At 51.2% G+C, this 265,104-nt stretch overlaps 3 protein-coding genes across 3 annotated transcripts in view; 1 reads left to right on the top strand and 2 right to left on the bottom strand.

Moving 5' to 3' along the window:
* The window catches only part of FBLN2 (fibulin 2), an 85,522-nt gene extending 60,293 nt beyond the window's left edge, over positions 1 to 25,229 (bottom strand). Inside the window, exon 1 of the mRNA XM_032412009.1 lies at positions 25,142 to 25,229. The gene's annotated coding sequence lies outside the window, so the exon portion shown is untranslated. The remainder of the gene's footprint in view (positions 1 to 25,141) is intronic.
* A 34,552-nt stretch (positions 25,230 to 59,781) lies between these two features.
* Positions 59,782 to 83,486, bottom strand: HDAC11 (histone deacetylase 11). Its single transcript, XM_032412012.1, has 10 exons — positions 83,383 to 83,486; positions 82,268 to 82,416; positions 79,854 to 79,954; positions 68,020 to 68,136; positions 66,966 to 67,008; positions 65,155 to 65,231; positions 64,043 to 64,105; positions 62,902 to 62,998; positions 61,811 to 61,989; positions 59,782 to 61,675 (listed from the first exon to the last, which is right to left on the bottom strand). Coding segments are annotated over exons 1-10 (1,044 nt in total). The 5' UTR covers positions 83,385 to 83,486; the 3' UTR covers positions 59,782 to 61,459.
* Positions 83,487 to 129,925: 46,439 nt separating this feature from the next.
* Positions 129,926 to 239,489, top strand: NUP210 (nucleoporin 210). Its single transcript, XM_032412013.1, has 40 exons — positions 129,926 to 132,950; positions 151,257 to 151,393; positions 152,681 to 152,812; positions 156,679 to 156,775; positions 160,248 to 160,398; positions 162,339 to 162,471; positions 167,377 to 167,535; positions 168,081 to 168,149; positions 169,761 to 169,867; positions 170,903 to 171,043; positions 171,928 to 172,065; positions 173,013 to 173,168; positions 174,832 to 175,030; positions 179,994 to 180,139; positions 187,978 to 188,199; positions 190,017 to 190,190; positions 196,051 to 196,243; positions 196,701 to 196,807; positions 198,642 to 198,746; positions 198,838 to 198,939; positions 208,870 to 208,998; positions 210,071 to 210,198; positions 210,289 to 210,424; positions 212,180 to 212,242; positions 212,428 to 212,607; positions 215,748 to 215,828; positions 216,853 to 216,984; positions 218,083 to 218,241; positions 221,049 to 221,140; positions 222,978 to 223,152; positions 224,546 to 224,721; positions 226,636 to 226,856; positions 227,917 to 228,053; positions 230,668 to 230,785; positions 231,788 to 231,934; positions 233,458 to 233,708; positions 234,689 to 234,905; positions 236,662 to 236,757; positions 236,829 to 236,912; positions 238,126 to 239,489. Exons 1-40 carry the CDS (start codon positions 132,778 to 132,780, stop codon positions 238,224 to 238,226), a joined length of 5,664 nt encoding a protein of 1,887 aa, XP_032267904.1. The 5' UTR covers positions 129,926 to 132,777; the 3' UTR covers positions 238,227 to 239,489.
* Positions 239,490 to 265,104: the final 25,615 nt, after the last annotated feature.

The following is a 265,104-nucleotide window of genomic DNA, read 5'->3' on the forward strand; positions in this document are numbered from 1 at the left end:
GGTCCCCCCTGACCAGGTCAATGACCCTCTACCTGAAGATTGTGGGGCACGAAAGCCTGAAAGTGGCCCCTGAGTCCACTCTCAATAGCGTCATTTAAGAAAGGAAACCTTTGCAAACCAAGACCCAAACCCTCCTCCCACCTCCATCTTGCTCACATGAACAATGCATCCCCAAGAGGCAAATATTCCCGCCACAGGCTGGCAGGCTTCTTCCAGAGCTTCTCCCAGAGGAAGTTTGTTCCCAGCCAGCCCTGCCACACTCCACCCCATCTCACATTCTCCCACAAGTTGGTCCCCTAGTTCCTCTCGGCCCCTGGGTGCCCTGGCCCCCCCAAGTGTCACATTCTACCCACACCTAGGTGATTCTAGGTCTTGGGTTCGCCCATCATCCCCACCCCAGGCCCAGGGGAAGCATAAAGAACATCAGGCCTTGGCTTTGTGTACTCCTCATTTGCTGTGCAACCCTGAGCCAGGCCCTTGCCCTCTCTGAGCCTGCATTTGTATACAGTGAAGAGGCTCCACCACACCTCAGGTCACAACAGAGGGCCCACGGGTTCTGGGGTTCTAGTCAGCCAACTCGTGTGTTTTGTTTATCCCACACAGTGGGTTTTAGCTTTAAGTTAGTTAATCAGCATTTACAAATTGGAAATGTTCACATGAAAATTCAGGTTTCTAAAAAAGAAAAAAAAAAGAGAAAGAAAATTTCTGACTCCTCTTGAAAACCACCGAGCCCTAGCCACCCTGAGATGTCACATGGGGTATGGGCTCCTGCTCCCCACAAAGCCTATGTGACTTACATGTGGTTGGCTGTGCTTGAATTCAGGGTCCCCCCCAGGCTCACTCCTAAACTGGGAACCTCATGCTCATTCCCACTATGGTCTCCAGCTGGAAGAATGGAAGTCTGGGGCTCATGACATGCTGCTCAGAGCCTCCTGGTGCTGTTTGATGGTTGTGTGCCCACCTGTGAGAGGGGTGGGACCAACGGAAATGTGTTCAGAGGAGGTAGCCCAATGGGGAGGGTCCCGAGCCCCTTAGGGTGGCTCACCTGGAGAAGAGCAGCCTCAGAAAGCCCCGATATATCTCCACAGCTGTTCTGGGTAGGTCAGGACCCACAGGTGTGTATGAAGGGTGGAGGGGGTAGATCTCAGCTCCACAGGGCAATAGTTTTCTCCAGGTCAAGCATTAGACCAGGCTGCTAGGGGAAAGGGGTAAGCTCCCTGTCCGTGGAGATAAGCAAGCGGGGCTGGAAACACACAGGTGAGGAGTAGGAGAGCACAATCTCTACACTGCTGTTCTCAGATTGAAACGTGTCCCTCCTGGAGACTCCAGCTGCTGTTTTCCCACGGCCCCCACAGCAAGTGGCCCCCTTCATGTCTGGCTTCTGCAGACATGCCCCCCCTTCCAATCTAAAAAGAGGAGCCACAAGGGGAGGGGCTAAGAAAAGGAGGCTGACCTCCCTGCAGGGGGGAGCCCCAGCAGCCAGACTGTGGTCACAAACAAAGAGCCTCCAGCCAGGCTGCCCAGTGCCAGCAGGCTGGGTCACACACTCCCAAGGTGGGAACTTATCAGGGACCAGGGAAAGGCAGAGTCAAACCCACACAGCTTCTTCTCTGTACCCATCCCACTGGCAAAGCTGCCTAACGGATGCACATTCATAATAACAAAACTGTGATTATGACAAGGCCAGCTGGCCCAAGTGACCACAGGAGCAGACACCCCTGGAGAGGGGCGTCTATGCAGTTAGGTCCGCAAGCATGTGCAGTGCACACAGGCCGCGTCCTCCTGTCCAGTGAGCTATCCAGAGAAATCTGCAGAGGTCCACATGCCCACAGTGGTCACCAGGTATTCATCTGGTGGTAGGTGGGGACCCAGCAGACGCAGGCCACAATGCTGTTCCTTGTCCCTAGATCCACTCCCTGCCCTCCTCCACCCTGCTCTGCACCTGGGAGGCTGACCTCTCCTGCAGCCCTCAATGGCAGCCACTGACAAGAGATCAGAGAATAGAGTATCTATTCCCCATCTCCCACGCCCCTTCCCTCCAGGGCAGGGGTTGGTGGTGGCTGACCCCTCCACCAAAGGCCACAACTCCAGTTGGGTGACCCTGCTGGGTTCGGAGAGCTGCCTCTCCCCAGCCCCTGCAGGCCCAGGGTGCTAAGGACTCCCCACCCACCACCACGACTCCAAGCACAGCCCAAACCCCTAGAGTTCCCCCGACCCTGCCTACACCTAGGTTCTATGACTCTTCATTAACCACTCCTCTGGTAAACCCTGGGAGCCCCCCATCCCGTTCCCTGCTGGGACCCTGCCAGACACATCCTTGTGAGGACCCCACAGAATGCTAGGTCAATGATTTGGTGTGCACAGAGCAACAAGGATGGACCTTAAAAATAGAACACGAAGGGGCGCCTGGGTGGCTCAGTTGTTAAGTGTCTGCCTTCGGCTCAGGTCATGATCCTAGAGTCCTGGGATCGAGCCCCGCATCGGGATCCCTGCTCGGCGGGAAGCCTGCTTCTCCCTCTCCCACTCCCCCTGCTTGTGTTCCCTCTCCCACTGTGTCTCTGTCAAATAAATAAAATCTTAAAAAAAAAAAAAAATAGAACACGAAGTGGAACAAGTTAAGAAACAGAACAAGCTAGCCCAACACTGTTCATGGGGAGTAAAAATACACATGCCCAAAGTAAAATATACCATTTGCAAAACACAGGCAAACAGATATGCACTGAGCAGAGCTGGAAATCTGCCATAGTGGGAAAACGGAATGGCATGGGGAGCAAAGATAATGGGAATAAACCGACCAATAAAATAAAAGCAGGACCCTGCAGAGACCAAGATAATAGTGTGTTATTAGTTGAGGAATATAATTAACTCGACTCTTAGTGCCTGAGGTTTAGCTGAAAAAACAAAAAGAATCCCACGTCCTAACTGGGCCCCTCTATAAGCAGGAACCCCACCAGCCTGAGGGAGGGTTCAGGTCGGGGGTCCTTCCTGCACCCCGCTCCACAGTGGCATGGCCACATGACCACACCCAGCCAATCCACAAAGTTCATCCCCCCTTCGCTGGGATTGGCTGAGGGATGGGCCTGGGGACCCATGTAACCTGTGAGACTCAGAACTCCAACTGCTCCCATAGGGGAGTGGCAGTCGGGATGCTGAGCTGCCTGTATGAGGCCTGGTGGCTTCCACCTGGTTCTCTGAGGCCACCGAGGCACCAGGGAAGATGTGTGACCACCCTACCGATGAGACCGCATAAGCCATGGCCCTGGGCATGTGAGTCCATTCTGGAGGCCCCCACCCGCTCGGAGGCCAGGTGAACACCACTGATGTCCCCAACTGATGCTGAAAGGAGCCAAGGCCTGCCTAAATTCTTGAGCAAATTACATGAGTGTTGTTGATCTCAGCTGCCAGGGTCGGGGTAGTTGGTCATGCAGCAATAGATAACCAGAACCACTGGGATCTAAGCAGTGAAACACAGATGGTCGGGAGGTGAGACGTTCCACAGGACAAATGTTCCCCACCGCTTTGGCACATAGGAAAAGCAGGCAGAGGGGAGGCTGCTCCAGATCCACAGAGGCCTGAGATAGAACATCCCTATTCATGCGGGGTTCCTGATCGGCCCTGGGTGTGAATAAACCCAATGAGAAAGTCATCTCAGCTCACTGAGGGGTTCCAAGGAGGGACTGAGGACCAGCCGATCATTTTGTGAGGTGTGACGGCTGGCAAATACCAGCATGTTTTAAAGATTAATGCTTTCTCATTTTTTAATTAATCCTTTATCTACGTATCACGCCTGTAAGATACCCTAACATATTTCAGCATGGATAGCAGTCAAAAGCAAAATGTCCAAATGTTCACAACTGTGAAATCTAGGTGATGGGTGTCTGGTGTCCCTTCTGGTCTTCTGGGTTTCAGTCTGCCACTCCCTACAATGAACAGCCACCATCGGTGTGGAGGTGGGACCGAAGGTCAGGGAGCCACTGACACTCACAGCTGGGAGAGCGTCCAGCTCAGTGGGGTGAGTCTTTGACTCCCAGAACTAGAGATCCTGGAGGCGGCTCCAGGCAGGACCAGCGGGCCGGCTGAGGTCACGGTCCAGGCTGCTAATAGCTTTGGTCTTTGTTGATGGGACACCTGCTGTGGGTGGGGGCAGCGGGGATTCTGTGGTAGCCCAGGGTCAGGTTCTCATGGGTGGGGTGGGTGTGCACTCAGGAAGGGTCTCTTCCCAGGGAGCATCCCCTGAGACAGGTGGCTGAGCGCACTGTGTGGAGACATGTCTACTCTCCTCCTCGCCCCCCACCCCAGGGTGTGGGGGGTGGGCAGAGTCAGGGAGGGAGATCTCTGAGCAGAGTCAGAGGTGCCTTGGGGTGCTGCTCGAACCTCAATGACCCTCCCTCACTCTGGCTGCAAGCTCCTCTCTCTGCTGCCCTCAGGACTGCCGCCCCAAAACCGAAACATGTATCTCTGCAGCAAGTTGGCACCGTTTCCCACAGCTCCCATCCATAGCAGGGCCAGATGAGCACTCTCTGGGCTGGCAAAGCCATGCCGTACCCCCCACATGGCCCTGGGAGACACTGATTCATCGCCGGTGCTGTTATCAAAAGTGGGGGCTGGCTTCATGTAGCATCAAATCACAAGATAAGGAAATGCTTCCCTTCCCCGGTCTTCTGATCTTTCTGATCCTGACAAGAACAGGCTTGCCAAAGCTAGCAAATAAAAATACAAGACAAGCAGTTGTGGGGGAACTTCAGATAAGCAATGTGCAAATGTTTAGCATAAGTATGTCCTGCACAATACTGGAGACATACTTATTCATAGTGTATCCGGAATTCCAATTTAACTGGGCATCCCACATTTTTACCGGCAACCCCAGACAAGAAAAAAAGCTCAGGTTGGTGCTGGTATGGCTCCAACACCTTCTAAATATTTGCAGGGGATCTCTCTTTTAAACAAGAGACAGCTATATCAAAACACTGGGACTTTCAAGCAGTGGGGGATGACAGAAGAGAAATAAACATACAAGGCCCTTGTAGACACACCAGTTACAAACAAGTGAGTCATCAGGCCACCTGGTCCTGCTCCTCCCAGAAGCCCGCCCCAAACAGCTGCCCTCTGCCCCCAAGTCCAACCAGAGGGTGGTCACAAACCAGCCAACTGCTCACAGGACACATCTGGGGGCCCACGTGTGCTCTTGAAATTAGTTGCTGATGTTCTAACATTTCAATGCCATTAATTTATCATTAATTTAGTGGTATAACATTTAAAATCTGAACACTTTGCACTGAAGCTAGACCCCCCAACTTCTCCAGGAAAACCAGAGGGTAGGGCCTGAGAACAGGGCTCTTCTGGTCCACGGCAAGTCCATACTCACTCCCCATTTGCATCAGTGGGTTCCCTGGGTCACTGTCCCCTTGGACCCCCTTAGGCCTTGGGCTTCTTATCCATGCCCAAAGTTGGGAGGCCCAGAGGAGGTGGGAGTTCCTGCCCCCTCCTGCCCAGGGTCTCCTCCTGAATGTCCTGGTCTCCTGGGTTAGGACCCATCTCTTCTCTAAGTGGCAGACCGTGGGAATTTTGCCCCCTTGCAAGGTGCCTGCTGCCACCCAGGTGGCCTAGCAGGTCACAGTGTATCACTCCTATCAGATTCCAACCACATCCCACAGTCATACAAGATACACAACGCGGAGGGAATACAGGGATTACACACTGTCTTAGATGGTGACCCCCAGAGGCAGAGCCTGACATGGGTTCTCGTACATATGACTTACTGGGGGACAAAACTGGGCAAAGATGGGGCATTGGCTAGAGTCTAGCACTAGCTGAGGAGTGTGACTGGCACCCCGGGACTTGTCCCACTCAGGGACCTCAGTCAGTCACTGGCCAAGGGCCACAGTGGGGTGAAGAGGGAAGGATTACCTCCCAGGCATGTAGTGGGAGGCAATGGCTATTGGCCAAGGGTAAGCCTCTGCAGAAGGACGCAGGTGGGAGCCATTAGCAGGAACACCTGGAGCATCTGGGGGATGAGGGGGACCAGATGGGGCACCAGCAGTGACCACAGTATCTCTCACCCACATGCACACACACACCCCCACACACACAGGGCAGAAGCAGATAAAACAGTATAGTCCTAGGGAGTGTCCCCAAACCTACCCTTAATTTATAATTTAGTCTGAGATCACCCCAGGCACAGAAAGGTAAGAAAGTATTTACTAAAAATAGTGTTTGCACACCCATGCTCATTGCAGCATTATTCAGAATAGCCAAAAGGCAGAAGCAACCCAGGTGTCCATCAACAGGTGAGTAGATAAACAAAATATGGTCTATACCTACACTGGAATATTATTCAGCCTTAAAAAGGAAGGAAGTTCTGACACAGACTACAGCATGGGCGACCACTGCAGACAATGTGAAATGAAGCAGGTGCCACAGGACAAATCCTATAGATCCCACTTATCTGGGTCCCTACAGTCATCAAGTCGATAGAGACAGAAAGTAGGATGGTGGGTGCTAGGGGCTGGAGTTAGGGGAGGTGGGCAGCTGTTTCATGGGGACAGAGTGTCAGTCTGGGAAGATGAAAAAATCATGGAGATGGATGGTAGGGATGGTTGCACCACAGTATGAATGTGCTTAATGCCACCAAACTGCACACTTAAAAGTGGCCAAGATGGTCAATTTTCTATTATGTGTATTTTACTACAATAAAAAGTAAAAACACATGCACTGTGGAGCCAGAAGTGAATAATGGAAGAGCACAGAGAGGAGAGGAAAGAAGGAACCGCACTGCAGGCCCCACAGGAAACAAGGGCTGCCCCCGACACCTCCCCTTGATAGTAAGCTTCCTGGCAGCCAAAGCCAGAGGGAAATTAGAGGATGACCTAGTGCTCCTTGTCTGATCAGAGGAAGTCATCTAGTTCATTGGGAAAAATAAACTTGTTCTTGGCACAAAATGTTAGCAGGGATTTTAGCTGTTGGTTAGGTTCATACTCAACTATCACTTCCTCAGTGCCAACACAATGACAAACACTGGACCCAGGCTTTCCAAGAAGGTTTATTTTTTTTTAAAGATTTTATTTATTTATTTGAGAGAGAGAGAGAGGACAAAAGCACGGGTGAGCAGCAGAGGGAGATGGGGGAAGCAGACTCCCCACCGAGCAGGGAGCCTAATGTGGGGCTCGATCCCAGGACCCTGAGATCATGACCTGAGCTGAAGGCAGACACTTAACCAACTGAGCCACCCAGACACCCCAAGGTTTATTTTATTAACCATGCTCTGCAGATAGGGAAACTCAGGCCCAGACAGAGTCAATGATCTGCCCAAGGTCATATCACCAGTAAAAGGTGGCATGGGGATTTGAACCCAGGTCTGTCTAGCTAAGGGAATACAGCCAGAGTCCTTTAGCTTGTAGATATTCATCACACACCTGCTACCTGTCACCCTCTATTATAGGTACTGGGATGAGGCAGTGAACCAAACCAACAAAGGGGCAATGGGACCAATATTGGCGGAGGGAAGAAACAGGGAACAAATGAATAAGAAGATAATACGGGCATTGTGAAGAATGGGGACTGGTGTACTTCTCCGGCAAGAGTGGTCAGAGCAGGGGCACCTTGGTGGTGCTGTCGCTTAAGCATCTGACTCTTGGTTTCAGCTCAGGACATAATCTCAGGGTCCTGGGATCAAGCCCCCATCGGGCTCCGTGCTCAGTACAAGTCTGTTTGAGATTCTCTCTCCCTCTCCCTCTGCCCCCTACCCGCTCATGCTCATTCTCTCTCTCTAAAATAAATCAATAAATCTTAAAAAAAAAAAAGGTGAATGGTCAGAGCAACCATATGTAAGAGGTGACATTCCAGCTGAGACTTGCCTGGCAAAAATGTGGTGGCCATGCAAAGATCTGGGGAGTGGCATCCGGGCAGTGATAAGAGCACGTGCAAGGCCCTGAGGCAGGAACCAGCTAGACACATTGTGGCTGGTATGCAGGAAACAGAGAAGAGAGCAGGATATGATGAGGTGAGCAGCAAGAGGAGAAAAGATAGAAGTAGAGATGTGAAAATCAAGGAAAGAAAGAAGCTCCAAAGAGGAGGTCCATCACTCCCCCATGTGCAGTGCCCCAGAGAACTCGGCAAAGCATCCAGTACGTTTAACAGACACTGTTTCAACAGGGTGATGGGGGCCACCACTAGGTCCAGCACACTGGGAATTCAAGAAGGAACTACAGGGGGCCCTGGGTGGCTCAGTTGGTTGAGCATCCGATTCTTGATTTCGGCTCAGGTCACAATCTCAGGGTCATGGGATCGGGCCCCAGGTCACCTGTTTGAGATTCTCTCTCTTCCTCTCCCTCTGCCCCCCCATTCACGCTCTCTCCCCCACCCCCTCTCCAAAAAGAAGAAGAAAAGAAAAAAGAAGGAACTACAGACATCCTTTTCAAGGAGTCCAAGGAAGATTCCAGTCTATAAAGTCTGAAACCAGGTAAAACCTAAACAACATCATATAGGGAACACAAAAATGGGAGACAGAACTAAAAAGCCAAACTAGAATGGCCACCATAGAAGTCTGGTGATGGGTACGTGGTGGGGGGAGGGGCACAGGGAAGGACCACAGGAGCTCCTGGGTATGGGCACTGTCCTCCTGAATCCCCCAGGTAGTGGTCACTCGAGGGTATGCTTTTATGTACTTTCTTTTATGTGTGCTTTTTCACAATAAAAGAGATTTTTTAAAAGAAAAGAAAAAAAGAGCCACTTATAGCAGTCCAGGAAAAGAAAACAAGAGCAAGAAAGGGTGTTGGCAGAAGAAATGGGAAGGAGGGGAGGGATGTGAAAAATAGTCACAAATTACCGAAAGAAAGTGATCACATTTGGCTTCCGTCTTTAAAGTCTTATTTCCCTTCATTTCCTTGTAGGCAAAAGTCTTTATAATCGCTGATATGGTTGGCAAGAAGACAAGGCTGGCCATGAGGAGAACGGTAAAGGGTAAATGAATAAAAAGGGCCAGGGGCGTGTTGGGGAGGTGGGGTCTTTGTCCCTGCACTGGGAAAACCGGGCAGTGCTGAAGGCACAGGTGGGTGGCCTGAGACCCCCGAGGAGAGGGGAGGGGCTGGGTCCAGAGTGCTGGGGGACACCGGGTCTCTGAGCCAACTCTGGGTACAAAGTGCTGACAAGCATCGGGGGCCCCAGGTGGGACACAGAGAGGGGCTGGGAGACTCACAGGCTCACTGGCCCCTGGGGACCGCCAAAGGGGTGAGCTCATGAAAACACTGTGAAAAATCATCCTTCAAGTAGAACAGCCAGGGTATTTTCCCCTCCCTGCCCTCTCCTCCCTAAAAAGAAAAAAATAAAAAATGAAATGAATAAAAAGCTCCTTAAAGCCTGGGTGAGAGCTGACCCTGTGTATATAATCACTAATCTCATTACCAGCATAAGCAGGTGAAAAATTACAAAGATGAATGTGCATGACTTATAATCAACCTTTGAGAAAAAGAAAATGTTGCTTTTGGCACCAGGAGGGAGCTGCTCTTTTCCTTCCCTACAAGTCACAACTCTGGAAAGAGGAAATGCTCCCAGGGAGGAGCAATGAGAAATGGGCCTGCCCACAGCCATGCTGAGCTCACTGCTCTCCCCACCTGGCGTCCAGCGCCCTCCACCCGGCCCCAGACAGATGGGCGGATGGGCGGATGGGGGGCGTCACACCCTTGACCTCTCCCTCTTTCTGTGAGAAAGCCAGGCATCTTCCATCCAGCCTGCCCTGGTCCCACCCGCAGGAGGGTTTTCGGCTGATCTCCTCTCACCCCTGCTCAAAATCCTGAATGGTTCCCTATCATTGAGAATCCAGAAAAAGTTATGGGTACTACACCCCCCTCTACCAGAAAAGTGAAAATTCGAACAAAGCCTGGTAGTGGACATGGGGTGGTTTCTGACCATCCCATTACATATTTACTCGCCTTCCAAGAGCAGCCTGGGGGCTTCATTCTGGGGTCCACACCACCCCACCATTCCCCCACCATCAGTGTTTCCTATTCCTGTCACAACAATGCCAAATTCAGACTTGGACACCAGGCTAACGTGAGCTCAAGAAACCCAATTCAGGTGAGATTTGGGGCAAATGGCCTCTCTCTTTCCCACTGTATTAGACATGAAGTGATTTCATGTCAAGAATCCCTGAAGCCATCTTGTTCTCAGGTGGAGACCGTCTGAGGCTGGAGCCAACTCAAAAACAAGAAAAGCCCACGAGGTGGAAAAAACAGAAACACAGCGATAGCTGCTGAGCCCTTGGATCCAGCCACGCCGAATTGAAAAACTGAATTTTGCAATGACATGAACCCACAGTGTGTTAAGCTAACCTGGACCAGGTTTTCTATCACTTGCAATTGAGAGTCTTAACAGAGATATGGGCATACACCAAAAACTGTTGTGTATCATTTTAGGGGTCTCACAGACTCGCTGGAGCTCACTCACCTACCCTGATTGAAGACCCCTAGCTCAGGTACATAGTGAAAACTCCTAAGAGTGACATTCAAAGTCCATCACCACCTAGCCCCCACCTATCTTCCAGTTCCCTCTGCTGCCTTCCATTCACCCAATTCCTGATAAACTGGAAGACTCCCAACCCCTCATCTTTGCTCATATCGCTCTCCCAAACCAGAGTGTCCTCCCTTCTGAATCTCTGAAGACCCAAATCCCAGCTCCTACTTTAAGGCTAAGCTCCAAGGGTAGGTGGATGGACAAGTGGATGGATGGATGAATAGATGGATGGATGGATGGATGGATGGATGGATGGATGGATTCGGTGGTTGATGAGCAGGTAGCAGGTGGAAGATGGATGGATGAGAAGGTGGATTAGTGAATGAGTAAGTGAACTTGTATATAGATGGATAATTGATGAAGATATGGATGGGGTAATAGACAGATGGTGAACAAATCATAGATAAATGGGTGGGTGAATAGATGGCAGAGAGAGGATAGATGGATGGCAAAGTGGGTCCGTGGATAAATGAGTAACCAGCATGTGGATAAATGTCTGATGGATGCGCAGACCAGTGAACAGATGGGTGAAGAGGTAGAGGATGGATGAATGGGAAGGTGGGTTAATGGGTGGGTATATCAGTATAGGAATGAATGGCTGACGGACAGCTCAATGACTAGGCAGGCAATGGATCAATGGACAAATGGATGCATGCATGGCAGGTGGGTACACAGGTAGGTGGGTAGCAGATGGGCAGGTAGAGCTAGGAAAGTTCTCTTGATGCTCAATCAGGGCTCTTCCTAGACCCCCTGGAAAACCCTAGAATAAGGTTGAAGGCTCTCCTATAGGCCAGCATCTCAGATAATTCTTGGCCATGTTGAATAGCTTGGAAGCATGGCCCTAGAGTCACACTGGCCTACATTCAAAGCCCAGCTAAGCTGACACCCACTATTTGACCACAGACCAGAGACTGGCTCTCTGAGCCTCATTTTCCCCATCTGTTAAATGAGAAGCATCATGTTCTCCTCACAAGGTGCTGTGGGATGAGATAAAGAATTATCTGCAGAGGCTAGCCCAAGACATGGTACAGTCAGAGCTGACAATGATTTCCATCCTATTAAAAAAAAAAAAAATTGTTCCAGGGCCTAGAAAAAGAAAAGGGGCAGCCTCCTCTCATTTTGTAAGGTGAGGAAAATCCTGATACCAAAAGCAGACAGGGATACTATAAGCAGAGAGAAGGATAGGCCAGTTTCACTTATGAATCTAGCTGCCAAGTCCTAAATAAAATACCAGAAAATTGAATCCCGCCACCTATTATGGGGATAATAATATATTGTGCCCAAACAGCATTACCTCAGGAATGCAAGGGTAGTTCAATACTAAAAAAATCAATGCAATTCACCAAAAGAAAAATTTGCCAGGGTCATCTTACTAGATGTTGGAAAAAAGCATTCAATAAAATTTGATGTTCTGTGATTAAAAGCTCGGAGAAAATTCAGCTCCTCCAGGTAAAGAGGACTCCCTGCCAGGTTCCTATGGAAATGGATTCGCCCATCTCCCCTCCCAGAAAATAAACTAGCCTTGGGGGAATGTAATGCCTGGGAGGTAGGATTTTCGGCTTCACGGCAGGCCAGTGGAAGATAAACTCTGGGGTCCACCCCTCCTCCAGAGCCTCCCAAACCTTGGTGAGGCCCTAATCACACCTTCTCCAGCCCTGGAGTTGAGTCCGGGGTTCCATCTGTGCTGAGAAACCCAGCAGAGACTGAGCTGCTCCAGGGAGGTGCCAGGAGTTCCCTGAGAGGGTTCTGGACCCGGCTCTCACCCAATCTCCGGGCTCAAGCAGGCATTCTCTTGCTTTTTTCCTTCTTTTGATAGAAAAGGTGCTTTCAAGCGAAGCCTAAAGACCAAGAGCCCCTTCCATGAGAGATGCATAGACATGAGGGTGAGAAAGGGTTCATGGGAACGGGAGTTGGGGTGTATGTGTGCGACTGTGTGCACACTCACTTGAGGGAGAGTGAACACATCCATGTATATGTGAGTGGTTGTGGAGTGGGTGGGTGTGCAAATTTAAGTGTGTACGATTATGTGTGAGAAAGTGTGAACATGCGTGCATGCACACACACACATGCTGGGCCATCCTCCCCTGGTGGATCCCACCCCTCCTCCAGGCCCAGCCAGTGGGTCACTGCTCTCCAAGCCTCCTGACCATTCCCCTCTCTCTACCTGCATTCCTTCCCCTCTGCCCTGAACACGCTTTCTCCCCAATGCCCCCATGACTGGCCCCCTGCTTCCTGCCATGTCCCTGGCCCCACCTTGCTCAGAGCTCCAACAGAGCCCATCCAGTCCTGCACCACTTCCCCAGCCTGCGTAGACAGCCCTGGGACATCACCACACTCGGGGCACAGTCAGTGCCCTGGCTCATTCTGCCATCACCCACATTTCCAAGATCCCATCCCCTGCCTAGTCAGATAGGATGCTCATCAGGGGCCGGGACTGGCACGGTCCTTCCCCACACTTAAGAGCTGACATCTTATGCTGACGTGTCCGCCTGCTTGTCTCCCCAGCTGCACTGTGGTTCTGAGGCAGAGACCCTGCCCTCCTGCTCGGCCTTCACCTGGGGTCTGGGCCGCAGCAGGCATTCAAAATGCTTTGGGTGGGTGGTGGATGAATTAATTAGTGTGCATGGCCCCAGCAAGGCCTGACACAGGACATCAGATGAATATAAATGTAAGTGTCACCAACACTCATCCCAGAAGGGCTTTCGAGATTGGCAAAAGCTTGCCCGAGGTCACCTGGCAGGTCACCACCTAAGCTGGGGGCCCCATGCCCACAGGTGCACAGGAGCATTTTCTCACGTGTCACCTTTTAGCCTCACGGCTCCACAAGGGCCAAAGGTGGAGTGGAAAGGGACAGGCAGAAAGAGATGAGACAGAAAAGCCGACAGAGAGAATCAGAGACCAAAAGCCAAGCAGACAAACAGACAAGACAGGGACAGACAGGAGGTGGAGGTGAGGAAGACGAGCAGGCAGGGCTGGCCCGCAGCAGGCCCGGGCTCCCTTAGCCACAGCAGCATCCGGAAGGAGGCGCCAGCCAGCGAAACGCTGCCACTCCCTCGGGCCTTTGCCGTGCCAGTGCCCCTATTCATTTGTAAGGCCCTGAAATTTAGGAATCTCTTGGGGGCTGCCAGGTGGGCGGCCAGTGTGCAGCAAGCAGCGGGGTCTGGCCTAGGCTGAGGTATCACCGTCGGGGGCCCTCCCAGGCCATGAGCCGCCCCTGCCGGAGCAGAGACAAACAGCAAGCAGGACCAAGCTCTGGACTCCCCGGGCTGCTGGGCCACTCCAGCATGAGACAGTCTGAGAAGGCATGTTCCATTTGCACAGGGGCCCAGTCAAAGCAGCCTCCCTGCAATACCCAGGGGGGACTCAAGGAGATGATGTAGAGACCCTAGCATTGTGTCTGGCAAACAATGAGCACTCAATACATGTTCAACATTTTAAAAAATTACTGTCCCCAGCTACTCTAACTCTTTCACAACTCCTCAACTCCGCCCATTCCTTGATTCCTTCTGCCAGGCCCATCCCTCTTCCCCTTAGCAAACTCCTATTCATCCCTAAAGGCCCAGCTCAATATCCCCTCCTCTGAGAAACTTTCCTCAGAGTTCACAGCTGCCTCTCTTGACCTCCCTGCACTCTGTACACGGAGTCCCTGAATCTGCACAGGGTTCGCAGGCAAGAAGGATGTAAAAACAAGAGGGTTAGACCAAACCCTCAGAGAGTAACAGACTCTGCCCACATCCTCGCCACTTGGGGTAAGTGTGGTTGGGTTGGAGGTCAAGACCCCACAGCCCCCACCCCTTCTCTCAACTCCCTAACTCTGGACTACCCCAGATCGTGAAAAGCCGCTGTTACTCAACCTGGAACATCCTCACATTCCTTTTGGGATGGGTCCACCATGTGACGCAGGAACAGGGAAGAAACTGCAGGCCGGTGATGTAGAGCAACCCAGTGATGCTGTGGGGATCTCCACCTCCTTCTCCTGGCAAGAGAACCCAATCTTCCTCTGGGGAGCCACCCTCTCTCAGGCTACATGGACCGCAGGATGGCTATCCCCCATCCACAGTGACTGCCACACGGGCCCACGCTGAAGCTTCTGAGCTCAAGGAGTGCGCCAGAGCTGCCGGGCCACCTGAACACCGCCTGAGAATAACACGACACGGAAAATGAAGACACAGTCCCAAGGGCATCTCTAGAGCCCCTGGATACAGCCAAGCCTGAAATTTCACCCTGTACTTTTTTGTTCCGTGACTTTTTTGCTGAAGTTACACCTTCTTTCACCTATGATCAAAATAATCCTGACACTTGTGATGAAAGTAAGAGCAGCAACCGTGTTGTGTCGGTTGCTGACTCAACTCCAAGAATGTTGGTCTCTGGAGTCTGTAAATTCAGTCCCGGCAGCGTCACCTCCTGCAGCACTAGCCTGCTTCACGCAGGGCCCATTTTCAGGGACCAGCTGGAGACAGCCCACAGAGCCCTGTCACTATCACAACCCCGCCCCCGGCCACAGCCCATTGGCCCACGCTGGGCCAATCAGAGCTCTTCCCCAGGATCCTGACCTGGACCTAAAAGAACATACAGAGCATCTCTGGGGGAAGAGACTGCGAGCCAGGAGGCCTCCAAGCTGAGGGCAGGCACATTTAAGTCATTTTGAGAAAATTGCAGCGCTCACAGAGAAAAGCAGAGACAAAATAAAGATGAGGTGTGAGGCAGCCTTGGCGGCATCAGAGACCCTCGCTGTAGCTTTCTCTGGAACCAGCGGGGCCTAGTCTCCCCTGACGATGCAGTGGAGCCCCCTGCTTCTCCTGAGTGGCCTCAAGCGAAGCCCACATGAAGGAGAAACCACCCACCCCTCGGACAGGCCCCATCTGAAGCCCAGAGCAGGGGAAATCATCATGGGTGGGCTACCATGCCCTATGCTGAGGCCCTACTATCCCCGTGAGACCCCTGAGGTCTGGAGCCAAGGGGGGGGGGGTCACTGCTCCGACCCCACACACAGGAAACCACAGCCATTCCAAGGGGCGTACCTGGCCCAGGCATGTCCTGCCTTGGGGTCAGCGGGGCATTTCAGGCTCAGGCAACTGACATCACCATACCCTTTCTGTGGCCAGCGCTCCATTACATGAGTCTCTCTCACTCATCAGGGTGTAAGGTCAGCCATTCAGTTCAAGAAAACAAGTTACGAGGGGTGACGGAAGTAGGAGCACTAGGGCAAACTTTTCCTCATGCTGGGGCACGTGGCTAATTAAGGGCCCGACCGGCCATTATCATGACTGTGATTGGTATTACCCATGAGACGAATCATTAGTGATCTCGGCTCATCATACTTCATAGCTTAAAAGGCACTTTCCCATCTAGACAGGCCTAGATTCCCCATGTCATCTGGTGACTGGGCCCAGCCTCACCTCGCCAGGTACCATCAACTTCTTTCCTCAGCGCTGGAGCCCTGGTCCTAAGCCCCCAGCCCACGACCCCCTGGCATGGACCCCAGGCCACTGGACGCCTCAGAGAATGCCCCAAACCCCCGGCCTGAGAACCAGGGACTTGGCTTCAGAGCAGACATCCCTGCTGGAGGGGCTACAGCCTCCTGTTATAGCCCTGGCCAACAGGAAACATGCCAGTGAGGGCCCAAAAATGTGGAAAGGGGGTTCCCAAGAAGATGGAAAGTGTGGGATGACCAGCCAGAAGGGTCTACCCACGTGGAGTTAGAGAGGACCATGCAGGGTGAGCTCAGATCTCAGGAACAAGGCAAAAGCAACAGAGGCCCGTGGGGAGTAATTATCCCCCTCCTAGTCTCCTTCCACCACTCAGGATCACAGAGAACTCTCTGTGGAACACTGATGTGCCTTGCACATCTCTCTGCCACTTGCCAACCTTTGTAGCAAAGAGAGGGCAAGTCGCATTGCTCAAGGCTGAGCCAGGTAACAGAAGTCACAAGGGTTCAAAGCCCCACTTGGCCGTTGTTAATCTTTATTTTCATGGGTATTGCTGATTTAGAGCAAGTCTGATTTTTGTCTACAGCTGTGACAGAAGGTCTCCTTTTAAATAAGTACAAGTAAAACAGAGAAGGGTTTTTTTTTTAAATATACTATGTATAACGTAAAGGCACGGGAGGTCGGGAGGTCTGGCGGAAAATGTGATGGTGTTACGCTAATCATTACTTTATCAGAAGAGGAAGCTGATACCCACTGGCTTTTTCCCCAAGAAAGGAGACAAGGCCCCCTATGGGGCCTGCCTTCATCAGCCCCATAATCAGGGACCAGCAGCCAGAGACCCTGAGGTGCCTATGGTCAGACAACATTTGAATTATTCTGCTCTGAGGACATGCCAGGGGACCAGATAAAGAACACTGAGATGCTCAACCAGCACCAAACCACCATGATGACGGCTAATCTCTCAGCTCCCGAGGACCAGGGGGCTGACATGGAAACCAAAGGGAAGAGCTGTGGCCTTGAGTCTGTGTGTGTGTGTGTACTTGTGTGTGCACGCACATGCCTGTGAGTGCTGGGTGTCAAGGAGGGCACAGTGCGGTCGCCTTTGAGGGGCTGGTATGTGTCAAGACCACCTGAGCTGGCCCTGATCCACAGAGGTCCTGCCCACTCTGCCTGTCCCACTCATTCCCCAGCAGGCTGCACTCTCCTGCTCATAACTCTTCCCTGGCTCCCTCTGGCTCAGACAACAGGCCGCAGACTCACTGGGGGCTGGGGTGGTGTTCTCTGGGATCCTGAGAGTTCTCTACCAGAATGTTTTTAATGTTGTGCTCCTGTTGTGAGGACTCATGGAGAAGAACCGAATTTTCTGGATCACTTAATGCTCACTTAGTGACCAAAGACACAGCTGGGAATTCAGGGCTAGGATGGGAGACCCAGGCTGAGGAAAGAAGAACTCTGGGAGACTTATCAAGAACTGGTGTGTCCTGGGGCACCTGGGTGACTCAGTCAGTTGGGCGTCTGCCTTCAGCTCGGGTCATGTTCCTGGGGTCCTGGGATCAGGTCCTGCATCAGGCTCCCTGCTCAGTGGGGAGCCTGCTTCTCCCTCTGCCTGCCACTCCCCCTGCTTGTGCGCTCTCTCTCTCTCTCTCTGCTCTCTCTCTCAAGTAAATAAATAAATAATCTAAAAAAAAAAAGAACTGGTGTGTCCTGACCACAAGGCCAAGATCTGGCCCCTACACAGACGATGGCATCTCAATGATGAGAGAGAGAACAGAGAAGGAGGACAGGAGAGCAGGGTCATGACGCTCAAAGAACCTAGCTAGCATGTGTTCGCAAAGCACTGTGTAGCTGCCAAAAGCTGCGCTTGGGGCTCCCCGGCAGTCTGCACACCAACCCTACCGGGCAGGCCACTACCACCAGGCCCACTTTACAAATGGAGAAGCTGAGGCTGGGACACAAAGCCCTCATCATCCAGGCTCACAGGACTCAGGCCAGGCAGGCGTGCCAGCGCCCTCCAGGCTTCCCTGGCCTGGCTGGGTCCTCACCCTACTGGCACTCCGCAGGCCAGGCCCTCTTCCCACATTTCCGGCCATTCCTGGCCATCAAACAGTAGCAGAGCCAGGAGGGCTGTCCCCAGGTTGCAATGAGGAAATTGAAAGATTGAAGCCCTAGCAGCTCAAGGCCTGCCTGCAGCCAAAAAGGCCTCCAGTGGCCAGAGGTGGCCACCCCACTCCCCTGGAACATGATGCTCGCTGCCCCCCACGCTCTTGGCCAGGCCAAGTCTCCCAGCCCGGGGCAAGCAGGCGGCACCACTTCCTCACCAACACTGTGACCCGGGCGGGGTCACTCTGGCCTACAATGCAGCATCCCCCCCACCAGAAAAGCTAGCTTCCCCACCCTCGAGGAAGGAAATAACCTTTCCCCAAACCAGCACTTTCTTTGTAACAATCTCCATATATGAGAAGACAGAGGCATTTTTGCAATGCTTCCAAGTTCCAATAAACGTGAGGACAATGGTGCAAAATGACGCAGGGCTTGACCTGAGAGGGGCCCTGGGAAGGGACCAGAGCAGCGGAGGGGAATTAGTGTGTGCGTGCGTGCCAGTGGGGCCCGTAATCAAGGGGCAGCCCATCCGGAGCAGGACCTGGGAGTGGACAGACCTGGCTACCGCTCCGGTTCTTCCTTCGAGCTTGTCGTGTGACCCCAGGCAGGCAAGCCCCTCTCGGAGCCTCAGTGTCCCTGCCCTGTCACTCTCACCAGCCTCCCACCTATCATCTCGCCCCTCCAGCCCCACCCTCATGCCGGGACTCCCAGAGGGACCCTCTAACCCTCTGGCCATGTTCATCCTCTTCTAAGAAATGCCCCATGATGGCCCATCTCCGGTTCACGGACCAGGATTTGAGGTGCTCCATTGTCAGGTTTCAGTCCACCAGCATACGCTTACTTCCCACCTCTCCTCCAAACCACCTCTCCAAGAGAAACTGGGTTTTCTCCTGTTCTTGTGTCTCCCTCACCTTTTTACCTTCATATCACAGTGCCTGTATCACCTCCTCCAGGAAGCCCTCCTTGACCACCTCCAGACTCGGCTAGATTCTTCCCTGGCTATCATGACCTCTGCTCTCCTTCAGGACAGCCCTGACCGAAGCAGGTCAGAACTGCCTATGTGCATCCCTGGGGCCCTCAAGTTGGCATGGGAGAGACAACAGGCCATCCCACACCAGAGGCTACTGTGAGCACCCAAATCCTTGGGTACACATCCCCGGCATGGACGTCCAGGGAGCCACTGTCCGGGAACCCTGACTCCACAAGCCTCTCCCTGGCTGTTCCCAGCAATGCTCAGCCATGGTTCCTAACCCTCCCAGAGGAAGTTCACAACTCCACTACTCCCCTCTGCCTCATAATGCCCAGTTCCAGGCCCCAGCGGCTCTCTCCCAGCAGCTCAGGTGTGGGGGGACTTGAAAATCTCAATCAGAGCTGGCCCCTCCCTGAACTGAATCTGTATAGCACCCAGAATAAAAATGAAAGCCCTCCTGTGGCCCCCAGATGTGGCCCACCCTCCAATGGCCCTCCTTGCTCATGGGGGTCCTGATTTCTAGCTGCTCCAGGTCGTTTGCACCTGCCGTGACCCCTGCCTGAACAGCCCTACTCCACCCAGGTGTCTGTTCCACTGACACCTCCACTTAGGTGCTCAACCTAAAACATCCCCACCCAACTCCCAGTCGCGGACCAGCTTCGCCATCTCTTCATTGCACCCACAGCCAGCATAGCACATCACAGTGAGCACCCACAGGTCTCCTGTCTGTGTCTCCCGCCAGAAAGCGGGCTCTGTGGGGGCAGAGGATGTTGTCTTGGTCACTGTCTTATGCCCAGCACTCAGAACAGTGTCCAGGACCCAGCAGATGCTCAATAAATAGCTGCTGAATGAAGGAACGAGTGATCTCATTTCCTCCTTCCGTTAACCCTAACAGAGATAGAACACCCATTTTACAGATAAAGAAACTGAGGCTCAGAGGGGTAAGTCACTGGCCTGATGGGAGCACAGCCTGCGAGTGGCAGAGCTGGGAATCAGAACCTTATCAGATGCCAAAGCAGGGATTTCCTGCTCCCGACTGGCCCCGGCTCCGGGCCTGCAGCTAGTCTCCCAACCAGCTGGGAGGGCTGACTGGGGAAACAGCCTCAGGACAGAATTGTAAGTGCTGTGGTGCCCACGCCAGAAAGAGCCGGCAGTCAAATCACCAGAAGGAAATACACCCACAGGAAAAGGGGGAGAGAAATGGGGAGAGAGAGAAAGGGTGGGTTTTTTCTTTTGTCCATTTGCCAAACTTTGCAAAAAGTGACTTTGTTACCATCTAATTTAATCACAGTGGAAACTTTAGTGTACCATGCCAGGAAGAAGTCAGTCTGTTCAACAACAAGGTCAGTGAAGCAGGGAATTTAAAAACCATCCTTAAACACTTCCACTTAAAACTCACAAACGAACAGTCACCCACCAACTGCCCAACTGCTTTTTAATTTAATGTTTTGAACAGGCAATGCAGTCACATGGTTCAAAAAGCTGCAAATATGAAAAAGGCACAGAGTGGGACATGTCACCTCACCCTTGCACCCTTGGCCCCCACCTGCCCACCCCAGCCCACCCCCAGGTGACCACAGGTAAGCACTGAAACTTGTTCCTCCTGTTTCCTCCCAGGCCTTGTTTATGCTCACACAAGCCAACGGGAAGTTGGATTTCTTATTGGACACAAAAGGTGGCATGGTTTACAAGCCATTCGGCACCTTGTTTTCTTCTCTTCATAGAGCTTGAAAGACCCTTCCACAGAGAACGTCCTCTTTTTACAGCTACATAATATTCCACGATGAGGCCATGCCAACATCTGTCACCCTGGGTCTCAAACGTCTGCCCACAGTCCTGTCTCCGCCCTCTGCCTGTAGCTTCTCAAGGGTGAGAACAGCACCCCAGCATGGGGCCTGGCACAAGCCTCCTGATCTTACTCGAGAGGGTGTCTTAAAACAGAAATCTGATCTCCTTGCTCCTTCCATCAAAACTTTTCAGTAGCTTTCAAACTCTCTGCGCTGCCCCTCCACTTCCTCGGGACCCTCTCTCCCCTCCCTGACTCACTCCAGCTTCCTCCTTTTCCATTCCTCACACACACCAAGCAGGGTCCCACCTCAGGCCCTTTGCACTAGCTGTGCCCCCTGCTTGGCATTCTCCCTCACCACTCTGGTCTCAGCTCAGAAATCCCCTCCTCAAAGGACCCTCTCTGCCACCCTGGATTTGGTTGTCTTGCTGACTTAAACTCCTTTACAGCATCTGAAATAAACGCAATTCATTTCTTTGTCACCTGAATCACCCCACCTCACCCCTCTAACCAGAATATAGACTGCATGGGAGCAAAGACAGTGTCTGCGTTGCCCACCCTGAGTCCTTTCCTGGACGGTGCCTCACCTAGGATGTGATTCCCACACTCAGCCCAGGAGAGCCAAGCTCCTGCAGCAGCTCCCGCCTGATAGAATTATTCCTGCCAGCCCTCACAGAGCTCATGGGACTGTGGGAACACAGCACTCAGAATCCTGTCGCGAGCTGGAACTGCACCCCAGGCCAAGGCCTTCAGCTGGGGGAGGCCCCTCAGAGCTCAGGAAGCGGGGGAATGGGGCTATACCCACTGCCTCCGGACAGCAGCCCCCAGGATTCCATCCTCCCCTCCTCACTTCAGGACCATGAGCCCTGGAAAGCTCAAGAACACAGTATCCACTTTACAGAAGGGAAGACTAAGGCCCAGAGAAGGGATGGACAGGCCCTCTGCACCACCTTGCACAGCCCAGCACCTTCCTCCCCAGCAGGAAAGAAAAACCCCAGGAAGCACGAGGAAGAGGTCAGGGCTGCCCACCATCCCCCATCACTCTGGAAGGGCTGGGCCCTCATTCAGTCAGTCAACAAACTTCCAGGAGGCTGCACATCCCGGGGGGTACTTCACTTACATTAGCTACATAAGTGTGCTCACGAGAGAGAGCAGAGTCACAGAAGCTGGGACTTAAAATAATGCAGCAACTGCCCCACCCCGTGCCACCCATGGAGAGGCCACCCAAAGGGAATGGGAGCTGGGAGACTGTTCTCCACTTGAGTCCCTCCTTGTAAGGCATCTTCGCCACCAAGGCTGACCAGGGGCTTATGGGGAAAATCCTCACACCCAGAGCCCCCAAATTCAAGGCCAACATGAAGCCTGATATCCAACAAGGCACACTGTGATGCTCCTGAGGCCAGATAGACTCGAGACTCAGCAGTCTTTACCCTGGTGGTCACGGGGTCACAGTGAATATGACTGTCAAGACTAGAGGAGGAAACTGTGCTGAGCTTTCAGGTTGATGAAAAGGAACCTAGGGGTACCTTTTAATGGCTGGCTCAGCTGGTGGAGCGTGCAACTCCTGATCTCAGGGTTGTGAGTTCGAGCCCCCATGTTGAGTGTAGAGATTACTTAAAAATAAATAAAATCCTAGGGGCACCTGGGTGGCTCAGTCGTTAAGCATCTCCCTTCGGCTCACATCATGATCCCAGGGTCCTGGGATCGAGCCCCGCATCGGGCTCCCTGCTCAGCGGGAAGCCTGCTTCTCCCTCTCCCACTCCCCCTGCTTGTGTTCCCTCTCTCGCTGTGTCTCTCTCTGTCAAATAAATAAATAAAATCTTTTAAAAATAAATAAAAATAAATAAATTAAATTAAATTAAAAAAAGGAACCTGGGTGGTCATTTAGGCTGCACAAAATCTTCTTCACTTTAGGTCCTGAATTTAGCTCTACCCTGACCCCTGCAGAGAATGCAGCTTCACTTCCCTGGTCATTCCACAAGCATTTATTAAGTACCCACTGTATGTCAGGCGTGGACCTGGCTCAGGGAATTTGCCCAGGGCTGATGAGACCAAGTCCCTTCTCTCGTGGATTCATTGGGCGGGGGGGCAAGGAGCTTGGCTTTAGAGTCAGAAAAATCTGGGTTGAAATTTCAGCTCTACCATTTGCTTGCTAGAAAACTCTTTCTGAGCCTCAGTCTCCCCATCTGTCAAATAAGGTAAGAATGTGATCTTGCAGAATCATTGACGGGATCTGGGAAGAAATGTGATGGTCAAGGCCTAGCTCTGAGATCACTGCCTTCCTCCCATGGGGCTCCCAGGCCACTGTCCCCCACAGCCCAGCAGAAAGCACCTTCCATCATCACAGAGATGCCTTGTGGTCCAGGCCCCTGGCATGCCCCTCAAGTGCTCCGAAGAGGTACGAGGCTCACTCAAGTCTTTCCCAGTCATGGGTGAGGGGACTAGCCCAGGCCCCTTCGGGGTGGGCAATGCAGCAAAAACAGCAGGCACAGCGAACACAGAGGCTTATGCAGGCCAGGTAGGAGCTGAGTCCCTGGTGGGGACTATGGCCAAATGGTGCTCCTGTCCCATCCCCCAGGGGCAGCAGGCAGGCAGCACTAGCCAGTGGGCACCACAGGGGGAATGTGGACCCTGAGCTGCCAGACTTTGTGATTTTGCAGGTAAAAGATGGAAATCTGGACTTTTATGTGAAACCTGCCGATTTGCAAATGCCAGCAGCTAATTAAATATTTAAAAATAACAACAACATGGTAAGAGCCAAGCAAAACACACAGAGCCAGTCAAAGCCGGGGCTGGTAGGTTTGCACAGCCAGAGTCAGATTCTTTGATTTCACCCATCCCCTGCCCACTTCCCCCACCTCACAGCTCTGGATACAGGCAGGGAGGGCGGAAGTTGAGGGAGCAACTGTTACAGGTCCCTCCCTCCTCCTGGTGGGGATTTTCACCCTCATTTGCATGTGAGGAAGGTGATGCTCAGAGCCCCAGCCATTCAGCTACAAACACTAGCCAGGCGAGCTCTTAGGGGCTTGCTCTGGGAGGGGCCTAAACCAGTCCCCTTATTCAAGGGGCTCTACGGGATGACCAGTACCCAAATCTTTTTTTTTTTTTTTCTTTTTCTGGCCTGTCATAGTGACACCTGCTGGCTCACACCAGCTTTGGACCAGTCCAAGTGCACTCACCTTGTAACAGTGCTGGTCATCTGGCAAAGAAAGGACACCGCTGCTTGGGACATAGAGTGGGGGAAGGGGAGGGGATGCAGGAGTGAGGAGTGGGGATGTTGGCGGAGTCAGGCCCGGCCCTGAAGGCCCCTCCCTGTGCTCCCAGAGCCTCCCAGTCCTAAGGGTAAGAGAGCCTCGGCCCAGAGCCTTCCCCCCAGCCCTCCTCTGGCTCCCAGCAAGCTCAGGATAGCAGGGAGGGCTATGCCCATGGAGGTGGAGTGTCAGGGGTGCACGGGACTGAGGTTGGTGTATGTGACTCTGTGTGCAAGACTCAGTGTGTGGGGCACTGTTACTCCAGCTATGCGAGAGACACGTGTGTGACACATGTGAGACAGAGATGCATGTGTGATAGACACACGTGTGGCAGACATGCATGCGTGTCAGAGAGGCACACGCGTGCAACACAGACACAAGTGTTTGAGAGAGGCGTGCCTGTCTGGGACACGCCTGTAGGTGAGGCACGTGTGTGCAAAAGGGACGTGTGTGGGAGACGAGTGTGGGAAGCCCAAGCATGTGTGTGAGAGATGGGGGGGTGCCCTGAGCATGGGACTTTGCAACTGGGGGGATGGGGGAATGGGGGGACGGGATGGCGGGTGCGCCCCGGCAGACGGTGCAGGAACTTCTTTCGGCTACTGGTGTGAGTGTGTGTGTGGCAGTGTGACGGGAGGGGGGAACTGAGGATGTGAGCTTGACGGTGGGGGTGGTGCCCGACGGAGGGAGCTGAGGGGCAGCGCGAGAGGGGGAGGGGGGCGTAGAGAAGGAGTGGAGCAAGGCTGGGGGGGGGGCGGGGACCGGCTGGATGCAGCGGAGGGAAGGGGCGGCAGCACTGGGGGTGGGGGGCGCTCGACCTGGCGGGTTGGGGGAACCTGTCTGCGGACCCCGAGGGCCCCCGCTCCCCGTCGCCGGCCTCAGTGCCCGCATCCGTCCAATGGGACCTGGGCCGGGGGGGCGAGCCCGCGGCGGGGCGGGGGTGTGGGCACCCCGCGGCTCGGGGCGCGCATCCGCGGGGCCGCCGAACCGTCGGGGCGTCCGAGGGCCCCCAAGCCGAGCTCGGCGACGGCGGCCCGGGAGGGGCGCGGCGCGGGAGGGGAGATGGGGACCCCGCGCGGGAAGGGAGTCGGCGCGCACTCACCGCGGGGCGCTCCGCACGTCCGGCCGCCTGTCCGTCAGTCCGCCGGGCCGTCGCGCGTCGAGAGCCGCGAGCCCCGAGCCCCGGCTGTGCGCGGCGCGGGGCGGGGCGGAGGCGCGGAGGGGCGGCCCCAGCCCACCCCGGGCCCCCTCCCCTGCCTCCGCCTCCGGGGCGGGGTCTCGCCGCGGGCCGGGGACGGCTCTCGCTGCAAGCCGAGCTGTGCGAACCGACGCCCAGCGCGTCCGCTGCGGAGCCCCGAGCACCCCACCCGTCCAGCGCCCCTCGTGCCCCGCCCAGTCTAAACTCAGTTCCAGGTCCCGCGCGGCTGCCTTCAGCCTCAGGGCCTGTGAGCCCGCCACCTCGGCCAGCCTGGGCCTCAGTGCCCCACCTGGAAAATGGGCTCAACAACCCTGGGCACGTTGGGAGGGCCTGAGGGGTCTGCGTACCACACTGCCAAGGGACAGGCGGTGTGACAGGATCAGAGGGCAGGCCTCTCCATCCCCCTTGCTTCTTGCCTGGGGGGCTCCCCCATCCCACCTGACCTGCTGGCGCCCCACAGGGCTACTACAGGTCCCTGGGCAGATGGTTCCTAGCCCCCGGCTTTGGGGCAATCTAAGTTTGTCCTTTTCCTCAGCTCATACAGCTAGCTGCCTGTGACCCCTATATGACCTCAGCCAAAACCCTTGAACTCTGTGAGTCCAGCTTCCTCATTTTTGAATGGGTTAACCCCAACCGGTGATGGGGAGCCAAGGAGAACCCGGTGTCATACCCACCGCACAGGCGCCAACAGGTGGTGAACACTCTGCCAAATGTAAACTGAACCATTAATTACTGCGACTGTCATCCCCACAGTTGAGGCAGAATGGGGTATCCCATGGTCTGACTAGGAGCCTATGACTAGTAAGAGGCCCTTCTCGGAGCAGGCAGTTGGCAAGGGGCTACCTCCCAGGTCCTGGCCCAGGGCTCAAAAGCCCATCCCTGAAACACACAAGCACACTCCGGCATTGCCAGCCCAGGGCAAACCTTTAGCCCCGGGGCAGCCCAGGGAAAGGGGGACTGGCCCTCAATCCAGGGGCCCTGCAGGCCTGGACCCTAGTACAGGGACCCCAAGCCCCCAGTCACCTCCCCACCACTATCTTAGCATCCCAAAGGCCAGTCAGCCCCTGAGAAAGTCACAGTCCGGGAATTCTGTCCTTCCCTCTCTGTCTGTCTCTTTGCCATCTTCTGTCTCTCTGTTTCTCTTTTTATTGTGGTAAAAGTCACAATAGCATAAAGTTCACCATTTTAACCATTTTAAAGTGTCCACTTCAGTGGCATTTAGACCATTCACAACTTTCTCTCTTGTCCTCTCTTGGCCATGCCATCTTTGTCTGTATCTGTCTGTCTCTCTCTGTCTCTCTCTCAGTCTCTCTTAGTTGGAATCCGCCTCTATCTGTATCTCTTGGTGTCTCATTCAGATGATCTGGTCTCTCTTTCTCAGGGTATCTCTCACTCTTCCCCCACTTTGTCTCTCCCTTTCTGTGTCTCTCTCTGTATCTCTAGCTCTGTTTTGTGGCCCATCTGTCTCTCTGTCTTATTCTGTCTTCCTCGGTCTCTGCATTTCCCTGTGACTCTATCCCTTGGGCTCTGTGTGTTTCTCAGTACCGGGGCCGCATCTCTAGGACCCGAAGCCTAGACCAGGACCTCCAGGACCATCTTCCACCCCTGCCCAGAGACATGGAGCTTAACACTTGCCACCTCACATCTGGGCAGCAGCCGTGGGCCCAGGCCATCCCCCACCCCCACCCAGAGGCCTCGCCATAGCCTAGGACAAGGATAAGGCAGCCAAGAGCAAAGGCAGAGAGAAGGGAAGCCACTTGCTCAAGGTCACACAGCTGGGAGGAGGTAAAGCCAGGAAGTGCCCAGGAGCTAAGATAGGACTGACCACAGAAGAGCCAGGAGGGGATGGAGGGCCAAAGCCTAGACTGAGAACCTAGGTCCAGGCTACCCCAGCTTTCTGTCTAACCCTGGGCTCCCTGGGCCCTATTCCCCACTGGAGCTTGTTTTTCTTCTTGCACACCCCCCAATCTTCATGACTGGCTCATCCTTGCATTGAGATATAGCTGAAATGTGACCCCCCCAGAGAAGCCCTCCCTAAGACCCCAGCGCAGGTAGCAACTTTCCCTCTCTTACTGTCTACCCTCTCTATTCTCCAGAGTCCTTGTCACCAGCTGACCTTTTTTCTTCATTTATAAATGACTGTAGGTAGTAGAGCCTGTGGTTAAGAACTCCCACCACTCACCAGCTGTGTGACTTTGGGCAAGTTACTTCACCTCTCTGGGCTTTGAATTCCTCAACTGTAAAATGAGCATAATGACATCAGGGCCTATCTCATGGGGTTGTTGGGAAGATTAAGTGAATCAAAATATAAAAGTACTTTGAACAGGGCTTAGTGGGAGGGGAGTACTCGGTAAATGTCTGATGAGTGAGTGACAGATTGAATCCTTCCTTCTGTCAGCAATGGAGAAGCCCTGGGGTGTCGTAGGCACTGGGCCTTGCCTCCCTTGTGCCTAGGTAACCCACTGCCCCCGATGAGGCTCTTGCCCCCCACCCCCCACAAGCCCCAAGCCAGGAGGAGAGATAGTGAGCCAAGATTCGGCCTCACCTTGAAGCCTGGGGGACCCCAAGGTCTGGCCAGTTTTCACAAAATTAAGTGGAGACACTTCGCCCGTCCCCTGTTATCTGAGCTGCAGATGTGGCCAAGGCGGCTGACTCCTCGGAGTCCTGCCAGGGCTGTTATCACAGACAGAGCGCACATCACCCACCAGGAATTTGGGGCCCGGGGCCTGGCCGAGACACGGTTGGAGGAAGTTCCAGGCCGATAAGGCACAGACAGTGCTCAGAGTGGGCAGCGGAGTTATTCCCATCAGTGACAATCTCACCAACCCCCGGGCACCAAGGCGCCAGGGCTGGTGAGCACGAAACACACCTGAACCGCCTGGCCAGCCGGGCTGGGGAGGAGGAGGCTCGCCGGGTTTCCCGAGTCTGTGTCCTCCCTCGGGGGCCTCCGGAAGGTCACCGCACCTCTCCCGGCATCTGAGAAGTGGGAATAACAATAATAATAACACTCCCATATAACAATAGCGTAGGGTCTAGGAGCAGTGGCTCTGGAGCCAAATGGCCTTGATTTATTTATTTTTTTAAAAGATTTTATTTATTTATTTGAGAGAGAGAGAGCAAGAGCAGTGGGAGGGAGAAACAGACTCCCTGTTGAGCAGAGAGCCCGACACGGGGCTCCATCCCAGGACCCCGAGATCATGACCTGAGCCAAAGGCAGACACTTAACCAACTGAGCCGCCCAGGTGCCCCCAAATGGACTTGATTTAAAGCCACATTCTCCTGGGTGACATTCGGCAAGTGGCTTCAGCCCCCTGGCCTCAGTGGCCTCATCTGTAAAACAATTCCTGCCTCACAGGATTGTTTTGAAGTTAAGATGCTTCGAGCAGAGTTCGGCATGAGATGAGCCCTCAATTAAATGTTTGTTGTTGTTGATTGCACACAGTCTAAACTAAAGTGAGCCCGCAGCAGTGCCCCAAATCTTCCCGCCCTCCTGGGTGCAAACAGCATGGGGCTGCCCTCTCCGTGAATGATGGGCCCGGGACTCCCCACCAGGACTTCTCCTGCTGCTGCTTCTGAGGGCTGAGGTGACACGCCTTCCTCTGCACTGGGCCCACTTACTCATTGCACCTGCCTCCCTTTCAGCATCCTCTGCAGCCACCGTGACTGGCCACAAAGACAGCTAGGAAAGTGGGCGTCTGGGTCCAGCCAGACTGCCAAAAGGGAGAATTCCACAAATACAGAAAAGAGATTCGAAGATGATGGGTAGTGATTTTCAGACAGAGGCTCTCCTCACCCGGGGGAGGCTCCAGCTGCCATCCTGCTGTCCAATGAAGATCCAGGGCAGCAGCGCCCAGACTCGACCTTTAGAACATAACAGTCCTCGGGGCGCCTGGCTGGCTCAGTCGGAGGAACGGGCGACTCTTGATCGTGGGGTCATTAGTTCGAGCCCCACGTTGGGTGTAGAGATTACTTAAGTTAAACACACAAAAATAAAAAAACAAGGTAGTCCTTTAGAATCACCTAGGGACTTTTTTTGAAATACTGATGTCTACATTCTACTCCGGAATGATTAAATCTGAGTCTCCAGAGGATGCAGGGGGGACATCAGTATATTTTTCATCCCCAGTCGACTGGAAGGTGCCGCCAAGGACTTCCCTCTGTCTTTCTCCTTCCAGCTGTGCCCTGCTGAAGAAGACCAAGAAGAGACCAAGGAGATGTGCCCACCTGGAGCCCATCATGCTTCACACCAGTCCTTGGAATTCCCCACTCGAGTGGCCCGGAGCCCCAGTGTTTGTGCTGGCTCCTTCCACTCATCCCTTCCCCCAGGAGTGGGCCACATCACCAGCAGACACACTCCAGGCCCAAGGGGTGGCCTAAAGCTGCTAGCAGGTGATGTGAATGGAGTGTGCAATCAGTGGGCACGCGATCAGTCCTTGGAACCCAGGTCAGGCCCTGTCTGGTCTGCACCCCACCTGGTTCTCCATCCCTGTCTTTATTCTTCAACCAGCAAAAAGCTGATTATACACCAGGAATTTCCCCACCTCCTTGCCTTTCCATCCACCATGAAAACTGCTCCATGTGGAGCACAAACTACTAGTCATGCCCCACTCTTCACGTAAGAAACATAACCATAGACTTTTTCTTTTTTTAAGATTTTTTATTTTTATTTATTTAACAGAGAGAGACAGAGAGAGAGGGAACACAAGCACGGGGAGTGGGAGAGGGAGAAGCAGGCTTCCTGCCGAGCAGAAAGCCCGATGTGGGGCTCGATCCCAGGACCTTGAGATCATGACCTGAGCCGAAGGCAGACGCTTAACGACTGAGCCACCCAGGTGCCCCAACCATAGACGTTTTACACAGACCCAGCCTCGTTGGCAGCCAGGTAGGAAGTGTGAGCCCATTGAATGGGAGCAGAAGTGGCGTGGCCTTCCCCCTTCCCTTTCCCCTTCCTGCTGGCTGAATGAGGACCGGGTGGTGGACACCGAGCTCGAGCAGCCCCCTTGCACTCCAGGAAGGAGCCCCTGAGCAGCACGGAGGCGGCACCATACCTGGCCTGGATCATCCCATGAAAGAGAAATACACTCTCAAATGCCTAAGCCATAGTCTTTTAGGATCTCTCGTTTACAGCAGCCTAACCTACACCTAACTAATAACTAGCATCCCACTTCAATAGCTGGTTCGAATGCTCTGTAAGCAAGTCGTAGACACGTTGTGTGCACCAGTCTTCCACAGGAGCTCATGGTCCGGAGCCCTCCGTGAACACCTGTGCCATCTGCATCCGTATCTGCAATTTGTACCAGCTACCAGCTACCAGCCTCCTGAGCCTCCTGAGCACAAGCCTCTTCTCTCCATTCTGAGTCCATGTGTTTTGTTCTGATGGAGCTGATCCTCCCTTCCTGGGGGGGGTGGGCCAGGGGCGGTCACCTGGCCCAGGTGTGCCCCACTAAAGTAATCCATCCAGGGAAGGAACGGAAGGGAGGAACATCTTTCTTTAAGGCAGGCTGTCTGTATTGGAGTCTGGGGCAGAGGCCCTCTTCTGCTGCGTGCCTCAGCTGTGGGTCTGAGCCTGTGGCATGGAAGCCCCTCTTAGGAAAAACCCACTGAGAAGGAAACCAGCTCAGAGGAAAGCGGGCAGAGAGGAGAGAGAGACACACAGCCTTCTGATGACAACATTTAAGCACCTGATTATAGCTTGGCCTGGCAACCCACCTCTGGAGTTGTCAGTTACAAAGACCAATACATTCCCTTTGGGGCTTCAGCCAATTTAAGTTGGGGTTCTATTACTTACACCCAAGACTCTTGGCCAGTGGAATTTGTCTCATCGAGGCCATGTTACCTACCTAGTCTGGCGCCTGCACTTCCGAGGCTTGCTTCAGATACTGGGAGTCAGTTAGCCGTTGGGGATCAGATTTTATGATGTCCAGACTTTCTCCAAGGGCGCTTTGTCTTAAATAAAGGGGACAATGATTGGAATAAAAAATAAAGTCATATCTGTTAACCATCCACCTTGCGCCAAGCGTTTGAATAGGCACCTTATATCGATTCATTCATTCATTTAATACTTGAAACAATCCTAGAGATGCTGGATATTATTATCCCCATTTTACAAAGAAACAGGCTCAGCGGCATAGCCAGGGCTCCTGCCCAGAGCAGTCTGGCTCCAGAGGCTGCCTGCTTCTCCCTGCTCCTTGCAGAGGAAGGAGTGGGGCACGTTGCAGTGAGGCCACTGTTCCCCTTCCTCAGGTATGTGAGCCGGGACTAGGTGACCCCTTGGCAGAGCGTTTGGAGGGGCTGAATGAAGCACATGGAACGGGGTGTGTGGAGAGAAGAGGTGGGAAAACCATTACAAGTTTTCTTCCATTCTGGGGCTTCTCCACACTTTCCCAAGCTGTCTGCTGATTGCAGGAAAGCTGCCCAGCCTGACGCTTCCCATCTGGGAATGGTCAGCCCCTACCTCCTGAGGCCCAGCTCACTCTGCTCATTTGTGACTCACCCCCGCCCATTTCTCTGTCTGGTGTGATGAAATTTCTGGCACTTCTGAAAAGTTCTGGTCACCCTAGACAAGACTTGGCTCAGCCTTGCCGTTCAAGCCAGCTCTCCTGGCAAGGGGCAAGGGCAAGGGGGCCAGGGGCGCTGAGCTCAGAGGCTGGGATCTCCCCAGTGGGCTAGAAAGCTAGGCTGAGGGGTCTCAGAGCCCCTTCCCTACTGGAGCAGCCTAGAGAGGGAAGGGATTTGCCTGAGGCCACATAATGAAGCCCTAAGGGGTTGAAAGGGGCCCCTAGGACAGCAAAAGCAGCCCAGGGACAAGAGGCCTGGTCCCAGCACGGCTCCCGCCCACTCTGAGCCTCAGTTTTCCCATTTGTGAAATGGGAGAGGCTGACTCTGATCTTAATACATAAGTTGGGGAAAATAGACATAGAACATTGAACACTAGCAAATCTACCTTCACAAGAGAACCTCTTCCAACCACTTTCATTCTAGACATATGTATGTATATGTGTGTGAATGGATGTATGCATGGATGTATGTCTGTGCAAATGCACACAGTCAAATTCTAATGAACACTTTTTCTGCTCCATTTTAATGTGATATATTGTAGCCATTTTTCTACATCAATAACGGACCCACACAATCACTGTCAACAGAGTATTCCACTGTCTACCATCACCATGATTTACCTCATCCCCCACTGATCATTCCTAGTTTCCTTTATTATAAAAACTGATTTGAAGGAATCTATATATTCAGATGCTCGTCCACCTCCAAGAAGTTGCAAGGGCAAAGGGCATGTACGTTTTTAAGTGCTTTTGATATATAACTGCCCAACGACAGCCAGAGACGTGTTCAAGTTTCCTCGCACCGGTCATGTGTCAGAGGGCTTGTTCTTCACGTGCTCACCACCCCCAGGTGGCCTCAGTCTCAGGGATGTTTAGCTAGTGTGTTAGGTGAAGATGGTATTCTGTTATTTGAAGTTGACCGTCTTTTTAAATGGTTACTAGCCGCTTGGGTTTCTTCTGAGAACTCCTGTACATACTCTTCATTCATTTTCACTCGTGAAATGTTCGTCTTAAGCTCAACAACTTTTTTAAAGATTTTATTTATTTATTTATTTGGGAATCGGGGGAGAGGGAGGAGGGGAAAGAATCTCAAGCAGACTCGCACTGAGCGCCAGCCAACACGGGGCTCAATCTCACAACCTGGAGACCATGACCTGAACTGAAACCAAGAGTCAGACGCTCAACGGACTGAGCCACCCAGGCGCCCCTTTAGCTCAACAATTTTTAACAATTCTTCATCAGTAGGAGTGTTGGCCCTTTGTCTTCCAAGTACGTGCAGCAGACACTTATGTTTTAACTTTAGTGATGTATTTTCTTACATATGGAACTTGCGAGATGTGATGTAGAAAAACCTACCAGCATTTCTTTGTGCTTAGAAAGGCTTTCCCCCATTCTAGGGTGGACCCTTACAGCTCCTTTTTCATTCACTCATCCATCCGTGTTCATCATCGCCCCCACATCTAACCCCAAGGCCCCTGGCCACCCCATCCCACCACACAGCTGGGGGCTGGCTCCTCCAGCACACGGCCTTGCCGTGGGGCAGAAATCTCCAGTAATTCCTAGAAGCCTCCCCTTCTAGGAATGTGTGGAGGGAAAACACCTCTGCTTCAATAACAAATCTTGGCCTCTGAGGCTCCAAATAATCTCTGGTTACCTGACAGGGCTTGCCCAACCAGTCCTCGGGTATCAAAAAGTTTAGAATAACGATGATTATGGCTGCCATGAAGATGCACCACTCAGATCTCCCGCTTCAGGCAGCACAAGTGGCTGCCGGTCCCTCTAGATCTACCATTGCATTTCTGCTGAGGCCGCAGTGAGCTGCTCCCCACAGTGGCTACCAAAGCAGGATCATTCCAGCAAGACCTGCCCAGGCTTCCGCCAGCAGGAGGCTGGCTGAGGGCTCCCCCTCGTCCTGCCTGATGCTCTCAGGAGTTGTTCCCATTCTGAGATTCTTCGTCCCCACCCTCCTGACTTCCCCATCTCTGGTAGCAAGTGCTTGAGCTGCACTGGCCTGAGTTTCTCCTGCCTTCTCCTGCTCCCTCCCCCAGAAATGTCCTTGCACATCTATCCTGTCTTGGCAAAATTAGTTTGGACCCCTTGACAGGCCTAAACTCATGCAATGATAAAGATAGTAACTGAAGTCGCCACTGTGTTACATGTTTACGAAGCCCGGCTACATCCATCTCTCTTGCATCCCTCTCTATCATGCTGGAGGTTAAACTCTGTGCCCACTTTACAGATGAGAAGACTGAGGCTCAGAGACAGCTGAGCTTCGACCCAAATCCAGGCTCTCTCCTTCCCACCAGGAAGCTGGGGAGAGCCCCATGGCCCCCAGGAGTACCAAGCTTTTCAGTCTGGGCATCCCAGTCCATAGCTTTTCCCCTGGAGCCCCAGCCCCACGGGCTCTGTGTTTCCTCCTCCAACTCTGAAACCCATGGGCCCCTCTAGGCCATAGGAATGTTAGAGGGACAGGGCCCAGAACCCCCTTCCCTGGGTGGAAGGAGCCCAGGCTCCCCCGCCCCGGCTGAACCCAGACAAAGGAGCCAGGAACTCAGCTATGGGATGGCAGGGCAGTGCATCTATCCTCAGGCAAATTTAGGTGTTGACAGCAAAGTCTTCCGCACACTGAGAGGTGACTCCGTTCTTCCGTTCCAGTCGTGCTCCCTGGCGCTCCAGACTTGCCTGATCCTCCTCAATCAGGGCTTCCCCACCCCCTCCCCCTGAAGCTACTGTTCTCCACATAGAGCCACCCCAGCTCCTCTGCTACGCTGTGGCCAACGCAGCATGTCCCTCTCCCAGGGCTGGGCCCGGGGCTGAGCACCGGACTCGGGGGCGGTCTGCACAGCCCAGAGAGACGGTTCACCTTCCACATTCCAACCTTTAGACTTCAGGTAATGTGACCCGAAGTAGAGATATTTATTTGGAGTGACTTATTAAAGTGCCAACACATACAGACCCCCAAGTCTCTCCACTTCCCACTCCTTGACTTTGTGCTAACCCAACAGGGCTCGGGAAACTGTGAGCAGGCCAGCCCATCTGTCCTGGGCATCTACACTGAGCTGCCCTCTGGTCTCTTTCCAGCCCATGCAGTTCTCCCTGGAACCTGCCAGGCCTCTTCTTCCCTCCATCCGCCTCACTGAGGCCCAGATAAGGCAGCGGGCGGAGGGCCCACACTCTCTGCAGCACACCAGCCAGCTGGCTCTGACCCTAGGAAGCAGAGAAAGTCCCCAGTGAGGTGTGTCTTAATCCTGCATCTCCATCTGTCCAGCCCTGGCCTCCTGACATGCTCGGGATAAGGGCCCAGTCTTGGCTCCACACCCCTGATCTCTGTTCATCCAGCTCCCTCCACCCATCAGAATCTCTTCTCAGTGTCTGTCCATCCATCTATCCCCCAGTCAGGGATACAAACACAGATTCTGGAGCCACGCTGCCTGGGTTCGAATCCCAACTCTGTCACTTACTAGCTGTGTGACCTGGGGATGTTCCCTCTCTATGTCTAGGTGTTCCTAGCTATAAAATAACCTCCAACTGCCACATGCTATCGCGAGGACTAAATGAGCTAATGCATGGCAAGTGCCTAGGAAGTGGCTTACACATGGCAAGTGCTCAGGGAGCATTGGCTAATATTACTCACTCAACAGATCTTCCCTGAGCACCCACTCTGTGCCAGGCACCGGGGTCCAGCAGGAAGGCAGACTCCCCCTTGCCCTCAGGGAGCCCACACTCTTGTAGGAGACAGATATAAATTCAGCAGCCTCACCAACACACAGCAAGAAGCACCCTGAGGAGGCAGTGCTGGGGAGGCAGTGTTGGGGTGGTGGTTAGCCCACAGAGGCTGGGGGTCCTAGGGGGTCCTAGCTGCATGATGACTGGGGGAGGCTCGAACCTCTCTGGGCCTCATTTCTTTCTCCATAAATGGGGACAATGGTGCCATCAATTTTCATGAGGGTTACATGAGTTCGTAGGCTGGCAGGACTTTGGCAGGGCCAGGCACATAGTAAGTGCTCAAGGAACGTGCTCCTGGCGGGGGGGGGTGATGTGGAAGCTGAGGGGCCTTTTGAAGGAAGGGCTGTGGGGGAGGATGCGGCAGGTCATGGGCTACTAGAAGAGTTTGGTGTGTATTCTGAGAGCAAGCGGAGCCACTGGAGGATTTTAAAGGGAGCCCCCGAGGAGGCAGGTGGTAGAGTCCAGGTGGGAGATGATGGGGTTCAGATGGGCGTGGAGGCACGGGGAAGTGGTAGGATGGGGGAGATACCGAGAGGAGAGACTATGCGCTCATGTGGGTATCTCACCAATGCAAATAGGAACTTTCACAGTATGTCTGTTTACATCAGGTTCAAAAACAGCCCGGACTCAATAACAATTTGAGGATGTATAAACTTGGTGAGGCCTTGCAACTGGGGAGGGGCCTGGGAGAGTATGTGATGTTGGGAGCCAGGAAAGGGAGGGGCAGGGATGACTCCCCAGCTTCTGGCTCAGGAGGTGCCACGGATTAGCTGGAGAGGGGTGCTGGTCTGGACTTTCTGCTGCAAATCACAGTACATTGACTCAAACAGGCTTACACCAGAAAAGGGAGATAGCAAATTCTGTAAAAGAGTAGAGGTATGGACTTCAAGCATAGCTGGATCCAGGTGCTCAAATGTCTCCAGGAACAAGTTTCTCTCGCCTTGTCCCTCAACTCTCCTCCCCTCTCCTCCATTTTCCACCAAAAGCACTCTTCTGGTGACCAAACATCCCAGGAGCTCCAGCCTACAACCCTTAAAATCCTTTCATCTTAAAGTTCTCTCAGATTGGAGGGGCTTAAGTCGGGTGCCCAGGCCTGCACCAATCACTGCAGCCAGAGGAATGGGCTATGCTGATTGGCTCAGCCCAGGCCCTATGCTCTCCCCTAAAAGCCTGAGGGGGTAGGATGAACTTCTAAATGGAAACGGAGGGCTGTTGCCAGATGCTGCAGAGGAATCCATGAATGGCCCCGACAGGGTGGGTGAATTTGCAGCCTTGGACTTAACGTTGATTTGTCTACATTCGATTCAGACGCTGTCAGATAATAGCACATATTTTTAAAACATGTTCTCTGTGAAAGCCCCAACAGTCACAAGGGGACTTCATCAAGCTTGTCAGGGGTTGGCTCTCGGCCAAGGGAGCCCCCGGGCAGTCCAACCAATGAGAGCCCAGGGAGGCCTGGATCTCACACATCATCGACTCACACTAGGCTGGGTACCAGAGGCCAGGCGCAGCGCCACCGTGGAAGCAACGTGGGTCTGATAGGAAAGTCGTCGCCTGCGGTTGGTGACTAATAATAAAACAAGCAGGGTACACCCATTGCAAAAATGCAAAGCCAGCAGGAGAGAATGCGATAAGAGCCCAGAGTCTGATTCGGGTTATGTCAAAATACCAGAAACTGGGGACTCTGAAAGACAGAGACCACCAGACCTAGAAATCCTCTCCCGCGCCCCTCCCCAGCTGCAAGGTCTCCCCAGTTTATGCATCCCCAAATCGTTACTGAGTTTGGGCTGTTTTTGAGCTGGATGTCAGCGGACCAACTGTAAATGTCCCTAGTCGGGCGGATGAGAGCGCCCTGACAGTGCTGCAGCTGGCCTTCATTTCTCTTGAGCGCTGTGTAGTACCCCACGGCTGACTCGCACCGGGGACCGTCTTGTCTACGGCCATTCAGGTTGTTTTTCTGGGTTTTCTTTCCTATGGCAAAGAGTACTGCTCTAACTCTCCTTGCACCAGTCTTCCTGTGGCATCTGTTTTAGTCCTCCAGGCCCAGCGGCCGGGAGAGGGAGTGCTGAGTCATAGGGTGTGCACATGTTCAAGTCCCCCGGCTCGTGCCAAACCCTTGTTTCGGTGTTTGTAGCCATCCTACCGGCTGCAGCTGACTCTGCACCTCCCCGAAAACGTTTGTTGACGTTTGCCCCACAGTAGGTGTGAAATGGTATCTCCGGGCGGTTTGAATTTCCGTGCCCCTTGTCACTAACCGGGATGGGCATCTTGACCTACGCTTGTCGGCCGTCTGCCTCTCCTCTTTTATGAAATTTCTGCTTATGGCTTTTGCCCCTGAAAACATTGCTTTCTTCTTGGAAATCACTGATTTCTAAAGCACAGTCTGGCCATGTGACTCCCCGCCTTTAAGCCCTTCTGTGACTCCCGGCGGGCCTCAGAGTAAAGCTCACGCCCAGCAGCCTGGCCAGCGAGGCCCTACAGTGGTTTGGCTCCCATCTGCGTCTCCATTCTTGATAGGAGCTGTTTCCTGACACTCTCTTCTCACATTCTCCTCTCCCCTCTTCCACTTGCTTGCCTGAACTCTGCCTCTGCAACCTTGCAGCTTCTGCTCCTGCTCCTGCTGGGGCCCTGCCAGAAAGCCCCTCCCTCTCCCCACTGACCCCACATCCTTGCCCAGCTGCTTCTTTCTCAGCCTTCAAGTCTCAGCGAAAACATCACCTCCTCCTGGGAGCCCTCCTGGTTTCTCCCCACCCCCACCCAGACTGTAGGGCCACAGTGCCTGCTCACTCTGTCTCAGGGTCAGCACTCCTGTGCTGTAAACTGGACAACAAACTCCCTGAGGGCCAAGACAGTGACTTTTGCAGGCTCACATTCCTGGTAACTGGGAATGTGGCAGCTGTCAGCCAGCTCTCTAAAACTCTAGAAGAGGGAGAAGGAGGGAGGGATGTCAGGGGCAGCATGGGACTTAAAGAGAAGTGGCTGCACCAACACAGACCCTGGAAGGGACCCAGGGACCACTAGGATCCAAGGTTAGGGTGGAGGAGGGGAGCTGGCTTCTAGCTGACAGACTGAGCTTCCTAGACAAGTCTCTTATCTTCTCTGTCTCAGTTTTCCCATCTAAAAGAGGGGAGCCCCGGCCTTCTTCCCATCACAGATAGTGCCCCTGGATGGCCAGCCTGAGGTCTGACCTACAATTTCAGGCCCAGGGAGCTGGCAGACCCCAGGCCAGACAAAGGGGCCTTGTTCCCAGGCTCTTTCACGGAAACTCCCCCCCAACAGCTTGGCTCCAGCTGAACAAAACCACATGCCAACAAGTGGGAGGAGGGGGTGGGCGTGCCGGCAGCATCCCAGCGCCCTTCTCAACTTCAGGCCCTGCCCAGAGTGCCGGATGCCACAGGCTCTGAGGAGAGCTCCCCTCCCACCGCCCCCCTCCCTGCTCGCTGCACTCCTCGGAGTCTCCCGTGGGGGCCGAGGGAGCCATGGAAGTGTGCCCCTTTCTCATCTCATGCAAGGCTCACGGCAACCCTCCAGGCAGGCATCGCCACCAGGCCCTTTGAACACATGAGGAACTCGGGAGGCTTGGAGGTCACGGTCACGAGCCCTGGGCTGCGCCAGGACAGGCAGAGACTGGAGCACACGTGGGCAGCCTGACTGCACCGCTCACTGCCCTGAGGGACACCACAGCGCACTCTCCACACGCTTGTCAGCCCTCTGCCTCTCCTGGTGGGCAGTCAAGGTGGGCCGGCGGGGCGTCTTCCTGCAAGAACACACAGCGCAGTACGGCTTCCCCTCAACAAGTCAGAGAACGGACAGGGGCAGGATGTCATCCCCGGCCTGTGGGACAGCTTCAGGGGAGGAGGAGGCCCCAGCCCACTCACACTTCACATCTGGAAATCTGCTGAGTCTCCACCCCCGGCTCCCTCCACCCAGCCTGCGTGCCAGCCAGCAGAAGGCCTCCTGCAGAGAACTCTGACTCAAGTTCCCAGCCTGCCACCCGCAAGCTGTGTGATGTGGGGCGAGGGACGCCCCTCTCTGAGCCTCTAGTTTTCTCATCTTTGAAATGTGGGTGAGGGCTGGAGGGGGGATGGCCCCCCACAGAGAGTGTGAAAAAGCCGTGGCCACTCACCCACTGGAGTCTAGAAGGAAAACAATAGAAAGATCAAGTGTGGGCAAGGAAGTGAAGCAACTGGAATTCTTGTCCGCTGCTGGTGGGAGTTTCACATGGTCCCATCATTTTAGGAAACTATTTGGTGGGATTGACGAAAGCAGAGCACATGCATGTACCATGACCCAGAAATTCCACTCTTGAGTTTTGCCTCAAGAGGAGAAGAGCATGTGTCCTCCAGACGTCCGGACAGGACGGCTCCTAGCAGCACCGTTCGTAATTCCCACTGGAAACCACTGGGGTGTCCGGCAGCAGAGGGATGGGTACACTCGCCAAGGTGCGTTCACACAGCTGAGTCCCGCACAGCAGTGCAAACAAACCATCTCTGGCCACACACAACAACGTGGATGGAGCTCACCAACACAGCTCTGAACGCAAGTCGGGCACAAAAGATTACACACGTAGGAGTCCATTTTTTAGGAAGTTCTAAAACAGGCAAAACTAGGGCGGCTGGGTGGCTCAGTCGGTTAAGCATCTGCCTTCGGCTCAGGTCTTGATCCCGGGGTCCTGGGATCGATCCCCGCATTGGGCTCCCTGCTCAGCAGGGAGCCTGCTTCTCCCTCTGCCTCTCTCTCTCTCTCTCTCTCTCTCTGTCTCTCATGAATAAATAAATAAAATCTTTTTAAAAAACAAAAAAAATTAAACAGGCAAAACCAATCCCTTGCTGTTAGAAGTTAGGAGCAGGTCGCCTCAGGGAGGTTGTGACCAGAAGCGGGGCACCGAGGCGATTTTCAGGGGGCCGGCTGGGTTCTGCTTCTTGATCTGAGCGCCAGCTTCATGACTATGTTTGATTTGTGAAAATCCAGCATGCACACACTTAGGATCGAGGCATAAGGAGTTAATAAAAGACAGAGCTCTGTGGTAAAAGCTATGATGTCCCCACCCCCGGTCTGGTTTTGTTTTTATTAAGACTCTAAAAGGATGGCTAGAGAGCGGTCCCGTGGCAGGCATAGCCATGCCCTGCCTGTCACCTGTCAGCCCCTGCAGGAGGTCACTGAAGCCCCCGCGGTCACGCTGCACACGTGGGTGGCTTCTGTTGGCAGGAGGGCACCTGGCCTTCGGGACAGCCCCGAGTCACCATGCTGTGAATGCCTCCAGCAGCAGCCTCAACCAATAAGGGGCAGGACAGCCCAGCTTCCTCGGCCCGTGCCGGGCAATTCTGAGGTGTGCCCTGCACAGTCCCGACAGAGTCCCCTGTTGGCTTGAGCCCCAATTGCCACCAACGGTGACTCTTTCATGAACATACCCTTTGTGGGCTTTCTTCCTTTTCCTTCCCCTGCCTCACATGGTCACTCTGTTTCCTGGAAGCATCTCGCCAATAAACCACTTGTACTCAAATCCTTGCCCCGGGTCATCTTTTGTATCCCTAAATGTCAGGACGAGAGGGAATGATGGAGACATTGTCCCTGTCTGGGAACCCAGAGGAGGGAAGCCAGTCCCAGATCTGATGAGAACACCCCATGTGACCGTGGGCAAGTCACCCGCTTATCTGAGCCTGTCAGTAGCCCTGGGTGCTGAGACTTTTGCTTTAGCAGGAACTAGTGACCAGGACCCAGAGCTGAAAACAAAGAAGACCCCAAAGCCCACCTTTTAAAGAAAGCCAGAAGCCCGTGGGGGACAGACTCAGCCTGCGGCTCCAGCCATCACCCCAGCAACCCTTGGGCCCCACTCCATCAATCTGCATATATGGACCACCAGGAGGAGGGGGGAGAACTCTTGCTCATGGGGCAAGAGCCAAGCTTCACTTCTCCCCAAAAAACAAAGTAAAGCCCCTTCAAAAGCCAAATCGCTAAGGGATTGAATAGATCTGCAAGGAGGGGAGATGGGCACCTCACTCTCAGTTTGGATGTCATGTCTTACAGTGGACCAGGAGCCCTGAGGCCTGGGCTGTGTGTGCAGGGGAGAAGAGAATGGGTGAGATGGGGCAGGGCAGGGGGCAGCCATGGGGACTGCGTGCCAGGGCCCACTGATGGTCACCACGATAGGGGGCCAGGTGTGGACGGCCTTGCCAGTTCCTTGCCCTAAGGGGATGCCTGGCTATGGGGGGAGCACAGCAGCAGGGCACCCTGCTGGGGGCAGGAAATGAGCAGGTGGGAAGGAATCCAACTGGGGCCAGGGGCTCTTTGCGGATGGGGCTCCCCCTGAGAAGGCTCCCCTTGTGCTTCAGGAGGGATCACATATGCCCAGGAACGTGCTAGTGGGGAAGGAAGCCACAGGAAGGATGCTGCTGGCATTGAGGGCCCGCCAATGCAGCCCAAGAGGCAACAGGGATGGACTCAGAGAGGCTGGCCGTCCTCCCTGCAACCTCCTGCCTCCCCCGGCTGGATTGCAAAAGAGGGCGGGGAGAGCAGGGAAGACAGACCACACCCTCCCCACCCTGTCCAGGGCCACAGGCCTCATCCAGATCTGGAGGGAAGAGATGGGGAGGGGAGGAGATTTTAAGTCCACAGTGGCCTGAACTTGACTCTTCCTGTCTGAGCACTCTAGGTTCTGCCCCTAAACCCTGTCCCCATCCACCACCCCAGACCCCGGCCCACTGTGCAGACTAGGAGGGGTGGGTGTGTGTCTCTCTACCCCCTCAGTGACTTTGCCGGTGGCCACCAACCTCACACATCACAAAAGTCCCACCTCCAGAGCCCTCCAGGCTGCACAGATGGGCTCATGCCCTCCCTGGGCCCCACCCAGGGCACTCAGTCTCGGGGTCCTGTCCAACTTCAAGGCCTGAGCTGGTGAGCACGGCCCGGGGCAGGGGTGTGCTGCGAAATAGATTTCCCCCAAGGATGAGAAAGGTAAAGCACAGGCCAGTCTCATCCAGAGACACAGAGGCAAAAACCCTAAACAAACCTAAATAAACCAAATCTAGCCATCTCTAGAAAGATAACGCATTGCATGCAAGTATGATTTATCCCGCACCACGAGTTTGGCTTAACTCTGAAAGAGCAAGTCATTTCGTTCATCACGTAAGTAAGTGAAAGGAGAAAAATCATATGATCGTCTCAATAGGTACAGGAAAAAACACTATTTCATAAAATCGACATCTCAAAAACTAGGAGTGGAAAGGAGCTTCCTTAATCTGATAGCGCATACATATACACATCAATTTCGATATATGATACAGAAATTCAATTTCTGCAGAAAATTGAAGGTGGAACCAGATGAGCCTGAGCTGAACGTGCCTGCCTCATTTTGATACCAATTCACTCCTCCAGGCAACAAGCATCCCTCAGCACCTCCCATGCCAGGCCCAGGACCGTGTGCGGCAGTCGCAGGATGGCACCGGGTCCCTGTCCCAGTGGGACTAAATGTGCTCGTTGGCTGTGCAGAGCCCTCATCTTGCTGCAGAGAGAGATGCCCCAGAGGTTTGGGAACTGGCAGGAAGGGCCCCAGCAACACCACGCCAGCCTACCCGGCCTGCCTTGCCCTCCCCCACATGAATATCACTGCCACTTCTTTAAAATAATTGCAGTAAAATACCCATAACACAGAATTGACCATATTACCCACGTTTGAGCATGCAGTTGAGTGCCAAGTACGTTCACACTGTTGTACGACCGTCCCCACCATCCGTCTCCAGACTTTTTCATCTTCCTAAACTGAAACTCTGTCCCCATGAAACACTAACACCCCGTTCCCTCCTCCCCCCAGCCCCTGGCAGCTACCGGCTTGCTTTCTGTCTCTACACATTTGACAACTCTAGGGAACCTCATATAAATGGAATCACTCAGGATTTGTCCTTTTGCGATTGATTACTTGTACTGAGCATGATGTCCCCAAGGTCCATGTTGTAGCATGGTTCACAATTTCCTTCTTTTTAAAGGCAGAAGAACATTCTATTGTATGTCTGTTTTGTTGATTCGCTCATCTGTCGATGGACACTCGAGTCGCTTCCACTGTTTAGCTGTTGTGAATAATGGCGCCGTGAAAATGAGTGTATGAAGATCCATTTGAGACCCTGCTTTCGATTGTTTGGTGTCTATACATTTTTGCTCCTTTCTGCACAAAGACACACTGCCTCCACCCCTAGTATTCTGGGCCCCCCAGCACCCAGCTCAGATGCTGGGACGGGGGGAGGAGACGTAGCACAGAAGAGCTGAGGCTTGTGTTCGAGAAGAAGGACGGAGGGAGGGCAGAAGAGGGAGAGAGGAGGCACTCGTCGGCATGACCCAGCTAATCTTCACAACAACCCAGATTTGGGCCACAGATACATTTTTTGCTGTCTGAGAGGATATTTTGAAAAGCAGGACATTGCAAGATCTGTATTTCTGGCTTCTCTTGGAAAGTCAGAGGGTCTGCTCTGGTCTGGTCTGGGCTCCCATAGCTGGAGCTGAGCAGCTGCCCCCTTAGCCGGGGCCTGTGCCCTCAGGATCTGCATGGTTCTCCAAAGCCCCTCCCTCCCTCCCTGGCGCCCCTAAACACCTGGTGAGCTGGTGAGCCCTTGGCTGGGGAGCTGTCTTCCCACTTTACAGCTGAGGAAAGTAAGGCAGATGTTAAGTGGCTGAGCCAGGACTTGAACCCGGGCTGCATCACAGACACTGAATGAAAACTTAACTGTGTACGTGGTGACTGGATGCTCGGAGAGAGACATGGTGACTAACCTGCGCACCCCACCCCCATCCCCCTTCGCTCCTGGGTCCCCACTACCATCTGCCCAGCCCTACAACTGGTCCTTCGCAGACAGGATGAGTGTGGCCCTTTTGCTTGTGTCCCCATTCTCCTGCTCTACCGTCTCTCCCCAGTTTACCTGGAACCTGTGCCCACCCTCACTTTGTCTTGCCCCTGCCTGGCACCCCTCTGATCTGCCCAGACACTGACCATAAGAAGGCTCTTCTGGAAACATGCACCTGCCCGCAGAATTTCCCTGCCTAGAAATCTGCCTCAGCCGCAGTGCCTTGAGGGTGGAGTCTGACTGCATCAGGTTGGCCTTCAAGGCCCCCGTGAGCTGGCTCAACAGCCCCCCTTACCCCTCTGCCTCATCCCCCACACATCTGTCCCTTTGGCTAAACTGTGCAGATGGGGCACACCACACCATCCATACCTTTTGCCTTTGCAAATACTGTTTCCTCTGCTTTGATGCCATTCCCTCACCTTTTTCCCTGGGAAACTCCTACTCAGCCTCCAGAACCCAGCTCAGACATCGGTCCCCTGGCCCCGTGTGTCCTTTCTCACAGCTCTGACCACCATGTTTTCTTACTGTCCCTTCTCCCTGAGACCACACCTGAGTCATGTGTGAGCCCCCATGACCAGCTTTGGGCCTGGCACAAAATGGGGCAAAATGAATAAAAAAGTGACTTGAGGGATAGATGGAAGGAGAGATGGAAGGATGGAAGGGAGGATGGAGAGCGGAATAGGTAGAAAGATGGAGGGAGGTGGATGGAGGGAGGTAAAGGCATGGGAAGGGGGATGGAGCAAGGGAGAGGTGGCTGGAGGGACAGAAGGAGGGAAGGAAGGAGGAGGGATGGGTGGAGAGAGGGTGGGCTGGGCTGGCTCTCCTTACTCAACTGTTGGTGAGACCCTCAGGGAGGGGATGGGGTTTTTATTTGCCCTGTGGATTCTTCATGGAGTCCAGCCCAGAGATGAGTATGCAACAAGAACTCAGTAAATTGCCAGTGAGCCCAATAGGATTGTGTTGGAAGTGGTGCTTAGGGTGAGGAATGGGGGCCAGTGGGTAGAGTGCATGGAGCAGGCAGGAATGATAATAGTGACCAGGCCCAGGGCAGGGGCGGGGGCTGGAGGCTGGAGAGGTGAGACACTGGACAGCCATGACAGAGGCAGAACTGGCTGAGCATGGTGACTGGGGACATCCAGGAGGAGAAGAGAGGGGAGCAACGGTGAGCCTAGGATGGATGTACTGAGTATAACTGTCCATCAGGGCTCTGTCCAGGAGCAGGGTTGGAGGTCCGGGGAGTGCTCCGGACCAGAATCAGGTTTGGGGTTTCTAAGAGAGAGAGGGTAAAGGAACATGTAGGATTGAGAGAAATTTCCAGATCTTGGTGGGAAAATGGAGAGGATGGAGACAGAGCCTTGGGGACAGGACGGTGAAGCCATCCAAGAAGAAACTAGAGGGAAAGGGTTGGAGAAGAGCAGGGTAGGAAGCCCCAGAGGAGTCCTGTCCGCAGAGGGTAGCAGAGAGGGTGCCGGGGGGGGGGGTGGCATTCAGTCGGGGCTTGCTCACTGCCCTTAGGCCCCCTCTTCCATCCTGTTCTGCCCTTAGCAGAATTTAGTGCAGAGAAAGAATGAAGGAGTTAGGGCTTGGCAGAACAGTCGTCATTTGCTAGCCCCAGAGTGGTAGGGCTGTCCACCAAGCAGAAGCACCCAAGGGTCATATTAATGGAGATATGATGTGTAGAAAGTGGGAGCATAGTAGTTTCTGGTAAACTCGTCCCAGTCACACCTGCCCCAGCTCTATCTGGGCACCATCTGGAACCTGGCCATCCACAGCCTCAGCTTGGGACCTCTTACCTACTCCTACTTCAGCTGTGCCTTCAGGACACCCCTCCCCAGCCCAGCCTCGCCTCCTCCTTTGACCTGGGGTTTAAAGTCACCTTCTGCAGGACTTCGTTTCTCAGACCCAATTCAGCTCTTTCTGTGGTTGCTTTGACCCAGTGGCTGACCTAGCATGTCGGACACTCAGACAGGATCAGTGCTCAAGAGCCCTGTCTCTCCATGACAAACTTATTTCCAGTAGTAATCACAAAATGGAATATTTTATGAATGAACAAAAATATGCACTTTCCAAGCAAAAAGCATTTCACTCAGAGTTTGCATATTTCTTTTTACTGGATTAAATTTTAAGCCTACATAAAAACTCCACGTGGTCCCGCAGAAAGAACCGAAGTAGGTCAAGTTCTACTCCTTCCATCTTTATAATCACTGTGCAATTATTGGTTATTTCAAATCCACTTCCCAACACGAGAGTCGGTGGTTCTACAGGTGGTCAGAGATGCTAACTGCACTTTAAATTGCCCAAAGGCTTCCAAACCATCACAAACTCACCCTCCAAACATGCTTATCGTTGAGCCCCCCGTGTCTGGGTGACCACGTAGTGGGCGTTTGTACATCAGCAAAACGTGCTAATTGGAAGCACGCATCTGTATTATTAAAACAGTATCTACAGCAATTGTTCACAACAGGGAGGAGTATTTTTATCATTGATCCTTTTTTAGAATTTCCAGAGCCTGGTGCTAATAAAAAGCAGACCGCCTTTTGGTGGGGTTTATGACGGATTTAAATCATGCACAGCCAATACACCCCCTGTGGGCTATCCCCAGGAGAACCTGGTCCCATCTCCTGCCCTTGGTCCATCATGGCCCTGGCATGTCATCAGCTGCGAGGGAGGGTTTCCCCTGCGGCCCCACCTAGCGCTCTGACCACCGAGGCAGGTCTGTGGCTGGAGCCTTGGTCCTTTCTCTCGGCCCACCTGGTAGGCATCGTATCAGCTGGGTCCTCCCCCTGACTCTGTCCCGGGCAACCACCGGCCCCCTGATCTGAGTGGCAGGGCTGGCCCCAGGGGGAAGTAAGTGTCTGAGGATGAGAACGTTTCCAGCTCTGCCCCCCGTGGTCCCAGAAAGATACTCCTCAGAGTCCCTCTCTCACTCCCCCAGGGCCTGCTGGCCATGAACACACCACCACGGAGATGCGGAGATGCGATCCAGAGCCAAGCCCCCACTCCAGCAGGATACGGAGATGGAGATGCGATCTGGAGCCAAGCCCCCACTCCAGCAGGAATTCCACGCTCGGCATGCAGCCTGGATTAACCCCTGCCTGCGCTGCCAGACTGATGACCGTCCTCCCACTTGCAGACAGGGCCAGCCTGAGATCCCCCCCCGCTCACAAATGGCCTTTGTTCCAAGGCCCCGCAACCCTGGCCCCAATCACAGCCTCCCCAAAGCCCGGGAGGAGGGAGGTTTCCTGCCCTGCCTCTACCACCAAGCAGGCCCTGTGCTGGCCTGCCCTTGTCCTGCAGCTGGGGAAGATGCTAGAAAGGCCAAGCGTGGGCTTTGGTGTCACGCCCGAGGGGGTTTGCTCCTGATGGCCACACACAAACTGCACCAATCTGGGCTAGTTCCTGCGCTGCCCTGAGCCCCACTTCTTGGATCTAGAAACGTTCTACCTTCCAGAACACATCTGAAGGCGACAGGAGACCACGTCCCCCTCCCTCCTTTGCTGTGACTCCAGCACCCCAACCCTGGTCCAGGCCCCAGGCCCTGGTACTCACAGAGCCTCTCCCCTCCACGGCTCACCCAATGTCACTGTGTCCCCAGGCACACCGAACTGGTGCTCTCCCTCAATCTCGGAATTATGACCTGGTATAACACTTAGTGGTATATTATACCAGGGGTCCTCAAATATTTCATTCTCAGGATCTTTTAATAGAGTTGCCAGGTTTGGTACAGAGATAAAAATACAGAATGCCCAGTTCAGTTTGGATTTCAGATAAATAACAAATAATCTTTTTAGTATAAGTATGTCCCAAATATCAGATAGGACGTACTTCACATTTTATCTGGCAACCCTATCCTTTACACTCTTAAATATCATTGAGAAATTCAAAGAATTTTAGTTTATGTGAGTTATAAATATCAATCTTTACTGTATTAGAAACTAAAATGGAAAAATTGTTAAGATATTTATTCTTTAAAATAAGAAACAACACATTTTCGTGAAAAACAGCTACTCTTTTGAAACGAAAAAGCAAATGAGAAGAGAAGCACTATTTTGCATTCTTGCAAAGCTCTTTAATGGGCGGGAAGGAATGCTTGGAAGGCAGGGGCCTCCCAGAGGAGGGACACAGCTCTGTCCCCACCTGGCCAGTGGGCCACTCAGCTGTTCCTGCCGCCCGCCTCACAATCTAATAAGAAGTCCCAGGAACAGCCTGGAAAGAGCCAGAGTTGAGAAAACAGAGGCCCAGAAGAGCAGGGGACTCTCCACATCTCTGCAAAGCTCAAGCTACAAAGATGGGGGGTGCCCCTCAGAGACCTCCCCAGCCTGAGGTGGGGGGGAAGAAAAGAGGGGAGGGGGGGTCTCTGCAGTGCTCAGGGAAATCTACGAGGAGGGAGGGAGGCTGGGGAGCATGGGGTGAAGATGCTTGCAAGAGGGGTGCAGCCTCAGCCTGAGCCCGCAGATATCTGGGACAGCGGGGTCGCTACAGGTCATTGCACAGTGAACTCCATGGTCTCCCGCTGGTGACGCTCCACGCACGCTTCCCTCTTGTCCTAAGTCACCACAAGCTTCTGTAAACAGTCTAACCCTGCTGCTACGGGACCCCAGGGCAGGACCTCCAGCAGGCTGGGGCCAGGGTGTTTAAGAGAGAAAGGTCACCTGACCCCAACCACCAGGCCTAAAGTTACTGGTGAGGGAGGAAGGGACTTGGGGCACAAATCCTCAGGGGCACTGTGATCCAGCCTCCCCCACCCCCCACTGAGGAGGCTGCCCCTCCAGGGCCAGCCTCAGGAAGGGTCGCACCTGCCCTGAGGACGGCCCAGGGCTGCTGTGTGTAGTGATACCGGGATCCCCAAGCCGGAGCATGCCGGCGGTGTCTGCCGAGGGAACACTTTCTTCTAGTGTGCGCAGAGGCATGCTGAGATGTAGCACTGGGGCCTGCTGAGTTTTTCCAGCCCTCCCAGAGAGGGAGCTCGGGCCCCTGGAGCCTTGGCCCTAGGCCCGGATGCCCCGTCCCAGCCCCCTGGCTCTGCGGTCTGACTGCCAACCCCTGCTGGACACCCTCTCTTCACTGTCAGCAGGTGCCGCCTCCCTCCTCCCACCCAGCATTCCACAGGCCCAGCCACCATAGGGAGCTCCCCGAATGAGCTTTGTTCCAAGCATCCTTTGGGAAAATATTTGTTCACCGCCTGCAGGCTTCCCCAGGCTCCCATTTCCAGCTCTCGGTGGGGAGCACCACTGTTTGCGCTGGACCCTGGCTGCCAGCCCCTGGCGCTGGACTCTGCAGGCAGGGTCTGTTCTCCAACCTGTGACCAGGAGACCTTGGCAGAGCCCTGGCCAAGCCTCCACCCTGCCCTCTCTCCTTCCCACCATCTGGCCCATGCTCCTGGGATGGACCCAAGTTCCCATGGGCAGAGAATCTGTCCCTGGGCTGGCATCGTCTGGGAAAGGCAGCTGAGGCCTGGCCTAGAGGTTGCCAGGGCCTTGGGAAGCCGTGCCAGAGCAAATATCACCCACGCCTGCTTCCTCAGACCCCCTAGATTGAGAAGGGAAGGTGGAGGAGGACAGAGGCACGGAGCCCCAACTGCATACTGGATCTTTGGTATACACGGTGGCCAATTTTCATATCTTGGGGGCATTACTGTCTTATCTGCAGAAGAGGAAATGGGAACTCAGAGAGGAAAAGGGCCTTGCCCAAGGTCACAAAGCCAAGAAGTGGGATAGGTAGGATTCGAATCCAGGACCCAATCTCAAATGCCCCTCAAGGCAGCTTTTCCCTGTTTGGGGTCTGGGCCTGACCTGACCAGGGATGGAGAGGGCAGAAGTCTCCTTTCCATCAGCAGGTAGGGTTGGAAGTCAATGGCCTTGAGCCCTGCATTCACAAGGACCGTGGGGCCTGAGTGTCCACACAGTAGCCACCTCCTGGGTGGGTCATGTTCATCAGGCCCTATAACTGGGCTGCTGTCTCAATTTCCCTTGCTGCCTAGAAGGCTGGGCCCTGTTGCTCCTCCTGGTTCCAGCAGACCGTGATGGGGCCCCACGTGGACTAGGGTCTGCCTCCCCAGGATCTGCCCAGCCAGGACCGGCATCCCGAGCCAATGTTATAAATCTCCCTCCCTTTCCCAGGGGCCCCTGTGGCTTGCTCTGCAATCCTGCCCCGTTCTGGGGAATGTGGTCCATCGACACAGCCCAGGAACTGCTCTCCTCAGCCCAGACCCACTCTGAGTCAGGGCAGGGGGGCGGTGGAGGAGGTGGGAAGGCTGGGGCTATGGTAGGGGAGACGCCCCCGCTGCTGGATATGTACATTCCGTTTCTGCCTCCCACATGCCATCAGGGGTGTGAAGTCCTGAGTGACTCCTGGTGCCCAGTGTTGGCCCCTTGTGATGCCATGCCTCCTGTCCTCTGTCTCCAAGGTCTTGCGTAGGAAGGGCACTCAGAGAACAAGAGCTCTGGCCCCTGGTTTTCAGGTGGAGGTGAGGGATGGAGGGCCTCGGAGCAGCAGGGCCTACCCTGCTCACCTAGCACGACCTCCATCAGCAGGGACTGCGCAGGCCGAGGAGCCAGGGGAGCCAAGGGGCGGGTGAGGCTGGGGCTGATGACTGCTGTCTGCAAGGGACGACAGCCAGACGAGTCAGGACAGTTTGTTCCCGTAGCTGGGCCCAAGGGAACCTGCCTGACCACACCTCAGCTACACTGGACCTGACATCTGCTCAGCAGCTAGCCCTGTCCCTCTCAGGCCTCCATATTCATTCCTATGCAAAGGGGGATGGACATGGCAATAGCCCGGGGCCCAAGGTCTACTGTTTCTGGGGCTGATGGGGTTGGCAGGTCCTCCCAGAGGTCAGGTGACCCATGCCCTGCAGGGCGGGGGGAGGAGGGGGTTGGTGCAGTTTCCAGACAGGGGACCTCACACAGGCTCATAGCCTCCAGCACACACGGGCACTGAGGCTCGGAGATGGGAAATGACAGACAGACCCTTGTCATTGCAGCTGAGGGCCAGAGTTCAGACTAGAAGTCTGGCAGGAATGACTTACAATCATAATAATCATGGCAACTCATTTCTGCAGCGTTTGCTACATGCCAGGCTTTGTTCTGAGTGCTTTGCATGAGCCCACTTATTCATTCCTCACTGCTCGGCTGAGAAAGAGGTGCTGATACGATCTCCATTTTACAGATGAAGAAACTGAGACCAGGGAGGCTAAGTCATTCACCCAAGGTCAAAGGGAAGTGCCGTCCAGTTTACCCCAGTGCTACTCTGTGGGTGGAGAGAGTGAATTTGGCTCCTCCTACACTCACTGGCACCTCACCCTGAGCCCCCCAGCCTGGCTGTCAGCAGCTCCCTGGAGCTCCGGATGGAAAAACAATTGTGTTGGCCCAGGGCTGCTGGCGAGGCCTGGGGGCTCCCTTCTCTAGGTCCTGCCGATGCCAAGCAACGCTCACTGGGAGACCTGAGACGGGCCTGGAGGGGAGTAGGGAAGGGGGGCACTCGCGCAGGAGTGGGATGGGGCCCCCACGGAGTCAGAGGGGACACTGGAGCCCCACCGCTCCCAGAAGTGGGATGAGGAAGCGGGTCTCTAGCCTGGCCTGTCGAAAACAGTTCCTGGCCTATTTCCCCCACAGCCCCAAAAGGCACCGGCCAATTTCCCTCACAACTGGAACAATTACAGAGTGTTTATGGAGCACCTACTGGGTGCCCACAGGCCCTGGGAGAGCAGACCTGATCCCTGCCCCCTGCACCGTCTGGCAGGAGCCGCAGACAACGGGGTGAGCCGTGACAAGAAAGCCACCCGGTGCGACGCTGTGCACTGAGCACCCACTACACGCTGGTGGTTTCCATGCCACCTGACCCTCCCAGCAGCCCCTCGGGTGGGTGTCAGCATTCCCATTTTCGAGAAGTGGCAACTGAGGCTCCACAGGGAAGAGCACTTATCTAGCGTCATCCAGCTAGAAAAGGCAGCGAGCGCCAGGACCCCATCCCAGATCATCTGACGCCAGAGCCCACCGCCTCCCCTAAACCTGTCCTGGAAACTCCCGACATTAGGGTCGTGGGAGTGAGCTATCGTGCGCAGGGCAGCGTGGGATCAGGGCGCCGGCTGGAGGGGCAGCCTCCCCCTGCGCTGGGAATAGCAGGGGGCCTGGACCTCACTGGACACCATCCTTTCTTTTACAATGATGCATTATTTATCTAGCTTAAGCCACACATATGTGAACTCTCTGGATAATTTTGGTCTGTCCTTTTAAACAACAACACAGTTATAATTTAACTATTTAAGAGGAGATGAAGTCTACACAATGTCTTCTCTGTGTCTCTGAAAAAAAATGTATCACTACAAAGCATTTTCAGGCCGCAGCATGGTAGAGTAAGAATCCGGGTGCTTATTGAGAGGGGAAGGGTTACCTGCACCTACACGAACGGCCTCCACCTGCTGCGTTGCTGGTGCCGGTGAGCCTGCTTTTAAGGGTTGCTCTGTGTCCTCTCGTTGTTGGACTCTTATTGCTAAGAGCACTTAAGGTCTGCTCTGAAAAGTGGAAAATGAGCTTGATGCCTCTTGTTGGTGCCTAGAGTGTCAATGATTCTGTTGTGAGCACAGCTTAACAGCAAAGGGAATTTATCAAGAGAGTCAACTCTACCAAGTACTCAAGTTCAGGAAGCTCTGGGGACTCAAGGACTGAGATTGGGGTCTCGGCACAGCATGGCTTTTAGCCTGCATAGTACGTTTGTGCCAAGTAGAGAAAGGTTCCATTTCCTCAAGACACTTGACTGCCATCTGCTGGGAAATTGTCCTGGTGAATAAACAAATATATCATGACAACTGTATAAATAGCACTCTGTAGAATTGTGTAGTGCACAACTCGTACAGCTCTTCGTGGCAGAATTCTCTTTCTCCATCGCATTTTACCTTTTTCTGCCTCCGTTTTGCACTTTCATACCTTAGATAGGCTCTATCTTTGTGGTCAAAATATGACCGCTCTATAACTCAAGAAACAAGGTCCCTTCCCCACTCATCCCCAAAAATAAAAAAGTCTAGGTAAGGATTCTGGTCCAGTTTGAGTAACATTGCATCACTAAACCACCTCTGTGACCATGGAAAGGGGATATGTGTCGGTCAGAGTGGGCAAGGTTAATGCTCCTAACAAGCCACCCAAAACCTTAAAGAACAAAGGTTTATTTCTCACTCGCACTGAACGTCCACCCCCTGTTTGAGTGGAGGCTCTACTTACCTTGGGCTTTCAGGGACCCAGACTAAGAGATGCTATGGCTCAAAACATGCTCCCACCATCACCATGACAAAGGGTCATGAAACTCACCCACTGGCTCAGAAAGCTTCCACCCAGGAGATACACGAGCCCCTGAGCTCACAGTTCATAAAGCAAGTTCAGGGCTACATCCAACTTCAGAGGGCGGGGAAATACAGCCCTGCCCTGGCCTGGAAGGAGGGGGCTGGATGAGGAGGATCTGAATTTTCATCACATTCTACCTTTGGGGCAGGGGACTGTGACTGTTACCGCCTGGGATGGAGGAGTGGGAGCTCCCCAAAGAAGGGAGGAGGATGCCGGCTGCCCCAAACCAGAGTAGCAGCCGGTGGTCAGCCAGCCCAGGATGGGAGGGCCATGTGTCAGCAAGAGTGCACAGAGCAGCCGCACCCAGCCTCGGGACACTGCAGCCCGCAGGAGCCCCAAGGGACCCACGGGGACCAGAAGTCCGGGGAAGAAACACACACATAGTCCAGCTCAGGGAGACGCGCCTGGGCAGCCCTGCCTGGACTCCTCAAAGCTGCTGTAGATGCAGAGTCTCTCTTTGTTTTGCCTTCTGGTTCTTGGGGCAGCCTCAATGGGTGGAGAGGTGCCAGGCAGAAAAGGAAAGCTTATCGACATCCCTTAGAGTTACAGACCCCATTTTACAGAGGCTAGCGGCACCTGTATTCAGTCAAGGAACTTTCTCCAATTCATGGAGCTAATTGGAAAACCTGCATTTACCAAGTGCCTTGCACAAGCCAGGCCCGTGTTCACGTCTCCGGAGTTCCTGTCTCTGGTTCCACGGACAAGAAGGCACAGACGTCAGGGCACGTCGCAAAGCCAGGCAGGCCCACCTCTGAGGCCTCAGCCCTCCCCATGGTACCCTCAGGATTCGGAGGGGTTGTCTGGGGTGGGGGGAGCCGAGGGGAAGGAGCGGTGGGCATTTAAAGGGATGATGGGTCTGACACACGATCAAGGAACTCTGGGAACCAAACAGGCGGCTGCAGGCTGCATTTAAGGCACATTCCTGAGCTCCGAAAGGAGAAATAAAAGTGTTCCCTTGTCTGTGAGTTGAAGAGACAGCAATATTGTGGTGTAACTAGGACCAGATGGGCTCCAGGAATTTCCAAAGGCCTTTTTGCATATTAGACAAAATAGCCTCCCAGCCACACACCATAACTTTGTCTGGCCGCCTGGGTATCGGTTACCGAGACGACCAGCAGGCTGCGCGCACTGGCTCCCGGGTCCCAGAAGGGAGTGGGCCTCTGGCCCAGCAGGAACCCCTCCCTCCTTGTGTGTGACACCTTCCCCAGAGCTCCAAGGCCACGGCACACTCAGAGTCGGAAAAGGGGTGTGAAGTCCCAGAAACAGCCTAGCCAGAAGGCCCCTGTTGTGCAAACCCTCCACTCCCCCACCTTCCAGAAGGGGGAGGTCACGCCCCACGGGGCACCCAAAGGTGGAGCACATGAAGTGGCTCAGCGCCAGGCTCTGGGGTGAGCCGGGGAGCACACCCCAGCTGGGAGACAGACCCTCCCTGCGCCCCCTTTCCTCATCTGCAAACACAGTTGTGCAAGGATGGAGCGGTGTAGTACATGCCGGCCGGCCGGGTGCTAGAGCTAAGCCGTGAACCCGGAAGAACTGGGCTGTGTTGGCCGCCATTATCATGGCCTTTGGAAAGGTCTGGCTGTGAGACCATCCTGCCTCATTCCCACCGGAATAGTATTATTAGCTAATATTAATTGAGCACTTGCCTATGCCAACACAGCTTATGAGGGAAAAGACTCAGGCTCGGGGCAGTGATTTGTCTAAGGAAAGCCCGCACAGCCAGGCCAGGGAGTGGCCCAGCTGGGAAGCTAATCCCAGCTCTAGCCACCGTGTTACACTGCCTCCCAGGGGCCCAGCTCCGGCATGGAGCAAGGCCCCCGCGTCCCCAGGTCTCCAGTTTCCTGTCCGTGCAACAAGGGGTTGGAAGGTGACTCAGGAGGGTCCCTCCCACACTCACTCTCTGGATCCTAATTCTGTCCTCGAATGCCCCAGAGACTCTATGCCAGCCCCACTTCCATAATGTCACACAGTCCTTGGAGAGGGAGAAGTGAGCCTCAAAGAAGGGATGCCACCGGCCCTGGGTCACTCTGCAGGCCAGTAGCAGAGGAAGGTTCGAACCCAAGGCTACCAATTCCACAGCCTGCGTCCTTTCCCTAGAGAACCCCTCGGCAGAGCTCATGGCTCCTACTTGTCCTGTCAACAGTGTCTTAACCCTAACAGTGACAAGGGAATGCAGAGAAAAACGCCCGGGAAGTGGCAGAGCCCATCCTCTGCCACTTGGCCAGGTGTGGCCTTGGACAAAGTGCTCTGTACCTCTCTGAGCTTTGGTGTCCTAGACCTTAAATGAGGTTCAAGGTCCCTGCCCAGGGAGGCCACTGTGAGGATGAACAGGGAGAGGAAAGAGAGGGGCATGGAGGCTGTTTGGCTTGTCGTGGGAGGGCGTCCCCACGTCCTCTTCCTGAAAGCACTTTCTATCGGCGCTCAACATGGCCCCTCTGTCCCTCCCTCCTGCCACCCCCTATAAGAAGACTGACAGGAGGAATCCAGGAGGCTAGGTTCTGGTTCATTTGCTCACCGGGGATGTTAGGCTCCTTTACAGCCCTCCGTGGGCCTCATGTTTCCTACAGACAAAGCAATGGTGGTGACTGCCCGCACTGAGCCAGGATCTGAGCAGGCCCTCGGCGAAGGACAGCCTTCCCTTTCCTCCACCCCAGCGCGCCCCATCCAGCTGCAGTGTCACGAGGCTGGGCCTCCGTGTGCTATCTGCGCAACGAGCAGGTGGGACAGCTCGTCCCAGGGACCCTCAGCTCTGACTACACACATGCCAATTCATAAAGCACTTCTCAGCTGCCTGCTTGGTTTTATTTTTAAAAATTCACTTTGTGCTTGCACAATTCAAGCTGCAGAAAGCCCAATGTGCGTCCTACAGCTGAAGAGCATCTCAAGGGCAGGGTGTGGACGCTGTTCATCTTTCCAGGCCCCAGCTCGAGCAGATGGCCACTTACCCACTTACTGCCACTCTGCCCGCTCCCTGGCCCTGCCACCACTCTCCACGGACCAAGGAGGCTGCTTTCCCCTCCAGGTTCCCGGTCTCATCTGGACACTGGGGTGCTGACATCTGCCTCTCCCAGGATTGCTGGCCAGGGTGTGAGCCAGGGAGGGGCTGAGAGGTCCGGGTGGCCTGCAGGACACAATGCTCCCCAAGATCGTCTCATTCCAACCCTTTGCCCACAGGTCTGGTTATGGGGAAAGGGCACTGGCTTTGCAGTTAGATGGACTTGGGTCCATTCCCTGGCTTTTCCGTTGCCTGACTGTGTGATCTTCACTTCTCTGAGTCTCTGTCTCCTCATTTTTAAAAGTGATCATGATGATGGGTAACGTGTACTGAGTGCTTACTCTGAAAATTAATAAAGGAAAACCTCACTAGCATGGCACCAGGAGGCCAGCAGGGGGAACCCTCACATCACACCACTGGACGTCAATTATAGGAAGCCGTCATTCAGACTCCAACAGAAGAACCCTCCACAGGAAAGAATCGTCATTTATAGCTCCCAATAAGAAAAGATGCACACTGCATCTCCTACAAGAGACTGACTACCCCAGCAACTCAGTCTGTGGGAAACCGTCAGCGCCCTCAACTCTTGCTTTTCTCCAACTGGGCTTTCCTTCAGAACAACCCCTCCCGATTTCCTCCCCTTCTCCATAAAATAATGTTCTTCTCCTTTATTAAGGACCAGCTTATGGTTTTTGCCATAGCTTGTTTGTCCCACGTTGCAATTGTCTGCCATTCCCAAATAAACCCATTTTTTTTGGCTGGTAAAATAACGGATTTCTTTTTAAGATCAACAACTCCATGCTGGACCCTGCTTTAAGCAACTTACAAACTTGTTCAATCCTCGTGACAACCGAGAGGTAGGTACTATGGCCCCCATTTTGCAGATACATGAGCTGAGGCATAGAAAGGACAAGTCACCGGGCTAGCAAGGGGAGGAGGTGAGACTCAGGCAGGCTGGTGAGGGATGGGAGCCCAAGCATTAATCGCTGTACCCTGCAGCCTCAGAAAAAGTCCCGGGACAGTATCACTCCCAGGGTAGGGCACTGAGCCTCCCCATGTTGGCCCTGAGCCCAGATCAGGGTGTCCCCTGCCAGTGTTGGCTGAGCAAAATAAAACCAACTCAAGAGTGGGCCTCCCTGGAGGAGGTCCTGGCCTTAAACCCCAAGCATTTGGCTGAGGAGCCAGGAAGGGTCCTAAAAGTCTCCTTCCAATCTGCTGGGGAGTCCTGCTAGGGTGGAAGGGCCCTGTGCCAGCACCCACCTCTGTTTACACCCAAGGCAGCAGGCTGATACGTTCATTTCTGCCTCTGCCCCCCCCCCCCCCCACCGGCTCTGTTAGCCTAGCTTCGGGCATCCCCATGGGTGGTTAGCTGCAGCTGGGCACTGCTGTTTCCGATGCCTGAGTTCCCCCCAGCTAGCCCCAGTGGAGAACAGAGCTGTAACTCAGGCAGATGAAACCTCCTCTCCCCAGGCCTCAGCTGGCCCACCAGCCAGGCATGGCACCGGGGTCTCCGGGGAGGAGCGGGGAGGGTGGCTCTGAGGCTCTGAGCCGCCGCCGGTGTCACCCCCACACACATCTGCTCCAGCCCTGTGGGCTCAGGACTGTGACTCACCAGGACGGCTGAGGAAGGAGGCTCAGAGAGGCTAAGTCACTGGCCCAAGGCCCCACATTGAGGCCCAGGTAGAGCAGAGCTCCCATGCAGCGGGCTCAGGCTCCAAGGTCTGCCCACACCCCTGTGCACCGGGGCGGGAAGGGCTGCTCTGCCCGCCGTCAGATGTTCGTGCTCCAGATCTCCAGGAGGCTCTGCATGGAGTCTTCTGCAGAAATCTCACACCTGCCAGGCATCAGGGCTGCTCACGGTGGGCTCCCACTGGACAGTGTGTTCCCAAGCTTGCCTGCTCCCCAAGTTCTCCCCGTAGCATGTGTCTGTCCCCAGCCTGTCCCCACTCTCACCCTGGGCTGCAGAACCCTCCCCCCATCAGCAGGGCTGCTGTGCCAGACCCTCAGCACCTCACAGAGCCGGCATGTTCCTTGGGTTTTTCTAACTTAGGTGCAAACAGCAAACCACACAGATCTTAAGAACAGATCCTGAACGCTTCACCTCAACTGTCCTTGATTCTTAAGCTGACCTATAGGAGAATGGTCATCATCATGACTGACATTTACTGGGGGCTAAGAAAATGCCGCATGGCACCCTAAATGCGTTCCATGTATTACGGCATTTATTCCTGGAACCGCCTTTAGGTAAGGACCCTCAAAGGCCCCATCCTACAGATGAGGAAACAGCTTATAATTCTGGAGCCTTGGTTCAAATCCTGTTCCTCTGCTCACCAGCTGTGGGCCTCAAGCAACTAACCAACCCTCTGTATGCCTTGTGTCTACGTCTATAGAACGGAGATGAAAATAGTTCTTACCTCAGACTGCTGTGACGTTCATCCCTGCCTGCCGAGAGCCTGGAACAGGGCCTGGCCCTTGTCGGCCTTCATCACCCTCCTTACGCCCAGTACAGGGCTGAACTGGACCCCTGCCCACCACTGCCCAATATCTTCACCTGCCGTCCTTGTCCCTGGCACGAACACTTGGGGGCCACCCTGCTTCCCACCCAGGCTGTGCCACTAACACTGGGGATGCCCTGGTCACTCTACCAGGCTGAGGACAGGCTCTGCTCTCCACCGGCCTGGACCCCCCTGCCCCAGCCCAGCCCATCCCCGTGCTCCATCCACATGCTCCAACCACAGCCCAGGGCTGGAAGACCCCCCCACCCCCACCCCACCTGCTGCCCTGTCGGGGCCCGCCAGCTGCCTCCCACCCTGGGCAGAGCCGCCATCACAGCCCAGCCTCGCCTGCATCCCCTCCCCACACATTCCCAGACCCTGGACCCCCCTATGTCTGGAGAGCAACAACCCCCACCTCATTCCTTCACTCCTGCCAAATCTGAGGCATCTGAGAACATACACTTAGGTATCTGGCAGAGCTAGGTTCAAACCTGGCTCTACCACATGCGTGGCCTGGGGCAAATGCCTTGTTGAGTCTCAGTCGTCTCATCTGTAAAATGGGAACAATGACCTACTCCATTGGACTCTGAGAACAAAATGAAATACTAGCATTTATTGGGCAGCTCTTGAGGTCAGGCCTCATGCTATGTGAATTTTAAATCTTTACTTCCTTCAATCCTTAGGAGGTAAGGATGCTTCATCTCAAGAATACACAGCAGCCGGTCCAATCAAGAAGAGCCTTTATGGTTCTCAACAAACAGAAGCTCAACAGTGATGAAGCAAGCCCACTGCCTGCCCCCAGAGGTCACAGGCCCCAGGTGGAAATGAGGGGATGTTAGGTACCTTCAGTCGGGTGCAGAGAAACCAACGGCAAGGGCGGGGGGGCAGGTGAGGGAGTCCAAGGGTGTGGTTAGTGCCTCGAGGTCTAGTCCAGGAGGTCAGTCTTTTTGATAGTTCATGATTCTGAAACGCTTCCTCCCGCCCCCCAGCAGAGGGAGCACCAAGGGAGAATGTGGGAGAATGTGAGAGTACCCCCATATGGTAATGAACATGAGTCCTCCAGGTGGGGTTGATTGGGGACGGGGATGCCTCAGCTGGCCCACTTTCCCTCCCCACCCCCCCCCACCTGTGATCCCTGTTTAAGACACACCCAGGGAATGAGGGGTGGATGCTCCCCCCCCACCCAGCCTCCTAGGGGGCCCCAGAAGTCCCCTTCAGATTAGAGCTGAGGACAAGGTCAGGGTCTGGGGCATTTCAAAGACCAGAGGTCAGGGCCCACTTGGGACCTTGGACTCCAAGCACAATCAGGGCCTGGGCACTTTGGGTGAGGCCAGTAGAGGCTACAGTCCCCCTAACTCAAGGCCCTGCCCTAGATCCTACCCATACAACCTACCTCTGCCCTCCCTCCAGGAACTCCAGCCTGGCCACCAGCACCTCGGTCCTTACTTGGGGCCTCAGGTCCCAGCTTGGCCACCTGCCCCCATCCCCAAGGTCCCCTTCTGGGCCTCACCTTCCTCTGTCCCCTCCCCACTGGGGTTGGCGGCCCCCTCAAGCCTCCAGTGCTGAGGCCCATCACTGAGCCAAGCGTTCTTCCCCCAAAACCTACTACTCTCCATAACAGGCAAGACCATGGCTGAAGCATGGACTGGGGGCTCCTCAGGCCTTCCCCTCCCCTTATCGCCACCGAGGAGCCTCGGGAAAGCAGGTCCAGACCTTGCTTTATTGAAGGGGAATACCAGATGGGAAAACCCACTCGCACCCCTTCCCTGCCACCCCTCACATCCAGGACCAGGGCTCCTGCCTGCTGGCTGGGAATCCAGAGCCCACCCCCGCAGAGGCTTACCTGCAGCACCCAGCTCTCAGCCCCACCCACACGGGCACCCATGGCCCCTCGGGCCCTCCCTGATGTCAGGAGGAGAGGGTGGAACAAATCCCATGACTTGCGCCCCCAAAGCCTCACCTGCCATCCTTCCTCCTTGCGAAACTGCCTGCCTCTGCAGGGCCTGGTCAGACGGTGACCCCACATGAGGTCTTCTGGGACTCAGGCCCTGCCTTCCGCCCCCACCCACAGAGGGGCCTGGAGACCCCCTGACACCCAATGGGGAGAGCGGAGGGGCTGCCCCCAAGGCCGGCCCAGTCAGGGACAGGCCCCTGCCCCTCAGTGCCTCCTGGCAGCTGCGCCCCCCGCCGCCCCCGTGGTTAGAAAAGGAGAAGCAGTGAGGGGCGGGCGGGGCCGAGGCAGGCGGGGGGGCCGCGCAGAAGCGCAGAAGGGCAGTGGCGTGGTCAGGACACCTCAGGCGGCAGCAGAGGTGTGTCCGAGTTCTGTGCCGAGACGCTGGGGCACTCGGACCCGATGAGCCCGAGGCTGTACAAATTAAGGATGGAGTCGGCAATGATGCGGGCCGTGCGCTTCTGGTATCCGCCCGAGGTCACCATGAGGATGGGCACCTGGCGGCCACGGACCACCCGAAACACCAGTTCGTCCCGCTTCACGATGCCCTGTAGAGGGATGGGGGAGGGCCGGGGTCCTTGTGGCTTCGGAAGTCTGGGCCGGCCCCTCCCCCACACCAGGAGAAGCACCTGTGCCGCCTGCCTTGCCCGCGGACCCCACACCCCCCCAGGGGCCGGACGCACCTGTGGGCTGATGGACAGCCCCCCAAGGCGGTCCCCTTCCAGGATGTCGGTCCCTGCGTTGTACACCACCACGTCGGGTGGGTGCTCCTGGAGGGCCTTCTGGAGGTTCCGCCCCACTTTATCCAGGTACTCATCGTCCTCCGTGCCCCACTCCAGCTCCACCTTCCGCCTGATGGCCTCTGAGGGGGAGACAGGAAGAGTCCCGACGTGCAAAGAAGGGAAATAGGCTCAGGAAGGTCAAGGTTGCCTGGGTCCCTGTCAGTGCCCCAGGCAGGACTGGAAACAGTCTGATGCCAGCACCAGTCTGCCTCATTCCACCCAAAATGAAGCTAAAGAGCACCAAGAACTGCAAGGGGGACCAAGGGAGAGGAAGGACTGCAACTAAAACACTCTGCCCTAGGGATTTAGAGACCCATGTGGGTGACATCTGATCTCACTGCCTCCTTTAGCCTCCACCTGGAAATGTGGACACCCTGCTGTGCCCTCAGGCCCAAATCCAGCACCTTCTAGTCTCCATTCAGAAACCGGGCCCCTGGGCCACACCTGGGGCTGAATTACCCTCAGTAGATCCATTGGCATAAATGTCCCCTTACTGCATAAATGTCCCCTATTTGCAAAGTGGCCAGGGTGCTGTGTTTTCAAAATTCATCTGGGAGTCTCTGCCTTTTGATTGGTAAGTTTAAGCCACTTGCATTTATTTTAACAACCATTATATTTGGCTTGGTTTCTGCCATCTTATTTTGAATTTTCTCTTTATCCTATTTTTCCTCTCATTTCTTTTTTGTCATTCCCTGTTTTCTACCAGACAAATGCATACGCAGGAGGGGTTCTATTTTTCTTCTTCTGGTGATTTCCCTAATGTAAGGACCCACACGTGTTGTTTATTGGACAGGTTTATGTGATCTTGGATGGGTCAAGTGAGTTAATTCTCAGTTTGCATGTCTATAAAATGGGAGCAATCCCCACCTCCCAGGGATGCTGAGGATAACTGAAGTGACTTCTGCAGAACCCAGCATGTAGGGAACACTCAGGAGAGAGAGCTCCATCCAAGTATGAGTGCACTTAAGGCTGAGGAAGAGGGGGCAGCTTACGCTTGGCAAAGCGGTCGCCGGGGTAGATGTGGCGGTTGTAGACGTCCATGATGTACACGCGCTTGTCACCCATGAAGTCCCGTTCGTGCCCATTGCCCTGTGGGGAGGACATGAAAGCTGCTTGCACACAGGCACCCTCAGCAAGGACAGGACCCCCGCACACACCCCAGGAAATGGCCCACGTGCCTGGGCAGCTCAGTTGGCCCTTGGAGGCAGAGGGTCTCTTGGCTGTTAAGTGGCAGAGCTGGAATTCAACCTCAAATCCCAGCCCCATGGTCTTCTGGTGTGACCTTGAGTGAGCCCCAGCCCTCTGAGTGTCTTCTCCACGGACTGAAAAAGGAATTCTAGCCCTGCCACCCTCTCTGGTCTGTGGCAGGATCCGCGGGGGTCAGGAATGGGAAAGGTAAACTGGAAAGGGCTGTGCAGGTGTGACTTGGTACCAGAGTTCAGTGTCACAGGAACCCCCCCCCAAGCAAGGCACCCACTAGCACAAAGGCACAACAGCAGGGGTGTGGGAGGGGTCCTCGGGAGCCCACTTCATGTCCTGCCCTGTCTGACCAGAGGAGCCAGCCCTATATTTGGAGTCCTGAGGAGGAAGCCCTGCATTCTGCTGCTTCACCCCCAGGCAGTGAGTTCTTAAGTAGTGGCCTCGGGCCCCAGCAACCCTGAAATCATGCGTGCGAGCATTTGTCTGAGGGGCAGGTCCACAATAGTTCTCAGCTATCTGCAGGGGCTGGCACCCCAACCTGACTAGGAAGCACTGGGGAGCCACAGCAGGCTTTAGAACATGAGAGTGGCATGGCCAGACTGGGCTTTAGGAAGAGTCTTCAGCCTGGTGTGTTGGGCAGTCAGAAGGGAGGAAGCACCCTTGGGTTTGACAGAAGCAATGAGGAGGACTCAGTGCCCAGGATGGGCTGAGCGGGGCAGAGGGACAAAGACAGACCCTCCACTTCCAGCCCGAGGTGCAGAAGATGGGCAGCAAGGAGAGAAGCAGATCAGGGTGGGGGTGGCAGAGGCCCAGCCTGGCGCTTGGCAATGTTCCCAGGGGGAAGGGAGCTCCCCAGTGGGGGGCCGTGTGACAGAGCTGATGGGGGCCTGGGGAGGCAGGGCCATGAGACCACAGCCCCCACAGGGTACTCACCTGATGGGCATCAAGATCAACGATGGTGGCTCTGGAGATGCCTTCCACTCGCTCAAACAGAAACTGCCAGGGGAGGGAGGGGGCAGTGAGGATCCACACAGGCCAGGGGACATAGCCCCTGGGGGATTCCTAGTTGGTGAGGGGTCAGGTGGGAGGCTGGACACACTTGTGGGCAATCAGGCCACCGGGCAAAGAATTCCCACACCCAGGAGAAGCCCGTGCAGCTCGAGAGAAGCATGTGTGCACGGTCAGGGAAGGCTCCCTGGAGGAGGCAGCATGTGCTGTACCCTGGCAGGCTGGAGGTCAGGAGCAGGGTAGTAGGGCTAGCCCTCAGAGACAGCCCAGGATTCCTAGGGGAATATATAGGGGTTGAAAGAGGGAACCTCCCCTCAAGGCTGTGCCTGGAACTTCATCCTGCATTCTCTGCCTTATCCTACAAGGCCAAGTTCTCAAGTCTCCTCTGGGAAGCCTTCCTTCCCCTCCCCCACCCTCTCGGAAGGTCTCCCATGTGTCCCCCTCTCTGAATGGCCAGGGTCTGCTGCCCTGCTTGCCCTGCTCCCCCCATTTAGTCTGTGTGCTCTGTGAGAACAGGGACCATGCCAGCCCATCCCTGATGCCCAGAACCAGGCCAGGCACAGGGTGCTTAAAGGGAACTCTGCAACCCAGCAGAGGTGTAGGCCAGTGCCCGCCCTGCCCCTCGCCTCTCTGGGCCGGGGTCTCCTCCTCTGTACAGGGGAGGAGTAAATGAGGTGAGGAGGGCAAATGGAGGCTGGCGCAGGGCTGGACCTGCCGGAACCAGCCATCCCCATCATTATGCCTATCTCCTCCTCACTCCGGTAGAGCGATGCACTCCCTATATTGTGGACAAATGGGCTGCCCCTCTCCAGTCCCCACCATTGTTGAGGCCACACTGTCTCCCTGCAGCACAGACAATGCAGAAGAGGAAGTGTCAGGTCTGGGTTGGAGTCCCAGCCTGGCTGGGCGACCTGCCAGCTTCCTCCCCTCCTGGGATCCAGTTCCCTTTTCTGTAATGTGGAGAACACCCAATTGGGGGTGGCGGGGGTGTTCCAGGGAGGGCTCCCGGAGTGAGGACCCACGTGCTCGCGGCGCACCTTGATGGCCAGTGTGATGTCCGCATAGGCGCAGAAGCCGCCGCCCCGGTCACTGGAGCAGTGGTGGAAGCCACCCCCTGTGGAAGGGCAGACGCGGTGTGGTCACCCCCCCCTCCTGCCCACACCCTGCGCCTGCTCAGCTCCCAAGGACAGGCTCCTGGAACTCCAGGTTGGCAAAGTGAACCGAGCACCTGAGCACGTCGCCATCCCCGAGTCAGGAGACAGCTTTGCCATCACCGCCATTCCTGTCCGGAGCAAGAAACCTCTCGGGCTGTCCTGACGAGTCAGCCCCCAGTGCCCATCACAACCCCCAGGGGCCAGGAGCTCATCTTTCCCAAGGCAAAAAGTTGTTCCTTGCCTCTATAGGGCCCAGGCCTGCCTCCATGTGACTTCCCATGCCAGGAAGGGGTGGTGGGGCTGTGGGGGACCCGTTTATGCTAGGACCACCCACATTCTGCAGGTGGTAGAAAGGAATGGTCAGGAAGGGCACCTTCTGCTGGTCATGGCCACCCGTGGCAATGGGAGGCCCTGGACACCAGGGTCTGGCTCCCACCTCTCCCCCACTCTGAGAGCCGACTGCCCTGCAACCCCTACAAGGACCTGAGTTTCAGGGCCTCACCCAGCAGGTCGAATCCAGGGCCCACGGCTACAAAGGACTTGCCTCTTTTCATGCCAACAGGCTGTCAATGGATCTTAACAATGAGATAATAGCCAATCATGAACTCCTAACTGGGCACAGAGCTCACTGAAACCTCCCTACAGCCCCAAATGGGGACACTGTTATCATCACCTCCATTTTACAAATGAAGAAACTGAGGCACACAGAAAACCAGCACCTTGCCTGGGATCACACAGCTGACTGCCATGCAGAACCAAGATTCAAACCCAGGCTGGATCAGGACCTGGGCTCTTAACCTCTACCAGGTCATAACATCTTCCATGTGGGAAGGGCCTCCCTGGGTCTTTGTGAGGACCCTGCTGTAGACACACAGGGCATGTCTCCTTCAATCATCCATTTAGCAGTATAGCATAACATCACGGTTATGCCAGACCTAATGCTGGCTACCTGGCGATACCAAGATGGAAGAGCCCCAGCCCCTAGCCTTGCAGAGCTCACAGCCAAAGGTAGGGGTTCTCTGCTCTGGGACTCTGAGCAAGCCACCAGGCCTCTCCCCACACTTATTTCTTCATCGATACAATGGGACCGACAACAACAATGCCCAGCTCAAATGAGAGGCCAGACCGTAAAGAGCTTTGCTAACTGTGAAGTGCTGCACCTCAAAGAGGGACAGATGAGGGCGAGACAAGGAAGATGTGTGCAGCCCTCCCATGAGCCAGTCTTGCAGGAGAGTCCAGGGGACTGCAGAGTGCTGGCCCTCAGGCCCCTGAGAAGGCCGTGGTATTGACCCTGGGCCTGTCTATCCATCACGTGACCAAGGCCCTGTAGACTGTCCTGGGCCCCAGGAGGCTGATGGAGTTTTTCAGGAAAGACTCTGAAATGCTGCAGGTTTTAGCCCCACCCAGGGCTGCCCAGGGGATGGTGAAGGCTTTTGCAGAGGGAGTGAGCTCCTTGTCACTGGAAGTATGCAAAGGCAGAGCTGGAGAGCCAACTGGGGAACTCCTTTAGATAAGGATCCCACCCCAGATGGAGGCACGGGTTGGTCCCTCCCAGACACCAGATGGCTGCATACCCTCGCCCATCCCACTTAATAAGGCACCAAGAGCCTCTCAACTCTTCAGGTTGCCCTCAGGTTCCTCCTGGCCCTCCCAGCCCCCAGGACCCAGCAGGCCAGGCTGGCCAGGGCACTCACCCACATTGATGGCCCAGCCTCGCTCCATGGCCAGCTTCCCTGCCTTTGGAGACAAGCACAGGGTGAGAGGCACAGGCAACCGATTCCCTCACTCACTCATTCACAGCTTCACTCATTCATTCCATAAACACTATGTCCAGCCAGCTCTGAGGTAGGGCTGACCTATGAGGTAGGGTTCAGGAGGCACCCATCCTCCAGCAAACTCAGACTCAGTCTTGGAAGCAAGTACCAGATTGGCTGGCATATGAGATGTGCGGTGCATAAGCCCCTTTGCAATTTTGCCAAGAAACTGGAAGAAATCAGAGTTAAGTAGTTATGATCACAGGTGAGCTGACAATGATCTTAATGGGGCTTTCAAAGGGAAAATAGACAGTTTTTTGCCCATGGAAGTATGGCAGACTGAATACCAAAATCCTGTAGGAAATCATTGTTTGGGGGTGGGCAGTCATATTCCAATAAACAAACAAACAAAACAAGGTACAAATTTGCAGAGCTAAAAAGAAAACTATCGGGATCATCAGGTCTTGATCCAGCTCTGGATTAAATCATCCTACATTTAAAACTGCAATGTTCCTCTACCTCCAATTAACTCGGCAGCCTGTGGCTAATTTTAAAGACAACTACATATGGGATATGAAACCTAATTTTGCTGCAAGTGTTCTTTACTGCCCCACCCATGATGCAGGGTGAGGGGAGCATCGCCCATCACTGAAGTCATGGTGGTTTAGTTTTCCATTTTGAATTGAGTACACTGAAGCCATAGTTTGAGGATATACTCTCTGGGGAATGGGGATATATCTTATATACCAGCAAATACGGTAACTCTAATAGGAGGTCAATGGCGGGGAGGAACAAGGAATTCAATGTCCTGGAGCACGTGGGAAAGCCTTCGGGAGAAAGAGTCTTTGTTGCTGTGCCTTGAGGAATATTCAGGATTTTGTTCAACTACAAAGTGGGCGGAGTGTATTCCAGATGGAGAGCCCAGGGTGAGCAAAAGCCCAGAGGCGCGGGGGTACGGAGCCCAGCAGTTGCTTCCGCCTGCCTCCCCACCTACCATGATGGTTCCTCCCGTCTGGGTCCGGAGGGGCTTCAGCACCTTCCTCTGCACAAGGAAGTTGGGGAGGAAGATGACAGGGGGGATCTCTGTGATAGTCGCAACAGCAAAGGACCACTGTGGAAAGAGACGCAGGCCATTGGCCTCCCACTGCCGTGCCCAGAGCTCGGAGGCGGCAGTTGGGAAATCAGATTCCTTGTAATGCCAGTTTCAAGGTGCCCTGGGTGAGCTTCCAGCCTAGCGCAGTTCCTTTGGTTAGAAATGAGAGCCCCCCTCCCCCGCCCCCCCAGCGTTGGGCTCAGTAAAGAGCAGTTTCCTTAAAGCGGTTGGCCCACATTCCTCAGTGCTCCAAAGCCCTTGGCTGCCCTCTTGTGCCCAGAACAAGAGCTGCAGAGGATTACCAGTGACCGGCTGCAGACCCAGCACAGGCCCAGCCCAACCACTGCACTAAAGGGGGGACACTGAGGCCCTGACCTGGGAAGATCTTTCTTTCCAAGGTCACACAGTGAGTCACTGGCAGAGCCAGGACAGGAAGCCCAGGTCTCCTGCTCCCCTGGCCCAGCATGACCTCTTCCTGCACTGGGAATCAGACCTACCTTCAAAAGGGGTATCAGGCCCTCAGCTCAGCTACTGAGGCAGGAGGGTCTAAGGGTACCCAAAAGGCATTTGCACCAAGATCAGGACACAGCCTTCCCTATGACCCTCCCCTGGCCCCTGGGCAAACGTCCATGCACCCAGATCCTGAACCATCTCCTGCCTGGCTGAGAATATACCTGGATCCATACTCCCTGCCCTCCACTGACCCCAGGCAGAGCCTCAGAGGGGCCCAGGGCACTCTGTAAAGATTTACTAAGTGCCTGCTGGGCAGCAGGCTCCAAGCTGGGGGCTAGTCCTGTTCTCCTGACGGGATGCACAGCCTAGGGGGGAGGCGCTTATATGTGACAAAGCCTTCAAAGGAGAACATGGTCTGTGCCTAGGTGGGAACAGAGAGGCTTTCTGGAAGCAGTGACCTTGAAGCTGAGACTGCAGATGAACAGGAGTTGCCCAGATGTCAGGGTAAAGGTGAAAAGACAACTGCTTGGCAGACGGAAAGTGAGTCCAGGCTCCTGAGAGGTTGGGTGCGGCTGTGACAGAGCTGTGCCTGTCGAGTAGGGCCTGGGCTGCCAGAGAATGTTCTCAGACAGCCTCGTCAGAGCAGCGGGGAGTCATCAGATGATGCTTTCTCAAGCCGTTCTGGCTGCAGCAGGAGGACCAATTAGGGGAACTTGAATAGAAGCAGCAGCTGCCCCAGGGAGGAAGCGAGAAACAATGAGGTCCGGGAGAGGGGAACAGTTAGCAGATAGCACAAGGGGGATGGGCAGACGGGGGGGGGGTCAAGGATGCAAGGTTGGAACCCCAAGACTCCAACCCTGAAGGGCCAGGCCCAGAAGTATAGTCCACTCGGTCAATCGAGGGCTGTCCTGGGACAGGTTGGGGGGTGGGCAGAGGTATGGCGCTCAGGAAGCCAGGCAGAGAAGTTTCAGGAAAGAATAAGCAAAGAGAGGTGTTGAGAACAGGGAGCATGGCCACTGGGTTCTCCCACCAGGAGAGGAGATTTAGGGCAGGAGATGCCTGAGCATGTTCAGTGATGGGGAGGAGTCAGCAAAGAGGGAAAAGGAGAGGCCAAGGATGGGGTGAGACAGAAAGGGCACATGCCTGGGAAGGTCCTGGCAGGCCCCTTAGCCAGAGGGTGCCCCTCGAGGTCAGGGCAGGAAAGGACACATGTCAACCACCATAGGGGCCACTGCAGCCACCCCGGCCAACAGGGAAGACGTTTTGTCAGAGTCCAGGTGTGCTGGGCACCCAGGCTGCCTTGAACTGCACTGACCAGCTGTGTGGGCACCCCTCCCAGGCCACCAAGGCTGAGGACAGTTGAAGGCCGGGGAAGCTCGCTCTGCTGCCTCGCTCAAGTGAAGGAGCTGGTGAGCATGGCCCATGGAACCCAGACCACTTGCGGTCTGAAAGGAGAGCTGCCCGGCCAGCCTTCCTGAAGCCCCAAGCCTCTGGCTGCAACATGGAGGCACCTCAGGGCCTGGGAGAGGGGGGGGTGCTAGAGCTGAGAGCAGGAAGGTTGGAAAGCTCCAAGACCCCTCCATGTACGTGTGTATGTGCGTGTGCTTGTGCGTGTGTGTGTATGTGTGTGTGTGTGTGTGGTGGGGGGCAGACCCAGAGAGCAGAGGGTGGCCGGCTCTGCCTGCTGAGCGTGCCAATCCCACTGGCCGGCACAGGCCTGATGCACGGGAGGCACGGGGCCACTGTTTTCTATGAATAAACATTATAAAAACAAATGAGCCACTGAGGGGACACGTTAAATCCCTGCCTCCCTCTCTCGCCCTCAGCAAGCTAGCGGGGAATAAGGATGGAAAGAAAACGAAACCTTATCCTGGCCTCCTGAGGGGTCCCCTAGAGACACTAAACCATAAGAAGGGCATTTTTTAAACTACGTTCCACAGCACCTGTCCAGCTCAGCACTCCCATCAGGAAAGGGTTCCACGTCGAGTAAGTTTGGGAAACATTGCTTCTATTGTCCACCCCTTGGAAATTCACAACACACTCTGGCATGTTAAAAGCTCTAAATTGTGCAGTGAAGAATCCTGTTTAACTTTGCTTCACCCCGTTTCCCAAACTTTCTGGCCACAAACCTCCGTCGGCTGGCTTGACTTTTTATAGAACCCGTACGGACCTTCAAAGAGCAGCAGTTATCCGGGACACACCGGGAACCTCGTAGGCCAGAGGGTAAATTTTACATGGGCCAGGCATAAAGTCACCAGAAGCACGTCTGGGATTTGGCCAAGGGGATCAGTTCCCCTGGGAGAAGGTGCAATGTCCGCCAATGTGTCTCCACTTCCGGCCTAGAGAGATGGTACTAGACTTCTCCTGGCCCAGCAGTGATTTCTGTGCAGGGCAGCAGGGCCGCCTCCTGAGGATCTAGGCTCATGCCATTCAGTCCAATGGCCACCAGCCACATGTGGCTACTTGGGCATACCTTTAAATTGATTTTAAAAATGTTTAATGAGAATTTTGTTAATTCGATTAAAAAAAATCAACCATACTTCAATAAAAAATTAGAATTTTGTTTCTCAGTCTCGCCAGCCAGAGTTCAAGTGCTTAATAGCCACATGTAGCTAGTGGCTACTGGACAGAGCCCTTCTAGAACATTTCTGGCATGTCAGAAAGTTCTACTAGACAGTGCTGCTCTAGAAAAACCACCAGCGACCAGGGTGAAAAACAAACGAGGGGGCGGGGCAGGCTGGTGGCTGGGCCCTGGAGGATGGGGTGGGTGGGGAAGGGCTACAGAGGGAGGGCAGATACTTTATCTGGGACATGCGGCCCAGCAGGCTGAGATGAGAGCGCCCAGATCTGCCGGCAGCTCAGGCCCTCAGAGAGTCTGGTCCCAGGCAAGGGCGTTGAGGGATGGGCTAGATGCCAGTAGGGTGGGGACAGGGCTCAGCAATCCTCCTCAGAGTCAAACTGGTCCAACTCGGGGTTCTGCCACTGCTGGGTGAATTTGGGCAGGGCCCTTTACTTCCCTCCTGTCTCCTCATCCACGAAACGGGAGGTCTTCCCCACCAGACCTAAAATGAGGACTTAGACCCATCCACCAGGCCTGTCCTCGCCTTCCCATCTGAAGTACCCCCACCTGGGTCCCCCCTCTGACCCCCACCCTTGCCTCATCTTTCTGCACAGCACCCGTCTCTACCTGACATTACAGTATGTCTCTGTTGTTATCAGTCTCTTCCAGAAGGATGCCAGAGCTAGGAGGGTAGGCCCACGCTCATCCCTGCCATACAGACAATGCTGAGAGCGACGCCTGGCACATGGTAGGTGCTCACAGCACATGCTGTCCATCCTCTCCCAGATCCCTACCTGCACAGTCCCCGGAGGAGGCCACCTCACCTGTGCCACCCAACAGAGCCCCAAACAGTGACTGGCCCATAAGGGGCTAGAACAGCCCAGCCCTCTGTTCCTGAGACAGCACAAGTGTAGGGCCCCTCCTGGGGTCAGGCGAGGCCAAGCTCCTGCTGAACCCTCATGAGTGCCCAGCTTTTTCCCCCGTCCTCTCTTCATCCCACCCTCTCTTACAGGTTTCACCCCAAAGCTTGCCCTCCGGGAATCCCTTGCATCCCCATCCCCAGCGGGCTCAGCTTCTAGGGGGTGTGTCTCCCAGTGTAGTTCCTAAACCAGCAGCACCAGCACTTAAGAACTTGTCAGGAATGTAGATTCTCAGGGCGCCTGGGTGGCTCAGTCGGTTAAGTGTTTGACTCCAGATTTCAGCTCGGGTCATGATCTCAGGGTCATGAGATCGAGCCCCATGTCAGACTCCATGCTTAGCGGGGAGTCTGCTTGAGATTCTCTCTCTCCCTCTGCCACTCCCCCCCGCTTGCGCACACTTTCTCTCTCTAAAATAAATAATAAATAAAATCTTAAAAAAAAATGTAGATTCTCAGGCTCCTCCCCAGACCTGAATCAGAAACTCTGGGAGCGGGCCCAGTGATCCATGTTATGACAAGCCCTCCAGTGGATTCCAATGCTTAAGCAAGTTTCAGAACCACTGCTCTAGAGAACTTGACCCCTGAAGTGATGAACGAATGAATGAATGAATGAATGACATGAACAAGGGAGGTTTGTCCCAGCCTAATGCCCATTTCCCACCAAAAGGCATGGCCTGCAAGCTTCCCCATCTCAGAGCCTGGCCCGGTATCAGGGCCTCCATGCCCAGCCAGCCTTTTGGGGACCCCACAGATAGCAGGACATACCTGAGGTTGGCAACACCTCTGGGACCCACTCCCGCCCCATACTCTCAGCTCTGCAAGACTCTATTCTCTAGCTGCCTGATTTTCTCAGGTGGACCCTCTACCCTCAGAAATCCAAACCAAGAATTGCTCTCAGGGGAAGAGATGGTTGCTACCCCATTTGGAGCCCCAACTGCTTGGTTTGGGTCAGAACTTTCCATCAGTGAAAGTGGGAGCAAAAGGAGAAGAGGGAAAAAATCCACATGATCATTTCAGTTGTTGAAGAAGAAGCCTTTGCCAAAATCCAACACCCTTTCATGAAAAGTCAATCAACAAACTAGGAATAGAAAAGGACTCCCTCAACCTGGTAGAGGGCATTTATCATACACACATGCACACACACACACACACACAATCTCAAAGCTAACAAGATACACAGTACTAAAAAATGGAAAACCTTCCACCTACGATCAGGAACAAGACAGGGATGCCTGTTTTTGCCACTTCTATTCAATCTCACACTAGAAGTTCCAGCCAGAGCAATTAGGAAAGAAAAATTGGAAAGCAAGAAGTAAAACTATCTCTATTCACAGATGACATGATGTTAGCTACAGAAGATCCTAAAGACGACACACACACACCTACTAAACTGAAGAAGTGAATTCAGCCAAGTGGCAGGATACAAGATCAACACACAAAAATCAGTTGTATTTCAATACCTTAGCAATAAATAATCCAAAAATGAAATTTAAAAAGTAATTCCATTTAGGGGTACCTGGATGGGTCAGTTGGTTAAGGATCTGACTTCAGCTCAGGTCATGATCTGTGGTCCTGGGATCAAGCCCCACTTCATGTTCCCCACTCAGCAGGGAGTCTGCTTGTCCCTCTGCCCTTCCCCCTGCTCGTGCTCAATCTCCCTCTCAAATAAATAAATAAAATATTTTTTAAAAAGTAATTCCATTTACAATAACATCGAAAATAACAAAATACTTGGGAATAAATTTAACTTTAAATTTAAGGAGGTGCAGTTACCCTAAAACTACAAAACACTGCTAAAAGAACTTAAAGATCTAAATAAATGAAAAAATATCCATGTTCATGAGTTGCAAGACCTAATATTATAAAGATGGCAATACTCTCTAAACTCATCTACAGATCCAACACAATCCCTATCAAAATCCCAATGGCCTTTTTTGCAGAAATAGAGAAGCTGATCCTATAATTCATAGGGAATCTCAAGGGACCTAAAAAAAAAAAACTTGAAGAAGAACAAAGTTGGAGGACTTGCAATTCCCAATTCAAAAGTTACTACAAATCTTTGGTCATCAAAACAATGTGGCAATGGCATAGGACAGACATATGCATCAACTGAATAGGATAGAGAGTCCAGAAATAAACCCATACATCTATGGTCAGTTGATTTTCTACAAGGTTACAAAGACGAGTCAGTGGGGAAAGTACAGTATCTTTAACAAATGGTGCTAGGAAAACTGGAGAGCCACATGCAAAAGACTGAAGTTGAGCCCTTACCTCACACCATATACAAGAATTAACTCCAAATGGACAGAAGACCTAAACACAAACTGAAACTCTTAGAAGAAAACATATGGGTCAATCTTCATGACCTTGGATTTGGCAATTGAGTCTTACATGTGACACCAAAAGCACAAGCAACAAAAGATGAAATAGATAAACTGAAGTCTAGCAAAATTTAAAAATTTTGTGCATCCAAGGACAGTATCAAGAGAAAGAAAACACAATCTACAGAATGGGAAAAGATATTATTTGCAAATCATATAATACTGAGAACATACGAAGAACTCTTAAAACTCCACAACAAAAAGATAAACAACCCAAATTTTTAACAAGGGCCAGTGACTTGAGCAGATACCTTGTCAAAGAGGATATAAAGATGGCCAATAAGCAGATGGAAAGATGCTCAGTGTTATTAACCATTAGGGAAAATGCAAGTTACAACCACAGTGAGATACCATTTCACACCCACTAAGTTAGCCATGATCAAAAACAAAAACAAACCAGAAAACAACAAGTGTAGGAGAGAATGTAGAGAAATTGGAACTTTCGCACAGTTGTTAGGGATATATAATGTGCAGTTGCTATGGGAATCATTTTAGTGTTTCCTCAAAAAGTTAACCGGAATTACCCTATGACCAGCCATTCCAGGCCTAGATATATAAGCAAAATAACTGAAAACAGGTACTCAGACAAATATTCATATATGCACATTCATAGCAACACTACACACAAAAGCTAAAAGCCAGAAGCAACTTAAATGCCCATTAACTGATGAATGAATAAATAAAATGTTGTCTATCCACACCCTGGAATATTATTCAGCCATAATAAGGAATAAAGTGCAGATACATGCCACAGGATGGATGATTCTTGAAAACTCCACGCTTGGGCTTGGTGAAAGAAGCCACAAGCCAAAGGTCACATACTGTATGTTTCCATGCATAGGAGACACACAGAAAAGGCAAGTCCATAGAGTTAGAACACAGGCGGGTGGTTGGTCACCGGGGCAGAGGAGAGGGCGGAATGGAGAGCAACTGTTTCGTGGGTTCAGGGTTTCCTTTTGGAGTGAGGAAAATGTTTTGGAACTAAATAGAGGTGATGTTTGCGCCACATTGTAAATGTACTAAATGCCACTGAATTTTACACTTTAAAATGGTTACTGGTTATGCTATCTGAATTTTACCATAAACAAGAAAAAAAGGAGACAAGAGTCCCCTCAGGGAAGAAGAGAAAAATGAGAGGCAGCAGGGGGTGGGTGTGGGGGCCTTTTCCTCAGAAACTCTCTGAGACTCCACCCCCAGCCCAAAGGTCTGTCTCCCTCCCCAGTGTAACTCTGAGTGCTGTGAGGTCAGTGACTAGGCCCAAGAGGTGCTCAGACTTTCTGAGGCTCAGGCGTCCTTGGCTTTGCTTTCTCTTGCATGCCTCATACCCAATGTGAACAACAGAAAATTCTATTGTTTCAACTTCATAACAAACTGCAAATCCTACCAAAATCCATAGCCGCTGCTTCTAGCCTAGTCTGAGAGCCCAGGGCCTCTCACCAGATTACTGTAGCAACCTCCTTCCTCACTGATCTCCCTGCTTTTGTCTTGACAGCCTCATCTCATTACAGCTGCCAAGCAACCCTGCTAAAACCTAGATCAGATCATCTCCCTCTGCCTAAAACATTCCTTGGCTCCCACCTCCCTCAGAGCAAGGCCACAGCGGTACAAAGGGCCTTGTGTGGTCTGGCCCCTGATCGTCTTCTGACCCCATCTCTTGCCAGTCTCCTCCCCACCCCCATTTCCTCCGATCCAGTGGCAAATACTGTTTCAGAATACACTGGAGATACTCCTGCCCCAGGGCCTTTGCACTTGCTGATCCTTCTACTTGGAATGCCCTCCCTCCACATGCCCACATAGCTCACTCCCTCACTACCCTCAGTCCATGATCACATGTCAGTAAGCCCCTCCTTAACCTCCCTATTTCAAACCGCAGTCCCCACCACCCCCTTTCCTCCTGTACTTTTGCCCACAGCACTGAGTGCCTCGTAACACAGCATATCATTGACTGGATTATCATGTCTATTGGCTGACTCCCCCGACCTAAATACCAGCTCCCTAAGGAGAGGGACTCCATCTCTTTTGTTCTAGCCTGTCTTCCCTGGAACACAGCACAGTGTTCATTAAATACTTACTGGATTAAAAAAAAATGCCTGCTGGATAAACGTATCCCAGGCACTGCACAAGGTCAAGATGTCAGATCGGCATCACGCTACCCCACACCCCAGGCAAACTATCACTGGGATTAGCAGAAGGCACAAACCTGGGCGCCTGGGTGGCTCAGTTGGTTAAGCGACTGCCTTCGGCTCAGGTCATGATCCTGGAGTCCCTGGATCGAGTCCCACATCGGGCTCCCTGCTCGGCAGGGAGTCTGCTTCTCCCTCTGACCCTCCCCCCTCTCATGTGCTTTCTCTCTCATTCTCTCTCTGTCAAATAAATAAATAAAATCTTAAAAAAAAAAAAAGAAGGCACAAACCTGGCACTGGCCCAATCCAACCACCACCCTCAATGGGGCCAACTCTGGGCCTTGCACACAGTAGGTGCTCAATAAAAATTTCTTTCCCTGAACAGACATCACCTGGCAAACATCAGGCTACTGCATCTCGGTCAATGCTTGAATGATTAAGCATCAAAGGCCGCCCCAGGACAGGGCCACGCATGAGCCCTGGAACATGGGTGGGGGACAGAGTGAGGCGGGGCAGGGGAGAGGGTGACATCTCACAGCACACACAGAACAGCCAAGGAAACCTGCAGGGACTCTCCAGGGCACTGTTCCAGGTGCCCGCAACAGAGAGAGAAAAGAAAAGGAACATTGCAGATGCGGGGGGGAGGCGAGAGAGCAGGGGATGAGTGCGGGCAAGGGGGATGTTCCTGAGCCACAGCCCCTAAATGTCAAAATGCCTGAAATGGGCATGGGTCCCACGTGATCATCAAGGGCACCTCACACCATGACACTCTCCCATGGTACCTGGTACAAAATCCAAACTCCTCCCACAGCTTGCAAGACCCAGTGTGGCCAGTGCTGCTAGCCTCCCTGACCACATCATGCCACCTCAAGCACCCTTCTCCCCTTTAGGAGGCTAAGTCCCCAACCCCTCCTGGCATGTGGTTCTGGAACATTCTTCCTTCAAAGCTCCACAAGAGTGTCACCTACTCCTCATTCTTTTGTCTCAGCTCAAACCTCACCTCTCTGAGGCCCTCCCAGACCCCCCAGCCACCCTCCACCCTTCACTCAGCTACCCTCTGTTTTCTTTCCTTCACAGCCCTTTGTGCTCTGTGAAATGCTCTTGTGTGGTTACTTCTTTATTGTCAGTCTTCCACAACAAAATGCAAATCCATGCGAGCAGGGAAACTTGCTTATTTTTCATTTTGTACCCAGTACACAGTCAGTATTTGATATAGATGTATTGAATGACTGAGTACTTCACCTTAGTAGGTGCTATGGAAATCATCATGTTTCTCCTTTTGCTCTTGCTGCCAGGGAGCTCCAAGCCAAATACATGAGCTCAATCATAGCATCTTGGTTAATCCTCTCAGTTGGCATATCTGAATTCTCCTCCTGCCCTTGACCTCAATTTTCTACTTGGGTCTCTACCTGTTAACACTTTTTATTATTATTATTTATCACACAGTAAGCTGCCTTTAGGCTTTTGGGGGCCCAAGGCCAAGCACAGAGTGAGCCCTGCATGGTTCTCCTGAAGGCTCCTCAAATAGGTGGGGTCCTGGAGCCTATTCCACCCTACCCCCAGCCTTATCCTGGCACATTCACATGCAATCCACCCTGGCCTCCCTCTGTTCTGGTCTCTCCCTGCCCTGCCCCACTGCCATCTGTCCCTGCTCCCCACCCTCACCCTCTGGACTCTGGCAGGCATGTCTTCCTGGCCCAGCTCCTGGGCTGTGGACTGTGACCACGCATGTCTGCCCCAGGAAACCAGGGCAGCCAAGGACTGGGCTTCCTGCCAAGGCCTCGCACACCTCTCTCTCCCAGGAACCAGGTTTCAACCTCTTCCTGGTAATCTTTCATGAGCTGACAACGCCACAACTCCATCTAGAATTCTCACAGCTCGGGCCAGAGTCGGGGAGGAGGGCGGGTAGCAGCTGTGACCAGGAACCGGGAAGACTGACTGGATGCCCAGCCTGGGGTCTCCCTGAGGGCTGTTGGATTTCCTGGGTGACCTTGAGCAGGTGCAGCCTCTTTCTGGGCCTAGGCTTTTCCACCTATACAGGTGAGTGGGTGGGGGAGGGTTTGGTGACCTCTGGCATCTGCCATGGCACTGAGTCTAAGATGAGCTGGGGGTCAGCAGTCTGGGCTCCCACACTGTTGGCAGAGAACCTATGGCATCCATGACCGTGCCCCCACCAGGGTGGGCTGGCAGCACCAGGTTCTGATGCAACCCCCCCAGCCTAGCTTCCCCTCTAGGGGAGCAACCCACAGAGGGGCCTCGGACCCTCAAGCACAGATGAGAGTTTGTGAGCTCTTCCAGAAAGAAGTCACAAGCAGGCGGCCTATAGGCCTGCTTTGGTCTGCAGGTGGGATTGAAAATCTTGAAATGAGTTGCCACTTTAAGAAACCAGGGACTGCCACTTACTAATCTGAATTTCAGACTGCTCTTTGAAAGCCAGGCCCCTGGCCACACTGGGCCCACGGTGGAGCTGAGTAGCAAGCCACCCACTTGGGAAGGGGCAGAAGCTCCCCAGTTGGCCCCCATACATCACCACCACCTGTCTGACAACTTGTTTATGTTCTTTGCTTGGCCCTGGGGAGTTTCAAAGTAGTTTTGGCCCAACAGTTTTCAAAACGTCTTTAGCAGCAGAAGTTCTTAATACAGAATCTTAAACTTCAGCCAAATATAAAAATAGACCTAAATGGGATAGCTTTGGTTGGATAGGACAAGGGGCTGGGGGGCCGTCACCCAGCATGTCAGCAAGGGTCTCTGAGGCTTGTTCATAGAACACATATTGAGGGGCACTTGGGTGGCTTAGTCGGTTAAGTGTCTGCCTTTGGCTCGGGTCATGATCCCGGGGTCCTGGGATCGAGTCCTGCATCGGGCTCCCTGCTCAGTGGGGAGTCTTCTTCTCCCTCTCCCTCTGCCTGCCTCTCTCTCTCTCTCTTCCTCTCTGTCAAATAAATAAATAAAATCTTTTAAAAAAAAATAAAAATAAAGAACACAGATTGAAAGGCACTAAGGTAGAGGCCCAAAACACCTAGAAAGGTTCAAACCCCACCAAATGGACATCCCTGCTTCCATACACCCAGGGACAGGGAGCTCACTAGCCCCTGGAGCAGCCTAGCCCATCCCTGGTATCTGCCTTTTTATGACACCTGTCTCCTTCTGTTGGGGACCACAGACTCTCATGCCCCCCCCCCCCCCCGCCGCACGAGGGGCAGGAATGGAGCCCCTTGAGGCTGTGTTTCCTCAGGCGGAGCTGCCCCTGCTCTGGCCACCCCTCCTGGCAGCAGCCCCCCAGGCCCCAGGCCCTGTACCTTCAGCTCGTTGAGATAGCGTCTTGTGTGCACCACCAGCAGGTCCTCATCCGAAGCCTCCCGCGCCTCCACCAGCATGCCATCTGATAGCAGCTTCTCTTCTGAAACCACAAAGTGGGCACCCTGCTTCCCTGATGACCCAAAGGCAGACCCAGCTCCAGACCCCTCCTCCAGTAGGCTGCAGACTTAGCCTCTGCTAGCCCTGCCCCAGGAGGAGACCGGCAACCGCTGGCTTCTGAGAACAGGTCGCCTCCTGGGCCAGGGTGGACAATGCCAGGCCCCAGGGCCCGAGGGCGTCAGACATTGGGCACGCAGTGATCCTTGTGTTTCCCAAACCACTGACAGCCGAGAGGTGAGCTCAGGTGTGACGGGACGGCTTTCAGAGGCAGGTGGCACACGGATCAATAATGTTGACTCAAGTGAGAAAAGCTCTTCTGGGTTCTCCCTGCACCTTCTGGTGACATCATGGGAGGCTCAGTGTGGTGTGGCCTCTCTTTAAGGCCTGCCTAAACCCTTGCTCATCTCCCTTTTTTAACCCAAAAAGCAGCAGTCTCGCAGACTTCCAGGCAACAGTAAGCAGCCTGAAGTGAATTAAGTTTTCCTGCATTTATTTTTTTAACCATGACCTTCTATTTGTGGCAAGTGAAACTGGCTTTTCCCATTTAGATGATATAATGTTTCCTTTTAAAACAAGTTTATTTAAGTTTTTTTTTTTAAAGCAGAGGCTAAGTCAATTTAAAAAATATATATGAAGTAAATAACGGAGCAGGTGGTATGGCAAGGTCCCAAGAGCAGTTTGCAAATAATTGATGTTTGGGAAACACTGCAGTATTTTATCAGCCCTCACATCCACCAGACAAGATTTGCTCTGTTTTGCAAAAAAAGACACTGAAGCCAAGAGCAGGAAGTGCTCTAGGGCACAGTGAGAACAGGACCATCATGCTCTGGGCTCTAGGGAAATCAAAGCGACAAGGTCAGAATCTAAGGAAAACTGTTAATGTGTAACCCATAGAAGCCAATAAGTCCCATACATTTCCCACATACAGCTCCACATACAGAAGGCACTCTCTACTCTCCCCTTTCCCCCTAATAACATTCCATGGCTCCCCACTGCCTTCGGGCAAAGGGCCAGCTCTTTTCTTGGCAGCACCCAAGGCCCTTCACCAAGTGGCCCCTGCCTCCTTTCCACCCACATCCTCAGAGGAGAAAGGAGAGAACTCAGGAAGACTGTCAGCTCAGAGATGAGGGAGACAAGGAACCCTATGTTGAGCTGCTGGGTAACACAGGATCCCAAGAAAGGGCAACGGGGGGAGTGACTCAGGCCAGGTCTGCTGGAAACAGAGCATGAAGGACCATAGTCAAGAAGGCAAGAGACCTGCAAGGTGAGCAGCAGGCTGGCCCCACCCACCTCGCTGGGTTTCTCACCGTCCTGGCACCCCGCTTGGACTCCTTTCTACTTAATAGTTTTCAATACTCACTCTGGTCACAATTGTAAATGGAAAATCAGTATTGGTTGCCACAAATAGAAGTTAACCAAAAATAGAAAACATATATGATAGAAACAAACTGTTATTAATCTGTAATTTGATTCTATTTTCTGCAACATGCAGAGCCTGCAGCTTGCTCTAGATTTGTGAAAAGGGGAGATGGGCTTCGGTATTAAAGACAGGCTAGCCCCATAGTGAAACTTTCTCCATGGCGTGATCAGGATTGTGTGATTTAAAGATACACCATGCTTCATCCTATGCCAGGTAACATTCCCTACTTCTGTCAATTAAAGAACCCCTAATGCAGGGGAAAGGGAGAATATTCTCCCACTAGCCTACTGTGATGCCTGAATTTCCCACCTAAACCAGACCCCTGGATCACAAGCCAAAGTTGAAACCACACTCCAGAGCACCACTGTTCTCAGCGGAACAGCTGTGAAAGGTGGGAGCCTAGAGCTCTGAGTTCCAGACCCCACTCTGCCCCTTAGTAGCTGTGTGACTTTGAGCATATTCCCTAACCTTTCTGGGCTCCAATTTCCTCCATCTGTAATCAGTAGGGTTGGAGCAAAGGCTCTCTACCTCTTGGACTCTCTGAGTTTATGGGGGACGGACACTGGATTCCTCTAAACTTCAGCTTCCCTGTCTCCATCCTTAATGAGCTCCCCTTCTACTGGCCTCCACGGACAGAGACAGGACTTAAGCCCACAGCGAAGGGGAGCACTGAAGGTTTGAGACAGGGACATAGCATGCTCAGAAATCTGTGTTGCAAAGCCCCTTTGCCAGCATGGTGGAAGGCAGTCTGAGGGCTGAGCCTGGAGGTAGGAGACTGTGGCTTGTGTCAGGGAAGACACGGGCAGGGGCTGGGGGCTGGGGTCGGGGAGGTGGGTTGGAAGAAACAGATGTAGGGTCTCATAGGGCCTTCCATACCTTTTAGGAAGCTGATCACTTTGCCCCATTTTCCCGCGTCAAAGGGGTGCAGTTTCTCCAGGCCCATGAAGGTTATGTTGTAGCGTGGTGAATACACGATGGGCCAGCGTGTCTCCGGCACATGCTGGTACAGTTGAGTTGCGTGTGGCCTTCCGTGTGCCCAGGGACAGACACACAGGGAGGGGCAGTCTCAGTGTGGAAAGCAGCCTCCTCCTCCCTACCACCCCGCTGGGACCGACCACACAACCCCGACCCAGTACCACTAGCTCCCTCAGCCGCAGGAAAAGGGCCACTTAATATCAGTAACAACAGTCGTGAAAGCAGCTCCTTACTAGCATTGGCTCTTTCCCTGCACTATCCAACCCAAACCTCACCGGAGCCCTGGAAGTAGGCACCACCATCCCAACAGAGGCTTGGAGAGGGAACCAGGCCTGCCCAAGGTCACACTGCAGATCTGTGCAGCACCCGATGTTCACCAAGGTGCATCTGGCTGCAAGGCCTCAGCATCTCACTTCCACATTATAACAATCACGCTAAACAGCTGTATGTTTCCTTAACTGTAAAATATGTGGCTATCTTGAGATAATGCGTCCAAACAGCTGAGCACAGAAAGCTCCCTATCCCTGAGAGCTGGGGGTGGGGGTGACGGTTCCCAGAAACAGCAGGTCGGGGTTCAGGCAGGCTGTGGCCCAACCCTCAGCCAGGGATGGAGATCACCTCAGCCTTGCCGCGCAGCTGAGCCCCCTCCCCACCCCATTACACCTCTGCAGCCGCCGCCGCATCGGGACCAGAAACCTGGCTCCAGCGGCTGCCACTGTGAGGGGCCTCCGCACAGCTGGTGGAGCCCGGGATAAGACAGACGTCAGACCCGCGCACGTCGCCGGCCCTCGCCCAGGTCGGAGCCCCGTGGACCGCACCTCGGACCGCAGAGAAGTGGCGCGGGGCCGGCCTGGGCTCACTCGGCCTGAGCGGCCCCTGCCCGCGGTACCTGGGCACGCACCTGACGAGCCCGCCGGGTAGCCCGCGCACTAGTGCTCCCGCCCACGGGGACCCCTGGGAACCCCGGGGGCTTGAATTGGCGCCCCACCCCGCGCCCCCACCCCTGCCTCACTCACATCCCGGGGCCGGGCCCTCCCTGCGCTGGCCACTGCTCCGCGACCGGGCGGGGCGGGGCACGGCCCCGCCCAGGACACGCCCCCGGCCTAGGCCGCCTCCGCTGGGGGCGGAGCTCCGGCAGTCTCGACTCCGCCCCGCCCGCGCCCGCGCCTGCGTCACAGAGGGATGAAGTCCCGCAGTGAGCGCGCCCGCGGTTAGGAGGCCACGCCTCCAACGGCCATCAAGCACGAAGTCCCGCCTTCCGCAGACAAATGCCCAGTGGAATCCCCTGGCTCGGAAAGCCACGCCCCCTAAGGGGAGGGCCGCGCGAGTTTTTATCAAGGCGCGCCACAGAGGTTTGGAACGTGCGGAATCGCCCCGCCCCCAGTCGACCTGCGCTCCTGCTCTCTCCCAAGGCTGGGACTTAGGGATGCCTGGGTTCCCGGCGGACTCTGCGGCAGACGCGCTGTGTGACTTTGGGCAAGCGTCCCCGCTCTGGGTCCTCCGTTTCCACGAGTAAAATGGGATGGGGGTGCTCTGGCCCTGCAATCTGTGACCTCTCCGACTTGAGGCCACACGCGTGCCCTCCCCGCCCCATCTTTGGCGACCCCAAGGTGAGACAAACTCCCCACACGTCATTTGGGCTCTCTGAGCCTCAGTTTCCTCGTCAGTAGAGCGGGGCTGGAGATCCAATCTTAGGGGTACAGCCGGGTATCCGTGCTCGCTCCCTGTCCCTCCCACCCCGATCAAGACACGCCCTAGCGACAGCTGGGAGTGCCTTGGGGCTGGACCCTGGGACTAAGCTCCAACAATAGAGCCCCAGAATACAGAGACAATGGGCCCCTCTGTTGGCCCAGCTGTCCCCTGCAGCCAAACAAGCAGCTGACCCCGAGGGCTGCCAGGAGCAGGGTAGCTGGGATCCCTGGTGGCTCCGTGAGAGCGCCCGTGCGCGTGACAGAGTGGGCCACCGTGAAGGGGAAGGGCACAGACGTTTGAACAGTGCCCTCCAAGTGCCTGTCACTTGATTGCATGATGGCATTGGATTCTCGCAACCAAATCCTAGGAGGAGTTGCTGTCATCACCCCAGTTTTTTCATGAGGTGAGCTGAGGTGCAGGTCTGGATTAAACCTAGACTAGGCCACCTGTCAGCACCATGGCCTTGGGCAAGTTGCTTTAGCTCTTTAGTCCTTCATTTATGCATCTGAAAATGAGGTGATGCCTTCTCACCTACTTCATGGGGAAGTTAAGATCTTCAAAAGAGTTAGTAATGTTGATTATTATTTAAAGAGCACCTCCTGTCTGTTGGGTTCAATTCTAAGAGCTTTATGATCATTTAATCCTTGTAACAACCCTAGGAGGTGAACAATGGTTATCCCCATTTTACAGATGAAGAAACTGAGGCACAGAATGGTGAAATAACTCGCCCAAAGGTCAAGGATGTGGACAGCCACAGAAGAAAAAAGTAATATTTAATAAAACAGGCAAGAACGTGTGTGCAGTAACCCTGTTTCATTGTGAGAAGTTCATGTCAGGGAACTTGCTCTGTGGTTTGGAAAGCCACGAAGATAAGCCTGTTGTTGGGAGAACAAGGTTCTTGGGCAGGCTGGACTAGGGAAGCCACAACCAAAGACAGTAGGATTGCTCTGGGTAAGAGGGTTTTTTAAGTTATCCCCTGTGTGACTGAGGAGCGAGGTGGTCTGAGGAGCCCCGGGGCTTGGGAACACCTTCAAACCACCGTGCCAGCCTGGGCCGCTGACCCCCACCATCACCTGTGGGAGAAATAAACTAGGTTATTCATACTGTTTGGAGGCCTCTGTTAAAGCATCCTAGCATGTCCGCTCACCAAGACACTGCACTGGGACACAGGAGTGAACCCAGCAGGCAAGATCTGAGAGCCTTGGTAAAGCTCACAGTGAAGTGAGAGAGACAAATCTCAAAGTAGGAAGCAATCATAAATTGCAAAATATAAGTGTTGTGAAAGGCACAGGCTGAGAGGTGGGAGAGAGTGATGGTGCCCCCCTGATTTAGACAGTGGTCATGAAGGCACCTTGGAAGAGATTGTTGTTTTCCACTTTTCAATCCTATAAATCTTTTTTTTTTTTTTTTAAAGATTTTATTTATTGACAGAGAGAGACACAGCGAGAGAGGGAACACAAGCAGGGGAAATGGGAGAGGGAGAAGCAGGCTTCCCGCAGAGCAGGGAGCCCGATGCGGGGCTCGATCCCAGGACCCTGGGATCATGACCTGAGCCGAAGGCAGACGCTTAACGACTGAGCCACCCAGGTGCCCCCTGTAAATCTTATTTTAAAATGTCATTGTGATATAACAAGACACTGATTTATTGAACATTATATACTTATGATTTCCCCCCTTTTGTGCAATCTTAGAATATGTTTCATCTTCAAATGAATGAGAAACACTCAAAACATTAACACTCCTTTTTAAAAATACAGGCATACAATGACTACATTAACTGTAGAAATGCACCAAAGATGAATAATAAATGGCACAGATCCAATATTTCAATATTAGTTCATATTAAATTGACAACAGTATTAAAACCAGGCCCTTTAACAAGTAAGCACCTCTATTTGCATTCCAGTACCTGGCAACAATAAAAATGATACTGGTTAGTGTTTTTTTTAAACCCTTAAGAGTGCCAAGCGTGCTAAACATATGCAATGTGTTTTGTTATTTTTTTGTTTTATTGATGAAGAGGTGATTCTTAAATGAGCAGAGGAAACAGCAAGTGCAAAGACTGGAGGCCAGATGGAGCAGGAGAAGGTAGTATATGTTTTATTCCTACCACAATGGGAAACTGTGTACCAGTCAGGGTCCCAACGGGAAAGAGAGGACCCATTCAATAGGGTTTAATGAAAAGAGTTTAGCAAAGGGGTAATTTACCCCAGGTGTGTGGTGGGGGCCAGGGCGGTATTGTAAGGACATCAGTGGGATGGTGCAGTACCTGGGCTGGTTACCCCCTACATGAAGTGACTGGAGAGGAGAGGTTTCCTGGAAGCAGCAAGAGCCTCAGTGATGGGTGAGGGGGTCCCCTGAGAAAAGCTGTGGCTAGAGAGACACAGTCACTGCCAAAACTGGGAGTAGGTTGGGGAAATACCCCAACTTTTCTCTCCTCCCACCCTCTGATGCCCATCAGTGCCTCCCATTGGCCGAACCCAACTGGGAGCCAAAGACCAAGGAAGCTCACGTGATGGCATCCACGGGGATCAGCATTGTTGGGGGGACACAGAGCAGGTGAAAACCGCAGCTAACAGATCTGGGAGGTGGAGGCTAGGCAGAGAATAACCACAGGTGTTCTAGGTGACCTTAAAGATTTCTCCAGCCCTCTCTGAGCCAACTCTGAAACAGAAATGGGCTGGACTTAAAAAGTGCCCTTCTTGCCAGTACTGCCCCCAAGCATCTTGTTGATCTTGAGCACTTTATAGGGACTGTCACCATGGAAACCTGATACTCAGGCTTGGCCACCTGTGCCTACCATTCAAACCACAAGTCAAGGAGCTGGTCCAACCAGGTGACCAGGTGATGCCCAAAGGTTGAAAAATCATTGCATCTGTTAGAGCCCCTGGCCTCGGGCTCAGCCAGGTCAGGTTGGCGGGGCCACTCGAGACCGGCAGGGATGTTTGGACACCCCGGGGAAGGATAAAGTCATTACTCCCATCTCTGGGCTTCTAAGAGTGGTTTGCTCTGCCAGGGAGGACTGGCCCTGAGGGAGTTCCATAGCCGTGAAAACTCATTAGCCCATAGTGCCGCCTGGATTCTGTCCCTCGAAGGCACGTGAGGCCAACAACAAACAGCACGCAAGCACCCAGGTTCTCCCTCAGCTGCACACATGGAGGGACACACCGCCCACAGCCACAGGCACACACCCATGGCATCACACACAAATGCACACGCAGGTCAAGACACAGTTGATCACAGAAAGACATGGACTCACAGTGCCTTCCACCACGCCCCAGCCCGTGTCTGGCCACCCTGCTATTTCTTCCATTCTTCCACTCTCCATTTTCCTGATGGTCCCAGGAGGAAGATGGCCCACAATATGCTCCCACGGACCCCTGAACCTCTCTGGAATGGATTGTCTCCTTCATCGCTGTCCCTCTGTCCCAAAAGGGCAAGTTCCTAGAACACAAATATTGAAGGAAGAAAGGAGAGAGGGAAAGCAGGAAGGAGGGGGGACAAAGGAAGGGAGACAGAGACATAGTCATGATAAACATGGGACAGTACGATATAAATATGCCAGGGCAGATCCATGTTTTGTTGGGCCCGATGTTTATACAGTGTGGGAGGGGAACTGGTTTTCAAAAAAGGAAGACCAAAACTCTAAATACAAATTAGAGACAGAGCCTTGGAGGGGGCCTGTGTAAGGAGGGCCCCGGAGCTGCACAGTAAGGCTGCTTCTGCCACATGCATGAAACGCAGATGGGTAAGCCCACTAACGCATGTAGGAGCACAGACCCCAGAACCCGTCCCTCCCAGACACGTAGGCACATGCCTACACACGCAAGTGCGGCTCTAGGCCTCGGTGGCTCTCAGGGGCTGGGCCCTCTGGACACCAGCCTTCAGAGGCCCCTGCTGCCCTCATTTAGAATTTAGGCTCTGGCCCGGCTCCTTCCACATCAACTGAGCATCCTGTTGGACCCATTCCCCTGCGTGCACTTTGCTGTTTCAGAGGAGTGGACTCTATTCTCTGTCCCTGCCTCCTCACCTGAGCCTCCCCACCCACTGTGAGCTGGCTTCATACCACAGGGGCAGGATGAAGAGGAGGTGGGAGCTGTCTGTGGAGAGAGGCTTGGCCAATGCTCAGTGAAGTGCCCCCTCCCCGCCATGCCTCCCCAGCCTGTCCTACTGCCTTTCCCTGAGGATGGGAACCCAAGGCCTGGAGAGGGAGGTCGTGAGCTCTGTGCGGGTCCTCTTGGGGGAACAGCAGTGTGTCACACACACACACACACGCACACACCCATCACACACATTTCTGGAATGCCGAAGATTATAAAAGATTTTCAACACAGTAAAGCATAAAGAAAATGAAAATGACTCAAAATACGGCCACACAGATAATCCCGGTGGCGTTTCAAAAATAAAGTTAATGCAGGCCCACATTTAGAAAATTCAAACAGTCCCAAAAGATTACAAAATGAAAACTAAAACCTCCTTTTCTATCTCAGTCCCTCTCCCTGGACATGATCATGCTTTGCATTTCTTTCCTGAATACTTTGGTAGACTGGCTTTGACTGATAAAAAGAGAATCACTCTGCCCACTGTTTTCATGCCTTGCCAGTTTCCCACCTAAAACACATCTCTGCAGATCTTTCCACATCAACAGGGCCTAAGCTACTGCCTTCTTTTTAATGGCCGTGCTTCTTTGCATTGTCTGAGTGTGTTCTCTGTTGATGTATATCAATTTCTAGTTTCTTTGTTCCTACCGTGCCCCAGCAGCTCCTTGGTGTACCTGGATGCACTATAAATATCTCCGTAGGGCCACTTAACATGGAAGCATGTGGTCAAAGGATATATGCGTTTTTAATTCTGGTAGAAATTGCCAAAATGCTCTTCAAAAGGATGGCATTAATTTACACGTGTATCAACAATATATGAAAGTTCTGTCCACCTACACTGTTACTAATTTTGTCAAACGGAGGAGTGAAAAGTCCTATCTCAGTGTTTTTCAACAGCTTTATTGAAATATAATTCCCATGCTCTACAATTCACCCACTTAAAGTGTACACTTGAATAGTTTTTAGTGTATTTAGGGTTAAGCAACCATCAGCATAATCAATTTGAGAGCATTTTCATCATTCCAGAAAGAAACCCCATGAATAGTCACTGTCCCATTTCCTCCCTCCCCCAGCCCCTAGCAACCACCAATCCACTCTCTGCGTCAATAGATTTACCTATTGGGGACATTTCATAAAAATGAAATCATATCCTATATGGTCTTCTGTGTCTGACTGACTTCACTTAGCATAATGTTTGCAAGGGTTTTCCATGTTGTAGCCTCTGTGAGCACTTCATTCCTTTTTATGGCAGAATATTCTACCATTGGGATAGACCCCATTTTGTTTATCCATTCGTCATCAGAGGATGGACACTGGGGTCATTTCCACTTTTTAGCTCTTGGGAATAATGCTGCTGTGAACATGAGTGTACACGTTTCTGTGAGCATGTACGATTTCACTTCTCTTGGACACATACCTAGGACTCTGTTGTTTTAACAGGAGTTTCTTTTCATTTCAAGTGAGGTTGAACATCTTCCAAGAGTTGCCTGTTCAAATCCATCGCCTATTTTACTGTTAGGTTGTTTGAACGTTTTCTATTTGTGATGTTGTGATTTATAATACAAAATATATATTTGGTCTTCATCCCTTTCCTGGCACCAAGCTCCTGAAACCCTTGGAATTTCTAAGCAATGAGAACCATAAAAGATGTCTTTTGTTATGTTAATGAGGGTACTTTTGGAAAGCACCTATGAGTGGGAGCTGGTTGCCAAGGGATCTAGGTGATTAGAGGGTTGGAACTTTTAGGCCCACCCCTGACCTCTAAGGAGGAAAAAGGGGCCAGAGATTGTGTTCAGTCACCGATGGACAGATTTAATCAGTCATGCCTAGGTAATGAAGCCTCCATAAAAGCCCAAAAGGATGAGGTTTGTAGGGTTTCTGGGCACGTGAACACATGGAAATTTGGGGAGAGTGGCACCTGGGGAGGAGGATATGGAAGCTCCTCACCCCTTCCCCATCCCTTGCCCTGTGCATCTCTTCCATCTGGTTGTTCCTGAGTTATGTCCTCTTAGAATAACCAAGTAACCTCGTAAGGAAACTTTTCCTGAGTTCTGTGAGCTGCTCTAGCAAATCAATCAAACACAAGGAGGGGTCATGGGAACCTCTGATTTCTAGCCGGTCTATCAGAAGACAGGTGACAGCCTCAACTTGGAATTGGCATCTGAAGAGGGGGCAGTCTTGTGGGACTGAGCCTTTCATCTGTGGGATCTGAGGCTCTCTCTGGGTAAAGGGTGTCAGAATTGAGTTGAATTGTAGGACCCGCAGCTGGTGTCTCAGAATTGCTTAGTGGTGTGGGGAAAACACCCACATTTTGTAACTGATGAACAGAATTAGAACTGGTGTCAGAATCATACTATTGATTTGTTAGGAAAATGTAGTCCGTTGTCTGGCACGCGTGTTGTAAACATTTTTTCCAGTTTGTCACTTGTCTTTTGACTTCATTTATGGTATTTTATGACATTCAGACATCAAATTTTTTTGTTTTCAAAGTTACTAACCTTTTCTTTTTAAGCTTATAACCAGCTTTCCCACCACAATTATAAAGTTATCCATAACTTCATGGTTTTCGCTCTTCCTCCCTCTTGTTTTGTAACGTTTGAAACTTGGATCCTTGTGGGGCTTATTCTGGTGCCAGGAATAAAGATCCAGTGTTCTTTCTAGATGGTCAAGTAATCATCTCAACATCTTTAATTGAAGAACCTGTCTTGACACCACCCATTTGAAATTTCTTTACCATAAATTCACCTCTTACCACTTTACCATAACTTTCATGTTCTAATGTCTTCGAACCTGCTTCGGGACCCTCCAGCACTGTGGTTCTCAATCCTCTTTGCACACTGGAATCATCAGGAGGCATTTAAGAAAACACCAATATCCAGATCCCAACCATTGGATCAGAATCTCTAGGGAAGTAGGGCCCAAGTATCGCTTTGTTTTATTCATCTGCTTTTTTTTAGAAGCACTTTAGGGGGTCCTAATGTGGAGCCAGGCCCAGGAACTACCACTCTACAGCACTCCACTGACTTCTCCAGCTATTTCTTATTTTCTCCCAAACCCTGGTTTAACATAGTTCACCCCATCATTACTCTTCTTTTTCAGAATGATCTTGGCTATTTTTCACATACATATTTTTCCAGATGAACTTTATTATCATTTTGTCATTTCCAAAAAAAAAGAGAGAGAGAGAAAGCCTGTTATTCAAATTTAGGCCACACTGATCTTATTTTCAGCCAACAAATATTTATTGAGCATCTACTACATGCCAGGCACTGGGGGATACAGGAGTGAACAAGACAGATAAGAATCTGCCTTCCAAGACCTAACCCACTATTGGGAGGGACTGACAATAAATATGTGAGTGGGGTCAAATGTCATCTCTAGCCTATATGATATCTCTGGTCCTATGAGGCAGACCTCACAGTGGTCTACTCAACATTCCCTTCTCTTGCCCCTTGCTGACAACACCCCGGGGAGCTTTGTTCAGGGCAGCAATGAGCCTTGCCTAGGTGACCCCTTCCTTTCCCCAGGCTCTACTGCACACAGTTCTGGCCAAGGAGGTCTACGCTGAAGTCTGCAGGATTACTGAGGATTAAGTGGCTTTCAAAGATAAGAAGAGCTGACTCATTGCCAGCAACTGCTTATCTCTAGTAGCAGGAAGAAAATAAACCCTTGTCTTTAAGCCGTCAAGAAGTGGACTTTTTGTTATTTCTGCCTGAAAAGCATTCTTAACTGATACAACCTACACCAGAGACTTGGTGAAATAACCCATCCATGTCCATGCCTTGACATGGCAAATTCAATAAAAACGTAGGAATGACATGGCAACAGAGGAGGGGAGGGGAAGCATTCTAAAATTTAACAAGGTTTGGCCACCAGCAGCTCAGTTTTTCTTTTAATTGTGGTTAAAAAAATAACAAAATTAATCATAACTATTTTGAAGTTTACAGTTCAGTAGTGTTAAATATATTCACATTGTCATACAACAGAACTCCAGAACTTTTTATCTTACAAATCCAAAACTCTCTACCCATCAAAAAACAACTTCCCGTCCCCCCTCTCCCCATATCCCTGATAAACCACCATTCTACTTTCTGTGTGTATGAATTTGATCACTCACGGAAATGGAATAATATGGTATTTGTCCTTTTGTGACTGGCTTATTTCACTGAGCATAATGTCTTCAAGGCTCATCCATGTTGTAACATGTGATAGGATTTCCTTTTTTTTTTTAAGATTTTATTTATTTATTTGAGAGAGTGCGAGAGAGCGAGCGAGAGAGAGTGAGCAAGGTGAGGAGCAGAGGGAGAAGCCGGCTCCCCGCCGAGCAGGGAGCCTGATGGGGGGCTCAATCCTGGGACTCCAGGATCATGACCCGAGCCGAAGGCAGCCGCCCAACTGACTGAGCCACCCAGGCGCCCCAGGATTTCCTTCTTTTTAAAAGTCCAATAATATTCCATTCTATGTATATGCCCTATTTTCTTTATTCATTCTTCCACTGATGGACATTTGGGTCGTGCTCACCTCTTGGGTATTGCAAATAATGCTGTTATGAAAATACTTCTTTTACATCCTGCTTTCAGTTCTTTTGGATATATACCCAGAAGTGAAATTTGCTGGGTCATATGGTAATTCTATGCTTAATATTTTGAGGAAGTTCCATAAGGGCTGCAGCATTTTACATTCCCCAAAAGAGTGCACAATTGTTCTAATTTCTCTACATCCTCGCTAACACTTGTTATTTGCCAGTTTGTGTGTTTTTGATAGTGGCCATCCTAATGGACACAAAGTGGTATCTCATTGTGGTTTCGATTTACATTTCTCTAATGATGAGTGATGTTAAGCATCTTGTCATGTGCTTGTTGGCCATCTGTATATGTCTTTGGAGAAATGTCAATCATGTCCTTTGCCCATTTTTTTAACTGGTTGTTGTTGAGTTGTAGGAGTTCTTTATATATTCTGGATATTAGCCCCTTATCGGCTATACAATTTGAAAATATTTTTTCCCATTCTGTAGGCTGCCTTTTTACTCTGTTGATTGTGTCCTTTGATGTGCAGAAGTTTTTAAGTTTGCTGTGGTCCTGTTTATCTATTTTTGCTTATGCTGCTGGTGCTTTTGGGTCATATCCAAAAAATCATTGCCAAATCCAGTGTCATGAAGAATTCCTCCTATCTTTTATTCTAGGACTTTTATGGTTTTAGGTCTTACGCCTAGGTCTTTCATCCATTTTAGTGTCTGAGTTTTTGTCATTAAAACATGCTCTGCATGGCCATGAAGTATGTGGGCTTCAGGAAAATTGAGGTTCGCACATTGGGTCACAGGGCTGGGAAATCTTTGGTGGGAAATGGCCCTTCCCCAGTACCAGTGATGATGCCCATTGGTCCTCATCTTAGGAACGTTCATTCAACAACTGCCAAATCTTTTTTTTTTTTTTTTTTTTGGTAAAGATTTTATTTATTTATTTGACAGAGAGAGAGACAGCGAGAGAGGGAACACAGGCAGGGGGAGTGGGAGAGGGAGAAGCAGGCTTCCCGTGGATCAGGGAGCCCGATGCAGGGCTCAATCCCAGGACCCTGGGACCATGAGGCAGATGCTTAACGACTGAGCCACCCAGGCGCCCCAACAACTGCCAAATCTTCATCATCCCCATCATCATCAACAATGTCACCAGCAGCTCACACACACAGGTGTGCATCACTCAGGCAGCACACGTTACCTCGATCTTCCCAAAGGCTACTGGGCAGGCAGAACAGGAGGGATGCTCTTTTTGCAGATGAGAAGAGTGAAGCTTAGTGGTATCTTCACATCACGAGTATGATTCTAATTGTAGAACTCGTGCCACTACACTGAAGTTTTCCTCTATGATTATTTTTTAAATTGCTGATATGATCATGTGACACATACAATGATCCATCTTGGAAGAACTGAACTGAAAGAAAGAATATAAATGAAATTTTAAATCATTATATATAAAGGTGCTGCTTTCTGTAGAAGCCACAAAACTGGAACATGCCCAAATACCAAACAATAGGGAAACAGTTAAGCCAATGAGTGAGATCCTTTGCAGTTAAGGGAAATACGTTCCCTGATGCCCCTGGGGAGATATAGAAATGTGTATCTTAACCAAAACTATGTGGAACCCATTTATAAATAAACACTGACATCATATAAGCCATTTATACCGTGTTGGTCAGCTTGCCATGTGTGCTCACATCCATTTTTACCCTTCTCTTGCCCTCTGGGGTCCCATGTGGCCAATGGTCAGCCGTGGAAGAACACTGAAGGTAGGAAGAAAAAAGAAGCCAAAGTATTTCTCCTTTTCTCCACGCCCTGGGACATCTCGGGCAATGTGGGAGATGGTTCTCCTCTGTGGCTTCTCCCTTTTCATCCCTCCCCCCCCGACATTCCCTGGACTTTTTGTGGCCCTAGCTCCTATCAGGAAGGCTCCTCCCATGATTCTAGCTCCTGCCAGACAATCCCAGCTCCTGGGTAACCCAGAACACTGATGCCTCTCATTATCCAGAGGAATGATACTGGCTTCCTTCTGGGCTAACCAATGGGATACCTCACTGTCATCTATTTCGCTTCCAACTCCTCCATCACCTGAGGAACCAATTCCCTCTGGGTGGTTTGTATTTTCCTGGCTATACCTAGGCTGATACCTACACTGATGGAGAAAAATAATTTTTTTTTCAGATCATAAAAATGGTCTGTGTTCATTGTTCAAAATATGGAAAATCCAGAACCCTATAGAAATAAAATAAAAATCATCCATAATCCTTCTCCTTAAATTTTAACACTATTACCATTCCCCATGTTTCTTGAATATGTGATACTGTATCCTATATAATTTTATAATCTGCTTTTTTAGCTAACAACATAGCACACAATTTCTCCATGTTGTTATGAATTCCTTGTAAACATGGTTTTGAATGGCTATCCATAATATATCATCACCTGAATGTAATATATTGTTGGACATTTAGATGGGGTTTTTTTGCTAGTATAACACTATAATTAAAATATGTTTGTATATAGGGTTCCCCCCCTAAATTTCAGATTACTTCTTTAGCTAAATTGAACCAAAGGTGTGGACAATTTAAAGGTTCTTGGTATACTTGATAAAATTACATTCTATAAATACTGAACCTATTTAAACTCCCCAGAACCTCACAAGAGGACCTTGCCTACCACTACAGGATGGGACCACCTGTGCTTTGGATTATAAGGTCCTTAACTGATGAGAGAACTGCTCCTATACATGACATAAAATGCCAACAATCCCAGTGGGTCTGGGGAAAAAGGGCTCATTTCCTGGGTGCAGGCATAGAAGTATAGGGGAAAGCCATGCATCCAATAGCTATTGTTGCATTACAATCACCCCAAAACTTAAAAGCTTAAAACAACAAATATTCATTATCTCTTGTGAGCCTATGGATCACTTTGGTGGTTCTGCTAATTTGGTTTGAGCTTTGCTGATCTTGGCTGAGTTCAGCTAGGATGCCTTGGCTGGGATGACTCAACCTTCTGAGTTAGTCTGCTATGAACTCATGAAGTGTATCTCTTACATCCTTCCAACCAGCTAGCCCGGGTATGTCCTCATGGCAGTGGCAGGATTCCAAGAGACAAAGCCACGGTGATCAAGGGCTTTGTCAAGCTTCTGCTTGTACTAAGTCTCCCTCTATTCCATTTGCCAAAGCAAGACATGTGGTGAAGCCTATGGCCAGCGTGGGATGGCTCTACCAAAGGATGCGAATATCAGGAAGCAAGAAAAATTGGGGCCCTTATTACAATCGATCTACCACAAGCTGCATCCTTGGCAGATGGGAATGTGATCTCCATAGCAGCCAGCAAGGACCACTCCTGAGGCCCAGAAGGTACCAAGACAGTATCTCAGTGGAGGCTGCTGACCTGCCCCCAACACATACTCAACATCGCATTTAATCCTCCTGGAATGTAGGTACATCATGGGAATAGGAAGAGGGGAATGCTTGAATACCACCCTAGAGGAATGAGATCTGGAAAGAAAAATTAAGTTTGGATACGAAAAATAAAGAAAAGTACAATTCTCACCCACCTGAGTTTAGAGACTAGCATTCAAATCCACAAGAGATGAGAAAAGAATTGGCCTTGGGTGGAATGGAGAGAGGGCAGTAAAAGACTAGAGTGCTAGTGTGCAGTGTTGGAAGGACAGAAGCCGCCTACTCCCTTGGAATTGCCAGTTTGGGGGCCAGCAGGATCCTTACATTATCAACCAGCATCATCCCCTCATTTCATAGCCCAGGAAACAGAAGCCCAGAGAGGTTAAATAACTCGTCCGAGATTTCACAGTGAGCTAATCACGCAGGAGGTGAGAAGCCGTGCCTGGGCTTCTCTCTGCTACGCTGGGCTGCTGCTGGGGTTTGCCGCAAACACTCAAATTGCTTCTTAATTGGAGTCTCCTGCTTAATTAGCTGCTTCCTGAGCAGGCTGTGCTCCCTGTTTGGAAATCTCAGTCAACATCATCATCTCTAAATTGGTGTGACCTCGCTCTTCTCATGTCCTCCACACAGGGATTTGCTTCATGGTTTTGCCCAGCAGAACGCCTGGGGAGGGGACGGGGCTTGCAAGCTGCCTCTGCCTTCAGAGAGAGCACAGCTGTTCTCACCAGCACCCCCTGCTCCAGGGACTTCCCAACACTTCCGAACCTCCCCGCGAGGCTCAAGACTGGGGAACAGGCAGATTGGACTCAATGCAAGGTTTACCACTAGCTTCCTGTGTGATCTTGGGTAAATCTCAGTCCCTCTCTGAGCCTCAGTGACCACTAAAAGTCTCCTCCACATTAAGGTTACCAGGTGTAGCAAATAAAAACAAAATGCTCACTTACATTTGAATTTCAGTAAACAAATAATTTTTTAGTATAAGTATATTCGTGTGATATGGGACATACTTATCCTAAAGTCTTTTGTTGTTGTTTTACTGAAATTCAAATTTAACCGGGCATCTTATATTTTGTCTGACAACTCTACCCCAAATGGACAGTTCTATTCCATTCTGCTTTATCTACAGAAGCAGCCAGAGGCAGCACTCAGAGCAGAGGTTGAGGGTAAGGCAGACCCGGGTGTGAATCCCTGATCTGCCTTTGTGATCCTGGATAAGTCACTTCCCCTCTCTGAGCCTCAGTTTCCTAAATGATAAAATGGATGCGTTAATCCCTGATTGGTTTCCTCTCAAGACTAGGTGAGCACAAATGAAGACATCATTAGAATCCCCTTATAGGCTGCAAAATGTGCTACAAAGTCGAACATTTATTAAGAACCTACTGGATGTGACACATGCCACCAAATACGAGAAATAGTGATGGCAGTGCAATTGGGAAGACATTTGTGTAAGAAACAACATGCCCAAGACTGCCTCTTTTTCAGAATTCTTCCATAAAGTGAAATTTCATGTGGAATCTCAATTCAGCCTGCCAAGAACTGATAAGGAATTAGATGCTTTAGGGAAAAAAATCTGTGAAGTGCTGGGAAAGAGTCATCATGTCTGGGCTTGATTCCAGAAAGAGCTGGAGTGCTGCTTTGGACAAGCTGGGCTTTCAGATTCCCACTTGGGAGGGGACCTGACTAATCCAGGGTGATCGCATGTATCAGTTTGGATGGAATCTTTCCCATCTTGCCTTTGGGCTTTGGATATGCCTCTGCTAGCTGCATTTGACTCCCACCTTCTAGAAGCCTCGACTGGTGGGGTGGATGTCCGTGGAATTGCCTGCCCAGCAAAGCCTCTTATTAAAAGAACCTATCCCAGCCACCCAGAGTATGGGAGAAAATATTTGCAAATCATATATTGATAACGGATTTGTTTCCAGAATATATAAGGAACTCCTACAACTCAAAAAACAAATTCAAAATGGGGAAAGGATTTGAATAGCTATTTCTCCATGGAAGATATACAGATGGTCACTAAACACATGAGAAGATGGTCCACACCACTACTCATTTGGGAAATACAAATCAAACTACAGTGAAATACCACCTCACACCCATTAGGAGGGCTATAACTAAAACAACAGCAAGCCAGAAAATGACAGATGTTGGTGAGAATGTGGTGATCTTGGAACCTCATGCACTGCTGGTGGGAATGTAAAAGGGTGCAGCCTCTATGGAAAACAGTAGGGCCGTTCCTCAAAAAATTAAATACAAGACTACTATATGATCCAGCAATTCCACCCGTGGCTATGTACCCAAAACAGTTGAAAGCAAGGTCTTGAAGAGATGACTGTACACTCATGTTCATACCGTTATGCACAATGGCCAAAAGGTAGAAACAACCCAAATGTCCATTGACAGATGAACTGATAAACAAAATGTGATATATCCATACAATGAAGTATTATTCAGTCTTTCTTTTTTTAAGGATTTTATTTATTTTAGAGAGAGAGCACTCGAGCAGGAGGAGGGACAGAGAGACAGGGAGAGAGAATCTCAAGCAGACTCCTTGCTGAGCGGAGAGCCAGATCCCGGGACCCTGAGATCATGACCCAAGCCAAAATCGAGTCGGCTGTTTAACCAACTGAGCCACCCAGGTGCCCTGTATCCGTCGGTATTAACAGGGAAGGAAATTCTGACACCTGTTACAACAATGATGAAACTTGCAGACTTTGTACGAAGTGAAATAAGCCAGATACAAAGGACAAATATTGTACAATTGCACTTATATGATGTCCCTAGAGGAGTCAAATGTACAGAGACAGAAAGTAGGATGGTGGCTACCAGGGGCTTGGAAAGGGGGAATGGGGAGTCAGTGTTTAATGGGGACAGAGTTTCAGAATGGGAAGGTGAAAAGTTCTGGAGGTGGATGGTGGGGATGGCTGCACAATAACGTGAAGGTAAGGAATGCCACTGAAGTGTATACCTAAAAATGGTTAAATGGCAACTTTTATGATATGTGTATTTTACCACAATACAATAAAATGAGGGGTAAGGAAGCAGCCCAAATAGGTTAAAAAGACCCCATCTCTTCTCTTTGGGGAACAACCCCCCCCCTCCAATCTCTCCCTCAGTCCAGGAGGTTCTCCAGGGGTGGGCATTTAATTCCCACACAGCCCATGATTGGGCAGGCACAGGTGTGTGACTTGAGCTGGACCAATGAGAACCCTTCCTGGGACCGTTGCTGGAGCTCTTGGAAAAGGCAGCTTCTTCATGGAGGCTGCTAAGTCAATGGATAAGGAATGTACATCGGGAGCTGCTGGTGATCGCTTTGCTGCCTTGTGAAGAGTCTAGCCGAGAGTGAGACCAACTCATCAGGAAGCCAAGTGCAGAGACAGGGAGACAAGACCCCGGATTGTTCGAGCCATGCCTGAAGCCGGTTCAATGCCTGCAGTCAGTTCTCCCAGTCTGTAAACTCCCTTTGTGCTGGTCTGAGCTAGATTTTCTGTCACCTGCCACTGATGGATGCGTTGCTCCAGTCTGCTAAGACATGCAGAGACAGGCTTCAAATGAAGACAAAAGCCTCCAGTGCCTCAGCCCGCCGTTTCTGACGGATTCACACACAATTCCTACACATTGAGTGCCTGCTCCCCCTGATGCCTTAAACAGGCAAACCTCAAGACAGACAATTCTCGTCAGTGTTTGGAGTCCAACAGCCACACTCTGGGCAACCTGAGCAGGACTTCAGGAATGTGAGCTGTATCCCATGCCCTCTCCCCCAAGCTCACCCCTCATGGTGGCACCCAAGGCGAACCCTCATTTGGCCCCCTCCTAGCTCTCTAGCCCGGAACATTTCCCCGCCCATTTGACTTCAGCCACACTCTAACGCCCAGGAAACAGGCTCTGCTTCCCAGCCTCTACGCTTTTCCTCTTCCTAGTCCTTCTGCCTGGTGTGCCTTTCTGCCCTGTTCATCCCCATCTTTCACTTGTTGAGTATCTGCAGAAACACAGCACATTGCCACCCCCTCAGAGATATGTCCCTGATTTCTGTCCCCCTAACTGGCACTTATCCCAGCTTGAGAGCCTCCAAGAGCCCCTGCTCTGAACCTGGAGCAAAGAGCATTCTGTGATATCTCGAGTATCAGAGCCCCAGTCTGAGCCTATGCTGAGCTTGCCCTGGGTTCAGAGGGGTCCAGGCACAACTGATAAGCCAAAAGGGCTAAGGAAGAGACACCAAGTGGCCATTTTCGAGACTGGAGGCTACATATGGGCGCTCTCTGAGCTTTAGTTCCCACATCTATGAAGGGTGCATGGGAAATAATACTATGTACCTCATCTAGTTATTGTGAAATTAACACAAGCCCTCCATGACTACTATAGCCCACCATACATTACCATTTACATGCTTGAGTTACACCATGTGCACTTTTACTTGCAATAAATCAAACATGAGAGAAAGAGAGAGCTCTTATTAACTCCTTACCACTTCCCTAGTCCCCACCCATTCAAATTAGGCCTCGGTCTTCACTGTCCCAAGGAAAATAAGGCCATGGCCACAATGAAAAGAAAAAAAATGTAAGGATTAGATTGGAACTTCTGAGGGCCCCAAATTCTGTTAATTTCAAGAATTTTCAAGGGTAAATTGACTACGATGCATTTTGAGTCTTACGTGCGGGCTTTAGAACCTAACCGTCACTTAAAGCAAAGTTCCTTTATGTCCTCCAGCCGCCGCCTCCACCTCACCATTGGATCTAGGGCACTGGGGGCTAGTCCAAAGTCCTCAGTCGTGGCGGTGAACACCAGGCAAAGGGAGGACCCACTGGCAAGTCCCATCTATAGCTTCATTGCCTGAGTTGCTGGTTTAGGTGTTATGGCAGAACACCAGCCCGCCCTGCAAAGTCTGGGGAAAGCTCGTTTTCTGCCTTGGTGAGTCTCTCTCTCCTGGCCCAGATGCCTGAATGGCTCTGTAAAGATAAGGCTGCACATGGTGGTCAGGGACAAGGAGGGAACACACAGACATCATTTATAAGTTGTGATGGGCTGCCGTGATAATAGCTGGTCATTAACTTTGTGTTGCTGATGATCTTAGAGTTTTGGTTTTGTTTTGAAGTAAGACAAATTGCTTTTTAGAAGTTGTACTTCACTTCCTAGTCCAACTTATTTTCAGAAGAATGAAGTGACTCCTCTTAGTTAACCTAACTCCCTAAGTTAGCTTACCTAAAAAGCAAGTGTGGAGGGTACCAATTGCCTTGGGAGGAGATTACAATGGGACCCACTAGCTCATCAAAGCTCATGGCTGGGGAAAAGTTGGGAAATTTTGCACTAGAGCCAAATTACCTCTTGGGCACATAGTAGTCAAGATCCTAGCCCATTCTCTTTAGAGAGTCCACTATAGTAAACCTGTCTGGCAGAGTGGGGTGTTCTGACTAAAGACCCCTTGCAAGAATGAACAGGAAGAAATCACCATGGGGAATAGTGACTCATGCTCAATGCCAGGTCTGTTTTGTGTGGGTGGAGGGAAGCCCTGTATTGTACCAAAACTAGAAACCCTGGCATGGTGAGCATGATTTGAGGATAATGGCTGACCATGGGAGTATACGCCACAGCCTTGAACAGTGTGGGACAGTGCTGTGGCCAGTTCAAGGATCCTGACCAGTGAGAACATCAGCACGGCATCAGGCTGCACCGAACCAATGTTCCACAGAAACACCCTGTGGCAGGGGCAGAAATCATCCCAGCTAAAAACGGCCCTGCTACAGGCTTGGTCCAGCTCTCTTCTCAAGAGTTCCTTTGAGGGGGGTCTAGAGGGGGAAGTTCCTTTGAATTGCTAGACTGAGTAATTCCTCAAAGTTTTCCAACAATTCAGGAAGAGAAACAACTTACCTAGTGTATGCAGACTCAAGTCTGTTTTAATGTGAAAAATTAGAGGTGAACCTCATTTGTACTCCCAAACTGCTGTATTAAGCACAAATTACCCTTAATTTTGTTGTTAAATTGTCTTTGCAATGATATCCCCCCCTCTTAGTCATAGTCCCTACATGAGGTTTCTCTTTTCCTTTTCTTGTTTGCTCCTAGGTCTACAGCTGTGACTGCAAAATCATGTGTTTGATTGTTGGGATATGGCTTAATTACCTCCCACATGAAATGGAAACAGTAAACTAGGCCAGGCACGCATCTAAGGTAATTAATTCCAATTCCCCCCACCCCCAGCCTCAGCATCCATCCAGGACTGTCAAGTTGATCACTTTGTCAGTACATCTGAATTCCCTTTAATCACGGTTCAGTTTCCCAGGAAGACTTGGTTGTGTTGGAACTTCATGCAGGATGAGGGAGACTCGAGATTGGGGGCTGGCAGAGAGGTGACTTCCTCAAAAGGCTGTGTCCGTGTTGTTTCGGGTATCAGAACACTCCCTTTTATTTACTGACCCTTCAATACCCAATCTTCCTTTTGCTGAATCCTCTGAATTGATTAGTATTAAAAAATTGGCCTCTATAACAGAGACACCAGAAGTAGCAGTAAGCTTAAACTAGCTAGAATTTTATTTCCCTCTCTCATAAAAATCTCTATGGGGGTGGGGGTGGGGGTCCAGAAGAGGTAACCCAGCTCAGGGATAATCCAGGCTCTAATTGTTGCTCCACCATCCTCTATGCATGGCTCTTTGGGTCTAAAATAGGTGCTCCCGCTTCCCTCAGCGTGCCTTCCCTCCCCACTGTGGAAACAGAAAAACGCACAGCCCAGAAGTGGCTCACAGACTACTGGTATACTATTGGCCAGGAGTGGCTCACATGACTCTGCTTACACATTATTGCCCAGAACTTAATCACATGGCCACAGCTGCAAGCGATTCTGTGAAATGTGTTTAGCTGGGTACCAGCCAGCGGGGCTGAAATACCTGGATGCTGCAACCAAGGCAGGAAGAGTAGAAGGATCTTGGGGAATGAAGGGCCCTCCCCACCACCCCTGGGGAGTGGATTTTTGATGAGAGTACATGGAGCCACCCCCTGATGAAGATGAAGAGCCACATTCTCTGTTGCAGGTTGGATTTCCAGGGAAATAATCTCTATTTGTGTGCAGGTTTATTCGGGAGTGCCTTGGGGAGCAACGCCCGGGAGGGCATCAGGGATTGAAGGAAGCAGCATTGGGTGTTGTGAGAAATGGCTGCCATACAGTTGCCAAAAAAAACCCAAAAAACCCTCAAGGGATGCCAGGATTGGGGAGCAGGTGGTGGAGGAAGCTCTGGAGCTACAGCATCCATTACATGCCCCTCCGTTTCCCACCAGCCCAGCCAGGGGAGCATAGAAGGGCATGGAATTAGGTTTGGCTAACCCAGTGCTGTCACCCAGGACTGGATCCTTCAGCAGGAAGCGGCGATTACGGACAGCTGGAGGCTATACTGACTGTCCCAGCATGGGGACAGGCAGGGTGGCCCACTCCTGCAGCAGGACCTCTGCTAAAGATCCCACTGCCCCATCCCCTACCACGTGTACCCTGGGTTCTGGTCCATTTTGCAAGCCTGTTCCTCCAGGCTCCCAGACCTCGGGGAGCTCCTTTGGGATTAAGTCAGCCAGAGTCGGTATTTGGTCTTTGCAACCCAAAAGCCTCTAATCCAGTGCACCTCTAAGGTGGGTTGGCAGAAGAATGTCAGGGTGTGACTGACACACATTGGGAACACATTGTGGGGCCCAGTAGGTGGGATATAAGCAGGAATCAGCTTTATTCTTTCTCACAAATGCCCTTTTCCAACCAGCTCTGGGGACTTGTGTCTCCCCATCCTTCAGACAGATCTTTTTTAATAGTTTTTGGTCACTTTCTGGATTTAAAAATTCCAGACTATGCCCTATCTGATAATCACATGCCCCTCCAGGCCTTCCTACTGAGGTTGCCCTCCCTCAGAAGGAAACTCTTGGGTGGGGGCTTTCTAACAACAGCTTATGGTCTCACCTCTTCCCGGGGATCTGCGTCTGGTCCGTGGGGAGCACACTTTGCCTTACTAGTCCCAGCAAGGGCAGACCTCGCCCCCACACACCCCACAAGACCAGTTTCTTGTGCTGCCCCTAGTCAGGGTAATCAAACCGCTAACTCTCTCCTTTAGACTTTACAAAAGTGAGTAGTGAGGCACCAGTCCCCTTTAGGGTAGAGTTTGTCCAAGATCATCAGGGCACATCTTGCTCCTACTTTGTGAGGCCCAGGGAGCCATGGAATGCAGCCTTGCCCTGGAGTCAGGGAGATGAGCTTCCAGACAGGAAGTGGTTTGCCCCTCAGGTATTGCTCACTCACAGATAAGGAGGAAGCAGGTAACTGGTTAAAGCAAAGGAAAATGGGGCTTCCAAAACAGACCAGACACTGTCCCCTCCTTCTCTTGGCTCCTCATTGTACAGGTAGAGGAACTGAGGCCCAGAGAGGGAAAGTGACTTACTGGGTGTAACACAGCGCAGGAGGGGGAAACAAGAAGGAGCCACACAGGTCTCTCAGAGTCAGGGCATGTTACTACGCAATGCTCACCCTGCTCTTGCTCCAAGTGAATCACACACTTCATGCTCATCTGAATTTGTGAGACTGGTTCATTGGTAATGTATCTCCTCGCCACAAAAAATCAAGTTGAGATTTCTCCACCACACTAGCTGTGACATACTGTAGCACATGTTCTGCCTTTCAGCCCCAGAGTCTTCATTTACCTGCTATGTGATTCCAGTAAGTTACTTGACGTCTTTGAGCCTCAATTTTCTCATCTCTTAAATGAAGCTGATGATCCCTATCTCGCAGGGCTTTGAGGGTCAAATTCCTTCATTCCACAAATACTTTGTGAGCATCTTGTAGCTACTGCAGTTACAGAAATGGGCAGCAACACAAAACCCAGACTGCTTCCTGCCCCCCAGGAGTATCTGTTCTATATATAGAACTCTCCATATGAGAGAAACACACAAAAGACACTAAGCAAGTAAGTAACTAAACCATTACTGCCCTGGAAAAGATGAAATAGGATAATGTGAAAACTGAGTGAAGCGGGGGCACTTTATCCAGAGGGATCAGGGACAGGGTGAAAACAGGAGCAAAGAACCTGAACAGACATTTTTCCAAAGAAGATATACAAATGGCCAACAGGTGCTCAACACTGTTAGCTGTCAGGGAAATACAAATCAAAACCAGGAAGGATAGGGGTGCTTGGTGGCTCTTTGCCTTTTGCAGTGTGATGGGGCACACCCTCCCATCAAGAGGTGGCGTCTGTGCTGGTTTATGCCTGCCTTTGGTGGTTAGGATGCCGCTGCCGTTGCCAGCCTAGGCCAAAAGAGGCCCGACGCGCATCTCCGCTCATTGAAACCCAACTACTATGTGAACAAGCCCAGGCTAGCCCGCTGGAGGATGAGAGACCCATGGCCCAGTTAGTCCCGTCGCCCAAGCCAATAGCTGGTCAGCTGTCAGGCATGGACACGTGGCCATGCTAGACCCGCCAGCCCAGCCGAGCTGCCGTGTGACTGCAGCTAGGATCAGCCAAGCCTGGCTCAGCTCAGAACCACCCAGCTGACCCATAGCGTCATGGGTGAGTCTTCAGTAAGTGATTTTTTTTTTTAAATCTTTTTTTATTGTTATGTTAATCACCATACATTACATCATTAGTTTTAGATGTAGTGTTCCATGATTCATTGTTTGTGCATAACACCCAGTGCTCCATGCAGAACGTGCCCCCTTTAATACCCATCACCAGGCTAACCCATCCTCCCACCCACCTCCCCTCTAGAACCCTCAGTTTGTTTTTCAGAGTCCATCGTCTCTCATGGTTCGTCTCCCCCTCCGATGTTCCCCCCTTCATTCTTCCCCTCCTGCTATCTTCTTTTTTTTTTTCTTAACATATATTGCATTATTTGTTTCAGAGGTACAGATCTGAGATTCAAAAGTCTTGCACAATTCAGTGATTTTTTTTTTTTAAGTGACTATTTTTTTAAGTGACTGTATTTTTTTAAGACTGTATTTTTTTAAGTTTGGGAATGGCTTGTTATGTAACAATTGCTTACTGATACATCAGTGTCCCAGCTCACGCCCCAGGGTTTTATTCTCCGCATTCCATGGACGCTCCTGATTTAGGACAGGTGAAACTTTCACCTAATTCCTGGAAGAAAGCAGACCAACTCTTTCTCTGGCATCTAGGACACAGAGGTGGAAGGACTCTTTTGGAACCCCAATCTTCCCCCCACCCCCAGGTTTATTGAGACGCAATTGACACACATCACCATATCAGTTTCAGGGGTGCAGTATAAAGGTTTGACTTACATATATTTTGAAATGATCACTGCAATAAGTGTAGTTAACATCCATCACCTCATATAGATACAATACAAAGAAATGGGGAAAAAAAAAGAATTTCGCCTTGTGATGAGAATTAGTTCATACCAACTTTCATAGATGTCAAACAATGGTGGTAACTATAGTCACCACGTTGTACATCACATCCCTCAGATTTATTTATCTTCCACCTGGAAGTTTGTACTTTTTGATCACCTTCCTCCAATCCCCCCTCCCTACCCTCTGCCTCTGGTAACCATGCATCTTTTTCTATAAGATTTTTTGTTGTTGTTTTAGGATTCCACATATCACAGACATCATGTAGTATTTGTCATTCTCTGACTCATTTCACAGAGCATAATGCCCTCGAGGTCCAGCCACATTGTCACAATTAGCAGGTTTTCCTTGCATTTTTGTGGCTGAGCAATATTCCACTGTGTGTGTGTGTGTGTGTGTGTGTGTGCGCGCGCGCGCGCACACACACGCACGCGCCACAACTCCTTTACCCAGTCATCCACTGATGGACACTTAAGTTGTTTCCATGTCTTGGCTATTGTGAATAATGCGGCAGTGAATGTGCAGATATCTTTTTAAGTTAGTGATTTCATTTCCTTTGGATATATTCCCAGAAGTACAATTGCTGGATCATATGGTGGTTCTATTTTTAATTTTTTGAGGAACTTTCCCTGTTTTCCATAGTGGCTGCATTAATTTACATCTCTTACCAAGAGTACACAAGAGTCCCTTTTTTTCACATCTTTGCCAGTATTTGTTATCTCTTGTCTTTTTGGTGATGGCTATTCTAACAGGCATGAAGTGATATCCCTCCTGGTTTTGATTCGCATTTCCCTGATAGCTAACAGTGCTGAGCCTCTTTTCATGTGTCTGTTGGCCGTTCATGTATCTTCTTTGGAAAAATGTCTATTTAGGTTCTTTGCTCCTTTTTTTTTTAAAGTAAGCTCTATGCCCAGCGTGGGGCTTGAACTCATGACCCCAACATCAAGAGTCCTATGCTTCACTGACTGAGCCAGCCAAGCACCCCATTTTCTCCTTTTTTAATTGGATTTTTTTTTTTTTTTTTTTTTTTTGCTATCAAGTTGTATGAGTTCTTTATAGTCTTTGGATATTAACCCCTTATCCAATATATGGTTTGCAGATATTTTTTTCCCCAGTCTGTAGTTTGTCTTTTCACTTTGTTGATGGTTTCTTTTGTTGTGCAGAAACTTTTTAGTTTGATGTAGGCCCTCCTGTTTGTTTTTAATAATGTTGCTTGCACTTTAGGTGTCATATCCAAAAAGTCATTGCCAAGACCCATGTCAAGGAGCTTTTTTCCTATATTTTCTTCTAGTAGCTACATGATTTCAGGTCTCGTATTTAAGTCTTTAATCCATTTTGAGTTAATTTTTGTGAGTGGTATAAGCTAAGGGTTTAGTTTCATGCTTTTACATGTGAATATCCAATTTTTCTAGCACCATTTATTGAAGAGATTATCTTTTCTCCATTGAATATTCTTGGCTCCCTTGTCCCTTCAAATATTAGTTGACTGAATATTCTTGGGTTTATTTCTGGGCTCTCTGAAATCCCAGTCTTAATTACGGCTCTTAATGGGATGCCGTTGGTCCAATCCTCATGTGGGCCTGGGGACCCTCTGACACCCATCACGTGCTTACCTTCCTGTCTTCCCAAAAGGCAGGCAGTCATTAACCAAGCGTGACTGACGTCCATGCCGACTTCTGTGCGCCCCTTGCCCAAATGATGAATGAAAGTTAGGGAAGAGAACAACTAAGTCTGGTGCACTCCTCTGTCTCATCCACTAGCCCCGAGGCTCACCAAGGGCTCCCAGCAGCTAGCACAGGACCTAGAACAGCTAGTGTGGTGACAAAGAGCACAGCCCACGCCCATCAGACTCCCAGGGTTCAACGCCCTTACCTGCATCCCCACCTTGCAAACCTTGGGCAGGTGGCCCAGCTGTTCTGCAGTTGTGTTTTCTCATCTATAAAGTGGGAATGACAATAGCACCTGCTTCACCAGGTGTTGTGAGGTTTCAATGATGGCAGCATACCAGAGACAATACATGGACGGGCCCTGGGTGTCCACGTGTGTTTTCTTGATTAGTTATTAAAATAAAATTGAAATTTTTAATTCAGGTACAATGCACAGATCTTAAATATATACGCACGTACTAATTCGCCAAATCAAGGCAGGGAACCTGTCCATGCCTTCAGAAATGAGTTGTCCTTTCCCAATTAATTTCCCTCCCCACTAGAGGCCACCACTGCTCCGATTTCTAAAAGGACAGATTGCTTTTTGTCTGTTCTTGGACTTCAAGGGAATGGAATCACACAGTTTGCACTGTTTTTGTGTCCGGCTACTTTCATTCAACATTATGCCTTTGGGATTTGTGTCTTCACATTTATTACTGACTGCTACTCCATTTTTTGCATACACCACTATTTATGCATCCTCCTGTTGATGGACAGGTGGGCCCAGCCTGGAGCTATTATGAGTAAGGCTCCTGTGAACAATTGTGTACCCGGTGGGTTTTGCGGACATATCATTTTACTTGGGTAAACCCTAGCGGTGGAATTGTTGGGTCATAGAGCGGGTCTGATTGTATAAATAACTGCCAAACAGTCCTCCAGAGCAGTTGTCCCATTCCATACTCCCACTGGCAAGGAAGGAGTGTTCCAGTTGTTCCTCGGCCTCGGGAACACTTGGGGTTGTCGCTCTTATTTGTTTCAGCTGGTCTGGCAGGTGGGATAAACTGCACGTATTTAAAGTGTATAGACTGATGGGGCGCCTGGGTGGCTCAGTCGTTAAGCGTCTGCCTTCAGCTCAGGTCATGATCTCAGGGTCCTGGGATCGAGCCCCGCATCGGGCTCCCTGCTCCGCAGGAGGCCTGCTTCTCCCTCTCCCACTCCCCCTGCTTGTGTTCCCTCTCTCGCTGTGTCTCTCTCTGTCAAATAAATAAATAAAATCTTTAAAAAAATAAAAAAAAAATAAAGTGTATAGACTGATACATTTTGACATATATATGTCAAATATATATATAGGAACACTGTGAAACCATATATAAATAAATAAACTATATATAAATATATAAACACTGTGAAAACCATCATCATAATCAGGACACCACCCATATCTATCACCCCCCAAAGTTTCCTGGTGCCCCTCTGTGATTCTCCCCTCCTGTACCCGCCCCCCCACCGCCTGTCACCCATCCCCAGACACCCATTTATCTACTTTCTGTTACTATAAATGAGTTTGCATTGTCTAGATTTGTATAAATGGAATCGTACAGTATTACTCTTTTTTATCTGGCTTCTTTCACTCAGCAAAATTATTCTAAAATTCATCCACGTTGTGTCAATACCTCATTCATTTTTATTGCTGAGATGTGTTCCGTTGTATGGATATACTGCACTTTGTTTATCCACTCATCTGGTGATGGACCTTTGGACTGTTTTTAGTTTCGGGCTGTATCAACCAAAGCCACTGTGAACATTTGCATACAAGTCTTTGTGAAAAATACTTCCATTTTTCTGGGTAAATATCTAGCAATGAGAATGCCCGACCATGTAGTAGGAATATGTTTGACTTTTTAGAAACTGCCAAACTGATTTCCAAATTTACATTCCCACCAGCATAGGATTCCAAATCCACTGCAGCCTCATCATCCTAGCCATTGCAGTCCGTATGTACTGGTAGCTCATTGTGGTTTTGATGTGCATTTCTTTAATGACTAATAAGGTTGAGTGTCTTTCCATGTACTTATGTGCCACCCGTTTATCTTTGGTGAAGTGTCTGTTCTAATCTTTTGTGTATTTTCTTATCCGATTGCTTATTTTCTTATTAAGTGTGGAGGGTTCTTTATGTATTCTGAATACATAGTCCTTTATCAGATGTATGATTTGCAAATATCTTCTCCTGGTCTGTGGATTGTCTTTTCATTCTCCTACCAGAGTCTTCAAAGAGCAGAGATTTTATATTCTGATTCCATTTTTTTCTTGTTTGGTTTTGTTATTTAGGAATCTCTGCCTGCCCCCAGGTCACAAAGGTATTCTCCTGTATTTTCCTCTAGAAGGTTTATGGTTCCAACTACGATAGATCTCACATTATATTTTATGTATGGATTTGATTACCCAGTTGTTACAGTATCAATCATTAAAAAGTTGTCATTTCTTACTTGAATTACCTTATCATCTTTGTAAGTCAATTGGTTATATATGGCAGGGTCTATTTCTGGACTGTCCTGGTTCTATAGATCTATTGTCTATTCTTATGTCAATATCATAAATGCTTGATTACTAGCTTTATAGTGAATCTTTCAAAAGTTTAAGTCCTCTGAATCTGTTCTTCAGAATTGTTTTGGCTAGTCTAGACCCCTTTTCATATACATTTTAGGATCAGCTTGTCTATATCTACTAAACAGCTTTGCTGGTTTTGTTTGTTTCTTGGATTTGCATTGAAATTTTAGGTGAATTTGGAAAAAATGGACATCTTTAAATTTTCCAGTCCTCTAATGCATGAACATACTGTATCTGCCCATTAATTTAAATCTTTAATTTCTCTCACTGTTGTTCTTAGATTCCAGTGTAGAGATCGTGTACTTCTTTCATTAAATTCATTTCTAAATATTTCGTTTTTCTTGCTATTACAAATGGTGTCCTTTTACATCCTTTTCTACTTGCTTGTTGCTAATACATATAAACACAAGTTTTGTAGATAGAGCTTGTATTCTGCGGCCTTGCTAAATTCACTTAATTTTTCTAAGGCTTTTTTTGTTTTTGTTTTTGTTTTTGTTTTTTTAAGATTCTTTAGGTTTTCTGTATACAAGATCATGTTGCCTGTGAGTAGAAACAGTTTTATTTCTTCCTTCCAATATGTGTTTTGTTGTTACCTTGCTGCACTGGCTAGAATTTCTGGATCGATGTTGAGTAGAAGTGATGAGATTAAACATCCTTGCCTTGTTGCTGATGTGGAGGAAAGCCTTCATGTTTCACTATTTTACTAACACTAAGCATGTTGTTAACTACATGTATTTCATACATGCACCTTATTAACCTCAAGATGTTCCCTTCTCTTCCTACTTTGCTGAAAGTTATCACAAATCGGTATTGAGGGAGCCTGGGTGGCTCAGTCATGTGGTGTCTGCCTTTGGCTCAGGTCATAATCCCAGGGTCCTGGGATCGAGTCCCGCATCGGCTCTCGGCTCAGCAGGGAGACTGCTTCTCCCTCTGCCTCTGCCTGCCACTCCCCCTGCTTGCGCTCTCTCTCTCTCTCTCTCTGTCAAATAGATAAAATCCTTTAAAAAAACCACACAAATGGGTATTGAATGTTCTCAAATGCTTTTTTCTGCCTTGAGGAGATGGTCCTGTTATCTTCCCCTTTTATCTTGCTAATAGGATGATGTATATTGTTTGAGTTTTGAATGTTAAACCAAACTTGCATTCCTGGGATAAGCCGCTGGATTCTATTTCCTAATATTTTGTTAAGGATTTTTGTGTTTCTAGTTATGAGAGATATTGAACTGTAATTTTCGTTTCTTATACTGTTTGGTATCAGGATTATGTTAGCCCACTAAAAAGAGTAGGGAAGCATTCCCACCTCTTCTGTTCTGGGAGAGATTGTGTAAGTTAGAATTACTTCTTCCATAAACCATCTTATCTTGGAATGTTCTTTGTGGGAAAGTTTTTTATTGCAAATTTAATTTTTTTTTAGCAGTCAAGGGTCATTCAGATTTTTAATTTCTTTTTGTTTTGGTAAGTTGTGTTTTTCAAGGAATTTATTAATTTCATCGAGGTTGCCAAATTTATCAGCATAAGCTGTTCATGATATTGAAGACTTTGACGCCTCCTTTCAGTGGACAAGAAAGTTTAATGAGACATCAGTGAAGATATGGAATATTTAAATAACACTATCAACAAACTTGTCTGAATTGGTAGGTATAGAATATTTTGCTGAACACTTACAGGATACACATTTTTTTTCAAGTGGTCATGGAATATTCACTGCATATGTACCACATGCTGGTCCATAAAATACATCTCAAAAATTGTATTAAATTAGATATTAATGAAAATAAGCTGTTCTTCATACGTGTTAGGATGGATACTATAAAGAGAAAAACAGAAGCTAACAACTGTTGGGGAGGATGTAGAGAAATTGGAACCCTTATGCACTAATGTAACATGGTGCACGCACCATGTTACATTAGTGCATAAGGGTTCCAATTTCAAAACACTACAGCAGTTAGTGCATTAGGGTTCCAATTTCAAAACACTACAGCAGTTCGTCAAAAAAGTAAAAATAGAATCATATGATCCGGCAATTCCACTTTTGGGTAGATACCCAAAACAATTGAAAGCAGGGTCTCAAAGAGCTATTTGCACACCCCCATTTCTAATAGTGGTGCTATTCACAGTAGCCAAGAGCCAAGAGGTGGAAGCAAGCCAAGAGTCCATCCGCCGATGAATGGCTAAACAAACAGGATCTATACATATGATGGAATGTCTTCAGCTTTAAAAAAGAAGGGAATCCTAACACATGCTACAACATGGACGAACCTTGAGGACATTGCACTACCTGAAATAGCCAGTCACAAAAAAGACAAATCCTGTATGATTCCTTTCATATAAAGTTCCTAGAGATGGGGCGCCTGGGTGGCTCCGTCGGTTGAGCGCCCGACTCTTGGTTTTGGCTCAGGTCATGATCCCAGGGTTATGAGATTGAGCCCCTTGTCGGGCTCCATGCTCAGTGGGGAGTCTGCTTGAGATTCTCGCTCCCTCTCCCTCTGCCTCTCCCCCTGCTTGCTTGCTCTCTCTCTCTCCCTCTCTCTAAATAAATCAATAAATAAAATCTTAAAAAAAAAAAAAGTCCCTAGAGTCAAATTCATGGAGACACAAAGTAGAATGGTATTTGTCAAGGGCTCAGGGGAGAGGACAGTGGGAGGTGTTGTTTAATGGGGACAAAGTTTCAATTATGCAAGATGAAAGAGTTCTGGAGACAGATGGTGGGGATGGTTGCACACAACTGTGAATGTACGTAGTGCCACTGAACTGGGCACTTAAAAATGGTGAAGAAGGTGGTTTTTCTGTTATGTTTACTGCAATTACAAATAAAATTAAAAAGCAATCTGCAAAATCTCAAAAATACTTGACTATTAAACAATCCACTTTTAGATAGTGATGAATGAAAAAGTCACAAGGGAATTTGGAAATATTTTGAACTGAAAGCAAAAACAGAGCATCTTGAATTTGTGAGAAGCCAGGAAAGCAGTGATTAGAGGAAATTGGCAGCTCTTAGGATGGTTCATTTTTGTGTCTCGGCTGAATTGGGGCCACGGGGGGTACACAGACATTGGGTTGAACAGCATTCTAGGTGTGTCTGTGAGCGTGTTTGTGGGTGAAAGGAACATCTGAATCAGTACCTGAGTAAAGGGGATTGCCCTCTCCAGAGTGGGTCCGATCAGTTGAATACCTGAAGAAAACAAAAAGCTGAGTAAGAGGGAATTTCCGTTGCCTGGCTATTTGAGCTGAGACATCGGCCCCCTGTCCTCAGACTAGAACTTACACCCATGGGCTCTTCTGGTCTCAGACCTTCAGACTTGGACTGCACCTACACCAATGTCTCTCTTGGGTATCTAGCTTGCTGACCACAGATCTTAGGATTTACAAGCCTCCATAATCATGTGAGTCATTCCTTATAATGAATCTCTTCACACTTGCATACACATGCATACATACACGCATATCCTATTGGTTCTGTTTGTCTGGAGAGCCCTGCTAATACAGCTCTAAACAGTTATATCAGAGAAGAATAAACTTTTAATAAACTACAGAATCAACTCTCTAAGGACAGGCAGGTCTGCAGTCAGTATGTGGAAGAGCCAGGTGAATGCAGACAGCCAGGCTCCAGAGTCCAGGGCTTAACCCCCAGGCTGCATCTTGGCTTACGTACCTCCCATTGGCTTGTGTCAAGCTTGCAGAGGACAGCAGTCAGGGAGAAGATGGTGGTCAGGCTAATGTGGTGCTCCCGAGGCAGAATTTGGACCAGTGGATGGAGAGCAGTTCTAGCTAGCAAGGCAGACTTGGGATTGACATAGAATGCATGACAGGCTGGGTGAAATGGCAGTGAATTCTTTGTCCCTGGAGGTATTCAAGAGCAAAGTCAGACAGTAACTTGTCTCTACTCAGTCAAACAATAATTGATGTTCAAACCAGGATTTAATGGACACTCTTCAAAAAGCTATCATGTTCTGCCTAATTTATCCTGGTTTTTTTTTTAGGATTATTTTTTACAAGCCATAATTTTCTGGTTCTTGGTCTAAAGACCATGAAGATATTTTAAATAGGAACATGGTCCATTTCCCTTGTCTGAACAGAAATGCTTAAACAAATAAAATTGTCTTGTCCTCAGGAGTATGGAGAGGGCATTCTGACTTCACCCCAATCTAAGCCCTCAAATACATTGGGCCCAAGTTCTGGGTCAGGCTCTGTGGGATCACAGGCATGGTACTCCACCACTCTTGGTCTCAATGTGCTCATCTGTAAGATGGGTATAATAACAGAAGTGTGCGTTTGCTGGGTCTCTTAAACTACTTTCCCAATTGCTGTGTCCTGTGCTTTGATTTTCAGTGAGGATAAAAAGATCACATATGAAAACAGCACCTGAAAATTTAAAAGCTGAGTGCACACAGAGGTGTAATTTTCTCCTGCCTGGGAAGGAAAGAAACCCAGGACATCATCTCTTTAGCATCCAAATGCAGCCCATTTTTGCCTAAAGACACATTTAGTTCTGTGACAGGCAAACATTGTCCCACCTCAGGGATCAGAGATTGGCATTTGAGAACAACAAAATGTTTCATGGCAGCTCCTGGACAAGCTTTTTACTTTTCTTTCTTTCTTTCTCTCTCTCTCTCTTTTTTTTTTTTAATGACTAATATCGTTGGGTCGGTTTGTCCCTGAGCTGACCCTAGCAACATAAAACTGAGACTAATTAGTGTGGAGATAATACAGATGGGTCCAGTTCCTGTTTTCATGGACATCTTAAACTCAGAGAATAAAAACCAGAAAAGAATTCTAATTTTTAAAAAATATGCCATTGGGAATATCCTTGGCAGTGTCCTGGATGTCAGGAGAACTGGGTTTTAATTCTTAGCCTACCGAAATCATAAGAGACTCTTAACTATAGGAAACAAACTGAGGGTTCCTGGAGGGGAGGGGGGTTGGGGAATGGGGTAACTGGGTGATGGACATTAAGGAGGGCATGTGATGTAATGAGCACCGGGTGTTATATAAGACCGATGAATCACTGACCTCTACCTCTGAAACTAATAATACACTATATGTTAATTAATTGAATTTAAATACAATTTTAATTAATTAATTAATTAATTCTTTGTCTTCCAACCGAGTGGTCCTGCAACCCTTCAGAAGCCACTTATCCTGCTCAGTTCCAAACCTGTAAAGGGGGTTGGTCTTACTTACCTACTGTGACATAACAGAAAAAATATATGTATTGAACTCTGGCACAGAGTTCCTAAAACCTTCGTAATTTCCTATGTCATAAGAGCACTAGGAACATCTTTTGTTCTAATATTTAGTCTTTGACTCTGATTCCTGAAACAGACCTCCTAAGTCTCTTGGCATTGCCTGAATGATGGAGGAGTGTGTTCTAGTGAGGTGACTCTTGGTGGGCTCCTGGATAGCTTCAGGCTGGAGGCTGGTCCCCAGAAAGACCAAGCCATGGTCAGAAGCTTGGAACTTTCAGCTCCCCCCAACTCCCAATCCTCCAGGGAGGGGAGAGGAGCTGGAGATCGAATTAATGCTCTCTCACGCCTGCATGATGAAGCCTGCATAAAAACCCCAAACTGGGGTGTTCAGAGAGCTTCCAGGCTGCTGAACACACCCACGTGCCAGGAGAATAACACACTGCAATTTCACAGAGATAGAAGCTCCTGTGCTTGGGACTCTTCCTGACTTTGCCCCACGTACCTCTTCATCTGACCGTTCATCCATATCCTTTATACTAAACCAGTAAGTGTAAGTAATTGTTTCCCTGAGTTCTATGAGCCCTTCTAACAGATTTATCAAACCCGAGGAGGGGATCATGGGACCCTCAGGTTAGACCTGGTCAGTCCGATGTTTAGGTAACAAGCTGAACTCGTGACTGGGGTCTGAAGTGGGGACAGCCTCATGGGACTGAGCCCTAACCTATGTCCAGGTCAATGGTGTCAGGAGTGAACTGGATGGTAGGACACCCGGATGGTGTAGAATTACTTGATGTGTGGAAAATTCACACATCTGGCATCAGAAGGGAAGTGTGGTAGCTGTGTGAGAGTGAAGTGGAAACATGGGAGTGCTCTGTCTACACACCTGCTAAGCCGTGAGGAGGAAATTACATTAGGAAAACAGCTCTAACCCTGTAAAGAGTTCAGCACCCAGCAGAAAAGGTCCACGCTTCTTGCTTCAGAAGGATCCATTGGGACACCTTCCCCACCCCCACCCCTACTCGACACTGGGTTGGGGGGTGTCTAATGGGTTCCCAGAACGTCCTCTTTTTTCCAGTGTTCTAGGGTAGCTTGCATTCTATTACTTTAAACCTTAATTTATTTTTGTTTACAGCCATTAGACATGTTCTTGCAAAAATCCAAACTCTAGGAAAATACATAGGCAGAAACAAAAGCTGTTTTGTGTCCCAAATGAAAACCTTGGTTGTCAGCCTTCCCCACTAGACTGTTAAAAGTTCTGGTTACCAGTTCAGATATGGGGCAGGAAGTCCCCCTATGCCACCCAGCAATGCTCCAATGCCCACTCAGTGTCCTACAATTCAACTCAATTCTGACACTCCCTACCCAGGGATAGCACCAGATCAAGGGCTCAGTCCCACAAGACTGCCCTCCATTTCAGATGCCAATCGAAAGTCCAGGTTGTTACCTGTGCTTCTGATCAATGGGCTATATATTAGAGATTCCCACAACCCACTCCCTGAGTTTCCATTAATTTGCTAGATCCGCTCACAGATTTCAGGAAACCTGCTTACTCACTAGATTGTGGATTTATTACAAAGGATATTAAAAGAAACAAATTAACAGTCAAATGAAGACAAAGAAACTTCTGTCCTCACAGAGTTTGGGCCACAGTGGTATATGGAAGTGTTCTGGTCCCCAGCCTAGATGCTCTGAACCCCTTCCCTTTTTTTTTTTTTAATGGAGGCTTCATTACGTAGACCTGATTGATTAAATCATTGACCGGTGGTGACTGATTCAACCTCCAGCCCTTCTTCCCTCCCTGGAGGTCAGGAGGTGGGATTCAAAGTTCCAACCCTCAATTCCTGGTTGGTTCCCCTGGCAACCAGTCCCCATCCTTAGGTGCTTTCCAAAAGTTACTTCATTAACACAAACCCAGTTCTGGTGGAAAGGGGCTTGTTATGAATAACAAGACACTCATTTCACCATAAGGGCTCTGAAGCAATTTTGGGAACTGAGGACGAGAGACCAAATATTATAACAAAAGTTGCTTATTGCTCAGGAGATTTCAAGGGTTTGAGGAGCTGTGAGCCAGGAAACATGGATGTAGACCAAATACATATGAGAAAAATATATTGATCGTCTGAAAGATAAAATATGTATTTCCTGTAAATTATAATATCTCACACTCTGAACAACCTGAGACACCATTTTATCCTTCTTTGTATTTCCCAATTCATCCGTTGGTGGAGTAGGTACCAGGGCACTCAACAAATATCTACTAGATGAATAAGTGCTCCATCGACGTCATTCTTTTCTTTTTTTTTTTTTTTTAAGATTTTATTTATTTATTTGAGACAGAGAGAATGAGAGAGAGAGAGCACATGAGAGGGGGGAGGGTCAGAGGGAGAAGCAGGCTCCCTGCTGAGCAGGGAGCCCGATGCGGGACTCAATCCAGGGACTCCAGGATCATGACCTGAGCCGAAGGCAGTCGCTTAACCAACTGAGCCACCCAGGCGCCCCTTTTCTTTTTTTTTTTTAAGCATGCTTTAAGGAGATGTCTAAAGCTAATCTTTCATATAGTTACAAGAGCTTAAAATCATTTTCTTGACATTGTTTAAAAAATTCGACTAAGGAAATGTTAAAGATCTTACTGGCTTCATTTGATGATTCAGGAATCAGGCAACATCCCACCTAGCAGATAGAAAGGAGCTGTACAAAATGAAAGATTTTTATAGGTGGAGGGAATAAGGAAGTTACACTATGCAAAAAATTAGGTTGGTTATTGCAAGGTTACTTTCCTGTAGGAGACGCAGGTTCTATCAGGCAGATGACCTCAGTAGTGCCAATCAGGTGACAAGGTTTAAGATTCCATTTCTCGGAGACCCAACACTGTAATTAAGTCTCAGTTTGGTGACGTGGGGCTTAGCATAAGTGACTCTACTTTGCGCCTGTTGTCTTGTGTTCAATAACGTGGTATTTCTTCCAAATTATAGCATTCATGTAAAATTAGGCAAAAAAATAAAAATAAATAAAAAACCCAAAGAGCACCCCTATTATGAAATTTTACTGTAAATTTAATACAAGTGTCAATGAATATTCAGAAAATTTAAAACAAAAGAAGTGTCCTAGCTTTGCCACCCTAACACCAAAAATATTTGTATTTTGTTATATTTTCTTTTCGGTAAGTTCTTTTTTGATTGAATTTTAGAATCTATTTTTAGATTTTTAGAATTTATTAGATTTTTAGAATTGAAGAAGATAATAGAAACTATACATAAGAATAATACACCTATAGTCCCCAAACTTAGAATTAACAACCATTAATATTATATTCACTTTGACTTTCTAAATTAAAGACATAGACTATTATAAAGTTGACTAATCACTATCATGACTTGGGTGGGACTCCTTCCTATATAAACAACAGATAGATTCTGTCTATCAGCTCTATTTCTGCCTTTCCCTGCTCTCTGCTTTATCATATGGGGCGAGAAGCTTCCAAACCACCCACCCCTCTCCCTTCAGCACTGGTTTTGGGGCATCACTGGTGGGAGGTGTAAAGCCAGAGGAAGAAATGAACTACTCTTATTTGTGGCACCATCTCTGGTAGGGTGGTGGTTCTTTCAGCAGCAGCAGCTGTAGCCACAGCAAGAGTGTAGGCTTCTGCAGTCAAGGTCAAGGGCAGGACCTCTGGCAGATCAGCACAAAGTGTGGACTCTGAGCTTCAGTCCACGGATAGGGGCAGCCTCCTGACGCCTGAGTACTGTAGCCTTTTTCCTGTTATTCTCCATCCTTTTCAACATATTTGAAATCAGTTATTTGCATTAAATATCTTTCTGCTTGAAATCAGTAAAATGACTTCTGTTTTCCTGACCAGGCATGAATGGACACAGTGCTATTGATTGGCATGTTCCTAAAATTTACATAAACAGCATCATGCTGCATATAATATTCTGCATTTCCTTTTAAAAAAATTAAGTTAGCTATAAATTATAAAGATACAGAAAAGTGTTCAATTTAACAAAAGTTTGCAAAGCAAACACTCAAAACCACCACTCAGGCTAAGAAACGGAACACTAATGGCATCAGAAATACACAATCCTTAAAACTTGCTGTTTCCGTTTAACACAGTGAATTTGTGACCTAACCCCATGTCAATCTGTAGCTTTAGTTCATCTTTTTTATTTCATGAATATGGTTTACTTATCCATTCTTGGACTTAGTGAAATTAGAGATGCTTCCAGTTGGTTCACATTCACAAAAAAATCTTGCAGTAGATATCCTTCCTTACATCTCCTTGTAGTCATTTTGTCAAACTGGGGTTGTAACCTATTAGTGGGTTGACAAATCAATGTAAAGGTTTTAATCAATTTTTTTTACAGTTTTAGTAAGATACATTTCACATATCATAAAACCCACTGATTTTTAGTATTTCAGAGTTATAAAATCATCACCATAATCTAATTTTAGAATATTCTCAAAGCCCCCAAAACAAACCTCATGACCGTTAACAGTCACTTCTCATTTCTGCTCCCCAGCACACAGCCCTCCCCAGCCCCAGGCACGCACCAGTTTATTTTCTGCTCCTACGGATTTGCCTATTCTGGACATTTCACATAAATGGAATCAGACAATATGTGGTCTTATGTGTCTGGCTTCTTTCACTTAGCATAATGTTTTCAAGTTTCTTCCATGTTGTAGAATGTATTGGTACTTCCTTCCTTTTTATTGTCAAATAATATTCCATTGTGTGGATGTACCACATTTGTTTATCCATTCATTGGTTGATGGATAAGCTGTTTCCACTGGCTATGATGAATGTGCGCAGGTCTGTTTTCATTTCTCCTGGGAGTGGAATTACTGGATCATATGAGAATTCTAGATGTTTAACTTTTTTTTTTTAAAGAGTTTATTTATTTATTTGGCAGAGAGAGAGACAGCGAGAGAGGGAACACAAGAAGGGGGAGTGGGAGAGGGAGAAGCAGGCTTCCCGTGGAGCAGGGAGCCCGATGCGGGGCTCGATCCCAGGACCCTGGGATCATGACCTGAGCCGAAGGCAGACGCTTAACGACTGAGCCACCCAGGTGCCCCTAGATGTTTAACTTTTGAGGAGCTGCATCATTCTACATTCCCATCAATGCTATGTGGAGGGTTCTGTGATGACCCACCTGAACCCCCTACCCTTGTTTTATTTTTCATAAAATAATCTGAAGATTATTTTAAACTAAACAGATTTGAAATTCAACAAATGCAGAAAGAGCCTTTTTGGAGCTTCCCTTATCTGATTAAAAGCAGAAACTTCTGGAAGTGAGGTTGCCATAAATCTCCTCTCCACAGGAATTTTACTGGCCAGAAAGAAGGCAAAGAAGATCACTCGTATCTACATAAACAAATATTGTCACAAACTTTATGTCCTGTTTGTTCCCCTAGAACCTCATTTACTCTTCTCATAGGAGCCTTTTCTTCCCAGTCCCTCTCCCCTATTAAGTTAGGTATATAAACTCTCATCCTACACTGTTTAGAGAGTCATGATTTTCTGTGAACTCCACATAATATGTCAATAAAAGTTCTTTTCTCTTGCTAATCTGCATCTTGTTAGCTAATTTACAGGGCTCCAAGAACTGAAGCTAAGAGAGTAGAGAAAAGGTTTTCCTCCCCAACAGTTCCAATTTCCCCATATCCTCACCGACACTCGTTATTGTCTAATTTTTTTATTATAGCCATCCTACTAGGTGTGAAGTGGTATCTTATTGTGATTTCAAGTCACATTTCCCTGATGGGTAATGATATAGGACATCTTTCCATGTGCTTATTGGCTATTTGTATGTCTCCTTCAGAAAAATGACTATTCAGGCACTTTGTCCATTTTTTAATTGACTTATTTATCTTTTTATCATTGAGTTGTAATCCAACAATTTTTTAAAAATTGAGATGTAGAAAAATGCTTAGAGCTGGGCAGGCATGTTTTAAACTGTGCACTGAAAACACAAAATCTAGAATACATAACATCAGGGCGATCACCTGTAGGAAAGGTGGATATGTTTCATGAAACTTTGGTTTTAGTCATACAAATGTATATGTGAATTGTATTTCTTATTGTGGATTGCATTCAAAAAAGTTCAAATCCCGTTATTTTAAGGTGTCTCCTTAGGCAATGACTTGCTAGGTCATAGAGTATACCCATGTTCAAGTTTACTAAGTATGGATCCCAGTTCCCCTTCTCCAATTCTGAAGGCCAAAAAATTCTAGAAACCCCTTTTCCTATAACTTTGCAACAAAGTCCTGTGGCAGTGAAAAGTGACCTCAAATGAGCTAAGGCTATTTAAAGTTTATACTTATCCCATTTAATCTGAATATTCATGTTTCACTGCAGACAAATCAATGTGTTGACATTGGATGCTGCTCCTGAACTCATTAGGAATGGTAATGTAAAAATGGTATCTGTACCTTTTACTTTCAAAGTAAAAAAAAAAAAAAAAAAATTCCAAAACACATCTGATTGCAAAGATTTCCAATAAGAGCTTGCAGACATATGTACCAAAAAGCTCTCCAAATTGGCTGAACCAATTTACACTTCTTCCAGCAGCATGTTCCCCCATCTCTGTCCAGACTTGATAGAGTCAGACCTTAAAAGTTTTGCCTATCTGATAGTGAGAAAAGACAGCTCGGGCTGTTTTAATTTGCATTTCCCTGGTTATTGAAAAGGATGAACAGATTTTCTTACGTCTACTGGCCATTTGGGTTTCCTCTACTGCGAATTGTCCGCTCACATGTCTATCTGTCTTTTCAGTTATGATTTCTTTGGCTCTCCACAAATGGACTCCAACACCATATTCAAATAATTGTGATTTTCAGCTGTTGGAGAAGTTGGATTTATTCTGACAAACTTATGTTTTTTTTTTCCCCCTGAGATAATAAATGTATACGAGAAACTAAGAAATTGCGAATAAGGATGATTTCTGCCTTTCTCAATACAAGAAGTGTTCAGGGCCCATAGTGTAAAAATGGCAGCAAAAGATTTTTCTGCCCCTCCCCCCAACTAATTAAATTTTGAACTCGTTCAAATTTCTAGTGGATGCAAAACCTAAATTATTCAGGCAAGCCAGGTTATGACTTAAGGACCCTCCAGTTTGCAACAGTCTGATGTGTACCTTTGCGATGTCAATGTTGAGATAATGTCAACAGTTGAGCTAAATATACCTGGCTGGTCACTTAAATGATTAACTTAAGCAACTTCCTCCATGGGCAGGGAGGGAGACTGGAGCTTCTCACCGGAAGTTGCCCTCCCACTGACGGGAAATCGCCTGCCCACTGACAGGAAGTCTCAGGTGGAGGGCGAATGACCAGTCCAAATGCTGCGAGGTTGACAGAGCTAAACCTGTGGCTGCCTCCTTCAGTGAACACGATGGAAAATTATGGAAAACCTGAAGTTCCTCTTGATCATTGTGTTGGTGAGGCTGGGGGTGAAATGAGTTTCCTAACATATTTTGTTGCCTGGGTGTGAATTTTTATTTATGATTTACATGCAGTCACTCATTGTGGATGAAAGGACTACACTCAGAAGAACATAATGAGTACAATATTCTGGATGCATCTTAATCAGAATAAAAAATTATTTACACTTAAAGCGTCCTTTGCTGTTACCAAATGCTTTTTTAAAAAATTTATTTGAGGAGGGGAGGGGCAGAGGGAGAGGGAGAGAAAGAGAATCCCAAGCAGACTCCATGCTGAGCCAGGAGCCCCACTCGGGGCTCTATCTCATGACCCTGAGATCATGACCTGAGCTGAAATCAAGAGTCTGATGCTTAACCAACTGAGCCACTCAGGCATCCCTACCAAATGCTTTTATATTAAATATATTCTTTGATATATTTTTTTAACATTTTATTTTTAAGCAATCTCTACACCCAACGTGGGGCTCAAGCACAACCCCGAGATCAAGAATCGCATGCTCTACCGACTGAGCCAGCCAGGCAGGCACCCCTGATATTTTTAATACTCCCTTGAGGTGGACATTTTTGGTCCCATTTGTCATTCCAGAAAACTCAGGCTCCAGGAGAGGAAGTGGTTTCTATTTAATTCACCTAAGGGGCAGGTTTGGGGACTAGGGCAAGGGGATAAGTAATAGATGGGTCTTGAACAAGGGCCACATACTCAAAGGTCTACAGGATTGGTAGGTAATGGAAACAATTAAAGCTGACATGGATGTAGTAGGGAGTGGTGGGGAGTGTGGCAAACCAGAGAGGTCACAAATCCTTCTTTTAGAAGGTGGCTGCCACTGATTTCCAGCATACCATTGCCATGTGGGAATATAGGTAGGCCCAAGGTTGCCAGAGCTTCTGATTTTTCTTTTCTTTTCTTTTCTTTTTTAAGATTTTATTTATTTATTTGACAGAGAGAGACACAGCAAGAGAGGGAACATAAGCAGGGGGAGTGGGAGAGGGAGAAGCCGGCTCCCCACCGAGCAGGGAGCCTGATGCGGGGCTCGATCCCAGGACCCTGAGATCATGACCTGAGCCAAAGGCAGATGCTTAACAACTGAGCCACCCAGGCACCCCGAGCTTCTGATTTTTCAACAGAGATTATAAATCCAGACTTTATATCAGATACTCTGATTTTTAAATGTTGGCAAACAATTCAAATTAAAGAAATCTGGATAGGTGTTTTTGTCAGTTGTTGAAAGGGAGTAGAGGACTCCTAGCAGAGTAAACATTTGAATACTGTTCTACGCACTGTCCTGAGCACTCTACATGTATTATTAATCGAATGCTTGTCCTAACTCTGTGAGGGAGATACTGTGAAGATCTCCATGTTATAGATAGCTGAAAATATAACTAAGTAGCTTTCTCAGGGCCACACAGTGATAGGTAGCAGAGCCAGGATCTGGCCAGCAAGTGCAAGGGCATCAAAGTAAGCATTATCCAAAGGTGGACAGTGGGAGTGGGCTGTTGTTGCAGGTAGTAAGAGGATGCATCATCTACAGGGAATTTAAAAACAGTAATAAAAATGGACTGAAGGTCCTCTGCTTTTTAATATCACCATGCACAGGCACTATTATACAATGCCAGTGTGTATTTATTATTTATCACACTGATAAAACACACAAATCCCTGAAAAAACTCCAGCAGGTCTGAGTTCTAAGGAATTATTGTGGCTACTGTTGAGGGGTTTAAAAAAATCTCTTCTTGTGTGTGTGGTAAATACACATAACATAAAATTTGTCATCTTAACCATGGTTAAGTGCACAGTTTAAGCATATTCACATTGTTTTGTAACCAATCTCTGGACTTTTTCTTCTTGTAAAACTGAAACTCTGTCTCCATTAAACAACTCTCCATTCTCCTCCCCCAGCCCCTGGCAGCCACTGTCCTACTTCTGTCTCTATGAACTTGACTAATCTAGGGACCTCATGTAAGCAAGACCACACAGTATTTGTTTTTTTGTGACTGGTTTATGTCCCTTACAGTGTTCATCCATGGTATAGCATGTGTTAGACTTTCCTTCCTTTTTTAAAGCTGAGTAATATTCCACTGTATGCTTCTGCTATATTTTACTTATCTGTTCATCTGTTGATGAACATTTAGGGTGCTTCCACCTTCTGGTTACTGTGAATAGTGCTGCTATGAACGTGAGAGTACAAATATCTATTTGAGTCCCTGCTTTCAGGTGTTTGGGTAAATACCCAAAAGGGGAATTGCTGGATCATATAGTAGATCTATTTTTAACTTTTTGAGGAAACACCAGACTGTTTCCTTATTGGCTGCACCATTTTACATTCCCACCAGCAGTGCACGAGTGTTCCAATTTCCCCACATCTTCATCAACACTTGTTTTGTGTGTGCATGTTATTTTTATAGTAGCTGATGGGTATGAAGTAATATCTCCTTGTAGTTTTTCATTTGCATTTCCCTAATGAATAATGATGTTGAAAATCTTTTCATATGAGTATTGGCCATTTATAGATCTTCTTTGGAGAAGTGTCAACTTAAGTCTTTTGACCCTCTTTTTTTTTTTAAGCAGGCTCCATGCCCAGCATGGAGCCCAACATGGGGCTTGAACTCACCACCTTGAGATCAAGACCTGAGCTTAGGTCAAGAGTCAGATGCTTAACTGACTAAACCACCCAGGCTCCCCATTTGCCCATTTTTAAGTTGGGTTATTTGTTTTGTTTTTGTTGTTGAGTTATAGGAATTCTTTATGTATTTTGGATGTTAACCCCTTATCAGTATATGCTTTGTAAATATTTCCTCCCATTCTGTAGGTCACCTTTTCACTCTGTTGATCACATCCTTTGACATGTAGAAGTTTTGAAGTTTGATGTCGTCCAATTTATCTATTTTTACTCTTGGTGCCTGTGCACTGTCAAATTTTAATAATATATAAGCTCTAAAATAATACACTTACAAAACCTACGCTTTAACAAACAGTGTATTATACATGGATATTAATTCAGAAAACTCCTAGTTACACAGTTGGCTCCCCAGACACATGGATTTAGCTATGTGTTTGTTTCCAGAGTAAGTTTGTAATGTTTTTGGCTTCATTTGAATTTGCTTTGGGGATAGTTCTTGTCTCCAGTTCCTAAGGCAATACACATTCCTATGTTTACACAGTGATTTCAAAATAAACAAGGATAGTATAGTGATTGTGAAGACAAAGAAAAAAACCCTTTGTGATTCAGCCATTCTGTGCAACTACTTATAATTCTTATTTGGTTTAAATTTTATTTTAAATTTTTTATCTTTTTAAAGATTTATCCATTTATTTACTTTGGCGAGAGAGAGAGGCAGAGGGATAGCGAGAGAGAGTCTCAAGCAGATTGTGCACTGAGCACAGAGCCTGACTTGGGGCTCGATCCCAGGACCCCAAGATCATGACCTGAGCCAAAACCGAGTCAGACACTCAACCGACTGAGCCACCCAGGCACCTTATTTGGTTTAAATTTTAAAATGTGAAACAGAGTGCCAACTGCAAGGGATAATATTTTTGATAAGTGCAAGTCTTACCTTATACTTGAACTATTTTACTGAATCTGCATATTAGCCTAAAATGGAAATGTATTTTTTCATTTTTTTATTTAATGGTCAGTACACTCTAATGTTATTCATTATTTCAACAGGCAACTATGTAAATGTAAGTTAAAAAATACATTAATGTAATTATCAATCCACTGTCTTTCCCTTTTTTGAGGGTAATATTTATTTTATTTTTTATTAAAAATTTTTTTTGCTGGCTCGCTTAAAGTTCAATAAAACAGCAAAAAATAGTTTTCCCAGCCATTATTATGTTGCATTTAATGTTCATTACTGAAAATAAATTTAAAAAATGATCCTTCCTAGAGTGTCAGATACTGGAGATATGAGATATCTAGATGTGTCCAGGCTGGGAGAGCAGTGTGGGAGGTAGAACTAAGAGGTGACACTGTGTGCTGAGAAGGAACATCTTTTAGGGCCTGAGGACCATGGGAAGGAGTTTGGATTCTTTTCCAAAGGCATCTGGGAGGCTCTGGGGGGCCAGCTGGGTGAGGAGTGCCCTGTGATCTGTGTTGACTGTTCTGGCCTCCGTGTGGAGCTGGGTGGCTGGCTGGGGCAGTTTGGGGAAGCCAGGGGTAGAATCTGCCCTCCTCCAGTTTGGGTGCCCTGGAGATGTCTGAGGACTCCCTTGTGTATCCAGCCAGGGTTGCCAGTGTCAGGCTTCACGGACTGGGATGACACACATGTGCCTGAGCTTCCGAGGGGGTCTGACAGTGTGGAGCTGCAATCAGCTTACTCAGCGGTCCAGTGCTTGGGGATGAAGGCAACGAGGGGGTTAGGATGAAGGGCTCCAGCAGCCCGTGAGAAGCTAATTGGCTGAAGTAAATGCCCACGGATTCTGACGGAGGATGAATGTGGCAAGTGTGAGAAGACCTTCCCGAGTGAGAGTAAATGCACGAACAGAAATTGGATCCACGAGCAGGCAGCTTGTCTGCACACTGATAAAGAACAGCAATTTCTATAATTAAATAGCGCCATTATCTTACACATGATGATGTTTTGGAAATCATTTTTGCAAAGGCAGGAGCCATTCCAATGCTCCCAGCCTCTTCCTAATTTTTTTTTATTTTTCCGAAATGCTGGGTTGTCCAGCTCAGAGACCCCCGAAGGTTCGTGTTGGGTCCCCCATTCCTAAATTTCCATGACCAAAGCCTAGCTGCAGACTCGTGCAGTAGGGTGCCACTGCTGATGTGGCAGGTGCCCACACGTGTGTCACGGGGCAGGCAGACTCAGCAGGAGGGTGCTCTGAAATACATACCTCTACTCCAATGATAAACGGGAAAGACAGAAATCGCCGGGGGAGAAACTGAGATAAAGGGGGAACCTATAGATTAAAGGCTTATTTCAACCAATTGCAATATATGAATCTTACTTGGATCCTGATTCTTAGAACACAAACTATGACAAAAAATATGACATTTATGAGATAGTTAGAAATTTGAACCGACTGGATATAACTGAGGAATTATTAATTTTTTAGATGTGATAATAGTATTGTGGTTATAGTGTATATACAAAAGACCCCTTATCTTTTAGAGATACACACACTGAGATACAGATGAAATGATAAGATCCCTTGGATTTGTTTCAAAACGACATGGGGCAGAGCTTCGAGTTATCTGCAGAAGGCACAGGATTGGCCAATGGATTGTGGTCATGGGACTGAAGGGTCATGGGCTTCATTATACTACCCTATCTACTACTGTAAATGTTTGAGATTCTCCATTGCAAAACTGAAAAAAGGTATTTTTGTGAAAAGATGGTGGATAGGCTCTAATATGACAACATCCCACTAGGAAAAAAGTTACCTGCCTTTTATTTTATTATTTTTATTATTTATTTATTTAGGGGCGCCTGGGTGGCTCAGTCGGTAAGCATCTGCCTTCGGCTCAGGTCATGATCCCAGCGTCCTGGGATCGAGCCCAGCATCGGGCTCCCTGCTCCGTGGGAAGCCTGCTTCTCCCTCTCCCACTCCCCCTGCTTGTGTTCCCTCTCTCGCTGTGTCTCTCTCTGTCAAATAAATGAATAAAATCTTTAAAAAAAAGAGAGATTTATTTTAGAGAGAGAGAAGGGGCAGAGGGAGAGAGAGCTTCTCAAGCAGACTCCCTGCTGAGTGTAGAGCCAAAGTGGGGCTGGATCCCACAACCTATGAGATCATGACCTGAGCCGAAATCACGAGTTGGATGCTTAATCGACTGAGCCACCCCGGTGCCCCCTTACCTGCCTTTTAAATTATCTCTCCACCCTTCTCCACTCAAGGAGCAAGGCCCTTTGATTGGGCCAGTCTGTCTTCGATATTGTCTAGTGCTTGATCATATTCCGGTTGAACGGGGAGAGCAGGCCTTTGGCAGGACACAGTGTCTATTTGTAACTTGATGGCATCCCTTTGTTTCATTGTATTTATTTTTTGGCTACTTCTATTTTGCAACTGATACTGATTTTCTCTTTACAGAAGTGACAAAGTTTTATTCTTAAATACATGTATGTAAACAATCTGATTTAAAGGCAAATAGTACAGGGGTGCCTAGGTGGCTCATTGGGCTGTGTCCCACTCTTGATCCCAGCTCAAGTCTTGATCTCAGGAGCATAAATTCGGGCGCTACATTGGGCTCCGTGCTGGGTGTGGAGCCTACTTAAAAAAAAAAGAAGAAGACAAATAGTACAGGTGGTACTCAGATATCATAGGATTTTTTTCAGGGTGGGGGGAAATGACAGAAGTGTGGGAGGCACTGATACCAGTTACAGGAAACATTTCTTTATTTACCACATCTAACACAAATCTGAGGTCCCTTCCATCCCGGAGAGTCTCTGTGCCTGGAGGAAGATGGTCTGCTCAGGCCCACTGTCTCCTTGAATTTCAGATAAAGCACTTGACACAGAGAAGGGGGCCAATGGCAGGAGTGGAATCAGATCACACAGAGAAGGCTGGCTGCCAGAATGGGCCCAGACACCAACCATTACTAGGTTCAGAATCAACTAAAACAAAGGAGGAGGGACGAAGGGGAAAATGTTTTATCCATCATTTTGTTGTTTCCCATTGGTTGTTTTCTGCTGGGGGAAATTTCCTGACTGTCTTGAGTGAAGCATACAAGGGGGTCAGCAAGCTATGTCTACCCAGAGTCTTTTTTTTTTTTTAAAGATTTTATTTATTTGAAAGAGAGAGAGAGGGCTCACAAGAGGGGGGCAGGGTGAGAGGGAGAAGGAGACGCCCACCAATGGTAATGTGTTGCAAAACCGGAGGATAATATTGCAACCAGAAAACTGACATGGATACAGTCAAGATATAGAACATTTCCATCACCACAAGGGTTTCCCCCGTTGACCGTCTATAGTCACATCACACGCAGGCCCACTTGGCCAGACCCTCACCCTTGGCAATCACCCAGCAGCTCTCCATTTCCAGAATTTTGCCACTTCAAGGATGTTGTATGAATGCAATCATACAGTATGTAACCTCTGGGGATTGGCTGTTTTTCCACTTGTAATTCCCCGGAGATTCATCTGAGGTGTCCATGAATCAATTGCTCATTCCTTTACTGCTGAGTAGGACTGCATGGTATGGGTGGACCACAGTCTGTTTAACCGTCATCCACGGAAGGACCTCTGTGCTGTTTCCACTTTGGGGTTACTCTGAATAAGGCTTCTTTGAACATTTTATGTACAGGTTTTTGTGTGAACATAAACTTTCATTTTTCTAGGATAAATGGCCAAGAGTGTGCATGTTTGTTTTTAATGAATTGCCATATTTTATAATCAGGATATTTCACCTGAAGAAAAAAAAATCCATGTTCCTGATTTCTCTTCAATAATCACAATATCTGGAAAGATGGGGCACAGCAACTCATGATCCTAATGGGCCAGAGCACTCCAGTCCCCTAATGCCCTGCCTAGTCCCTTTTATTTATTTACCTGCCTGGCGAGGCTCCTGGTTTACAAATTTAAGCGGGCAGAATTGGAACACAATGAGTTTTATATATATACATGTCTACAATTTCTCTGCTCAAGCAGAAAACACTGGTTGCCTATGGGGAAGGGTATCCGGTTATGGGACAGTGAGAGCAGTCACTGTTAGTATGAGCCCTTTGGGGCCTTTTTAGTTTAAACCATTTGACTCTTTTAGTTTGAACCATCTGACTGTATTACCTACTCAAAAATGAATAAAATGTGAAAACAAGAACACTAAAATTTCCTCACAGATACCCGCTCTGGTGCTGCTTTTCCCATACCAACTTTTCTGTTTATTCAGAGAAGAGAACCTATTGGAATTTCCCCTCCCAGAGTACCTGGTTCTACACAGGGAAAACTCTCTAGCTCTGGTATCTAATTTCCCCTAATGCACACATTCCCTGGTCTGGGATCTTAAGGGTTTGACCCCAAAACACACCTCATCACCATCCAAAAGCCCGATGACCCCTGGGGGGCAAACACAGACACATGTGTGCCTCTGAATCCCAGTAAGGTATCTATGCCCAGCCCAGGGGCCACCTCCTCCAAGAAGCCTTCCCAGCCTGACTGAAATTCAGGGTCTCCTTCCTTGTCCTGCAGTGGCATTAATGTGTGCCTTTCTGGTTACAATTCAGTGCACACTTCCTGAACCTTTTACAAGAGCTGGGCTGGTGCACCCTCGCCCCACCCCTTTCCTGACCTCCCACTAGACTGTCCCCCCCCCCCCCCCCGCCCCGCAACAGATGAACATTTTAGAGGCACTGGTGCACTTTGTGTCCTCTGAACTCACCGCTCATGTAGCTCGTGCAAGTCATGACAAAGACATCTACAAACCACAGAGCACAGAATGTAGGCTGAGTTTAAGAGCTAAGATTTCTGCATGCGGACGAATTCAGTGATGCTGAACAGAGGCGAGAGGGGATAGCGTGTGCCCCGGCAGTGTTGGTGCTCTAAATCCACCCCTTGGGTAACCTCCCTAGGACTTAAAGAAGACAGGAGGTGTAGCGCAGAAAATAGGGCTCTGGGATCTGAGAGCCCTAGCGCTGCCCTTCTTGTTGGGTGACCTTTGGGCCACTATATCTGCTTCCTCCTGGAGAAATGGGGATCATAACTTCTCTCTGGCAAGGCTGTATGGAGGTTAAAGTGGGAGGAAGCACCCAGCCGGCCTTCAGTGCTTCAGCAGGTCGCTGCTGATTACGGAACCCGGGTCCCTCTTCTGGAAAGTACGACCCGGACGAAGTGCACCTCGGCACTCCGCATCGCAGATTTCCGGGGTGCCTGTCCCTTTGCGTGTTGACGGTCAGTCTCTCCGACCGAGCTCACGGTCACGGTCACAGTCGCTCAGCGGCCTCGTTTGCGCGGCGCCCAGGCCCGGCTCAGTCGCCAGAGGCGCTGAACAGAGCCGAATGAATGACTGCACGAACGGCTGGAAGGCTCCGCACTGGCGCCCAGTAACAGCCAGAGTTTGAAACCACCGGGTATGAGCGTGTAGACCAGAAAACTGCGCAGTGATTCCCGCGAGGTCGAGGGGTGGCTGGTAGGCGCGCGAGTTCAGGCTGACCCCACGTGGGCGCGCGCCCTAGCCCTTCATTCCCCGCCTGACTGTGGCTCGTGCTCGTGCTCGGGCCCGGGCCCCATCCCCCACGTGGCCCGGGTCGCGTGCCCCACCTCATTACCCACCCCCTCCCCCGCTCGCACTGCGTGGCCGAGGGCGCGCGCGCTCCAGACCCTCCCTCCGCCCGGCGTGGTCGAGGGCGCGCGGGCCCGGGCCGGGGGTGGGGTCGCCGCGGGCTCGGCCCCCTCAGTTCCCGCGCTCGGGCCCTGCCGGGGCCCAGGAAGTGGCCCTAGGCCGCGGCCCTCGCTCCGCCTCCTCCCTCCCGCGTTTATCACCTGCTGGCCCGGCGCGCGCGGGCGGGGGAGGAGGGCGCGAGGGGGAGCGCGCGGGCGGCCAGGCGCCGGGTCGCCGGAGGTGAAGCGCGGCGAGGATGGCGGCGCGGGCCCGGGGACTGCCGCTGCTGCTGCACGCGCTCTCGGTGCTGTTGGCGCTGGGCCCCATCGCCGCGGCGGCCAAGCTCAACATCCCCAAAGTGCTGCTGCCCTTCACGCGGGCCACGCGCGTGAACTTCACGCTGGAGGCCTCGGAGGGCTGCTACCGCTGGTGAGGCGCGCGGCCCACGGCCGGGGGAGGTAGGGCCCTGGGGCCCAGGAGGCAGGCCGGCGGGAGCGCGCTGCAGGTGCGCCGGCGCGGGGAGAGCGCGACCGCGGCTCGCGGGGCTGGTCCGGCGGGGCCTGCGGGCACGCGCGGCTTCCGGGCCGGGGCGGGCGCCGGGGAGAGGGGGGTGCCGGCGGGGTGGCCGGGCGCGCCCCCAGCAGGCCCGCGCGCAGCAGGTGCGCCGGCGCGCGCTCTCCGGGCACCCGGGCGGCGGCTAGGCGGTCACGGCCGGCCCGAGCTACTGGCCGCGCCGGACGCGGTGGCGTGCGCGCGGGTTGCCGCCACTGCGCATGGCGCCGCCTGGGCCTCCGCGCCGCTCGGGCTGGAAGGGAGCGGGGCCTGGCCGGCAGCTAACTGTCTGTTCGTGGTTTGTGCGCCAGGAGGGGCCCAAGAGTCGGCCTGACTTGAGGAAGGGCGTCCGAAGCTGTGGAGGGCCCCGGGAAGGCCCTTCCAGGGAAGGGGGTCTTCAGGACTTCCCCTGTGGGGAGAGGAATGCACTGGAGTGCCTGGGCCAGGGATGGGGGTCCACGTGGTCTTACTTCCCCTTCTTGTCCAGGGCTCCGGGGAGCGGGTGGTCAAGGCCCTGCAAAGCCCTAGTCTGGAGACGCAGGTTTCTTGATTTTGTCTAGTGATTGGAGACTCATCCCCGGCGCCGGACTGGTATGGGAATTGGGTTTGTGGAGAAGCCTGAAAGGCGTGTGTGGGAGGAATCATATCCGTTCAGCCGCTTTGGGAGGAACATAAACCTTTGATGAAAGGTCTTGCGGGGGGAAACCCTAGGGACCCATTTTACAGATGAAAAATGAAACGCAAGGAATGGTTGGTGATTCACCCCAGGTTGTCCAGGGTGGGGTCAGGCTTTGTGCTCAAACCTCAGGCTTTTTTTCGACAACTCCCCTCCTGGCTTCCTGGGGAACTCCAGAATTCTACATTCATTGTGGGGGGTGGGATCTTGGAAACCCCAGAAACTAATGAAACTAGAGGCCTCTGCTCCCCCTCTTTCCCCCTAGACAGAGAGACCTGGCTAGGCCCGTGGCTGGGCAGGGTGATGTGGTCCAGACCTTCTGTCCAGCAGACCGAGAAGGACCGAGAAGAATGCAGCTTCTACTCTTGTCGGGTGGAGACAGCCCCGGGTGTGACTGAGGCCCCACCCACACCTCACAGCCCCACCTTGCTAGAGATGAAAGGAGGCTCTCTGGGCCCTGGGCATCCAGGAGGCACTTCTGCCTCTCCCTTTCTTTACCTGTTTGATGCCTGGGTCAGTGTTGAAGCTTACCAAGGTGTGATCGCTGTTACAGAGAACCAAATGTGTGTGTGTATGTTTTAAGTCTGTTTGCGTATCAGTGTGCGCATATATGCAAAGATGGTCCCCAGAGCTCAGAGGCACATTCTTCCTCAATAGTACTACCTGTAGCTATTTATTTTCGGAAAGTCAGCCTCCTGAAATAAGGTCATGCTATGTCAGCCAATTGTATTTTGGGTTTAGTGCATTATGCCCCTGGAGGGTCTTGTTCCTGGCTTGGTATCTGAGGCTGAGCTTCGGGCTTAAGGTTTTCTGTATCCTTGACTAGGGCCTTGTCTTGTGTGGGAAGATGAGCTTTTAGTCCGTGCTTTCAGGAGATACGTGCTTGTTCTCTGGTTGAAGTTGTCTGTTCTTGCTATATGGGCAAGAAAGAGGTTATTAAAAACAGCTGGCTTCAAATGAATCCCTTTGGGTGTATTTGGATGCTACTTCCTTTGAGATTCTATAGCTGTACTTTTTTTTTTTCCTAAGTACATTTTCTTTTCTGAGAGACTCTGGTGGTTTTTAATTTACTTGTATAGCTTCTTAGGAAGGGAAAAAAAAAAAACATTCCTAATCTCTTATGTATCAGAGAAGTACTAAGTACCTTATAACTTGTTTTGTATCTGATCCATAATTTTTATTGCAAATGTGTGACTGCTTAGCTTAAGTGTCTCCTCAGAGGTGTTTTGTGGTTGTGATTTTCCCCTTAACTTCACAGGAAAATCTTCCATCAATCAAGCATTGAAAATACTTATTTTTAGTAGAGCTGTTCCTACTTGAGTCCTCTGTTGCTTTAGTTTTTGAAGAATCTCCTCTGGAGATTTTAAGAGTTGGCATGCAGACAAGCTGTATATCCGTAATTACCTAAACCTGGGAGGAAAATATCCTCTTCATCCAAGGAGTTCATTGTTAAGTCTGAGATGAAGAAAAAAAAAATAATAAAACTCTCCTGGACCTTGGGGGAATTTTTGCTCAATCCTTTGAATTTGGGGCCAGGCTCCAAGTTGACTGAAATCACTGCATGCCTCAGCCAGTGGCTCTAAGTTAACTTTTCCTGTTTCTTGATTCTATGGCATCAAATAATGGGACAGTTTTCGGGCCCTAGGAGCCCTAGAGATCATGTAGTGTAAACTGCCCACATTGTCCTCTGAGCCTCAGGGAAGGAAGGGCTCTGTGTGATGTCGCATAAATACAGGTGGCCCCCGACTAGCGATGGCTCCACTTAAGTTTTTCAACTTTACAATGGTGCGAAAGTGATAGTCATTCAGTGGAACGGAACTTGGAGCTTTGAGTGTGGATCTTTGCCCAGACTGGCGACATGCAGTAGGACACCTTCCCGTGACGCCGGGCGGTGGCAGCCGCCGCAACTCCAGGCCAGCCGCGTGATCACAGGGTCAGCCGCCGATACCCTTACGACCACCGTGTACTCACTCAGCCTTCTGCTTTTCACTTTCAGCACGGTATCCAGTAAGTTACACGATCCACTCAGCACTTTGTTGTCAAACAGATTTGTGTTAGAGGCTTCTGCCCAACTGCACGCTAACGTCACTGTTCCCAGCACGGTTAGTGTAGGCCAGGCTGCCACACTATGATGTTTGGTATGTTTGGTGTATTAAAGGCAATTTCGACTTGCGATATTTTCAACTTCAGATGGGTTTATCGGGGCCTAGCCCCGTCATAGGTTGAGGAACATCTGTGGCGAAGTCTCTGAGTTGTGTGGGAGCCCACAGGGATGCCCCCATTCCCACCCCATTCAGGGGCTTGCGGCCTCGGTTGTATTTGCTGGACACTGATTGAATCCTTCCAGTTGCATTGCTGGTTATGAGTTAAGTTTCTTATTCTTTCTTACTATTTTGTGTTTTTGAAAGTGTTCCATGAAGTATCTTTCATTAGGTCTTTTTTTTTTTTTTAAGATTTTATTTTTAAGTAATCAACATGAGGCTTAAAGTCACGACCGCGAAATCAAGAGTTGCATGCTTCACCAACTGAGCCAGCCAGGTGCCCTAAATCTTTTTTTTAAGGTATCCTTTTATATACAAAATGACATTATATAGAAAATTGGGAAAGTAAAGAAAAAGAGAAATATACTGTAATCCTTCAACTGTAACACAGCCAGTCACCACTTGGGCTTCCTTCTAGTCACTAATTTTCCCCCGTGGAGCTTGTACCTGGTGTTTGGGCCACTCGGTACCCTCCTCTGCCAACCACCAGCTCACATTAAGACTCAAATATTTTTCTCTGGTGCTTCATTATCTTCCTAAGCTTTAGGTGTCTGAGCACCATTCTGCTTGGTAGCTGTTCCATCATGTGCTCATGCTTTTCCCTGTGGTTGAAGTCCCAGGGTGTTCTGGTTTCCCCAGTGGGCTGCCCTGTCTTGGAGAAAGTGAGTGTCTTAGGTTGGTACAGCCTGAGGTGAGGATTTGGTTGTGGGTGCTTTATTTGAGAGGGTGCTCTCCTGGGAGGCGGGATAGGGAAGAGAAAGGAGATGAGCAAGGATGGGGTCCCAGAGAAAGTCAGTGTGACCCTTGGGACCCTGTGGAGTTGAATTCCACCTCAGGTCCACCTCCTTGAGGTAAGGAGGAGAGCAAGCTTTTGAGCTTTTCTGTCACCCGTGATCAGCCAGCCATTGGCTGCTGCCGGGGGAAGAGGGTGTTGTGCAACCTCCTGGGCCTCCGGGTGAGGCAGGCCTCTTGGCCGGGGGTGTCTGACTGGACAAGGTTCTATTCATACACCATGAGCTGCCGCGCTGCCCCCTGCTGAGGGGAGGCGCATCAGCCTGGTAAAGGGCATCCCGTGGCCCCCACTAAACCGCTGTGCCCAGAATTCTCCCCCTTTCCTGTTCCGGAAAGTCTCCCCCGGGGCACTCTGGAGCTGCCTGGTGTGTCTGCCAGGCTTGGTCCTGAAGCAGGGTGCCCTTCTCAGCCACGGGTATGAGGATTCTTGGGGAGGCAAATGGGAGCCCTTCCGGCTGCATGGGTCCCCACACAGTGGAACTTGTCCTTGGTGTGTGTTGTGTCCCACGCCCCTCCACTCCTCCTCGGGAATCCATGGGCATGAAAGAGCCAACAGTCCCTCTGTCCTTGCTGACCTGTAGTGGTGCGAGGTCCAAGGCCAGCAGCACCTTCGGGGGCCTCTCTGCCCGCCCCCCGCGGAAGGAAGCAGCTGGTCCCATTGCAGCCTGGGGAAAGTGGGAGAGAAAGGGTGAGGGAGAGGGTTTCCTCTGGCTCTTCCGAAACCCCCTCTACACACTGAGCTGAGCTGGAAAGTCATCCAGCCCGGCTGCCTTCTGCTGAGCTCCCACTCAACCTGCTGGTCACATGTGGGTAGCTGGACAGGTGAGGAGGCAGGAGAACCCAGGGGAAACTGGAGAATCAGGCACTAACATTAAAATAAAAAATTTACAGTGTGAAAGCTTAACCCAAAAAGTGGGTTTCATTTGGCCAGAGGCCCACCAGTGCTCACTGTGAAGAACCATCCTGCCCAAACACCCGTGGTGGGGGTGGGGGTAGGGGCAAGCACTGATCAGCAATACAGATTTCACCCATGAGGGCTGGGGGTCCACTTACCAGGTGATGAATATTTGTGACTTAGAACTGATCCAGGCACGTTCCTGGTCCTGGGTCATGGGATAGTGAAGAAGATGGCGGCCTGCTTCCCTGGAGCCTGGAGCTGGTTGGGAGAGTTAAATAACCAACTAAGATGAAAGGAAGGGCTGCATTTCGTGTGGCGGTAAGTCTGTGAAGGACATAAAACAGCGTGCCCTCCCTGAAGCTGACCTGGGACCTAAGTGGGTACAGCCGGAGGGAGCAGCAAGTGCAAAGGCCCTGAGGAGGGGCCACACTGGCTGGCAGAGCACAGAGAAGGCATGTCTGGTGAGGGGAAGTGTGAGGTTAGAGAGGTTGGCAGGGGCCGGGCCATGTGGAACCCTGTGGGCTGTGGTTAGGAGACAGGGAGGGGCTTGCCAGGGTCAGGACTTGGGCCGTGGTAGCCTGGGACCAGTTGGTTCTCAGGGCCTTGCTCTCTGCTCTGCATCCGCCTCAAGGGCTAACCGTAGTTCTGGTTCCTGCAGGGCTGGTGGGGACTTGCTCAATTCTCTTCCAACGAGCCGTGGAGGGCGGTGCCGGGAAGTGTGTGTTGACTTGAGTTGACCTGGTACTGGGTTGTTTTCTTCTTGCTTCCTTTGCGGTCTGCTCTGCCAGCCCCTCTGGGTGGCTTCCTCCCTGCAGGCCCTGCCTCTGCCGCAGAGGGGCTAGAGCCTGCAGGTAGATGGTGGGGGGCTGTGCTTTCCTCTGCCCCCACCCACCCCTGCTCTTAGTACATCTCTCACTTCTCCTTTCTGGCCTGACCCTCCCACGTCCTTGGGTTCCCCTGCCCAGCTCCCCTGCCTGTGTTCTGAGGAGTGGGGAATGGCTCCCCCACGGCAGCGGGGCGCCAACGCGCCTGACACATGGTGTGTGAGCGGGCCCCGTGTCACATTGGGAATGGGAAAGATTTACCCTTTCAAAATCCACTGTCGGTCCTTTAGAGTTCCTCAAAATAAAAGTTTATTTCTGGTGCCAATATGCTATTTACCTTTTTTGTTGTTGTTTTTTTTTAATTGTGGTAAGATACACATATTGTAAAATTTAGCATCTTAATCATCTGTAGGTACACAGTTCAGTAGCATTAAGCAAGTTCTCACCGTTGTGCCACCATCACCACCCTCTAACTCCAGGACTTGTCCGTAATCCTCAGCTGAGACTCTGTTCCCATCAGACAGGAACTCCCCCTCTGCCTCCCCGCCGCAGCCCCTGGAAACCACCATTCTCTTTCCTGAACACCTTTGAATATTTGCCTGTCTCTTGAGAGCAGGCAGATGGGCCCAGAACCTTTGCAGGCAACCGTGTCCCCCTCCCCCCAGAGTCTAGCAACATTGTTTTGATTCATGTTTGTTTTTATGGTTACCTGAGATGTATGGCAAATAATACAGGCTGTCCATTTACGCTAGTGATACAAGGTTTCCTTTTAAAGTACTTTTTCTTTAAAGAAGGATCAATTTAAAAGAAAAAATAAGAAAAGGATACAAGGCTTACCTGGCTGTGACTGGACCGGGAGGGCAGCATACAGAAGGGGGCCTGGAGGTGGGGACAGGTGGGCAGACGAGCAGGTGTCCTGCCGGCTGCCCCACGGGCCAGAGATGCACACCCAGAGGCTTCACATATTGCAGAGGGGTGTGTGACAGTGGGAACCAAAATAGCAGAATCAGTTGTTGTTGTGTTTTTTGTTTTTTGTTTTTTTTGCCCATCCCTTTGTATTATTTCCCCACTTAATCCTAAAAACAAAACAAAACCCTTTTTGGTAAGAATGACTACTCACTGCACAAATGGGGAGCCAGGGGTCAGGAGCTGGTGATTGGAAGAGCCACATTCAAAACCAGGGCGCTGACCCCAGAGCCGGCTTGATTCTGGGGTGCACGCAGAAACATGCCAGCGCTTCTCAGCCAGTGGTTGGTTTCATAAAAGCCATGACACTTTTCAAAAGCAGTATGAAAGATATAGGTGGGGTAGTGATTCAGGAGAGGGTTGAGGCCATGTTCTGCCAAAATCTGGGAGCCCAGGCCCTCCCCATAGGCGCCAGAGGCCTTTGGCCCTGTTTTGAATAGTTGTGCATTCAGCCCAAGGGAGTAGGGCAGTGTCCGGACCAGGGGTCTAGGACCAGGCTGGACTGAACCGTTTTTCTAGGAATGTGACCTTGGGCTGATGACTTAATATCCGTGTGGAGGTCTCCTCAGGTATCAGATAGTTTTTTGTTTTATTTTGTTTTTAAGTAGGCTCCACACCCAATGTGGAGCCCAACGCGGGGCCCTGAGAACTCATGACCCTGAGATCAAGACTTGAGCTGAGATCAAGAGTTGGACATTCAACTGACTGAGCCACCACCCAGGCGCCCCCAAATGGGGGTTTTAATAGGATATTCGGAGCAAATGAAACATTTGGGGTGCATTTTGCTCTGTGCCTGACAGAATAAGCACCTAATAAATACAAGGGGTTTTTTGTCTGTTTTTTGCTTTAAAAAAAAAAAAAATCAGTAGTCTGAATGAAATCAAGCAGTAAGCCTTAAAGAATTCAGTCAGGGGTGTTTCTTTTGTCTAGACCCTTCTGACTATATGCAACAGGAAACTCAAGCCAAAATAGTTTAAATAAAACAAAGGAATGTTGCATTGGCTTCCGGAACTGGAAGCCCCGGTGGAATTTGTTTCCCGCTTCTGTCCTGCAGGGGTTTACGCGATTGTCAACAGGACCTGGGTTCTCGGTCCTCGTGTCTCGGCTCTGGCCAGGTGCTCTCCTGGGGTAGGAAGGTCACAGGTCCAGCCATACAGCCCCCAGAGTCAAGTCTAGTGGGGCCCAGGCTATACACAGCAGCCATTCTGGCTGACTCACCTGGGCACATGCCTGGGTCTGAACCCCTCTCCTGTCAGGTGAGCACAGAGCCGATTGGCCAGACCACAGCCACCTGCCTCCTAGTGTGCGGAGGAGTGTGAGCACTCTGGAGCCTTATGGTCTGCGAGCGGAGGAGCGGCAGTGCCCACGGAAAAGCTGGGTGCTGTTACTGGAAGGCGGATGGAGGCTGGGCAGCCAAAATCCAGCACAGGTCCCCCTACGGGAATGACATCCTCCTTGCCTCCCGTTCCATTTAGGACATTCGGTGAAATTAAGTTTATAATTAAAAACCTTCTCCTAAAGAAAATTCCAAGCCCAGATGGCCTGTCTGTAAATCCTATGAAAAAATTAAGGAAGGAGTAGTACAAGTTTTTTTTTATAAACTCTTTCAGGAAAGAGACAAGGAGTGGTTATTTCCTAGGTCATTTTTATGAGGCCTGCATTCCACTGATTGCAAACCAGACAAAAACATTATAAGAAAAAGAAATTCCACAGGGCAAAAGCACAAAATTCTTTCACAAAATAATAAATCAAATCCAGAAAAATATTAAAAAGGGTGATGAGTCATCATGACCCACTGGGGTAAATCCCAGGAATGCAAGGTTGGTTTAACATTAACAAGCAATGTAATTCACCACATCCATAGAATTAAAAGAAAAGCCATATGATTAATTGTCTCCATAGGTGCAGAGCATTCAGTGCCCATTCATGATAAAAATCTGTAGCACCTAGGAATAGAAGAGAATCTATAGCCTGATAAAGGGCATCTACGGGAGCATGTACCAGAGTCTTGTGCTAGGGGCAGTGGAGGCAAGAAATGAACAAGCCACAGGCTCTGTCCTCACACTGTCTCTGAGGGAAGTTGGACAAGGAAGAGGGTCATTGCTGAGCCATTGCCTTGAGCCATTTGGGCTTGCTGATCCTTTTGCCTTGAATGCTCTTCTCCCAGATATTGGAAGAGCCAACATCTGCCTCTCCTTCAGAGACATCTGAGGCTGTGTTCATATGTCACCCCCTCTGTTAGGCTTCCTCTGACCATCCTGCCTTTCCCATCCCTGCTTTATGTCTGTCCATAGCCCTATTGTGTAAGATCCTATATTCACTTACTCGTTTTGTTTATTCTTGTTTCCCACTGAGATGTAAGCTCCACGAAGGTGGGGATTAATGCATATTTTGTACTTTGGTGTATCCCCGGTGCTTAGACCAGTACCTGGAATATGGCATATGACCCAGTAAATATGGATTCGATGAATGAATGAATGACCCCAAGGAGGACCACTGGGGCTGTGGGGGCTGAGAGGAGATGGGGGAGGAGGCTTGGGGAGGGGTCCCTGGAAGAGTTGCCATTTACGGTGAGCTGTGAAGGCCGTGCAGCGGGAGAGCTTGGAGAAGGGTGTGTGAAGTGGCCCGAACAACAGCAGGAAAGGGATGGAGGTGCCAGAGCTGGGAGCAAGGGGGGGGGGGGGGGGGGGGGGGGCGGGCTTCCGAGCAGAGGTTAGACTCCAAGTCCAGTGGCTTGGGATCTTGCCAGCGTTGCGGCCTTGGGTCAGCAGCCCTGTCTTGGGCCTGAATCTTTGCTTGTGGTTCTGAGGATATCTGCAGTTGGGGTTGGGGACGGGGACCCATGATGAAGCTGCCATGGGTGCCCTGACAACAGGGACTAGGATCAGGCTTCACTCAGGGAAGGGGATGGACAGGGTGAGGCATAAATGATCACGATACAGAAGGACCTGCATTGTCTGCCTGCCTGCCTGTCTGCCTTCATTTATTTTTAAGATTTCATTTTTAAGTAATCTCTACACCCAACACGGGGCTCAAACTCACAACTCCGAGATCAAGAGCCGCACACTCCACCAACTGAGCCAGCCAGGTGCCCCTGTCTAACTTTCTTTAAAAAGCAAAGTCCTTGTGGTCCGAATCACACCGAAGACCCCTCATTTGGGAACCTCCTTCTATTTCCTGAACTTGGGAGCTTACTATGTACAAGCCCCATGATGAGAGCTTTATATTTTCTGTCCCATCTAATCCACCCCAATCCTTTGTGCCAGGAATGATTTTTATTCCACTGTGTGGATGAAGAAACAGAGGCCCAGAGAGGTTAAATCATTTGCTTAAGGTCACACAGCAGGTGAGTGGCAGCACCCCACTATCTTAGGACTTCCCCTTGCAGCAAGCAGACAGCCACAGATGAGAGAACAGAGTGAGGCATGTCACCATCACTAAGTGCTGCTTACCAGACTGCACCAGGGGCCCGAGGAAGCCCTTGGAACCCGTCCTATGGGTGGGGGTGAGTGCTGGTATGTGGGAGGGTGGGCAGACCTGCTGACGGCTAGCTGAGATGGACAGAGGAGCCACGCATGTGCAAGTTGCCACACCACGAATTCTTTCTGCAGAGTGGCAGTTAATTTAAACTGGGGGGGGGGGGGGGGGCAGAGGAAGGCTCTCCGGCAGAAAAGCTGTACGAGCCAGGACCTGTTTCTTTGGTGGAACACGATGCTTGTATGCAAATGAATTGGGCTCTGGTAGCAGGGACCTGGCTTCCGTGGGTGCAGGTGACACTGGGCATCTCAGCTGTCAGGCCAGCACGCGGACCTGCCTCCCAGGCATAGTTAGTACTTGTCTGTCTCCGAGCCCTGTCCCCTCGCCCCCCCCATCCCACCCCGGTCCTTCCTGAGGATCACATGCGCCGTTGCCCGGGTTGTGTTCGGCTGCTTGCTAGCTTTGTGTCCCGTGGTGCACGGTTCACCCTTTCCTCTGTCCCTTATAGGGGGCTGACCCAACCAGAGAGGGGACTTCCCTGGTGTCCAGAGCTGCTGATACTGCTGTGTAAGGCTATGCTGTCCTTGTGTTTCTGGAAACCTTGGAAAATGGCAGTGGATACAGTAGCACCAGAGAGAAGGTGTGGCCGGGGGGTGAGGCTCCGTCCCTCACTCTCCCTGCACCCACAGCCCCCCCACTGCCAAACTGCAGACGCTTCCTGCCACTGTCAGGCATGGGCCTTTTTTCATGTAGGGCCTATATTGGAATTTACTATTTCCTACAAAATGGCTCACTTTTTTGGATATTGACGTTGTCATCAGTATTAACATTTATGAGTGCACAAGTTTGCTATGTTTGTTTTTCCTACAACACTTTAAAATGAAAGAATAATAATAATAATCGAAATACATAAAGAGCCCATTAAAAATAGTTCATCTGTGTATCCTGTCTGGTGTTGTGTGTGTCATACCCTGGGGAACACATCACGTAGTGGGAGAAATACCTGACCTGTTGCTGTGATCCCTGGCCCTGCCACTTACAGCTGTGTGGCTTTGGGGAAATTGCCAGACCTCTCTGAGCCTCAGTTTCATTTTCCCAGATAGACCTGCTGGAGGGTAAGTAATCTGATGGTTAGAAGTATTCAGCTCTAGGTTTAACACATGGTGGACAATTCCCTTTGTTATCTTCTACCCTCTCTCTGTATTAGTAAGGATTCTCTAGAGAAACAGGACCGATAGCATATAATTTTATTATATATAAAGAAATTTAGTATAAGGAATTGGCCCATGTGATTATGGAGGCTCAGAAGGCCCAAGATCTGCAGGGTGAGCTGGCAAGCTAGAGACCCTGGAGAGCCATCCAAAAGGCTGGCAGGCTGCAGACCCAGGAAAAACTGGTGTTTCAGTTTGAGTCTGAAGGCAGGAGTAAGCCAGTGTCCCAATTCAAAGGTGGTCAGGCAAGAGAAATTCTTTCTTACTTGGAGGAGGGTCAGCCTTTTCTATTCAGGCCTTCAACTGATTGGGTGAGGCCCACCGACATTAGGACAATCTGCTTTACTCAGTCTACAGGTTTAAATGTGAATCTCATCGAAAAATACCCTTGTAGAAACACCCAGAATAATGTTTGCCTAAGTAACCTCTTGGCCCAGTCAAGCTGACACATAAGATTAATTATCATACTCCCCTAGCACACTTATATATATTTATTTATTTTTTTTTTTTTTAAAGATTTTATTTATTTGAGAGAGAGAGACAGAACAAGCAGGGGAAGGGAGAGGGAGAAGCACACTCCCCACTAAGCAGGGAGCCCAATGCAGGGCTCGATCCCAGGATCCCAGGATTATGACCTGAGCTGAAGGCAAATACTTAACCAACTGAGCCACCCAGGTGCCCCCATATATATATTTTTAAAGTTTTATTTACTTAAGTAATCTCTACACCCAACATGGGGCTCGAACTCACGACCCCGAGATCAACAGTCACATGCTCTTCCAATTGACCAGCCAAGTGCCCATACTTTTTATTTTAATCAAAAAATGGTCCCCGGAGGTCTCGGCACTAGCCAGATATGAGGTGCTCCTGCCCATCTTCCCTCTCTTATCTCCTCTGGTGCTCCCTGTCTCTGTCTGCCTGGCTCAATGTGATTAACAACTATGTCTCAAGAATTACCCGTCCTCCCTCTCTGTAGAAGGTGATTCATCTCTTGCCAGATCCTGGAAGCAGAAACATTCCAGAATTGCCTATGTGTGGCCAGCCTTTCCATGCCCAGCCCCAGAAGGAGCCAGCCTGACTCTCCAGGAGCATGTATCTGTAGGGTGTTCTGAGCCCACCTGGAGAGCTGTGGGATGCAGAGGCCACACTTCTGTGTAGCCGGGAGGGGACTTGAATAGCAGAAAACACCAAATTTGGCCTTGGATCACATATGTCCTGGCCCCGGCCCTCAGCATGGCCTATAACCAGTCCCCTCTTCTCTCTGAGCCTCAGTTTACTTTCCTGAACAATGAGGGCACAGCAGTAGTTCTCTAAATTATGTCCACTGTTAGGGGGAAATGTTTGCATTTAGAAGTTGAAATAGTACAGAAGAGAACAAAGAATAATGAATACCCGTACTCCCTACCATCAGAATTAGCCATTGTCAACAATTTCTGTCCTTGTTTCTAGTCTGTTGCCGCCACCCCGTGTTTTCACCCCCCACCGGTGGCAGTCTCTAGTTGGAGTTGGAGTCCCGAGGGTACCTGCCCGACAAGTTCCCGACAAACACTTTCGAATGTGCTTTTTCATTCGTAATTGCACTCCAACGTCGCCATGACAGGGGCACATAATCGCTGGATTCTGTGGTTCTTTTGTGCCTCTTAAAAGTACGGCCAAAGTAGGCAGGCCTCAGGATGTGCCAGAAAGATCAGATAACTGAAAAGAGAGAGCCCTTCCAGCTTCAGATGCGGCATACTGGAGCCCAGAGAGAATTCGGGGGAGACATCAGTGGGAGGGGGATGTGGCACAGTCTGCCCAAATCCTGAGCGCCCGCCACACCTGCTGACGTTTCTCGGCACTTTAGCATTTCTCGTGAGGTGCTTTCTGGCCCCCCCAGCTGCCCGGTGAGGAGGGAGTGTGGCTCCCATTGCCCCAACTTAGCCGAGGTGAGCAGGTGCAGGGACTGGAGGCTGCCTCCCCTGCATGGGATCCCACTGTCTCCTGGCTGGGCCCTGGGGACAGCCTGCTCACCATAGGCCCCAGGATGCAGTGGGTGCCCCCTTCCAGGCAGCTGCTTTGTCTTATCTGGAGGCTGTACCTAGCGCCCTTGTATCAGCCCTAAGTGTGAAGAGGGAGAGAACTTTCTCAAGAGGTGCTAAGAGCTCCCAGCGCCCACCAGCTCCCAGGCCGGTGTTTGGCAGGGATTAGAAGATATCCCCAGGACAAGTGGTGAGTTGGGAGCAGTGTTTGCCTGCCTGGCTGTCCATCTGCAGACCAGTCCTCTGCCTTCACCACTCTCCTAATGTGGTGATGAGTGCCCACGGGGCAGCTGGGCCATGTGTCGAGGTGATGGCATCTGGGATATGTTGGGTTACATCCTTAGTTAAATTAATTCACCTATTACTTTATTTTTTTAATTTTTATTTTTTAAATTTACTTATTAGAGAGCGAGCACAAGCGGTGGGGAGGGGCAGAGGGAGAAGCAGATTCCCCGCTGAGTAGGGAGCCCGACGCCCGATGTGGGGCTCGATCCCAGGACCCCGGGATCATGACGTGAGCCAAAGGCAGATGCTTAGCCAACGGAGCCACCCAGGCGCCCCTCACCTATTACTTTAATATGGCTTTTTAATAGGAACTTAAAAAAAATAGGGATGAATTGGTGGAGCACAGGATTTTTAGGGCAGCGAAGCTGTTCAGTGTGAGGTTATAGATGGTGGATACATGTCCTCATACGCAGACTGTACAACCCTGAGAACGAACCCCCACGTAAACTGGAGGCTCTGGGCGGTAGTGATGTCAGTGTGGGTTCTCCAGTTGTCACAAATGTGCCCTCCCGTGAGGCATGTTGACAACGGGGAAGGCAGTGTGTGTGTTTGGGGGGTGAGTAGAGAGTATGGGAACTCTCCGTACTTAGCACTCAATTTTGCGCGAAGCTAAAACTGCTCTAAACAAGTCTATTAAATTCATTTCACCTGTTCCTTTTGTTAACAAGGCAATTAAAAACCGCTAAATGTGATCTGCCATATTTCTCTTGGACAGGGCTGCTTTAAGGCCCACACCTGGACTTAACCTGGCCTGGAGTGAGAGGTGTGTCTCCAGCCAGGTCCTGAGCCTGGCGGGGCCTCTCAGTGGTGTGGGGGGATGCAGGAGAGGGACTCTCCGGCCTCTCCGGCTTAACCTGGGCTAACTCCGTTCTTCTCTCAGATTAACTCGTTGCTGTGAGGCAACAGGAGGAGAGGTGGCTGCCCCTATTTCACTCTTGAGGAGGCTGAGATTCAGAGACTGGGGAGGTATTTTCAGCCCAGACCGGGAGCCCTGATGTCTGGCCACCAGGGGCCATTGAACAAGACATAGACCACGTTGTTTCTCAAACGGAGAAGTGGGAAATAGATTTTTTAGAGCAGTTTTAGCTTCACAGAAATTGAGCCAAAATTACAGAGATTTCCCATATCGTGTCCCCTGCCACATTCCCCACTGTCAAGATTTGTTGCAATCAGTGAACCAAATCCACACATCATTGTCACCCAAAGTCTATAGCTTACATCATGGCTCATACTTGGTGTCATACATTCTGTGGGTTTGGACAAACATGTAACGACTTGCGTCACCATCATAATATCATACAGAATAGTTTCATGCTCTAAAAATCCTCTGTGCTTTCCCTGTTTATCCATTCCCCCTTGTCATTTTTTTTTTTTTAATTTTAAATTGTGGAATAATTTTAGATTTACAGAAAAGGTGCAAAGATAATACAGAGATTTCCTTATACCCTTTACCCAGCTTCCCCTAAAGTTCACATGTTACACAACCAGGAACGTTGGTCAAAATGAAGAAATTAACACTGGTGAATAGTCACCAACATCTAGACTTCATGGCAGTTTTCCCATGGGGGTTCTTTTTCTGCTCCTGGATCCTGCCCAGGATCCCACATTGCCTTTCTTTGTCCTGTCTCCTTAGTCTCTTAGGCTCTGTGTGAGTTTTCTAATTTTCTTGTTTCCACACTCAGTTCTGTGTGTGTATACGTGTGTGTGTGGTTTAACAGGCTTTGAAAACTATCTTAGAGGGGCACCTGTGTGGCTCAGTCAGTTAAGCGACTGCCTTCAGCTCAGGTCATGATCCCAGGGTCCTGGGATCAAGTTCTGCATCGGGCTCCTGGCTCAGTGGGGAACCTGCTTCTCCATCTGCCCATCCCCCCCCCGCCACTCGTGCTCTCTCTTTCATGCTTTATCAAATAAATAAAATCTTAAAAAAAAAAGAAAAGGAAAAGAGAAAACTATCTTAGAGTCGCAGAGCTGCTAGCAGCTAAACGGAGTGCGTTTCCAGCATGCTGCGAGGCTCATTTCCCCGGGCACCTCCTCTCACCTCCTTACCTGGGTGTGTGTTCCTGCCCACTTTGTCGTCCTTCTTTCGTTGCTGACAGGCTCTTTTCTCAGAAGAAATCCCTCCATGCGGAGACCACAGTGCATTTCTTCAGGGGCTTGGGGTTCCTTCCTTGACAGTGGGTGAGCTTTGTGTTCTGAGTCCTTTCAGTGGAGGTGTTGATCCGTGTCCGGGCACGCCGCCGGCTGCTCAGCATGGGTCTGTGATGTGTGTGCCACGCCGGCACCCTTAGGTGTGTGTGGCCGTGCTGCTGTGCCCACCCGGCCCCGGGGGGGGGGCACTCGGTGACAAGCCAGAAGACTTGGAGATGTCTTTTTGGCTGTGTTTCACACCATTGCTTTTTGCACCAGGCTTTTTTTTTTTTTTTTTTTACAAGTTTCTTTCTGAATACCCCAGATCGATGGTGTTCCAATGAGTTTAAGCGAAGGTCTGGGAAGGAAGCAAAGATGGGTAGTGGCTGCTGTATTCAGGGCACTGTGCTGGGCGCAGCCCCTAGGAATGAGTGTTGGACACTCTGCACAGGGGACACCCCTTCTCTGGGTCCTGGATTACACTGTAAGCGCCCTGAGGGCAACACTTGGTTTTCTGCTCTGTAGAGTGTGCAGCGGATTAGGTTGTGCACCTGCTTAAGATCCCCCAGTGGCTTGTCATTGTTCTCAGAATAATCTAAGCTCTTTGCTTGTGGCCTCCAGTGCCTCCCTGACCTCAGCTCCTGCCATCTCCTTGACCTCAAGCCCTGCCATCTCCTTTAAGGACTTGTTTTTCCAGTTTTGCTGAGCTATAATTGACATAAAACATAGTATTAGTTTAAGGTGTACAACATAATGAGTTGATACATGTGTATATTGCAAAATGATCACAGTAAGTCTAGTTACCGTCCATCACTATACATAGTTACAGTTCTTTTCTTATGTTGACAACTTTTAAGATCTATTTCCTTAGCCAAGTTCAAATATGCAGTACAGTACTGTTAACTATAGTAACCATGCTGTACCTTACATCACCAGGATTTATTTAGTTTATAACCAGAAGTTTGTACCTTTTGATCCCCTTCGCCCATTTCCTCCATCTCCCACCTCTGGCAGCCACCAGTCTCTTCTCTATTTCTATGAGTTTGGTTGCTGTTAGAGTCCACACGTAAGTGAGATCATACAGTATTTGTCTTTCTTCCTCTGATTTATTTCACTGAGCATAACACCCTGAAGGTCCATCCATGTTGTCACAGATGGCAGGATTTCCTTCTTTTTTATGGCTGAGTAATATTCCAATCTGTGTGTGTGTGTGTGTGTGTGTGTGTGTGTGTGTGTTACACATTTTCTTTATCCATTTGACCATCGATGGACACTTAGGTTGTTTCCATGTCTTTTGTGTGTCTATTGTGAATAATGCTGCAGTAAACATGGGGGTGCAGATATCTTTTCAAGTTAGTGATTTCATTTGCTTTGGATATATTCCCAGAAGTGGAATTGATGAATCATATGGTAGTTCTATTTTTAATTTTTTTGAGGGAACCTCCGTACTGTTTTCCACAGTGGCTGCACCAATTTGCATTCCCACCAACAGTGCAGGAGGGTTCCCTTTCTCCCATATCCTTGCCAACACTTCTCTCTTATCTTTTTGATAATAGCCACTCTAACAGGTGTGAGGTGTGAGATGTGGTTTTGATTTACATTTCCCTGATGATTAGACTCCAAATTTTGAAAAATTCTCAAGAAAAGCCATCAGCAGCTTGGGGTGGTGGTTAAGAGCACAGACTCTGGCCAGTGCCTCCCATCTCCTTGACCTCGGCCCCTGTCCATCTCCTCGACCTGAGTCCCAGGCCTCAGATCACACTATCCCTCCTGTTCTCGGAGTACTGCTGGCTGCTCGCACCTCAGAGCCTTGCCCAAAACACCAGATCTTCGTGTGGTAGGCACTGAGAGGTCTCCCCCAGCAGCTCCCCGGAGCACCCTGTCTGCAGAGAACTATAACGGCACATGCTCACTCAGCACTCTCTGCGTAGTATCCGCTCTGCTCATTCCCACTCATTCCCATCCCCCCTCGACCCTGAAACTGTCGTCAGCCTGTGTCATAGGTGAGAAACCATGGCGCTGACCTTGGGTCACTCCCCCAGTCGTGCCTTCCCTTCATCCTGTTGTTGTCAAGTCCTGTCTCTCCATGGGAAGGCTTCTCATAGATTTTACTGGTCTATTTATGTATTATCTGCCTTTCTCCCCATCCTTACCTTAATGTCAGCTCCGGGCCCACCAGGACTTTACGATTGTTGTTATCTTTACGGTTGGTGATCTCCAGGTTTGCCTGCTATGTGCCAGGCCTGGCCCAGAGGTCAGCAGAGATCCATGGCAGTTCCTCCGAACCAAACACCGGGGGCAGTCTTCCCACTGAGAGAGAATTATTCCTAGTTCCACAGACTAGTCTTGTAAGGCGACCATCTGCTGAACGTGGAGGTTATTCCCATGTGTTTGGTCTCCTGGCTAATTTGCTCAGTGGGAGCGTGCATGTGGAGGTCCCATGCACTCAGGGGGTCACGCTCTTATGAGCGGGGTGTCAGCCAAGCCCCATTTCTCCCCGGGTGGGAAGATCCTGGACACTGCCCACCTCTATTCTGTGTTTGAGTCTGGGACAAAGCCCCGGATGGGGAACTGCAGCTTTGGCTTCGGGGCCCAGCTGTGCCTCTTGGGGTAGCTCCAGAGCGTAAATTCTGACCTTCTTGCCACAGGTCATCGACCCGGCCGGAGGTGGCCAGTATCGAGCCGCTGGGTGCGGACGAAGCGCAGTGCTCCCAGAAGGCCGTGGTGCAGGCCCGCCTGTCCCAGCCTGCCCGCCTGACCAGCATCATCTTCGCCGAGGACATCAGTAAGAGCTTTGAGTGCCCTGTGGGAATCCCTGGTGGGGACAAGAGACGGGAGACACCCCACTGAGACCGTGGCCACACAGCCCGCCAGTGCGCTAGGCAGTGCTCTGTCTCTTGTTGGGTCAGGGGATGCTCAGGCAGGACCCACCCGGGCCCCTCCCGCCAGCTCTGTGTCCTGTTTTCCCTCTCGTCGAGGCTGCCTTTCATTTCTAAATAATTATTTGTTCCCCAAATAACTCCTCAATGGGTATTGAATCAAAATGAAAAAAGTTGTTGCAATTCTTTTACTGCCCACGTTTAATTTAACATATGGTGGTAAACTGCTTAGAAGACAATTAATGTCATTTTCCGTCATGCTTTCTTCCATTTAACATGATATGAAGTTTTCATTTTTATGGGGTTATTTGTAAGGGCTGAATACCATTCCTCACAGGGGCTTGTCCTGTAAGGATCCCCTTCTATTGAACATTTAGATTGTTTTCAGATGTTTGTTTTGGTGTTATATAGAAAAATAAATATATTTGTACAGAGAACAATTTTGGGTTAAGTTATTTTCTACCAAGGATAGATTCCCAGTTTTACATATGAGTATTTTTAAGGCTTTTGATGTCATGCTTTCTAACAAGGGACCATGAACGGTGCACAAGTGGTTTTCTACGGGGCCTGGAGAATGGGCAGGATGATCTTGTGTCACGTGCTGTTATTTTTACACTGGAGAATTCCCTGGGTAATGCCATTTATGTATCTTATTTATGGAGCTAGTAAAAAAGTCTGTGTGCTTGCTCACACAACCCTTTCATTCTACAGTACAGTTGATGGTCTTGTGTAAAAACACCAGTGTAAGCAAACAAACTCCGGGTGCCATTCCTAATTTCAGCGTAGGGACAAGCATTCAGAACAGCATTATCTTTCTGGATGCTAATTCATCATAATGTATCCTTGTCTTTTAACATAATGGTCACAAAACCAGATTCTCTCTGAGGAGTTTTCTCGCACGCAGCTTTAAATGCAGCTACTCACCTTGCCAAAGTACAAGAGGGGCAATGAAAATACCCCCAAGCCCTTACTCCGCACAGGTCTGTGCTCACTTTCAGAAGGCCCGTGTGCTGGTCAGCGGCTTGGCTGCTGAGGTCAATGTGGTTGTCCCAGCTCCATTTCATGGTGGTGGTCTTGTTGGTGGCTCTCATCCTTGCCAAAGTGCGAGAGCACCTGACCCATGAGACTGTGGAGGTGGCTTGGCGCTCAGGGCACCACTTTCTGTGCCAACCCTTCCATTCCCATCCCTCCAGCCACGGGCCAGGTCCTGCGCTGTGATGCCATCGTCGACCTCATCCACGGCATTCAGATAGTCTCCACTACCCGAGAACTCTACCTGGAGGACTCACCCCTGGAGCTGAAGATCCAGGCTCTGGACTCTGAAGGTGAGAATGGGCCCCTGGCAGTCTGTTTCTCAGTCCCCTCACGTCCAGCCCTGCTCTTCCCCCATGGAGGGCGACTCCAGCCAGGATGGCAGAGTCGGTGCTGGGGAGACACTGAAGAGGTCAAGACCACTGAGTGTCCCCCAGGCCCTTGGGGGCTGGCACTCATTGGCCTCTGCAGCAGGGCCCATGAGATGAGAGGTTTGGCAGTCCCTGGAGGCCGATTCCATGCCTGTGCCCAGGACCGTGCTGGGTAAAGCGCATCTTTGGGAAGCTGACATCCGGTGTCTTGGCAGCAGTGGGAAGCTGGGAGAGGCTCATTGGGTCACCATGCTGGAAACAGTGGGAGTGTTCTCCTTGCCCGGCTTTGAGGGCTGGGGTTGGCTTCCTGGTCCAGACGGCAGGGCGCACGTGTGCACGTGTGCTCGTGCACTGGGATGCGTCCCTGTCCTCGCCCGGGCGCCATCATTCACTTTACTTCACTGGAGTCCAATACAGGATTGCTCTGGGGTTCTTAGAAGATCTGTTCTTGGACTGTCTTGGCTGCAGCCTTACCTCTTCGGAAGCTGAGCAAAGGGAAATTTGTAGGTTAAGATTCCCGTTGGAAAAAATAAGTCAGGTAACAGATGTCTTTCAGATGAGGGCTCTCCCAAAACTTAAGCCCAGTCCTTGGCTCACCTTGTCTTTGAAATCTTCCCTGACCACTCCAGCTCCCTCTACTTAAAAATAAATTCTCTAGATTAGAATTTCCCAGCCTAGGGTAGTATCCACACTTGGGGCTGGATAATTATTTGTGGTGGGGTCTGTCTAGTACATTGTAGGATGCTCAGCAACATCCCTGACCTTCACCCATGAGAGGTAGTAGAATTCCCCAAGTTTTTTTTTTAAAGATTTTATTTATTTGACAGAGAGAGAGAGAGAGAGCATACACAAGTAAGCAGAGCAACAGGCAGAGGGAGAGAGAGAGAAGCAGGTTCCCTGCTGAGCAGACAGCCCAATGTGGGGCTTGATCCCAAGACCCCGGGATCATGACCTGAGCCAAAGGTAGACGCTTAACCAACTGAGCCACCCATGCTCCCCAGAACTCAAATTTTGATGACCAAAAGTATCTCCAGTCATTGCCCAATGTCCCCTGAGGACAAAATCATTGTTCTAGAGGATCAGTCAGGTCCTTCCTTCCTGTCTATTCATTTATCAGATAAGCTGTCTCACTTCTCTGAACTGTTTTCTGGTTTATGAAATTGAGATAGTGGTGCTTATGTGGGGGTTGCAAGGACTTGGTGAGAAGTGTGTCCAGGGCTTAGTGCTGGGCAGCACGGGAGCGGGTCTCAGTGAGCCACGTGGCATCTGAGCCGTTCTACCTGCTGGGCATCCTGCCAGGTGCTGGGAAGGAAGGGCTGGCTTCTGCCCTAGTAGGTCAGGCTGTAGGGGGGCCCACATGCATCTCAGTAGGTGCTGCTTTTCATCAAATCGGATGTAAGGCAACCCAGGGAAGGTTGAAAGTTGGGTGTGGGGGACAGAAGTCAGGACAGTTTCTTAGGGACATGATGTTTGACCAAGCCATGAGGAGCATGGTGTTTGCCCACCTCAGAAGGCCATTTTATTCAGGAGGAGACTAAACTTGCAGCAGGGTGGTGGGGTGGGGGATGCAGGATGTAAAGGGTCTTGCATGTCCCACATGAGGTTTGCACTTGGTCTTAAAGCAAAGGGAGCTGGGGAAGGGGTTTGTGCAGTGAGATGATAGGAGCTCCTCTGCAGGGCTCTTCGGGGATGACTCACCGATCTTGGGAACAAATGACCAAGCTTGAGGCCACGCTGGGGCCAGGCACTCCTTTGAGCACTTTGCATGCTCTAACCTCATTTCACATCCAGATGATGAGACCAAGGTACAGAGTGTGAACACACACACGTGTGTGCCGGGGGAAGACATGTAGTTAGTATGTAGCTCCAGCCTGGTCCCTGAGTCCACTCTCTTGGCCTGGGCTTAGCAGACTTTTCCTGTGAAGGGCCAGAGAGTAACTGTTTTAGACTTTGCTGGCCACACCGTCTCTGCTGCAACTACTCAGCTCTCCCACTGTTACTCTAAAGCCGTCCTAAGGGGTGCATAGTGGCTGTGTTCTAATAAAACTTTATTGACCACCTGCTCTTGACCGCTCTGTTTTATTTCCTGTCTTAAGTTACTTTAAAAAAAAGATATGTATACCATGAAATTCATCCATTTAAAGTGTATAGTTCGGTGGTTTTTAATATACTCACAAAGTTGTACAACCATCATCGCTAGCTAATTTTAGAACATTTTCATCACTACAGAAAAGAAACTCAGTACCCTTGAGCAGTGGCTTCCCATTCTTTCCTCTCTCTGGCCCCTGGCAACCACTACTTTTGGTGTATATAGATTTGTCTATTGTGGACATTTTCTATAAATAGAATCATACCATGTATGGTCTTTTGAGTCTGACTTCTTTCACTTGGCATAATGTTTTCAAGGTTCATTCATGTTGTATTGAGTATTTCCTTCCTTTTTATGGCCGAATAATATCCCATTGTATGGATAGAGTGCATTTGTTTATCCATTCATTTGTTGATGGACATTTGGGTTGTTTCTACCTTTTGACTGTTGTGAATAATGCTGCTGTGAATATTCATGTGCCATTCTTTGGACATGGTTTTTCATTTCTCTAGCTTGTATACCCAGAAGTGGAATTGCTGGGTCACAGAGTAACTCTATGTTGCCCTTAAAGTAATGGCAAAGACAGCAGCCCAGTTTTCTGCAGCTTTTGCTAAGCACTGTTTCGTTTGGCTTCTGAGATCTCACAGGTGGGGTGGGGCAGGACCTGGGGCCCGTCTGACGCTGAATGCCTTGCCCTTTGCACTGTAGTAAGAACTTTTCTACACCCCAGATGCTCTTATTTGGGTTTCTGGCCAGACAGGGAATATAGATGAAGACTACAGGGCGGTGGGGGGTGGGGTGGGTAAACAACATGGCATAGTGGGAAGTGTGGCAAATCCGAGATCATGATCCCTTCTTGCAAGGCTGAGCTAGCCACCGATCCCCAGAGGGACTAGGATCCAGGAGGTCGGCTCTGTAGACTTTTCAAGAGAACTTGGAAGTTGGATTTGTATGTTGCATTTCTTCATTTGAAATGATGGGAAATAATTCAAAAATGTAAAAGCAGCATTGCTTAGGTAAAAGCAAAGCTGCAGCTCCTAGGAGATCAGGCCTCGGAGCCACCGGTTTCCATCTCCCACACCGTTGTAGTGCGTCGACGGGGAACCAGACCTTGTACTTATACTAACAAGGTCTTTACGGAGTCCTGTCTCCACAATCATTGCCCGGTCAGGTTGGGCTCTCTTGTCCTGACATCCTGTCAGAAGGCTCACGGACAGCAAGCCAGACTGCAGAGCGAAGACCAGCTTGGGTGGCTTGCCATCTCCTCCACACTGGGACCCTGGGAGTCTCGGCATCCAGGGGAAGAGACAAGATGCTGCCCTTCATCCACAGCTTCTTTCCCTGCAGAGGGAGAGTAAGGGGGAACAAATGACTCAGGTCTCGGGAGCTCACCTCAACTGTGAAGTCCTTATAGACCTGAGAGGTGGTGGTGTTACACACTGCGCTGAGCCTGTCATGAGCCGTCAGAGGTACCGTGGGAGGAACACAAGTGCTCAGCTGAGACAGGTTTGGGTTCGCATCCCAGGTGAGCCCCTCATGGTCACATGACCCTGACCCTTTAAGCCTCAGTTTCCCTTTCCTGAAATGGAGGCATAGCACCTGCTTTGCAGAGGGGTGGTGCTGAGTACATTTTCCCCTCCCCCCCAGCCCCAGGAGTTAACTCTGATACATTTCTGTTCCCCCCCATCTGCTCTTGCAGGGAACACATTCAGCACTCTGGCTGGGCTGGTCTTTGACTGGACGATCGTGAAGGACACAGAGGCCAATGGGTTCTCGGACTCCCACAATGCCCTGCGGTAAGAGGCACCTCACCTTTGCAAGAAAGCAGGAAGGAGGCTGTCAGTTGGCTCCGTGCAGGCTGGGGGCTTTTAACATCATCATCATCACCGTCAGCAAGGAGCCCAGCGCAGTTCCCAGGATGCTGGCCATCATTCCCCATGACTGATTGAAGGAAGAGCATTTCGGCTCCCACAGCTGTGCCGGAACCTTGCTGCTTCCGCAGCCCACTGGGGTGTGCTCTGTGGGAAGTTGCCGAGGAGGCTGGCATGCCCAGCTGTGGAAGAGAAACCTTGCCGCAGATAATGGAAGCTGTCATGGGGTGCTGGGAAAGGTTGTATGTGGCCTCAGAGGGCAGCCCTCCACTGGGGGTGAGTTAAAGGGGAGACAGGTTGTGGCTAGGAAGACATTCCAGCAGCGACAGCCCTCACAGGTGCAAGAGGCTATGTTCCCCGGCACTGGACTCCTTAGGACATGGGTTTACTAGGCATCTTGACTCCCTCAATCCCTCCAAAAGCCGTGTGGGCTCTAATTCCACCATTTTTGCCATTTTTCAGACATAGAAACAAAGGTTTAAGCCACTTACCAGATTGGTAAGTGGCGGAGCTAGAATTTGAACTCTATATAAATCTTCACTATCCAATATGGTGGCCACTAACCCAACCCAACCCTGGCTATTTCAGTTTAAATGAGATAAAATGAAAACTCCCGTTCCTTAGATGTACTGGCTATGCTTCACGTGTTTGTTAGCTATGTGGCTAGTGGTTATTACACATTGCACAGAGCAGATGTGGAGCAGAAGGTCCCGTTGACCAGTGCTGGTGCAGACCCAAGGGCTGGGCTCATATCCCCTGCTCTCCTGCATTGCCTCAGGCCTTATTAAATCAAATTTTAAGCTCTCTTTTAAGGGAAAAAGATCTAATTTTTTTCAATATTCCTTTATAATCTTTATAAAATTTTATTTTAATTTCAGTATAGTTAACGTACAATGTTATATTAGTTTCAGGTGTAAAATTTAGTGATTCAACACTTCTATACATCACCGAGTGCTCATCACAAGTGCCCTCCTTAATCCGCATTACCTACTTCACCCATCCCCCCACTCACCTCCCCTCTGCTAACCACAAGTTCTCTATAGTTAAGAGTCTCTTTCTTGGGTTGTCTCGCTCTCTCTTTTCTCTTTGCTTGTTTATTTTGTTTCTTAAATTCCACTTATGAGTGAAATTATATGGTGTTTGTCTTCCTCTGACTGATTTATTTTGCTTAGCATTATGCTCTCTAACTCCAGAGGAAGACTTAATTTAAAAAGGAAAATGTTTTAAGATTTTATTTACTTATTTGACAGAGAGAGAGAGCACAAGCAGGGGGAGCAGCAGCAGAGGGAGAAGGAGAAGCAGACTCCCCACTGAGCAGGGAGCCCGATGCGGGGCTTGATCCCAGGACCCTGGGATCATGACCTGAGCTGAAGGCAGACGCTCAATCAACTGAGCCACCCAGGTGCCCCTTTAAAAAATTTTGCAGCTATTTTCAGCTTACAGAAAAGTTGCAAGTATAGTACAAAAAGTGGTGTCCCTGAACCATTTGAGAGCCGACCTGATGTCCCTAATTATTTTAACGTGCATTTACCACCATTAAGGACATTTTCTGGCATACCCGCAATATCATCAAAATGAGGAGATGAACACTGATGCCTACAGTCATCAGACCTCATTCAGGCCTTGCCAGTCTATTCTAGTTATATCCTTCACATGAAGTGCAAACCCCAGCCAGAGTCACCTGCTGTCTGTTGTCCTGTCTCTATCAGCCTAGGACAGTTCTTTGGCCTTTCTTTCTTTTGGGACCGTGACACTCGTGAAGATTATAGTCCAATTATTTTGTAGAATGTCCCTCATTTCGGGATTATCTGATATTCCCTCCTGATTAGATTCAGAGCTTTGCATCTTTGGCAGGAAGATTGCAGAGCTGAACTTCTGTATTCTCCTGATTGCATCTTATCATGATTTTGTGGGTCTGTCACAGATGACGTTCACTGTCATCACTTGGGTTAGATGGTGTCTGCCCAGGTGCCCCACTATGAAGTCACTGTCTTACCACCTCGCAATTAGTAGGTATTTTGTGGGGAGTTAAGAGTCTGGTCTTTTATTTACACCTTTACAAGTCCAGCTCTGGGCTTTAGGGAACATCTCGGCTTAGCCCACGCCTATTTCCGTGGCAGACATCCTCACACCCTGACAATGGGCAAGCTGGGTTGCCCTTTTGGGTCAGAGGTCTTTGGGGGGATGGGACCCTCAACCTTTGTCTTCTGGATGAGCTCTGGACTTTCTGGTGTCTCGTGAAGTTCAGTCAAAGAGACCTGGATTCCCAGCCTGGCCTGGTCACTTCCTGCCTGCTTCCTCAGTCAAGGAATGCAGCCCACCTGGGCATCAGCATCCTCCTCTGTCCGCGGGAGGGGATTATTGTGGCTACCTCTGAGGGCAGCTGTGTGGGTCAGCACGGTATTCAGAGCCCTGCTCTGGGCCTTTCACACACCAGATGTTCAGAGAATGCTGGTTCCCTGCCCCAGTCTGTGCGAGCAGGTGCGTTTCCTGTCATGACAGCCTCCTGAGCTTCCAGAAACTCTGTACGTGAGCTGAATGTTAACCAGAATCGAAGGCACTAAGGCATGTTGCCACCAGAGTGTCCTGGATTTTCATTAAAATCAGGATGTGACACGTAGTAAAGCCACACAAGGGAGTCAGTCACAGCGTACTACAGCCGCCGGCGGACGTTGGGGAGGGTGGAAGCCTGTCCAGTGGACTGCTCTCGTTCAAAGTGGGAAGACGGGCTACCCTGTAAATCACAGGCTGCAAGAGAGAGACCACGTGGAAAGGGTCCCTCAAGCCAGCCCTGCTTCCTGCCTACACTGTGGGGTCACCGCCTCTGACTTCTCTCCCGACGTGGGGCTTCTCCCCACAGCCCAACCCCACGGGCGATGAGATGGGTGTGATCCCCTCTTCCTGACACTGGAGGAGGGTCATTGAGCGTCATTTTCCAGGGGCAGGTGCTGGCCCTGAGCAGTGGGTAGGACGTCACAGGGAGTCCTGGGAGCCTGGTGGGCCTTGCTGGCACCACCCTGGTTGGGTCTGTGCTCTCGGGCCTGCTTCCTAGTTTCCGTGGGCCTCACCTCTCACACCTGGGAGAGAAGCATTTTGACTAAGCAGGTGGTCCTCATATTGCAGGGTTTACCCTAATCATGTGCAGATTTTGATAAAAGGCACAATGCCAGGCTTCAAGCAGATAAAGGCCTGGGCCAGGGCCCAAGAATCTGCGTTTTTCACAAGGAGGTGGGCAGTTCTGATGTAGGAAGTTTCAGGGACACATTTCTAAGCAGCACCAAGTAGGGCACCATCACTTACTTCAGCGTCTGGCCCCTCCTAGGAGGTGCCAACAGACAGTGAATCCATTAGGGTCTTTGCTTCCACATTCAGGTCTGATGACACATTCCTTTTCCAGAATCCTCACGTTCTTGGAGTCCACGTACATCCCTCCTTCCTACATCTCTGAGATGGAGAAGGTGGCCAAGCAGGGGGACACCATCCTGGTGTCCGGGATGAAGACTGGCAGCTCCAAGCTCAAGGCGCGCATCCAGGAGGCCGTCTACAAGGTGGGGCCCTGGGGCTCGGGAGGAGCGGGGCTTCCTGGCATGGCTCACAGCCATGCGCACATTTAGGAGTGGTACCGTGAAAGTTTCACTGTTCATGAACTGGGAACTTCAGGGTGTGATTCTGTATTTCTGTTGTTGGGTTTGGTGTTTTGGGGGCCACAGCTTTCGAGAGAGGTAGTTGGGGGACCAGCGTGTACCATCTCCAGAGCTCCAAACTAGTTGATCCGTTGTCAGTTTCAAGGGAGGTCCAGGAGCAGTGGGATGCTCATTAACCAGCTGATTTTCAACAAATACCCCCCCTCCGTCCCAGTGGAGGGATGCATCCAAACATTTGGGGCTCTGAAAAAACTGGGGACTTCCAAGTGTCCTCCATGCTGTTTCTTCCTGGGCCCCACTTTGAGCCCTGGGACTGGTGGTCCCATCTGTGGGGTTAAGGCTCCTTAGCTCACCGCCCCCCCCAAGTCGCCCTGGCCTCACTAGCACCTGCTTCTCCATCAGCACCCATCGGGGGAGGGATAGGACAGCAGAAAGAAGAGGTCCTGGTTCTTTCCTGGTTCTTGTGGGCACGTGTCTGCCCTGCCTCCTTTGAACTACAACCCTGAGATCTTCCTTCGTTTGCCTGGTTCCTGGAGCTCACACAGAAGGGTGTGGTCCTCCATCTGCCATTGAATTTCTAAAGTGACAGATGAAAGAACACCTCCTGATTTACTCTTCAGTGGTTCAGCCAGTAGGCCAGGGGTCCTGGAGGGTTTTAGAAGCACAGGACATGCCATATTGTAGGGGTTCATCTTGTAGCACCCTGCAGTTCATGTTTGGAGACTGCTTGTCTCTTTTTATTCTGGGCCCAAGCCCAGCCCACCCCACCTCTGAGCTGCAATTCCCCCTTGTCCTGCCTGCTGCCCGTCCATACGCGGCTTCCCTGCCTGCCCCCTGCTGGAAAGCACCCACTGCAGAGCGGGGCCCAAGGGCTGCTTTTGTCTCTTTGGATGAGTCAGAGATACTATGTAACTTACTATTAAGTAAGGAAACCTGTAAGATGTTATAGCTGGAGCAAAGGAGAACCCCAAGAATTTAGGAATAGAAGCAGAACTGGTCAATATCCACGGGATGATAATCGACCACACCTCCACCTGAGACAATGTATTTGCATCTCTGTGGATGAGAATCATTTTCTTTGCTGAGTTTTCTCCAACTTGAAGAGTTGCGAAAAGATCAAAGGCAGGGAAAGGTGCAGGCCCCCATAGACTCTGGGAACCCAAGGGGTGCGCTGGACTGGTGGTGGTTCTCCCATTTCAAGTCTCTCACACCTTTTCCTGATGAGGAGTTCATGGCGTGGCAGGAGGGGGAAAGGGCTGAGCACTCATCAGGGACATGTTTCTCTCCCATTTTCAGGTTTGCCTGTGGCTTCCCAACCAACCTGGCCTTTGGGCTTTTGTGGGTGGAGCCCCCGAGCCCCTGGTGGCCACAGTATCCATGGATATCACTCCTCACTTTTCTTTCTATGTAATTATTATGATTATACATTGAGCTATAGCACACGTAACGTAAAGTGATGTGCTCAGTACGGTTCAGCAGTAGCCGCTGAACACATGCCTTGTGAACACACAGGGTTCCCCCGGGGCTTTGGGGGTCTGAAGGTGGGGGGCTCTGAGCATTGCCTTGTTTTTTTACCCCTAACTTCTTTGTCCCTACATAAGCATCCTGAGAAGTTCTAGATTCTCTTTCTCTTGTCTACACCACTCTCCATTCCCACCCCACCTCACTTTTTCTTCTTATTTTTTATAAGTAGGCTCCATGCTGGGTGCGGAGCCCAGCACAGGGCCCGAACTCACGATCCTGAGATGAAGACCTGAGCTGAGATCAAGAGTCGGACGCTTAACCGACTGCACCAGCCAAGCACCCCTCCCTCACCTCACTTTTTCTACCCTCTTTCTTCCAAGCACGTGCGCCCTGCAGAGGTCAGACTGCTGATTCTGGAGAACATCCTTCTGAACCCAGCTTACGACGTCTACCTGATGGTGGGGACCTCCATTCGCTATAGGGTGCAGAAGATCAGGCAAGGAAAGATCACAGGTGAGTCACTGACTCAGCGAGGTGGTCATGGCAGAGGCTACCCTTTTTATTATTGTGGTAAAATACACATAATATAATTACAATTTTAACCATTTTTAAGTGTGTAGTTTAGTGATATTGAGTATATTCACATTGTCATGCAACCATCCCCACCATCCATCTCTGGGACTTTTCATCTTCCCAGAATTGAAACTCTGTTTTCATTAAACACCAGCTCCCATTGGTCCCCCCAGCCGCTGGCAGCCACCATCCTACTTTCTGTCTCTATGAATTTGACTCCTCCAGGGACCTCATATAAGAGGAATCTTACTATATTTATCCTTTTGTGACTGGCTTATTTCACTTAGCCATAATGCCCTCGAGGCTCATCCATGTTGTAGCGTGTGTCAGAATTTCCTTCCTTTTTAAGGCTGAATAATAGTCCAGTGTACGCATATTCATATTGAGTGCTTATCCATTCATCTATCGATGGGCGCTTGGGTTGCTTCTGCTTCTTGGCTATTGTGAATAATGCTTCTAGGAGCATGGGTGTGCAAATATCTTTTCAAGATGCTGCTTTCAGTCTTTTTGGGTGTATATCCACACCTTTGTTTTGAGAATGTCAGAAGCTGTGAGCTTCACATTGGAGCGGGTTTTGCCCTTGGTCAACCACTGACTGCTGTCCAGCCTTGGCCGACCACTGCCCCTACTTGGGGCTCAGTTTCCCCTTCAGATACCTTGAGGCCTTTCTGCCTATGCTGTGAGGGCAAAATTAATTAGTGGATGTGGATTTGTTCTGGAAATTCTAGAGTGCTGTGTATCTGTGATGCATTTTATATGGTGAGTGTTCTTAATACAGCACCAATCCTCCTAAGAATTATTATCATTTTTTTAAAGTTTATCCATGGGGCACCTGGGTGGCTCAGTCGTTAAGCATCTGCCTTTGGCTCAGGTCATGATCCCAGGGTCCTGGGATTGAGCCCCGCATCAGGCTCCCTGCTCCGCGGGAAGCCTGCTTCTCCCTCTCCCACTCCCCCTGCTTGTGTTCCCTCTCTCGCTCTGTCTCTCTCTGTCAAATAAATAAATAAAACCGTTAAAAATAAATAAATAAAAGTTTATCCATGTTTCATGGCCAGAGCACAAGACGTCAAGAGTGTCACCCATCTGTCCGAGGGCTTTGACACGTGTTCAGGCAGCTGCCTCCCCCAGGTTGGAGGGTCATTCTGTCTGTGATGCAGGGTGTTGTGTAAGAAGCACATAGATGCTTCAGTATCCAAGAAACTTGGGTTTTGTTCCATAGATGGGGTCCTGAAAGACACTGCCTCACCTGGGAGCAATGGATCTGTTGAGAAGTTACAGCGTGGCAGAGCACTCTGCCCCGCAGACCACGGAAGCTGAGAATAGGCTCCTTCTGGGTAGGAAGCAGGGCGGGGGCTCTTGGCCAGAGATCTGAGAGCTGGGCCCCAACCGGGGAGGGCAGTCAGCATGGTTAATGGCGGGTGATTTAATGAAGAGGTCTTGAGAGTTCACCCTGAATTAGTTCAGATGGCATAGTCCAGAGGAACAGCACATCTCAAGGGACCCAGAAAACTTGTGGGTTGGGTCACTGACCCACCATATATGTCAAAGCATCGGAACACATGAAAGGTAGCCCAGGGCAGGAAATAGGAATGTTGCCTCCCTTTCATCAATGGGGAAATGAGATGGAAAATTCCTCCAAAAATGAACACACCTGTGTGCTTGATGGTTCTGGTTGCTGCAGGTCTGGAGTGGCTTCCAGACAGAAGCCTTGAGAACCGAGCCAGCAAGGTCCACCATGACCTAGTCATACAAACGGAAACTCTGTCCATTTGTTTTAGTTGGATTAGGCTTGTTTTTTTTTAATTGAGATATAATTCACATCACTGTCTTTTTAAACAAGTTGACTAGACAGGGAAGTGACGACTGATGGCATGACAGGGACATGAATTTCAGCTGCTGTCTGTCTTGCGTGGCATCCCGTGTTGGCTTAGAGAATTCTAGGTTAGAGGCCAGTTATCTGGACTTATTAACATGCAGATAATTATAACCCCAAATTTATTCTTTCTCTTTTTTTTTTCAGTTTTCCTTCCTTGAAAATGTAATTTTTCTTCTTTTCTTCCATATCTTTATTTTCCTTCTGTCTGCCTCCCTTTATTGGCTGGCTCGCTTTCTTGTAAGCCCATTTATTGAGCACCTATTCAGTGCCGTGGTCTGCTAGAGGCTGCATATGCTGCCTGGGTTTCTGCCCTCCTGGAGCACACAGCCCAGCAGCCAGTCCAATGGTTACTCTGCAAACATCTTACAAGTGGGGGCGGGGAGGGAGGGGAGGGGCTCTTGGAGCTTATAATAGGGGGCTGTGTGCTGCCTGCAGGGCGGTGTTTCCAGCGGGGGCCACAGGTCTCTCCCCTCAGTTCTCAATCCTTTGGTATTTGTACTGCTTGAACACATGACTGGCACAATAACCAAATTATCAGACAGAACAAAAGGTGGGGAGGCCATGCTGACTGAGGGAGTTGGTGTCCAAAAGAACGTGAGTGAGTGCAATCATGGAAGGAACAGAGATAAAATGCACTGAGGCTGGGAGAATCACCTGCATAGGCTGGTGTCGGTGACCCAGGTGTCAAAGGGACTTGGAGCCCAGCACACCCTTGAGCCATGGCTGCCCAGAACTAGCTCTTATGGGCTATGTGAGCAGGGGCTGGAGCCAGAGGTGAGGGAGTGAGCTCACCATCCTTCTGGGCTCAGATCTACCTCCCCAGGAGCTCCATGGTCATCCCTGGAGCCTACCCGTGGTGGGGGGGATAAGAAGCACATCTGGAGGGTCAGCCAGGGTCAGGAGGGTCACAGAGCCTGTCTCCTAGAAGCATGTGGGCCTCTTGGCTTATAGAAGGGCAGCCTTGGTGATGGCCCTTTACCCTCTGCAGATGGTAGATGAGCTGGTCTGGTGCCCCAAGAACAGCCTTCCTATTTTTATAGATAGACAGTGACCCTTAGCATCTGCAAAGCCTTCTGCATTCAGTGCTTCTCACAAGTAGCGAGTTCTGCATTATAAGAGGTGTTTAAGGAGTCAAACAAACCCCTTATCTTCATTGTCCTAGGATTTTGTAATTATGTTGTTGTGCAAGATCTTTTGAGAATCAGTATATTCATTTCCCAAAATGGCCTATTCATTTGGAGAACTTTAAATAAAGGAGGAAGCTAGTGCTTCATAAAACAGCATAAAGTAATACTGCTTTATTGTGCAATGGCATTATTTTATTACGGCATGGATTCTCGATGCACTTCTGCCATATTCTGAAAATATAATCCTCAAGAATCTCAGCTCAGCTAGGCTGGGCTTCCCCCAGTTAGAGGACAAGGAGATGGGCTGTGTATACGCTAAGGGATTCTCAGTTCTGGTGTGCCCTGGAATCACCCAGAGGGCCTGTTCAAACTCAGAGAACCAGGCCCACCTCCAGAGTTTGATTCAGCAGCTCTGGGAGCAGTCATTTGGAGTTGGCAGGTGACACTGATGGTCCAGGGCCCACACTTTGAGAACCCTCTGCTCTAGGGCAAATTCTTGGGGACTTATTAGAACACACAGAAGATACCCTAAGACAGGAAGTGGACCAGTTGCTTCCCTTTTAAAGCTCCCGTTGGAATTCTTGGGAATTCTAAGGATGATCTAGCTGAAATTCCTCCTGGCCCTTGTCCTGGACACCTCCCATGGAAGGCCCTGAGCTGGGATCTGGGGAGGAATGGTGAGCAAGGGTGCAGTCTGTGGTCCTCCCTCCTGTCTCTTGCTGGAGGGCAGAGATGTGGCCGCGCCCCCAGGCTCTGTGAGCAGGTTGCTCGGTAGGAAAGTTGACAGACAGGACCAGGAGGGGTTGAGTAAAAGTGCTCCTGCTCTCTTTGTTCTTTTGTCTTGTTTTCTGTTCAGTTAGCCCTGTATAGTATATCATTAGTTTTTGATGTAGTGTTCAACGATTCATCCTGCTCTCTTTGGTTTGAATCTCAGCTCTGCCACTCCCCACTGGAGGACCCAGTGGGCTTCTTGGCTCGATTTCCACAGCACCACCATCTTGAAGCTGTGCGCATCAGCAGTACCCAGGTCAAGGGTGCTTGTGGGATAAAATGGGGTGACAGGCCCATAAAGCAGCAGACACGGTCCCACCACATCTTGATTTTGCGGTCAGCAGTAGCCATTTATAAAAGCGTTCGTGGTCACTACACATAGGCTGTGGAAGACTGACGCAGAAGCGGCAAGTTTTGTAGGATCGCTTATTTCCTGGGGAAATCGTTTTTCATCCCTCAAATCCCAGATTGAGCAGTTCTCTCTCTTCTACAATGTGACACCGAGCAGGGAAACCTTGATGGATGGTCAAGATAGCAACAGAGAACATTCTTTGCAGATCCTAGACTGAACTCCCCAAACCTGGTGGAAAACAATGGATTGGTGCCTTTTTGGACCCCCCCCCCCCAGAGGCTGCATGGCTCCCGTGAGCCCTACCCCAGGCCCCTCGGTGTAGCGGCAGAATTCACTCAACTCCTGGATTCTGCAAGCAGCCTGCAATTGGTGTCAGAGGCTGTGCTTAATGAAAAAAAAAAAGCAGTTTATGAGTCATTAAAAAACTGATTGCTTCTGAAAATTCATGGGTAGTGTCAGTTTTGTCCACAGGCATGGAGAATAATGTTAAATTTTAAAGTGTTGAGAAAATTATAACACTGTATATTAACTATAGTGAAATTTAAAAAAAAGTGTTGAAGAAACTAAGTAAAAAAAAAGAAGAAAGAAAGAGAAATCAAGCAGTCATACTGATAGTCGGGTCCAGGGATTTGGGGTGGGGTGGACATATGGGTTTCTAATGTTTCCTGTCTTTGCTCTTGTCTCCCCCACTTTGTTTTTTTTTGCTTCTGGGCGGCCAGAGCTATCAATGCCTTCTGAGCAGTATGAGCTCCAGCTTCAGAACAGCATCTCGAGCCCTGAGGGAGATGTGGGCCGGCCCGTGGCCGTCTTGGACCAGGACACATCGATGGTCACCGCCGTGCAGCTGGGACAGAGCAGCCTGGTCCTGAGCCACAGGAATATCCTTTCCCCGGCCTGTCTGCAAGTACATAAGCATGTCCTGTGCAGGAGATCTGCTGTTTGGAAGTCATTTTTCTCCCCGAAAGCTTGGCGAGGCTAAAAATAACCCTGTTTTCCCTCAAGGTCTGAAAATTGGAAAGAACCGAAATAGCAACACGGCTGTGTGGAACGCTCACCTCTGTGGGTGACTCATAGGAGAGGCTCCAGGATGGGAGGTGGTGGCAGGAGCAGAGCCTCGCTCCTCGCCTCCGGAACCTTCCCTGGCACGGGCAGCCCCATCCGAGGGTCCTGGGCAAGGCTGTTTCCAAACCGGCGTGTGGGTTGTCCCTGTCCTAGCCTTGTTCGTGTGGGCTCCAGTGTCCCTTGCAGAGATCCTCCTTTGCTAGTGTAGGAAGCGTGGTGTGGCCTCTGATTCTGGAACATGGCTTTGTTCTACTTGTCCTCACACAAGGGGGTTTTCATCCTCTCTCCTACGCATGTGAGCTGAATCCTGCCAGTTGCTCTGTTCTCCTTCTTGTGTTTTGTTCCTTAAGTAAGAATTCAGGTATCCGCATGCAGGGTGCTTCCAGGTTACCCAATAGCACCATCTACGTGGTTGAACCTGGATACCTGGGTAAGTTTGGTCATCCTGGGTCCTCCCAGGTGCTACTGACAGGAGTTAAAAAAATAATTAAGGCAACAACAGCTCCCCAGAAAATGCTTCACACCGGCCAGCTCAGCCAGCTCATGCCAGGGCTGCTCCCCAGTCCTCCCTGCATTGATGCACAGAAACAAGCAGAGGGTAGGCCAAGGTCAACGTAGGTGGGCAGCTCCAGAGGCCAAGAAGTGTTTGGGTAGAGTCTGGAGGGCTTTGTCTCCTCCTGGTTTCTATACCAGGGCTCTGTCCAGACCTGTGGACATTTGGAGGTTGGTCAGCTCAGTGACAAAGGAGCCCCTAAAGCAAGGACACACTTGGTAAAAGTCTCAGTGGGGAGGAAGGGGAGGCATTTGACCCAAGAGAGGAAGGGAGGACTCGGCGGTCATGGAGGACCCGTGGGGGCGGAGCCAGGGCCCAGGAGCTGCCGTAACTGATGAATGCTTGAGAGATGTCCAGGACCCAAGTGTCACCCCAGGTCATAGAGATGATGCTCCCTTTGAGTTTGCTCCGAGTTGACGCACCTGTTGGGTGTACTGAATTGGTTCAGGCGAGAGAACATTTGACTGACATGCAGCAAACCCCTAGGTCCTCCTGTGAGCCACCATGTGAGCTTGCTGATCGGTGCGGACCTGAGCTGACAATGTGGTAACACCAGGCAGGTGTGTCTTAGGAGCTTCATTTATTCAGGAAGGCTTTTTTGGTACCTTCCCTCAGTCTGGCCTGTGCTGGGCCTAGAGTTCTGGAGGAAGGAAGCTTAGGTCCTTGTGCTTGGTTTTGCAGAGAGAGAGCAGTGTAAACAGGTGGTGACAGGACAGTGGTAGAGAGTTAGTCAAGGTGAGTGCCAAAGAACAGCTTCTGGGAGATGAGGGTTGAGGCAGGCATTTCCCAGAAGCTGCTCCTTTGTAGGTAGGTCGGCCTGGCAGAGGTAACAGTTTGGGCAAGGGTGTGGTGAGAGAGTGCACGGTCTCACGGGGGTCAGCGAGCAGCCCATGCGCATCGTGTGTGGGGGCACAACTCCTGTCAGGCCTGGGAGGGAGGGCTGCTCACATGGATAGAATGCTCAGTGCCAGGCCTCAGAGCCAAGACCTACTGTGGATTCAGAGCTCTACCTACTGTGGATTCAGAGTGCAGACCTACTGGGATTCAGAGGGTTATGGATTCAGATGTAGACTCACCGTGGATTCAGAGTGCAGACCTACTGGGATTCAGAGGGTTATGGATTCAGATGTAGACTCACTGTGCATTCAGAGTGCAGACCTACTGTGGATTCGGTTCATACAACTACTGTGGATTCAGAGTCTAGACCTTCAGTGGATAGGTTCAAGTTTGAATGAGCCCAGGAGCAGTCAGTGTGGGATATGCTCCGGGTGGTGCTGGGGAAGCTGAGAGCTCACCCCAGCTTCTGCGGGCTCAGGGCTGATGGTGGGCATTAGATCTCACCATGCTTAGCAGCTGTTCTTTCTCCTTGGGGGAGTGCAGGTGAGCCGTTGTGGGGTCCTCCAGGTGTGCCTGGTGCCGTCCCCTTCCTCAGCGGCACGGCCCTGTACAGGCCCGAGTGTCAGGCTTTGTTGCTTGCCTGTTTTGTAGGGTTCACAGTCCACCCCGGTGACAGGTGGGTGCTGGAGACCGGCCGCCTGTATGAAATCACCATCGAAGTGCTTGACAAGTCCGGCAACAAGGTCTACCTGTCAGACGTGAGTGCCTGCCTTGGGTCCCGGTGGGGTGTCAGTGTGGGATGTGCCTCCTGGAGCGGCCCCCCAAAGCCGCAGGGCCCCCATGCAGGCAAGCTGAGTTATTGATTCCTAGTGGTGTTTCTGGGTCCATGAGAGACAGCACTGTGACATCTCTGGGGCCTCTCAGGACTTTGTGAACCTGCGAGTCTGTGCCCCCCAGCCCTACCCCTGCAGGGCCGGAGTGGGGAGAGGGGGCCACAGGCAGCTCGGTTCCAGAAGGCGGTGATGGGGGAGCAGTGTCCACCTGCTGCCTTCCTGCTCGTTTGTCATAGCCTGAGACTTCATGGTGCTGAGAATCCATCTCTTCCTGCTCTACAGAGGAGCAGGGAGCACTCCCTGACCTTTCCCTGCGGGGCCAGGAATACCTATAACTGTCCGGAAGTCCCAGGTGACCTAGGCTAACCTCAGTTAGCTTTCTGGCTCTAGAAAGGAATGGCAGACACAGGCAGAGGGAGAGGAGTCTCGGCAGGTTTTGGTCCTTCGTGAGAGGTTCCCAGGATCATCAGTTGGAATGCCTGGGACATTCTTAGTGGCTTCTGAGGTTTTAGAAGAAGGAGGCAGCGTTCCCCTGGGGGCAGCTTTGCAGGTCATTGCTTTCCTCGTGTTATTGAACAAAGACTGTCGATCACCATTTTTTTGGGAAGAAAACTCTGACGGATACTGATGGCATTCTTTTGTGTTTGGTGGTTTCCTCGTTGGAACCTCAGGGTCTGAGAAAGCCAACGATAGTAGGCCTCAGGCTCCCCTGAGGAGCACTGGGTCATCGGGCCATGCGGGGAGTGTGGTGGCCTGGGAGGGGGTCAAAGGCTGGAGGGCTCAGAGCCCAGTTCTAGGGCCTCGTCCAGCTCGTCTGCTGGTTTTGGAGGCCTCTGGGCCTTGGGCCGCCCCATGGCCCGGCCTGGCTGCTCTTTGTGGGTCACGTTGCTCCTTTCCTGCATTCTGACTTCCTGACTCATCCCAGAAACACCTCTCTCACCCATCCTGCCTCCCTTCCAGAATATTCGCATCGAAACCATGCTGCCTTCTGAGTTCTTTGAGGTGCTCGCTTCTTCCCAGAATGGGTCGTACCATCACGTCAGGGCAACAAAGCGGGGCCAGACGGCCATCGAGGCAGCCCTCACCTCTGTGGTAGACCAGGCAAGTCAGCACCTCCCTCTCTCTGTCCCCCTGCACCCTCCCAGGCTGGACATGAGCCCTGGGAAGCCGAGGAGCCCAACTTCAGCCTGGTGCACTGCTCTCGTGGGTACTCTGGGGGTTGCCTCCCATCTGGGCTCACGGGAGATGTCTGGTGGTGGGGCTTTGGGCTTTCCCTGACCCTGTGTCCACACAGGGTGCCCCTCCTACTTTGCCCTTTGCCAGCCTCTGTAAAGGTGAGCCTGCCCTTCTGGGATTGGGGCGGAAACCCTGTTGGGGAAGCGGTGTTGGGCCCGTGTGTCTAGCTGTGCTGTTTCCCGGGGCCATGAGCATCCCTCTGGCTATTTTAGTTCTTGGGTCCTTTAAGTCTTTTCAGTTTCCCCCTTTATTAAAAGACCAGTCAGTTATAGGTGTGAGCAGTTTTTTTACTGATTGGAACATTGGCATGGGTGTTCTCATCTTCCTACCCTGCACAAAACCTGTCCCGGCCCCTTAGGAGGCAGCAGAAAGAATGGCTTGCAGGGTAGACAGCAATTCCTGCCTGCCTGTCACTTCAGCTCTGGGGGCTTTGGACAAAGTTGCTGCTGTGCCCCATGCCTCAGTTTCCCCATCTGTAAAGTGGAGTAACCACATCATCTCATCTGGGGTGCTATGAGGATGAAGTCAAGCAGCATTTACTTGAGTGGCTGTTACAGAGCCATAGAAAGCTGTCTCCATGGAGACAGAGAAGGCTGCAGGGCATTTAGCATCTTCCTTCCTGCTCCCCGGCAATCACAGAATCTTTGTGACCTGATCTCCGGGGGGGGGGGGGGGGGGTCTGCTTGACTGGGAAAACCTCTGATGACCTGGTTGTCATGGTGACGTGCGGCGCCCTCACCCCCTTGTAGGATGGAGGGGTCCACACATTACGGGTGCCCGTGTGGAACCAGCAGGAGGTAGAAATTCACGTCCCAATCACCCTCTATCCGAGCATCTTGACGTTTCCGTGGCAACCAAAGACGGGCACCTATCAGTACACAATAAAGGTAACTGTGACACCCCACGTCTGGGTGCATTCCTTTGGGTGTTTCCATGGGATTGGGGCTCTTCACCTATCTTGTTTCTTTTAATCTTACCTTCTAGTGGTTGGAGAGAATTTAAAATCGGGGAGTTTTATGCTTTTTATATTTTCTGGGGTTTCTATCACAGCACTGTATTTTGGTAATCAGAAAAAAAACCCTGAAAAACAGAAAAGAAAGCATGATAAAGAAAACCTGGAATACAGGTTTAAATTCTACCTGCATTTGTTTTCGTAAAAAAATGATTGTTTTCTACAAGTAGCGTAACTATCCCTGGAGAAAAATGTGAAATTCAAGGGAAAAATATCTCTAACTCTGTCACCTATCAAGTGTTCTTGCTTTCTGATATTCACGTGCCCGTCTGGCCTTTGTTGGCAGGGACTGACTCCCATGGGGGCTTGAGCCCCTGTGGCCAGTAGAGTCCCCATCAGTCCCCACTGCCTCCCTGGCAGAGTGATGCCTGTCACTGGGACCCGCTGCCTGCGTGTCCCCTTCCTGGCCTCTCTCAGGTTCCGGGGTGATGGCCCCTGACCTGGGAAGCCGCTGGACTGTCTCTACTCCATGGAGGATCACCAGGAGCGGCTGGGGTGTGTGCCGGGAGGGAGCGTTGCGCCTGGGCAGGGAAGCAGCTTCCTGCACCTGACTCTCTGGCCCAGGGTCCTCCCAGTCCAGTCTGTAGGTGCTCCCAGGTCTGGGGCCACTGTTAGGGGCATCAGTAGGTGTCAGCCACAAGGCCCCCAGAATATGAGGAAGAGAAAGGAGGCAGGGTGGAGAGACCGAGGTGGGGAGGTGGTCTCCAGCCAGATGTCAGCCCATGGAGTGGGAGGCCGCTGACCATGCAAGTCAGAGAGTGAGACAGAAGGATGGACAGAGAGACCAGGCAGATGGACTGATCTGATGGTTTTCTTCTCCAGGCCCATGGTGGGAGTGGGAACTTCAGCTGGTCTTCGTCAAGCTACGTGGTTGCCACGGTCACCGTCAAGGGTGTGATGACCACAGGCAGTGATACTGGTCTCAGTGTGATCCAGGCACATGACGTGCAGAACCCGCTACATTTCGGGGAGATGAAGGTGAGACCTCAGGGGCCCGGAGGCTCAGGCTGGCGGTCTCTAGCTGCCTTCTCACATCCAGCCCTCAGGCTTGTACTTGGTGTTGGTGGTGGGCAGTGGGATGGACGTGACATCCCCCACCAGGCAGGGGATGGGACCCAGAAGGGCCAGGGCCAGCATAGTAGGAATTTCTGGAAGGGAGATCAGAGAACACAGAAGACATGAGATACTCAAAGGAGTCATTCTAGAAAACTCAGACCTGAAAGGTCTGAATCTCTGTATCAGAAGGGCCACTGAGTGTTGGTAAATTCACAGTGAAAGGGAGGCCCCAAACCCCACGAGACCTGGGTCTGACTCCTTTCCTTTCCCTCTACTGGGGCCCGACACCTGGCTCTTGACTCCAGGTGACACGGGACCAACTCACTGAGCAAAGGCCTCGGGTGGGAGTGGTCATCTGCAGCTGAGCTTCTGCCCACCCTGCCTCGGCCTCCTGACTTCTTGACCCTGACCTCAGCCTGCCATTATTCCTTCATTTAGGGCAGAAGTCAAAGCTCCATACACGGTGTGTCCAATCCCAACCTGCTCTTATGTTTTTTGGGACATGGATGGACAGGTTATTCTAGTCTTTTTATTTGGATCCACTTAGACACACACACACACACACACGGATGGACAGGTTATTCTAGTCTTTTTATTTGGATCCACTTAGAGACACACACACACACACACACACACACACACACACACCCATCCATCTAAAGACAGGTTATTCTAGTCTTTTTATTTGGATCCACTTAGACACACACACACACACACACATACACACACACCCGTCTAAAGACAGGTTATTCCAGTCTTTTTATTTGGATCCACTTAGACACACACACACACACACACACACACACCTGTCTAAAGATTGATCTCATTCTCATATAAAAAGAGTCATAACTGAGACCCTTTAGCTACAGCATAATTGCCAAATATGTGGATAAACTATGACCACCTTGCCCCCCTCCCAGCTTCTTTATCTCAGTAAATGTGCAACCTTTCACCCAATTGCTCAGTCAGAAGTCTGAGAGCAGTTCCTTGAGATACAGTGTGTGTAATGGTTACAGTCTGGTTTCTGGGGCCAGGCTGCCCAGTCCAGTCTCCACTGTGCTTGGGCAAGTCCCTTAAACTCCCGTGCCAGGTTCTTCATCAGGTGGAGGTTACTAATAGAATCTTCTTAACAAACAGGCTCAGGGGATTAAATTTAGCAATGTTTTTAGAACAGAACCTGGAGGGTGGAAAGTATTGTTTTATAGAAGTACTAGCTGTGAGTGATGACACCTCTTACCCTGTACCGTGGCCTTCTTTATATTCCTCCAGCAAGCTGAGCTGGTACATGGCTCAGGACCTTTGCACACACTATGTCTTCTTCCTACATTTTTCTCCCACGTTTCTGTCTGGCCACCTCTGACATGCCTCTCAGGTCTGAGTTCCTGTGTCACCGTATCAAAGGGGCCTTCCCGAACAGCTCTGTCCCTGAACTCACTCCAGTCCCCAGGACACATGTCCCCCAAGCTCAGTTTTCTCACTGACTTGTCCTCAGTACCCAGTGCACGGCAGCTCTTAGTAAATACTGGCGCAGGCCCTTCCTCTCCCGTGGAGCCTGATGACCCCCATCCTCGCCCCTGTCCTCCAGGTGTATGTGATCGAGCCCAGCAGCATGGAGTTCGCCCCGTGCCAGGTGGAGGCACGTGTGGGCCAGACCTTGGAGCTGCCCCTGAGGATCAATGGCCTCATTCCTGGTGGGGCCAACGAGGTGGTCACCCTGAGCGACTGCTCCCATTTTGACTTGGTGATCGAGGTAGAGAACCAAGGCGTGTTCCAGCCACTCCCAGGTAAACCAGGACTGATGAGTGGGCACCAGACAGGGGGATCAGGCCAGACCGCATAAGTTCTCAACATGGGCTGCCCCAGATTCCTAAATGGAGGGCTTGAGGCAATAGGGGGGCGTTATAGCATCAGGAATGGCGTCTATCCCCTTGTCCACCCTCAACAGTGGTCCGGTCTGGCTCTTGACCACCGTGTGACCTGCCTTGTCACTGGGCTTTCAGAACCACCCATCTCTAAAATGGGTGTCATCCTAAATAGAATTGCATGTCCTCATGCCCATTACACTGTCTAGAAAGTAGTAGGTGCTCACAATACACTGTCCATAGGGATTTTAGCTGGTGACAGAATCCTGACACTTTGGTGTTCCAACACCCTGAGCAGTCTAAGCCGTGCACATTGCTCTTTCCTCTTGGGCATGCCCTGCAGGGTCTTAGTGGTGATATCGGTGGTGACGGTGGCTGTGGCAGTTAGTTTAAGGGACGTCAACCCTGCCAGGTGCGGAGTGAGCACTCAGTGTGTGTGACTCATCAGACTTCTAGGGGGGGGCCAGGGAGCTGTGGTTGGGCCACATGTCATATGAAGAGACTGGGGCTGCCTGCTGCCTAAGGTCACACAAGGGCACAGGTGGGATGGGATAGAGACCTGGGTGGTCTCTGACCATGAGTCTGACCATGAAGCCTTTTGTCCCCTGAGAAACTGTGCCTCCCAGGGGAGCCAGCCAGGGGCAGCCGGGAGGTTCCTCTGCGGACAGAGAGAACCAAGGACTAATGATCCAGTGAGGGAGGAAGAAGGTTTGGGCAGGGGTTAGAAGTGACAGGTGGGCAGAGTCTCTGTGGTCAGGGCCCAGAGGTGGGCACGTCCATGGGGCACGGGCACATACAGTGGCCCTGGGATTGGAACGTGTCGAATCATGAATCACGAAGGGCTTGGATTCAGGGTCCAGGCAGTGGGGAGCAACTGTCGGCTGTTGAGCAGAGCACTCGATCCTGACGGGTTTAAGAAGCTCAATTGGCAGAGGTGTTTGTCGGGATCACCTGTGTGCCAGGCGGCTTCGCGTGTCCCCGCTGTACTTGTGGTTACTCGTGGAGCTGTGTGAACCCGAAGCTACGCAGAGGAAGGGGACGGCGTCTCTGTAAGTTGACCAAGCAAACCGTGTTCGCGTCCTTCCTTGGCCGGTGCTGCTGTGCCTCTCTGACCACCCAGGAGGAACAGCTTTATGAAAATTTAAGTGTCCTCATCAAAGGATGGAGGAAGACATCAGCGTGAGGGAGAGGAGCCTGCTGATGGCTGGGAGGAGAGTCTGCAGGCTGTGGCCCCAGGCCCAGGAGGTCCTGGGAATGAAGGACAGGGTTGGGAGCTCCACAGCTACGGGTCTGAGCACCGCTTCTTCCATATATTGGCTGTGTGATGGTGGACAGGTTGCCCAGCCTCTCTGAGCCTCGACTCTTCCATGTGTAAAACGGGGATACTAACTCCTCACTTGGCTGTGAGGGTTACAAATGAACATCCCTGAGCCCAGTGCAGAAGCATTGTTCAAGGAGTTTGGTTCTGAAGATGGCAGCTGAGACCAAAATCCTATGGCATCAAAATTTCCCTTAAAAAGCCCCTTAAATGTCCCTCAGTGTAGAGTTGATGTGGCTTGTTGAAGCCTGTGTGTAGGGTCTCGGTTGTATGAGAACTATGTATCTTATAATCCGGAGCTTCGTCTGGGCAGAGCGATGCTGGTGTCATGGAAATCTGTGGGACTAGAGACCGGGTGGGGCCAGCAGATTGGGTGACATCTGTCTGGGGCACAGGAGACTCATGGAACAGACACTTGGGGCCAGAGGGGGTCCCCACGTTAGGTTTCCTTCTCTGTGTCAGTCTCTTTCCCAGGTAAGATTGTCCAAGGGTGAAAAGACACATGATGGGACTCAGGTCCCAATTCTTAGGAAGGGGTGGCCCCAGGCCCCTAACACCCTCTGGGTCAGTTTGGAGCTCCACCCTGTTCCTATTGGAGTTGGCTGCTAGGGTCCCATTTCTTCCTTGTCCTCATCATTGAAGCCCCACTGAAAGTCCTGGGGCTGTAGGCACCACTGGGAACCTCTGCTGGAGCCTCTGCTGGAGCCCCAGGGCTTCGGGCTTGGCTAGGCTCAGTGCCCAGGGTGGCGACACACCAGCTCTTGCTCTGCCCTGGCCCCTTCTCTGCTCCCAGCCTTGGCTGGTGCTCAGCAACCTGTTCACTGAGCACCTAGTAAGTGCTGTGCTCTGGGGGTTCCTGGTAAACACGAGAGGCGTGGTGTCGCCTTCATGGCCCACACAGCCGAGCAAGACCCATGCTTCCACAGGCAGTTATGGGGCCTGGGACGGAGGGCGCCTGCGGGTGAGCACGGGTCCCGGCAGCTCCGTCCCACTCCTGGGCGTGTGCCCGGCAGAAATGCTCGAACATATTCCCCAGCAGAAATGTGCAGAAGATGGATTTCTAAGCCAGTTTGGGGGTGCCTGGGAAGGCTGCTTAGAGGAAATGAGAGCTGCACCCGAAGGATGAGAGTGGACAAATTGGGAGTGTCCTGAGGAGCGGGAAGAGTATGTCAGGAGCCAGAGACTACAGAGGGGGTGGCATGCTCCAAGTTCGGCCCCAGGTCCGTGCAGGTGGATCTCTCATTGCCAGGGCAGAGGCCGCAGGATGGGGAGAGCCCGGTACTCGGGGAGCACCGAGTCTTCCCACTAGGCAGGCTGGGGTGGGAGGCGGAGGCATCATGCTCAGGAAGCTCCTCTGCCGTGCGTCAGGACCCCCATTCTCCAGCGCCCTTTTCCCAGCTATGCAGAGGACCTGGCGTCCTGGCTTATAATTTGGGGTCGTGTCCAGAAAAGCATTTGCCCAGACTCACTGCCGGCAGGGTCCACACTCAGACCTAGCATTTCCCTGTCTACTGTGTGTACTTGTGAACACAAATCGGCCCCTTTGGCAGAGTTGCAGTTTTCCGGAGCTCCTGGGCTCTGCGCACGGACTCCATAGCACACCCTTTCTGGCGACGTAGGGATTTCTGCTCGGGGCATGGCAGGCTCTGCTCCTTGGTTGCCCCAGCCTGGAAACAACCCCAGTGCTCATCAGCTGGTGAATGGATGAGCACCCTTGTAATGGAAGACTCAGCAATAAAGAAGAACCAACTATTGATCATGCCAGAGCATAGATGGATTTCAAAAACATGTGTGTGAAACCAGCCAGATGCAAAGAGCCCCCTTCATTGATGTGCAGTGTGAGGCGGACTGATCTACACGGAGAGCGACTGGTCATGGATGCAGGGTTTCTTTTTTAGGAGATGAGATATTCTAAAATTAGTGGTGATAGCTACACAACTCTGAGTATGTTAAAAACCACTGAATTATGAGTGCCCTCTAAATGGGTGATTCTGTGGTACGTGAGTTATAGTTCAATGAAACTATTATTTAAAAAGCAAAACTAGGGCGCCTGGGTGGCTCAGTTGGTTAAGCGACTGCCTTTGGCTCAGGTCATGATCCTGGAGTCCCAGGATCGAGTCCCACATCGGGCTCCCTGCTCAGCAGGGAGTCTGCTTCTCCCTCTGACCCTCCTCCCTCTCCTGCTCTCTGTCTCTCATTCTCTCTCTCTCAAATAAATAAATAAAATCTTAAAAAAAAATAAAAATAAAAAATAAAAAAATAAAAAGCAAAACTAAACTATGGTGGAAAAAAGTCGGAATGCCATAGTGATGGCTTCTGGAGAACGGGGGGGAACCCCCAGGAAGGAGCGGGAGGGAACTGTGGGGGCAGGTCATGTCCCGCATCTTCGTAGAGATTCGGGTTTCACGGGTGGATGCGTTTGTCTGAGCTCATGGCATGGCCCACTTAAGATCGGTGTCTCACTGTGTGTAAATCTGACCTTAAGAAAAAAAAAAGAACCAGGAAGAAATATTGAACTAGAGATAATTATGTGTATCTAAAGCATTTCGAATGAAGTATGCTGAAGGCTAATTTTAAATGCATTAAAAACTAAGATCAGGTGATGGATGGGTAGGGGGATGGATTGATATGTAGTAAGAGAAATACAGCAAAATGTTCATTGTAGAATCTAGGGGATGGGTGTGTGGCGTTTCACGGTAGAATTTTTTTCTAAGCGTTTGGAAAGAAAACAGTAAGATACCACTACCCTCCCACTAGAATGGCTTTTTTAAAACTCGTGGAAAATACCAAGTATTGGTGGGGATGCTGTGTAGCTTCTAGTAGCAGTATGACTTGATGCATCCATTTTGGGGAAGATACTTGGCAATAATGATGAAAAGTAAACATACCCATTGCCCTGGCAGTAAGGACTGGAGGTAAACATACTGCACTCTTAGGGATACACACAACAGAAATGCCAGAATATATCCATCCCGGAAAACACGCACGCATGCACGTTCATAGCAGCACCCTGCGTCAGAGCCCCAGGCTGCAGACAACCCAGATGTTTGCAGTAGCATGGGGACATCAGCAGCTGTCTAGTCACACAATGCAATCATACTACAACTGTGGATAAAAGATCTACACTGTGCAAAATATAGGGAGGGCTCTCACCACCAATACTGAGCTTAAGAGGGCAGACACAAAGGAGTTTATGCTTAGTGATTCACTACGTATAAAATATGGCAGCCAGCAAAATTAAGCTGGTGGTGAGAAGTCAGGTAACAGTGGTTTTCCTTTGGGGAGGGCTAGTGACCAGAAAGATCTATGGGAGATTCAGGGATACAGGTCATCGTGTTTTTTGATCCTAGATACAGGGTGTGTTCAGTTTGTGGAAGGAAAAAAAAAATCACTATGAATTATAGGCATATGCTATGTGTATTTTTAGTATGGGACTTATACTTCAAATTTTTAAGTTGAAAAAATTAGATTGTGTATCAAGCCCAGGATGAAGGAGGGGCTGTCAACCTCTCATGTTTTTCCGAGCAAAGGCAAGTTCACAGTGACCGTTTGGCTCTCTTCTTACAGGGAGGCTGCAGCCAGGATCTGAGCACTGCAGTGGGGTCAAGGTGAGAGCAGAGGTCCAGGGCTACACCACACTCCTCGTGAGCTACAGACATGGCCACATCCACCTGAGTGCCCGGATCACCATCGCTGCCTACCTGCCCCTCAAGGTGAGCCCGGGGTCCCTGCCCTCCACCTCCTCCCGTGATGCGAGTAATTCATTTGCTCTGGCAAATTTGTATTAAAACCCCGACTGGTCAGAATAGCTTTTGGAATAGTTACCGCTCCCTCTTGTCTGGATTCAGGAAGGAGGTTGAAGGAGCAGAGCCTTCCTGATGGCAGACGGTGATTGCTAACTGTGTGTGGATGACATGCTCTCTACAGAGATCTAGACAGGAGGGCTTCTGGTCCACTCCAGAGCTGTCCTGCCAGGTCTCCATGGAACCCTAGGATGGCATGTGGTGCAGATTCTGGGGTCTGGGAGACACGGGTCAGGTTGGATTTTGCTGTCTGCCTGCCATCAGACAACCAGCTGGTATGTGAGTCCCCCTTCGTCTATCTGTGGCCAGAGGCAGCTAAAGCCTCCGCAGCTCAGAGCTCACTGCCTTGGCTTTGACACTGACTCCCCAGTTTGAATCCAGGTCCGACACCAACTCTGTGGCATTGGTTAACTTAATTTCCTGGGCCTCCCATTTCCCTGCTTGTAAAATGAGGCTAATACAACACCTAAACTGTAGGGTTGTGGTGAGGAGAAACTGAGCTAATGAATGAAATGGACTTAGAACAGTGCCTGGAAGGTAGTGAGTGCTCAGTAGGTTAGTTACTAAAATGCAGATAAAGGAGAACCAGACCTTCCTCCCAAGGTGGTTGGGAAGGGTTCACAGAGCAGCTGCCCCGTCACAGGATGGCAGACCTAATGAGAACCCTGCCTCTAATAGGCTCAGGGAGGGTGAGTTGGCTCCTCCTGAAGGGGAGGGTGAAAGGATTGTCCTGGGGGGGGCGTCCCGCCAGCTTCCAGGCTGGACCAATCAGGGCCGCCTTTCTCTGACGCCCAGCGTCAGTCTCTAGGACAGCTCTGGTCCCCTTGGTTTGTGGTAACAGGTTTTCTTCCCCCCTCACCCATTAGAAGCGGGGTCAGTGAGGTTAGAGCCTTTCATCTCTGAACCCCTAGCCCCGAGCGTAGTGCCTGATACAGAACAGACAACCACCAAGGGTTGGTTTTGTTTTTTTTAATTGAGGTATAATTGATATGTAACATTATATTAGTTTCAGGTGTACAATGTAATGATTCATATTTGTATACATTGTGAAATGGTCACCACAGTAAGTCTAGTTAACATCCATCACCATTCGTAGTGCCAGATCTTTTTCTTGAGATGAGAACTTTTGAGATCTACTCTCTTAGCGACTTGCAAATATGCAGCACGGTATTATTAACTCTAGTCACCATGCTGTACACAACATCTCCATGAGTTATGTATTTTATAACTGGAAGTTTGTACCTTTTGACTCCCTTCACCCATTTTTGCTGCCCCATGCCCCTCTCCAGCAACCACCAATCTGTTCTCTGTATCTGTGAGCTCTTTTTCTCTTTTAGATTACAGTGAGATCATACAGTATTTGTCTTTCTCTGTCTCACTTATCTCACTTAGCACACTGCCCTCAAGGTCCATCCGTGGTGTTGCAAATGGTAGGATATCCTTCTTTTTTATGGTTGAATAATATTCCTGTGTATGTATGTGTATCACATCTTCATCCATTCATTTGTTACTGAACACTTAAGTTATTTCCATATCTTGGCTATTGTAAATAATGCTACAATGAACAGGGGAGTGCAAATATCTTTTTGAGTTAGTGTTTTCATTTCCTTTGGTTAAATAGCTGGAAGTGCATGTTTTTTGAGAAGGGTTGTTTTATTTAGAATCAATGAGTGGGCAAATGTGTCCAGGCTTACCAGCCAGGACGGAAACCAACATCTCCTGACCTCTCCCCTCCCCCCCCCCACCAAAATCTATATGAACACCTTTTCTGCACCAGTCCCTGCTCTAAACCTTAGGGATACATCAGTGCAGAAAACACAGAGAAATCCTTGTCCTCATGAATGGACATGCTGGTAGAAACAGAGGTAGAGACAGACAGTAATAGACCAGTGCTTACCATGGAAAAAGTAAAGTAGAAGAGGGTGATAGGGAGGGTAAAGAAGGGAGGATGGCAGTTTAAAATTAGGAAGTCAGGATCCCCTTCCTGATCAGGAAGGAGTGATAGGGCTCAGAGAACAGGGTTCGAGAGGATTGGCAGCATTCTTGAGGAACCCCTGCTGCAGCCTAAGGTGGAGTTTCCCTAGGACCCCGGGAAGGAGGTTCTTCAGGGCTCTTCCTTGGTGCTTGCTCCAAATGACCAGACACCCTATTTATCTGGGGTGTGTGGCTGAAATATCAGAGGCCACTGACTGAGCTCACTGTCCCAAGGTGGGATTAAGGGTGAAGATAATATAGACATGTCCCCAATCAAGGCTTCCTGACTGGACACATTATAGAAGGATATAGGTGTTTTCTTTTATCTTTCTTCTGTCTTGGTAACAGTTAAGATCAGGTTTATTTACACATAACAAAATCTAAAACAATAGCTTAGCCAATAGAGGGTTTATTTCTCTTTCACATGAGAGCCTTCACATGGGGCTAGTGTGGCAGCTCATAGTCATCAGGGACCCGGGTTTCTATCTTTCACCATTCTAGTATGTGGCTTTCATCCTCAAGTTTGCCTTATAATCTAAAATGGCTGCTGGAGCTCCAGCCATCACATCTGCATTCCAATGTAGCTAGAAGGGGAAAGAGCTCTCCTCCCAGCTGATTTAGTTTCTTCTAGTAACCTTGTCAGAAGTTTAAAGGAACAGTTTCTACCTGCATCTCATTGGCCAGAACTTAATCCATTGGGCACATCTATCTTCAAAAGAGGCTGGGAAATATTTTAGCTGGACACTTACCTACCCTAACAAAATGTGGTCCTTCCTCTGAGGAAGAGAGGAGTGTGGAAACTGGGAACGCAACTCGCAATGACTGTTTGCTTGTCCATTCACAGGTTAATCTGCAGATCATCCCTGGGTAGGTAGAGTTGGTACACAGCCCAGGCTGGAGAGAGAGAGATGTAGGGAGAAATCCCACACTGTGCCCTAGGTGGCCACCGGTCTGTGGGGAAGGCAGGTGCTCAGACAACTGCAGTGAGCATGGTAGAGGGAATGAAGAGCCCTAAGGGGGACAGGTCACTGATGAACACAGAAGTAGGAGGAGGGCCTGCTTGTAGGAAGCTTGGCTGGTGAGGACACTAGAAATAGTATACCTCGGGTCACAAAGGAGGCTGTGAAGGCCCTCTGGGTCAGATCAAGGAGGTGTTTGAAAGCTGGGTTAGGAGTGGGATATTTATTCTCTTCTTACCTAGCAGTGGACAGTTGGTGAAGGTCAGGGAAGGACAAAATCGGGTCCACACGTAAGACGGGTACTGCTCGGCCCTGCCCCCCAACGTACATGTAACCTCCTCTATTTGGACCTTGGAGGAGCTTGTGTTTGCCGGCTACCTAATTCCCTCTGCAGTCAGCACCCCAGTTACTCTTCGGTTTCTGTCTACTGCAGGGATTTGGCGTCCCTCGACCCACCTGCAGGTTACTCTCTGGGAGTCCCTAGTGCCTGGATCTGGGGACCTCACCTGGCTCTCCATTCCCGCAGTGTCAGTATGACTGAACGTGATGACCCCTGAGCCTCTGGGACAGCCAGGTGCAGTGGAGCCCTAACTTCTGCCCACCCCGCCCCACTCCTTCTGTCTCTTGATCCTAGACCAAGTGTGAGTATCCCTGCGAGGGGGCACATGGATGCCATCTGCTGGAAGGGTAGGCTGTCCTCACTAAGGGCCTCCTGATGTCTGGGTTCAACCTCTTGTTCTGCAAACCAGGATACGAAGGCCTAGAGTAGAAGTAGAAGTCTTGTCTGAGGTGCAGGGCCCCTCTCCTCTCTGGCCTGGCCAGTTCAAATACCTGTACTTTCACAGCCACCGAGGAGCCTGTATGATTTATGAGTGTCTGTGTTGATTATTAACCTTTCTTCCTGGCACAGGATTCTGTGACACTTTTATACCTGAATGGGAAGAGAATTACATGTGAAGGTGATAATTCACTGTTCTCCAGCTGGTAATTATAGGCCACACGGTGCCTTTGCACAATCTTTCCCTTAGGGCAAAATCCTTTGGCCACGTTTACAGTGACCTGCTTTGCCCACAGCGAAGTTTTGCTGGTTGTAGCATTGAGACTTGGGGAAGAACAGGGCATCGGAGTCGGAACAAACTGGGTGAACTTGGACGTATTGTTTTACTTTGCTGGGATTCATGTTTTCCATCTATTAAATGAGGATGACAGTTAACGATAATGATGCTAGGGCCATTTATTGAGCATGCGCTGGACATGTATTCCGGGCTTTCGTTCACTTCCCTTGAATCTCTGTGGTAATCCCATGAGGCTTGGGTTCTTGTACCCATTTTACTGGTTGGGGAGACTGAGCCTTATAGAAGTTAACCTGTTTAAGGTCATAGCAGACCAGTAACAACTTCATTCTAGTTGTGGAGACAGAGAAACAAATGACTATATGGAAAATGGTGGCACGTAGTGAGAAGGATGGTTGAGCTGGGAAAGGAGGTAGCAAATGACAAGAGGTTCTGTCTTAAGGGGTCAGAGAAGGCCTCTCCAAGGAGGTGATGTTTGAGCAGAGGCCTGAGTGGCGCAGGCCGTGAGGCTGTCTTGAGGAGGAAAAGCAAAGGCCATGATGATACTTGGCCATTCACGTGCAGAAAAAGGGCTCTTTTGATGGTTTCAAGACCTGGGCACACAGCAAGGTAGAGTTTGCGGGTGGGGGCGCCCTGGGTTTTTGAAATTTCATATATGTGTGCACACATATATGGGGTGTGCCTAGAGATCTGATATCTAATAGCAAATTCAGGAAAGTGTCCATATTGCCAAAAAAAAAAAAAATTTCAAAGGACAGAATTCTCATTGACGAGTGATGCCCTTTCTTTGCTAAGAACCCAACCCAGGGAACCTGTGCCCAATAGGCCTCAGCAGGTCATGTCATGTTGCCTGCCTGCCCCCATCCGGGAGGGTGTGTGCATCTTAAAGCTGTCACTCAGGTGACTCCCCCTCCATACTGAGGTGGCCGCCGGCCGGGGAACTGCTCCGGGTCCAGGACTGCAGGTAACAGCTGAGTGGTCATCAGTCTGTACCTGTGAGGACTTCAGGCTCTTAGCAGTTGGGGGATGAGGATCCAGCTACCATGGGGGTGAGGGCATGGAAGGAGCTGGGTGGAGGGTCAGGGGCCCTGGTGAGCGGACTGGAGTCTACACTGACCCTCCTGTCCTTATGACATCCCAGCAACACATGCTGGTCTCTACCAGACCAGAGGGGTCTGAGACTGGATGTTCTGCCCAGAGCAGCACGAACGCTTAGGGCTTTAAGGATTTCAGGAGAGTAGAGCTTGGGGAAGCCGGACCTGGACGTGACTCTGTATGTTCTAGGCAATAAACTAAGGACGTACTCAATGTGTGTTAGCAGGAGCCCCCACACTCCCAGCATACTGGCCATTCTGAACTAGAAGTGGCCCCCGCCCATGTGGACTCCAGTCTAATGCAGACATGGCACCTGTGTGTATCTGTGCCCACAGCAGACATTGCTAATCAATCCTGGCATCCCTTTTGCCTGAGGCTGATTCCACCTTAGGAACCAACCCCACACACCCCGACCCCCATCCGGTCAGCCATTGCAAGGCCATCAGGGTGACAGGTATTTGCAGCCCTCGTTCTGAAAGATGTTGGGATTCGTGAGAGGTTAAGGGATCATTGAGGCCAAGAGTAGGGGACTGGTGCGGGCTCAGTCATTGCAGCATTGCTGTGATCAGTCCATCAGATTGGTCTGTTTCCATTTCTTCTCAGTTTTAGGGCTTGCTTTTTGGTGTTTTGTTTTTTTTTTTTAATTTTGTTCTAATGTATATGTAAGTTGTTCATTTGGTTCCAAAGTTAAACCTATATTAGAAGGATCCTCAGAAGTCTTTCTTCCATCCCCTTATAGGGGAGTCAGAAGTTACACGTAGACTTTCGACGCCTGGTGGGTCAGCACCTCGAACCCCTGCATTGTTCAAGGGTCAACTGTACATATAAATATCGAACTGTTACACTATACCCCTGAAACTAATATAACGTTCTATGCCAATTACATCTCAATAAAAAAGTGAATAAATTTTTTGAAAAGGGTGCACGTTTCTCTACAGACTCACCAGCAGAGTGTGTGCTCAAACTTTTAGATTTTTGCTAATCCCATGGTTAAGAAATAGTATCACCGAGTTGTGATAATTTCCTCCATCTTTTTTTTTAATATTTTTATTTTCTCTACATGGTTTTTCATTTTTCATACAGTTTGCTCACACTGTGGATACAGAAGGAAACTGACACGCCCTACCTTTCATGAGCCCATAGGCTGATGAGGGAGGCAGACACCCAGACCAATCATTTCCTCTGTGACACGGGGCGAGGGAGCTGTCAGCCCTGGCAGGCTGGACGTCACTGGGTGAGGGAGGAAACGGGGGCTTCTTGAGGGAAAGAGTGGGTAGGGGACCAAGGCAGCAAGCAGCTTCTGTGAGGGCCTAGGGACAGGCTAGTCTGAAGGTGGGACTAGGAGAGCTGAGGCAAGGGCCAGGCTGGGAGAGCCCGAATCCCGGACTCACGGAGACTTTCTTCTGAGGGCAGCTGGGGCCCCAGATCGGTCTTGTGCAGGAGTGACATGGTCAGATCTGTGCTTTCGGAAGGAACCTCTGGCAGCTCTTACAGGGTAGAGTTGGGGGGGTCAAACAGGGAGGTTAGCTGACAAGTAAGGACTCGGGGCGATCTCAGTGAGACCCTCTGGAGCAGGGGATCAGACAAGCCCCATTAGGGAGCGAGGGAACAAGGCTGTGGGACCCTGCAGAGGGCCCACTTTCTCTACACCCCTGCTGAGTCTGTGAGGGGAGATGTCCTTGTGCACAGCAAACCTCATCTTCCCGGAGGTGCTGTCCCTCTCCCTGCTGTTTCCCACAGACCCTCAGTTCAGCCACCGTCCCATGCAGGGAGGCCCCGGGACCCCCAGCACAAAGATCGTGAAAGCAGATGAGAGCGTTTTGTAAAACTTAATAATTCATCCTTCTTTTATTGGGTACTTTTAGGACTTAGTGTTCACTCTCTCCTTCAACAGATAATGATTGAGCACCAACTATGTGCCAGGCACTGTTCTAGGTGCTGGGGACAAAACAGGCAAAAAAGCCTTGCCCCCCTGAAGCTCCTCTGTATGTTATAGAAAGTGTGGGAAACTCCGTGGAGTAAAGAGGAAACAAATCGCCAGCAGGGACAGGCCATCTGCAGTTGCCCCCTTCATCTGGTGTATTTGTAGGATTGCTTTATGCTTTTTAAAACAACATAGTTGTGATCACACTACACAGTCAGTGTTGTACCCGGCTCTTCATAAATAACTGCTTTAGGGACCCGCGTCACCTCCTGTGGCATGGATGGACCACATTTAGTTAACCAGCCCCCCGTTGTGGATTTTAGATTGTTGGCCCATTATTTGCTATAGTCAGTGATAGTGTGATGAATGTCTCCTTGTGCGTGAACTTGTTTCTCTCCTTCTTGTTCGGTCATTAGGTTAGATTCTGGAAGAGAAGTTCTTGGGTTCAAGGGCTCTGGATATTTTCAAGGGTTTTACCCATGATTTTACAGAAGAGGCAAATCAATTTACCTCCCACCCCCAGCAGTATGTCAGAATGGGCACACAGTTCTTCCCGGAGCACTCATAGGCCTTTGGATCTTGACAACAACCCTGCTGGTGTTGATGAGCAGACCAAATTCCAGAGAGGGGTTGGGGCTTGTCTGACCTCCACGGGGGCAAGCTGGCAGGGGGCCGAGCACGTGCCTTCCAGAGGAATGCTGACTCTCCTTTTTTCCCCCACAGCCGGTGGATCCCTCCTCTGTTGCCTTGGTGACCCTTGGGTCCTCAAAGGAGATGCTGTTTGAAGGAGGTCCCAAACCCTGGGTCCTTGAGCCTTCCAAGTTCTTCCGGAACATCACCTCCGAGGACACAGACAGCATCAGCCTGGCTCTCTTTGGGCCCTCTACCTCCCGGAATTACCAGCAACATTGGATCCTCGTGACCTGCCAGGCCTTGGGCGAGCAGGTGAGAGGGCCGTCACCCCTAGACCCATCTTGTCCAGAGGGAGGGGTGTAAAGTCCTGTTCCCTGAGTACCCTGCTGTGCTTACAGCACCATTTCACAGACAGGCAAGCTGAGGATCAGTGAGGTGGCATGACTGAGTGGATAGGCAGGTTGATCGGGGTGCAGCACTTGGGGGCCTACAGGACAGCTTTGCTAGAGCTAGCACCCTTTCCACTGCTGGGGTGACCTCTTCTCTCTCTGGGCTTCATCATTGCCCACTGCCAAATTGGGGGATGGGATGAGACCGGGGGAGGGGTCACAGTCAGAGGTCTCCAGGGTCAGGCAGATAGCATTAGTGAGCAAGATTTCAGCCCAGGTTTGGCAGATCTTTTTGGTGTTTCAAGATAAGCCAGGAATCACAATATTTTTTTATGTGAAATGCCTCAATTTTTGTTTTTTTGCCATGCCGAAAACCAAAGAAATTCAGAGACTGGGTGGACCAACACAACATGTCTGTGACCTGAACTCTCGTGGGGCTAGCATGGGCTGGAGAAAGCAGCAGCTCACCCAGCAGGCCCCCTGTGGCTGCCACTCCGGAGGCTCAGCGCCGAGTGCTCATTTTGCTGATAGTAGGGATCTAGCCCACCATTCACAGGATGCCCCAGAGCCGGGAAACAAAAAGCAAGGTGGGAGGCCAGGGGGGATCAAGAAAGATAGGAGAGAGCCCATGTCTTTAGGGAAGGGGAGAGTGCCCTTACACGTGCAGTGGGGCAAAGAACGTCAGCTGACGTCAAAACACACACGTGCACATCACCCGAGGTACCCTTGTGAAGTGTGCCACACCCAGACTGCCTTGGTGTGAGTGGGAAAGATGCACATGAAAGCCCCTGATTCCCACTGGCTTTGGTTTAAAAAAAAAAAAAAAGTTAATAAGAAAATACTTTTTTTTTTAAATTAAGAAAAATGAATAAGAGAATAAAGTGTCTCCTCCCTGGCTTGGCTTGGTCATCCGTGTCCCTGCTGGGCTGTAGGAGTTGGCCCTCTGAGCAGAGGCACCTCTGGGATCCTCCCACTCCATGCCCTGTGCTTCACTTCCTTGGGGCCATTGCGGTAGAGGCCAAGGGCCTGCAGGTCAGCATGGAAACCACCCTTTGTCCTGCCTTGTGGTCAGGGAGGGTGAGGGGCTCTAAGACCCGACCACTGGGTCCTACGGAAGCGTGAGTCATTTGAGGGGTCTGGGGTGCTTCCTTGGGATGGGTCATTAGCTGGGGTGCTCGCAAAACTCAGGCCTGGGCTTGATTTCTGAGGTCTCAGCTCTAAAAGCAGACTTAAATTTCCCTCTTTTGTTGCATCTTTAATCGTGGCCTCTGCAGCAGCCAAGTGAGCTTCTCTCAAAGAGAAGGAGGGCGTACAGGCTGAGCCCCCGCACATCCGTCTGCCACGCGGGCCTCTGTCCATCAGCACACCCTCCCACGCCTGCACCTCATTGTAAGGGATCTTCCAAGTCCGTGTGGGCTCCTCGTTTGAAAACCCACAGGCTTGGGAATTCGCTCCTACAACTGTGGGGTCCTCGGGGGGTCCCGGGAGGCTGTGAGGCATCACCGCAGTGGTTCGGCCAGCATTTGTAAAGGACACTAGAGCCCCTGTCTGAAGGCTTCTTGTGTGCTGAGAGAGCACTCCCCCCCACATAGGTCACTGCACCCTTGTAAGCCCCTGGTGATGCAGGTCTCAGCTGCCCATTCTACAGAGCAGCAAACTGAGTCCGAGGATGCTGGGTGGTGAGGCCAGGCTCACAGTGGAGCAGGCACTCAGACTCGGACTGCTCCTCTGCTCGGCCAGGTCATCGCCCTCTCGGTGGGGAACAAGCCCAGCGTCACCAACCCCTTCCCCGCGCTGGAGCCCGCCGTGGTGAAGTTCGTCTGCGCCCCGCCCTCCAGGCTCACCCTGACCCCCGTCTATGCCAGCCCCCAGCTCGACCTGTCGTGTCCGCTGCTGCAGCAGAACAAGCAGGTGGTAAGTGAGCAGTTCTCGGGGAAGGCGGCGGGTCAGCGCTGCTCTCTTGCCTCCATGCTCAGCAGCCCCCGCTGAGGGCCTGCTCCTGGTCAGCTTTTACATATCGGGGGGCTGAAGGCCCAGAGAGGCGAGGGGCTCACCTGGAGTCACAGTTGCTCGTGGCAGTGCCAGGTGGAGGTAGGGCGCCTCTGGTGCCAGGCTCGGCCCCCTCTCTGTGTGGCACTTGGCAGTTGGTAAAATCTCGTCAACTTCTGTGACTTGGGGACCTTGAGGTGGGGCTGTGGCCTGTGGGCAGTGTGTGTGTGGTCAGAGTGGGGGCTGCTAAAGAGGGGTGACCAGCTGCAGCATTCTCCATGAGTGAGGGGAACATAGGGGGGCTGTGTTTCAAACATAAGCGTGGGAGGGGGAAGAAAGTCACTTGGGGGTTGCTCTGACAAGCAGGGATGGAAGGTAAATCCCACAGGTCTGGTCCCCTTGGGCTTGCGGCTGGTCTAGTCCCCCAGCCAGGACCCCCAGAGGCCAGATGACAGATGTAGAGGACTTCAAAGCCCTCCTGTTCAAGGTCAGGGATACCAACACCCTCCCAGCCAGCCCAGCCCCCAGTCCCTTCTCAGAGGTGGAGACTGGGCAAGCTGCTTTTCCCTCATTCCTTCAACATGTATTTGTCCAGCACCTTCTGTGTGCTGGGCTTAAGAGTTCTGGGTTCGAGAATACAGAGTACTCAGGACAGGTGAGGCACCTGGAGGGGACAGGAGACCAGGAGGCCCACGGATAGTAGACAAGAAGGGCAGAAGGTGGGAAGGGCTGTGGAGCGAGGGAGGTAGTGCAGGACACCTACCAGTGAGGCCACTTCAGATGGAGCCATGAAAGGCCTCTGTTGGGCGGATACCTACCATGTCAGGCCCTGTGGTCACGGCTAAAAAGAGCTGCAGTAAGGGTGTCCCGAGCAGGTAGAATGGCAAGTGCAAAGGCCCTGAGGCTAGCCTAGGGTCTCTGCGTGCCTGCTGCCCACATGGTAATCAGAACGGTTGTATGTGCCAGGAGCTCTCACTGTATGCCCCGTTCCCCATCACCCAGACCATCTGGAAGGCCAGGCTTGTTGCATCCCCTTCATGGGTTTGCTCACGAGGCCTGGAGGTAGGCAGGATCCTGGAGGCAGAACCTAGATCTGCCCAGCTCCAAGTTTTCAGTGCCTCCTCTGTGGCCCCTGCGGCTGCTTCTCTCCTCCCAGCCCCAGCCTTATGATCAGCCCCAAGGCATGTCCCGCTGCCCTCTGCCCTGCTGGCTTCTGAGGGACCCTGTGTCTCCTGGAGCCACCTCTAGGGATAGGACACTCTTAGCTCTTTGCTGTTTGCCCTGAGAGGACTCAGTGCCCATAACGGAAGCTTTCTGAAGCTGTTTATGTGGGCAGCCTCTCCCACCAGAGCAGAGAGATTTGGAGTTTGGCTCCCCTTTGGGTGAAGAACAGCTTTGTGTCTGGTCAAAATACATTTCTTTGAAGCTCTGTGGGGGGGGGGGTCCCAGACTCCAATGTCTAGGACTTGGGAACAGTTCTGTCTGGTGTGTGACTCTCTGCCTCTCGGCCTCTACGTCCCCTGCAAGTTTAGTTAACTTGTCTTCCTCCTGTCCTGGTGGGCTTCTGCCTTCTCTCAGGCTTTCCTGATTGCTCAGCTCTGAGGTACATGGCCGTGGGAGCCCCTCTGCTGCCACCAGTGCTGGTCCCTTTAAGAGTCGCTGCCTCGACAGCATCCAGCACAAAGTGAGGGTTCTTTGTGCCCAGCCTCCGCGCACTCTCCCACCACCCCACCCACGGCAGCCAAGGTGTACCTACCTGTTTCCTCTCGACAAGTGAGGAGAACCGGCTCTGAGCCTAGAGCTCCTCCAGGGGCTTATCACCACAAAGCCGTGTTCACCCCTAGCTCCGGCCCGGGTGTTGGTGGCAAGGAGCAGATGGCTGTCATTCCCAAGCTGAAAATCTGTGTGTTCAGGACTTAATTCTTCTCCCTGATTTTGGGGGCTCTTGAGATGAAAGTCCTGAAAGCTTCACATTTTAAATCACTTTCATGTATTTAGCACATTATCCCTAAAGAATATAGTCATGCTATGTCTGGACTCTTCTGGAAAACCTGGCCTGTTGGTCCACTGGGTGTGAGGCCAGGAGTCAGACAGCAGCTGACATCAATAGGGACTGATGGCTGGCTCTGAATTCCTCCTTGAATGACCTGGGTGACAGCGGTCTCCTAGGATTATAGGGGACAAACGTGAGTAGACCGAAGGTGTTCAGAATGGTAAATGTTACACTTCTTACCTTATTCTCTGCTTAGGCCTGGCCAGCAGCTTCTCATTCCCCCAGAGCAAAAGCCAATCCCCTTCTGTGACCTGCAGTCCCTGAGTCCTGGGCCCAATTAATCTCCCCCCACCTGCTCCACCCGTGCTGGGATGCCCCGTCATGCTGTGAGCACCCCGGAACATGCCCTGTATGCATCCCCAACTTGCTGTTCCCTCTGGCTTGACTTCTCTCCTCTCCTGTGCCCCCAGGCTTCCCTCCCTGCCTCCTTCACCTCTTGAGGGTACTTTATTCAAATGTTACCCCTTGGAAGGGTGTCCTCAGTCTTTAGACCTTACCGAAAGTTTTTCCCTTCCCTCAACATTTCATATTCTGGTTCCCTTCTCTCCCTGCCCCTGAGCTCTTAACATCATCCAATGCTGTAGAATTTACGTGTTTATTTCCTTCTTTGCGAGTCTCTAGAAAAGAGCCCTCCTCGTGGTAGGAGGTCAGTAAGGTGATGGACAAATGAGGGCGCAGGGTGCTCGTTCCTGTGTCTTCTGCCCCTGACTCTTTTTTTTTTTTTTTTTAAGATTTTATCATTTATTTTGACAGAGAGGAGAGAGAAAGTGTGTGTGAGCGCATAAGCAGGGGGAGTGGGAGAGGGAGAGGCAGGCTCCCATGTTGAGCAGGGAGCCTGATGCGGGGCTCGACCCCAAGACCCTGGGATCATGACCTGAGCCAAAGGCAGATGCTTAATGACTGAGCCACCCAGGTGCCCCTCTGCCCCTGACTCTTGAAGGCCCAAATGCCCAGAGAAGCCAAGTGGGGTGCTGCTGAAGGAAGGGGGCTGGCGGTAGGGGAACCAGGGGGTACTGACCTGGAGAGCAGGTGACCCTCCGCAGGACAGCCTGCCCCTCTCAGCTCCAGCCCCTTCAAGCCCAGGCTGGCCAAACCTTCTCATTTTCAAAGGAAAAAAAACAGGCAGATCGATGGGCATCTTGTCTTCACACGCTGGGCACTTGCCAAGTGAGCTGTATCTGGCCGTCTGTTGGCTGTGGCCTCTGGGTCAGCGCAGGTTGTCTCTCTTGACTGAAAGATGACAGGCAGAGGAGCACGGCTCTGAATGGACTTGTGCGTGTCATAGATCTCACTCGCCAGGAAATAATGGACCTCAGACACAGAATCGCTGGGCCATCCATCAGGCCTGGAGTTTCGGAGCTGTGAGTCGCTCGGGCATGGCCCCTGCGATTTATGATCTCACTAGGGGACCTTGAGAAAGATATATCCCTGCCACGCATCCTGGGTGTAGTATCAATTTAATTTTATACCTCTCCAAAGCCAGAGGCCACCCAAGATGTGTTTGCAGAGTAAATTATGGGTGAGGCCAGACACCAGAAGGGAGCTGACGGGTCAGAGTGACAAAGTGGAGCCTGACTCCGGCCTGACCCCAGTCCTCGGCTCGGGTTGCCCTGTGTTCAGCTCACTGCGGCTGAGCACCCGTTGCGTACCGGGAGACTGATTAGTCAGGGCTTGCGTGGAGCCCCCGCCCGACTGGTGCACGGGGAGAGGCCACACAGTCAGGGGAGGCTGCACACTCACAGGGGAGGGCCTGTAGGCTTTAAAATTAGACCGGCAGCGTTCCCAAAACCTGTGTGACCTTGGGCAAGTTGCTGAATGTCTCTGAGTCTCGGCCTTCCTGTTTGTAAAATGGGGATAATATTGTTGCCCCAAATGCCCGTTGGAAAGATCCAAGCATGCTTGGCACAGGGTGTTAATGTCCTTCCCTGGGAGCACAGGGGGAGGGAAGGGCATTAGTTTTCCACCCAGGTTGCTTCTAGAGGAAAGAGTGGGGCATCTAGAAAATGCCACTTCTTGTCCCTGCCCAGAGTCAACAGCTCCTGGCTCGAATCCAGAATTGTTAAAAGATCCTTTGCATCTCCAGGGGATTATGCTGACCTGAGTTTAAAATATGCAGCATGCTTTGGTTCAGTGTTTGGGGGCAAGAGAGCTAGAAGGAGCTGGGGAAGAGCCCTCCTGGCACCCGTCAGGAGTTCAGGGACAGCCTCAGTCTGGATAGGTGAGGCTAGGCTGCAGTAACAAGCACCCCCAGATCCCAGTGCCTTCCCACAGCACAGTTCACTTCTCCCTCGTGCCACATGTGCATCATGGTGGTGGGGGACCAGGCTTCATGTCACTGTTCTCTTCCTTCCGAGACACAGTTGGTGAGACAGCCACCATGTGGAACATGGCCAGAGAGAAGGAGAGCCTGGCAGGTCGCTTTGCCCTGGAGGCATTTTAAGTCAGTTTCCCCTTTCACCGGTCAAAGTGAGTGACATGGTCACTCCTAACTGCAGGGGCCCAAGATGTAGAGCCCTGGCTTCTGGACCCGTGCCTGACAGAGAACCGGACACACTGGTGACCACTGCAAGTGACTGCCCATTTCCCGACTTGCATGTTTGTTTTAGTGAGCCGGGCTCTTTAAAATGATCTCATACGACCCTTACTTAAAATGGAGTCCTGGGAGGTGGGTTCTGTTACGATGCCCACTTCACAGATGGAGGAAGTAAGGCTCTGGGAGGTGGGCAGTTGCCTGGGTGGTGAGAGGTCGAGGTTTGAGTCCAGGCAGTGGGACTCAGATGTCTATGTGCTTAGGGTCCCTGTTTTGCCCCCTTGCCATCTGGGCAGGGAGCGGAGGGGATGAACCAGTATCTGGGAGGAATGAGGCCGGCTTGGCATGGGTTCTAAGGGGTGGATTTGCTTGGGGAGCAAGAGGTAGTGGTAGAGTGGTTGTAATTCAGGGTTTGGAACTGAACCCTGAAGGTGTACCGTTCATTTCCCAAGTCGCCTTTGATTTGTTCGTTTTCTTCCCTGGGACTCTGCTTCCTCACCCTTAATATGGGGATGACTCCTCCCATCTCACTGGGATATTTAAGGATCAGGTGAGAACTTGGCTCCAAGAGGAGCTTTGCAAGCTGAATGACTCTGGGACATTTTAGAGGTTGTACTTGGTGTTCCTGTTAAACCCTTGGGGGCGGGGGTCATGCTGGAGGAGCTGGGCGTCCATGGGCCAGGGAGGAGGTGGCAAGGATTTGGGAAGGTAAGGCCAGAGAGGAAGCAGAGCAGCCTGGCTAAGGTGGTGGTGGGAGGGGGTGGGCTCTAGGGCAGGGTCTCCTGACCTTGGCACTCCTGACATTTTGGACCAGATCCTTACTTCTTGAGGGTTGTTCTGTGCATTGTGGGGTGTTAGGCGGCATCCCTGATGCCCACTACCCACTAGATGCCCATTGCAACCCTTCCCCCCCGCCCCACAGTTGTGATCATCAAAAAGGCTTTCGGACATCGCCAGGATCATGCTTGGGGGAGCAAACTTTTTCCCCCTTGAGAACCACGGACTGGCGTAAAAGGCCATGTTGGACAGGGCTACGAGGCATCTTGACGGCTGGGCAGCATAATTAGTGACTTGGCCCACCTCATCACCAGGCCCGGGGAGCCCTGAAGGCAGCCAGCCAGGTCCAGGGTGCCCCGCGCGATCAGGAGCAGCTGTGCCCGGTTCTGGGCTTGGCCAGGATGTGGGACTTTTACCTCTTGCAGGTTCCGGTCTCCAGCCACCGCAACCCCCTGCTGGACCTGGCCGCCTACGACCAGCAGGGCCGCAGATTCGACAATTTCAGCTCTCTGAGCATCCAGTGGGAGTCGACCAGGCCCTCGCTGGCCAGCATCAAGCTTGAGCTGCCCATGCAGCTGGTGGCCCGGGGCGATGGGAGCGGCCAGCGGAAGCTGCACGGTGAGCTGGGTGGGGAGCCTGATGACCCAGACCAGGAGTACAGAGTGTAGTGAGACCCCAGGGGGACGGAGGGGGCACTGAGGGGGGCTGGTGGCAACTGTGGACCCCACTGGATCCCTCTTTCAGGGCTGGGCAGACAGGCTCGGGCTCAGGGCAGGGGAGTGTCACGTCCCAGCTTGCACAGATCAACCAGCCTCCGAGACCCCTGTGGCTCTGAGCCACGTGCCTTCCCAGACCCGTGGGCAGCCAGAAGTTGCGGCCAGCGCAGCTCCCCGAAGCCGCACCGTGGCACTTTGCTCAGGGTCTGGTAATTCTTACGGTGCATACAGTTGAAACAAACTCGCTTATGTATTTTTAGGACCAGAGATTTAAAACTGCAAGTCGGAAGGAGGGAGGGGCTGCTTCACAGGCAGCAAGGGGGGCAAAAACCCGACATCCGTTCTCTCCCTGGACTCAGGTTTGCAGGCCATCTCGGTTCACGAGGCATCAGGGACCACAGCCATTTCCGCCACCGCCACGGGCTACCAGCAGTCCTACCTCAGCACGGCCAGGGTGGAGCAGTCGGTATCTCCCCGGGGCCCCGGGCAGGGTGTCCCGCCTGCTCCTGCTCACGTCCTGCCCGCTGTCCACGCGTCCCGAGCCCCCGAGCCCCCTCCGTTCACCAGCCCATCCCCAGTCAAGTGCCATGGGCTCACGTGAACTGGGGCGCCTTCCCGCTGGCCTCCTGCCTCCACACCCCCATCCCCCACGCCTGGCACTCAGGCAGCTGGTGGGATCCAACTTAAAGGCAGTCAGTCTGGCCCTGGCACCTCGTGGCCCCTGCACACAGCTTTGGGAGCCCTCGTGCTCATCTGTCCTGCCTCTTCTCCCGCACAGCCCTGACCTCACATCCCACCCAAGGATGTGCCTCAGTGGCTCGGGCCTCTGTGACTTGGCACCCAGAGTCCCCACTGCCTAGAAGGCCATCCCCCTCCTTCCCTTCACTCCTCCCCACCCGGTGGCCTCCCACTCATTAGTCCCAGCCACAATGTCAGCCTGTCTGCAGAGTGGTCCCTGAGCCCAGGCACCGAGTACCTGCCCCCCCGCCCCCCGGCATGGTATAGATGCCCCCCACATACACACTGTTGCCACCATCTAAATACACTTGGGTCAAGGCCTATTGAATCTTATCTCCCTTAGCATCTCATGGCCCTCCCGCAGAAGCACTGCTTGTGGGTGGCAAGTGGGTACATATGAGGGGGGCATGAGAAGGGCTCCCCAAGAGGGGTCTTGCCTGGATGATCCCCACCCCATGGTGAGGGAGGGGCAGCAGTCAACTTGGGTTTTGTATAGGACGAAGGCAGGAGATGATGGCTGGAAGGAGAAGGTGGGCCTGGGTTCCAGGAGACCCTAAATGCCAGGATAAGGAGCTTGAAGTTGTCTCCTGGGTAGTGGGGAGCAAGGGAAGCATTTGGAGGGCATGGGACTCCAGTGGGAGCAGCACTGAAGCTGGCCTGGGGGGAGGTGGCCCTCAAGGAGTATACCTGTATGCCCCTGGTGGCTCAAGCCCTGGGTCATCTGTCCCCACCTGCACAGGGAGTCCCTTGGCTCTGGGTGGCCTCATGGGCCTCCCCCTTCAGGGCCTTGGCACCTAGGCTCTTTGGCCTGTGGGCTTTTCTCTAGTGATACCACCCACACCTTCACTTCCTTGGTGTCTGCTCACCTGAGATTCCCCCCCATCCCTAACCTGCCCCTCACTGCCTTCACAACCCCCCCTAAGCTCTGACACAAGTCCTTCATTTACTTTCCCTTCTAATCCTGACCTCCAATAAATTTGCATCATTGCCGAGGGCAGTTATGGGACCCCCGGGGGCTAGCACAGTGCTGGGCACAGGGGAGGTGCTCAAGCACGTGAGTACATGGCAGGTCCGAGCTGGGGCGGGTCCAACAGTCTCCCTTAAGGTACACGTGGCAGCATCACGTGCTCGGATACGTGCACCACCCACAGGGGCAGGGGCCATGCTTGTTCCCTTGGGAGCCCACCGTGAGGACGCCCCTCCACTCAGCGCCTTTGCTGCTTGCCCAAGCCCCGGCCCCTCACACACGGCTCTGCAGCTGGTCATCTGCTATGTGCCCCCGCTTTCCTGGGGGGTGGTGAATTGCCTGCTTCACGGGGCCTGGCAGGTGGGGTGGGGTGCCGGCCTTGGCAGAATTACCGGATGTCTCAAAGGGATGTGGCCTCTTGTCTGGGCTTGGAGCATGATGGTTTTCCCGGGGCTGTGTCCCCAACATAACAAGTACTCTGGGGTGACGCCAGGACCCGGAGTTTCTAGTGCTGCCCTTAGAGGGGTGAAGCCCGTGGGCTGGCCCAGGGTTGGCCCATTGTCTTGGATCTGATGGCACTGCCTTGCCCCTACAGTACGACCCTCTCATGCCCGTGTCGGCCTCCATAGAACTCATCCTGGTGGAAGACGTGAGGGTGAGCCCGGAGGAGGTGACCATCTACAACCACCCCAGTGTTCAGGTATAGATTCCTTTCCCTGCCACCATGCTACCTGGGCGTGGCCCACGGGGGCCCCCTCGCCTCTGACACCCAGGCTGACCCCTCCTTGCAGACCGAGTTGCACATCAGAGAAGGCTCTGGCTACTTCTTCCTCAACACCAGCACCGCAGACATCATCAAGGTGGTCTACCAGGAGGCCAGGGGCGTGGCCATGGTGAGTGCGGGCCCTGTCCCCACGCTTCCTGCAATTCCTCATCCGGTGGCCTTAGGTTTAACAGAGTGGTTATTTCCAAAGTAGGCACTTAATCACATCGGATGCAATTAGCAAGGTCTTTAGAGTCTGCGATTCATCGTTTGTGAAACTTTCATCGCTTGTGAGCTACCTTTGTGACTTTCGTTCCACGTCTACAAACTACCCACACTGTTAGTTATTAACTAGTGGTTTCATGTCTGTCAATCTTTTAATTAAAACATGATTATATAAGTAGCACTATAACAATGATAAGGAAGATTGCTTTTGAAAGGTATATTGGCTTTTTCTGTTCTTCCATATTCCTTTCTTGACCCTCTCCCTATTCTGGCAAATACTGACTCAGCTGTGCCCACAGTATGGAAGAATTTAGCATTCTGTGTTTTTCAGGGGTTGCACCCTAAGTTTTTTCCCCCATGTTGCTATGTAGGCTGGCTGATTTTTAAAAAATAGATTTTTAAAAGATTTATTTATGTATTTTAGAGAGAGAGAGAGCAGAGGAGAGGGGCAGAGGAAGAGGGAGAGAGAATCCCAAGCAGACTCCATGCTGAGCCTGGAGCCCGATGTAGGGCTCGATACCACAACCCCGAGATCATGACCTGAGCTGAAACCAAAAGTCAGACGCCTAACCGAATGTGCCACTCAGGTGCCCCTAGGCTGGCTGATTATTTTTATGTAGTCGTTTGTACTTAGCCATTCTCTCTTTGTAGAACATTTGAGTTGTTTAAATCTTTTTGTTTTTTAAAAATAGCCCCATAGAAATCCAAATCAAAACCTCAATGAGATACCACCTCACACCAGTCAGAATGGCTAAAATGAACAAGTCAGGAAATGACAGATGTTGGCGGGGATGCGGAGAAAGGGCAACCCTCCTACAGTGTTGGTGGGAATGCAAGCTGGTGCAGCCACTCTGGAAAACAGTATGGAGATTCCTCAAAAAGTTGACAATAGAGCTACCATACGATCCAGCAATTGCACTACTGGGTATTTACCCCAAAGATACAAATGTAGGGATCCGAAGGGGTACGTGCACCCTGATGTTTATAGCAGCAATGTCCACAATAGCCAAACTGTGGAAGAGCCAAGATGTCCATCGACAGATGAATGGATAAAGAAGATGTGGTATATATATACAATGGAATATTATGCAGCCATCAAAAGGAATGAGATCTTGCCATTTGCAACGACGTGGATGGAACTGGAGGGTGTTATGCTGAGTGAAATAAGTCAAACAGAAAGACGTGTATCATATGACCTCACTGATATGAGGAATTCTTAATCTCAGGAAACAAACTGAGGGTTGCTGGAGTGGGGGGTGGGGTGACTGGGTGATAGACACTGGGGAGGGTATGTGCTCTGGTAAGCACTGTGAATTGTGCAAGACTGTTGAATCTCAGATCTGTACCTCTGAAACAAATAATGCAATATATGTTAAGAAAAAAAAAAAGAAGAAGATAGCAGGAGGGGAAGAATGAAGGAGGGGAAATCAGACGGGGAGACGAACTATGAGAGACGATGGACTCTGAAAAACAAACTGAGGGTTCTAGAGGGGAGGGGGGTGGGAGGATGGGTTAGCCTGGTGATGGGTATTAAAGAGGGCACGTATTGCATAGAGCACTGGGTGTTATGCACAAACAATGAATCATGGAACACTACATCTAAAACTAATGATGTAAGGTATGGTGATTAACATAACAATAAAAAAAATAGCCCCATAGTTACAGCAAAGAGTAAAACCTAACAAACACCAATATCCTAAACGTCTGCATATCTGCACAATGAGTTATTTTGCAGTCATGCAAACTGAACTTTCTTCAAAATAAACTTACTGTGGAATGTGTTGGACCACTACTGTAAGTCATAAATGCAGGCAGCCACAAACAAAGACATGACACCCAAGCAGCGTCATTAAATTGCAGCTCTGCAGTTGCCTTTGGACGCTCCAGGAGTCCATTTCTCTGGTTTGTGACTCACTGACTGTCTTGACACAGGGAGTCACAAAATTATTTGCCTCTGGAGTGGGACAGTGTAAAGTACACGAGGGACACAAGCAGGGTTCCCAGGGATGAGGAACATACCAGGAAGGCACCTGATGCTTACTTTTAGTGTCAGAGAGTAGTAGGGAGTGGTGGGGACTGTGGCAAAGTGGAAAGCAGAGATTGTGTCTAACGGACAGCCACTGTGTGCCGCTAGCTGCCATTTATTTTTATTTTTAAAATTTTTATTGTTTTTTAAAAGATTTTATTTATTTATTTATTTATTTATTTGAGAGAGAGAGCACACGTGCAAATGCAAGAGCCAGGGGAGGGGCAGAAGGAGAGGGAGAGAATCTCAAGCAGACTCCACACTCAGCACGGAGCCCAACACAGGGTTTGGTCCCATGACCCCAAGATCATGACCTGAGCCAAAACCAAGAGTCAGATGCTTAACCAACTGAGCCACCCAGGCACCCTGCCTTTGCGGGGGGGGGGGGGTTGTTTGTTTTTAAAGATTTTATTTATTTGAGAGAGAGAGAGCATGAGCAGGGGGAGGGGTAGAGGGAGAAGCAAACTCCCCACCTAGCAGGGAGCCCAGTGTGGGCCTCTATCCCAGGACCCCAAGATCATGATCTGAGCCAGAGGCAGACGCTTAACCAACTGAACCACCCAGGCACCCCACCTTTTGTTATTTTTTTAATTAACATATAATGTATTATTTGTTTCAGGGGTACAGGTCTGTGATTCATCAGTCTTACACAATTCACAGCGCTCACCATAGCACATACCCTCCCCAATGTCCATCACCCAGCCACCCCATCCCTCCCACCCCCCTCCACTCCAGCAACCCTCAGTTTGTTTCCTGAGATTAAGAGTCTCTTATGGTTTGTCTTCCCTCTGGTTTCATCTTGTTTCATTTTTCTCTCTTTTCCCCTATGATCCTCTGTCTTGTTTCTCAAATTCCACGTATCATTGAGATCATGTGGTACTTACTTGTCTTTGTCTGATTGACTTATTTCGCTTAACATAACACCCTCTAGTTCCATCCATGTTGTTGCAAATGGCAAGATTTCATTTTTTGATGGCTGCATAATATTCCTGTGTGTGTGTGTGTGTGTGTGTGTGTGTGTGTGTGTACATCTTCTTTATCCATTCATCTGTCAATGGACATCTAAGCTCTTTCCATAGTTTGGCTATTATGGACATTGCTGCTATAAACATTGGGGTGCACATGCCCCTTTGGATTACTATATTTGTATCTTTGGGGTAAATACCCAGTAGTGCAATTGCTGGGTCATTTTTAACTTTTTGAGGAACCTCCTTACTGTTTTCCAGAGTGGCTGCACCAGCTTGCATTCCCACCAACAGTGTAGGAGGGTTCCCCTTTCTCCACATCCTCTCCAACACCTGTCATGTCCTGACTTATTAATTTTAGCCATTCTGACTGGTGTGAGGTGGTATCTCTGACTGGTGTGAGGTGGTATCTCATCAAGGTTTTGATTTCTGTTTCCCTGCCTTTTGTTATTTTTAATACCAGCTTTATTGTGGTATAATTTACATACCATACAATTCGCCTATTTTAAGTGTTCAAGTCAGTGGTGTTAGTCGACTCATAGACAGGCGCATCCAGGACCATGGACAGTTCTGGAGCATTTTCATCACCTCAAAAAGAAACCCATACCCTCTAGCTATCTCCTCCCTGTTCTTCCTCGCACACAGACACAAAAGAGTATTCGATTTTGTCAAATGCTTTTTCTGTGTCTCTTGAAATGATGATGTGGTTTTTGTTTTTTATTCTATTGATAAAGATGTATTGCATTAATTGCCTTTCAGATGTTAAACCAACCTTGCATTTCTGGGGCAAATGCTTCTTGATCATGATATATAATTCTTTTTACATGTAACTGGAATATGTTAGCTAGTATTTTGTTGAGTTTATGTTCATAGTCCTAAGAGATACTTGTCTGTGCTTTTCTCTCCTGTGATTTCTTCATCTGGTTTGGGTATCAGGGTAACATCGGCCTCACAGAATGACTTAGCAGTGTTCCTTCTTATTTTTGGAAGAGTTTGAGCAGAATTGGTAATAAGTACTCTTAAATGTTGGGTAGAATTAACCAGTGAAGCCATCGGGACACGATCTGCCCTTCCTGGGCTGCTTTTTGATTACTAATTCAGTCTCTTCGTATGTTACAGGTCTACTCACACTGTTTCTTTTTGAGTCCATTTTGGTAGCTTGGGTCTTTATAGGACGATTCAGGTTTTTTGCTTTTTGGTTATTTGTTTTGTTTTCACATTTTTTTACATCCCTCCAGTGATTGGCCTTGGTCTTTACCTGTCTGTGGAGAGGCTTTCTCCTGGTTCAGTCCCTCGGTGAAGGGTGAGGAAGCATGTCGTAATACTCCTCTTCTTCCCAGGAGCAATCTCAACTGGCAGAACCGCTTAGGTGTGTTGCCATAAATCAGAGCAAGAAAACACTGTCTCTTAGCACCTGGGAACAAGTGTGTGTTGTTAGAGGCAGCATGAGGGTTGCTAGAAGTCTGAGATCATAGGAAGCGGTCCCCAGAGCATTTTTGTTCCCTTTATAAAAGAAAGAATAATTCCCTGGCCATCCCTCCTGCCATGTAAATGAGTGTTCACTGTCACATCTTTCATATTAAAAGGAAAAGCTCAAATCATAAATAATTCTGACTGCTTGAGACATGCCTTGCTTTGCTTTACTTCTGGGGATTAAAAAAGAACTCCCCTGTTATTAACAGTCAGTTAAGCGTCTGCCTTATGGCTCGGGGTGCGATCCCAGGCTCCTGGAATCGAGCCCCGTGTCAGGCTCCCTGCTCAGCGGAGAGACTGCTTCTCCTTCTCCCTCTGCCCCTCCCTGCCGCTGGTGCTCTCTCTCTCATGCTCTCTCTCTCTCTCACATAAATGAATAAAATCTTTAAAAAAAAAAAAAAACTCCCGGTTGTCAAGAAGAGAGAAGCTTCAAGTTCAGAAAAATGTGTACAGTGCCAACAATACTTGGAGACCCCTTTACTCACATTTACTTCGCACCTTACATTTTGAGTAAGCCTGGAGGATGGGCCTGCAGCCAGAGAGAGAACTCTCCTCCAAGAACAAGAGCTTCTAAGAGCCCGTGTTGGACTGGGCTGCTTCAATAGATAGTGAGTGCCCTGTCTCTGGAGGCAGCCAAATAGGAGCTGGGACACTTGTCTGGAAGACTCAGGATTAAAACATCAGGGCCAAGTTTCCCCAGACCTCGAGCCCCTGTTCAGTCCCACAATGCTGCAGTTCTAGGTTTATCCCTGTGCCATCCCTGTCAGCAGCAGATGCTAGGTTTCTCCAGTCAAGACAAGTATTTGTGTCCCCATTCTACAGATGGTCCCAGCGAGAGCCACAGCAGTTCTCTGGTTGTGGGCTGGCCCTTGCTCATGTGTCTCATCCCACCATGGCTCTTGTGGAGTGGGACAGAGCGCCCAGGGCAGGCACGATCCCCAGGACAAGCCAAGCACTATGGGAAGCACCAGCAACCTCCCATGGGGCAGACCCCACAAGGGGTGTTTAGGAGGCACCTTGACCCCTGGGGTCTCTGCCTCCCATCGGCTTGGGCCTGTGCAGAGACCATTGCACCTCGAGATGGAGATTGGGTTCTGGTTCCCTCTGCCTCTTCTGTAACCTGCTGGAGGAATTTTTCATGGAGCATTGACAATCGGTGACAGATCCTAGCAGCTTCTCTCAGACAGTTGTTTCTGAAGGACATTTACACATTTCTTTGGCATTTTCCTGCTGCTAATTAGCAACATTCTCATTTCCCTTAATCACAGAGATGAGAAAGCCCACAGCGGTTCTTCAATTAGCTCATAGAAAATGTTTCTTTCTTTCCTATTGATACACATTCGGGATGTAAGAATGGCTCCTGGGTGTGTTTCAGCTTCTGAGTGTCTCTGGAAGGTAGCTGTGGTACTCACACGCCAGGGCCATTATGGGGCTAGTCTGCCCACACAATGCATGAAGGGCTGTGCTGATTTCTGCTCACACACACCCCAAAACTCTCTGCGAGGGGCCTTTATTTCATTTTTGGCTGGCTTTTCTCTAGGAGTGCTTACCTGATTTAAACTTAGAGTTTCTTTCTTCTCACCCATTCTTTCCATTTCAAATCAAGTCCGGCATGCAGAACCCATGTGACTAGAAAGGCAGGGGGAACGGCCCACTGTGTGCCAAGCACCTCGTACCTTTAAGTAATGCATTCATTCTGCAAAGACTGGTGCCGGCCCAGGTACTGGGAGTCAGTGGTGAACAAATCACGAGCCACAGTGTTTCTCTCCGTTTCCTCCGTCCTGTGATGCATCGGCAGGCATGGCGACATTGTATATTCGACAAGTGCATCAGGAAGGAAGATGGGGAGAGTAGCAGGGGGCAGCCACAGGCTTTGAACTCAGTGTGTCCTGCTTTTTCCCAGAGGTACCTGTCCCAGTCCTGGCCCGGCAGGAAGCCTCAAGGCCAGCTGGGGTCCCTGGATGGATTTTCATCCAGCCTCCAAGCCAGGGCTCTTCCCCATGCCTGTGATTTCCCTGTGTTCGTGGTCACCCCCTGCAGGTCTCAGGGACATCTCATTGGGGGCATGGACCCCAACACTTGCATGGCGCGGCCTGATGCCCCCCCCCATTGACAGGCACTCTATAATAGGAAATGGGAGCTGAAGGCTCCTGTGACGTCTGGAAGTATTTATAGGGTCCTTACTCTTCTATAAATGCCACCTGTCAAGGGACAAGCCTGAAGCGTATGGGGGCCCGGGGAAGCTCGGAGCCGAGCCGGTGCGGGCAGAAGCTCGGGGCCGGGTGGGCGCGAGCGGACATCACGGTGTCAGCCCGCTCACGAGCAGAGCCACCTCCAGCTCCACCGCCAGGGTCTTAATGAGCAGTAATGTATTCATCGTCCCCGAAGAGATGACAGGACTTTCCTCTCGGCTCAGTATGCCCTGAAGTTCTCACTTCTTACTGAAGTTCAACACTTAGAAATTAGAACTCACTCTGGGCCTGGAGTGTCCCCTCCTCCTCTCCTTCATACACGTTCCCCCCCGAATGTCAGTCAAGAAGCAAGTGGGTCCAAAATGCCACGAGAAGCAGATGGGCACAGTCCAGAGTTGGCAGTGAGGCCAGTCCCTGCTCGGCCACCAGCGGCCTGGCAAATGTCCCCCTTCTCCAAGAGCGGTTTTTCTCCCAGGTGGCCCGGTATGCTCTCGCTTGAAGCGTTGCTCAGCAGGGGTGAGGTGAGCCACTGTATGCCAGCAGAGGGGCAGGTCGGGGCACGCAGCCTCTCCGCGGATGGCAGATTGATGCCGGTCCTCCACGTCTGTCATCCGGAATGTGGCCAGACGTCCAGCCTCTGGGAAATCAAGTGGAAGACAGAATTGATTTCCCCTCGCCATTTTATGTCTTTGTTTAAAATGTGCAAAATGGTCCTTTTGAAGGGGAGGACAAAAAGAACAAGAAAAAGCCCTCCGTGCATTCCCCTGCATGGGTCTATCAGCCGCCAGGGCAACGTGTAATTTCTTGGTGCCATGAAGGACGCGCCGGCCCCTGACAGCAGGAGGAATAGATTGGAGCCTCGAATTCAGTTTTCAAAGAAAGCTCTCATTTCTCTCTCGAATTTTTAAATGCGTTTTCATTGAGGGAAAAGGAATAAGCCAGGGTGAATCATCCTCGGCAAAACTGGAGGCCTGGTGCTTCCCAGACCCCACTCCTCGGCCTGTATTTCATACCAGACCTGGGTGGCGATGGCTCAAATTGCCGAGGCATCGCTTTGGAATACAACCATGATTTCCACTCTGGGGTCTTTGTTAATCGACTTTTAAGTCATCGTGTGGAATAACTTGGGCATGCCTCATCTGTGTTGATGTGCCCTTGAGCTCAGTGATACTGACAGAGTTTCCAGCTTGGCCGAGCTTGCTAATCCTCCATGCCCCCAGCTAACTGTGGGTTTGGGCCTCTGCCTCAGCTCTGGCCTTTTCCTGCCCTGCCCTCCTCCCCTGCCCACGGTTCCGTTTTGGTTGCTGGGGGCATCCCGTTCTGGCAAGTGGCAAAGTGTGGTAGAAGGAGCCCTGAACTGAGAGCTCGGGCACCTGAGTTTCCTCCCCAGTGCTGCCCCTTCAAGGCTGGCTTCCCACCCTGTGTGGGCCTCAGTTTCCCCATATGTGCATTGAGAGTTGGACCACAACCAGCATCTCCCAAAGAGATGAGGGTGTGTGGGTTTGCAGACTTTTTTATTTTTCCTAGAATTTCTAGGTCTTTGCAAAGCTAAAATTAAAGGTAAGCAAGCAAGCTGGAGTACCAGGTTTCTTTGCCATAACTGTAGTGACCTAGAGCTGTGACCCTGGATCTTGGTCTGATCAATACATGTTTACTGGGGGGTGAGCCTGTGCCAGATGCTAGGCCCGGCCTTGAGGCTACAGCTGATGAGAAGACAGCGTGGGAGAGGATGGACACTAGACTGTGGTCTCTGTCACAGCCCAATTACAAGCAGTAAAGCTGCACTAGGAGAAGTGAGCAGATGTAGCGGGAAGCCTTAGCTATCTAATTGGGGAAGACTTTCCTAGGAAGGATGCTTGAGCAGAGGCCTGAAGGATGAGCAGGAGCCAGCAGGTGAAGATGGGGCGTGGGGGGAGAAATGCCCCGGATTGTTAAGATGGGCTGTGTGGCCCTGAGGCAGGCAGGCCCTAGCTGGCTTTGAGGAACAGAGCAGAATGGTGGCTGGAGCCTGACAGTAGTGAGGGAGCCTAGTTTGCAGTGACATTAGAGCCATGGGCAAGGGCTGGCTCGTGTCAGGTTCTTCTAGGATGTGGGAAGGATTTGGACTCAGTCTCTGGGCCACCTTTGAAGGATTTTAACCTGGATATGATGTGATCACATTTGGCTGTCTCCTTAGAGTCAGAAACCTGCTTTTTCCCCCGACAGGTTCTTGATATTGACATTCTAGCCTTGTAAGCACTGAATCACTGTAAACCTCCCCTCCATGCCCCCCGCCAAATGACTCTAACACCACAAACTGCAGCCAGCAAAGCCAGGGCCAGACAGAAACGGGAAGCAGCCCTCTGGACTCAGCCACCAGCTCTGTGGTTTGCCCCCCACCTGCCCAGCCCCCAGACCATCCAGTTGAGATACATGCCTAAGCAATATAACACATCACGGCAAGTGCGTGTGCAGTATGAGACAGTGATTGTGGTGCGGTTCATCTGGGGAGAGATGCTTCTGTATGTGGGATCCCTAAAGCAGATAGGGAAAGAAGTAGGTTTAAAATGAGGGAGGTGGGGAGTCTTTGCAGCAAAGACTGGAACAGGTTTGTCCACCTACTCAGAATGTTCATGAGGTCATCTCTACAAACACGGCCGAGGCAGAGATGAATGTCGGGATGAATGAGACTCAGAGTGAATACTTGAGACTGTGGTGGCTTCTGTGGTCTGTTTCCAGGTTCTGAGATTCTGTCAGGTCAGATGAGGACTCCTGAGTGAGGGTTCTGTTCAGAAAGGAGTTATGTCGTATATGGCACTCTTCTATCACCAGAGCTGCAGGGGCAGGCGGCCTGCACAGGAGACATGAAATCCTGGGTTTGAGCCCCCATGTGTGTCCCGTGGCCACTGACTGCCCTGCTTTGAGCAACTTCCATTTTCTCCTTCTCATGAATTGTACCAAGTTGAAGTAAATGCTCTCCGAGGTCCATCCTGGTTCTACCATGTTACATTTCAAGCCCTTCCCCTGGCTGGCAGAGGGGGCTCATAACGAGGAGTAGGCAGGGCAATATCTGGGTTAGGATTTTCCTTGTCTGCAGCTTCTGAGCCCTGGCCTGGAGGCCTCCTCAAGATGGCATCCCATGGGTGATAAGGGGATGCCACGAGCAGCTGCAGGACTGAGCACCCCCTCCAACCTTGCAGGTGCACCCTTTGCTCCCGGGCATGTCGACCATCATGATCCATGACCTGTGCCTTGCCTTCCCGGCCCCGGCAAAGGCTGACGTGTACGTCTCAGACATTCAGGAGCTCTACGTCCGCGTGGTTGATAAGGTCAGTAACAGTTCCTAATAGGGCCCCTCACTGCTGGTTCACAGAGACGGGGGAGTGGTGAGGTTGTGAGAGTTATTTTCCTCGTGCCCTTTGCTCTTTCTCCTGGTTTCTGAGCCCCTGTACCCAGCTCCTGAGTTGCTTCAAGCTTCTAGTGCTGCCTCGCCTCCGTCCCTCCTTGGGCACGATGTGGAGCAACCTTTGCGTTTAGACTTTTTTATGCCAGGTGACATCAGGAAAGCTCAGCTGTAAATCCTGCCCGAAGTTGTCTCCTCCTTAGCCCCGACTTGGGAATTCCTGTCCTCTAGCTGGTGTATGTTACTAACCGACACTAAGCGAGGCACACAACTTGCTGATGGTGAATTTTCCCCCGATACGTGGGTTTTGGATTCTTGGGAATCTTAGTGGCAAATGAGTAAAATGCACTAATGCCAAGTGCTTTTGGAAAAGGAATACATGATAGAATCTTTAATTCTTTAATGCAAATAGGGAATTTTTATTGCTCCAAATACCTAAAGGAGCTGCAGCTACACTTACAGAGGGTTGCTATCAGGTTCCTAGTTTCCTGACTGGAGAGAACAGTTAGTAATTGAAAGGGGAATGTTTGAGCAGCTTAGAGTACTTGAAAAGCCAATATTCTCTTCCACAGCCTCAGATATTCCTTCTGTGGTCCTATTTCCTGATCAGACTTCTGTTTCTTCCCTAAGCATTTCTGACGCTTCGTATCCCAAGGTCCTTACTGTATGTATTATATATACTGCCAGGTGTGAGCTATTTGGTCAGTGAGCACTTATTGAACTCCTACTGTATGCTATTCTGGCTGCATCTTATCACTCTAGATTCTTAGCTCTTTAAGAGTGGGGAGTATAATTTATGTGTCTGAGTATCCCCAAAGCCCCTTGTATACAGGAAGCACTTAAGTGATATTCATTTGTTGATTGGCCGATTATCTGGAGTTCAACCTGGGTCTGTGGGTTTGAGGTTAACAACGCTTTGGCAGAAAGCCTTGGAGTGCTACCGGTGATAGAATTAGTCACTCAGAGGCTACCCTGAGTCTTTGTCCCCCACGATGCAGGTGGAGATTGGGAAGATGGTCAAGGCATATGTCCGCGTGCTGGACTTTCACAAGAAGCCTTTTCTGGCCAAATACTTTGCCTTCATGGACCTGAAGCTCCGGGCGGCTTCTCAGATCATCACGTTGGTGTGAGTCCTCCCAGGGGGTCCAAGGAAGCCATCTCAGGGACAGCACTGGCAGGTTGAGGGGAGAAGTCCCAGCCCTTCCCTCTGTTCCAGGGCCCTTGACGAAGCCCTTGACAACTACACCGCCACGTTTCGCGTCCATGGTGTGGCCATTGGCCAGACCAGTCTCACTGCAACGGTGACTGATAAAGCTGGACAGCGAATCAACTCGGCCCCACAGCAGATTGAGGTAAAACTGTGCCTCCTCCCACCAGGTGGGATCCATCCAGCCCTCACTGCCTGCGTGCATGGAGTGGGAAGTGTGTCGTTTTTGTGATGGGCTAGGAGTTCTAGGGATCGTCCAGGAAGCTGCCGTGGAGAAACCATATAAAAATCTCTGCCCTGCCATGTCCTCTGACTCAGAGAGAGCTCTCACCAGTCCCCGGGGTGGCAGCAGCAGAGGGAGGGGCCTGAGGTACTTTAATCTCCCTCTGTGGGGGGGGCCAGGATGTGGCTCAGAGAAGGGGGGAGCTGCTTGTCACATGGCCAGGGAGTGGCAGAATACTCTTTAAACCCTTAGGTGCCAAGAAGGAGGCAGATTAGGCTCACGTGTAGAAGCTCATCCTGACAGTCGGTCCGAACCAGCCCTCAGAAGCCGTGGGCTTCTGTTGTGGAACCCCCTGAGCAAGCAGGGAGCTCTGGGGTCTCCTGGGGTCATCTCCATGTGTGACTTGGGATTGTCTTGTGGCATTAGGTTTGCACAGGAGCCTCCCAGTCCGCAGGGGCCAAGGCAGCCATGGCCCCACATTCATATACAAGTTTCTCCTTAACCCTCCTGCCAGCGTCCTCCATAGGTCTTGTCCACACAGGGGCCAGCAGACTTTTTTTTTTTTAAAGATTTTATTTATCCATTTGAGACACAGAGATACAGAGAGAGAGAGAGAGAGAGAGAGAGCATGAGCAGTGGGAGAGGCAGAGGGAGAGGAAGAAGCAGACTCCCCGCTGAGTCAGGAGCCTGATGTGGGACTCGATCCCAGGACCCTGGGATCATGACCTGAGCCGAAGGCAGACGCTTAACCATCTGAGCCACCTAGGCGCCCCGGGGCCAGCAGACTTTATATTAAACTGTTCCGGAGCCGGTGGTTGTGGTTTGTGCTTCTGGATGGAAGGGCTCCTTTCTTCTGGTGAAGAAGAATTCATTTCTGCCTATAAATAGCACAGCCCTACAGAGACTAATCCTTATGCACAAAGCAGCCCCTTGGCCCACTGGCATATGCGCTCACCGTCCGGACTCTTCTTGCTAGGCGGGGGCTGGCAGGAGGATGATGTTGGGCCTTCCGTGCTGCAGAGACAAGGGCATCCTTGTCCCTGCCCCCACAAAACCCCTCTTTCTTCATCTAAGAAGTTTTGAGAGCATTGAAGAAGAGAACTGTTCTCGAGGGCAATTTATCAGTAGAAATTGGAGAAATGCGATGAAAGAGGGAAAACCTTGAAGGCAGTGGAATGTGAACTTTGCCGTGCGTCAGAATCCCCTGGAGGACTTGTTAAAACACAGATTTCAGGACGCCTCCCCCAATTCTGATTCCACAGATTGGGGTGGGCTGGAGAATGTGTGTTTCTAATGGTTCTTAGATGACGCTGATACTGCTGGTCAGGGGACCACGCGGTGAGGACCGTGCTGCAAGGGGAAGTTTTATGTGAAGAAGGTGTGTTTATCTTCATGGGGCTTCAGGTCTGGGGAAACGAAGCCTGGTTACAAACAGCGGAACATGCCCTTAGGAATCGCAGATCCTCGGGCCCCTGCGCGGGCTGAGATCCTGGGGAGGGGCGCTCAGGCTCCTCCCAAGCTGGCCAGGACCCCAGGCCCTCCCCAGTCGCCTCTCACAGAGGAGGGATGTCCAGGCACCACGTATCCCTCTCCCTGAAAACATTCAGGGTGAATTCCGCCCAGCCGTGTGAGCTCGGAACACAACGGCCCACTTCTCTCTTGTGTTTCCACACGCAGGTCTTTCCCCCATTTAGGTTGATACCCAGGAAGGTGACACTGATCATCGGAGCCATGATGCAGGTAGGAGCCAAAGGCCACATGCTTGCCCACCCCCAGCCTTGGCCCCTGCCTGGCTCCAGGCATGCCCCCCACCCCACGCCCAGGCGTCAGGAGGCTAAGGTGGACAGCTCGGGGGTGTTGGCACCCTCGCCTCTGAGGATGAGGCGTGGAGGCTGATCGGGCACTGCTGTTTCTCCCCACTCCAGATCACCTCGGAGGGCGGCCCACAGCCCCAGTCCAATATCCTCTTCTCCATCAGCAACGAGAGCGTTGCTGTGGTGAACAGCGCGGGGCTGGTGCAGGGGCTGGCCGTCGGCAACGGCACGGTGTCTGGGGTCGTACGGGCTGTGGACGCTGAGACTGGCAAGCTCGTCATCGTGTCTCAGGTAATGCGTGTGGGCTGCACTGACCACGTGGGCTTCTGAAGCCTCTAGTGATGGGGTGCACTGCACTGGTGCGCTGGTCAGCTGTGATGGTGAGGAGGTCCATTTACTGGGGTCGGGCTCTGCTCCCAAGGACCCCCTCTCTGAGGGCCCTGCTTCTGCCCTCTGAGTCCACAGCCCCTGTCTGCCACCCGCCCCCTCCCAGGGCCAGCCCGGCCAACCTGGGGACCCCCAAATCCATCTCCAGACTGAGTCTCCCTAGCTGCTCCTTAAGGGACAGGGTCTCCAACACTGGGGACGTTCTCCTGGGGACGTTCCAGTGCACGATGGTGGCAGCAGCTATGACGAGCCCCACGTCGAGCCCCGCATCAGGGACTCTGCCCTGGGCACTTTACACCTGCCCCCTTTAGTTCCCTCGGCACCCCTGTCCCCGGGCATTTGCTGCTCACCTGTTTCCTGATGACAGGCCTAAGGAAGAGCTAGTGGCCCAAGGCTTGGGATGTTCATATGGAAGAGAAAGGATACTGTTGCCTCCAACATGCTTTGTGGATTGCAGTATGAGTTTTCAGGGGCGTGCGTAGCTTGGCTACTGTAAGCGTGGACAGTTGGACACCAGTAGGATTTCAGACCCAGAATTGTATTTCTAGGAAGAAAGGAAAACCTGAATCATGCACTAGTCACTTTTGCTCCACTGGAGGTTAAGTTATCCCCCAAGCCTCTTGGCTGGACTCGGGGACATTTGCGAAGTGCTTTTCTGGATCAGCAGAGATGTTGGAAGGCTCAGCTAGGGGAGCCCTCCCCGCAGCAGGGTCTTCCTGCCCCACAGCAGCGGCCCTGACTCCAGGCAGGGGAAAGTTGGTTTCTTTTCTTGTGTGTTTTGGTTTTTTGTGTGTGTTTTTTTAAAGATTTTATTTATTTGACAGAGAAAGACAGAGTGAGAGAGGGAACACAAGCATGGGGAGTAGGAGAGGGAGAAGCAGGCCTCCTGCTGAGCAGGGAGCAGGGAGCCTGATGCGGGGCTCGACGTGGGGCTCGATCCCAGGACCCCGGGATCATGACCTGAGCCGAAGGCAGACGCTTAATGACTGAGTCACCCAGGCGCCCGTTTGTTTCTTTTCTTTTCTTTTTTTTTAAGTAGGCTTCACACCCAACGTGGGGCTTGAACTCATGACTTTGAGATCAAGAGTCGCATGCTCCACCGATTGAGCCAGCCAGGCGCCCTGAACATTGGTTTCTAAGTCTGATGGTGCTCCTTGTTTCCCGGGGGTGGGCACCTCGTTGGGCTCCTCACAGGAGATGGGAGATGGTCTCCACGTCCTGAGCAGGCCTCAGAGTACTTGGGCTCTCCCTGACATCCTGTGACCACGGTGACTTGTGGAAGCATCTCAGGGGAGGTGGCCAGAAATCTGGGCTCTAATGTGACTGCGGACAGCCTTTTCAGAACCCCGTTCCCCTGTTCCTTGTCCGGCATCCAGGGCTCCCTGGAAGGAGTCCGAGAGCTCCCCTGAGTTCGCCGCATCTGAACACAGGGCACCCAAGGGAGCTGGTGTGTGCATCGTCCTAGAGAAGGGGAGGCTGATGCGTCCTCCTTCCCAAGGCTGACTTTGATCCGACATTGAGTTCATTGATTTACTCCCTTTAGCAGGAGTTGCAGTGTCTCTGCTTAAACCACCAAGTCTTTTTGAATCATGGAGGTAGATGCCCTGATTCTGCCTATCGATTTTATAAAGACGGCAAGAAAGCGTTGAGAATGTGAAATCTGTCCTGTGGCATATAGCAGGATTCAGATAGATGTCCTGGAGAATAACATGAAGGACCAAGGAGGCCTTGCTTTTTTTTTTTTTCCTTCTAAAGAAAGGATTGTGGCTTCAGGAACTAGTTTATTTTCCTCCTCCTGGGGGCCCAGGTAGCTGAAATGGCAGCTGGCTGCAACTTCGGCCAGAGGGGCAGACAGCCATGCATTTCCCTCCCGGCCACTTCTCTTCCTGGTCTGACCTTGCCGGGCCACCTCTCTCTGTGTGTCTCCCATCTGGCGGGGTGGGAGAGGAGCTGGGGGAAGGTCCTGGTGCCCCTTGGCAGATGGAGAGGCTGTGCCACCGGTCCTAGCCGAAAGCCATCTTCTTGAGCCCAGGCAGGCGGGGGCTCAGCTTGAGGCCCACTTGTCCACAGAGTGTATGGGGTTCTGCTCCAAATCTCCCAGTTCCATCTGTCCAAACCAGGTCACTGATTCAGCACCCATGGCCGGGGTATGGGCCGGGACTGGCAGAAGGAGACCAGGCAGTTAAAAGGGCAAAGGGAAGGAAGGGAATGGATGTTTATTGAGTACCTACTAAATGCCAGACATTAGCCCAGATCACAAGACACAGGAGGCGGGCTCAGTATGAGCCAATGCAAATAAGGCTTAAGGGTTTTAGTAGCCTGGGTTCAGCAAGAGCCAATAGCACTATTAAAAAGCCTAATAAAGTTAATCTTTGTTTTTAAGATTTTATTTATTCATTTGAGAGGGAGAGAGAGAGACAGAGCATGAGCAGGGGAGAGAGGCAGAGGCAGAGGGAGAAGCAGACTCCCCGCTGAGCTGGCAGCCTGACATGGGGCTCCATCCCAGGACCCTGGGATCGTGACCTGAGCCAAAGGCAGACACCCCTAAAGTTAATCCTTGACCAGATTAATTAGAGTATAGACTTCAGAATGAAAGGATATACAGTCTGCTCTAACTAGATTCTGTGTCCTGCATTTGTCACAGTACCCTGTTCACTTACAGAGAAACATGCTAGATCTGGGGTTGGGAGAATCTGGAATCCTCTCCTGTGAGGGCCACCCCGAAGAGCAGTCCCCAGTCCCTGCCCCCAAGGCTCTGGACTGCTGACCTGGAGCAGCTGGATCAGATAGGTCTCTAGGCTCAGAGGACCAGGCTGGGACCCCCAAGTGAACGGGAAAAACAGTGGCCAGTTCTCTGTGGGGTGAGTCACCCACGGGGCCAGGCTGCCTCGGGAAGAGGAGCATGGAGCTGGGCATCTTGTGAGTGCCTCCTGGCCGCGGGACTCTAAGCTGGCCTCAGCAAGATCCTCCTTCCCTGGAGGGGTCCCGTTGCGAGCCCCTAGTCCCTACCGCAGCCAGCCTGAACCCCAAAGCCCTTTCCCTAGGACCTCGTGGAGGTGGAGGTGCTGCTTCTCCAGGCCGTGAGGATCCGCGCCCCCATCACTCGCATGAGGACGGGGACCCAGGTGAGGCGGGAAGCTCTCCAGCCCCTCCCATCCACGCTGGCTGCCTGAGCAGCCTCTCTGCAGGCCTCGGGCTCTGAGTCCTGGTTTGGGATGAGGTTGGCAGGGCCATGGCTAGGTCACTGTTCCCTCTCCTGCTCAACAGCTGCTGGTCCTTGGGTTCAGCTCCAGCTTTAGGAGCCTTCCCTGTGTTTCCTGCTCTGGGCCCCTGTGTTTTCTCTGGCACAATTACTGAGCGACACCTGTGCCCCCCCCCCCCCCCCCCGCCTGGGTCCACCAGCTTCCCACACCTAGAATAGCACCTGGCACATCACAGGAGCTCACGTTTATATGGCGGGTACTCTGCTCCGTGCTTTCGGTGCAGCAATTCCTTCAGTGTTCATTAACCCGTGAGGTTGCTTCCCGTGTCATCCCTCTGTTATAGATGAGGATGTGAACACACGTGGAAAGCTTACGGCCTTGGCCCAATTTCACATGGCTAGTAAGTGATGGAACTGTAAATTGACCCAGGCAGCCTGGCACAGAGTCTGTTCTTGGCTTTTGGCAGTGTTCCTCCACGTGTTTCCCCTGGCGGGCACTCAGGAACCTCAAATCCCACCTGTGCCCATTCCCCCATGAGCAGGGACCCCCGGCTGGGTTGAGAAAGAAGAGCAGAAGCAGGGACCAACCACGGGGCAGGATGAGCTGTGCCACTTGGGAGGCTGCAGGCACCCTGGAGCTCTGGTGGGGGGGGTCACATCACAAAGAGGGGGTCGGTCAGCTAAAGTGAGACACCGTCCACAGCCCAAGGACCATGTGCGGAGGGGCCAGTTCTGTCTTTTATTTGATCACTGGCTGTTCTGCCTGCCCTCCCCGCACCTGTGGTGGGCCCATCTCTGGTGAGGGAAGAATGGGGCACAGCTCCCATGGCATGAAGGAAACGGGAAAGGACCCAGGCAGTGGAGAGGTCAGGCAGTGCCCCAGGGCTTTTGGGGGCACTCTTGGCAGGGGGACTCCGGTGGTCACGGGCCTGGATTCTCTCCTGCAGATGCCTGTTTATATCACCGGGATCACCAACAACCAGAACCCTTTCTCCTTTGGCAACGCTGTGCCAGGCCTGACCTTCCACTGGTCTGTCACCAAGCGGGACATCCTGGACATCCGGGAGCGACACCATGAGGTAACTGCCCACCCTGGGCCCCCTTCCCGCCCCCCCATGTGCGCCAGTGTCCGGTGCAGGGAGGGTTCTCCCCATATTTCTGCATGTGGGGTCTGCACCCTCACTCCCAGGCCGGTCCTGGCCCCATTCTTTCTCTCAAGGCTCAGCGGGACACCTCGCAAATGCTGCCACCACACCATCCTCCCTGGTGTCCTTCCTCCACTCCCAGTCCCCTCCTGTCCAGGAATCTGGGCTCCTAGCTCTCCCTCCTCGCAGCCCTTTCCACTCTAAGCATGTACTTGCTGAGCGCTACAGACGGGCTTTGTAGGTAACCGACTTCAGAAGGCAGCAAAAATGACAGCCTTGTGGGGAGGTCACAGACGTTCCAGAACATCATAGGGTCTTGGTCAGGGTACCTAGTCTGTAACTTCTGACTTTCTCTCTCAGGTGATGCCTGGCAGCCCTGGGGCTTTTTCCAGATTTACCCCTGAAGGCAAACTCCCCTCCCCTTAGCCCTTCTGAAAGGGACCCTGGCCTTTCCTCAGACCTCAGAGCTGGAAGAGAAGCTACTGACCCCCTCTTTGTGTTGACTGGAGCCCATCTGTGGGAAGGGACTTGGTGTATGTCGCCCAGTGAGCCAGTGGGGAAATGGGACAGGGTGCCAGCCCTGGTGACTCCAGTCTGCCACCCCCGGTGGGCCATGGTCATGCAGGACCCAAGTGGGGGGTGGTTTGGGGAGGTTTCTTCTTGCCTTATCTGTGCACAGCAGGGAGGGGGTGGTTGGGGAGGGTGGTGTCCCCGGGACCAGGTACTTCCCCAGACTGTTCCTTAAGCACAGACATGTCATGTGCTGGGCTTTTCAGGGAAACACTGCCAAGCCTAGCATCCCTCTTGGTTCATCGCCCACTCCACACACTAAAGGCTCTGAGAAGGCCTGCCCAGCTGGGTTGACCCAGCATGACCCACCTGCACCTGTGAACCTCTGCATGCTGCATGGGTGCTGGGATTAGCGGGCCCCAGCCAGAGCGGGGAGGCAGCAGGCTTTGAGGACAGGTGGGTAGCTGTCAGGGGTAGAGGGCCCCAAGCCCTCCCTGAGAACGTGTTTGGTGTCTGTTCCAGGCTTCACTACGGCTTCCGTCACAGTACAACTTTGCCATGAACGTGCACGGCCGGGTGAAAGGCCGGACCGGGCTGAGGGTGGTGGTCAAGGCTCTGGACCCCACCGCTGGGCAGCTGCATGGCCTCGCCAAAGAACTCACTGATGAGATCCAAATCCAGGTAAAGGGCAAGGGGGGCAGAAGCCACCGTTAGAGGGAAAGCAAGTGCCCCCCCCCCCCCAGGGTCATTCAGGCCCACATCAGCCCTGCTACCACCCGTGCACCTGATGACTTCTTGGCCTGCAGGGATCAGGAGTATATAAGGTGCTGTGGGAGCCCAGAGTTGGGGCTGCCCGGGGCCATCAGGATGGGGGCGGGTGGCCGGCAGGCCAGGTGGAAGGAATGGTGTGTACAAAGTCCTGGAGGTCTGAAATAGCTCAGTGTGTTCCCCAAATAGCAGATAATTCTGCACTTAGAGTCTGAGGCACCTTCATAGTAGGAAGAAGCTGGAAAATCATGAAGCATTCGTTGAACTGTGTTTATTTCACAAATACTCAGCACTTAACGGAGGCAGGCTTGCCTTTCACCACTTCCCAGTGTTGTTTCACCTGGGAGGTGTTCCCATGAAGCCAGCAGGGCGCTGCTGCCTGATGATGAGTCTGCGGCCCGAGGGGGTAGGGGTCAAAGTGCCCCTCCAGGTCGCGGTGAGTGGGTGGTGGGCCCAGAAAGGCCTGGAGGGCTGTGCTGTGTGGACGGCCTGGCAGACAGTGTGACCTATTGATTCACAGATGGAAACCAAGCCTCAGAGAGGGAGGGGGGCTGCTCAGAACCCCCAGGGGTACACCACTGAGTCAGGACCTAGAGCCCATCGGTTCTTCTCCCACCTGGGGCTCAGCACCCGTGTTTCTCTCTCCAGCCTGCCCTCCTACCTCCCCTGTCCTTCGGGGCCCCTCTCTAAAACTAGGGAAGGGACAAGTTGCTTCTGAAGAGCATTTTTAGCTTCACAGGGCCCTGTTCTACTCATCTGGGACTCAGTAACCTCTGGGTCCCCCTAAATTGCAAAGAAAAACTGAAAGTTGCCCCTAAATATCATGAGAAAGAAACAGATTCAAGCCTCCTCTTAAAGATGAAATAAGCCATTTCTAAACTAGACACTTACCTCGTCAGGGGTAAAGATTTTCAAAGAAAGAAACACCCATTTAGCAACCCCCTCACCTCTGTCTACATGCATGCATGCACACGCAGACACACAAACATACACAGACTCACAGACACACACATGCACATGTACGCACACTGATACAACGCATATATACACGCACATACACGCATACGTGGATAAATACAGTTACACAGACCCAAATACAAATATACATTCTTCCCAGTTAAAAATAAGATGAAATCATGTCTGGCGCCTCTCATGGGATTAAAGACGGGGCTTTGTAGCTTCCAAATTCTGTGACCTCACTTGAGTCACTTAACCTCTTTGTGCCTCGGTTTCCCTAGCTGACAGCAGCTGGAGGTTTGAGTACATCAGAAACTTCGAGACGCTGGATCCAGCCCACAGATGTATTTGCTTTGGTTCATGCAGTGCTCTGAAACAATTTTTATTTGTTGCCAACATTTAAAAATAGGAAGATGTTGTCTAAAAACCCAGTAGGCAGCTTGTCCTGAAGATGCGGCGTCTTGCCACGTGGCAGAATCAGCAGGCAATGAGAAGCAGCCTCCCCCCAATGGAGCCGGCCCCACACCTCCCCATCATTGTCCCCCAGGTGGTGAGGCCACGGGTCCGTCACTGTTGACCCTGGTACTCGCACTGTTGCTTTCCTGACACTTGAGTTAACAGGAAAGTTAGATCGCTCTTACACCCTCCCCTCCCTCTAAAGAGGGGCAAAAAAGCACATGCATTTGAGAAAAACAGGAGGAAACCTATTTGTGGGTGTGTTTCCTGTGCTGTGTGTGTGTGTCCGAGTCAGAACCAGTGAGGCTGCTCCACCCTGGGCACCCCCTGCCTGGTGGAAGGACCCCCTGAAACCAGAACCCCATCTCGCTCCCAGAGACCATTTATCATTCACCATTTAGGAAGTGCCGCTCACGTTGCCACACAAATCCCACAGCATTTTGAGACAGACATGGCAAGGATTATTGGTTTTAGACCCATTTTACAGATGAGGAAATCTAGGCTTTTGTATATGATCAGAACTCAGCAGTGCTGGGAGGGAAGGGGTTTCCTTGGAAAACCAGGCCCTTCGCATCCAGCCTGTCTGATAAGATCAGAAGCCAGAGGGGGAGCTCAAAGCTGGGTTCAGCATCCAGGCCTGGATGCCAAAGGAGGTCCTCCCAAGGCCCCCTAGAGAAAGGGACTTGGAAGGGCGGTGGGCAATTAGGGTGCTTGTCGGGAGGGGTCTGGAGTTCCCGTAAGAGCTGCGACCCTGGGATGGGGAGCTATGGAAGGCCTCGGGGCTCTTGGGAAGTGAGGATCAGATTCGATCTGATTTGCTCCAATACTACCAGGTTTCTCATGGGCCAGCCTGGTTCAATGACACGCCCCGCCCCGCCCCGTGCAGCTCCTGGGAGAGCATGGCAAGAGGGAGGAAGATCAGGGCCAAGGGGCGGATGGGACTTATTCCGAGATGGGTACAGTGAGGAGCGGCTGAGCCAGACCCTGGGCCCTGTAATTTTGTACACTGCCTTCTGTGCCCATAAAGATCTCCCCACCACAGGAACTTGGGGGGGCGGCCCGTGCTCCCTGGTTCCATGAAGCAGCCGCCGTTGGGGTGCACAAACATGAGCCTGCCGCTTGTTCTCATCACACCTCTGGCCTCTCTTAAAAGTCCGCCCTTCACATCCCATCCCCTGCCGCCTGGCAGGTGCCCACAACAGTGTTCCTCCTTTCTGGGCCCCGTTGGTCGCACTGCCAGGAGGGGAGCAGGGGCCTGGGCGGGACTCCAGCACATCCCAGAGAGCAAACCTTGCCCTCCATTCCAGGTATTCGAGAAGCTGCTGCTGCTGAACCCTGAAATAGAAGCAGAACAAATATTAATGTCACCCAACTCATTTATAAAGCTTCAGACAAACAGGTACGTGACTCAGCGCTTGTTTGCAGCAGGGCTGAGAAGCTGCGCTCCACATCCGACGACTCATTTGTCAAAGTTGTCAGGAGCCGCGGGTGCTTCAAGAGAACTGCGTCTCTTGGTGTGAAGTGGGTGCGGCTTCTGCATTCCCCTTTCTCTTCCCCGTGGATTTCTCCTGCTGTTCCACATCACTGGTCCCCGGGGGTCCATCTTTTCTTCCCTGTCACCCAGAAAGCTTTTAATGCCTACTGCTCGAGTCCGCGACTCCAAAGGGAAAAAAGTACCACCTTAGAAGAGTTAAATTTTCAAATGCCCCTTTGTCTTCAAGACTTGCTGTTCGCTGGGTATCATTCCTGAACCAGCAGCATGGGCATCATCTGGGAGCATGGTAAAATGCACATTCTGGGCCACAACGCAGACGTGCACTCAGCCAGATCCCCACTCGGTGGGGATGTACATCAGTGTCTGCAAGTATAGTTCCTGCCTTGCATTCACATGGGGTGCCTTTGGTGGCAATGACTTGCATGTGAACTGTGGTTTGCAAAGTGGGGGGGCTCTGAGGACCCCAGGGGTACTTGCATGTTGCATGAAACACACACATGTGGTGTTCGTTCAGCCACAGTGTCTAAATGCCAGGCTGTGTGCTAGGCTCCTGGAACAGAGTTGGATGACATTCTGGTGGGGAAGAGAGGAGTACAGCATAAGGGCGACATTCAAACGAGGTATAATGGTTAAGCCATAGCCCAAAGAAGGGCCTTCTGTGCGATGATTTAGGGGAGTCATGTCAGATAGAGATGGTTGAGCTGGGTTTTTTTTTTTTAAGATTTGATTTATTTGTTTGAGAGCAAGAGAGCTCGATCACAAGCAGGGGGTAGGGGTAGAGGGAGAAACAGGCACCCCGCTGAGCAGGATGCAGGGCTTGATCCCAGGACCCCAGGATTGTGACCTGAACCGAAGGTAGACGCTTAACCGACTGAGCCCCCCAGGCGCCCCTTGAGCTGGGTCAGTTCATCCTGAAGGATGAACAGGACTTCTGCAGGTTCCAGGGAAGGGGTAGATGATGGGGGAGAAAGTTGAAGCAGAGGCAATAATACTTATTTAACGTTGTCTGAGGAGGGTCTGGAGGGCTGCGTGCAAAGAGCAAGGTGAGGGGGCTAGCCCTGGGGGCTCAACACATTTCCTTCCTGTTGTTTCTTTATTATATAATAAACGTGAGAGTATAAAATACTGTGGAATTTGTCTTCTACCCAGTGCAGATCATCAGTAGCTTTACAAACCATTTTCTGAGCGAGTAGCCCATTTTCATCCCGTTCCCTGCCCTTGGAAATAGGACAGGGCAGGACCATTGCTTCCCTTTTTACAGTTGCGGAAACTGAGGCCAAGAGAGGAGACACGAGGTGCCTCAAGGCATGCAGCTGTCTGCGGGGCGTTGGGACTGTGGTCAGGATCTGCCCAACTTGGGGCCCCATCCTCTTTCCACTGTGCCAGGCTGCCTTCTGTCAGTAAATGGGAAACCGTTTGCCCCAGAAAAGATCTTTTACAGCAAAAGTCCCATGCAAGGGATGAGAGCAGCTTAGCCCTCAGTCTTTTCTCGCAGAAGGAGTGCTCTCCTTGGAACCATCAGTTTTCCACATTAGGTTTCCCATGGGTGGCTGAGGAGGCTGCAGTCAGGCTGCCCACCTGGGTCCTAATGAATAGCAGAGCCAGGATCAGGCTTTTCCTTCTTCCAGGAGCCCTTGGGAAACCCAGATGGCTGCATCTCAGGGCAGGGATGCCGGGCCCCTCACCGAGACCTGCTCCCACAGCCATGCTCTGAAAAACTGGGTCTGTTTGTTTTCCCAAGGGATGGCGCAGCATCTCTGAGCTACCGTGTCCTGGATGGGCCGGAGAAGGTTCCCGTGGTGCATGTGGACGAGAAAGGCTTCGTGACATCAGGGTCCATGATCGGGACATCCACAATTGAAGTGACTGCCCAAGAGCCTTTCGGGGCCAACCAAACCATCATCTTTGCTGTAAAGGTAGGATCGTGTTCTCCTCCTTTTGGAGTAATAAAAGCAAGAGCATTGAGGTAAAAACGTTCCCCTCACAGTTGTAAAATGGATCTATTCACCTTCCAGCTGAGAAATTGTATGGAAGAATTTATTGAAGAATAACTTGGGGGCAAAGGTCCTGGAAGAAAAGCTATAGCATCTTCTGAATGTCAGAGCTGAAGTTCCTTAGAGGTTATTGATTGCAATGGCCTCATTTCACAGAGTGGGAAACTGAGGCCCAGCGAGACCTGTGATTTGCTGGGGCTGGCACCCCCGTGTCCTGACAGGACAGATGGTACCTGGAGCATGGTCAGTGCCCACGAGCAGTGACTGCGTGTGCTAGACACCCAGCGCAGAAATCATTGCATTACGTACGTGGTGACTAACCCATTTTACAGGCAAGGAAACTGAGACTCCTAGTGGAAGTGAGTCACTCTCGGTGGCTGCGAGGCAGGGTCGGGCCCTTACCCACGTGGGCCGGGCTCAGGTTTGTGTCCCCTGGCCTCATCACAATGCTTCCCATGCCCCCCCTCTCCGCCATTCCGTGCTCCTTTGTGCTAGGGACTTTCTCCTTGGGCGTCCTTAGGTCGGTTCCCCCAGATTTCCCACCTGTACCTACTCCTAGCCACATTCTGAATCCTGAGTGACAGACGAGATGCGTGACTTCAAGTTTGAGATCCTGCTGGGGTCACAGACCTACTTCCTTAATTAATGCCTTTTTGCTTCAAGGTGGGAACCCTCCACCCTACTCTTTGAGTAAGTAGAAGTGACTCACTGCTCACCCTACTTCAGCAAATACGTATTGAGCACCAGCTGTGTACCTGTCACTGCACCCACTGATCTTTATCCCAGAAATTAGGTCTTTTGAGGGGGTGAAAGTTCTGGCCAGGATAGATTTTACTCGGAGTTAAGGGACCAAGGCCTCCGTCTCTGGAGCTCGGGTTCCCTCCTCCCCATTCTGCTTTCCCTGGAGCATCTGCAGGCTCCCAGCAGCTCCCAGTTAATGCCTCCTCTGCAGTCCAAATGGGCATTGTTTCCACTTAAAACACCCGGAGAGCCAGGTTTCCCAGAGAAACCAAACATTCAAAGCCCAGGGGATATTTTTGCAAATGTGAATAATGATCTAATTTTTCAAAGCCATGGGTTTTGACTCTTGTAGGTTGGGTTTTTTTTGTAAGCCCGGCCTGCTGTGTGGGGAGGCAGGAGTCTCATCACTAGGCTGGGACGCTCAGGAGACCAAGGCCTTTCCTCTTTCGTGACCCCTGAGTCGATCCAGCTCCCGGTCCTTCCTGAGGGAGGTGACCTGCCTGGGGGCAGATGTCTCGTCCTGGGGAAGCTGGTTCCCAGGGTGGTCACCACCACACCTGCTCACTATCCTCAGGTGTCTCCAGTTTCTTACCTGAGGATCTCCATGAGCCCCGCCCTGCACACCCAGAACAAGGAGGCTCTGGCAGCCCTGCCTTTGGGAACGACTGTGACCTTCACGGTCCACTTCCATGACAACTCCGGAGACATCTTCCATGCTCACAACTCGGTCCTCAGCTTTGCAACCAACAGGTAGGCTGTGGGTGACCCTCATTTCTCACTGGAAGGCGTTCCTCAGTTGTACCTGGATGGCAACTGGACAGCCTAGTGCCACTGAAAGGAGACTTTGTCACCTGCAGTCGCCAAGAGGAGGGGACGTGCCACACTTCTAGGGCCACAGGGGGAAGCCCTGGGCTCGGCCAGGAGGCAGGAGTGAGGGGAAAGCGGGGCCCAGAGCCTTTATTACCATGTGGCAGGAAGCTATCAGTGATGTGCCCTGGTGGCCAGGAGGCGAGACACAGTGTCAGGGTTGGTGCTTGGAGGGCTTGTGGTAAGACTTGTGTGTGCCTGGGAAAGCCCCCCGCAGGGGAGACGCACACGTTCCAGCACCCCGGTGCGGGTGAGGAAGGAGTCTGACGCTCACTGCCTCTCCTGTGTCTCACTGACGCCTCATTATAGCCCATTTGTCGAGGCTCAGAGAGGTCAAGCCACTTGCCCAGGGTCACACAGCGAGGAAGTGGGTTTGAATACCAGGTCGCATCTGGCTCCACGTGCAATTCGTTTTGGCTCTTTGGAAATACAGCTGCAGCCACAGGCCTCATGTGAGGCGAGAGGGCACTCTCCAGAGCAGGAAGAGAGCCGTGGCCTCAGTCTGGGCCTGCTGAAACCTCTGACTGGGTCTGCTGGAGCAGTGAGTCTCAAAGCGTGGTCCCCAGACCAGCAGCGCCAGCAGCACCTGGGGGCCCTTAGAAGTGCAAGTGCACAGGACCCAACACTCTGTCTTCTAAGGAGGCTTCCAGGCGATTCTAAAGCTTGAGAACTACTGCCCCAGGGGCCTGCAGACCAGCAAAAAGCAGGAGAGAGAGGCATCAGGCACAGGAGGAAGGAGGGTCTTGGGCAGGGGTGCTAGGGAGCATGGGGGGCAGAAGATTGTATCCAGGTGTGGGTGTCCATTGTAAGTTGGCCTCCCCACAGGCCTGCGACAGACTTGTCCCCTATTGCTCACATACCCGGGGCCAGGCATGGGGGATGTAGCATGGTAGAACGACCGGGGTTTGGGGTTAGACCCAGTTCAAGCCCCAGCTCTGCCCTTTGTGGGCCCTTCCTAGGCAAGGCAGCTCACCTCTCCAGGCCTCCGTCTCCACACCTGTTGTGTGGGGAACCTGCCTCGTCCTCAGGGCCATCAACTGAGGCCGTAGTCGCAAAGGCCTCTGGCAAACTGTGGAGCTCCATGCACGTGGTATGGGCCGTGCATCCGTCTGAGACCTAGGCTACCCTGGAGGAAGTGGAGGCAGGTCCTCCCAACCCCTCAGCTACCCCACAGAAGTCCCGCTGGCCTTTTTGTGGTGGGAGCACCTCTCCTGGAGACCAGTCAGGGCTCAGGGGTCAGAAGGCACGGTGGAGGAAAGGCAGGAAGCCAGAGACCCTGCCCCTCAGGCCAGCCAGTCCAGGCCTGGTGTTGACCGAGCACTAACCACGTGCCGGCCACTGGTCTCACTGCTTTATAGCCACCAACCTGGTTTCACACTTACGTCAAGCCTGGGACGCGGGTACATTCTCATCCCCATTTTACAGAGGAGGCAGGGGGCAGAGGTCGTGCCTCCCGAGAGTGTCCCAGTTCACTGTTGGGAAGGGACTGGCAAGCGCTTTGTAGCTCACCTTGCCCTCTGGCTTCAGCCTTCCCCTCTGGAACGTGGGGGATGTGCGCCGGGCCACCCCAACTGTGGGCCATGGGCTCCTCCCAGGGAAGAGGAGAGGAGGTCAGGTTCATGTGGCCTGTGGTGGCCCCAGATCTGCAGCAGCTGCTTGGGAAACTTGAGCCAGGGGATGTCTGGGGCCACGGTCAGCAAGAAGCTTCACCGGGCAGGGGACTCAGTGTGTTTCTCCCTCTGAAGTCGGGCGCCCCTTCCCTGAGACTGAGAGCCTGCCTCCCCCTCCTGTGCCTAGAGATGAGTTTGTGCAAATTGGGAAGGGCACCACCAACAACACATGCGTCGTGCGCACTGTCAGCGTCGGCCTGACGCTGCTCAGCGTGTGGGACTCGGAGCACGTGGGCCTCTCCGACTTCGTCCCGCTGCCCGTCCAACAGGCCATCTCCCCGGAGCTGTCCGGAGCGGTGGTGGTGGGGGACGTCCTCTGTCTGGCCACAGTCCTGGTCGGCCTGGAAGGTAAGAGAGGTGGATACTGGCTGGGGAACCCTTCTGAATCCAGGCAGTCACAAAGATGGGAGCGGGCTCCTGTTGTAAGGGTAAGACAAGCCGAGCTCGTCGGAGGTTCAAGAGCAGGCGTCAGAACCTGAGTCCACAGCCCGACACGTGTACCATCTGGCCCTTTACTGAGCAAGCCTGCCAGCCCTGCGCTCACGTAGCGCTATTTGGTAGAAGTTTCTGCCGCTGCGGAGATATCCTGTATCTACTCTAACACGGGGGCCCTCACAATCCAACCCTGGAAATGTGGCTGATGCGACGAGGAGCTACTTGTTCAGTTTGAATGCATTTCGTGGATAGTGGTTACAGTGTAGGACAGAGTACCTCCGAAAGGAAATGTAAGCAAAGAACAGCTACTGGGCCCGTTCCACGATTTCCAGATTTCAGCCGCTCCCACACCACGTGTATATCCGTGACCTACGTTACTTGTTTTGTTTCAGGTTTTCCAAGTGACTCCTTATTTTTTTAATCTAATTAAATTCATTTTAAAAGGAAGTTAAACGCTGCCCTTAAAGAAAAACAAATCTAATGTGCCAGAAATAGAATGTGGTTGTTATTTTGTGGTATATACTCTATAATGTGATTGGCTTTTAACTAAGAAGTGCTGTCCAGCGCCGGCTCTTGAGCCTGACACCAGCTTTGTTTGACACGGTTGGGGGTGGGCAGGGGCGGTCCTGGGGGGAGGGGTGCTCCCAGGTCACCCCAGGACAAGGGAATGATCAGGAGATTGCAAGCAGGGAGGCAGTGGAGAGAAAGGAGGCCCAGAGGTTCACTCTGGGCAGGGTGGCAGCTGTGCAGAGAGCAGGTGCCCTAGACCTGCAGGTGGCCCCAGGTGGCCACGGCCAGGAGCCGGTGGGGGGGGGGGAGGGCCAAGCCAGGGTGCCGGGGCCAGGGGGATGGCTTTTACCCTGAGGGTGACGAGTGAGCCCCCAGGAGGCTGGCACGGTCACCCAGGGGACAGGGTTTGGCCGCAGTATCGGATGTGGGAACGGTGAGTGACAGCCAGGGCTTCCTCTCCCAGGCCTCTCTGGAACCTGGAGCTCCTCGGCCAGCAGCGTCCTCCACATCGAGCCCAGGACAGGCGTGGCTGTGGCCCGAGAGGCGGGATCTGTGACGGTTTACTACGAGGTTGCTGGGCACCTGAGGACCTACAAGGAGGTGGGGCTTCGGGGCATACGTGGCTGACCCACTCGGGGTGAAACCCTTAGCTTTCTATACTGAACACCTCCGTTTTCTCGAGAAAAGAAGCGGTAGCAGGTTGCCAGCGGTCAGGATCCGGAGTCAGGAGTCTGGGTTCCGCTGCCCACTGCCTCTGGGATTGGAACAAGCTCCCTTTTCTGCACAGGCCCCCGCCTCCCCACATTCAAAATGGTGCCATGACAGGGGCTGATGTCCTGGGGTGGCCACCCCCCCGCCCCCCGGCTCCCATGCACTCTGGTGGAAGGGCCGGAGCGTCCCCCGGGGGCGTGTCCCCAGGAATCTCGGCGTGGGCAGGCCAGCACGGTGATGTGGCGTCACCAGCAAAGTTAAGCCTCCCTGGCAAGTCACCTCTTGAGGCTTTCTGGAGGCGAACAAAACCGTTCTCTCTTCTATTTATCTCCAGCTGAGAATGAATCAATGAGCAACGTCTGGCTGTGTTCCAAATGTGTCTCATTTTAGAGCCAGCGTGCACGTGATCGAATCCAGCAGTTTAAGCTAATAGCTCACATATTTAGTGCTGGGGCTGTGCAGTGGGTGAGCCGATCCCAGAGAGGGGCACCTTGTGACTGATGAAGCTGTGCTCTCCCGGGAGGAGCCGCTGAGAATGGGCAGGGGCTGGGGTGGTGGGGAGCTGGATGAGAGAGCATGGCATAGGCAAAGGTGTGCCGCGCTCGAGAGCCCAGCCCTGGTGGCCAGAACCTAGGCAGTGGGGGGGAATGGAGGCTGGCATTGCAATCGTGATCCACCCTGGGTTCCAGGTAGTTCTGTGGGGTGGTTAAGCATGTGAGCTCTGGGGCCAGGCTGCCTGGGTTCCCATCCCAGCTGGGCCACTGAGAGGCTGTGTGGCTTCGGGTAAGTTATTTCCCCTCTCTGTGCCTTGGTTTTCCTGTCTGTAAAATGGACAGAAGAGTGTTGTTAAGGATTAGAGGCGCTCACATATGTGAAACACTTAGAATGGTACTCAGCAAATGTTCAGTAGGTATTAGCTGCAACTGTTACTATTCCAGAGCAAAGAGGTGGAAGCTTATGCCAAACCCAGGAGGGATTCATCAAGGATTTTTTTTTTTTTCCAGTAGAGAGTAATGTAGATCAGAGGTAAGGTTTAGAACGGGTCCCGGTGCCTGGCAGTCTAAGAGCCCAGGAGAGGGGGAGGAGCTGCGGGGTAGCCAGCCAGGGGGCTGAGGATGGGCCCTCAGCTGGCACTGTTGGGTGGCCAGAAACTAAGGGTGGGTTTGGGGGAGATTAAGGAGGGGGGTCACCAGAGCTTGATGACCATTTGGAAGTAGGGGTTGAGGGAATAAGAGACTTTGGGGATGACTGCCCCGGGGTCTGGCTTGGATGACAAGGTGGGTGTTGGTCCTTCACCCTGACCGGAGGTTGGGGGGGGAGGTTAGGAATGCAGAAGGAGTGGCCAGCGTGGGTGGAAGATGAGTGAGTTGAGACATGGCCAGCTTGAGGTGGTTGCAGCTCCTCTATGTGGGGCTGATGGTGAGGCAGCAGGTGTTTCTGGAGCTCCGGGGCAGAAAGCTGGAGATGGGGTGGGGGTCTAAGGACAGAAATGGTTCTGGAAGACCTGAGAGTGGATGGGAACATGCAGAACATACCAGAGCAGGAGGGGAGAGGAGCAAGGCCTTGGGCCCCCTCTGCAAGGTGTGAAGGAGGAGGAAGAGGAACGGGGAAGAAGACGGTAGCATGGTGGTCAGAAGGAGTCCAGGAGAAGATGTGAAGAACTAGGGCCGGGGTGCAGGTGCCTACCAGTGAGTCTGGAGGTGATGGGGCCAGCCTGTGGGCCTGCCTATGCTTCTATGTCAGCCATGGCCCTGGGAGCTGCGTGGGCTTTGGGGAGGAGTGAGACCCCATCCCGGCTCTTAGGGAGATCACGTTCCTGGGAGGCAGGAAGTGCTGAGTGCCTGCCCAGAGGTGGGTAGACAGACTTCCAGCTAGAGGGGGTGACACAAGCTGGGCCTGCAAGGGGTCCGGCTCTGATGGGGTCAGGCTCTGCAGGGGAGGGTGGAAGCTTAAGGAAGGCACACAGCTGGAGGGGTTTGGGTGTGGCCAGTGCAGGATGAGCAAAGGGGATGGGCAGGGAAAAACCTGGGAAGACTTGAGTCTGGGGGAGCCTTCCCTACTCAGGCTGTGTGAGTTGCATTTTAGGGTGATTTATTTTGAATAAATGACAGTAAAGTAAAACAGCACCTTCGCTCTTTGCCGAAAGACTAATTAACCAAACTGATGAACAGAGAAGTGATCGCAACCGCCACGGGAGCCAAGCTCTGTGCCTCACCCCAAACCGTTGAATGAATTAAGGCCTGCCGTTCAGCTCGTGCTCCGCTGTTCAGGAAAAGCAGCCTGTTCAGCGGGAGAGGGCAAGGCTGCAGAGTCTGACTGGCCCGGGGTCTAACCCCAGCTCCACCACCTCTGGGCAAGTCTTCCAGATGTTGAGCCTCAGTTTTGTCCCCTGTGCAATGGGCCGTGCCTCATAAACAGGCAGCAGGGTGAGGTCAGGAAAATGGCCGGCATGGAGCCCACACGTGATCGGTGCTCAGTGTAGCTGCCTCGGCTCCCTCCCCAGATAGTGATTGGTGTCCCTCAAAGGATCGTAGCCCGTTCCGTCCGCCCAGGCCAGACCAGCTTCCAGGAGGCCTCCAAGGTGACTGTCACCGTGGGAGACAGAAGCTCTAACCTGAGAGGTAGAGAGTGAGGGGCTTGCTTGGTCTGGGGGAGGGGGGGAACTGGGCTCAGGGACTCTGCTGCGGTTTTGTCTGCTTTTCCCACTCAAACTCATGCCAAAGCCAGAGAGAGCATTTAAACCCCTGCTGGCCCATTCCTTCCAGCTTTTTAGAAATCTGAGTCCTCCACAAGCGGAGACCATGAAAAGACATCTTCCTAAAAGAGCCCGGCACCCAGAAACGGCCTGTGTCTGAGCTGGAAATGCCACTTCAGCCCTAGGGCACCGAGTAAAGAAAGCCACATGTCACCCCCACTAATCCCAGAAAGTAATGACTTAGCAGGCCTCGCTACTGGTTTTGATTTCTGTAATTACCTCTTCCAAGTCATGCATAGAACATTTGACCCTGTCCCCTGCCTATGACAGCCCTGGACACCAGCTGTCAGAAATAAATACATCAATACGGGCTGTTTTGGGGTTGGTTTTCTTTTTTTTTTTAACCACTTAACTGGTAGAATTAAATACGGCTGTTCTCATTCTGATTGATGAGGCAGCTTTACTGCAAGCAGTAACCTCTGTTTTCCTACCTCAGTGCACGGGGACAGCACCGTGCAGTTGCCGAAATGATACTCAGTGTATTAGTGGGGAACTGTTGCCCTCCTGATGTCCAGAAATAAATTGCCCATTTTCCCCTGCTGACAGGAACAGATGACGTGCATTAGTGGGCCAACCCATCTGCCGGGCCGCTGGATGCAGGCTCTAGCCCAAATGCTCAGATTCGGATCTGAAACTGCCCACGATTCAGAATGACCCTCCTCCTCCCTAGAATTGTCCTCAGCTTTTGTAAACTGTGGCAGCATCGTGAAGCTTGGGGCAGCCCTGGGGCACCCCGTGTGCGTCATTTTGCAGCCCCGCCGGCCTGTGTGCGGCCTGCTCTCGCTTCCTCATTTTGGGGCTCCGCGGGCAGGTACAGAGGCCCAGGTGGGCCTGGCCCATGCCCTTCTCACCCCCTTCCCGTCTCCAGGTGAGTGCTCCCCTGCCCAGAGGGAAATCATGGAGACTCTGCATCCAGAATCCCTCATTAGCTGCCAGCTCCAATTCAAGCAAGACGTCTTCGATTTCCCAGCACGCGACGTTTTCACGGCAGAGCCAGGATTTGACGCAACTCTGGGTGAGTTTGCAAGGGTCTCAGTGGGAAAACTGGCTCCTTTGGGTGTGTTCGGCTCACTGTCCCTCTGCATAGAGGGACGTTGTCTGTCGGGAGCTCCAGGGACTGATGCCACCCCTCTGGCCACTGGCCCCTTCCGGCCACCAGGAGGGGTTGGCAGGCCTGTGCTGGGTGGTGGCCGTTCTCCACAGTCCCCCCTCCATGCAGCAGGAAGGACACTTCTGAGTTGGAAAAGCTGGGTTTGAGGCCCAGAGCCAGTGGGTGTTGAGGCTCTGTGACCTGGGCAGGATGGTGCCTTGCCTGCCCGCATGTCAGGGCCGAGTGATGCAAACGAGCCGGGGCTGGAAGGGTCCTGGGCCCACACGGTGTGTCCGAGCATCACCATTCCACAGGCCGTGGAGCCGAAGGCTGGTGCCCTGGGGTTGGAGCGACTGCCTGGGCCCCCGGCACGTGGGCCAGGTGACGTGGAGTGTCACCAACACAACCTGAGGAGAGGAGTGCCCTCCTGGGGCACTTCAAGGGTTCGGTAGGATAGTTCCTGCGACCTGCTTAGCATAGTGCCTGGCACACACTCCTGTTACCGAGTCCTCGATGGTAGATGCCAATGTCATTATGATAATGACTGTTGATGAGCGTTTGGCCCACCTTTCAGTTCCTTCCAAGAACATGCTGCCCCGTCTTAATTAGGAGGAGTTAGCGTCAGCACGACAACTGGCCGTAAGCCCAGCCTGCCGCGCCCCATGGCTCGGGTCAGCACCCAGGCCGCTGCCTAAGACGCAGGAGGTATGTCCTCAGGACACGTCGTGTGTGGGGCCCGAGCGCACGGCTGGGCACGGAGCAGGCACCTGGGGGTCCCGTGCCCTATTTATTCGCGAATGTGGCCCCATGAGGGGTGCGATGTTATTCCCACTTTATTGAGGGAAACTAGCCGACTCACCGAGGGATGCTTGGCTGGCATGGGCACGGAAGGGACTCCAGCACAGGCACCCTGGTTCCAGACTGGGGGGCTCTCCAGGGCCCCGCTTGACAGTGTCCATTTAACTCATTTGTCTACCCAGGGCAGGCATGGAGGATCCAACAGGTATCAAAATAGTCCCAATCCATGCCTTTCCAGAACTTTCTGCTGTATCTGGGGCCATAGGCCGTACTGGGAGTCAGCCCCAACTGGCCTGTAGCCCAGCATTGGGTCAAGGTATCTATTGATCATTTACTCACCGTCCCTCTGAGCCAGGACGGCTGGGCCCTGAGATGTGGAGCTGGCCCACACCTTCCCACCCCAGGGAATGTCAGGGCGATGCGGATCTGGTGAACCAGAGCATTCTGAGAAAGGAGCGAGCAAGAGTGCTGGTCACAGAAAGGGTGTCCAAGCTGGACCAGGGGTACCAAAGAGGGATGTCCCTGGAGGGTCCCAGAGGAGGTGATGCCTCAGTTGGGCTCTGAAGGATGAGAAGGAGTTGCCAGGAGAAAGTGTAGCATCAGGGCACGGGCGGGAGAGGGGACCATGTGGAACATCCTCGTCTCCACAGGCCGGTACCTCTGCTCGGTCACAATGCACAGGCTGACAGACAAACAGCTGAAGCATCTCAGCATGAAGAAGACGGTGCTGCTGGTCACCGCCTCCATCCCGGGCATCCACATCCCCGGAGAGCACGTGGGCGCCGAGGTGCCCTTCAGCCCAGGGCTGTACACTGACCAGGCTGAAATCCTTTTGAGCAACCACTACACCAGCTCGGAGGTCAAGGTCTTTGGTGCCATGGAGATTCTCGAAAACCTGGAGGTGAGTGGCGTCCATGCACGAGCCGGGGGCCTTGGAGAGGACCAGGAGGCAGGGAGGCCCAGGTGGAACGTGGAGGCCTGGACCACCTCTCTTTAAAATGAAAAATTTTTTTTAAAAAATGTAAATATGCCTTATCCTCTTCTTCCTTCCCACAGCATTACCATTATCTATGAGCCTGTGTAATTGTATTAATTACTGTGACTTCTGCAAGTCTTCCCCAACCAGGAGTTAAGTATGCGAGGCCAGTACTTAGCATAGGGCTTCCCTAGCACGTAGTATGTGCTCAGTGAACATTTCGTATGTTCAATGAAGGAAGTCAGTGCAGGAATGCACACTGACATGGGGCAGGAGGAAAAAGCCCTAATCCCTGACCTATCACTGACGCCTGCACAACTGGGGACAAGTCCCTGGCTCTGGGCCTCGGTTCCCCGTCTGCTGAATGCTGGGTGAATGGTGTCCTGGGTCCTGCTGCCCAGCAAGCTGGGAGAAGATCTGGGGTGATGTGGTGAAGGGGTTTTTGGCTCCACTGTTTGCTTCATCATCCCTTGTCTTGCTGCAGTGAATATGACTGAATATTCTTGGAGTGAGACAGGGATGAATTCATTGCTGGTGACAGAGGGTCTGCCAGGCCCTGGGGTTGAGCTGCTGGCGATCGGCCATAAACAGAGCTCCAGGCTGTTCCCTTGGAAAGTTGGCGTTTGATGATAGTTCATGTTAGTTTAGCATTTTTTTAAAGAGCACTTGATTAGAATTCAATGATATTGATTTGTCCTTTCTTAAAAATACTCCAGGTATAGACACTGTGCTCCTTCCCTGACTTTGCAGATTTCACGCTGTCAGAAGTACCCAGGCATCATCACCTGCCTAGGAAGGGGGCCTGGGGAGGGGTCTCCACCCCTGGCCTTCGGGCCCAGGAGGGAAGCCCAGCATGTCAGGCAGAAGTGGGGGGTGCTCCTCTCCAGCCCTAATGTCTCTCCCAGGTGAAATCAGGGTCCCCAGCTGTGCTGGCCTTTGAGAAGGAGAAGTCTTTGGGGCTCCCCAGCTTCATCACCTACACAGTTGGCGTCTCGGATCCCGCGGCCGGCAGCCAGGGGCCTCTGTCCACCGCCCTGACCTTCTCCAGCCCCATGACTAACCAAGCCATCACCATTCCGGTCACCGTGGCCTTTGTGATGGATCGCCGAGGGCCTGGTCCTCGTGAGTCACGGGATGGGGCACAGCTGGGATGGGCCTGGGTGAGGAGGGCTGGACTGGGTGGTCTTAGCTGTTTGTGGGAACCCGGGGGCGTCGAGAACTGGACGACTCAGAAACGCAGAACATCCTGCAAAGCGAATATCACTCATTCGAGCAGCCACACGTGCTTTGCTTCTCCGTCTGTTCTCAACACGGCAGCCAGAGGGATCCTGTTGAAATGTGACTAGATCATGGCCCTCCTCTGCTCAAACACTCTGCTATAGCTCCCACCTCCCGAGGGGGATTAAGCCCAAGTCTCTCCAGTGTCTTGAAAGGCCCAGCATAACCTGCCTTCCCGACACTTTTATGCCTGTCTCCCCCTTGAGCACCTTGCTCCAGCCACGCTGGCCTCCTTCCTGTTTTGGGGACATATGCAGCCCCCAGCTAAGTCCTTGGCATTCACTGTTCCCTCTGCCTGGGATGCCTGTCCCCCAGGTAGCCCCTTGGCCCCCACCCCCACCTCCATCAAACCAACCTTCCCTCAAACATTCTCTGCTCATATAGTAGGAAACTTTGAACCTTACTTCCACTCAAACCCGTTTCCTTCTTCCATAGCACTATTCTCAACTGTCAGCCTATAGAATAATTAATACAATTAACTATGATTGCCACTGGTCTTCCCCAGCTAGAAGCTAAAGTGCTGTATGTGGGGACAGTGCTTAGAACAGGGCCTACCTAACATAGAGTAGGTGCTCAGTAATGGATGATTCACTGATTCTGCAGTCATTATTAGCACCTGCTGTGTACCAGCCCCTGTGCTGGACAGAGGCCTGAGAAGCCCGCCACCTCAGATAGGGCGTGGGTTATAAACACAGTAAGAAAGGAATGATTGTAAAGATGGGGCTTAAGAAGTGGGAGGCACACGGAGGGGGTAATTTTACCTCTGCCAGCTTGAGGGTGCAGTTCAAAGGGGCTGCTTACACCAGGTCTGGAAGGAGGAGTGGCCAGGGGGAGGGCGAGGCAGTCAGAAGGACCCTGGGGTGATGTGCAGGATGAAGGGCTGGGCCATGAGGAGCCTTGAATGGCAGGCCGAGGGCTCAGGCTTTTTCTTGAGAGCAGGGAAGTGGTCTGGTCAGGTCTGGCTGGGAGCACACTGAAGGGGTGGGACCAATGTTAAGGGCATTGAAGAGGCCACCACCTCCTTCCTGCCAAGCAGGGATGTGTTCTGACACAGGACAGCCCAGTGGCGGGGAGGGAGGGGTGCAGGATGAGGTAGGAGGAGATGGAAGAGGAAGCCACAGTCTGGGCCACCCCGAGGCGGGGCCCCAGAGGAGGGGTGGCTTTGGAGCAGCTGATACTGGGCTCCCTTGGTGCTTGGGCCTCAGTTCTGAGAGCGGCAGTATCCCTGTCCAATGCCTTTGCCCAACCCTGACTTCCATTGTCATGAGCAATGCTGCTCACGGCTTGACGTTTTCAACACTGCCTTGCCTTTCCTGGCAACTTCCCCACCCTCCGACTCCCCCGGACAGGTCTGTTCTTCCTTGGAATGGGTGCTGAAACTGAGCCCACTTCCAAGGAAGCGGGGCCTCAGGGGCCTCGGGTGGAACTGAGTCGGTTCAAGTGGCCCAGGATGGAATAGGACGGAGCACTGGGGTGACCGCCCCACAGGACCAGACACCGCCCCAGGCCTCGGGCAGGCCACCTCACCCTCTGGCCACCCACACAGACATAAGGCAACTCCGTGCATTGCTTTGGTGACTTGTCTTTCCATCGATCGCAGACGGAGCCACCCTCTTCCAGCACTTCCTGGACTCCTACCAAGTCATGTTCTTCACACTTTTTGCCCTGCTGGCTGGGACCGCTGTCATGATCATAGGTGAGGTGGGCCACATTGTGTGCCCTGGGTTGCTCCCCACCCCAACTCTAACCAGCCATGTGGTCTTGCAGCCTACCACACGGTCTGCGCGCCCCGGGAGCTCACCGCACCTCCGGCCCTCTCCCCACGAGCTAGCCCTCGCCACAGCCCCCACTGTGAGTAGCCCCCTGGAGGATGCAGCCAGGCCTGGCTGGGGCTAAGAGGGAGGGGTCCTGAGGGAGGAAGTGGGCCCTGAACCCCAAGTCTCAGAAGCTCTGGCCCTGGGCAAGAGTGGCAGCTGAGGTGGGAGGCCCAGAAGGCAGATTGGGGAGCTGGTGAGGGGAAACGGTATGCCGGTCCTGGGCGAGGAGAGCTTCCCCAGGCAGGTGGGTGCAGGGCGGCGGGCTGGCGGCGGGGAGTTGTCTCTGCGGTGTGCTCTCTGGGACTGGCTCCCCCTACCGGGGCTGCCACCGAGGGCTCTAAGCTGGGTTGGTCTGGCTGACTCAGAGGTGAGGGTTCTGGACAGTCCTGATGACGGATCTCCCAGAGGGAGAGAAATCACGAGGGCCATTCCTCTTCATAGTCCGGTTGTCTCTGGTGACCCTGAGGTCCTGGTGACCCCGTATGGATCCAGGGGACACTTCTCCCTGTGAGAAGTGCAGTGCCTGACCATGAGGGCGCATGGCAACCCTCCTGTCTTCTGTGTTCCATTGGAGGGCTCTCTCCCCTGAACAGGTGTCTACTGAGCCTAAGGGGGCATGGCCAGGCTTCAAAGGATCTGAGTTTTTTGGAAGAGAACGGTTTTGTGTATAGATGCATTTTCCTGGGTGACAAGATCCCGCATGCATCCTGGACCCCTAGAACCATAGTCTTCCACAAACGTTCCCCAGCCACCCTGGCGGTGGGCATTCACCTTTTCTAACCCCGTCTCCCAATACACCCCTCCCTCTGTGTGTTGGAGCCACTGCGGAGTTTTGGCATTATCTCTTGAACACTCCAGACTCTTCCGCTCACATTGGAGTCTTTGTTCATGCCGCTTTCCCTGCCCAAGGAGCTGCTCCTGCCCAGATGGACAGGCTCTCCTCCCTGCATGCCCTGTGGACTCATGGCCGCTTCCGTGTGGTCCTGAGACCCACTCCTTGCTCTCTCCCACAGGTCTGCTGTGGGGGGTCAGGGCTTACGCTCCAGGCCTCTCTGCATGTCCGGCCGTCACCTGTTCCTTGGGTGCATCACACCGCCGGCCCAGGGCGGCCTGGGGGCGTGGTCGGGGGCGTGGTGGCTGACACTTCTTCTATCAGGGGCTCTTCTGACATGGGCACTGAGGGGTCCCTGAGGAAGGCCGAGCTCTCCCATCTACTCTGTCACTCACTTCTTCTCTCTCCGCTCCAGATTTCGCTGCCTCGTCGCCGACGCCTTTCACCGCACTGCCTCCCAGCCGCAGAGCTAGCCCGCACTCGGGGCTCTGGAGCCCCGCATACACCTCCCACTAGCCAGTGGGCCAGCCCTGCGCCCCCGCGGTGGGGACAGCGCCAGGCGCCCCTCGCTGCCTGCTCCGTTCTGGAGCTCAGGCTGTGCCCGCTAGCTGCTGCTTACACGCAGGAGTTCCAGTTGGCTTTGGTTTGGTTTCGTTCTTAGCCTTTGCGAAGATGCTGGCTCATTCCTTCGTGCCTGGTTGTCTGGGGTTTCTGGACAACATGTAGTCCTGCTTTTCTTTCCCTCCAGTCTCTAGAACCACTCTCTTCTCAAGACTTTGAGCAGGCAGAAGCTCCATTTCCTAGGAGGGGATGTGACTGCGGTGGCCTCAGGGAAAGGACTTTTTAATCACTTCATTTTTTGGGGTGTTCCCCTCACGTGAAAACTTTACCCCTAGTCTGGCTCCTGCTAGGAGATGAGGGGAGGGAACAGACATGACTGTCGGGTGCGGGCCCCGTGACTGCACAGAAGCCTCAGGAACGCAGCGGCGGGGACCCCATGCAGGCTCAGCCTCCCCCGGGGGGAACGCTCACGCACCACGGGAGCCGGGAGCCGGGCCACCTTCTGCCCCTCTGTGGGCCACTGTGACTAAGCGTGGGAACGTCTCCTGGACGTGGCCACAGCACCATTGGGATGTCCTGTGGGGTCTGGTTCCTTCTCCCTCTCCTGGCCTCTCTATGGAATCGTAGTTAGGAAAATGTCCTTGAGCCGGAGACCGGGATCTGTTCTGTGTGTCCTCCTGGAGAAGCCACTATGTTCCGCCCAAGTGCAAAGACCCAGTGTTATCTGTTCCTCCTTTTGCATCTCAGCAGACCTGAGCCTCTGGCCCGCCCGGTGCGGGCACCAGTCTCCCCATTGGCATCCCTCCCCAGCAGGCCACGGAGCCCGACCTGGCCAGTGAGGGGGGTGGGCCTGCCCTCCAGGAAGGGGCTGGGAAGGAGAAGACAACGAGGAAAAGGCCCTCCTCCTTCCCAGGCCCTTGTTCATTCAGCATCGGAGGCCCCCAGAACGCGGCCCCTCTGCCCTAGGCCGAGAGCCGTGCCACTCTCAGGATGAACTGGGACGCCCCGCAGGGCCAGGTATGCGTGGCCACTGTGTGTGGGGAGTCGTCCGCTTGACTCTGAGCCACAAGTGTGAATCCACTTCAGGCCTCTAGGGCTGGACCATGTGATTTATTTTTGTAAAGCTGGAGACCGGAAGAATTGTGCCTTGCATATTACTTGAGCTCAAACTGACAACTTGGATGTAAATAGGCGCGTTTCTACTTGGTTTATTTAATAAAGCTCTCTCTAATTTCGTAAGAGGGGCGTGCTCATTGCCAGAATTGCAGGCGTCCCGCCTGGGGAGCAGGTCTGTTCTGCTGCCCCTCTGTGCCACACTCCCCTTCTCTGACTGGCCACCAAGGCCTCCCTCCCATGCTGTCTTCCCATGGCTGCCAGCCCTGAGGATATGGTAGCCCTGCCCACATGTCACCAGGTATCACCACGGCCCCCTTTCTCTCTCTCTCCCTCCCTCCCTCTCTCCCTTGGGAGCTGTTCCTTCCTCCTGCCCTTCCTGCCCTCCTGCCCCACTGGCTTCCACCCCCACTCTCCTCAGAAGCTGATCTCCCTGGGATCACCATCCCCCTGCTTACTGGTCCCCAGCCCCTCCCCCTCTGTCCCGGTGCTTGCTCCCCTCAGGGGTGGTCCCCTGCCGGCCCTCCATGACCCCCCAGGGCCTAGCGTGCTTTCACAGAGTACTCACGGGCTCACCCCGAGGGCCCGAGGTAGGTTCTGCTGTCCTGTGTCGTGGGTGCAGGAGTGGAGCAGATGCCTAGAGAGACCAGTTGGCTGCCCAAGGTGGCAGGCTGCCCGGAGGCACCTCTGGTCGAGGCCACCTGTCCCCCACATCACCCGCCTTCTTCCTTAGGACCCAGACCACTGACTCGGAGCAGGGTGGAGAGTGGCCACAATACACTCTAGGTCTCCCAGCCCTTTTGGTGGCTGGAAGCCAATAATGCAACTACATTGTGGGGACAGAACGTGAGCAACGGTGTCCCGTGCAGCTCGTGAAATGGACTAACGGGAGGTGGTGCCCCCCACACCACGTTGTCCCTCCCCTGGCTGGGCAGGCCGGGGAAGGGCCACCAGAATGGCTAGGCCGTTGTCTGTGGAGTCTGCACGGACCCAGGACGGCCTCCCTTGACAGGAGAGAAGGACACTCCCAGGAGCTTCAAGGTCAAGTGGGTCTTCTGCCGCGGCCAAACCTCATCCCAATGGATTCAATGGCAGTGCCCAAAAGCAAGCCTGGCGGCCGAGCTCTGTGCCCCCTCCTGCAGGCCATACCCCACATCTAGCCACCGCCTGGCCAGAGCTCTGCTCCCCCCACCATGGACACACTTGTGCCTGCACGACTGAGGTCCCCTCCTCGGGCCCTCCTCGCCCATACCCTACATCTGGCCAGTCTCTAAGTTCCCATGAACCTGCCCTTTTCTCGGCCCAGGGCCCCCCCAGCCCCAGCATGAGGTCCCAGTCTCCCCACCGGCCTCCCCACCCCAGCATCTCCTCATCTCAGTTGCCCCATCCCCCCCCCAGCTGCTCACAGATCTGACCGTCACCCCCTCGTGCTTACTCGCTGCGACAGCCCGGCCTGCCCCTGGGTTGGCTGCCACCCCGTGGTACACACCCAGCAAACTGCAGTTTCCCAGACAGGCTCTGCCCCTTCACCTCTGCTCTTTCTCCTCAGGTAGAAGCTGCCCCCCAGGCCCTGGGGCTTTGATACCAGCCAGGGCTGGGGTGGGTCCTACACCCACCTTCTCCTGCCTGTGTGTTCTTGCTCCGGTCTTCCCCACTCTGGGCTTCAGTTTTCTCCTCTGCGAAGTGGGCACAGCAGTGCCTTCAGAGTTACTGTAAAAATCAGCAAGATGCCATGTGTGAGGCTTTCTTCTTGGGCAGTGGGTTGGTGAAGAGGGGTGCCCTCTCTCCCGGAGGAAATGGCTGATCTGACTCTCAGAAGGGATGGCGGGGGTGGGGGGAGGCCCCAGCTCCTTGTGGACGGCTCTGTGGGGCAGATCTGGCACTGAGGGCCCCGGGCAATGGGGGTGACTGGGCACAGAAGTACTTGGGGAACAAGGGCCGACTTTAGGATGCGTAAGCCCATGTCATGGCCTGCCCACATTGAGAAGCTAAGTGCAGAAGCTAAAAAGCTAAAAGCACCATCGGTGCCCTGGGCCTGGTTTCCCTGATTGGGAAATGAGGAGGACACTGTCCTCGCGAGGCTCCTACGAGGACAAGATGAGCTGATAGACAGGAGGTGCAGTGTCCACATGTGCTCCTGTCACTGTTGTTGGGGAAAGCTGGAACGGGGCCCATAAGGAGTCCAGATGGAGACAGAGCGTTCGTTTGCAGAATGGTGAGATAGACAGCAGGTGAGCAGGAGGGAGGGTATTCTCCCCCGTCCCCTGGACCTCTGCTGTCATTCCCTATCCTGTGTTGCCATTGTCCGACCCCACTATCCCTTCCCAGCTGGGACCTCCTTGAGGCTGGGTCTACCATGGTCCCAGGACCCGGCACACAGGAAAACCTAGAAAGCATTCAGCCAGTGTCCTATGTTCAGCACAGGGCCTGCCTGGCATGCAGCACTCAATTTAAGCGTCAGTATTGCTTTCAGGGAGGCTCCCTCACCAACACAAGATGGCTGCCAAGATCCAGGCATCACATCACAACCAGACATGGCAGCATCCACAAGAAGAGGAGAAGCAGAGACAATCTCTCCCTGTCTCCTTCTAAGGACTAAAAGCATCTTCCCTGGAAGGCTCCTCAGCAGACAGCTCCCTCCCTATCTGTAGCTGGGGTTGGCTTTCATGGCTAGTGAGGACAATGGGATGATCACATCCATGTATGGTGATCCTTCAGGGTTGACTGGATGTCAGCATGTCAACCCCCTCAACTTCTTTCAGATCAAAATAGAAAGGTCTCCGCATCTGCTCAGTTGGTTTCCTCTCGGATGATGGTATTTTCTTCCCTTTACCCATCTTTGATACTCTAGAGAGATGGCCAGACATGCGGGTGGGAGGCCTGGGCCTTCTTATGCTCAGAGGTGACCACCATTTTAAAGCACACACAAAGACAGCAAACACGTGCTGCCCGAAGCAGGCCGACCTTGCCAGAAGTGAATGCATTGACAAAACCAGAGGACACCCAGCACGCTCAGCTTTCTGCTCCCAAACCATGCAACTTTCACTCTCTAACGGGTGCCAAAAAATGCTTTTAGCACCATTTAGCGCTAAAAATACAGTATTGCATATAGATTTTTTTTTCCTCCAGAATTCCTAAGTTTGGACAAAAATTAACTCTATCTGCTTCTCCGTGTGTGTGTGTGTGTGTGTGTGTGTGTGTGTGTGTGTCTTGGGCGCTCTGGAAATGTTACATCTCAAGGTCTGATGGACTGGCTAGGAGAAAGCCCAGGACCTGGGGCATCCAGGATGAATGGCAAAGGTCTAAGTCTAGGCTAGGGGGGAGTGTGTGAAGCTTAGAAATCAGGTGGCCAGGAGCATAGGCCTGTCTGCTGGGGCTAGAGAGCAATCATTTTACCTTTCTGGACCACAGCAGTTCCCTATTGTATAAAGTGGCCATCCTAACATTTGCCTGCCCAGCAACCTGAGTGGCTACCAGCGGGAAGCAGGTGCATTATCATCCCAGGCTTCTCCCTCTTTGCAAACACACCCCTTAGAGGCTGAGTATATTCCCTCCCCATGGAAGTTGGCCATGGTCCTGTGACTTGACATGGTAGAATATGGTGGAAGTGACAGCATGTCAGTTCAGAGCCTGGGCTTAAAGAGGCCTCGAGTGTCCACTCACCCTTCTTGTGCTTCTGCCTTTGACATAATAATAAGGAAGTTCAGGTAACTGCTGGTCCAGGGAGAAGGAAAGACACCTAAAAGGGACCTGAAATGAATCTGCCCATCCTGGATCCACTGACCTGCAGACCCATGACTCAATAAATGACGGTTGTGAAAAACCACTGACCTTGGGGACAGTTTGTTAGGCAGCATTATTGTGGCAGTAGGTGATTGATACAACACGTGATACGGATTCCCCTCTGGCTGAACCATTGAAGGCTAGCTTCCTGCCACTTGTCAGAGAGTCTGACTGACATAGCTGGACCCTGGGTGGATCCATCCTGCTGGGACAGGGTTTTCTGGGTGGCCCTGGCAAATGGCTGGAAGGGCATGGGGCCAAGCACTCAGGCAGGAGCCTCCAAGCTTGAAAGGCACAGAAACGCCATCTGGTGCAGGGTCTTCCTCTCCCTGAGCTCCAATTTCCTCCATCCTGGGTGGGGACGCCATCAGCCACACATTCAAGGCTGCCAGGGATTGATGGAAACATGGCTCTGAAGGATTCCTTGCTCCATTGGTGTGGGTCCTACACCCAAAGGAAAACCGTGGAGGTGGGACTACACAGGGAAGGATATGTTTGGGATGGTTTGTTGAATGAATACAAGAATGAGCCCCATGAAGGACTAAGTGACTTGTGGGTTTTCCTCCACGGGCTCTAGTTTTCTGGAACACCCTGAGCGTCAGTCCAGTGGGGAGAGGAGCCAGGCCGAGAGAGGAAGGTGGCAGCTGAAATTCTTAAGTCCCTTTCACCCCAAAGGCCTGAGGTGGCGGGGGAGACAGCCCCCCCCGCCACCTCCATGCCACCTGGACCAGGGCCAAGCAAAGACAGCCTGGCAGGTAGCTACCTCCTCCCACAGCCAGCCATGGCTCCCTATGGCCAGTGTGGCTGTTAGAAGAGGTCTGGGGCCACCCAAGCAAGCAAAGCTGCTGACATTTATTGCAACCCTCCCCCAACCAGGCACATGCCAAGCCCTTTCCCATCTCTAGTTCACTTGGTCGTCACCTCAGCTCTTCACAGATGGGGAAACTGAGGCATGCAAGTTTAAGCCACTCTTCTGGTGTCCCTCAACTGGCAAGCAGCAGAACCAGAAATCAGGTCCATGCAGACTGGCATCAAGGTTTGCTGTTCCACCTCGGTTCTTGCCTCTGCCCCTCTGGAGCGGGCGGTGGGGGGACCCCCGCCCCTGGAGGGGGAGGCTGTGTGGGCAGGGAGCCAGGGCCTGCACCTCCTCCCTTCCGAGCAGCTCTACTTCGGGCTGTCCCATGGGTCACTTTATTTTTTCATAAGGAAAAAAAACTGAATATAGAAAAGTACAAAGCGTGATAAGACAGCCTCCTGTGCCTTCCACTTGGTGTGCGCCACCGGGAGCCTGCACGCCCAGGCTGGGGGGGTGGTGGTGGTTAAACAAACAAAAAACTGCAAATGTGACTTGCATCTCATTTACCCTCTGTCCTCTCTTCCTTCCCTCCCTTCTCAGAGGTAGCTAGCTACCTTCACAAATTTGCAGCATACCCTTCCAAAGCAACTTTTATTGTTAATAATAAGCATCTGTAGGGGCGCCTGGGTGGCTCAGTTGGTTAAGCGCCTGCCTTCGGCTCAGGTCATGATCCTGGAGTCCCTGGATCGAGTCCCGCATCGGGCTCCCTGCTCGGCAGGGAGCCTGCTTCTCCCTCTGACCCTCCCCCCTCTCATGTGCTCTCTCTCTCTCTCTCTCATTCTGTCTCAAATGAATAAATAAAAATCTTTAAAAAAAAATAATAATAAGGATCTGTAAATAAAATATTCCTGTTTTTGTGTGTATTTTTATGACTTTGTGTGACTGTGGCCACACTTTGTCTCACTCAGCTCTTGTTTTTTTCCTCAGATGTCATGTATTATTCTGTCGTATAGCTTCTATTCAACTTATTCTTCATTCCCCTCTTGCTGGACAGCAAGCTTATTTCTGAGATTTGCTGTACTGAACAGTGCTCCAGCAAATGTTCCTGTTCATCGCTCTGTGGGCCCAGGGGCTGGGGCTTCTCGGGGGTGGGGATATCAAGGCATGGAGCTGCTGAGGCAAAGGGTATGTCCGTTATAAGTTTGCCTCGATGATGCTAAATTGATTTCCAAAGCATTGCACAATTCCCACACCCACCAGCTGGATGCAAGAGATTCTGTTCCCCCTATCCCTGTCAGCACACCACACTGTCATTCATGTATATTTATTTTTGCTGGTTTGGAGGGTGAAGTTGACTGTTATAAGTTTAATTCAAATTCTTGGATCACTACTGAAGGTCAACTTTTTTGTTTATTGGTCATTTATATTTTTCTCTGTGTATTGTCTGTCCTCCACCCAAATGTTGACTTTTTTTTAAACTTATTTGTCACTCCAGAAGAGAAATACTGGGGTGCCTGGGTGTCTCCATCAGTTAAGCATCTGACTCTTGGTTTCAGCTCAGGTCATGATCTCATGGGTCGTGGGATGGAGCCCCGCGTCAGGCTCCATGCTCAGCACAGAGTCTACTTGGGATTCTCTGCCTCTCCCTCTCCCTCTGCCCCTACCCCCACTCGTGCTCTCTCTCTCTCTCTCTCTAAAATAAATAAATAAATAAATAAATAAATAAATAAATAAAATCTTAAAAAAAGAGAAATTCTATAAAATACCTATTCATATGCCCAATTTTGTATTCAATGTATCAGTTAGCTATTGCTGCGTAACAAACTTACCCCTTCCCCCCATCTCAGTATCCTAAATTAATTCTCATGAGTCCAGGGGTCAGATAATCTAGGCTGGGCTCAGCTGGAAGTGGCTCTGTTCTGTGTGTCTCTCATCCTCCTCCCAGGACCCACAGGATGGGTGACACATGTCCCTCTCGTGGTGACAACCTAGATAGAAGAGAGCAAGTGGGAACACCATCCAGCTTCTTGAGCGCTAGGCTAGGACTGGCATGCTATCTCTGCACTTGAACCTATTGGACTAAACAAGTCATGTGTCTGAATCTAGAAGCAGGGCTTGGGGTATAGATTCTCCCTTTGCTGGGAGGATTTATGAAGCCACACAACATAGGGTGTGAAAGGAGGGGAGAAGAATCAAGGTCATGGATGCAAATTTGTCACAGTTGTCTTTTTTGTTTTGATCAGTGGCAGCTCTGTATTCAAGACACACACCGATATTTTATATATTGATATTTTGTCTGAGGTCTTCCGCTTCTGAAATAAAATTTTGAAACGTGTTGATCCAGTTCAATTCCCTCATTGTACAGATGGGAGAACTGAGGCCCAGAGACGGGAAGGGACGAGGCCAGGGTCACCTGAGTAACACACTGTGTCGTAGCCCCCTCCCCTGACATTCAAGATCCCCACCTGATGGTACTGGCCACTGCAGCTGAGACAGCTCACGCAGGTGTACAAACAAATCCCCGTGAGCAATTTACCCTATGATTAATTCTCGAGGAGCCGGTTTAGATCCACAATTTTTTCATCAAGTAAAGTGAGCAATCGCAGTGGTTAAAGTGAGAAAAGGAAGAAACCAAAACCCAAGACCATGGGTTTGGTGATCGTCTATTATTTTGTTAAGTTTTATGTTGTATGTAATTAGCAAATAAAATTCTGTGGAGGATTTCATTAGCAGCCTCATCAGGTGACCACTTTCATTTGGGGAGTATTTACTGAAAGCAAATAAAGACCACTTATAAGAACCGGGAAAATGGAATCTGCATTAAGGCATAATCACCCCAGAGCAGCGGCACTCCCTCCCTCGGGACCCTTCCCCACAGAGGAGGGGTAAGGCAAAGGCAGCAGCCCGTGAGCCTGGCGGATGGGGCCCAGGCACAGAGTAGAACTCCTGCCTCTGCCACTTACCAGCCAGGTGACCCTGACCTTGGGTAAGTCACACCATCTCTCTGAGCCTCAGTTTCTCTGTCTGTAAAACGGTGATTACAATACGACTTCCTCCAGAGGTTTGCTGTGTGGGCTTAATGAGCTAGAAAACCCCCTGCATGGTGGGAACAGATATGTGGTGCTTGAAAATGTGAACTTTTCTTCCTTCCTCTGCCTGGGTGGTCCGAGACAGCCACCCTTGCTCTCTCGGGGGCCACGACACTACCCTCTGGGAGCCTTTCCACAGCAGTCCCCTCCGCCACCTGCCAACCGAGCAGATCAGTTATCAAGCCTGGGCTCATAAGCACGAGTGTGACAGGCCAGGCAGATGACACGCCTGAGGAGCCGGTGGTGGGGACTGTGACCTGGAGTGCATGACCTCACCCACTTGGCTCCAGCTGCCCTGTGGGGATAAAAGCCAGTGGGGTTCTCTAGAAATTCCCAAAATCCAACTCTGGGGTCGGAAGGGGTAAAATCTTCGACTTTATAAATAGTGGTAATAAAATTCACGGTTAAAGAATAGAAATAAACAATTGGTGTGGGCCAAAGAAACCAGTTTTCAATCTGAATTTCATAAATGGTACAATTCTCTGCGTGTATCTCCACGCTCCCTTCCCGTGGCCCTGGTGGACATTGCTAATCGCCCTGAGCACTCTTTCCCACTCTGCTCATGCAGGACTTAATCCAGCAGCGGCAGCCAGTCAGCTCGGGTCGATAGAGGAACCCTTCATCTTAGAGATGGAGAATGACTGGTTTTAGGTCACCCATAATGAAAGCTGTGAAGGTATTAGCTTTTCTCTGGCAACTTGCCCTGGATGGACACAGAGAGGAAGAGACAGAGGGAGTGTCTAAAAGATGCTGTGTATGCTAGAAGGTTTTTTACCCCCGTTCAAAATTATAGGTTTGGAGCTGAAGCATCTTAAAATGCAGAAGGAGCAGACGATGGCTGCAGCCCCGGCTCCTTGCTCCTATGGCCCACATGTTCCAGATGCAGTGGGCAAGGGGACTGTGTGCGGGCGGGGTGCCGGGTGTTCAAATGTGCAAATATAATCATTTTGTTGTTTTCAGGAACCACTGACATGATATTTCCCATGAGTGGGCAAGAGGGGAATGGGAGCTCATGATCTAAATCAAAGAACAATTATCAAGGGCTGTTTCTTAGACACCCAGGTTGGAGGCAGATTCATGTTGGCTTCCAAGTCAATAATTCTGTTCCCTAAGCCAGGAAAGTTGAGTTGCTGTTATCACCTCCAAGGGATGTTGGCACTCTTTATCAATGCCCTGCTTGCCCATGTATTTATTCTCCAAAGATTTATTAGCTCAAGTTATGTGTTGGCAGCTTCCCAAGGAGACTTCGGTAATGAGGGCGAGGGGAGGAGAGTGCAAGTCAGAAAGTCAGATGGGGTTTCTTTATGGAGGGGCTGGGAGAGAAACAGACAAGCACCTTCTATGGGATGGAAAGTGCTAGAACCTCGGAGAAGGACTGTGCCAGGTTGGTGGGTCAGAGGAGAGTCCTAGGAGGAGGTAAGTCCGAACCTGAGCTGAAACCATGGGCATCTCAGCAGAGGCACCAGTTTGAGTGCAAGGTCAGAAACTCAGGTAGGGACAGTAAGTGATGAGCAGTAGGAAGGAACAGGTAGTAGCCTGGGTTTGAATCCTCACCTGTTCGGAATGGAGCTGTGGCATATTGTGCTGGGTATAAAAAGCTCTCAGCCCTCAGACTCGGGGAATGATGGCAGGTACTGATTTGGGATGACTGAGATCACTGCATTCAAAACACCGGCACCCTGTTTCTCCCAGTCTTGTAATACGCCCCCTACCCTTCGGGGACACGTGGCCTGGGTGGAGATGTTCTGAAGTCAGGACAGCCAAAGAGAAGTCAGCAAAATTGATTCTTTCCTATCTCCCTGGACTCTTTTTGAGGTTTCTCACATTTTGAATTACAAAAAGGATAAAACCCATTCAATAAAATTTCACATGATTTCAGATTCTGAGGAGGGTATTTAATTTGATAATTAGAATCTATTTTATCAAGTCATATCATAAAGTATTCTAATTATGGTCAATCCTCATCATATTTCATCCTGCAAAATGTTGAATATGTTCTCTTTCCTATTAATAAAAGTATACCTTTAAACATAGGGTGAGAGATCATAGATGCCAACTTATAAAGGTTGGGGGGGTGGAGTTTTATGAAAATTCTATGAGAGTCAACAAAACATTGTAAAACCTCTCCCATAGGCAATGGGGAGCCACGGATGGTGCCTGAGCAGGAGCCTGATGTGTTTGGGCTAAAAGAGGTCTCCTAGGGGTAAATGGGTGTGAGGGTGGAATCCCCTCAGTGGTAGCTGACAGGATGACTGGTCAATCCGGGAAAAATATGCGCCATCGTCTCGTTCTGCCCCTTTGTCCTTCATCCAGTCTCCCCTAGACTTCTGCTTCTGGTCCTATCTGGTCAGTCCCCTCCTCTCTCTGGGCCTCAGTGTCCCCCTCAGTTCTGATCAGGTGCTCCCAGCTCCGAGGGGCTGAGGGTCCAGGGAAGGAGTAGCCCCAGTGCCCCGGCCCCAGCTTGCCCACTGAGCCGGGTCTTCAGGGAGCACATCTGCTGCCCTCGAGGGGCTGCCTGGTCCGTGGCCGTAGAGAGGTTAAACAGCAGAGGGAGAGCTAAGCAGGCCTGGGTGGGCTCGAGGGCCAGCTCCCCACCCAACCCTGGCCCGATTTAACCGACAATGACCACTGTGAGGGTCTGAAGGAAGCAACAAGCAGCTGCTGGTTCTCCCTGCCTGCCTCAGGACATCTAAAAGAGAGACTAGTCCTCCAATTGACAGCATGGCCATCACCTGGGAGTCCCGCCCCAGACCTGCTGGATCAGAACCTGCATTTCAACAAGCCCCCCAGGGGTTTGTATGCACTTTTCTAATTACTGGGTAATTTGAGCTAATTGAAGCAGAAACTATAGATAAGCAAGAAGAAAAGGAACATCACCTCAGCCCCTCTGCTGACTGCTAACTCCATTTCGATTTGCTGTGCTTTCTTCCAAGATTTTTTTTCTTTTTTATATATGCATACAGAGAAATCGTTTTTCTTACAGAAATGTCAGCAAGCTGTAGAGATTTTGTAACCTACGCTCTTCATGCATGTAAATATATCACGGGCATCTTGCCATATCAGCAAGTATGGGTCTGTATCCATTAGTCATTCATTCATTAATGCGGACATCCTTTCAACAAACACTGAGCAACCCCTGTGTGCCAGGCACTGTGCTAGACTCTGATTTACACTGGGAAACAAAACAGATCAGTTCCTACCTTTGTGAAGCTTACAGTTCAATTGGGGGAAAAGATAAACCAAGAATCATACCAATCCAGGGACCATTGTAAATATAACGGGTTCCTGCAAGACCCATGTTATTGGGGGATTTGACCTGGGTAGGGAGGCCCCCCCACCCCCCCGCCAAAGGAAGTGATGACTGGGCTGGGATTTGAAGAGGGAGTAGTAGTTAACCAAGAAAGGAGGGGAGGGAAGAGCAATCGGGGCAGGAGGAACAGTGTGTGCAAGGGCTCGAAGCGGAAAGGGATGTGGCTATTACGGCAGATAGAGAGCAGGAGGAAAGTGCTGCAAGAGGAACAGCAGATTCCGGCGGAGGCCAGTTGCCTGGCTTGGATGCAGCACAAGTCACTAAACCAGCCCTGGGGATGGGCACTCAGCTTGCTTCTAATGTTTTACTGTTACAAATGTTTCCAATGCTTGACTGTTCACTGAAATGAACACCCTCGAGCATGCAGCTCTGTGCACTTGTCTGATCATTTCCCTAGGATAACTTTCTAAACATGAGCATGTGCTTTCCTCTGGGGGTTCTGGAAGGTTGTTAAGCCCAAACCCCAACCTAGATGTAATTTCCAAAAGCCCCTCCATCAACCAGCCGCCCCAGTTCTGTGGCTGCTCCCATTCCAGTCACATCAGTAGAGTCAACTCCAGTCGGCCCCAACAGCCCGAGATGGGAGCCAAAGTCCAGCTGAGGACAAAAGCAGCTGAGGTTCCCTGCTGATGGGAGGGACGGTCCTCGCAATCCTGAACTTCTGTTACCCCCTCAGCCCAGACCGCCCTGGGCACCGGGGCCCTGGGAGGCCTCCAACCCACTCCTGCCCCTCCAGAGCTCATGGTCCAGGGTGGGGAGAGCCCAGGCTTAGGCCAGGGCCAGGGTGGGAGGAGTCCTGAGGAAGCTCGGAGGAGGCCCCGGCCTAGTGTGGGAGGGGATAGTCAGGGAGAGCTGCCTGGAAGAGGAGACACTTGTTCAGGCATCTCGATGGAATAATAAAAGGTTTCCTGGTGGACAAGAGAAAGAGAGAAGAGTTCCCGAGAAGAGGGAATAGCACTTGCTAAGCCGACCAGGGGCAGGACAAGGAATTGCATATGTACTGGGTAGGCAGTGGTGGTGGCGGGGAGGGGCATGGCTGAGGTCAGGGAAGCGTGCAGGTTGTATGGCTAGGGCAGGGCTTCTGCGGGTCTCCTGTAAACATTTAAGTGAGTGAAGTGAGGGGCTGGACCGGGCCATTGTTCTCCATGTGCAGGCTCTGGACCCAGAAGGCCTGGGTTTGAGCTGTGTGACTGTGAGCGTGTTACTGAACCTCTCTGTGTGTCCGTTTCCTCAGCTGGGAAATGGAAGCAGCAGCAGTACCTCTGTCATTTGGGCTGATTTGAGATTAAATGAGTTAATTAATAGAAAGTAGTGGGTGGACTCCCTGGCATATACAGGGCCAGCTGGAAACCAAGGACAGGTCATTCACCTCCCCACTGGGTTTCCGCAGCTACGGTGTGGGCAAAACGAAAGCTCTCTTGCAAGGTGGGGGGCGGGGGGGGGGGGCTTGTACATATTCAACAGCATGCAACATGTGCACAGGAGCCTGGGCCCCTGCTAGGCAGACTCACTTCTCTCACGGGCTGACACTGTAGTGGAGGGAGACGGAAAAACCACAAACACATAAGGTCATCTCAGAGATCATGGTCAGTGCCACAAGAAACATAAAATCAGATTGTAGAAGAGAGGAAGATAGCAACGATGGTGGGACGCTACTTCAGTCTGGCGCTGTCAGGGAGGACTTCTGCAGCAGTGAGATTTGAGTTGAGATCTTAGTATCAAGGAACCAGCAAAGATGGGGCAGACTGAAGGAACAGCACATGCAAAGGCCCAGAAGTGGGAAGGCTAGTGGTGCGATTGTGGAAGAGCAAGGGGACCATGTGGCTGGAATAGGGTTGCCAGATTTAGCAAATAAAAATATAGAACACCCAGTGAAATTTCTGAAATGAGAATTTCAGATAAACAGCAAATGATTTTTTAGTTATAAGTATGTCCCAAACGTGGCATAGGACATACTTATAACTAAAAAAAAAATCATTTGCCTTTCATTTGAAATTCCAATTTAACTGGGCACCCTGTATTTCATCTGGCAATCCTAGGTCGGGGCGGGGGGACGTGCAGGAGAGAGAGTTGGAGGAGATGAGTCAGCAACAGAGGCTCGGCAGGCCTGGGGAGGCGGCTGCATGTTATTCCGAGGGTCATGGTTAACAGGGGCCGTGGCCTCCAGCCTCCAGCTTGGTGCAGGTGCTAACTGGGTGGGCGTTCTTCACTTAATGGAGGAAGCATCTGTCGGGGACCCCAGAACAAGTGATTCAAGTCACCCACGTTACGAAGAGCCCTCCAGAAGATGATTCATCCCAAGTAACAGACAAGAGAGCTAGGGCTGCACATGCTCCTCGGAGACGAAAACATCCCTTATAGAAATGACAGGGAGGGGCGGCGTCCGGAGGGAGTACGGGAGTGATGTTAAAATTAGAACCACCGTGTTCTCTTAATTAGAAATGCAGTCGGTGCCACATGAATCTGTAATGGGCTTCCTTGCAGACTTCCGGAAGGGGGAGTCTGCACAGGGTCAGCCGTGTACATATTTATGAGGATCCGGGAGAGGGTTCCCTGGGGGACGCAGGCCTGCCTGCTTCCAGGAGAGCACAGCGGGGAGGCGTGCGTGCTAATCCCCGCTCGGCCACCCACTAGGTGATTCTCTGTGACCTCAGGCATGCCCTGCTCTCTCTGAGCCTCAGTTTCCTCATGTGTCCAGGAGAGGGGCCCTGCGCTGGGGGAGATGGAGGGAGGAATCAAGTTCAAGATAAGATCCTGAGGGATGAGGGCCAGACGGAGGCGGTGACTCTGAGCCACCCTCCAGCAGGATCAGGGACTGTCGTGTGGGCTCTGCTGCATTCACAGACTCCATGCTCGCTGAATGAATGATTGGATGAACGAATGCAAGTGGGCTCTTTGGCAAACGCCTTCTTTCATGTGGGCAGGGCTATTTTAAGATCTCTGCTAGGTCCTGTTTGGCATATCCACACCATGTCACGTCAAACATATTAAAAGGCACCCACACGCCTCATTAAATAGAATTTATATATAACTGTACCAGCCCTGAGTTGAGATGCAATTGACTAGTTGACTAATGTTATGTTCTCTGGACATTTAATTAAACATTTATTCATTTTGACGTGTTCATCAGTGTGTTTTTTTCCTCCCTTCCCCACTCCCCTTCTCAAACATATTCGTGGGCCCCTGAGAGGCTCCTGGCTGCAGACTCTAGGGGAGAAGGCCTTGTCTCAGGGCCTCCCCATCTGTAAAAGGGGAGAGTTGCATGTTCCTCCCATGGGGTGGGGGGTTGTTAACACGACACCCCTCAGAGTTATTGTCGTGAGGGCAACTCTGAGTCCCTCACAGGGAGAGACCGTGCTGGGTGACTTACATGTTTCCTCAATTAATTGTATGGCCTCCAACATCCCTCAGCAGTACACATTGTCAACCCCATTTTACATTTGCAAAGCAGAGACCTGAGGTAGGGTTAGGACAAGCCCCGTGGGGCCCTAATGCATCTGAGACCAAGTCCCCAAGGTCGTTTGGGATGTAGACAGAAGCGCACCAAACAACATAGGATGACAGGGAGGGAAAGGTCTCTCTTCTTCAGTCCTTTTGATTATACGAAGGAGAAGGGCTCAGCTGTGTGCTAATAGGTCTTTAACACCTCTCTGGCACTTGCTAATCTAGAAAGAACAGGCCTCGACTCACAGGGTAGAATGACAACGGTTTCTATCCAGATAGTAACAATTTTTTCATTCTCTTTTATTTTATGGATTATATTCTAATTATGGCAAGTGGTACAGTTTGATTTCAGACTAAATATTTTGGTAAGAAAGCTTTTAAATCAAAGATATTTTGTTAAGAAGAAGTAATTCAAAGAAAAAAACCAAGGGGGCATTTAGGTATCTCCAGTGATGGCCAAATTCACAAAGGCAAGATCTGAATGACCAAATTTGGGGTTACATGGGGGGAGGCTGCCATTAACATGCTGTGTGTCCTCAGACAAGTCACTCTCCCTCTCTGGGCCTCTTTATTTGTAATAAGGGATTGTTGGCCCCGACAAGCTACAGCACTAACAATCTAATTCCGAAGGCTCCTTTTTCTGAAGGGAAGATGGAAGTCTTCCATTTAGGCCCAGCAGACAGTGGACCCAGGGCACTTGGCACAGGCCTGAGTCTGGATACTATGCTCTGTGCACGTACGCTCCAGGAGCTGGGGGTGCCAGACCTCAGGAAGGGCTTCAAGCCTACCTTGTTGTGTGCTCACAACTATAGCCAGTTACCTGCTTGTGGAAGGTGGGACAGCTGAGCAGTGAGCATCCTCCCTGATTTACAGAAAAACAACGATAGACAAGGTGACTGCAACCACCAGCCCCATCCGGACTGAGCACACAGTGTTCCCCAGGCACCCACAGGGCAAGGGGCCAAATGGCCAGCTCTGAGGCTTGGAGGTCTGGAACATCAGCGCTGGTGAGGTGGGAGGGGTGGTGGGCAGGGGCTCCAACCTGGAGGGAGCTCTTGCCTCGCTTTTCCTCCTGTAAATACAGGCAGCTGGGCATCGTGAGAACCTCTGCCTTTTAATAGGGGAGCTGGAAACATGAATATTTATTGCAGTGGTTGATGTTTGGACTCATTTGGTCACCTTAGTTTGTGTTTTTAATTCATCATAATTTCATTGTTTCATTTTTAAACTGATCAAATTGTCTTTGCTCCCTTTTTTTGCCTCTACTGCTTTGAAAATTACACCTTCTCTCTCTACTTTTCTAATGGCTACTTTGATATTGCTCACACACATACTTAGTTTCCTACTAATGCTTATCATTTAACAGTGTCTCTATTCCAACTTGGTCTTGGTGATGCTGACAAACCTCTGAGGCGGGGATCCGAGAGCGGAGAAGGGGCGGGACAGTGTTATGGCACGTACCCCGTGCCAGGCGCCTTTCCGTGCGTTTCCAGATGTGACCCTATTTTACCCTCTGAGCAGCCTGGAAAGGGGGCTTAGTCTCCCCACTTACAGATAAGGAATATGAAGCTTTAAGAGAGAGTTAAGAGAAGAGAGTTGCCCTGGGCTTATCAGCAAATTGGTGAAAAAGTGGGACTTCTGAGTCCTGGCTCTACCACTTTTTGTCTGTTTGTCTGCCTATCTGTCCTGTCCAATACTTGTCTGTACTTAATAAAGGGTCAGGCAAGCTGGAGAGTGAAGACAAGGAATGCTAGGTGTGGGGGTAAAGGTGTCCAGGGGGAGGAGGGAGCTTCCTCCCTGGTTGTTTGGCCCCTGATTCCTGCTAGTGAGGGTTCAGGGTGCCAGGGAGCCTGGCAGAGCTCTGAGAAGGACCCCTGTGCTGATTCAGGTCTGAACTAGGAGCTCAGGGACTATCCCTGCCTCGTAGGCTTCTTGGTCACTTATTCCCTCATCTATTCATTCATTCATTTATTCATTTATTCATCAGATGTTTCCTGAGCTCTTCTTGGTGGCAGAATGTAGGAGTGGAGGTACAGGGATTAATCAGACACTGTTCCAGCCCGCAGAATGTGGTAAAAATTAGAGGCAGATGTGCATAATGTAATACCCCGAGATTATTTGTTTTCTGTCAGTTAATTATCATGGCTATATTTTGGAAAGGCAATACATGTGCACATGAGAAACAAGATCTGAACTTTACAAAAGGCTAGAGGGCCAGTCTTCTCCCTACCCCTGGGCTACTGTCATTTTGTAAAAAGGTAAAATATACATGAGGAGGTATAAAAATTTCAGAGGCACCCACTTCCAGCACTATCTGGAGTGCAACCTTCTGGAAATAGTCTATACATATTCAAGCACACAATCTGCATATTCCTTCATATCTTTACACCGTTAGAAACCTCCATGGCTACCGCCTCTGTGCCCAACTTCCGTCACCTCCTCTACCCTGAGGTCATTCTCGTCAATCCGCAGAGAGCCACTCAATGTCATCTAAGGCTGCAGAGATTCCACAGAACAGACTCTCCATGATTCCTGAGCATGTGAGTGAGTTTACTGTAAGATAAATTCCTAATACAGGAGTTGCCACGTCCAAGGGTGCGTGCATTTGAAATCTGGAGGACAGTTCCATTCTCCAGTTGTCCTTCAAGGAGCTTGTGCCAATTGTCACCCCAGCAGTGACTAAGAGTCAGTGCTTCCTCCCCCCCACAGCCCCATCAAAGTGGTGAAGACCATCTTTTAAAAATAGCAAGAAGAGGGCGCCTTGATGGCTCAGTCGGTTAAGCGTCAGACTTCGGCTCAGGTCATGATCTCAGGGTCCTGGGATCGAGCCCCACCCCCACCCCAACCTGATGAGCTCCCTGTTGAGCCTGCCTAGGGCCCCACACTCAGCAGGGAGTCTGCTTCTCCCTTTCCCTCTCCCTCTGCCCCTCCCCCTGACTAATGCGCGCATGCGCGTGCTCTCTCAAATAAATAAAATCTTTTTTAAAAAATTAAAAATGAAAATAGCAAGAAGAAGAGCCAAAAGAGCCCTCAAGTAGGCTAAGGAAGTCAGAAAGGGCTTCTGGAGGGAGGTGCCTCTTGGATTGTGCCTTGTAGGATGGGCAGGAGTTTTCCACTCTGGGGAGTGTGGGAAAGGAGTATCTGGAAGAAGGAACAGCATGTACAAAAATGCAAAGACATTAGAGCATGGGACATGTCCAAGGCAAGGAAATGCAGCATGGTAGAGTGGAGAGAAGGACATATGGGTAGCCAGGAACGGGAGGCACTACCCTGACCGCTTTTCTCGGCACCCCTTACGGTAGAGTATGAAAGAAGGCTTCGTTTCAGGGTGAGGCTTTGTGAAATAATCAATAAACCACTGGCGGTGGTACAGGGTTGGGGGGAAACAATGCAGACAGAGCCTGGAGTTCAAGGTCAAGACCTCCTGCCTCTAACTGGCTGAGTGGCCTTGGGCAAGTCACTCTTGTCTTGGGCTTCAACTGCATCATTGGCATGGTGCACCCAACAATCCACACCTGGCTTGTTGGCAGGGCCCCCACGCAGGGTTAGGGGAGGATGGCTGGTGCCAGGGCTTAGCAGGCAGTGGCTGTCCTGGCATTCGGGGACTTCAGGTCTCCCCTGGCTCGACTCATCTCGCCTCCCACCTCTCGGGCCTTATGCGCTCTGCTCATGGCCTTCCACAGTGAGACTCCCCTTACCGAGCAGACACTGCGCCTTCCAGCAGGGCCGCTCGCTCCTCACGCTCACCAGGAGTGGCAAAATGGGGTGGGAGCCCATGGCACCATGCCCCCCCGGATAGGCAGACGTGGCCACAGAAGCACCTCACATCATCACCACCACCAGCAAGGGAAGGCCAGCTCTACGATGCTGCCCAGGGGCCCTGGAGGCTGGGGTGTCCTGAGGGTGAACCCCTTCCCTCATGCCCCAATCTTCTGGGCTTCAAGCCAGGCTAGGGAGTAGGGGACAGCTGCAGGAAGTGAGGGATGCGGGCCATCACCTCCTGAGCCCCTGCTGTGTGGCTGGTGCCACGTAAGCCATGTTTGCACAAACGGCCCGCTGCTCACCCCCCTTCTTGCCTCCACACCCTTTGCCATGTGGCTTTGTGGCACCTCCCATCCCCAGGGCGGTAAGGGATTCCCCTTCCTCTGAACCTGGCTTTGGCCAACAGAATGCGGCCGAGTGACAGGCCAGCAATGCCACCATCCACCTGGGACAACTGCAGCCAGGAGGGGCCTGTCTGAGAGGAGCCCCAAATTAGATCCTTTGTGTGAAAGCTCCCACCCTTAAAATGTTGGCGACCGATTCGCATTATCTTCCCACACCGGTCATCTTGGGTTGGAACCTGCCCCATTCACAGCCTTTGTCCTGGGGTCCAGTTCAGTCACGGGGCCTGAGAACTATAACTTAACCGCGTCCATCGCAGTGATTCACACAGCTACTTCTTCAAGAGGAAAACAGTGATCTGCGGCTTCTGCTGGCCAGGCCCTGGGCTGGAGGGTGCATAGGTGCACTGAGTGAGGCGAGGGGGGCCAGGCTTCCCCCCAGTTACATCGAGGGCCTCGACTGGGCAGGGGCCCTCGGAGGGCTTCATGCTGAGCCTGGAGAAGGTGGTTACCCACCCCTCACTCCCCACCCCACCCCGCCGCCCTGCACCCGATGGGGACTCTGGAAGAAGAATGGTCAGTCTCCTTAATTGAAGCCATTCTAGTAGATATCGTGGGTTTTTTTCTTTTAATAGCTTCATTGAGATATAATTCACATACCACACAGTTCACCCTTTAGAAGTATACAATTCAATGATGTTCAGTATAGTCACAGAGTTTTACAAACATCACCACTGGTGATCCATTTCGGGATATTTTCTTTACCCCTAAAGAAATCTTCACCTACTCACTACCCCCAGCCCAGCCCTAAGCAACCACAAATCGACTTTCTGTTTCTATGGATTTGCCTATTCTGGAAATTGTGTATAAATGGAATCCTACAATCAGTAGTCTTTTGTGACTGATTTCTTCCACTTAGCATGATGTTCAGAAGATTCATCCCTATTACAGCATGTGTTAGTATTTTATTCCATTTTATTACCAAATAATATTCATTGTATGGATATACCATGTATTATTTATCTATTGATCAATTGATGGACATTTGGGTTGTTTCCTCTTCTTAGCTATTATCAATAATGCTGCTATGAACATTTGTGTACAAGTTTTTGTGAGGAGGTATGTTTTCTATTCTCTTGGCTATATACTTGGGAATTTCTGGGTCATATGGTTTAAACGTTTGAGGAATTGCCCGACTATTTTCCAAAGCAGCTGTACCATACACATTCCCACCAGCAGCATGTGAGGGTTCAATTTCTCTACATCCTTGCCAACACTTATTATTTTCTGTATTATTCATTTTAACCAACCGAGTGGATGTCAAGTGGTTTTGATTTGCATTTTCCTGATGGCTACTGAGGCTGAGCATCTTTTGATGTGCTTATTATATCTTCTTGGGGAGAAATGTCTATTCGGATCCTTTGCCCATTTTATATCAGGGCTATTTGCCCTTTTATTTGTTGAGTTGTAAAAGTTCTTTAAATATTCTAGATACAAGTTTCTAATCAAATACATGATTAGCAAAAACTCTTTTCCTCTGTTCTGTAAGTTGTCATTGCAGTTTCTTGATTGGCAGCCTTTGAGGCACAAATGATCTGAATTTTGGTGATGTCCAATCGACTTACTTTTCCTTTTGTTGCTTATGGTTTGGGCGTCATTTATAAGTCACTGTGGTTTCAAGTTGCGTTTCTCTAACAACTAACAATGTTGCGCATCTTTTTTACGTACTTATTTGCCACTTGTTTGTCTCCTTTGGTAAGGTGTCTGTTCAAATCTTTTTGCCCATTTTAAATTGGGTTATCTGTCTCATTATGATTAAATTTTAAGAGTTCTTTATATATCCTACACACAAGTCCTTCATTGAATACACACGTTGCAAATATCTTCTCCCACACTGTAGCTTACTTTTTCTTTTTCTCAACAGTGTCTATGGAAAAGCAAGTTTTTTATTGTGACGAAATCCAATTTATTGATTTTTTCTTTTAAAGTTCATGTTTTCGGTATCATACATAAGAAATCTTTGCCAAACTGAAGGCCATTAAGATTTTGTCCTTTTTTTTTTTTTCTCCTAGAAGTTTTATGTATTTAGCTCTTATATTTAGGTCTACTTTCTATTCCAAGTTAATTTTCATAGATGCTGTGAGGCATGGGTCAAGAGTCATTCTTTTGCAAGTGAATCTCCTATTATTCTGGCAACATTTGTTAAAAAACTATCCTTACCCTCATCAAGTTGCCTTGTTATCTCTGTCCATATATGTGTGGAATCTATTTCTGGACTCTCTTCTATTCTATTGATCTTTATGTCTGTCTTGACACCAGTACCACTCATTTTGATTACTCTTGCTTTATAATAAGCCTTGAAATCAGGTAGCATGAGTCCCCCACCTTTGTTCCTCTTTTTGGCATTTTGAGGAGGACAGTTTGGGTTGGGTGGGACTACTTTGTACAGTGTATCCCAGGCCTGTGCCCATTAATACCAGAGTGTCCCCCGTCATTGTGATGATCAAAAATGCCCCTCACCATAGTTCCACACATTCTGACTGGGGTCAGTACCCCGCCACACCTCCCAAAGAGAATCTCTTATTCAAGGGAACAATAATCAGAGGAACATTAGTAACACTACGGGATAGAGGAAAACAGAGCAAAACCTTCCAGGTTTTGACGAAATTGATTTTTAACCCAAATTCTATACCCAGCTAAACTGTCAATCAGGTGTGCAGGAAAAATAAACACTTTCAGATGCACAAAGACTCAAAGACCTTCTTATAGGCACTCATTGGGAGACTTTTTGTACCCAACAAAATAAAAAATGATTCCAAGAAAGAGAATACATAGGATCCAAGAAACCGAGGACCCAATCCAGAAGTGTAATGCCAAGAAATCTCCAATGATAGCCATGTAGCAGGCCAAGGAAGCAATCAGCCCAAATTATAACAGTGAATCAGATAACTCTCAGAGGAAGATTTTTAAGAAGAAAAATGAATATGCTACAACAAATGGTAATATTAAAAAAGGTGGATGATCTTACTGAGAAGCCAAATATGGATAATAATAGTAAAAATTAAAATGATCATAATAGGCATCTCCTCCCCCTGTCTCCTCCTTCAAATGTTTGCTACTTGTATTTTCTTTTGAATGCATACTTACATCTTTTTCTCTGCAGTTCAAGGTGAACTATTTGGCCTTGTATTTATATGATTATAATATTGGAAAAGCCAATTATTGGCTTTTCAGGGTTTAGAAACAATCTATATACAAAGCAGGGAGACATTAGAGTTAGAGAACAGCACATAAACCCCACGAATCATAACAAGGTAAGAGTAGTGGCATGCAGACAGGGTCAGGAAAGAACAGTGTCCCAGGCTGCTTCCCAGGGAAAAACTGAGATACAGGTTTGCCTGTAGGAGCTTTAGTAGGGAGCACTCTTAGGACCAGCTCCAGTGAGGGGGCAGAGAAACAGGACTGGGCAGATGTAGAAGCTGGGCTGTGGTACAATCCTGATAGAGACCTCAGTGGATCCTATTGGGGCCCCTGGAGCTGGGATGATCCTGCAGAGTTGCCCAAGTTCAGGCAAGGGGGCTGGGCTTTGTAATCCTACATGGACCTGTCACTGGGAAAGAGCTGCCCGGGAAAGAGGGGACACATCCTTGGGCGAGGCAGATGCCGTCAGCACAGGGCAATTTCCCAAGATGGACTCGGTCATGAGCCATCAGCTGCCCACGTGCCTGGCTGATGGGGGATGAGGGTCAGGTCCCAAAGGGGGTCTGGGCAACTACCATAGCGTCCACTGCACTGTTCCAGCTCTATCATTGTCCACTGTGGGAATTTAAACTAGAGATAGTGTCTAAACTGAATGGTCTAAATTTGTTATGACTGTTTTGCTTTGCCCATCATGTCAAAGCACCCTGCTTTATCCCTATCTGCAGCGGCCAGCTTTTCCCGTCAGTGTTCTTCCGTGGGGAGATCATGAGACACCTGGGCGGCTAAGCATCTTGCCCAGAAAAGAGGTCAATTAGCTCACAACACTGGGGACCAGTGGTGGGGATCCAGGCCAGGGAGACCTTAATCCGTGACAATAGAGCTTGTCATAAGACAGGTCTTGCTGGACCGTCTTCCAAAGTTGAGCCTACATGGCAGAGGTATGTAAGCATTCCATTCCCCTTACAATTCAAGGAATATGGTGGGAGGCACACTGTCTAGCTTGGAGCATGGTGGAGGTGTTCACGGAGATTTCTGTGGTGGGAATCTTTGCTCCTAGCTCTCAGCGTCTTTGACCCAAAGGCGAAACTCTCCTGCTGACACGTGTTTAATACTATTAGGTTTATGCTGAGTCTCAAACATGCCAAGCACATGTTACAGCCACACAACACCTTGCCCCTTGTCTGCACTGCAGTGCACGGCTCCCCCCCAGCTCCATGTTCACTGGGGTTTCGTGGAATTGGCGATGGTGGAGAGTATTTAGACCACAGAAATCGGCAACTGCTAAACAGTGCTTTCTTCTGATTGTTCCATGCTCACCCAGCACACCACTGCACTCCCCCAGGACTGGCCTTGTGTTTCGGGGATTCAGTGCAAAATTAAAATGCTGGGTCCCTTGTCCAAAAATTAAGATAATCAAGAGGTGACAGTGAGTGGGCCCTGCATGACTGCCCAGAGTGCATGCCCACCCACCCTACGTTCAGTGTCTGTCTCCATGGGGGGTACTCCAGAAGAGCAGGCCCTTGTCTGTGTCATGGACAGTGTCCCCATAGCCTGGCCCGAGTCACTGCTCAGTGACATTGGCTAAATGAGTGACCAGGTGATGCTCTTTAAGGAAGAAGTCTTTGGGGAAGGGAAGTCTTTGTTCTGGGTGTGCACCTGCGTGTGAGCTGAGAGGGCTGGTATATGTGACCTCATTGCTAGTGGCAGACTCTCTTGTAACCACCAGCACCGGGGATTTGGCACTAACTGGAACACCCCAGAGTGCCAAGAATGGAGGTCAAGGAAAATGAGGAAGACGGAGGCAGATGGCAAGTTGGCAGTGGCTCATTCCATTGCCTAAGGCTGAGAAGCTCAGTGATAGGAGCTGGAAGGAGCAGGGCAATGCATCACAAAACTCGCCATCATTCCTGCCACCCATGGGGGTTCTCCATTTATGCTCTGTGGACATCTCTGTTTGGCTCGGGGGGGGCAAGGATGGCAGGTCCAGAAGGAAAGGGTCCTGCCCAGTCCTGGGGTATAGGCTCAGGTCCCCTGAGGCTCCCACCTCCATATTGCCTATTGTCGTCTTCTGCCTTGGCTTGGCCTGGCAGCGCCCGTGAGTCAGGGGTGGGGCCTCATCCCCACAGGCTGTCCAGCACCCACAAGGGCCTGGCACTGACTGGCCCTTTGCTGAATGGAGAGGTGGCAAGTCTCAGAGAGCAGGGAGGCAGTGTGGAAATGGAAATGAGAGGTCAGCTTCCACCTGGAACTGCTAGAAGGAGCCTCTGGGGTGGCGGTGGGGTACGAGACAGGCAAATGGGGGTTGGGGCTGGGAGAGGGGTCCGCAGCTCCATCTCCTCACCACCATCCTCACTGACATGTGCCAGGATTTAGAATTGAATTTCCTTCCCTCCCAAACACTGGCAGAGGCCCCATGCTTGACTCTGGGGTCAGCTCTCCCCACAAAAAGTCAAGAGAAGCCAGGGGCACCTCCCTTTTGGGGAGGCTCCTGGAGTATTTCTAAATGAGGAAATATTAAAATAGGATTGTAAAGATGCTGGCATTTCAATGTACAAATTGAAGTGATAAACACTTTTACATATACACCCACAAATAGAATGTAATATTGTGTTCTTCTGAGCATCGTTACAGGATTTATAAAAACGATATTAATTTGTAGACCACAACAAGTACAGGATCTATAAAAAATATTAATTTCTAGAGGACTATTACTGGTCTAGCAATGAGGGCCAAGTTTAAAGTGTTGATTTTTCATTCACCAAGGTGTGTGTATAACCTTATCCTGATGGAATATTTATTGAATTTAGGACCCCAATAAATGGCCCCACTGCTATTCTCTCCCTCTCCGTAGGCCATGACCAGGGGATACCCAAAGAGGGCTTAGGGTCTTGGAGGGCCTCCATGCAGGGCTCATCCTCTCCTGGAGGTAGAGAGATATCAACAAACATGGGTATGGAATATCAAGTCAGCAAAGCCAGTGAAATGCTACCCTTAACAAAGAAAACAATACCATCAAAATTATTAGTACATTATTGTGGAGTTTTAGAAACTTATGAGATGTAGCTAAAGCTTTACGCAGAGGTAAATTTATAGCCTTAAAGGCATGTGCTGGGAAACGAGAAACAATGGAGATCACCTAACTCTTCAAGCCAAAAAGATTGAAAAATAGGTTTAGCCCCAAAGAAATGTGGAGTATGAAAATTATAAAGATGACAAAAAGCCAAGAAATAGAAAACATTGCTGAGGAGACAGCAGCTCAGAGACAAAACAAGCTGCCCAAGGTCTCAATGCCAGTGTCTGGGTGAGTCTTTGCCCCACCGTGCGATCAGCTCCCAGAACCCGGGGTGCAATTGGAATGACCATGCCTGAGTCTTGGCGGCTCGTCCGTTTCGACCTCTTGGAAGCTTCAGGGTCACCAAGCATTCAGAACGCAGAAGGGACAGTCTAGAAAACTTGCATGGGTCTCAATAAAACCAACCCAGCGTTTAGGAGACTGATCAGTTTTTTTAAATTCAAAGTTCTTATGAGTTCATTAGCTATTTTTCTACTCACACCAAAAATTGTTGGTTGAGAGTAGTATGAAGATACATTTTGCCGAATTGCTTTTTAAATTAAATGTATACATCAGAGCTGCTGGGAGGGGCCGGGTGATGAAGCGGTAGTCGTCCCCGCCGGGAGCGGGGCGCGGGGCTCCGGGCGCGGGGCGGCGGGGCGCGGGGCGCGGGGCCCGGCAGGCGGCGTCCTCCCTCCGTCGCGCCCTTCCTCCCTCCCGCCTCCTCCCGCGCCGGCCGCTCGGGCTCCCGCTCCCCCTCGCGCCGCAGCCGGCACTTTGCAAAACTCCTCGCCTGCCCGCGGCGGCCGCAGCTCCGCGCCCTGCCCGCCCCGGCGCGTCCGTGGGGCAGCGGGCGGCGGAGCGCGGCGGCGCGGGGAGCGCGAGGCGCGGAAGCGCCGGGGGCGGGCGCCGGCGGAGGCGGGAGCCGAGGCGGGGCCGCGC

The sequence above is a fragment of the Phoca vitulina genome, unplaced genomic scaffold (assembly GCF_004348235.1).
Source record: "Phoca vitulina isolate PV1807 unplaced genomic scaffold, GSC_HSeal_1.0 scaffold13, whole genome shotgun sequence".
Taxonomy (NCBI): Eukaryota; Metazoa; Chordata; class Mammalia; order Carnivora; family Phocidae; genus Phoca; species Phoca vitulina.

Coding starts and splice junctions, on each gene's coding strand:
- HDAC11 (XM_032412012.1), bottom strand. Junction 68,137..79,853: donor GCTATCTCAACGAGCTGAAG/GTACAGGGCCTG, acceptor CTCTTTCCACAG/TGGTCCTTTGCTGTTGCGAC. Junction 61,676..61,810: donor GGCTGTCCATCAGCCCACAG/GTGCGTCCGGCC, acceptor ATCCCTCTACAG/GGCATCGTGAAGCGGGACGA.
- NUP210 (XM_032412013.1), top strand. CDS start 132,778: ATGGCGGCGCGGGCCCGGGGACTGCCGCTGCTGCTGCACGCGCTCTCG. Junction 210,199..210,288: donor TCTCAGATCATCACGTTGGT/GTGAGTCCTCCC, acceptor CCTCTGTTCCAG/GGCCCTTGACGAAGCCCTTG. Junction 223,153..224,545: donor CCATCATCTTTGCTGTAAAG/GTAGGATCGTGT, acceptor CACTATCCTCAG/GTGTCTCCAGTTTCTTACCT.